The sequence below is a fragment of the Dendrobates tinctorius genome, unplaced genomic scaffold (assembly GCF_039654945.1).
Source record: "Dendrobates tinctorius isolate UK_male_01 unplaced genomic scaffold, ASM3965494v1 ptg000223l, whole genome shotgun sequence".
In the NCBI taxonomy this organism is placed as follows: Eukaryota; Metazoa; Chordata; class Amphibia; order Anura; family Dendrobatidae; genus Dendrobates; species Dendrobates tinctorius.
The window spans coordinates 3,127,423-3,331,142 of record NW_027361890.1 but is presented as its reverse complement, the minus strand read 5'-3'; the positions used below and the strand labels follow the sequence as shown (position 1 = coordinate 3,331,142).

At 44.3% G+C, this 203,720-nt stretch overlaps 1 protein-coding gene across 1 annotated transcript; it reads right to left on the bottom strand.

Moving 5' to 3' along the window:
• Positions 1-26,900: 26,900 nt before the first annotated feature.
• On the bottom strand, positions 26,901-153,928 carry CDK5RAP1 (CDK5RAP1 mitochondrial tRNA methylthiotransferase). Its single transcript, XM_073555256.1, has 14 exons — positions 153,734-153,928; positions 142,215-142,489; positions 141,835-141,938; positions 134,963-134,997; positions 132,951-133,051; positions 132,646-132,856; positions 120,035-120,155; positions 116,286-116,516; positions 106,708-106,805; positions 81,770-81,825; positions 36,738-36,868; positions 36,507-36,656; positions 34,658-34,798; positions 26,901-27,083 (listed from the first exon to the last, which is right to left on the bottom strand). The coding sequence occupies exons 2-14, from the start codon at positions 142,468-142,470 to the stop codon at positions 27,003-27,005; spliced, it is 1,716 nt and encodes a 571-aa protein (XP_073411357.1). The 5' UTR covers positions 142,471-142,489; positions 153,734-153,928; the 3' UTR covers positions 26,901-27,002.
• Positions 153,929-203,720: the final 49,792 nt, after the last annotated feature.

The window sequence follows — 203,720 nt, the reverse complement described above, 5'->3', positions numbered from 1 at the left end:
TTATTCAGCCCGTTTTGTAAGTTGGCGCATGCGCCGACGGAGCACAGCTCCTAAGAATGGCAGCATCCAGGCGCGGTCATGGTGGACCCGCCCAACCCTCCGCATCATATGACGCGGTCAGGACGTGTAGGAGCCAGCATGTGAGACCGCTGCCTGTATGTAACGGGCACGCACTAGTCTGCGCATGCGCACTAAAAGAAAACCGGGCTGACAGGAATTGAATAGGAATGCAAACTGAAGAAGACTAATGAATATGGCTGATGTTAAATATATACAATAACTGTATGTATTGCACCTAAAAATGCTAAAAATATGAGATGTGTTTTACTGAATATCTCATAGCAGAGAAAAAAGTTCACTGAGCATACTGTATATCAAAAATCAAAATTAAGAATAAAACTTAAACAAAAAATATATATGCAAAAAATTGCTTATACACCATATAAGATCATATCCAAATAGTTAATACAAGCATATAAAGTGCTATAAGTGCTTTAATCAAGTGAATGTGCCCTACATTATAAGAATATTTTTACTGTAAACCCCACAAGGAGACATAATTGCCTACCAATGGATATAACGTGCAAAATTTGTATAAAGTGCATACACATAAATCTGGACAACTAAACCACCCATATAATCCTATGAAAGACTGAAAATAATCTTTCCCAATGACTTAAATAAAACCTATTAATATTTATGCCCAGTGATATACCAGTCCTCAAATAAAATTTCTATGAATCTTACGGGTATTTCAAAATTTGGTTATCTGTTAAGATGACCCAAGAAACCTTCATAATCCAAAGAGATGTCATTTTTAACCACAAAATATAATAAGATCCATTGATCTCACAGCTTTAAGGTATATCAGTCCCAATTCATCAAAAATGATATATATAATACAATAAATATCTCAAATATTTTCTCTCATGATGACCAATAAAAAGAGAGGGACATAGTTCTATCACAGCTGGTATGATTCTTGTATCATCTCCCGGATTCTTCATGCAGATAGACCAACCCACAGATTCTTCTCCCATAGGATATATCTATCTGGAATAAACAGCTCCACACGACCCATATCAAAGGACATAAAAAATGAAAGAAAAAAAACATACAAATAAGATGAAGACATAAAACGAAAAAGAAAGAAAAATGAGATATAAAATATAGTGGAAACCCACCAACCTAAAATGGTCAAGGAAAATTGAATGTTAAAACACACAAAATATGATACTTAAAAATGAAATACCAAATGCACCTCCATACAAATATACATATTCTATAAGAAAGCTCCAAAGCCAGAATTCTCATTGAGACCCCGTGAGCTTGTGTTTACAAGGCAGTTTGCACTCTGAGGGAAGGCATTTAGTAATATACTTGTTGGATTTGTATGAGTACCAGGGCATTTACCATGCAGTAGTTTTTTAATTATTTGGTGGAGTCAATCTGTCATGTCTTTTGTTTCTGTACTCTGTATGTAATTATATTTCTACGTAGTTTTGTATTTATTGATCATGAATAAATTGAATTTTTTCAATATTCACTTGTTTATATGCTCATGTGATTTGGTACTTAAATGAAGTTACCAGATGGTGGAATTCTATTGTTAGTTCTTCAGCTAATTTTGTTTGAATTTGGCAATTGTGTGTTAAAAAATTGTTATTAAGTATTTTTTGTGATGTATCTCTCTGATTTAAGGGAATAAAAATTAAAATTTTGAAAATTGCAAAATTTTAAACATTTTCGCCATATTTCCTTTTTTTTTTATAAATAAACACAAGACATATTGAAGAAATGTTACCACTAACATGAAGTACAAAATGTCACGAAAAAACAATTTCAGAATCAGCGGGATTCGTTAAAGCGTTCCAGAGTTATTACCTCATAAAGTGACAGTGGCCAGAATTGTAAAAATTGTCCAGGTCAGTAAGTGCAAAATTGGCTCTGTCACTAAGGGGTTAAATCATACACTGCACATGATCTAACTTGTTTTAGTGCAGCAATGATAGTACTAATGCATTGCAATGCACCGGATAAATGTGATTCAAAATGTAAGGTAAAATGTTCCTAACAAATGCTTCAAATCAATCCACACAAAACAGCAAGCCCCACTCAGGTCCATAAACTGGAAATATAGAGGGCTTCAACGATACCGGTAATGCAAAGGCTCTAGAAAAGCAAAATGGCTCCTCGCCCCAATAAGGAAATCGAGCAAATTGTGTGCTCCCAAATCCAAATGCCCCTCTCCTTTCTGAGTCCCACAGTGTGGCTAAACCACATTTAGCATCCACATGTTTGGCATTTCTGTAGCGATGAGATCCTGTCTAATTTATGGGTGCATGTCTCCATGAGATTGTCACTACCACATTCTGGTCACTACAACCACGGAAGTTTGCAAATTTCACATGTAAATAATAAATTAGGCTGCTGCGCTAGTAACAAGATACAATAGGACTACTGTTTCCAAATACTTCAAAAACCAATTGAAATTGTTGTTGTCCAGATCTTCCATTTGTGCAACTGGATATGCAGTCTTTGGATGTAGTCCAAGAATAGGGAGCATCCTCCCATTCACTAAAAGTTCCCCCTTGCTCATTTTTGTGAGCTCCGGCGGTCAGCCTCAGCCAAAGGCGCCGCCGTGTAGTAACATGGCGAGGGGGCGTGATTAGCGGGTGGGGGCATGGTTGCTATGGTGATGATGATGTCATAATAGATTGCAATTTGGCGATGTCAGAATAGTTGCCATGGCGAAGATGTCATAATTAGTATATGACACACCACCACCTGCTCTGCTAATATATTAAGCCCCAGCTGGGACTTCAATTCCCTTTGTTCTGGTCTACTTCTGGCTCATCTCAGCTACTCCTCTTTTTACCTAAGTGAGGTTTGATAAAGACCTGTGTTCAAGTCGAAACGTTACCTTGTTACCTCATGCTTTTCTGTGGTGAATTTAATAAATGTTTTCACTCGCATTCAAGAAAATCCATTTGAGTGCGGCTGTTTTTCTTCTATAATTGGTTAAAACTAAAAGAGAAAGAGCGCAATAGGGTCTTACCCAGGTAAAAGAGATACAGTTCAAGCTATTATACTCACCAATAGCAGGAGAGTTAGAGGCATAAAGGAATAGAGGTCAAAGCTGCTGCACATCCAAATGGCCCCGCCGTGACCATAGATCATCAGATATCAAAGAAACAATTTTCGGATTTAAACGTGCGCTGCTAGACAAAACGACTCCTTTCCAGATTGTGTACTTGTATACTTTTATTTTCCCAACGCGTTTCGAAGTCTCAAACTTCTTCCTCAGGGGATGACATGTACAAACAGACAGAGTAGCTCCCAGTTTTATACATACAAATTTCAAATATTGGCGCCAAAGGTCACATGTTACAGGGAAAGAATGTCAAAGGTCATCAGTAACAAAAAAATGTACAAAAAATGTTTAAAACTGTATTGTTTCCACCTTAATAAATTCTCTTAAAATATTTATTTGCAGGTCATAAAAAGAAGAATGAAAAAATTTGAAATGAATATATAAAAGGATAGACCTGTGCTAGAACTATAAAAAAGGGGGGAAGGGAGCAGTAAATCACAGCTCAAACCATCATCCCAAATAGGCAGACGAAAGAGAAAAAGAAAAAGAAGAAAAGAAGAAAATAATGGATAATGAATTTACATATATATATATTAAAACGATTTTTATTCAATATAATAAAAATGTTTTATATAAAAATGTTGTCATAATAAAAATTATTCGAGATAAAAAAAATTTTTTTGAATAGAAAAAAGTGAAGGATTGATAAAAAACAGTGATATGAGGTGCAAGTAAAAGAAATAGGACATGTTTAAAAGTACTAGATGATAGGGATTTATAAAGAAAGATTTGCCAAGACATCTGTGAAAACTCAATGGCTCACAGAAAAAGAGGACAGTTCACGAGGGAGGGAAGCACCCAGAGAAGACGGATCGCACCCAGGAGGGGGAGAGACCGGAGGAAAACCTGTCCAGACCGCAAGACGGTATAAATTCATCAGAGAAGAAAAGTTTCTTTTAGAACAATAGGGCTGAAAAAAACATTCAAATTATAACCTTCAGCAGGAAATCACACTGACAAAAAGATAGATTAGTCAAATAACATCGGCAGAGGATCGCGCTGACAGAAATAAATCAGTCAGATGGAATTAACAGAAAGTCGCACTGACAAAAACGCAAGCATGATACAAAGTGAATAGAAACAGACATTAATAAAATGTGGATAAACCCCAAATAATCATTCAGAATAAAAAATAACAGTTTGAAAAGTCTTTACAGAAAAACCTCAGTTATTTCGTTTAACCCATTTGGTCTTAAAGTGTTCAGCCTATAGATCCAAAAAATCTCCTTTCTATTCAGTAATCCTATCCTGTCGGGCACATTGTCCGGGATATGTTCGATAGGGCTAATTTTTAGCACATTAGGATTTTTATTATGTACAATCGTACAATGTTTAGAAAGACCATGTTTTAGAAAACCCCTCTTAATATTATGTCTGTGAGAGTTTATTCTTAGATGTAATGGTTGGACTGTTCTACCCACATACTGCTTGCCGCACTCACATTCAATTAAATATATTACAAAATCAGTGGCGCAATTAAGGAAATCTTTGATAGGAAAAACCTCATTAGTGCTGGTAGATTTAAAACATTTATCTCTATGTGTAATACAAGAACAACACAGACAGTTTTTCTTGCCGCATTTATAAATGCCTTTGAAGGGAGATTTGGATATACAAAGAGGTCCATTATTAAAGATATTTTTAGAAACATTTTTTAACCGACTCGGGGCCACTATACTTTTAATAGTGGGTGCCCTTCTAAACGTGACACCAGGGTTATCTGGAAGAAATTTCTGCAAAATAGGGTCATTTAGTAAAATATGCCAGTTGCTCCTTAAAATCCTCCTAATTTCAATATGGTCAGAACAAAATTGAGTAATAAAATTAGTCATAAATTTATTGTTTTCAGGTTTAACTGTCTTGATTCCATTAATGAGGGTTTCTTGGGATAAATTAATACATTTATTAAAAGCATTTTTAAGTAAATTATCTGGATATTTTTTCTCAGAAAACCTACTATGTAATATTTCTGCTTGATCCTTGAATACTTTTATATCAGTACAATTTTTCCTTATTCTTCTGTATTGATTTTGGGGAATATTCCTTAACCAATTTTTAAAATGACCACTACTGAACGGGATGTAACTATTTGTATCAACATTTTTAAAAAAAGTTTTGGTTAAAATACTATTATTCTCAATATAAATACTTATGTCTAAAAAATTAATAGAGTTCTCATCATAGACAGTGGAAAAAGTGAGACCCCAAATATTGTTATTAATATCACAAATAAAATCACCAATGTTATTCTCAGTGTTATCCCATATAAAAAACAAATCGTCTATAAATCTCTTATATAAAATGCAATTATTATGCCATTTGGATTTAAAAATATAAAAGTCTTCAAACACCCCCATAAAAATATTAGCGTAAGTTGGTGCTACTTTTGAGCCCATTGCAGTCCCAAGGCACTGGTGGTACAGAATTCCATTAAAGGTGAAGTAATTATTATTTAATATAAAATCCATGCCTTTTAACAGAAACTTCTTTTGTTCCTTACTTAATCTATTGTCTTGCAGTAAAATCTTGTTAAAACAGGCCAGACCTAAATTGTGTGGGATATTTGAGTATAAAGCAGATACATCCATAGTTACAAATATATAGTGGGGTTTCCATTCAATTTGTTGTAGGTACTGGATTAATTGTGTGGAATCTTTAATAAAACTTTTTAATAAAGGGACATTTGAGACCATTATTCTGTCAATGAATATATAAATATTTTAAGAGAATTTATTAAGGTGGAAACAATACAGTTTTAAACATTTTTTGTACATTTTTTTGTTACTGATGACCTTTGACATTCTTTCCCTGTAACATGTGACCTTTGGCGCCAATATTTGAAATTTGTATGTATAAAACTGGGAGCTACTCTGTCTGTTTGTACATGTCATCCCCTGAGGAAGAAGTTTGAGACTTCGAAACGCGTTGGGAAAATAAAAGTATACAAGTACACAATCTGGAAAGGAGTCGTTTTGTCTAGCAGCGCACGTTTAAATCCGAAAATTGTTTCTTTGATATCTGACTTTCTTCTATAATTGGTATATGGGCATGGAACTATGGGATGGAAGATGTGTATATGGGCACGGGACTATGGGATGGAGGATATGTATGATGGGAAAATGGGTACGGGACTATGGGATGGAGGATATGTATGATGTGTATATGGGCACTGGACTATGGGATGGAGGATATGTATGATGGGTATATGGGCACTGGACTATGGGATGGAGGATAATCATTATAATTTGTTATAACTAACCACAGTTAGTTACTATGCCCGGGCAACACCGCGCTCTTCAGCTAGTATAAAATAATAATCAATTCTAAAACCCAGTGTTTTGTGGAAATATATTATTTAAATTATACTACTCCAATCAGATATATACTTTTGGTTTTTATTTAAATTTACCCTATTTTCCTCCCTATATTTACAAACACCTGCACTTTGATTGCAAATTAGAATTGATTAAAAATAAATGAGAAAATGATAAAAAAAAAACCCTTTTAAACTTACTTACAGGGCATAAAGTTCAATTTCATGGTTTAATCCCTTTGGGACCAAACTATCTAATGTGAAAATCCACCTAGATTCAACTTTTGACATATTTTTCAAAAAATCCCCTCCTCTTGGATTTTTCTGGACAGTTTGTATACCACAAAATGACGTTCCAACACATGACCGACCATGTTTATCCACATAATGGCGTGACAGGGGGTGTCCCTTAAATCCATTTGTAATATTGTCTAAGTGTTCCTTCACTCTGTCTCTAAGACATCTCTTAGTGCGACCAACATAAAGTTTATCGCAAGGGCACCTAACTGTATATATGACCCCTGTTGAATAGCAAGAGATGGTATCTCTAATGGTGATCGATTCTGTCCTATCTGTATTCCAAAATGTCGTTTGAATAGACTTCTTACATTTTGTACGTACACAGCATTGGCAGCTCCCACAAGAAGTGAAACCCCTATTCCCAAAAGATTGATTGATTGTTGGTTTTGGGTTAATATAGCTCATTCCTGTTTTAATAGTAGGGGCTATAATAATTCCAATATTTGTAACTTTTCTATAAACAAATCTCGGCTTACTGGGTTTAATTTCTCCTACAACTTTATCTTTCTTTAAAACTGGCCAGTATTTTTGAATTATATTAGTAAATCTTTTGCAGTTTACATGATACTGAGTAATGAAAGGTAATTTCCCATTTTCTTGTGCTATACTGGAAGGATCAGGGACTGATTTTATTCCATGAATCAAATTCCTTCTAGACAGAGCTTTTGCGTCCTGCCTTGCTTTTTCAAGAGAAGTCAATTGATACCCTCTTTCAAGAAACTGGTTCTTCAAATAGTCGGACTCCATATCTTAATCACTATCCTTGGTACAATTGCGTCTTAACTAGCTCTTTGGGATGTTCAAAAGCCACATGGGTAGATGGTAATTGTCTGTGTGGATGTAACTATTACAGTCCACCTCCTTGGGGTAGCACTTAGTGATTAGAGTGTTATTTTCCACATACATATTCACATCCAGAAAATTGACATTAGATGTACTCGTGGTGGGTGTAAATTCCAAACCATATGAATTGTCATTTAGTCAAACTAAAAAATCATTAAGGTCTGTCTGAGTCCCTTCCCATATAAAAAGCACATCGTCAATGAAACGGTGCCACATAATGCATTTACGTAATTGGCCATTGAGATAAATATGTGACTCCTCCCACATACAGATTCACATAGCTTGGGGCAAATTTCGTCCCCACAGCCATTCCCCACGTCTGTAAATAAAACTGTTTACAGTATATAAAATAATTGTGTTGAAGAACAAACGTAATACGCTCAACAATGTATGCAATTTGACTGGGATTGTAGATATATAGTTGACGTAGAAAGCATTCAACAGATTCACATAATTTCTCCTGGTTTATAACTGTGTACAAGGACTTAATGTCTAAAGTACCCAGTATATATTTGTTAGTCCAGGTTATAGTTTCTAAAACTCGAATTGTATCTCCTGTGTCTTTTAGTTAGGCCGGAAGTAATCTAACACACAAATGGGAGTATCAATGAGAACTTGCACAACAAATTTTTGGGTCCATTTTCTCCTGCTTTTCTCATGAAACTGAAAAAAATTTGAGCTAAAACATTTTTGGGATAATTTTTCTTTCCTTTCATTTCCACAGATCAATATAGTAAAATTCTATGAGGCACCTGTGGGTTTAAGGTGCTCATCAAAAATCTAGATCAATTTCTTGAGGGGTGTAGCAAAATGGGGTCACTTGTGGGGTTTTTACACTGTCTAGGCACATCAGGGCCTCTACAAACACAACATGACACCTGCAGACCATTCCATTCAAGTCTGAGTTCCAAAACGTCACTGCTTTTCTGAGGCCTATCATGGGCCCAAAGAGTAGCTTACCCCCACATATGGGGTCATCTGCATACTCAGGAGAAATTGCACAACAAATTTGGGGTTTCATTTTCTTTTGTTACTTTTGTGAAAAAAAAAAACTTGTGCTAACAGTTAATTTTTTTAATTTTCACAGCTCAATGTTATAAACTTGTGAGAAGCACCTGGAGGTTCAAGTTGCTTACCACATATCTAGATAAGTTCCCTGAGGGGTCAAGTTTCCTAAATTGTGTAACTTGTGAAGGGTTTCCACTGTTTAGGCTCTCTAAACACAACATAGGGCCTGCTAATTATTCCAGCAAAGTCCTTCCCTTCCGAGCCCTGTCATGCAAATAAAGAGTGATTTTCCCCATATTTGAGGTATAGGCAAGCTCAGGGGAAATTGCACAATGCATTTTGGGGTCATTTTTCCTGTTACCCTTGTGAAAATAAACACCGAGTCTAAAGTTAATTTTTTGTGAAAAAAGGTACCGTAAATGTTCAGTTTTTTTTTTCTTTCTACGTTCCAAAAATTCATGTGAAGCACATAAAGGGCTAGTAAATGTCTTGATTATGGTTTTGAGCACCTTGAGGGGTACAGTTTTTAGAATGATGTCAATTTGGGGTATTTTCTGTCTTATAGTCCCTCAAAGTAACTCCAAATGTGATGAGGTCCCTAAAAAAATGGTTTTGTAAATTTTGTTGAAAAAAATTAGAAATCGCTGGTCAACTTTTAACCATTATAACGTCCAAAAAAAAATATATTTCAAAAATTGTGCTGATGCTAAGTAGACATGTGGGAAATGTTATTTATTATTATTTGTTATTTATTATTATTTAGTACAATATGTCATGAAAAATACAGTCTCTGGACCAGTGGGATTTGTTGAAGCATTCCAGACTCATTACCACATAAAGTGAAGCTGGTCAAAATTGTAAAATTTGGCCTGGTCATGAAGGTGGAAGTAGGCTTGAGTGGTGAAGGGGTTAACGAGCCGTGCCATATGACATATGAGCCAAACTAAAATGTCAATTTGCAGACAGTGTTTTATATATTTAGTTATTTTAAGAACTCCCCTTTCTACCACTAACAGCTAAATCAAATTGTCATTACTCCAAGCTAATTCTCTTGGATCTCTCTGCAGCATTCAACACAGTGGATCATCAGCTCCTCCTCATTATGCTCCGTTCCATTGGCCTCAAGGACACCATTCTCTCCTGGTTCTCCTCCTCTCTCTCTGACCGCTCCTTTACTGTATCTTTTGCCGGTTCCTCCTCCTCTCACCTTCCCCTTACTGTTGGGGTTCCTCAAGGATCGGCTCTAGGCCCCTCCTTTTCTCCTTGTACACTGCCCCTATTGGTCAAGCAATCAGTAGATTTGGTTTCCAGTACCATCTCTATGCTGATGACACCCAATTATACGCTTCTTCTCCTGAAATCACGCCAGCCTTTCTAGAAAACACCGGCGATTGTCTAAACACTGTGTCTAACATCATGTCCTCACTATATCTGAAACTGAACCTGTCAAAGACTGAACTCCTTGTGTTTCCGCCCTATACTATTGTACCTATACCCGACATTGCCATTTCTGTGTGTGGTTCCACTATTACTCCCCAGCAACATGCCCGCTGTCTTGGGGTCATACTTGACTACGAGCTTTCCTTTGCCCCCACATTCGATCACTGGCTCGCTCTTGTCATTTGCACCTCAAAAACATTTCTAGAATTCGACCTTTTCTTACTTTTGACTCTGCAAAAACTCTTACTGTTTCTCTTATTCATTCTTGTCTCGACTATTGTAACTCTCTTCTAATCGGTCTCCCTCTTACCAAACTCTCCCCTCTCCAATCTGTCTTGAATGCTGCAGACAGGATCATATTCCTCACCAATCGTTACACCGATGCCTCTACCTTGTGCCAGTCATTAAACTGGCTACCCATCCACTCCAGAATCCAGTATAAACTTATTACCCTCACCCACAAAGCCCTCTGTTATGAATGAGTCACTGAGGAGGAAAAAACAAAAAGCAAGCTAAGCCCAGAAAACCGGAGAGGTTGGTAACTAGCGGATTGCAGACCCCTGATCCTATCCACAACAACTAGCAGTAGCCGTGGAGTGTGCCTACGGTGGTACAAGATGCCTCGTCACGGCCGGAGAACTAAACAAGCCTAAAGAAAGAAAGGGAAAATCTAAACTGCCCCAGTGCAGACCCCAAAGCAATAGACAGCCCCCAACATGTATTGACGGTGAAACAAGATGAAAACACAAACGCAGATAGAAAGATAGGCTGCGCAAACGATGGGGCCCTCATTAACTAGAAAGGACAGGAAAGAAAAGCTGCTGTCTGCAATCACGCAAAAAACCCTGCCGAAAAATGACCAACACGTCTGATAGAAAAAAGGCCCTAAAGTCGCTAGACTTCAAATCCCTATATCAGCACTCAGGTACATTCTGAAGACAGAGATCAACTGATCAGAGACAAAAATGGGAATTCAGCCCAGACCCAGCCAGAGCTGGCTGAACACAAAAACTAAGTAAACCAGACAAAAACTCATATGAACAATAGCAGAGAAAGCTTAGCTTTAGGAAGGCAGGAACCAAACTGGAAAACAGAAGCCACAGTCAGAAAAAATCACCAGCAAGAAACTAGGGAGTCGGCTGCCTTAAATCCAATCAGAAACTCGTGATGTCCAATCGCAGTCCTCTTCCTCAGGTGGCCGGTCTCTGCCATTTAGATCAGCTTCATTACCTCCCTTCACCAACAGAGGGAGTCCAGATAGAGAACTCACTACTCCTCTGTCAGCACAGCCAGCTCCATAACCCTCACCAGAAGCCAGAGGCAAACCCGAAAATGAGCTCACAACAGCCCTCCATGGCTCAGCACCACCCTACATCTCCCTTGTTTCAGTATACCACCCTACCCGCACTCTCCATTCTGCTGATGACCTGAGGTTAGCATCCTCAATAATCAGAACCTCCCACTCCCGTCTCCAAGACTTTACACGTGCTGCGCCAATTCTTTGGAATGCACTTTCCAGGTCAATACGATTAGTCCCCAATCTCCACAATTTTAAGCTTGCCCTGAAAACGCATTTATTCAGACTGGCCTATCGCCTCAACACATTAAACCTAATCCATCCCTGTGTGGCACAGCCAAAAGTTTTACCATAACCAGGTTCCCCGCATCATGTTCCCACATGCTTTATGCATCCATTAGCCCTCTGTGTCTGTACTGTTACACACTTAACATTATGGCTGGTACATACAATCAGGGCAACTGTTACCACCCACCTTTCGTGTCTACCTCTTTCCTCATAGACTGTAAGCTTGCGAGCAGGGCCCTCATTACTATTGGTATTTGTTATAATACATGTGATTATTGTTATGCTGTAATGTATATTGTCTGTACAAATCCCCTCTGAAATGTAAAGTGCTGCGGAATATGTTAGAAATAAAATTTATTATTATTTTTCCTTTAGCCTTCCCACCTCTTGTATAAGGAAATGAGATATAATGCACCCTTCTCCCTTCACTTATCTTGTTATAAAAGAAAATAGGTTGAAATATTGACCCTTCACATTATATTATTTGTCACTTTATTACACCTTTCACTTAATTTACCATTGAATAATCTTAGTTTTATCAATATTGAATTTGAAGATTTTATTGTCTGCTCTTAAAACCACATTTACCGAGCTTCTACTTAGAAGCATGGTCGTGATTGCATGGTCATTTTGATTACTACATCTCTCATCTATAGTGGTTCATTTAATTTTTTTAAGCACATAAATTACATAACATGATGTCATCTTAATTGAAATGGCATCCAGAAGTAAAGCAATGCCCTCCCTTCCCATATTCATTATAATTTATTAATCTAAATAACAATATTGGATTATAGTAATATAGTCCCCCATTGCATACACTCTCAGACAGAAGTTATGTCGCTTATCCATGTTATGGAATTAAAAGCTTATAACCTGATGTTAAATTCATCCATTGATTGTATAAATTATTCTTTTGAAAGCTGAAACCCTCCGAAATGTGGTTTAGTTTAAGAAAATAAATTGGCATCAATGCAGAAATATTGATCATTTAATGGACACAGAATGGTCAGATTTTGGCAACACAAAAGTTGTCGCCTGGTCATACAATGCACCCAATCCTAGTTTACTTCTTCACCTGTGCTCAGTAAATGATCGGTTAATTAGTAGGGAGTATAAAAAGAAACCCAGCACCCCAGACCTTCATTTGATCTGCAACTTGATCACTGACAAAAAGCCAAAAATCTACCCTGCGACCAAAGCCTGGATTACCAAGACGCTGAAGACCAGATCCACTACAGAGGTGGCTGGCACCTTTGATGTGTCTCAGCGTCAAGTTCAAAGAATTAAAAAAAGATTCGAAGAGACTGGAGATGTGTTTGACAAGACAGACCCTGCAAGACAACTGCTCAGGAAGAACGTTTGTTGGTTAGAAAACACAAAGCAAGCCCCTCTTCTTAAGTAGGGTTAGCTTAAGCTATGTATTCGTTAAATTTTATTTTCTGTTTTTTCAAAAATATTTTAATTGAAAAAAAGATAGTTAGGGACTCGCAAGACAATGAGAACCCTTGACATGGGTTGCGACAGTAAATTTGATTTTGGTAACTGACACACGGCCTCCTCAAATACCTCATTATAATGCTGAGTTTGTGTTTCTCCTAAACCAAACTTGGACTAAAGTATGTATTTGCTTTGGTCTTTATTGTGGTCCAAAAATAAAATTATAACCTGAGTCATTGTCTGTGGCATTGACGGAGATATAAACATCTGCCCTCAGCTGCCGGATTTTCCTCTGCTGGTTACGAAAATTGCATGGGGAACCCACACCATTTTTTCTCAAAAATTAGCATTAATTAAATGTACAGTATGCTGCACACATACTGTACTAACAGTATTTGTCACAGATATCAATGTATATACTGTATGTATTCTATGTGCACATATTTATTCTATTCTAACTTGTCAGTGTGATTACTTTATGCGGCACATGACTCGCAGGCTTTTCAAATGCGATTGATGTGTAAAAATGGGACAGCACTCACATGGTCCGAGTGCTGTGTGATTTTTTTATTGACTTCTATTGTTGGACGCAATCTGATTTCCAATTACAATCACAGCATGCTGCCACTTTTTTTCACTCCGATCATGATGCGATAGGAGCTGTAAAGAAACCCCAGATGAACACACAATCATAGAATAACATTGGTCAAAAGTCAATCCAAATTTTGATTGGATTGCATTCGCCAAATTTCATCGCAAGTGGGAATGACACCTAAGTAACACATTGACAAAGTGGAAACAAACTGTTGGTCCATAATGATAACTTAAAATAGATATTACACCGCGCTATACTGGGAAAGACAAGGGTTAACATTAGACAACTCACTTGATAATGTATAGAAAAAACAAGATGTCCTGGAGGCTGGTTGACTGGTCTTGGACATATGGATAGCTGGCACAAAAAGTGGGATGTATAAATGAATGAATAAATAAATAAAGCCTATTTGTTTTGTTTTAGAAAATAAGCTACTCACTTGTTAGTGTATAGAAAAAACGTAATGTCCTTAAAGCTGATCGCTTTGTCTTGAAAATGTAAGTAGCTGCCAAAAAAGTGAATGAATAGATAAACAAGTGGAGTCTGCTTATCTTACAAAAAGGGGGGCAAACCCCTTAAGGGTTAAAAGAGATTCTGCTAAACTTACTTATTAATGAGTCCGACCATAAGTGCATCCAACCTTGGAACTGTTACTGGGATATTGGCTGGCACATGCCCCTAATCCTGGTTTAAATATAATTACTAGAGTTGAGCAAAACGGGTCGAAAAAATTCAAAAGTCGCCGACTTTCGCCAAAGTCGGGTTTCATGAAACGAAACCCGACCCCAGCATGAGGTCGGCCACGAGGTCGGTGACTTTAGCTCCAAAGTCGGGTTTCACATGATGCTTGAGCGCCCTTTTTGCAGCCAATCAGGAAGAACGGACACTGTGGGCAACGTGATGACATAGGCAGCGGTCACCAACATCTTGGAGAAGGGCATGCAAGTGATTGGCTTGCTTTGTGGGGCGTCACAGGGGGTATAAAAGGGCGGGGACGCCGACCGCCATGTTACTCATGCTGATCTTAGAATAGGGAGAGCTGCTGCTGCTGCTGATTCTGTAGGGAGAGCGTTAGGCAGGGCAGAAGATACCAAAAACTGATTCTGCTGCTAGCGATTTTGCCTGTACAACACACCAGTCACTGTGCAGTGCAAAGGGAGGCTATATTTTGGTGCATCAGCTCTGTTGGTTATTAGGATGCCTTTTAAGGCTACCTGGTAGCTGCATTGCTGTGTGCACACTGCTGAGCAAACTGCTTTTTTCAAAGCAGTCCAGATTTTATTGTTTTGTCCTTGTGAGTTACTGAGCGTTCATTTTTCACACACTGTACAGCGGTGTACGCTCCTCACACAGTACCGTATAACGGCTGTTATCACGGCCAAATTAATCCTATATACGGGTGTGACTCTGTAAGGAAAAGCCGAGGAGTTTGTCCGTTCTTACAGACCTACACCTTATAGTTTTGTCCACTTTTCAAACAGTATAGTTGATTTGCTGTTTGATTACATTCAAAACTAGAGAGACAGCGTGCGTCAGTCCGTATTCAAAAACACGGAGCTTGACAATTTTACGTACACAGTACCGCGGTGTACGTGCACGCTCCTCTCTCAGTACCGTGTAATGGCTGTTATCACGGCCAAATTGAACCTATATACGGGTGTCACTCTGTAAGGAAAAGCCGAGGAATTTGTCCATTCTTACAGAACTACACCTTATAGTTTTGTCCAGTTTTCAAACAGTATAGTTGATTTGCTGTTTGATTACATTCAAAACTAGGGAGACAGCGTGCGTCAGTCCGTATCCAAAAACACGGAGCTTGACAATTTTACATACACCGTACCGCGGTGTACGTGCACCCTCCTCTCTAAGTACCGTGCAACGGCTGTTATCACGGCCAAATTGAACCTATATACGGGTGTCACTCTGTAAGGAAAAGCCGAGGAGTCTGTCCATTCTTACAGACCTACACTCTAGGGAGATTCCAATCCTGCCCTGTCCTATGTAACATTTTTCACACCAGCGAAATTCTGGCTGTGATACAGCAGTGTGATATACACTGGGCCTCACACAATACATCAGTGTCCAGAAGGGTGTAAGGACATTCCATTTCTTCCGTCCTATCTAACATTTGTCGCAACAGCAAAATTCAGGCTGTGATACAGCGGTGTGATATAGACTGGGCCTCACACAATACATCAGTGTCCAGAAGGGTGTAAGGACATTCCATTTCTTCCGTCCTATCTAACATTTGTCACAACAGAGAAATTCAGGCTGTGATACAGCGGTGTGATATAAACTGGGCCTCACACAATACATCAGTGTCCAGAAGTGGTAGGAGAATTAAATTCTACCCTGTCCTATATACACCTTGTACCTTGTTTTACAGTTCCATATCGTTGGTGGAATTGTGGGTACATTTGTAAAAAAAATGAGGAAGTGTGGTGTAAGAGGCCGTGTTAGTGGGCGGCGGTTGCCAGCTGGTAATGATGGTGTTGGCTCTGCTGGTAGTGGCAAAAGCCAAATAACACCTAATGCAGGAGGTGTTGAGCCTGCGTCATCGTCTGGCTCCACAAGGCCTCGAAGGCTCCCTTTTCTGGGAGTAGGTAAACCGCTTTTGAAGCCGGAGCTTCAGGAAAAAGATTTAGCCTACATTGCTGACTCGGCCTCCAGCTCTATAGCCTCCTCTTCTGAACTTTTAAAAAATACAAGCACTGAGTCGTCTTTGGAGGCTCATGGTCATGAACCACACCTTTGTGTCCTTCACCTCAACCCAAATTGAAGGATGCAGCAGGCCACACTACAGATTACTCCATGGAGCTGTTTTCACATACCATGCCTGGGTTATCAAGTGAAATGGTGAATTACCCAGGCCAAGATGAATCTGACATGGAGTGCACTGATGCACAGCCACTGATAGATGATTCTGCTGCTACATTCACTCAGAGCACGACATTGTCCTCCCAGTGTACTGAGCCAGATTCTGACCCTGATGAAACTCAGGTGCCCCTTCCCGCATACTATACCACCGTACACGGTGACACAGAGGAAGGTGCACATGACATTGAAGAGGAGGTGATGGATGACCCAGTTGTTGACCCAGATTGGCATCCATTGGGGGAAGAGGGTGCCGCTGCCAATAGCTCAGAAGAGGAGGAGCATCAGCAGCAGGCATCGACATCGCAACAGCAGTTATCTGGCAGGCACGGAGCAGTCCAAAACCGGGTTACAAAAAGACAAAAAGTTGCTGGACTGATTGGCCAGACGGTCAAAATAGCACAGCGTGCAAGGACGCCAAATGTCTTCCATAGTAGGAAGAGTGCAGTGTGGCACTTTTTTGAACAAAATCCTAATGATCAGGCCAAGGTTATCTGTAAGAAGTGCACAAAGACCTTTAGCCGAGGGAAAAATCTTAAAAATTTGAATACCAGTTGCATGCTTAGACATTTAACCACCATGCACTTGCACGCGTGGACGGAACACCAAACCTTGAGTACCACATGTGAAAATGCTCCCAAAGAAGGTAGTCAGCAACGCTACATTGTTTCCCCCACGGTAAGCCCACCGGTTAGCACAGCAGCAAATGTTGAGGTGTCGTTGCAAGGCCAAAGCTGTCAGGGAATCACAATGTTATATCAACGAAAGACTGAATCTAGGCCATCAGAAACAACACCAACTCCATCACCATCATCAACCCTCTCTCAGTCCGCCCTGTCCACCGCTAGTTCCACCATAGGCAGCTCTCAAGTCCAGCTCACGCTGCCAGAGACTATGAGTAGGACAAGAAATTACTCATCCTCTCATCCACGTACACTGGGTTTGACCGCCCACATAGCCAAACTAATCTCGTTAGAGATGATGCCCTATCGGTTGGTGGAAAGCGCAGCTTTCCGCGAACTCATGGCCTACGCAGTACCACGCTATGAACTACCCACTCGCCACTTATTTTCTCGCAAAGCCATCCCATCCCTCCACCTTCATGTGAAGGATCGCATTGTCCATGCACTCAAGCAATCAGTGAGTGGAAAGGTGCACCTCACAACTGATGCATGGTCCAGTAGGCATGGCCAGGGCCGTTACGTGTCCATCACTGCGCACTGGGTTAATGTGGTGGATGCAGGGTCCACAGGGGACAGCGGTGGTGGGACAGTGCTGCCTAGCCCACAGAATAGGAAACAGTTGGCTGTAGGCGTTCGACCCTCCTCCTCCCTCCAGAAGGGAAAGCTCGTCCACAGAGCGCAGTCGCAGCAGCACTCCATCCGCAGCTGCCAGTGTTGCACACGAGGTGTCCCCCTATCGATCAGCTAGAGGAAAGCGTCAGCAGGCTGTGTTGAAGATGATGTATTTGGGCGACCGACACACCACAGAGGTACTGGCCGACTACTTTCAGCAACAAACTGAGTCATGGCTGGGCAGTGTACATCTTGAGGCAGGCAAGGTAGTTAGTGATAACGGGTGTAATTTTGTGGCTGCCATAGCCCTTTCAAAACTCAGACACATACCTTGCTTGGCTCACACCGTGAACCTGGTGGTGCAGTGCTTCCTCAATAATTATCCAGAGTTAACAGGCCTGCTCCTGAAGGTTCGAAAACTGTGCTCGCACATCCGCCGCTCGCCCCTAAACTCCAGTCGTATGCAGAAGCTGCAGCGATTGCTACACCTTCCAAAGCACCGGCTAATTATCGACGTTACAACAAGGTGGAACTCCACCCTGCACATAGTTGAGCGGCTGTGCGAACAGAGGCAGGCTGTAATGCATTTGTGGGAGGATACCCGGACAGGCACTTTGAGGGCAGACCTGGAGTTTACCGGTGTGCAGTGGTCAAAGCTGAAAGACCTCTGTAAAGTCCTTCAGTGTTTTGAGGAATGCACACGGCTGGTAAGCACAGACGACGCCATTATAAGCATGAGCATCCCACTTATGCGTCTGCTCATGCAAACTTTGACGCACGTTAAGGAGCAGGCGTCTGCAGCCGAGGTTGACGAGGAGGGATTCCTTGCTGACAGTCAGCCATTGTCTGCTCCGGGAACTCTCCTGGATGAGGTGGAGGAAGAGGAAGAGGAGGAGGAGGGTGATGATGAGGATGATTATTTAGGAGAGGAGGATGCTTCTCGTGTGTCCAGAGAAAATGTTGGCGTGGCAAGGGCTGGTACAGGGTTTGTGCGTGACTGGAGGGATGTGGATTTGCCAGGAAGTGCTCCTCCACCCAGCAGTCGCACTGCATCATTGACACCGGGAACATTGGCCCACATGTCAGATTATGCCTTGCAGATCATAAAAAGGGACCCCCGCATTGCCAAAATGATGAACGATGATAACTACTGGTTGGCCAGCATCTTCGATCCACACTATAAAGGCAAATTCCAAAACATCATGCCACAGGAGAACCTTGACCTAATATTGGCTAACAAACAAGCAACTCTGGTAAACAGGTTGGTTGAGGCATTCCCAGCACACAGCAGCGGTGATGTTTGTCACACGAGCCGTAGGGGCCGGGGGCAGCTTGGAAGGTGTTCGTGGTGCACACATCAGAAGTGGCTTTGGTCGAAAGTGGTTTCATGACCATGTTGTGGAGTGATTTTTCAAGTCCCGCTCAAACGACTGGTAATACTGCATCGATGGAAAGTGAAAGGAGACAGCACTTGTCAACTATGGTTACAAACTACTTTTCCTCCCAGGTCGATGTTCTCCCTCACAGGTCATTCCCCTTTGACTATTGGGCCGCTAAACTGGACACCTGGCCTGAATTGGCACAATATGCGTTACAGGAGCTCGCTTGCCCAGCTGCAAGTGTGCTATCGGAAAGAGTCTTCAGTGCTGCTGGATCAATCCTGACAGAAAAAAGGACCCGTCTGTCGACCCAAAATGTGGATGATCTAACCTTCATTAAAATGAACCATGCATGGGTTTCCAAGGATTTTGTCCCACCTTCCCCTGATGACACATAGGTTGACAGAAAAATGGCTTGCTTTGGTCCTCCTCTTCCTGGGACTTGACCAATTTCGCCTTTTGCATCAGCTGCATGTCCAACATCAACATATGCCACTTTGTAAACCTCCCTAACTGGGCTGCCCCACCCCCCCATGGTCGGGTTCACCAGCTAGCGCACGCAACCGTGCGAGTGCCGTTGCCCTGGACAGGTGGGTAGGCCGACTCTTGGGCACGGGCACTGGCACAGGGTCCCTCATAGTGCAATCAAGTGTCTCTGACAGTGGTGGTGCACACCCACCGTCAGACACACCGCAGTACTATGAGGGGCCCAGTGCCAATACCGACGCCCACGAGTGGGCCACCCGTGCTTGGCCAGGGCCCCAGCATTTGCAATCTTTACCTCTCCCTGCTCCTCCGCTGTGTAGTCTGGGCTGTCAAATCCATACTGGGCCTGACACCGTCTGAGCCTGCCTCGTGATGTATAGACATATATTTTTAATGTGTAAACTATGCTATCCATACATGTTATCCGGTGATACGGTACCCTTTCTCACCTTTGTGCAATCACGTGTAATCCATACTGGGCCTGAGAACGGCTGGCGAGCTGTTATGCAAGCTACAGCACCTGTGGTTTGCACACATAAGTTTTTCCTTTTTTCAGGAATGACGGTTAGGCCTCATTCCGGAACAGCGGTTGACCTGCACTTACTGGGAAATCATCGTTCGCGGGTAATAATTGTAATCCCAGATCCCCATCACTAACGGTGTTCAGCGGGTTATCTGCACCTGTAAGCGACACATGCTGGCCCTTTCGGTGTAGCGCGCATGCAGCCACGGACATGTAAGGCCTTGACACCAGTTATTGGCCAATCTCGCGTGCCAGAGCCTCGCGTGTCCCTCTAGTAAGCTGGACGCGGACCGCGGGGGCAGGACGGAATCTCGTTCGTTAACAGAATTAAGCTTGCAATGTGTGCATCTTTTCGGTTGCTGGATGGTTGAGGTTGCCCGTGTTGAGTCCAATTACGCCGCAGGCTCCACTCCTGGTGGTGCCCTTCTGGACATTCCTTTAAGGTTCAGCTTTGCAACCATACTGCCCACGTCAGACAAAAATTTTGCCTTCATGGACACTGTTTGGAGGGTCGTGAGTCGTGGGAATAACGCCGCCCTATCAGTTAACCTGCTAGAGAGATGCTTCGTTGCTCCCAAGCATGGTATCACACTCCCTAGGAGGAAGGTAATGCCACTGTGGCGACCATACTCCTGGGGGCGCCACAAGTGCACTGATGCCCAGCCACTGCTCGATGATTCTGCTGGTACATTGACCCAGACCACTACATTCCCCTCGCACTCTACACAGCCTGAATCTGACCCTGATGAAACTCAGGTTACTCTTCCCATATAATGTTCCATCTTACACGGTGACAAAAGAGGAAACTGCAGATGAAAGTGCAGGTTCGGCCCACCTGCCGTCAGACACACCGCCGTACTATCAGGGGCCCTGTGCCAGTGCTGTCGCCAATGAGTGGGCCCCCCCTGCTTGCTCAGGATCACAGCACTTGCAAGGTTGAAATACTTCCCTCTCCCTGCTCCACCGCCATGACGTCTTCCGCGTTTCCTGACACTGATATTCTGATCAGAGAGCGCAATGACATCACGTCTGTACGCCTTCTGCCTAAACAGCCAAGTGCAGTGAGATGGAAGATGGGGACGACGAGGAGTCCTGACTAGTACAGGGATTCCATAGTGAGGAGACTGATTTCATTGTTTTCAATGTTGGGACAGCAATTTTTGGGGAGCACTATACTCTGGAGAATGATAGATATGGCCCACCATACACTGGAACATTCCAAAGGTGGACATCAGACACTGGAGCAGCATGTATAGGGCCCATTATACACTAGAGCATTTGAAATAGGGCCCATTATGTATGGAGCATTATTTGGGCCCATGACAGCGGAGCTTCATCCATGGGGACCAACATATACTGTTGCAGTATGTGAAGCTCATCATATACTGTTTCTAACATTATATGGGACCAATGATTCTGTAGGGAGAAATAGATGGGCCTCATTACTCTGTATAGCGCACTATGCGGTGGCCATAATACTGTATGGAGTAATATACTGTCCGTTTTTGGAGCTATTGGAGAATTTTAAATGGATATCAGTCATGAGATGTAAAAAGTGAAGTATTTTTCATTGTACTATACCACTATTTCTCTGCCGTATCAGAGCATCATGAGTTGTGGTATGTGTTAAAGAAGCGCTCTTTGGCCCAGGGCACATGAAAACCTGGAGCCAGCCCTACCCCCCTGCAACTTTAGCCAAATAACCCCCATTTTTCAATGCGTAACTTGTATTATGAAGTAAATAAAGGGTGACAAGCTTCAGGAATAAGAATTTATGGTTTTTGCATTCAAATGGGCACTGTAAGTGTGTTTCCTGTCCTCTTCTCACTCCCGACTTTTCTTCCCCATTGACTTACATTGGGTTTCGTGTTTCGGTCTGAACGAAACAAGACTTTTCCCCTTAGTCGGCCGAAACCCAACTCGACCCGAAAAAAGGCAAAGTCGCTCATCTCTAATCCTCACGTGTGAGGTATACAATTAAACACACTGGTGGTGTATAAGAACTATTAAATCCTCACTGTGAGATGAATATTGTGATTTGAAGACAACCTCCTCATGGCATATTAAATTCCATAGTTGTCACTGTAGGATACATATGGTATATTACAGAAATTGAACACACTGATGGTGTGTGAAAATTAATAATTCCTCACTGTGAGATTAATATTATAAATGAAAAACACCCTAATGGTGTATTGGAATTCAATAGTTCTCACCATGGGATAATGTGGAATAAGTTAGACACACTTTAGGTGTATTAGAGGGCTCTACAAGAGATCAGTGTATTGTCCACAAACCAAGGGTAACTTCCACTAATTGGATAATGTTAGTCACCACCACCAGGTAACCTATATATAGGTTAACATTAGTAACAGGGATTATAGTTGAAAATCCCTTGTCAGTGTACTAGATATTAGGTCTGCAGTATGGAATAAATTTCGATTATAGGTAGTTTGTACCAACCATTAAGAACTAACCGGCAGTGTAGTGTTAATATATAATATTAATAAAATATAATTCATATATATAATTTACCATAATATGATCAGCAGCTAAATAAGGTCAGATTCTGACAGCAGCGCCGATGGTCCCTGAATCTAATCACCGGGGATCATCGGCACTTGCGCTCCGCCGCTATATATTGTATGCGGTTTGGAGCAGGAGCGGCTAGGTAAGGTGGCACCTGCTGCTCAATTACACATATGGTTTGAGGGAGAGGCAGCGCACTGATCGATCAAGCACTGTCTCCCTTAGAGTCACAGCCTGCGCCTCAAAGTTAGAGACCATGCAGGGATCAGAGTTGGCTAGTGTGAGTAAATGGCAGAGTGCCAATGCTACTCTGAGATCATGTTCATGTTGGGACTACGTCTCTGACGTGAATTTTAGTACCCATTTATTCATCCTGTCGTGACTGGTAGGTCTATTGACCAATAGTGATACAGATCTCTTGCAAATTCATTCTCCAATTGTAGGGCAGATATGGAGTTATCAGGTTCATTAGATTCAATCTCACTGAACTTCAGTTTATTAATATTGAATCAAATTATACCATATTCTATTTTAATTGTCATTAGGAGACCAATTTTCACTAATTCTACAAAGGAGTAATTCATGCATATAAATTGTTTTATCTGAATTATGGATGCTATATTCATTTCTTTGCAAAAAAAAAAATTTTCATCAATTGTTCCCACTTCTGGGCTCTAATGAACATGCTAATAGGTATTGTCTGGACATACAGTTGTGGCCAAAAGTATTGACACCCCTGCAATTCTGTCAGATAATACTCAGTTTCTTCCTGAAAATGATTGCAAACACAAATTCTTTGGTATTATCTTCATTTAATTTGTCTTAAATGAAAAAACACAAAAGAGAATGAAGCAAAAAGCAAAACATTGATCATTTCACATAAAACTCCAAAAATGGGCCAGACAAAAGTATTAGCACCCTCAGCCTAATACTTGGTTGCACAACCTTTAGCCAAAATAACTGCGACCAACTACTTCCGGTAACCATCAATGAGTTTCTTACAATGCTCTGCTGGAATTTTAGACCATTCTTCTTTGGCAAACTGCTCCAGGTCCCTGATATTTGAAGGATGCCTTCTCCAAACTGCTATTTTTAGATCTCTCCACAGGTGTTCTATGGGATTCAGGTCTGGACTCATTGCTGGCCACCTTAGAAGTCTCCAGTGCTTTCTATCAAACCATTTTCTAGTGCTTTTTGAAGTGTGTTTTGGGTCATTGTCCTGCTGGAACACCCATGACCTCTGAGGGAGACCCAGCTTTCTCACACTGGGCTCTACATTATGCTGCAAAATTTGTTGGTAGTCTTCAGACTTCATAATGCCATGCACACGTCAAGCAGTCCAGTGCCAGAGGCAGCAAAGCAACCCCAAAACATCAGGGAACCTCCGCCATGTTTGACTGTAGGGACCGTGTTCTTTTCTTTGAATGCCTCTTTTTTTCTCCTGTAAACTCTATGTTGATGCCTTTGCCCAAAAAGCTCTACTTTTGTCTCATCTGACCAGAGAACATTCTTCCAAAACGTTTTAGGCTTTTTCAGGAAAGTTTTGGCAAATTCCAGCCTGGCTTTTTTATGTCTCGGGGTAAGAAGTGTGGTCTTCCTGGGTCTCCTACCATACAGTCACTTTTCATTCAGATGCCAACGGATAGTACGGGTTGACACTGTTGCACCCTCGGACTGCAGGGCAGCTTGAACTTGTTTGGATTTAAGTTGAGGTTCTTTCTCCAACATCCGCACAATCTTGCGTTGAAATCTCTTTTCAATTTTTCTTTTCCGTCCACATCTAGGGAGGTTAGCCACAGTGCCATGGGCTTAACTTCTTGATGACACTGCGCACGGTAGACACAGGAACATTCAGGTCTTTGGAGATGGACTTGTAGCCTTGAGATTGCTCATGCTTCCTCACAATTTGGTTTCTCAAGTCTTCAGACAGTTCTTTGGTCTTCTTTCTTTTCTCCATGCTCAATGTGGTACACTCAAGGACACAAGACAGAGGTTGAGTCAACTTTAATCCATGTCAACTGGCTGCAAGTGTGATTTAGTTATTGCCAACACCTGTTAGGTGCCACAGGTAAGTTACAGGTGCTGGTAATTACACAAATTAGAGAAGCATCACATGATTTTTCGAACAGTGCCAATACTTTTGTCCACCCTCTTTTTTATGTTTGGTGTGGAATTATATCCAATTTGGCTTTAGGACAATTCTTTTTGTGTTTTTTCATTTAAGACAAATTAAATGAAGATAATAATACCAAAGAATTTGTGTTTGCAATCATTTTCAGGAAGAAACTGAGTATTATCTGACAGAATTTCAGGGGTGTCAATACTTTTGGCCACAACTCTACCTGCCCCTATACTGTATATTTTGAGATTGGTTCCAAGAAGTTAAAATGACAAGCTATTTGTTATCCCCAAAGGGATCTGCCTAAATTACCCGCTATGATTAAATTATACATATACACCCAAAACATACCCAGGTAATCAGGGTTGTAATAATTTATTTTGGCTTACTGTATAAATTAACTGTAAACCCCTGTATAAATACTATTCACACATTTAGGTACATTTGTATCTACTGTTCAAGTTTGGGAAATAATAAATATCATGAGGGGCAAAGGAAAATAATCCCCTATAATGAGGAATCAGACAGAAGGGAGGGGATGGAAAAAAAAGAATTACAACAGAGCATTAAATGCACTTATAGACCAAAGTTAAAGTTCATCCTGAATATCCACTCAATCTCTTTCCTGAGGAGTGCCACATCCAAATCTCCACTCCTAATGTCCAGTTTTTGTTTGTAAATGGCCCATCCTTTAAGATCTTTCCAGCGCAATCCATTATGTTCGTAAAATATTTGGCAATTGGTGTAGGGACAAAGATTTGGTATGTTCATCTTTGTTAAAATTGATAATATTCCTAATTCCTGTATGTTTTTCCCACATATGTGAGACCACAGGTGCATTCCAATAAATATATTACACCAGTTGATGAACAGTTAAGGTGTTGGTGAAGATGAAAGATTTTCCCAAAGGCATCCACACAGGATTTTTGGGGACCAGAATTTAACAGGCCTTACACATTTTACAGGGAAAGAAGCCAGGATCTGTCGTCCTTGTCCTTTCTGTGCAATGGAAATGACTGGGAACCAGAGGGCTGGAGATGGACGTGGTTTTCCATGTGGCAAGTGATAGATGCTACTGCGCTTGCATGCCTCCATTTTGCTGGAGGAAAAAAAAAAAATCTGTCTGCCACAAAATGGTGCCGGCGCTTGCGCAGTAGCATCTATTGGTAAGAGACAGATTGCTACTGCGCAGGTGCCATTTTGCTGGAAACATTTTTTTTCTAAGCCTCACAACAATATTATAGGTATTATCAACAACCATAGCATGAACAATAATATCAACACTATTATATGCAGTATGTAAAATAGGGGGCAGGTCACTGAAGGATCAATGACCTGTCATAAGAATGAATATGTAAGCAAAGCTCCACACAAAGACCCCCCCCCCACAGGCTGTCACACAGCACAAGAATCTCATTAACTGAAAACTGCAGATACAGATTAAACAACCTAAGATGGATTTCTTCACACCAGGTATCAGTTTAATCAGTACAACAGCGCCAACCTGACGGTATCAGTAGTTAACTTAGAAAAATCCTGCAGACAAACTCACTTTAAGGCTTCCATTTGCAGGACAATATTGGTGTGCGCAGCTAACAGCCATACGTACATAGGAGCCTTCCCACTCTCTCCTGACAGATGTAGGGAGAGAAAGATATGGCATGCCCGATGTTTTTGTTCTTGGTGAGATAAGCCGCCACTAGATATGTCTGGCCCTGGTGCTCTTGCAGAGAACACAGAATCGCACAGCAGAATAAATGTTCCTGTGTATGGAGGAATCTGGGAAGATAGCTGTTGGCTGCAGAAGCTAACTATTGTGTATACAGAAGTCAGAAATCAGAGAAATTGTAGATCTACAGCAGAAAAAACTGATTTTTTATCAAAACTGCAGCAAGAAGCATAGTAAGTGACACATAGTTAGAATGAAAGTCTCTTGCTCCTTTATCATGCTGCTCTCAGATGGGATGGCCAAAACTTAGTAACAGATTACCTTTCAAGAAAGACTCTTAATCTTACATAGGATGTATAAGAATTTTAATATGTACTGGAAAGAATACTGTGGAAAATTTGAGTAAATGACAAACTGATGAACCTTTCTATGGAATAAGAACTTTTACAGTCAAGAATAGGCTGGCGATGACTGGAGATCAGCTAATCCAAGAAGTCTTCCCCTTAAGCTTTGTGAACTAGACGAAATGATCTGAAACATAAAAATGCAAGCGTTACATCTTCTAAAATGCAGAGAGTCAAGGTGGTCATTCTTCTCTTGAATACACAAGACTGTGTGCTCTGTATATTTTTCAGGACAGCCAGTAGGCAAACAGTGTCATTGTTTTATACCGTCATGACAACTAAGAGCAAAGACATGTAGCAGAGGGCAAAATATTAAGCTCAAAAATCTGCTTTAGAGTATGTGCACACGTTGCGAATTTTGATGCGGATCCGCAGCGGTTTTTGACGTGCGGATTTACATCAAATCCGCAGTGTAGTGCACAGGCAATATTAGTCTATGGTAAATTAAGAATTGCTGTGCACATGCTGCGGAAAAATCCGCACAGATTTGCAGTGGCTTTTTTTCTGCAACATGTCAATTCTTTTTGTGGATCCGCAGCAGCGCACAAAAATCTCTCTCGGCACAATGGAAAAAATTCACAGATCCAATACCACCTAACAAATCCGCACACCAAAACCACATTACAATCCGCATAAAATCAGCAAGCGTTTTCCCCTGTGTTTTCTGCAAAGAGATGCAAATTTTGTGCAGAAAATTCCGGACACTAATCTGCAACGTGAGTACATACCCTTAGGCTGGGTTCACATGTAGCGGAACTACATTCCGCGGGAAAATCGCATTTTAAATTCCCGCGATTTTCCCGCGGAAAAACTAGCATTTTGCAAGCGTAATTAGCTTGCAGAATTGCTAGCGTTTTCCAAGCGATCTGGAGCATCGCTTGGAGAACTGATTGACAGGTTTGTCACACTCGTCAAACATAGTGTTTGACGAGTGTGACCAACTTTTTACTATTGAGGCCGCCTATGCGGCCTCAATAGTAAAAGATAGAATGTAAAAAATAATAATAAAAAAAAAAATATTGTTATTCTCACCTTCCGACGTCCCGCGCAGCCTTCACGCCTCTCTTCACGCTCCCGGTCCCAGTAATCCTTTGCGACAATTACCGCGATGACGTCTGTTCTCGCGGGATCGCGACGTCTCGCGGTCATTCGCTATCACGTCGCGCGAATGACTGTGAGACTTCGCGATCCCGCGAGAACGGACGTCATCGCTCGCTAAGGCTTACTGGGACCGGGAGCGTGGAGAGAGGCGGGAAGGCTGCGCGGGACGTCGGAAGGTGAGAATAACAATATTTTTTATTTTAAATTCTATTTTTTACAGGGATATGGTACCCAATGCCCGGAGGACAGTCTCCTCTCCTCCGAACCGTGGGTACCATCCGCAAATGTTCTGCTTACTTTTCGCATGGTGTGCACAGCCACGTGCGGAAAGTAACGAAAGTAAGAACAATGCATTCCTATGGGTGCGGGATCGCCGTGATTCTGCAAAATTAATGTGCATGCTGCATTTTTTACCGCGAAGCGATTCCGCCGCGGTAAAAACAGGATTTTTAAGTTGCTTACCGTAAAATCTGTTTCTCGGAGCCTTCATTGGGGGACACAGAGACCATGGGGTGTATGGCTGCTGCCACTAGGAGGCTGACACTATGCACAAAAAAAGGTTAGCTCCTCCTCCGCAGTGTACACCCCACCGACCGGCAGGGAATTACTCAGTTAGTGAGAAATCAGTAGGAGAAGCAACAGAATAGAGTGAAAACAGAACAGACAACTCAACTGTAAATAACCAACCAACGTAAGGACAGGAGTTGTAGAACATGGGAGGGTGCTGTGTCCCCCAATGAAGGCTCCGAGAAACAGATTTTACGGTAAGCAACTTAAAAATCCTGTTTTCTCGTTCGCCTTATTGGGGGACACAGAGACCATGGGATGTCCCAAAGCAGTCCCTAGGGTGGGAAACAAACTTCCTTCAGGCCAGCGGACTCACCACCGCCGCCTGCAGAATCCTTCTACCTAGGCTGGCGTCCGCCGAAGCGTAGGTGTGGACTCTGTAGAATTTCACAAACGTGTGAACCGATGACCAGGTTGCAGCTTTGCAGAGCTCCAACGCAGAAGCCCTGTGACGAACTGCCCAGGAGGCACCCACCGCCCGAGTAGAGTGGGCCCTGATCCCCAGAGGGGCACCGCGCCGCTTAACTCGGTAGGCCTCCAAAATTGCCGATCTGATCCAGCGAGCAATAGTGGCCTTTGACGCCGGGAGACCTTTCCGCGCCCCGTCTGGAATAATGAAAAGCGACTCTGTCTTTCGGAAGGGAGACGTCCCAGACAGATAGACCCTTATTGCCCTAACCAGATCCAGCTTGTTTAAGGACCGCTCTCGGGGATGAGCGGGACTCTGACAGAAGGACGGCAGAACGATATCCTCATTGAGGTGAAACGAAGACACCACCTTCGGAAGGAAAGAAGGCGGAGGCCGGAGAACCACCATGTCCTGGTGAAGTACCAGGAAGGGAGAGCGGCAAGAAAGAGCTGCCATTTCCGACACGCGCCGGACGGAAGTGATGGCCACCAGAAAGGCTACCTTCCAAGAAAGGAGAGAAAGGGAAATATCTCTGATCGGTTCAAAGGGAGGACCTTGCAGAACCTCTAGAACCAGATTAAGGTCCCATGGATCGACGGGCGCCCGGTACGGCGGAACCATGTGAGCCACGCCCTGAAGAAAGGTCTTGACCTGGGGACGGGAAGCCAACGTCTTTTGAAACAAAATGGACAGTGCCGAAACCTGACCTTTCAAGGAACTGAGGGCAAGCCCCGCATCCAGTCCTGCCTGAAGAAACGCTAGGATTGAAGGGAGCGAAAAGGACATGGGCGCGAAGCCATTGGACTCACACCAAGTGAAATAGGCCTTCCAAGTACGGTAGTAGATCTTGGAAGAAGATGGCTTTCTGGCTCGGATCATGGTCTGAATTACTCTGTTGGAGAATCCTGCTCGTTTCAAAACCTCGGTCTCAACAGCCACGCCGTTAAATTGAGCGACCGAGAATTGGGGTGGCAAATCGGACCTTGCGACAGCAGATCTGTTCTGTCTGGAAGCTTCCAAGGGGCGTCCGCGAGAAGGTTGACAATGTCCGCGAACCAAGACCTTCTGGGCCAATTCGGGGCAATAAGAATGACTGGAATCCCTTCCGCCTTGATCTTCTTCAACAGCTTGGGCAGAAGAGGCAGGGGAGGGAACAGGTAGGGGAGTTCGAACTGCGACCAAGGAACGGCCAGAGCGTCGGCGCCCACTGCCAGAGGGTCTCGAGACCTGGAAACAAACTGTGGGACTTTCCTGTTGAGGCGAGACGCCATGAGGTCTACGTCCGGGGTGCCCCACCGACGGCAGAGCAGAAGAAACCCCTCCGGATGTAGGGACCACTCCCCCGCCACGAGACCCTCGTGGCTGAGAAAATCGGCGGCCCAGTTGTCTACGCCGGGAATGTGTACCGCGGAGATAGTCGGAACGGAGATCTCCGCCCAAAGAAGAATCTTGGACACCTCCGCCAGAGCTGAGACACTCCGTGTCCCCCCTTGGCGGTTGACATACGCCACCGCTGTGGCATTGTCTGTCTGAATCCGGACCGGCAGTCCCTTGAGGATTTTCTCCCAGTGAACGAGAGCCAGATGGATCGCTCGAGTCTCCAGGACGTTGATCGGCAGAGTCGATTCCCAATCCGCCCATCGGCCCTGAACGGTGTGGTTGCGGAACACTGCCCCCCAGCCAAGGAGACTGGCATCTGTTGTTACTATCTGCCAGTGAATGGGAAGAAAGGAACGACCCGATAGAATGAGAGGCGACCTCAACCACCAGTTGAGGGACCGCTTGATCCGGTACGAAAGATGAACTGGGCGATCCAGGGACAGAGCCGACCTGTTCCACCTCGACAGAATGGCCTGCTGGAGAGGTCTAGCATGAAATTGGGCAAAGGGAACTGCCTCTATTGCCACCACCATCTTTCCCAGGACCCTCATGGCTGTACGGAGGGACGGCAAACGTGAGATCTGCAGCGATCGTGCATCCCGCTGCAGGGAAAGAATCTTCTCTTGTGGAAGAAAGACTCTTGACCGACGAGTGTCGAACAGTAGGCCTAGAAAAACGAGACGTTGGGTAGGTGCTAAACAGGACTTTTTCCTGTTTACGATCCACCCGAAATTGGAAAGAGTATCGAGGACAATTGACAAACTTAGGCGAGCCTGTTGAAATGAGGGAGCCTTGATCAAAATATCGTCGAGGTACGGAAAAAGAACGATACCTCTGATTCTCAACAAGGCCATCAACGCAGCCATGATCTTCGTGAAGACTCTGGGAGTGGTGGTGAGGCCAAAGGGCAGAGCGACAAACTGGTAATGCTGCTGTCGAATCGCAAAACGCAGGAACTTCTGATGTCCGGAGAAAATGGGGACATGTAGATAGGCATCTTGGATGTCTATTGAGCACATAAATTCGTGCTCTTCCATGGACGCAATGACCGAGCGAAGCGACTCCATTCGAAAATGGCGAAGGCGGACTCTCTTGTTGAGCAGTTTGAGATCCAAGATGGGACGGACCGCGCCGTCTTTTTTCGGCACTACAAACAGGTTCGAATAGAACCCCGTGAAGCGCTCCGATTCGGGAACGGGCACAATCACCCGGAACTGAGGAGAGAGGCGACAGCCGTAGAGAACCCCAGAATCAGGGCTGGATCCCTTGGGGGCCGGGACTCGAAGAAACGATCCCGTGGAAGAGAGGCGAACTCCATCTTGTACCCCGACGATACGACTTCCCTGACCCAAGCGTCCTCCACGGAGGCCAGCCAGACGTCCTTGAAGAAAAGAAGTCTACCTCCTAATCGGAAGGGTTCCTTGGATGCCTGACGATAGTCATGCTGAAGTAGACCGTCCGGATCTAGATCCGGATGGTCTGCCCTGGGAAGTGTGGGATCGCCAGGAGGGAGTGGGTCTGAAAGACACTTTCTTTCTCTCTTGGCGTGCCTGCGGTCTTTGTTGGTTGGAGGGATTGTCCGCCGTATTGAAACGGCGGAAAGGCCGAAAGGGCCGAAACTGACGCCTCAGTGGAGGCCTGCGAGGCTTGGACTGAGGTAGGAGCGAACTCGTGCCCCCGGTGGCGTCTTTAATGATCTGATCCAATTGGGATCCAAAGAGACGCTGAAAAGGCAGATTAGTGAGAGACTTTTTAGAAGACAAGTCCGCTTGCCAGGCCTTTAGCCAAATTGTGCGTCGGATAGCTACTACGTTGCTTGACGCTTGAACTGCGCAGTATGCAGCATCCAAAGAAGCGGAAAGAAGATAATCCCCCGCATGAGAGATCTGATTGGCGAGATCGGCCAATCGCTCCGGTTGCGCCTTATCCAAGATGCCCTGACGTCTGCCCAAGTAGCTATGGCCTTCGCTGCCCAGGATGAAGCAAAGATTGGACATACCGCCGCTGAAGCCGCTTCGAAGGCAGACTTCGCCAGGGATTCTATAATCCTATCATTAGAATCCTTTAGGGACGCCACACCTGAGAGCGGGAGGACCGTGTTATCAGAAAGCCTGGACACGGGCGGATCCACCGAGGGAGAAGTAGACCAGTTGTTCGTGAGCTCCTTAGCAAACGGGTAGAGTACGCCGATACGCTTTCCTCTTTGAAAGCGTCTGGTCGGATCTTCCCTTTCCTTGGTAAAAATCTTTCCAAACTCGGAATGGAAGGGAAATACCCTGGATGGAGTTTCTGCCCGTCTGAACGAAACCTCCTGATCTGAGGATTTCGCAGGAGAGTCCGCAATCTCGAAGGTATGGTGGATCGCTGCAATGAGGTTCTGCACTGTGACCGTCATGTTCGCATCCTGGTCAGGATCCAGCTCTAAAGTCCCCTCAGGTGATCCATCCGAAAGCGCTTCACCCGACTCAGGGGAGGACACCCGAGAGGGGGGCTGCTGGGAACTATTTGGGCTCGGAGAGGATTCCGGCTGGGGATCTCGTCTGGGTCTTTTGCGACTAACGCTGGCTGACTCAGATGGAATCTCTTGGGGCCTGTTGGACCCTGCCGAGGCGTCCAGGGGCAACTTCTCCAGAATGGCTACAAGGGATTGAGACACCTTGGAGAGATTTGGTACCGATTGGGATAGAGAAGAAGCCCAGCCAGGCAAGGGGGGGTTCACCCTCACCTGGGGCCGTCGGTGGCTCCTGAGCGGCGTCAGGCTGAATTGGGTTGCTACACTCAAGGCAGAGGGGAGTGGACTGACCTGAGGGAAGTTTGCGATTGCAAGATGAACATGCAAAGAACTTGACGAGAGTGCAGGGAAGGGCCGTAGAGCGGGTACGCTCAGATTTAGAGTTAGACATAGTGAAACTGAGATCGTGCCGGAAGGTTGGGGGACGGGGAACGGAAGAGGGCCAGCCTGTAGTGCAGAGCTACTCACGGTCCGGTGTCCCCAGAAGCGATGCGGTTCCACCTGTCTGTAGCGCAGGAAGCAGCGAAAAACGGCTGGAAATGTAGAAATCCAGCGACGAGAGGTGTCCGGCTGACAGGCTGAGAAAATGGCGCCTGCCTGTGTGAGGAAATGAGGACGCGCGCTTCTAAGAGCAGAGGAAGGGCGGAGTTCACCGCAAGCTGCCCAAATCCCTGCCCTATGGCTAAAACGGGCCGAGCAGGGGGGAGGAGGGCGGAGGGAGGTCCAGGAACGAGCGGGAGAGAAGCCCGCTTAGAGGAAAGGGGCAGGGGGCGTGGCCGCGACGCTGCGGTAGGCCCCAAACGAAGCCGGGGCCTAAATTTAGAGCGGTGGCCGCCTGTCAGTAGGGGGTCGGCGCTGAGGCGCCGTCGGAAGCCGCTTCCCTATGAAGAAGGGAAGAAAGGGTCCTTTCCCTGCCCCCAGAAAGGGGGAAGAAGGGGGGGGGGGACATCTGCTGCGGAAGCTGCCTCCCCGAGTGTCGGAAGGACCGCAGCACAACCGATCTCCGTAGCAGGGTAGGCCCGTTGCCCATGCCCCCCTGGGAAGGAGCCCATACTCGCCTATCCCCGATCCGTTACCTGAATCTGGATGGGAGGTGTTCTTGTGTCTCGCCCGACCGACAGGCTCTGGTAGGCGAGTGGGTGGGAGACTGGCGACAGGGACCCCTGGAATCGTTGACACATCTGGTGTTGGTGTCCGTTAGGCTGCTGGTCCCGCCGCGGAGAACTGCCAGGATATGAGGTGGCAATACACCCCGTACTTGCAGACTCCAAGTGGGAGTACAGATGTGACTATTCACTATGTATCCCTCCGTACGAACCTGAAAAGGAACGACGCACGATGAGGTAGATATGGGTCTAATCAAAGACCCGTGTCCACCTCCTACTGACACTAAGCTAAACTGAGTAATTCCCTGCCGGTCGGTGGGGTGTACACTGCGGAGGAGGAGCTAACCTTTTTTTGTGCATAGTGTCAGCCTCCTAGTGGCAGCAGCATACACCCCATGGTCTCTGTGTCCCCCAATAAGGCGAACGAGAAAACCGCAGCATTAGCACAGCATTGCGGAATCCCATAGGAATGCATGGGATGCTTATTTTTCACGTTTTCGCGGCAAAAATCGCGCGGTTAAAACCGCCGCGGAAACGCGAAAAAAACGCCACGTGTGAACTCAGCCTTAGAGTCAAAGATGAAGACATATTTTCATCACCTCGAGTATGACGTACAAATAATTTACCTCTACTAACACATAGTCCCCTGGTCTGGCTCGGACATTGTTCTCTAGTAAAGAATTACTTGTAAGGGGAATATCAGGGAATACCACTTTAGTGTTTCCATCATTCCTGCCACACAACTCTGAGGACGAACGTTTACTATTCTGAAGAGACAAGTAAAAAGAAAATGGTAAATAATACTAACTTTTCTCTATTAGTGTACATGCACTTATTATGGTGCTGAATGTTTAGCTAGCAACTGAGAGGACTGGTTAATTCGCTTTGGGTCTTTAAAGTAAACCTGTCACCAGGTTTTCCCCCTATGAGAAATGACCATCAGTTTTCAGCGCTCATTTACAGCATACTAATATGCTGTGTATATATGTCCCCGATCTAGCTTGCAACAAAAGAAAAATAACTTTTATTATACTAACCTTGGGGGAGGTCGGATCAGCTGTTCCTGGCCCTGCACCCCCTTTCTTCTTTCGATGCCATTCTCCTTCTGTAGTTCATGTGGCTGACTAGTACTGTGTCTTCCACACAGGGTCCCTGGCATTGCGCTCCTGGGCAGGCGTACTTCTCTGCCCTAGTACTAAGTACTTCAAAGTACGTAAGTGTGCTGGTAAAGTTCAAAGGGCCCCTGCGCATGCGCTTTCCAGTACTTTACTTATCTCTAATCAGGGCAAAGAAGTATACCTGTGCAGGAGCGCGATGCTGGGGAACACTGTGTAGATGAAGTAGCACTCATCATCCACTGCAAGCCAGAAGGAGGAAGGCATCAAAAGAAGGAGGGAGGCATCGGACCAGAAACAGCGACGCCCCTCGGACCCAACCGCCCCCAAGGTGAGTATAATAAAAGGTCTTTTTCTTTTGTTGCAAGCCGGATCGGGGCATATACACAGCATATTAGTATGCTGTATATAAGGAATGAAAGGTGGTGGCCGTATCTCATATTGGGCAATGTAATAGCTCATAAAATTAATATACTACTACAAAAGACATTCCCTTTACTCTTCAAGCTAGCTACAAACAGTTATTTTATGGGCTCGAGGAGCTTAGACGGATTTTATCAAGTTTATATACATATGTATAAATTTATAACTTATTAATTACTGGGTTCTGACCACTGAGAACACAGCAATCCAGAGAATGATCTGAATGTACTGGAGATAGAGAACACACCACTTCCAATCTTTATTTAGTCATTACTAAAAGTCCATGAAACAATTGAGGCTATTAGGAATCATGTTTACGCGTTTTGACCGTATACCGGTCTTAATTGTAACATGTGATATGCAAAGAAACCCTCATTTAAAACCTATTTGTTTTTCTTTTTTTCGCTCATATTACCATCTAATCACATGAGCTAGCAATTTTGCTGATGAATTTCTATTCAATAAGCAAAGTAAAATCCAGTTATTCATTTGCATGCATTCGTAAGTTTTGTTTCTCCTTGAATTGCTTATGCACACCTCTGTTCCATATAATCTCTGGATCACTTCATCCTGCTAACTGCTATACTCTGCTATCACATGCCATCCCATAGACGATGAATTGAGGGGAGATGTGCATTCTCAACCTCCACTCCATTCAGACAGGTTTGTAGAGCCTCGTTCTCACAATCATCGGGCGTGCCAGTGGTTGGAGTCCAAGGTGTGATCAATAAGTTACCCTCTATCAAATTGATAGGGGCTATAAACCTGGTGCCAACACTTTAACGCCTATTGAAAAAAAAGGTTTTGGGGCCACTGATTTACATGGATATTGAACTTTATTTATGACTTACCAGCATGCACATATTTTACAATACTGGCTGCAATGATCAATTTTACCATTATTTATGTAATCCAAGGCAGCATGACAGATACTCACTCCTTCCACAAGGACTAGCTGGGTACTTCTCACAGATTTTTGATTTACTTTTTCTGCCCCTTCTCTGAAGACTGTTATTAGTTCCTCCAATCTCCTTCTCTTCACTTCAGGTGGGACATCATCGTTCAGACGATGAAATGCTCGCGTTTTCTGATCCAGAGGGAAGGGGGGTTAGGTTTTTCCATTGTTAAAAAATAAACACACAATGCTATAAAAAATGCACCAAGTCACCTTCCGCATGCTGTAGGCAAACAGAAAAGCTGTATTGTAGGATACTTCACGTAACAGCGACAACGTTTGGAGGTGGTCTTCCTCAGTTTCTTGACAAAACCCAGTAATAAAATCACTGCTCAGACTGACTCCTATAAATGGCAAAAGCTGCAATTATTATAATTATATTTGAACTATTAAAGGGATTATCTACTTTTCGATCTTCCTGGACCACACTGCTTCCCTGCCTCCCAGCTTACCGCTTGCTGGGGGTGGTGCACTCCTATGTTTGTACCTCTGGCCCAAACTTCGCGCACTCACCGATGCTGCAAGCACAAGTAATTTTTCCTCTGCAGCATTAGAGAAGCACATTGGCACTGAAGTTTGCTGTATCCTGTAATATGGCAGCTTTAAAGCTTATATGATGCTTTAAAAAAAAAAAAAAGCATGCATCGCACCTCCAAAAAAACACACATTGATCTAATGCCGCTAGGCGAAAATATACATTACTGAACATGAGGTTCTCAGTTTATCAGACTGTAATAAGCCCATTGCCACGTCATGGCGAACCTTTCAGTCGGTCCTAACTTTTACTGCCTAAAAGGAGCAGCATTGTGCATTTTATCACCGTTTGCAGTGACAATGCACCAGTAGGGTGGGCAGCCTGGTGCCTCACAGCGCCCATGCTGCAGGACTGAATCCCCATGAATCCAGATCGCACCGCCCTACAAGCACTATATCACAGCAACAATGGCTGCCACACAGCACCAACCCCAAGTGAAAGGAGCATTGAAACTCACCTTCCACAAGCTCTCATTTGAGAGTAGAAAGAGGCTGGACCCCTTTTGCAGTCTCCTGATAATTTAAAATCACTTGTGCCAAATGGGAGTGCTGGACCAAGAAAGAGGACAGAGCATGCATTACGCTAAAAGAGAGCATGGACTGTACCTCCAAAAAATCATACATTGATCTAATGCCGCCAGGCAAAAACATATATTATTGAACATGCGGGTCTTAGTTAATGAGCTTATATGAACTTGTAACTAGAACAAATGGGAACAATCAGCTCACCTGTCCGAACGATAACTGGCACTCACATCTTCATAAAAAATCCTTTATTGTGTTGAAGGTTAACAACAGCAGCAATGCTTCACAAAACAGCACTGAAAACTAAAGATCAGGAGAACACACATTGCATCTTCAGGCAACACATTTCTGACCTAGGTGGTCATTTGTTAAAGATGTTGCCTGAAGGCCCGATAGGTGTCCTTTAGTTTTTAGTGCTATTGTGTGAAGAATTGCTGCTGCGTATAACCTATCATTTGGACTGCAAGAGCTTGTAACCTCTGTGCTCCTTGCCTAAGAAACCAGTAACCAGAAAGACTACAGAGGTGGTCAGTAACCTAGGCAATGAACAGTACACCCTAAAATTGAAAGTCTGTTTTTGAGAACAGAGGATTTTTGATAAGAGGTAAATTGCAAGGCTGCTTGTTTTTACATGCACTTTGCAATTCTAACAATTTAAGAAAATGAAACAACCTCCTTAAATTTGAATAAAATGTATAGGATGGGGGAAATGGAAGTTCAGCTCACCTGTCTCAGCAGAAATCCAGAGCCTATCCACGCAAGGAGCCTCCCTGATTAGAGGCGGTTTCCAAGGCAAAAAGGTGAGAAAAAAAAAGCGTGAAAACGCCTTGAGATAAAATCACAATTTCATTTGCAAAATATTAACCCCTTAACGACCGCCAATACGACTTTTAACGGCGGTAGTTAAGGGTACTTAAACCACAGCTACGTTAATTAAAGGCGCTGTGGAAGAAGTAAATAGCTCCCCCCAGAGTCGGAATTTCTCCGGGATCTCGGCTGCCGAGACTCCAGAGAACACGGTATTTACAGAGAAGTGTGCCCGGATCCCCTGATCTGCCCCCCGTACCTCCCGGTGTCTCCCCCGTCCTCCCATGGCTCCCGGCATCTTCTTCCTGTAAAGAAAGTGGCGGGCGCATGTTATGTGCGCCAGCCGAGATCTGCCGGCCGGCACCCGGCAGATTTCATTCATTCCAGGTACATTTTGATCACTGTGATAAACCCTATCACAGTGATCAAATAAAAAAAGTAAATAAAACCCCCCTTTATCACCGCCTTAGTTAGGGAAAAATAATAAAATAAAAAATATATTTATTTCCATTTTTCCATAAGGGTTACAAGTGGGCTAAAGTTAGGGTTACAGTTGGGATTAGGGTTAGGATTAAGGTTGGGAGTAGGGTTAGGGTATGTTTCCACGTAGCGTATGTTGTAAGGATTTGCTGTGGATTGAATGCTGCGTATAGCCGCAGCATTCAATCCGCAGCGTCCAGATGTTACAGCATATTGGAGGGGATTTTATGAAATCCCGTCTCCACTATGCATGCACGGACGTGGGTGTGACACCCGAAATTATGGACATGCGGTGCGTCTTTCTAGACCGCATGTCTATCTTGCGGAGACACTCTGCCTCAAGATAAATAACCCAGTCTATGGATAGGATGCGGTGATTCCGCATGTGTACAATGAACACATCCGGAATCACCGCACGTACAAAAGCCAGAGGAGCTTTGGGTAGAGCTGGGGATCCACTGCGTCCAAAGCGCTGCCAGCACGCAGTGTGGAAACATACCCTTAGGGTTGGGATTAGGTTTAGGGTTGTGTTCGGGCTAGAGTTGTGACTAGGGTTGTGGTTAGGGATGTGTTGGGGTTAGAGGTGAGGTTAGAATTTAGAGGTTTCCATTGTTTAGGCACATCAGGGGGTCTCCAAACGCAACATGGCGCCACCATTGATTCCAGCCAATTTTGCATTCAAAAAGTCAAATGGTGCTCCCTCCCTTCTGATCTCTGCCGTGCGCCCAGTGGTTTCCCTCACATATGGGGCATCAGCGTACTCAAGGCAAATTGTAAAACAACTTTGGGGGTCTAATTTCTCCTGTTACACTTGGGAAAATAAAAAATTGGGGGCTAAAAAAATCATTTTTGTGGAAAAAAAAAGATTTATTTTCACAGCTCTAAGTTAAAAACTTTTGTGAAGCACTTGGGGGTTCAAAGTGCTCACCACACATCTAGATAAGCTGCTTGGTGGGTCTAGTTTCCAAAATGGGGTCACTTGTGGGGGGGTTTCTTCTGTTCAGGCACATCAGGGGCTCTCCAAATGCAACATGACGCCTGCAGACCATTCCATCAAAGTCTGCATTCCAAAAGTCACTACTTCCCTTTCAAGTCCCGACGTGTACCCAAACGGTGGTTCCCCCAACATATGTGATATCAGCTTACTCAGGACTAATTGGAAAACAATCTTGGGGTCTAATATCTCCTGTTACCCTTGTGAAAATAAAAAATTGTTTCTACTCTTTAGGCACATCAGGGGCTCTGCAAACCCAACATGACTCCCGCAGACCATTCCATCAAAGTCTGCGTTTTAAAACGGCGCTCCTTCCTTTCCGAGCCCTGCCATGCGCCCAAACAGTGGTTCCCCCCACATATGGGGTATCGGCATACTCAGGACAAATTGCACAACAACTTTTGTGTTCCAAATTCTCCTGTTACCCTTGTAAAAGTAAAAATTTGGGGGTGAAAACATTCTTTTGTGGAAAAAAAAATTATTTTTTATTTTTAGGGCTTTGCGTTAAAAACTTCTGTGTAGCACTTGGGAGTTCAAAGTGCTCACCACACATCTAGATAAGTTCCTTAAGGGGTCTAGTTTCCAAAATGGTGTCACTTGTGGGTTTTTCCACTGTTTAGGCACATCACAGGCTCTCCAAACGCAACATGGCGTCCGATCTCAATTCCAGACAATTTAGAATTGAAAAGTCAAACGGCAATCCTCTTCCGAGCTCTGCCATGCGCCAAACAGTGGTTTACCTGCATATATGGAGTATCAACATGCTCAGGACAAATTGTAAAACAAATTTTGGGGTCCAATTTCTCCTGTTACCCTTGGTAAAATAAAACAAATTGGATCTGAAGTAAATTTTTTGTGAAAAAAAGAAAAAATGTTCATTTTTTTTAAACATTCCAAAAAATTCCTGTGACACACCTGAAGGGTTAATAAACTTCTTGAATGTGGCTTTGAGCACTTTGAGAGGTGCAAAATGTTCATTTTTTTTAAACATTCCAAAAAATTCCTGTGACACACCTGAAGGGTTAATAAACTTCTTGAATGTGGCTTTGAGCACTTTGAGAGGTGCAGTTTTTTGAACGGTGTCACTTTTGGTTATTTTCTATTATGAAATACAAAAATAGAGGAAAAAAACGACCATAAGTCCACAAAAATTATTTTTATTGTAATCCAGGTAAGGAACAATGGAAAATTACAATGTGCAAAAAACAAAGATAAAAACCATAAAAAAAGAGACGCAGTCCCGGGAGACAATAGATACTAAAACTTTATTTGTACGATAAATTTATCAATGCTGCAAAACAAAAGTGATGATAATGTGTGCAAACTGTAAAGCACTGCGGAATATGTTAGCGCTATATAAAAATAAAGATTATTTATTATTAAAGTGACATGTGCAAGTGCAAAGGAACTGAAATAGTCAGTTCCACAAAATATCTGACCAATGTTGTTAATGATACCATATATTTACCAAAAATAAAAATAAAGTGACATGTGCAATTAAAGGTTTATTGCCCATGAAAAGGGGAAAGTATATGCACACAAATAGGGATCACCATAAAGATATGAAAAAAGTATCAATTTTATTAATGGACACAACAAACAGACACTTTGTGGTTAAAAACAATTAAAAAGTCTGAACAACCAGACATTAATAACAAAACAAAGACAATGGGTCATTTTGATAAATAGTTAAATGCTATGGGTCCCAAGACCAACCATACAGTATAATGCCAGGTATCTGCTAGTTACCATAACCTAGGGTCTATCAAATCAATTGTTATGACAATCATGACCTTAAATCAAAGAAATACCATATTATCAATAACTACTATGGTAACATAGAAATTCTACATATACCATGGACAGAAAATTGAATGCTTATCATGTTGCCAACACAAATAAACATACATTAATAAGTCCCTTTCCCTACCGTGATATCACCTGGTTTCTGAGGATGAACAAGCTACCGGGTAGGTTACATGGGACCCCCAAACCCACGCGTATCGACACAGTGATGTGTCTTTCTCAAGGTCAGTGTGATGTTCTGTTGAAGTCCTTTATATGCCTATCCAATTAGTAATCACTCTTACCAGCTGAGTTTCAGAGTGGGGGAGAAAGGTAGATCGGATCTGGGTTTAATGAAACAGCGTCCTGCTCCCATCAGTGTGCAGGAGCTTATATTAAGATCATATATCACATCAATACATTCAAGCACAAGCACCAAAACATAAGGTGACGCATAGTGTGAACACGGCCACAATTTGATGTGTCAAAAAACAATCTGGACACTGGCACAACATAACAGTAATAATAGACTTAATCTGTGCACTCAATATAATGCGCTAAAAGCGCTACCATAAGATGATGCATAGTGTGAATACAGCCACAATTTAATGTGTTAAAAAGTGGTCTAAATATTGGCACAGAATGACAGTAAAAATATATCTGTTCATGACACCCAAATTTAATAGCCCTTGCTAGCACCACGGCTTAATGCGCTAAAAGCGCTACCATAAGATGACGCATAGTGTGAATACAGCCACAATGTAATGTGTCAAAAAAGTGATCTTGACACTGACGCAGCATGACAGTAAAAATATATCCGTTCACTCAAAATAACGACCCCCAGATCTAACAGCCCTTGCTAGCACCACGGTTTAGTGTGCTAAAAATGCTACCATAAGATGACGCATAGTGTGAATACAGCCAGAGTGTAATGTGTCAAAGAATGGTCTAAACACTGACACAGCATGGCAGTAAAAATATATCTGTTCACTCAATATTACGACACCCAGATTTAATAGCACTTGCTAGCACCACGGCTTAATGCGCTAAAGGCGCTACCATAAGATGACGCATAGTGTGAATACAGCCGCAATATAATGTGTCAAGAAATGGTCTATACACTGACACAGCATGACAGTGAAAATATATCTGTTCACTCAATATAACGATATCCAGATTTAGTAACCCTTGCTAGCACCACGGCTTAAAGCGCAAAAAGCGCTACCATAAGATGACGCATAGTGTAAGTACAGCCACAATTTAATGTGTCAAAAAGTGGTCTTGACACCGGCACAGCATAACAGTAAAAATATATCTGTTCACTCATTATAATGACACCCAGATTTAATGGCCCTTGCTAGCACCACGGCTTAATGCGCTGAAAGCGCTACCATAAGATGACGCATAGTGTGAATACAACCACAATGTAATGTGTCAAAAAGTGGTCTAGATACTGGCACAACATGACAGTAAAAATATATCTGTTCACACAACATAACACCCAGACCCAGTAGCCCTTGCTAGAAGCTCCACGAAAATATAGGGAAAATCATATATAGTCACCAGGTTATTCAAATCAGATATAATTGTGAAGTCTACGTGTTTATATGTTCAGAATTTATCTTGATGAAATCAAGCACCCTCCTATATTTTAAGTCACTCAGAAACCAGGCTCTGATATCACCCCATATAGATATAGACTTAACAGGGTTACTTAGCTAATCCTGAAGAAGCTAACCATCTGCACGAAATTCTCCTGCAGATGTTGATGACCAACATATTAAGACACAGAGCATTTGAGTCAGACATGAACATGAGTTATTTTAGTATCAAAGGTACATCCATATGAAGTTCCAATATAATACAAGGACTAGACCACAACTTGTGTACCATCAATAAGAAACAATCATCACAAGATAATTAGTCTTAAATGTCCAAATATTATCCAAGATGTAACGAATTGGTGGTTGTTCTATCCCAATCAACTTCATCATCACGTATCTTTCAGAAGGTATTCTCCCAGATTTGGATCCCAGTCCTAGAGCCCTACGGACAAAACAAAAGAAAACGTCATGGGGCTGGGGGTTCACGGGAGGAATCAGTGTATCTAGACCAACTGTAAACTGGTCATCAAAGGAGATAAGAAGATAGTAAGTTAACTCTCTTTGTACAACCCTGTATACAGCAGCTCTTCATTTAAACCCCCTGGAGCCAAGCTTTTGCGTTCAAAGATCCATCTGGCTTCACGCCTCAATAGCTCATTTGTAATTTTACCTCCCCTGATGCTTGTCTGAACTCCTTCTAGCCCCATGACTCGAAGGGACTTTGGACTACCACCATGACATTCCAAAAAATGAGCTGCCACAGACATGATCTGTTTTTCTTTAGTTTTATCAACTCTAGCCGTGGCTATATTAGAGAGATGTTGTTGAACTCTCCTGCGCAACTCTTGTGTGGTTTGACCCACATACACCTTATTACAACCACAAACCAGTGCATAGACCAAATTGCGCGAACGACAATTGAAATATGCCCTAGACTGGACCTGTATAGGTAATACCTGGTATTGAAAGCCCCCTAGTCGCAATCATCAGTGGGCATACTGTACAATTACCACAAGGGAATGATCCCTTGTTGGAATTACCACATCTGATTTTAGTTTTGGAACGTCTGAAATGGCTATTCGTAAGGTAGTCCTTAAGGTTTGCTGCTCTCCTTGCTATCATCCTAGGCCTCTCAGAGATAAAATACTTTAGTTAATTCTCACTACAAAGAATATCCCAATTGTTGTTCAAAATTCTATAAATATCACCCCATTGATTATTAAATTTGGTTATTAAATTTATTGAGCTTGGATTAGTTCTCACCCTAGGTCTCAGGGTGTCTTCTCTCGTGCAGTTCCTTGAATATTGATACGCTCTAGACACCGTATTTCGTGGATAACCACGTTCCAGGAAACGCTCCGTTAGAGCACGAGATTCTTTTTGGAAATCCTCCAGCCGACTACAGTTCCTCCTTAATCGTAAGAACTGTCCCTTCGGGATCCCATTACGCAGGTGGGCTGGGTGAAAACTCTTGTAATGAAGAAAGTTATTCGTCGCTGTACTCTTCCGATGAAGTGTCGTGTTTATCTTATTATCTTGAATCATTACTTTCAAGTCAAGGAAATTCACCGAGCTGTTGGAAACACAGGAGGTTAAACGTATATTCCAGCTGTTGATATTAAGTTCCTCAACAAAAGAATCAAATTCTACCCTCGAGCCTGTCCATAGGATGAGGATATCGTCAATAAAGCGGTACCATCCATGCACATGGCACTGGAAGGCTGATTTTGTCCGCACTTGAATACTCAAGTGCGGACAAAATCAGCCTTCCAGTGCCATGTGCATGGATGGTACCGCTTTATTGACGATATCCTCATCCTATGGACAGGCTCGAGGGTAGAATTTGATTCTTTTGTTGAGGAACTTAATAACAACAGCTGGAATATACGTTTAACCTCCTGTGTTTCCAACAGCTCGGTGAATTTCCTTGACTTGAAAGTTATGATTCAAGATAATAAGATAAACACGACACTTCATCGGAAGAGTACAGCGACGAATAACTTTCTTCATTACAAGAGTTTTCACCCAGCCCACCTGCGTAATGGGATCCCGAAGGGACAGTTCTTACGATTAAGGAGGAACTGTAGTCGGCTGGAGGATTTCCAAAAAGAATCTCGTGCTCTAACGGAGCGTTTCCTGGAACGTGGTTATCCACGAAATACGGTGTCTAGAGCGTATCAATATTCAAGGAACTGCACGAGAGAAGACACCGAGACCTAGGGTGAGAACTAATCCAAGCTCAATAAATTTAATAACCAAATTTAATAATCAATGGGGTGATATTTATAGAATTTTGAACAACAATTGGGATATTCTTTGTAGTGAGAATAAACTAAAGAATTTTATCTCTGAGAGGCCTAGGATGATAGAATCATAGAATCGTAGAGTTGGAAGGGACCTCCTGGGCCATCTGGTCCAACCCCCTGCTCAAAGCAGGATTCGCTAAATCATCCCAGTCAGATGTCTATCCAGCCTCTGTTTGAAGACTTCCATTGAAGGAGAACTCACCACTTCTCGTGGCAGCCTGTTCCACTCATTGATCACTCTGTCAAAAAGTTTTTTCTAATATCTAATCTGTGTCTCCTCCCATTCAGTTTCATCCCATTGCTTCTAGTCTTTCCTTGTGCAAATGAGAATAAAGTTGATCCTTCTACAATGTGACAGCCCTTTAGATATTTGTAGACAGCTATTAAGTCTCCTCTCAGTCTTCTCTTTTGCAAACTAAACATTCCCAAATCCTGCAACCTTTCCTCATAAGACAGGGTTTGCAGACCGGTCACCATTCTGGTCGCTCTTTTCTGAACTTGCTCCAGTTTGTTGATGTCTTTTTTAAAATGTGGTGCCCAAAACTGGACACAATATTCCAGATGAGGTCTGACCAAAGAGGAGTAGAGGGAAATAATGACTTCACGTGATCTAGACTGTATGCTTCTGTTAATACATCCTAGAATTGCATTTGCCTTTTTTGCTGCTGCATCACACTGTTGACTCATATTCAGTCTGTGATCTATTAGTATACCCAAGTCTTTTTCACATGTGCTGTCACTTAGCCCTATTCCTCCCATTCTATATATGCTTTTTCCATTTTTATTGCCCAGATGTAGTACTTTGCATTTCTCCCTGTTAAAAACCATTCTGTTAGTTGCTGCCCACTTCTCCAGTTTATTTAAATCTTTTTGAATCCTCTCTCTCTCTTCTCTAGTATTAGCTATCCCTCCTAGCTTTGTGTAGCAAGGAGAGCAACAAACCTTAAGGACTACCTTACGAATAGCCATTTCAGACGTTCCAAAACTAAAATCAGATGTGGTAATTCCAACAAGGGATCATTCTCTTGTGGTAATTGTACAGTATTGCCCACTGATGATTGCGACTAGGGGGCTTTCAATACCAGGTATACCTATACAGGTCCAGTCTAGGGCATATTTCAATTGTCGTTCGCGCAATTTGGTCTATGCACTGGTTTGTGGTTGTAATAAGGTGTATGTGGGTCAAACCACACAAGAGTTGCGCAGGAGAGTTCAACATCTCTCTAATATAGCCACGGCTAGAGTTGATAAAACTAAAGAAAAACAGATCACGTCTGTGGCAGCTCATTTTTTGGAATGTCATGGTGGTAGTCCAAAGTCCCTTCGAGTCATGGGGCTGGAAGGAGTTCAGACAAGCATCAGGGGAGGTAAAATTACAAATGAGCTATTGAGGCGTGAAGCCAGATGGATCTTTGAACTCAAAAGCTTGGCTCCAGGGGGTTTAAATGAAGAGCTGCTGTATACAGGGTTGTACAAAGAGAGTTAACTTACTATCTTCTTATCTCCTTTGATGACCAGTTTACAGTTGGTCTAGATACACTGATCCCTCCCGTGAACCCCCAGCCCCATGACGTTTTCTTTTCTTTTGTTTTGTCCGCAGGGCTCTAGGACTGGGATCCAAATCTGGGAGAATACCTTCTGAAAGATACGTGATGATGAAGTTGATTGGGATAGAACAACCACCAATTCGTTACATCTTGGATAATATTTGGACATTTAAGACTAATTATCTTGTGATGATTATGTTTCTTATTGATGGTACACAAGTTGTGGTCTAGTCCTTGTACTATATTGGAACTTCATATGGATGTACCTTTGATACTAAAATAACTCATGTTCATGTCTGACTCAAATGCTCTGTGTCTTAATATGTTGGTCATCAACATCTGCAGGAGAATTTCGTGCAGATGGTTAGCTTCTTCAGGATTAGCTAAGTAACCCTGTTAAGTCTATATCTATATGGGGTGATATCAGAGCCTGGTTTCTGAGTGACTTAAAATATAGGAGGGTGCTTGATTTCATCAAGATAAATTCTGAACATATAAACACGTAGACTTCACAATTATATCTGATTTGAATAACCTGGTGACTATATATGATTTTCCCTATATTTTCGTGGAGCTTCTAGCAAGGGCTACTGGGTCTGGGTGTTATGTTGTGTGAACAGATATATTTTTACTGTCATGTTGTGCCAGTATCTAGACCACTTTTTGACACATTACATTGTGGTTGTATTCACACTATGCGTCATCTTATGGTAGCGCTTTCAGCGCATTAAGCCGTGGTGCTAGCAAGGGCCATTAAATCTGGGTGTCATTATAATGAGTGAACAGATATATTTTTACTGTTATGCTGTGCCGGTGTCAAGACCACTTTTTGACACATTAAATTGTGGCTGTACTTACACTATGCGTCATCTTATGGTAGCGCCTTTAGCGCATTAAGCCGTGGTGCTAGCAAGTGCTATTAAATCTGGGTGTCGTAATATTGAGTGAACAGATATATTTTTACTGCCATGCTGTGCCAGTGTTTAGACCATTCTTTGACACATTACACTCTGGCTGTATTCACACTATGCGTCATCTTATGGTAGCACTTTTAGCACACTAAACCGTGGTGCTAGCAAGGGCTGTTAGATCTGGGGGTCGTTATTTTGAGTGAACAGATATATTTTTACTGTCATGCTGCGTCAGTGTCAAGATCACTTTTTTGACACATTACATTGTGGCCGGATTCACACTATGCGTCATCTTATGGTAGCGCTTTTAGCGCCTTAAGCCGTGGTGTTAGCAAGGGTTATTAAATCTGGGTGTCGTTGTATTGAGTGAACAGATATATTTTGTGGCTGTATTCACACTATGCGTCATCTTATGGTAGCGCTTTTAGCGCATTAAGCCATGGTGCTAGCAAGGGCTATTAAATTTGGGTGTCATGAACAGATATATTTTTACTGTCATTCTGTGCCAATATTTAGACCACTTTTTAACACATTAAATTGTGGCTGTATTCACACTATGCATCATCTTATGGTAGCGCTTTTAGCGCATTATACTGAGTGCACAGATAAAGTTTATTATTACTGTTATGTTGTGCCAGTGTTCAGATTATTTTTTGACACATCAAATGGTGGCCTTATTCACACCATGCGTCATCTTATGGTAGCGCTTTTAGCGCATTATATTGAGTGCACAGATAAACTTTCAGATTATTTTTTGCATACTATGCGTCATCTTATGGTAGCGCTTTTAGCGCATTATATTGAGTGCACAGATTAAGTCTATTATTACTGTTATGTTGTGCCAGTGTCCAGATTGTTTTTTGACACATCAAATTGTGGCCGTGTTCACACTATGCGTCACCTTGTTTTGGTGCTTGTGCTTGAATGTATTGATGTGATATATGATCTTAATATAAGCTCCTGCACACTGATGGGAGCAGGACGCTGTTTCATTAAACCCAGATCCGATCTACCTTTCTCCCCCACTCTGAAACTCAGCTGGTAAGAGTGATTACTAATTGGATAGGCATATAAAGGACTTCAACAGAACATCACACTGACCTTGAGAAAGACACATCACTGTGTCGATACGCGTGGGTTTGGGGGTCCCATGTAACCTACCCGGTAGCTTGTTCATCCTCAGAAACCAGGTGATATCACGCTAGGGAAAGGGACTTATTAATGTATGTTTATTTGTGTTGGCAACATGATAAGCATTCAATTTTCTGTCCATGGTATATGTAGAATTTCTATGTAACCATAGTAGTTATTGATAATATGGTATTTCTTTGATTTAAGGTCATGATTGTCATAACAATTGATTTGATAGACCCTAGGTTATGGTAACTAGCAGATACCTGGCATTATACTGTATGGTTGGTCTTGGGACCCATAGCATTTAACTATTTATCAAAATGACCCATTGTCTTTGTTTTGTTATTAATGTCTGGTTGTTCAGACTTTTTAATTGTTTTTAACCACAAAGTGTCTGTTTGTTGTGTCCATTAATAAAATTGATACTTTTTTCATATCTTTGTGGTGATCCCTATTTGTGTGCATATACTTTCCCCTTTTCATGTGTTCTAATCCATTTATATGCACCAGGTGATCCCACCTAAATTGATATTGTGGTTGGTGCCCGTTTACTCTATATCTTGTCAGATAAAGGTTTATTGCCACTACAATTAGTATATCAGTGCCTAATATTGCTGAAGTGACATTTGCAAGTGGACAAAAGGCACTATAATGTGCAGAGCAAAGAAAATTGTTACACATGTGTAATTCAAAGATACTCAATACTCATATATGCAGCTTAAAAGATATAATAGAACACACTGTGCCATTATGTGCAACAGAGAACTCTTATAAGTAGGAAAAATATATGATCGATATGATAATCAACTCATGCGCGTTTCGGCCGTCAGTGAGAGGCTAAGCGCCATAAGCTATTAATATTTGCCCTCAGTCACTGGCTTTACACCTCTCTGGTGAAGAAAATCGCATCTTTTCAGATGCCTTTAGCCAGGGGGAGGGGGCAATAACCATGGTCCCTTTCTGGGCTATAAAGTTACTGGCTTTCCCACTCTGGCGCAGAAAATTGCACCATTATTTTTCCGTGAAAACACTCTTTTCTTAAATACATACAGGACCCAAATTTTACACACATACTACTAACAGTATTAGTCACTGACATATATAAATCTCTGTTCTGCATGGGTTTACTGTATGTAAACCATGTCTCCTATCCTGTCGGCTTCTGCAATGATTTTACAGAAGCCGACAAATGAATTAACAGCTATTCTACTATGTATCTCTCTATGAAATATAGAGACATATGTGTCACTGACATATATATATATACACATACATACATATACACACACACATACAGTATATATATTGTGGTGTAGTAACCACTGTGTCCTCTAGGGGGCGCTGTGTGGATGTCCCAGGAGAAAGGATGAATGGCAGAATACTGAATGGCCATTGTGTATCTCAAAGTTGGTGGCTATGAGATGGAGACTTATGTGTTGATCAGCAGTGATACTGCTGAGGTGCTGCTTTAATGTGAGAGGGAGAAGTCTCCAGGTAACTAAACTGTGTTCCAAATTATTATCCAAATAGAGTGTAGGAGTGATAAGGTTAGAATTTTTTGGTTTGTCATTTAAACTCATTGATGGTGATGTGTCAGGGCTCTTTATATCACTGAAAGCAATTGCAGATACCTGTGCAAATTAGTTCGGCAGGTGTGTCCAAATAAAGGCAAGACTACTTAAGAAGGCTGTTCCACATTATTAAAGGGGTTGTCCGGGCTTTTCACATAATCTCAGTACATATCTGGGCTGCAGAATTATGACAATAAGTAATTTACTTTCTGTCACTAGTTTGCACAGTTTTCTAGATATTCTGAACAGAACGTCCAAGGCGGGGTGTGTTAAGGCATTGAAATGAGAACTAGTCGTAACCTCCTACTCTACTCCAAACATGCCCTCTATAGCAACAACCCCACCCTCCATAGCTACAGGCCCTCCCCTTCCACATGAAGCCCTCATCACACAGTAACAAATCCTCCCCCTCTAGCAGCCTCACTGCAGAGAGCAGCTGCTCCTCCCCCAGACACAGGCTGAACAGTGATCTATGGAAAGTGAAACTAGTGAGGAGTGAAAATCGTCCTGTATTCTGGGCCACTCCATGATTACAATACATAACTCATTATCAGTAATTCCTTCCCTCACTGTCCCAGGCTGCTGGCAGCAGTGAGAACAGACCGTGTGATGGCCAGTGATGGAGGTCTGCAGCTTCTAATCTGCACAGGGGATGGCAGTCACTGATTTAATCTGTTGTGTGACAAAGCCTCTGCTGTGTGAATGAGACAGCTCGGTATCACTGATGTCTTCACACAGCAGCAGATTTGGTGCAGTGTATGTGTGAGCACTGTGTCTCTAATGACACAAATACTGATGGGAGCAGCCTGTCCCAGAATACAGGACGATTCTTCATGTTTACGGGGAGGGCCTGTAGCTATAGAGGGCATGTTTGGAGTAGAGTGGGAGGTTACGACTAGTTCTCATTTCAATGCCATAACACCCCCCCCCTTGGACGTTCTGTTCAGAATATCTAGAAAACCGTGCAAACTACTGACAGAAAGTAAATTACTTATTGTCATAATTCTGCAGCCCAGATATGTACTGAGATTATGTGAAAAGCCCAGACAACCCCTTTAAGCACCCTACATTTTTTGCCAAAATGGGAAAGAAAAAGGATGTGTCGGCTGCTGAGAAGCAACAAATTGAGGAGTATTTAGGTCAAGGCATGACTACAATCAACATTTCCAAGACACTTCATCGTGATCATTGCACAATCAAGAAGTATGTAGCTGATTCCCAGCACACACGTGTGCGTGCTGATAAGGAAAAATTGAGGACTCTTTCCAACAGGCAATTGCGTTAGGTTAAAAGAGCAGCTGCAAAAATGCCTTGTCATAGCAGCAGACAAGTTTTTGAAGCTGCTGGTGCCTCCAACGTCCCCCGAACAACAAGATGCAGGGTCTTTCAGAGGTTTGCAGCTGTGCATAAGCCATCCTGTCGACCACCTCTATCCACTGCACACAAGCAGAAATGGCTCCAGTGGGCCAAACGATACATGAAGACTGACTTCCAAACTGTTTTGTTCACCGATGAGTGCCGTGCAACGCTCGATGGTCCAGATGGATGGAGTGGAGGATGGCTGGTTGATGGACACCCTATGAAAACACGGCTAAGGCGCCAACAAGGAGGAGGTGGAGTAATGTTTTGGGCTGGAATCATGGGGAGAGAGATTGTTGGCCCCTTTAGGATCCCTGAAGGGGTAAAGATGAACTCCATAATCTATGTGGAGTTTCTAAAACAGCACTTCCTGCCATGGTTCAAGAGGAAGAACCGTGCTTTCCGCAGCAAGACCATTTTCATAATGCACCGTCTCATGCTGCAAATAACACATCTGCATCTCTGGCTGCTATGGGCATAAAAGAGGACAAACTTATGGCCACCATCTTCCCTTGACCTCAACCCCATTGAGAACCTCTGGAGCATCATCAAAAGGAGTGTCTATGATGGCGGGAGGCAGTTCACATCTAAGCAACAGCTCTGGGAGGGTATTCTGTCCACATGCAAAACAATTGAAGCACAAACCATCAAAAAACTGACAAATTCAATGGACGAGAGAGTTCAGAAGCTTCTTTCGAACAAGGGGTCCTATGTGCAAATGTAACATCACCTAGAATAAAGTTTTGACTTGAAAACTGTTTGATTTCATTTTGCAATAAGCTGATAATGCTTATAATTTCACAATTGACCATTTTTTTGTTCAAAATAAAAAGGTTGAAAACTCTGCTGTGCATAATAATTTGGAACATGCATTTTGAGTGTTTATTATTTTGAAAAATATACTTTTTTCATAGGCAGTTTGTTCAAAAACATTGCAATTATACTAGAATAGTAGATGACTGGAAAATAACAATGACTGCAATTCATATAGGTAATTTAGAGAAAATATGAGGAAATAATTTTTGCATAATAATTTGGAAGTGTAGGGAGATGGGCGGGCCAGTTACCTACAAACCCACCCAGGGGGTGTGTTTAAAGAACATTGTTGTAAAGAGTGTGTGTAAGTGCTTGAAGGACCTGTAATGAGGTCAGAGTCATGTGACCCAGTGGGCGTGGCTATGAACCATATAATGTGGCCAGGGTAGGTCACATGTGGTGAATGCTGGGACCTGGTTGGTCAAGTGTGGAAGGTCCCCTCTGAGTGAGATGGGGCTTCCTTCTGACAGCAAGTGAACGCTGTGTTAATGGCTGCACGTGCCAGGCAGTTCCCTGGAGGGAATGGACGTCTGCAGTATGCTAAAGAAACCATGAGTGACCCTGACGTGGGTGAGATATCTGAGGCTAGAAAGCCTGTGTATGTTTAACCTGTGTGACCACAGGGATTACAGAGCTGAACTGTCACGGACACTATGCTGGTATATGGAGTTTATGATGCTTCTGTGGGTTTATGCTGCTAAATAAACCGCATGGACTGTTATGATTTTATGGAAAACCTGTGCCGGATCCGATTTTGTGGCTGCTGAGCGAGTATCCCCTACTTAAATGACACAGCTACCTCAAAATATATATATATATATATATATATATATATATATATATATATATATACATACACACATCTATTCTATGTAATCCGACAGAACTCGCATGGTGCGTTTGCTATGCAATTTTTTCTCGCATCCATTGACTTGCATTGGCGAGTCTCGTCCGAGATATGCAGCAAATCGCAGATGAGATGTCACCCATTGAATAACATTGGTCCAAGTGCAATCCGATTTTTTATCGGATTGCAGTCATCCGTATTTCTCGCAAGTGACTATGAGCCCTAAAAATAATTTGATATTTTTTTTTGCTACTAATTTATTCTTGTTTTCCTAACAGGTTCTCTCATCAGCAAATTTACCACTAGTAGTACAACCCCTGGCAAAAATTATGGAATCACCGTCCTTGAGGATGTTCATTCAGTTGTTTAATTTTTGCAGAAAAAAAGCAGATCACAGACATGGCACAAAACTAAAGTCAATTCAAATGGCAACTTTATGGCTTTAAGAAACACTAAAAGAAATCAAGAACAAAAAATGTGGTAGTCAGTAATAGTTACTTTTTTAACCCCTTTACCCCCAAGGGTGGTTTGCACGTTCATGACCGGGCCAATTTTTACAATTCTGACCACTGTCCCTTTATGAGGTAATAACTCTGAAACGCTTCCATGGATCCCACTGATTCTGACATTGTTTTCTCGCGACATATTGTACTTCATGTTAGTGGTAAAATTTAATTCAAATAACTTGCGTATATTTGTGAAAAAAACCCGAAATTTGGCAAAAATTTCGCAATTTTCCACCTTTGAATTGTTATGCCCTTAAATCACAGAGATATGGCACACAAAAAAACTTAATAAGTAACATTTCACATGTTTACTTTACATCAGAACAATTTTGGAACCAAAATTTTTTTTGTTAGGAAGTTATAAGGGTTAAAAGTTGACCAGCGATTTCTCATTTTTGCAACACCATATTATTTTTACGGACCACATCAATAACAATAATAATAATAAATTTTATTTCTATAGCGCCGACATATTCCGCAGCACTTTACATTTCAGAGGGAACTTGTAAAGGCAATAGACATTACAGCATAACAATCATCACATAGATCATAACAGATACAAAGAGGAATGAGGGCCCTGCTCGCAAGCTTACAATCTATAAGGAAAAAAGGGAGACACGAAAGGTGGGTGGTAACAGTTGCCCTGATTGTATGGACCAGCCATAATGTTAAGTGTGTAACAGCACAGACGCAGAGGGCTAATGGATGCATAAAGCATGTGGGAACATGATGCGGGGAACCTGGTTATGGTAAAAACTTTTGGCTGTGCCACATAGGGATAGATTAGGTTAATGTGTTGAGGCGGTAGGCCAGTCTGAATAAATGCGTTTTCAGGGCACGATTAAAATTGTGGGGATTGGGGACAAATCGTATTGACCTGGGAAGTGCATTCCAAGGAATTGGCGCAGCACGTGTATAGTCTTGGAGACGGGAGTGGGAGGTTCTGATTATTGAGGATGCTAACCTCAGGTCATCAGCAGAACGGAGGACGCAGGTAGGATGGTATACTGAAACAAGGGAGGAGATGTAGGGTGGTGTTGAGCCATGAAGAGCTTTGAGGGTGAGGGTAATAAGTTTGTACTGGATTCTGGAGTGGATGGGTAGCCAGTGTAATGACTGGCACAAGGTAGAGGCATCGGTGTAACGATTGGCGAGGAATATGATCATGGCAGCAGCATTCGAGACAGATTGGAGGGGGGAGAGTTTTGTAAGAGGGAGACCGATTAGAAGAGAGTTACAATAGTCGAGACGAGAATGAATAAGAGAAACAGTAAGAGTTTTTGCGGAGTCAAAAGTAAGAAAAGGTCGAATTCTAGAAATGTTTTTGAGGTGCAGATAACAAAAGAGAGCCAGTGATCGTATGTGGGGGACAAAGGAAAGCTTGGAGTCAAGCATGACCCCAAGAGAGCGGGCATGTTTTTGGGGAGTAATAGTGGAACCACACACGGAAATGGCAATGTCGGGTATAGGTGCATTAGTAGCGGGAGGAAACACAAGGAGTTCAGTCTTTGACAGGCTCAGTTTCAGATATAGTGAGGACATGATGTTAGACACAGCGTTTAGACAATCGCTGGTGTTTTCTAGAAAGGCAGGCGTGATGTCAGGAGAAGAAGCATATAATTGGGTGTCATCAGCATAGAGATGGTACTGGAAACCAAATATACTGATTGTTTGACCAATAGGGGCAGTGTACAAAGAGGGGGCGTAGGACTGATCCTTGAGGAAACCCAATAGTAAGGGGAAGATGAGGAGGAGGAGGAGCCAGCAAAAGATACAGTAAAGGAGCGGTCAGAGAGATAGGAGGAGAACCAGGAGAGAACAGTGTCCTTGAGGCCAATGGAACGGAGCATAGTGAGGAGGAGCTGATGATCCACAGTGTCGAATGCTACAGAGAGATCCAAGAGAATTAGCAAGGAGTAATGACCATTTGATTTAGCTGTTAGATCATTAGAGACTTTAGTGAGGGCAGTTTCAGTAGAGTGTAAAGAACGGAAACCGGATTGGAGAGAGTCAAGAAGAGAGTTATCAAAGAGATAGCGGATGAGACGGGCGTGGACCAGGCGTTCCAGGAGTTTAGAGATGAAGGGAAGATTAGAGACAGGTCTATAGTTAGCGACACAGTTTTGGTCGAGGGATGGTTTTTTAAGTAGTGGATCTATGACGGCATGCTCAAATGAGGAGGGAAAGATACCAGAAGAGAGAGAGAGAGGTTAAATATTTTAGTTAGGTGAGGGGTGACAGAAGGGGAAAGGGGCTGGAGTAGATGTGACGGAAATGGGTCACTGGTGCAAGTGGTTGGGCGAGAAGATGCAAGGAGCCTGCTTACTTCTTCTGTGACTGGTTCAAAATCAGAGAGTGAGATAGATGCAGTGGGGGAGGGAGGACAGTGCATGGTATGAGGTGATTGGGAGATAATTTCCTGTCGGATCTGGTCAATTTTTTCTTTGATGTAATTGGCCAGATCGTCAGCTCCAAGCTCTGTGGTCGGGGCCTGTACTCTTGGGTTGAGTAGAGAATGAAAAGTGTCAAAGAGACGTTTAGGGTTATTGAACAGTGAGGTGATGAGGGTGTTGAAATAGGTTTGTTTTGAGAGGTGAAGGGCAGTGTTGTATGTTCGAAGCGTAAACTTATAATGGATGAAATCTTCGGGTAGGTTGGATTTTCTCCACAGACGTTCGGCGCACCTGGAGCACCTTGCAGGAAACGTGTTTGCAGGGTGTGCCAGGGTTGTTGCCGTCTGTGTTGTGGTGTTCTATGTATAGGAGGTGCAAATTCATCCAGGGCACATTTGAAGTCACTTTGAGGGGTCTATATGATAGAAAATACCCAAAAGTGACACCATTCTAAAAACTGCACCCCTCAAGGTGCTGAAAACCACATTCAAGAAGTTTACTAACCCTTCAGGTGTTTCACAGGAATTTTTTGAATATTTAAAAAACAAAAAAATTACTTCAGTTCCAATTTTTTTTTATTTTACCAAGGGTAACAGGAGAAATCGGACTGCAAAAGTTATTGTGCAATTTGTCCTGAGTACACCGATACCTGATATGTGGGGGGGAACCACTGTTTCGGGGCATGGCAGAGCTCAGAAGGGAAGGAGCGCCGTTTGACTTTTTCAATGCAAAATTGGCTGGAATTCAGATTGGACGCCATGTTGCATTTGGAGAGCCCCTGATGTGCCTAAACAGTGGAAATCCCCCACAAATGACCCCATTTTGGAAACTAGAACCCCCCCAAGGAACTTATCTAGATATGTGGTGATAACTTTGAACCCACAAGGGCTTCACAGAAGTTTATAACGTACAGCCGTACAATTAAAAAATCATTTTTTCCACAAAAATCATCTTTTGACCCCCAATTTTTATTTCCCCAGAAGAACAGGATCCCAAAAGTTATTGTGCAATTTGTCCTGAGTATGCCGATACCCCATATGTGGGGGTAAACCACTATTTGGATGCACGGCAGAGCTCGGAAGGGAAGCAGCACCATTTGACTTCTATGGGTGGAATTGAGATCGGACGCCATATCGCGTTTGGAAAGCCCCTGATGTGCCAAAACCCCCCACAAATGACACCAATTTGGAAACTAGACCCCCCCCAAGGAACTTATCTAGATGTGTGGTGAGAACTTTGAACCTCCCGGGGTTTCACAGAGGTTTATAACGTACAGCCGTACAATTAAAAAATCATTTTTTTCCACAAAAACTATCTTTTCACCTCCAATTTTTATTTTCCCAAGGGTAACAGGACCCTAAAAGTTATTGTGCAATTTGTCCTTAATACGCTGATACCCCACATGTCGGGGTAAACCACTATTTTGGCGCATGGCAGAGCTCAGAAGGGAAGCAGCGCCATTTGACTTTTTTGGCTGGAATTGGAAGCCATGCCGCATTTGGAAAGCCCCTGATGTGCCTAAACAGTGGAAACCCCCGACAAATGACACCATTTTGGAAACTAGACCACCCAAGGAACTTATCTAGATGTGTGGTGAGCACTTTGAACCCCTAAGGGCTTCACAGAAGTTTATAACGCCCGGGCGTGAAAATAAAAAAAATCATTTTTTCCACAAACATGATCTTTTAGTCCCCAATTTTTTTATTTTCCCAAGGGTAACAGGAGAAACTAGACCCCAAAAGTTGTTGTCCAATTTGTCCTGAGTACGATGACACCCCATATGTGGGAGAAAACTACTGTATGGGCACACGTCGGGGCTCGGAAGGGAAGTAGTGACGTTTTGGAATGGAGACTTTGATGGAATGGTCTGCGGGTGTCATGTTGCCTTTGGAGAGCCCCTGATGTATCTAAACAGTGGAAACCCCCCATAAGTCACCCCATTTTGGAAACTAGACCCCCTAAGGAACTTATCTAGATGTGTGGTGAGCACTTTGAACCCCCCAGTGCTCCACAGAAGTTTATAACGCCCGGGCGTGAAAATAAAAAAATGATATTTTTTCCACAAAAATGATATTTTTGCCCCCAATTTTTTATTTTACGAAGGGGACCAGGAGAAATTGGACCCAAAAATTGTTTTGCAATTTGTCCTGAGTAGGTTGATACCCCCATATGTGGGGGTAAAACACTGTTAGAGCGCATGGCAGAGCTTGGAAGGGAAGGAGCACCATTTGACTTTTTCAACGCAGAATTGGCTGGAATTGCGATCAGATGCCATGTTGCGTTTGGAGAGCACCTGATGTGCCCAAACAGTGGAAACCCCCCAATTCTAACTCCAACCCTAACCCCAACACACCCTTAACTCTAATCTCAGCGCCCTAACCCTATCCCTAATGGGAAAATGGAAATAAATACATTTTTTAAATGTTATTAATTTTCCCTAACTAAGGGGGTGATAAAGGGGGGTTTGATTTACTATTTATGGCGGTTTTTATATTTGGCAGCTGTCGCACACTAACAGACGCTATTTATTGTAAAAATAGTTTTTGCATCACCACATTTTGAGAGCTGTAATTTTTCCATATTTTGACCCACTGAGTCATGTGAGGTCTTATTTTTTGCGGGACGAGTTGATGTTTTTATTGGTACCATTTTCGGGCACGTGACATTTTTTGATCGCTTTTTATTCCGATTTTTGGGACGCAGAATGAACAAAAACCAGCATTTCAAGAATTTCTTTTGGTGGGTGCGTTTACACCGTTCCGCGTGCGGTAAAATTGATAAAGCAGTTTTATTCTTCGTGTCAGTATGATTACAGCGATACCTCATTTATGTCTTTTTTTGTGTTTTGGCGCTTTTATGCACTGAAAACAATTTTACATAAAAAATAATTATTTTTGCATCGCTTTATTCTGCGAGCTATAACTTTTTTATATTTTCGCTGATGTCGCTGTGTCATGGCTCATTTTTTGAGGGACAAGATGACGTTTTCAGCGGTACCATGGATATTTATATGTGTCTTTTTGATCGCGAGTTATTGCACTTTTTGTTTGGCAGTATGATAATAAAGCATTATTTTTTGCTTTGTTTTTTATTTTTATTTTTTAAGGGGTTCGCTAAAGGGGTTAACTAATGGAACAGTTTTATAGGGCGGGTCATTACGGATGCGGCGATACTAAATATGTGTAATTTTTTTTTTTATTTCCAAAAAATGAATTTATTAGGGAATTTTTTTTTTTAATTTATTTAGCGATATTTTATAAATTTTTACACTTTTTTTTTTTTAACTTTATTATACTGTCCCAGGGGGGACATCACTGTCATGTGACAGATCGCAGATCTGTCACATCACAGATCGCTATGACAGATCAGCGGTCTGACATAGGCACTTCTGGAGACTTCCTCATGCCGGCGCTTTGCAGGCCCCCGCTGCCATATTGGATCCGGGGACCTGCAGGGAAGGAGGCCCCCGCAGCAGCGCTGCACATCGCGCTGCTGTGGGGATCGCAGGGAAGCACGGAGGGAGTCCCGTCCCTGCCGATGCTTCCCAAACCCCCGGTACACTGCGATCGTGTTTGTTCGCAGTGTGCCAGGGGTTAACGTGTCAGGCGCCGTCCATGACCGCCCCTGACACATAGTGCCGGGTGTCAGTTGTGATAATCAGCTGACACCCGGCCGCGATCAGCGGCGCTCACCCTGTGAGCGCCGCTGATCGCGCTAGACGTACTATCCCGTCCATGGGCATAGGGGCCCGGGTCCCATGGACAGGATAGTACGTCTCATGTAAGAAAGGGGTTAAACCAAGCATAGGGAAAACATTATGGAATCACTCAATTCTGCGGAAAAAATTATGGAATCACCTTGTAAATTTTCATTCCCAAAACTAACACTTGCATCAAATTAGATCTGCTCGTTAGTCTGCATCTAAAAAAAAGCGATCACACCTTGGAGAGTTGTTGCACCAAGTGGACTGACATGAATCCTGGCTCCAATACGAGAGATGTCAATTGAAACAAAAGAGAGGATTATCAAACTCTTAAAAGAGGGTAAATCATCATGCAATGTTGCAAATGATGTTGGTTGTTCACAGTCAGCTGTGTCTAAAATCTAGACCAAATACAAACAACATGGGAAGATTGTTAAAGGCAAACATACTGGTAGACCAAGGAAGACAAAGCGTCAAGATCGGAAACTTAAAGCAATATATCTCCAAAACAGGAAATGCACAACAAAACAAATGAACGAATGGGAGGAAACTGGAGTCAATGTCTGTGACCAAACTGTAAGAAACCGCCTAAAGGAAATGGGATTTACATTCAGAAAAGCTAAACAAAAGCCATCATTAACATCTAAACAGAAAAAAACAAGGTTACAATGGGCTAAGGAAAAACAATCGTGGACTGTGGATGACTGGATGAAAGTCATTCAGCGATGAATGGGGAATCTGCATTGGGCAAGGTGATGATGCTGGAACTTTTGTTTGGTGCCGTTCCACTGAGATTTAGAAAGATGGCTGCCTGAAGGGCTGCATGTCAGGTAAAGGCACTGGGGAGATGGCTGTCATAACATCTTCAATAAATGCACAAGTTTATGTTGATATTTTGGACACTTTTCTTATCCCATGAATTGAAAGGATGTTTGGGGATGATGAAATCATTTTTCAAGATGATAATGCATCCTGCCATAGAGCAAAAACTGTGCAAACATTCCTTGAAAAAAAGACACATAAGGTCAATGTCATGGCCTGCAAATAGTCCGGATCTCAATCCAATTGAAAATCTATGGTTAAAGTTGAAGAAAATGGTCCATGACAAGGCTTCAACCTGCAAAACTGATCTGGCAACAGCAATCAGAGAAAGTTGGAGCCAGATTGATGAAGAGTACTGTTTGATACTCATTAAGTCCATGCCTCAGAGACTGCAAGCTGTTATAAAAGCCAGAGGTGGTGCAACAAAATACTAGTGATGTGTTGGAAGGTTTTTTGTTGGTTTGCTTTTCATGATTCCATAATTTTTCCCTCAGAATTGAGTGATTCCATAATTTTTTTCCCTATGCTTGGTTTAAAAAAGTAACCATTACTGACTACCACATTTTATCTGGATTTCTTTTAGTGTTTCTTAAAGCCAGAAAGTTGCCATTTGAATTGACTTTAGTTTTGTGCCATGTATGTGATCTGCTTTTTTTCTACAAAATTAAACAACTGAAAAAACATCCTCCAAGGCCGGTGATTACATAATTTTTTCCAGGGGTTGTATATTTTATGGTATTTTTTTTTGCGGTGCGTGATATACTTTTTGAACAAGTATAGAACATGTAACAAAAATAAGCAGAGTGAAAAGGTGTGAGAGAAAAAGGAAAGGAGAATAGTTGAGAGGAGGGAGAAAAAGAAAGGAAAATAATTTTTTTTTTGTATGTGTTTTTTTTTTTCTTTTTTTCCTCTCCTTCCTTTCTATGAATCTGCTTAATGGGTTAACTGCTCAGGGAGTTCCAATTTGCTCTTCCTATCTTTTTAATTAGTGCACCTGTTTTCTTGCATTTTGTGTTGTATTTAATTTCTGAGATGTAGGATTGCACTCATATCATAAAATCTGAATGGTCGAAATGCGTCGGTTGGACCACCAGGGACTCCATATCTACCACGTACGTAAAAAATTACAAGTTTTAATGTTTTCCAAATAAAATTGTGATTTTATCTCAAGAAATTTTCACTCTGGAGATCACTTTTTTTCTCACCTTTTTGCCTTAAATTAGAATACACTTATCCATTATTGCTCAGGTAACGTTGCATAACTAGCAAGGGCGTAACAATCGCGGCACGCAGGAGGCCAGCAGACACCAGCACAAACTTCAACTGGATGTGCTTCCTCGAACACATTTAGCTGAAGAGTAAAGTTGTGGCCAACAGTATTGACACCCCTGCAATTCTGTCAGATAATACTCAGTTTCTTCCTGAAAATGATTGCAAACACAAATTCTTTGGTATTATTATCATCATTTAATTTGTCTTAAATGAAAAAACACAAAAGAGAATGAAGCAAAAAGCAAAACATTGATCATTTCACAGAGAACTCCAAAAATGGGCAAGACAAAAGTATTGGCACCCTCAGCCTAATAATTGGTTGCACAACCTTTAGCCAAAATAACTGGGACCAACCGCTTCCGGTAACCATCAATGAGTTTCTTACAATGCTCTGCTGGAATTTTAGACCATTCTTCTTTGGCAAACTGCTCCAGGTCCCTGATATTAGAAGGATGCCTTCTCCAAACTGCCATTTTTAGATCTCTCCACAGGTGTTCTATGGGATTCAGGTCTGGACTGATTGCTGGCCACCTTAGAAGTCTCCAGTGCTTTCTCTCAAACCATTTTCTAGTGCTTTTTGAAGTGCTTTTTGGGTCATTGTCCTGCTGGAAGACCCATGACCTCTGAGGGAGACCCAGCCTTCTCACACTGGGCCCTACATTATGCTGCAAAATTTGTTGGTAGTCTTCAGACTTCATAATGCCATGCACACGGTCAAGCAGTCCAGTGCCAGAGGCAGCAAAGCAACCCCAAAACATCAGGGAACCTCTGCCATGTTTGACTGTAGGGACCGTGTTCTTTTCTTTGAATGCCTCTTTTTTTCTCCTGTAAATTCTATGTTGATGCCTTTGCCCAAAAACCTCTACTTTTGTCTCATCAGACCAGAGAACATTCTTCCAAAACGTTTTAGGCTTTTTCAGGTAAGTTTTGCAAACTCCAGCCTGGCTTTTTTATGTCTCGGGGTAAGAAGTGGGGTCTCCCTGAGTCTCCTACCATACAGTCCCTTTTCACTCAGACGCCGGCGGATAGTACGGGTTGACACTGTTGTACCCTCGGACTGCAGGGCAGCTTGAACTTGTTTGGATGTTAGTCGAGGATCTTTATCCAACATCCGCACAATCTTGCGTTGAAATCTCTTGTCAATTTTTCTTTTCCGTCCACATCTAGGGAGGTTAGCCACAGTGCCATGGGCTTTAAACTTCTTGATGACACTGCGCACGGTAGACACAGGAACATTCAGGTCTTTGGAGATGGACTTGTAGCCTTGAGATTGCTCATGCTTCCTCACAATTTGGTTTCTCAAGTCCTCAGACCGTTCTTTGGTCTTCTTTCTTTTCTCCATGCTCAATGTGGTACACACAAGGACACAGGACAGAGGTTGAGTCAACTTTAATCCATGTCAACTGGCTGCAAGTGTGATTTAGGTATTGCCAACACCTGTTAGGTGCCACAGGTAAGTTACAGGTGCTGTTAATTACACAAATTAGAGAAGCATCACATGATTTTTCGAACAGTGCCAATACTTTTGTCCACCCTCTTTTTTATGTTTGGTGTGGAATTATATCCAATTTGGCTTTAGGACAATTCTTTTCGTGTGTTTTCATTTAAAACAAATTAAATGAAGATAATAATAACAAAGAATTTGTGTTTGCAACCATTTTCAAGAAGAAACTGAGTATAATCTGACAGAATTGCAGGGGTGTCAATACTTTTGGCCACAACTGTATTGCAGTGGAGAGACCCTCCCAGTCTATGCGCTGCAATACGCGCTGCAATGCACGCTGCTGGCCAATCAGAGGCCAGCAGCTGACGTTGGTCTGCATGTGACATGCGCTCCAATTGCTTACACTCTGAAGTCAGCTGTTGGCTTCAGAAAAGGACACTGTGTGGCAGGGAAGTGGAGTGAAGAGGAGTAAAATAATTTATTTTTTTCTGTGCATTATAAAACAGCGGCAGAACGTGGGATATATACCAGGATGAGAGATATATATACTGCTCAAAAAATAAAGTGAACATATTACAGCCTGATCCAACTTTTAGTGTTCCCTTTATTTTTTGGAGCAGTATATACAGTAACAGAATTGGGAACATACATACCAGGATGGGTCAATAATGGGGATCATATATATAAGGATGCAGAATATATATACCAGGAAGGGGGCATAAATACCAGTATGTGCCCAAGATTGTGGATATAGATATATATATATACAGTGGGGCAAAAAAGTATTTAGTCAGTCAGCAATAGTGCAAGTTCCACCACTTAAAAAGATGAGAGGCGTCTGTAATTTACATCATAGGTAGACCTCAACTATGGGAGACAAACTGAGGAAAAAAAATCCAGAAAATCACATTGTCTGTTTTTTTTTTCATTTTATTTGCATATTATGGTGGAAAATAAGTATTTGGTCAGAAACAAAATTTCATCTCAATACTTTGTGATATATCCTTTGTTGGCAATAACAGAGGTCAAACGTTTTCTGTAAGTCTTCACAAGGTTGCCACACACTGTTGATGGTATGTTGGCCCATTCCTCCATGCAGATCTCCTCTAGAGCAGTGATGTTTTTGGCTTTTCGCTTGGCAACACGGACTTTCAACTCCCTCCAAAGGTTTTCTATAGGGTTGAGATCTGGAGACTGGCTAGGCCACTCCAGGACCTTGAAATGCTTCTTATGAAGCCACTCCTTCGTTGCCCTGGCGGTGTGCTTTGGATCATTGTCATGTTGAAAGACCCAGCCACGTTTCATCTTCAATGCCCTTGCTGATGGAAGGAGGTTTGCCCTCAAAATCTCACGATACATGGCCCCATTCATTCTTTCATGTACCCGGATCAGTCGTCCTGGCCCCTTTGCAGAGAAACAGCCCCAAAGCATGATGTTTCCACCACCATGCTTTACAGTAGGTATGGTGTTTGATGGATGCAACTCAGTATTCTTTTTCCTCCAAACACGACAAGTTGTGTTTCTACCAAACAGTTCCAGTTTGGTTTCATCAGACCATAGGACATTCTCCCAAAACTCCTCTGGATCATCCAAATGCTCTCTAGCAAACTTCAGACGGGCCCGGACATGTACAGGCTTAAGCAGTAGGACACGTCTGGCACTGCAGGATCTGAGTCCATGGTGGCGTAGTGTGTTACTTATGATAGGACTTGTTACATTGGTCCCAGCTCTCTGCAGTTCATTCACTAGGTCCCCCCGCGTGGTTCTGGGATTTTTGCTCACCGTTCTTGTGATCATTCTGACCCCACGGGGTGGGATTTTGCGTGGAGCACCAGATCGAGGGAGATTATCAGTGGTCTTGTATGTCTTCCATTTTCTAATTATTGCTCCCACAGTTGATTTCTTCACTCCAAGCTGGTTGGCTATTGCAGATTCTGTCTTCCCAGCCTGGTGCAGGGCTACAATTTTGTTTCTGGTGTCCTTTGACAGCTCTTTGGTCTTCACCATAGTGGAGTTTGGAGTCAGACTGTTTGAGGGTGTGCACAGGTGTCTTTTTATACTGATAACAAGTTTAAACAGGTGCCATTACTACAGGTAATGAGTGGAGGAAAGAGGAGACTCTTAAAGAAGAAGTTACAGGTCTGTGAGAGACAGAAATCTTGATTGCTTGTTTCTGACCAAATACTTATTTTCCACCATAATATGCAAATAAAATAAAAAAAAAGCAGACAATGTGATTTTCTGGATATTTTTTTCTCAGTTTGTCTCCCATAGTTGAGGTCTACCTATGATGTAAATTACAGACGCCTCTCATCTTTTTAAGTGGTGGAACTTGCACTATTGCTGACTGACTAAATACTTTTTTGCCCCACTGTATATATATATATATATACACACACACACACCAGGATGGGTCTGGGATGGGGAACATATGTATACCAGGATGGGACCAGGATGAAAAACATATATACCCGCATGGGCCCAGGTTGGGGATTTTATACGTATATCTGGAGGGGCAACAAATAAACCAGGAATGGAAACAGGATGGAGCACAGAAAGAAGAAGAAATACCAGGATGAAGGTCATATATACCAGAATGGGGAACAGACAGTGGGGAAAATAAGTATTTGATACACTGATAATTTTGCAAATTTTCCTACCTACAAAGAATGAAGAGATCTGTAATTTTTAATGTAAGTACACTTCAATTGTAAGAGACGGAATCGAAATTTAAAAACTAGGGATGAACGAATAGCTTCGGATATTTCCTTATTCGAATAGCTATAGCCTTTACCGAGTAGCTGCATCGGGAACCCGGATACCTGGAGCGCTCCCGATGATCAGCTGATCGGTGCTGCAGCTGCATGTGTCGCGGCTGTGTGACAGTCACAACACATGCATGGAGAGCCCAACACACAGGCTCTCCATGCATGTGTTGTGACTGTCACAACACCTCCTTCTCTCAGTAAGAGCATTGGTCATGGCAGGGTCTTCCAGCATGACAATGACCTGAAACAGACAGCCAAGGCAACTAAGGAGTGGCTCCGTAAGAAGCATTTAAAAGTGCTGGATTGGCCTAGCCAGACTCCACACCTGAACTGAACAGAAAATCTTTGGCGGGAGCTGAAACTCTATGTTGCTCAGCGACAGCCCTGAAACCTGAAAGATCTGGAGAAGATCTGCATGAAGGAGTGGGCCAAACACCCAACTGCAGTGTGTGCAAACTTGGTCAAGAACTACAGGAGACGACTGATTTAAGTAATTGCAAACAAAGGTTTCCGTACCAAATATTAAGTTCTGTTTCTCTATAGTATCCAGGGCTGTGGAGTCGGTAAGCCAAACCTGCGACTCCGACTCCCACATATATTGCTTATATTTAAGTGAAAAATTTATTGTAGTACAATGCGAACATCAGACATTGAATCATTTCTATGATCCTATGATCCAATAATCAAGATATTTAGATAGAACATAATATCTATTTATTGGAATACAACTTTAGAACACAAAAAACTGTAATAAATTGTAAATATGTAATACACTGTACAATATCGATTACATACATATATATATATAGATATATATATATACATACACACATATATATATACACGACTTCCTGACCACGGATGGGAACATCTACATATTTGGAGCAGAGAATGACGGCCAAGACTCAGTACTCACAGAGAGAAACAGCTATGACAGTACAGTCAACAAAAGTGGTAAAAAGCTCCTGAACATATGTAGAAGCTTAGGACTTCATATTCTTAACGGACGAACCAAAGGAGACTCCTTAGGGAGGTGCACACTAAACTCCCATGTAGGGAGGAGTGTAGTAGATTATGCCATTACAGATATGAACCTGGCAAACATCAGCGCCTTCATAGTCTCCCCACAAACGCACCTGTCAGACCACAGCCAACTTCTTCTGTACTTGAAATCTACAGAGAAACCATCCACTCAAAAGCCACAGCAGAGCGGCCTCTTCACCCACCCTCCATCCTATAAATGGCACAAAATGTTGGCATTAAAGTATAAAGAGGCTCCGAGCAGACCTGAAATACAGCGGATGCTCCACCACTTCTACAACTACGAATACCAGCCTAACCCAAAGGGAGTGAGTCAAGCTGCAAAAGACCTCAACAATATATTCTATGCAATGGCCAGACTGTTCGACCTTAAAAAAGTCAACTACAAGAGACCAAAAGAAAAACAGATCAACAGATGGTTTGACAGAGAATGTAAAGCCATACGGAAGACCCTGAGAACAGCCTCAAACAAGAAACACAGAGACCCCAACAACCCGGGTCTGAGGGAAGCCTATGACACCATACAAAGGCAGTACAAAACCATCCTCAGGAGGAAGAAGCAGAGTTACATCTGTACCAAGCTAAACCAACTCCAAGATGCCCTCCAAGACAACTCCTTCTGGGAACTATGGAACCACATGGGCACAAAAGACAAGAAAAACAACATCCATATCCAAAATGGCAACATCTGGCTCCAGTACTTCAGAGACCTCTATAAAGACTTTCCAAAGGAAGAACTAAGCCAAGAACAGGAAAGCATAATGGCAAAACTAAAAGCAATGGAGGAAAAAGTAAAAAATTTCCAAAACCCCGTGGATGCACCTATTACATTACTGGAAGTAGCAGAGAGAATCTCTTCCATAAGATGTAGAAAAGCCTGTGGCCTGGACGGAATCCTACCAGAAATACTGAAGTACAGCCCACCAGAAATACAGGCCGCAATGGTTAAACTCTTCAATATTGTGCTAAGTGCCGGCTACTTCCCTCGTACCTGGAATCAAGGCCTCATCACACCCATCCACAAGAATGGGGACAGGTATGACCCAGCCAACTACAGAGGCATATGTGTCAGCAGCAACCAGGGAAAACTGTTCAACAGCATCCTGAACAAGAGGATCCTCAGTTTCCTCACCGAGCACAACGTCCTCAGCAAGAGCCAAGCAGGGTTCATGCCAAACCACCGCACTACCGACCACATCTACACCCTGCACAGCCTCATTCAGAGCCACGTGCACAATACAAAGAATGGGAAGATATACGCCTGTTTCGTGGACTTTAAAAAGGCCTTTGATTCGGTGTGGCACCCAGGCTTATTCCTGAAACTGCTGGAGAGCGGAATAGGAGGAAAGACCTACGATGTTATCAAAAGCTCTTACACCGAGAACCTCTGCAGTGTGAGTGTGAACGCTAGAAGAACGGCCTATTTCCATCAGAGCCGGGGAGTCAGACAAGGCTGCAGCCTAAGCCCAACGCTCTTCAACATTTACATCAACGAGCTGGCCACCGCTCTGGAATCTTCCACAGCACCAGGTCTCACCCTCCACGACGCGCAGGTGAAATTCCTGCTGTACGCAGATGACCTGCTGCTTCTGTCACCAACCAAGAAAGGCCTCCAAGACAACCTGAAAATCTTAGAGAAATTCAGCTCCACCTGGGCTCTACCGGTCAACCTAAAGAAAACCAACATCATTGTGTTCCAGAAGAGAAAGAGAAAAATCAGACCAGCACCCTTCATTCGTCCTCAACAACTGCGCCCTTACAGGAACGGACAAAAATACCTACCTGGGCCTAGAGATTCACCGGACAGGGAGCTTCAAACAAGCCATACAGACCCTGAAAGACAAGGCCAGCAAAACCTTCTATGCCATCCGAAGGAAACTCTACCATCTGAAGCCACCAGTGAGGGTCTGGTTAAAAATCTTCGACTCTATCATCGCCCCAATCCTCCTGTATGGCAGCGAAGTCTGGGGCCCTCACACCTACCCAGACTGGTCAAGGTGGGATTCCAGCCCAACAGAAATATTCCACCTGGAATTCTGCAAGCACCTTCTCCAAATCCATCGGAGCACCTCCAACAGTGCTTGCCGGGCCGAGCTGGGCAGATTCCCTCTACACCTCTACACATTTGGAGAACAACAAATATATACCACATGCATTTGTGTAATTTATATCCTGGCCGCTGCATTCACACACATCCACCGCCCTGGCATTAACTCTCCACACTCCATCCATATTGGCCCCTCGCTTCTTTCCTCTCCTATGTATAGCACTCACGCTCTTTTCACATTGTTAAATTGCACAGATCCAGGCAGTCCCACAATTCAACACCAGAGACGCTCTCACAAATCACTTAACCATCTGCTCACTCTTTCTATCCTCCTTCTCCTAGTCGCAGGAGACATTGCTCCCAACCCTGGTCCCCCATGTTATAGAAAGTCAAACCCCCCCACTGCTACACTCAGAAACCCCTCTAATCTTATTAATATTCCCTGCATGCCATCTGTCTCTCTTAATTGTGCACTTTGGAATTCTCGCTCAGTGTGTAACAAACTCTCCTTCATTCATGACTTCTTCCTTTCTAATTCTCTTAACCTCCTGGCTCTTACTGAAACCTGGATCCAGCAGTCAGATACTACCGCTGCTGCTGCTCTTTCATACGGGGGGCTACACTTCTCTCATACCCCAAGATCAGACAATAGAGCTGGTGGAGGCGTTGGTCTGCTCCTATCACCAAAATGTACCTTTCAGGTTATCCCTCAAGTACCCTCACTTGTCTTCCCTTCTTTTGAGGTCCATGCCGTCAGACTCTACACCCCCTTCTCCATGCGAGTGGCGGTGGTGTATCGTCCTCCCGGCCCCTCCCATCAGTTCCTGGATCATTTTGCCACTTGGCTTCCACATTTTCTCTCCTGTGACATCCCTACCCTCATCATGGGAGATTTCAACATCCCCATTGCTCTTCCCCTCTCCCCATCTGCTACTCACCTTCTATCTCTAACCTCCTCATTTGGCCTTTCGCAGCTTACTAATTCTCCAACGCATGAAGACGGAAACTCCCTCGACTTGGTCTTCTCTCGGCTTTGTGCAGTGGATGATTTTGCAAACTCCCCTCTCCCGCTCTCTGACCACAATCTTCTTTCATTCTCTATAAAGAACTGCCAGGCTGCTCAGGTCACCCCCACTGTCCAGACTTATAGAAACATACAGGCCATTAACACCCAAAAACTTGTGAAGAACTTGCAGTCTTCATTGGCCCCTATCTCCTCCCTCTCATGTCCTGATTCTGCATTGAAGCATTACAATGAAACACTTCAAAGTGCCCTGGATGAATTTGCACCCCCTATAAATAGAACACCACAACACAGACGGCGACAACCCTGGCACACGGTGCAAACACGTTTTCTGCAGCGGTGCTCCAGGTGCGCCGAACGTCTGTGGAGAAAATCCAATCTACATGAAGATTTCATCCATTTTAAGTTTATGCTTAGAACATACAACACTGCCCTTCACCTCTCCAAACAAACCTATTTCAACACCCTCATCACCTCACTGTCCAATAACCCGAAACGTCTCTTTGACACTTTTCATTCTCTACTCAATCCAAGAGTACAGGCCCCAACCATGGAGCTCCGAGCTGACGATCTGGCCAATTACTTCAAAGAAAAAATTGACCAGATCCGACAGGAAATTATCTCCAAATCCCCTCATACCATGCACTGTCCTCCCTCCCCCACTGCATCTAACTCACTCTCTGATTTTGAACCAGTCACAGAAGAAGTAAGCAGGCTCCTTGCATCTTCTCGCCCAACTACTTGCACCAGTGACCCATTTCCGTCACATCTCCTCCAATCCCTTTCCCCTGCTGTCACCCCTCACCTAACTAAAATATTTAACCTCTCTCTCTCTTCTGGTATTTTTCCCTCCTCATTTAAGCATGCCATCATACATCCACTACTTAAAAAACCATCCCTCGACCAAAACTGTGCCGCTAACTATAGACCTGTCTCTAATCTTCCCTTCATCTCTAAACTCCTGGAACGCCTGGTCCACTCCCGTCTTATCCGCTATCTCTCAGAAAACTCTGTTCTCGACCCTCTCCAATCTGGTTTCCGCTCTTTACACTCCACTGAAACTGCCCTCACTAAAGTCTCTAATGATCTGCTAACAGCTGAATCAAATGGTCATTACTCCATGCTAATTCTCTTGGATCTCTCTGCAGCATTCGACACTGTGGATCATCAGCTCCTCCTCACTATGCTCCGTTCCATTGGCCTCAAGGACACCGTTCTCTCCTGGTTCTCCTCCTATCTCTCCGACCGCTCCTTTACTGTTTCTTTTGCCGGTTCCTCCTCCTCTCACCTTCCCCTTACTGTTGGGGTTCCTCAATGATCGGTTCTAGGCCCCCTCCTCTTCTCCTTGTACACTGCCCCTATTGGTCAAACAATCAGTAGATTTGGTTTCCAGTACCATCTCTATGCTGATGACACCCAATTATATGCTTCTTCTCCTGACATCACGCCAGCCTTTCTAGAAAACACTGGCAATTGTCTAAACGCGGTGTCTAATATCATGTCCTCACTATATCTGAAACGGAACCTGTCAAAGACTGAACTCCTGGTGTTTCCTCCCGCTACTAATGTACCTATACCCGACATTGCTATTTCTGTGTGTGGTTCCACTATTACTCCCCAGCAACATGCCCGCTGTCTTGGGGTCATACTTGATTCCGAGCTTTCCTTTGCCCCCCACATTCGATCACTGGCTCGCTCGTCATCTGCACCTCAAAAACATTTCTAGAATTCGACCTTTTCTTACTTTTGACTCTGCAAAAACTCTTACTGTTTCTCTTATTCATTCTCGTTTCGACTATTGTAACTCTCTTCTAATCGGTCTCCCTCTTACCAAACTCTCCCCTCTCCAATCTGTCTTGAATGCTGCAGCCAGGATCATATTCCTCACCAATCGTTACACCGATGCCTCTACCTTGTGCCAGTCATTACACTGGCTACCCATCCACTCCAGAATTCAGTATAAACTTATTACCCTCACCCACAAAGCCCTCCATGGCTCAGCACCACCATACATCTCCTCCCTTGTTTCAGTATACCATCCTACCCGCGCCCTCCGTTCTGCTGATGACCTGAGGTTAGTATCCTCAATAGTCAGAACCTCCCACTCCCGTCTCCAAGACTTTACACGTGCCGCGCCAATTCTTTGGAATGCACTTCCCAGGTCAATACGATTAGTCCCCAATCCCCACAATTTTAAGCGCGTCCTGAAAACGCATTTATTCAGACTGGCCTATCGCCTCAACACATTAACCTAACCTATCCCTGTGTGGTAGAGCCAAAAGTTTTACCATAACCAGGTTCCCAGCATCATGCTCCCACATGCTTTATGCATCCATTAGCCCTCTGTGTCTGTACTGTTACACACTTAACATTATGGCTCGTCCATACAATCAGAGCAACTGTTACCACCCACCTTTCGTGTCTACCTCTTTCCTCATAGACTGTAAGCTTGCGAGCAGGGCCCTCACTCCTCTTGTTATTTTGTTATAATCTACTGTATGTGATTATTGTTATGCTGTAATGTCTATTGTCTGTACAAATCCCCTCTGAAATGTAAAGTGCTGCGGAATATGTCGGCGCTATAAAAATAAAATTTATTATTATTATTATTATTATTATTATTATTACTACACCTAACGGTTCTAAAGAGGGCACTGTCATTCCGGGCTCACCTACAAAGGAGCAATCCAAGCTCCCGTCACCATAAAGCCCTGACACATGTAGGTGAAACAGAAAAACCAGGATCCTCGGAACAGCCCACCCAAACCCAACCTGACCAAAACACCAATCACAACAACCTGACAAAAGCTGGAAACAGGAAGATGGTAGACGAAGGCCAGGAGAGGTACATAAGTGACTGGAAGAATGACATCATCAGCTCACAGAAATTGACCATGTACCAGAGTCTACAGAGAGACTACAGACTGGCCCCATACCTGGAGAAACTCCCGGACCCCAGAGACCGCAAGATCCTGAGCCGGTATAGACTCAGTGCCCACAGTCTGGCCATCGAAGTCGGCCGACACAGGCAGAGCTACAAGTCCAGGGAGGAAAGACTGTGCCAACACTGTGACCAGGAGGCCCTGGAGGATGAGACCCACTTCCTGCTACACTGCTCCAAATACTCAGTAGTGAGGGACACTCACTTCAGGAGACTCACACCTCTTCCCGGATTTCATCACCATGAAGGAGGAAGAGAAAACATATATCCTGCTGGGGGAAGAAGAGAGGGCAGTGGAGATAGCAGCGCAATATGTGAGTGCATGCCATAGGCTGCGAGAAAGAGAACTATGATATGCCAAGGACTTCTATAGCCCCACCCTGGATCAGCCCCCATCCACCTTCCCTATGCCATGGACTTCTATAGCCCCACCCTGGATCAGCCCCCACCCACCTTTCCTACAACCCCTACCCAACATCCCTACAGTCCCTATCCCTATTCCCTTCTGTACACTTGCTTTGCAAAACTAATGTGTATTTAGTCCTGCCAATAAAGCTTCTTTGAATCTATATCTATATATATCTATATATATATATATATATATATATATATATATATATATATATATATATATATACACACACACACACACAAAAACACACACATATATACATACACACACACGTACACACAGTATATATATACACTGTATATATATATATATATATATATACACATACACACACTATGACTTGTCTCTGCTAAGATAAAGCCTAGATCCTCAGGCTACATTCACACCATGGGCGTAGCCAGGATCAAATCGGGGGGGGGGGGGGGGGGGCAGAACCTCATACTGTTCCGCAGAACCTCATACTGCAAACCTTTGCTGCTGCAGAACCTTTCAGGTGATGCGTTTTTTTAAAAAGCTAATTTGCTTTTGCAACTGAAAAACGTATCCTCAAAAAACGCAGGAAAAACGCTGTGTGTGAATGTAGCCTTAGATCAGGAATAGAACAGTCATTTATAGGACATTTCATAACTTTCCCAAATTCCTATGAAAAAATATTCAGCACATTCTGCATTGAACTACTGTACCCAATTTATTATATAGTTTAGGAGTCGGAGTCGGTCCATTTTATACCGACTCCAACTCCGACTCCACGAAAATGAGCACCGACTCCGACTCCACAACTCCGACTCCACAGCCCTGATAGTATCAAATACGTATTTCCTGCAATAAAATGCAAATTAATTATGTAAAAATAATACAATGTGATTGTCAGGATTTTATTTTAGATTCTGTCTCTCACAGTTGAAGTGTACTTTCATTAACAATTACAGAACTCTCCATTCTTTTAGGTGGGAGAACAAAACTTGTACATTCAGCAGTGTATCAAATACTTACCGTATTTTCCCCACTGTATATACCAGGATGGCAGTCATATATACCAGGATGGACCAGGACTTGTACGTCCTTATAGGATTGCAAAAGCTACAAGGGCCCATACATCTGACCAACATGTAGGGGCCCACTGGACTCTAGATAGGCCACTGTTACTAGCTATAGAGAGAGCAAGCAAAACATAACTGCAGCCATATCACTTCAGACATTGATCATATCTGCTACGCAGTTCATTTATTCAAGTGTGAGCACTGGCTAAAATAGCATGTTATACTTCTGCATAGCTAAAAACCTTCTGTCTTAAATTGGAAACTTCTGGGTTAAACCCTTAAAAAAAGGAGGAAGAGAGGGTATGGATAACAAAGCACCCATAGAGCTATAAATGTACACCACAATATTGTTTAAATCGGGTTATGCTAAATGCATCATTTTTAAAAAAATTCTGTGAAAATTAAAAACATAACAGAGCAAAAGTGTGAATCCCCCTTTTCCCCACTTGAAAATAAAGAATGAGAAAATACAAGCATATATAGCATTACTACATCTGTAAAGGATCAAAACTGCCATTTTTGGTCACTTCAACTTCCCCCAAAAATGCTATAAAATTTTTTTAACAAATAAAGTGTTGTATGTACCCTAAACTTCTACCCTGAAAAAGCATAGCATGCTGAAAACACGCTTGGTATTTCAGTAATTGTACTTAACTGAAGAATCATATTGTAAGGTCATGATAACAGTACAATCCATGAAACCAAAACAACAATTGCATTTTTTCACAATTCGACCTCACTTGAAATTTTTTCACACTTTTTAGTACATTATATGGTGAAATGAATTAAGTCATTCCTAACTACATAAATTCCAGGTGCGTAGACTCGAAGGAAAAATAAAGTTATGGCTCTTGGAAGAAGGGGAGAAAAAAAAATGAAAAAAGAAAATTTTGGGTACTCACTGTAATATCTCTTTCTCAGATCCTTCATTGGGGACACAGGTAACCATGGGTCTGTAATGCTACCATTAGGTGGCTGAGACTATGTAACAAAAAAAAAAAAAAAGATTGGCTCCTCTTCTGTATTGTACACCCACCAACTGGCACAAATCTAATCAGTCACTGAGAAAGCAGTAAGAGTAGGAGAAGCAACCTATAAGACATAAAAACGCTAGAGCACAAATATCCCCCAATGTAGGTTCCAAGAAAGATTTTACGGTGAGTACTCAGAATCCTCTTTACTCTGTCACTTCATTGGGGAACACAGGTAACCATGAGACGTCCAAAAGCAGTACTATGGCTGGGAAAGAGGGTAAAAAGACTGTTGAGGAAAAACAACTGAGCTTATTTCCTTCAGGTAGGAGGCCCAACAATTACCGCTTGCAAGATCCTCCTACCAAAAATAGCATCTGCTGAGGCATAGAAATGAAGTTTGCAAAACCTGGAGAAAGCGTATACTGAAGACCAGGTAGCCACCTCGCAGATCTGCAAAATGGAGGGTGACGAACGGCCCAGGAGGCTACCAATGTCAGGGTGGAGTGGGCCGTGTCCTGATTTTTGTTCGATATGCTTCCAGAATAGCGGACCGGATCCAACGAGCAATAGTAGCTCGGGGATGATGAAAAAAAAAATCAGCTCGCCGGAATGAGGCTGTCCTTGAGAGAGATGCAAATCGCTCTGATGAGGTACATTGTTCAGGGACTGTTCCAGAGGATGGGAGCATGCCGGACAGAAAGAGGGGAAGACAATCTCCTCATTTAGATGGAAGGATTTGACTATGAGTGTGTCCCAGGAAGATGAGAACATCGCAAGAGGTGCCCTGAATGTCCAATAAAAAAAGGAATTCCTGGGGTTCTATGGAGGATATTATTGAACGGGGGACTCCATTTGGAAGTGGCAAAGACTTGTTCACTAGAGTTTGAGGTCCAGGTTGGGTCGGACAGAGCCATCTTTCTTGAGAACTACGAAAAGATTTGAATAGAAACCCATGAACCGCTCTCCTGGAGGAGAAAGAATAAGGACATCCCTTTGAAGGAGAGACGAGATGACCATAAAAAACCTGGGACCGGGGAGGGGTCTATTGGGGGTGGGATTCTCTTGGGGCAGAGAAGAGAATTCTATTTTGTATCCGGAAGAGAGTACCTTTCACCCAGGAGTTGTCGAATGCAGAGAGCCATCTGTCTTGAAAGAAAAGACGTCCGCCCACCCTCAGAGGATTCTCAGGTGGGAATGACCCATCGTGAGGAGAAGAATCTGTTGGACCTGGCCCTGGAAGACCTGCTATGGGTAGTGCACGGTCTCTAGGAAGGACCTGGTTTGAAAGACTCACTTTCTTTCCTGTGATGCTTGTGAAGCCTTCCCTTGAGGAAAATTGGAGAAAAATTACTGTTCTTCGTCTGATAGGAGATAGTCTTGGCCTGGGTTGTGAGAGCAGCGAGCTCTTTCCCCCAGTGACCTCCATTATGATTTGATCCAATCTGGAACCAAACAAGCGGGAACATTGAAAGAGTAGATTGGTGAAGAACTTCTTGGACGCTAAATCTACATGCCAAGCCTTGAGCCAAATGACCCTACGAATGGCAACCAGGTTGCTGGAAGTCTGAGTGGAACAGGATACGGTGTCCAGGGATGCTGAAAGAAAGTATTTAACGGACCTGGGCGATTTGGTCAGCCAGATCGTTGGAAAGAACCCACGCAAGGATAAGGTGACGGAATTTTTTAGCCCAGGCCGACACACATTTTGACACCCATGTGGCGGCAAAGGAAGGGCACAAGGCTGAGCCTGCTGACTCAAAGGCTAACTTCACCAGGGATTCGATGTGTCTATCATTGGGTTCTTCGAAAGAAGCCCCATCTGACAGAGGGAGGACAGTTTTGGTGGATATTCTTGAGAGCGGTGGATCCACAGCTGGGGATTCTGTCCAACTTTTGACGAGAGTGGAGGGGAAGGGGTAAAGAACGTCTTGGCACTTTCTACTCTGGCACTGCTTGTCTGGATGTTTCCACTTCCTTGCTAGGACGCCCTCACATTTCTTATGGTTGGCAAGTACTCACTTAATCCGCTTAAAGGAGACTGACAGTTCCAATAGCGCAGAATCCATGACCTAGACATTCAGGGTTTGGTTGACAGCCAGGATCAGGCTGTCAACCATGTCTTTCAATTTAGATGCTTGGTCAGAATCTACGTCCGAATCAGACTCAGAGCCAGGATTTGCTTGTGGTTTCGGGTAGAGGGAGCGAGAAGTAGAGGCCAGCCTGGAAGGACATGGTGCAGAAAAGGATCTAGAGACGCTGGAACAAATCCCCTTCTGGGATATTTTGTGTGGTCTACTGACCCGGTGTGGAATGGGAGAAAGGTCCGAGTCCCCCTGGGGATCAACTGGAGTGGTCAACATGGAGGGGATAGATAGTAGAGATGGTTAGCACTCGACTAAATGATTTGAGTATACGGTGCTAGTGAGAAGGAACTAATGGTCCCATAAGTATAGATTTGATATAGAGTCACTGCACACGTTGATTTTGCTCAAAGTGAAATATTTTTATTTTTGACGGTGAGGAAGCGACAGCTGACGTTTCGGCCTGACAATGGCCTTTATCACATAGTCGCCCTTTCGAGAAGAGAGATTGTGGTCACCGGGTAAATAGTGTCACTTCTAGGCAATATCTCTAAAATTTGTAGATTATCCTCTGTGGCCAGTGGTCCTGGTCCCTGAGAAGCCAAAATTTGAGGAAGTGAGCCCGAGGATCATAGGTGGCGCAGTGGGGGATGCCTAGCAGTGACACTATTTACCCGGTGACCACAAACTCTCTTCTCGAAAGGGCGACTATGTGATAAAGGCCATTGTCAGGCCGAAACGTCAGCTGTCGCTTCCTCACCGTCAAATAAAAATATTTCACTTTGAGAAAATCAACGTGTGCCGTGACTCTATATCAAAGCTAACATGGAGGGGATGATTTGGTGTGGATCTAGGATGGAGGCCAGAGTCTGTGAGAACTTGGATAGGTCAGTGATGGACTGAGAAAGATATATGGCCCAAACTGGGGAAGAGGGCATGGTCTCCTCATGGGTGGTGGAAGGCTCCCGGGTGGTATGCATGGAGGGATGGCTGCATTCATGGCAGAGGGGAGTGGTTGACCAGAAGGAAATTTGCCCTTAAAGGAAGAGTGGGCAAAATGCAGGAGAAGGGGAGGCAGAGGCATAAAGATTAGAGCGCTCTCCTTTTGAGTTAGCCATGAGGACAGTGAGAAGCCAGGAGGTGATGCTGCTGAGGGGGAGAGCGCCACACCAGCTAAGACAGAGCTAACTCAGTCTAGAGGGTGAGGATTGTGGTCTGCTGGAGCCCAGCTGTGTGCACTGTAGGGTCCCTGTTTCCCAGAGGAATCTTGAGTGACGAGCTGCGGGTAGCCCTGCAGGAGAGAAACCTTACCGAGAGATCCGCAGAGATAAAATGGCGTCCGGAGGGGGAAAGCCATGAGTTTTCTCGTGTAAAGACGTTGGGTGGAGGGCAGAGAATGGGAGAAAAAGAAGGCGGAGCAGAGAAAGGCGCACAAAGAGAGACAGTGCGCTGCTGATTAGAGAAGGAAAAGGGGTGTAGCCGTCCAGAGCGACTAGGCCGGGACCTAAAGTAGAAAGGGAGTGGGAGAGGGTGGAAATTGGCGTGGAGTGGTGCGACTGTTGCCGGGGAGGTAAGAAGGAGCCCAGTGCTACCACTGCCCAGGGTACCTGTGATAGGAAGTGGGGTACCTCAACATCACTGAAGATGACTCTGGCTACTTGAGGATGAACAAGATTGCAGACGTCTGCCAAGAGCCTCCATTAGGGACTCCTGGGATAGTGGACAGTCTTCTACCCAGGCACTGTCTAGTTCTGAGATGTGAGCGTTCCGGGGAAGGGGGGGGGGGGGGGAGGGTAAGGACCACTGTCCTAGTCACCTGAACACTCATGTGTTAGGGGTTAATTTCCTGACAAATAGACTGGTGAGTATACAGCGTGACATAATTAATTCTGTGTTTGTTGTCTCTATGTGGGGTGACAGGGCGATATATTACAGTGCTGTGCAAATTAATTGGGACAAAGCATTTTATCGTAAGTTGGTTACCAGTCAGTGATTCAAACCAGTTTTAACTGCTTTGAACAGGCACTCACACCTGTTCAAAGCAGTTAAAACTGGTTTGAATCACAGACTGGTAACCAACTTACGATTTTACTTAAAAAAATTATTTGTCCTAATTAATTTGCACAGCACTGTACACTCTGTTTCCTTCCAGTAGAATCTGCAGGAAAAAGGGAACAACATTAAAAGAAAACAACAAAACCTAAAAAGATAGATATGGGTCTGGGGAAGACCCATGCCTGCCTCCTACTGACACTAAGCTAAAACTGATTAGCTTCGTGCCAGTTGATGGGTGTACACTGCTGAGGAGGAGCTAATCTTTTTTTTTTTGGCTGCGAGTGTTAGCTCCCTACTGGCAGCAGCACAAGCCTGTGTCCCCCAATGAAGCGATAGAGAAATGATAACTTCATTTAAGGAAATATCCACTTTCAGGAAAGTAGACCCCACACTACATAAAACACTTAAAATATCAAATTCAGTAGGTCCTCACCCATTCTGGGTCCAGCACCAATTCCGTGCCGCTGCTCCAGACCTGTGTGTTTTGGATGCAGTGGCGATGTCAAGTAAACAGCATACTTTATCATTCTTGCCAGTCACTGAGCTTAGCAGCTGCGTCAAAGTTGACAGCATGCTCAACGCCTGGCCTGAGTAGTGATACGCACGCTTGAAGTGAAGTCCTCACTGCATATAAAACACACAGAACCAGAGCAGTGATGGGGAGAAGATGCTGGTCCCAATTACGGTAAGGACCTGCTGAATTTGTTATTTTGGGAATTTTACACGGTTTCGGGCCCACTTTTCTGGAAGTGGATACCGCACTTTTGTTAATTATGTAATCATTTTTCTTCCCCTTCTTTAAAGCACCACAACTTTATTAAGTCACTGCTGTAGTGGTGGGAAGCCATCACTAGGCCTAGGTTGGGCGAGTACATGTCTCTAGAATCAGAGTCTTAAACTGCAAATTGACAATGTTTTTGACATGACAGGTTATCTTTAAAGCGGGCACTTGGAAAGTGTTCACATATGGAGGAACTTATAATATATATATATATATATATATACATATATAATAAATTTCATTTCTGTAGCGCCGACATGTTCCGCAGCACTTTACATTTCAGAGGGGATTTGTACAGACAATAGACATTACAGCATAACAATAATCACATAGATTATAACAAATACCAAGAGGAATGAGGGCCCTGCTCGCAAGCTTACAGTCTATGAAGAAAGAGGTAGACACGAAAGGTGGGTGGTAACAGTTGCCCTGATTGTTCGGACCAGCCATAATGTTAAGTGTGTAACAGTACAGACACAGAGGGTTAATGGATGCATAAAGCATGTGGGAACATGATGCGGGGAACCTGGTTATGGCAAAACTTTTGACTGTGCCTCACAGGGATAGATTAGGTTAATGTGTTGAGGCGGTAGGCCAGTCTGAATAAATGCTTCTGAACTTCTGAAATTCAGGCAACTATTCCAGTATAATATAATCTCTGAGGTTGGAGTAAATTGATTACAAGGAAGACTTGAAATAACAAGAAGAAATTATAACATACCTGGGATGTGCTCTCGAATATTTTGTACCAGATCTAGGTAAGCTTCTCTTGTGTACCTGTGAAACAAACCAGGAAAAAGAAGAATGATAATATTTTAATATGTTTTCATATCTCATCAAGAATTATGGTGATCAATGGGTGGTAAAAGTGACCAGGGAACATGAGTCTTAAGGTCAGAAATATACTTGCTGTTATAACTACTCAGCTCCTTACTTCCTGATAAAGTCCATTCAAAGCACAGTACAAAGATTTTCTGTTGTGTTTTAACCCCTTAGCGACAGAGCAAGTTTGCAGCTTAATGACCAGGACAATTTTTACAATTCTGACCACTGTCCCTTTATGAGGTTATAACTCTGGAACGCTTTAATGGATCCTGCTGATTCTGAGACTGTTTTTTCGTGACATATTGTACTTCATGTTAGTGGTAAAATTTCTTCGATAAGTCTTGTGTTTATTTATGAAAAAAACGTAAATATGGCGAAAATTTTTAAAATTTTGCAATTTTAAAACTTTAAATTTTTATGCCCTTAAATAAGAGAGATGTGTCACACAAATTTCTTAATAAATAACATTTTCCACATGTCTACTTTACATCAGCACAATTTTGGAAGCAAAATTTTTTTTTGTTAGGAAGTTATAAGGGTTAAAAGTTGACCAGCGATTTCTCATTTTTACAACAAAATTTACAAAGCCATTTCTTTTTAGGGACCACATCATATTTAAAGTCATTTTCAGGGGTGTACATGACAGAAAATACACAAAAGTGGCACCATTCTAAAAACTAGACCCCTCAAGGTGCTCAAAACCACATTCAAGAAGTTTATTAACCCTTTAAGTGCTTCACAGGAACTAAAGCAATGTGGAAGGAAAAAATTAACATTTTACTTTTTTTGCAAAAAATTTACTTCAGAACCAATTTTTTTTAATTTCACAAGTGTTAAAAGAGAAAATCAACCACAAAATTTGTTGTATAATTTCTACTGAGTACGCCGATACCCCATATGTGGGGGTAAACCACTTTTTCAGCACACGGCAGAGCTCGCAAGGGATGGAGAGCCGTTTGACTTTTTCAACGCAGAATTGGCTGGAATTGAGATCGGACGCCATGTTGCATTCGGAGAGCCCTTAATGTGACTAAACAGTGGAAAACTCCAACAAGTGACCACACTTTGGAAACTAGACCCATTAAGGCCTCTTTCACACATCAGGTTTTCGCCATCAGGCGCGATCCGGCGCTTTTGACAGAAACCGGATCCGGCGAAATGCAATGCCGGATCCGGTTTCCCCCCCATTGACTTGCATTTGCGCCGGATCGCGCCGGATGGCCATGCGTTTCATCCGGTTTTCGCCGGATCCGGCAATGTGTCGCAATGTGTCGCGATCCGGCGTCTGGAAAAAACGTCTACTGTAACGTTTTTTGTCTCCGGCGAAAAAGCCGGACACGCCGGATCCGGCGCGTCCGGCTTTTTCACACAATGAAAGCCTATGAGCGCCGCAATGCGCCGGATCCGGCGAAAGCATGATCCGGCGGCCGGATCCGGTTTTTAGGTCTGAGCATGCTCAGTAGCTCTGCCCACAAGACATATAAAAGCAAGACAGTGGGACCCACAGCCACACCAAACATGCCACCCAAGACAGCAACCAGGCGCAGGAGAAGGCAGGAGACATCTGCAGCAGCACCATCAGCACCACCCCAATTGGAGCAGCATGCTGAACAACGGGAGGGGAGTCCAGCAGCAGATGAGAGACGGTAATTATCAAATCACCCATTCCTCCAAACTAGGGCTATTGAATATCAAGATATTCATTGGCCCTTTGTTTCTCTTTATTCAACAGCCGCCCAATAGATGCAGCAGCAGCAGCAGCAGCAATGGCAGCAGCTGGAACACCACCCACAGGCATGGAGTGTGGCCACCAGGAAGACAGCACATCATCTTCTGGGAGCCCTCCCTCGCATCGTCAGCGTTTGACGGTAAGTTTTTATTTCCAAAATCCATCTTCTCTGTAATATATGTCTATTCATGGCCTTTTATTTCAAAACAGGAATCACAAGATGAAGAGGAGCTCCCAGAAGAAGAAGGAAGGGGTGGACAGACACCTGGAGTGGGCTCACAATTGGTAAGTTTTTTGCATCAAACGCAGAAACACAACATCACACTACACACAACACATAGAAAACAATGTTCTGCAGACCACACACAGCAAACAAATGCCTACATCCAAAGACATAACTTTTTTTGTTTTCTTCTCTAGTCTTCCCAATCTGGTGCTTGGCCAAGAGGTGCTCGCAGTGCCTCCCAGGGTCGTCGGCGACAGCAACGCGGCGGTCACCAGCGTGTAAGTATAAATATTTTTGCTTTGTTTTTTTGCACTTTTTATTTCATTTCTTTTGTGGAGGCTAATTATGTTATTTTTGTCTTTTTCTTTAACAGCCTTCACAGCGTGCTCCCGACTCTGACGTTGAGGATGGAGGGATTGATGTGGACCGCCTCATCGATCTCGTCAGAGAAAGGGAGCCACTCTGGAATATGGCTGACCGCCGCCACGCTGACCTGATCGTTACCCGACGACTCTGGGAGGAAATCTGTTCGCTCCTTGTGGGCCGCTGGGAGGACCTCGATGTTCGGGCCCAGATTACAGAGCGTAAGTATATACAGTACCGGTTGCTTGATTTAAACCAGTGTTTCCCGAACTCCAGTCCTCGTGGTCCCCACGGATCATGTGTTCAGGATTTCTATTTACTATGGAAATCCTGAAAACATGACCCCTGGGGACCATGAGGACTGGAGTTTGGGAAACACTGATGTTGTATACTAACCACTCCTTTCTCGTTTCAGGGAAGAGAATTGTGAATCGGTGGCGGTCTGTGAGAGATCGTTTCAAGAAGGAGTTCAATAAAGAGATGCGGGCCCCGAGTGGATCTGGAGGACGCAGGAGCAAGTACAAGTACGCAGAAGCCCTGTCGTTCCTCCGGGAAACAATGGTCACCAGAAGGTAAATATTACACACCACATGTGAAAAAAAATGTTAGATGTAAATTTTTTTTCAGCCAGGGCCATACCATGTCAGTATTTTAATTGTTTTTTTTTCCTCTTTATTCCACAGCACGGTGAGCAGCACTCGGGAGCCGGCACGATTGGACCCTTCTGAGGCGATCCCTGAGGAGACCGGCACCGAGGGACACTTCGACCGCCCCGGTACATCTGCACCTTCCCAGCCTTCCAACACATTCGACCCATCTGTCCCATCCACCAGCACAGGAGCATCGTGGCCGCCTACATTACATGAAGCTGCTGGTGAGGAGATCGCTTTCCCTTTACCCCACCCTTCTGCCCCTGCCACCTCTAGTACACCTGCGGGTACTGGGCGGCAGCGGCAGAGGGGTCAGGAAAAGACTTATGCGCCAGAGTTCTTGCATCTGAATGCATCTTTCCAGAACTGTCTAAAAGTCTTGTCAGAGCAAATCTCCGCAGGCTATCAGCAGATCAACTCCAGCATTCTGGAGGTGAAGACACTTCTGCAAACCATGCATTCAGAAGCTAGATCTTCGCCAAACCACACCTTTTTCAGGTCTGTTGTGGAGCGCATGGAAACGCTCTCTCCTGCCCAGCAGATGCATGTAATGCATTCATGCCACGCTGCTCTCCAGCAAGTTACCTCCCAACCTCCTCCTCCTCCCACCACAGTAGTTCCTCCACCTGCACCCCCTCCAGCCACTTTCCATCCTCCCCCTCCTATTACATCTACACCCCCTCCAGCCACTTTCCATCCTCCCCCTCCTATTACATACCATCCACCTCCAGCCACTTTCCATCCTCCCCCTCCTATTACATACCATCCACCTCCCCAGCACCAGCCACCTCCCCAGCACCAGCCACCTCCCCAGCACCAGCCACCTCCCCAGCACCAGCCACCTCCCCAGTACCAGCAACCTCCACAGTACCTGCAAACTCCCCAGTACCAGCAACCTCCCCAGTACCAGACATCTCCCCACTTCCAGCAACCTGCCCCGTACCAGACATCTCCCCACTTCCAGCAACCTGCCCCGTACCAGACATCTCCCCACTTCCAGCAACCTGCCCCGTACCAGACATCTCCCCACTTCCAGCAACCTGCCCCGTACCAAACTCCTTCCCCATACAACTTGCCATCAACATCATCTGCTCCTACAGTCCCTGCCCAACCCTCCACTCCACCACCCACCACCTCTTCTGCTTCCCACATGTCCACCCATTCTGTAGTTTTTTCCACACCTTCACCTCTAACTGTTCCTTCCCCACCACGATCCCAGTCCTCTCTCCACACTCCCAGTGTCGAAGTGTCCCGCAGCCCCTACAGCAGTATTTCCACCACACACTACACAGAATTATAATGTGTGTATTTAAATAAAAATGACCAGTTTTATGGTTTCAGTTTTATAGTTTCAAATTTTTCACAGAATCACAGAATCACAGAATCATAGAGTTGGAAGGGACCTCCTGGGCCATCTGGTCCAACCCCCTGCTCAAAGCAGGATTCGCTAAATCATCCCAGTCATATGTCTGTCCAGCCTCTGTTTGAAGACTTCCATTGAAGGAGAACTCACCACTTCTCGTGGCAGCCTGTTCCACTCATTGATCACTCTAACTGTCAAAAAGTTTTTTCTAATATCTAATCTGTGTCTCCTCCCATTCAGTTTCATCCCATTGCTTCTAGTCTTTCCTTGTGCAAATGAGAATAAAGTTGATCCTTCTACAATGTGACAGCCCTTTAGATATTTGTAGACAGCTATTAAGTCTCCTCTCAGTCTTCTCTTTTGCAAACTAAACATTCCCAAATCCTGCAACCTTTCCTCATAAGACAGGGTTTGCAGACCGGTCACCATTCTGGTCGCTCTTTTCTGAACTTGCTCCAGTTTGTTGATGTCTTTTTTAAAATGTGGTGCCCAAAACTGGACACAATATTCCAGATGAGGTCTGACCAAAGAGGAGTAGAGGGAAATAATGACTTCACGTGATCTAGACTGTATGCTTCTGTTAATACATCCTAGAATTGCATTTGCCTTTTTTGCTGCTGCATCACACTGTTGACTCATATTCAGTCTGTGATCTATTAGTATACCCAAGTCTTTTTCACATGTGCTGTCACTTAGCCCTATTCCTCCCATTCTATATATGCTTTTTCCATTTTTATTGCCCAGATGTAGTACTTTGCATTTCTCCCTGTTAAAAACCATTCTGTTAGTTGCTGCCCACTTCTCCAGTTTATTTAAATCTTTTTGAATCCTCTCTCTCTCTTTTCTAGTATTAGCTATCCCTCCTAGCTTTGTGTCATCAGCAAATTTAATCAGTTTACCCTCAATTCCTTCATCTAAATCGTTGATAAAGATGTTGAACAATACAGGGCCCAGGACAGAGCCCTGTGGTACCCCACTTGAGACATTCTTCCAACTGGATGTGCAGCCATTTACGACCACTCTTTGGGTCCGATCACTAAGCCAGTTATGAATCCACCTAACAGTTGCCTTGTCCATTCCATACTTAATCATTTTTTCAATAAGGATTGTATGAGAGACTTTGTCAAATGCTTTGCTGAAGTCAAGATATACTATATCTACAGCATTTCCTTGATCCACCCAATCAGTGATACCGTCATAGAAGGAAATTAAGTTAGTCTGACATGACTTATTAGTTACAAACCCATGCTGACTCTGTTTAATCACTTCATTCTTATCCAGGTATTGACATACATGTTGTTTAATAATTTGTTCAAAGATCTTTCCTGGTATAGAAGTCAGACTCACCGGCCTATAGTTACCTGGGTCCACCTTCTTCCCCTTTTTGAAGATAGGAACAACATTTGCTCTTCTCCAGTCTTCTGGCACTTCTCCTGTTCTCCAAGAATTTTCAAAGATTATAGAGAGGGGTTCAAAAATTTCTTCTGCTATCTCCTTCAGTACTCTGGGGTGTAATTCATCTGGACCTGGAGACTTGAATTCATTTAGGCTAGCTAAGTGTTTCCTCACTATCTTTCTGTTTATAGATATCCTGGATTCTTCTATTCCCTTAATAGGACAGTGAATAACAGTTGATGTTACATTTCCTTTCTGAGAGAAAACAGATGCAAAATAGGAATTTAAAAGTTCAGCCTTCTCAACATCCTGTCTTACCATTTCATCATTTTCATCCTGTAAAAATCCTATAGCATCTTTGACTTTTCTTTTACTTTTGACATATCCCCAAAATCCTTTATTATTGCTTTTGACATCTCTTGCAAGCCTCAATTCATTTTCAGCTTTAGCTAATCTGATTTGTGCCCTGCAGGTTCTGCAGACAGCATTATATTCTTCTTTAGATATGCCTCCCTCTTTCCATTTTATAAACATTTTTTTCTTCCTTTTTAGCATGTGCTTAAGTTCTGTGTTCATCCATCCTGGTTTCCTTAACTGCTTCCTATTCTTCCCTCTTTTCGGAATTGTTAACAACTGTGCTTTGAGAATTTCATTTTTCAAGATTTCCCATCCTTCCTGGACATTTTTGTCTTTAAGGATATCCAGCCATTGGATCCCTCCAATTCTCTTTCTGAATCCCTTAAAATCTGCCTTTCTGAAATCTAACCTTGACGTCTGAGTCTTCACAGGTCTTCCGCCTCTAGTTATCCAAAATTCTAAAATAGCATGGTCGCTACCTCCTAGGGTCCCAGCCACTTTTACCTCCTCAACCATTTCCTCCCTGTTTATAAGGATTAGATCCAAGGTAGCAGTTCCCCTTGTTTTCTCCCTTACCTTTTGGAAGATAAAGTTGTCAGCAAGAGAGGATAAGAATTTCCTTGACCTGTTAGTTTTGCCTGAGAGAGATTCCCAACAAATGTCTGGATAGTTGAAATCTCCCATGACAACTATGTCATATTTTTTGGAGAACTTGGCCATTTGATGCATAAAGAGTTCATCCATAGCTTCAGCTTGCACAGGCGGCCTGTAGTAAATGCCTACAATGGTGTCCTTTCCATTGTTCTGTCCTTGTATTCTTACCCAAACAGTTTCCACAGAACTCCCAGTCTCTGAAGCTTCAATCTCTGTGCAGATATACGCGTTTCTAACATACAATGCGACACCCCCTCCTCGTTTATCAAGTCTGTTTCTTGCAAATAAGTTGTATCCTTCTAGTTTTGTATTCCAATCATGTGTATTGTCCCACCAAGTTTCAGTGATTCCAATGACATCATATTTCTTTTCCTGTGTTAGTAGTTCCAATTCTCCTTGTTTGTTGCCCATGCTTTGTGCATTAGTATAGAAACATTTTAGTTTGTGATTGGTTTCTCTTTCTCCAATATTTTTATTAATTGGATTCTTTCGTCTTTGTTCTTCCTTTCCACTTCTAATAGCAGAGTTCTCAATAGCATTTGTCAGGTGTATGGCTTTTTCTGGTCTTTTGCTTCCCTTCCCATGTTGTTCTAGTTTAAAGCTCTCCTTACAAGTGTAGCAAGGCGACTTCCAAATACATGCTTACCAGTCTTCGTAAGGTGCACCCCATCTCTAGCAAGTAGTCCATCGTATAAGTAGTTCACTCCGTGATCCAGAAATCCAAATCGTTGCTGACGGCACCATCGACGTAGCCAGTTGTTCACCTGCAGAATCTTATTCCACCTCCTTGTTCCATGGCCATCCACTGGGAGGATGGAAGAGAAGACCACCTGCGCTCCCAGTTCTTTCACTTTCTTGCCTAAGTCTTCAAAGTCTCTGCAGATGGTTTCCAGGTCGTTTCTTGCAGTGTCATTTGTCCCCACATGTAGTAGCAGGAATGGGTAGTCATCTGTAGGTCTGAAGAGTCCTGATATCCTGTCAGACACATCTTTAATTTTTGCACCTGGAAGACAACACATTTCTCTTGAAGTTATATCCGGTCTGCAGATAGCGGCCTCAGTTCCTCTCAACAGGGAATCCCCCATGACCACCACTCTCCGTTTCTTCTTCACAACATTTTTCTTTCTCCATCCAGGAGGACTCTGAAGGCGTACAAGGTTGCTGCTTGTTGGCAAAGTCTTATCCTGATGTATTTCTTCATTGTTTTCCTGCGTGAGAGCCTGGTACTGGTTTCTGAGCAGTATGGGTGCTGACTGCCTCCTGATCCTCCTGCTTCTCTGGGTCACATGTCTCCATTCCTCTGTTTCTTCAGGTGCACTTCGAATTTCTTCTCTTTCTGTAACATGAAGAGATAATTCTGCTCTGTCCAAGAACTCTTCACCTTCCTTAATGATCTTCAACGTAGCTAACCTCTCTTCGAGATTTTGCAACTTTTCCTCCAACAGGGACACAAGCTTGCATTTGTGGCATGTGAAGTTTGGCTTTTCCACTGGTAAGTCTGTGAACATGTAGCAAGAAATGCAGCTCACCAAATGGCTCCTGGCCTCTTCCATCTTGAGATTTCTTAAAAACGATGAAAGATGAGCCCAAATTCCGATTTCCTCTTTTCAGCTGCAACGGCCAAAACCCAGTGATCGTTGAGCTCGCGGAGACTCTTCACTTATCCCAGAAGGCACTGGGAATATGCAAATGATCTCCTCAAGACTCTTCCCCTGGTTTTCCGATTTCCTCTTTTCAGCTGCAACGGCCAAAACCCAGTGATCGTTGAGCTCGCGGAGACTCTTCACTTATCCCAGAAGGCACTGGGAATATGCAAATGATCTCCTCAAGACTCTTCCCCTGGTTTTCCGATTTCCTCTTTTCAGCTGCAACGGCCAAAACCCAGTGATCGTTGAGCTCGCAAACATGTTTATTAAAATTTTAAAAAAGTTTACGAAAAAAAACATTTTTCAATAAAAGTTAAATTATTTTACACTGGTTGTCTGTCATTTCTTTCTGCGGCGAAAAAGGTAAATACAGGGTATTTAAAAGGTGAAATGGTATTCAAAACTAGGTATATAACTGTGGGTAAATTTTAGCTTTTTGCCACAGTTGTGTTCCTGGTTGTGTTTGAAGCAAAGTATTTCACCTAAAAAGTTGTGTTTATTGTTGGTGATTTCCTAACAATGTACACAACTTTTGTTAAAAGGTGAAATACTTTGCATAAAACACAACCAGGTACACACCTGTGGCCTAAAGCTAAAAATAGAGACCATGACAAGATAGCCAACTTTGGTTGGCAAAGGTATATACTGTTGGTACAGAAGGTACACAAGTTTGGTTAGGGCACAAATCTTTCACACTCTGTCATCCTGCCAGTGTACTCTGCCTTGAGGTGACAAAGTATAGTGCAAAATTGTCCCTCATTACTGAAACCGTCACAGAACTTCTAGTAATGTCATGGTAATCTTGCAAGGTGGTTTCTTCAGGTGTCCTCAATGGAAATGGGTTCCTTGCATATAACAAAATTGTGGAGTACCACGCACGCTTTGATCACCTCGTCCACAGTTTCTGTCTTGAGGTTGATCGCAGTCAATAGGACCCGCCATTTGGCTGTCAGAATACCAAAGGTACATTCAACCATTCTTCTTGCTCTTGTGAGGCGGTAATTAAAAATGCGTTTTGGTCTTGTCAATCCTCTGCTAGAGTACGGTTTCAAAAGGTGTTCTGACAGCTGGAAGGCTTCATCCCCTACACAGACAAATGGCATAGGTGGACCAGATGTTTGCGGCAGCGGTCTAGGTGGTGGGAACTGGAAGGTGTTTCCATACAGTTTACGCCCCATGGCAGACAGTTTGAAAACTTGAGAGTCATTGGAGCGGCCATAGGCCCCAATATCAACCGCAATAAATTTGTATTCCGCGTCAGCGATGGCCATGAGGACAATTGAAAAATATTTCTTGTAATTGAAATATTCCGATCCAGATCCAGCTGGCTTGACAATGCGGATATGTTTCCCGTCCACAGCGCCCAAGCAGTTTGGAAACTGACATATCTGTTGAAACTTGTCAGCAATTTCAATCCACCTCTCTGTTGTGGGCTCTGGTAAAAACTCTTCAGCTAAGGAGTCCCACAGTGCACGGCATGTGTACTTCACAATTCCAGATATGGTGGAAATCCCGAGTCTGTACTGGAAATGCAGTGACGCAAGGGATTCTCCAGTTGCAAGAAATCTGTGGGGAATTAACAAACAATAAATTAGTTTTAAATCACAGCATTACATACCAAAACTGACCTAACACTTGGAGATACAAATTACCACCAACAAGATTGCAGTGAAAGTGTGCTCTGATGCGATCATATCCAATAAATGTGGCTTACCTTAAAGTCACCATCAGACGCTCTGCGGGTGAAACGGAGAAGCGGCAATAGGTGTCCGCTTTTCTTATGAGGTGTGCAATGCGCTCCACCAAGTAATCAAAATTCTCCATTTTCATCCTAACATATCCAAAAAATTTATCCGGGTTTCGTCGAAGGTCCATGCATAGTGTAGAATAGACCCCACGCGTCATTCTCTTGGCTGTGATGGGGTGGATCCAAAAACGTCGTCTACGATGCCTGATGCGCTGCTGTCTCGCTCTCTCCTTCTCCAGAACAATCACCCTCAAACGATTCGCCTCCGCTGTAAAATCCGCCAAATTCTTCAAAATATTTCCAATGACAACATCCATCTTCGCCAGTAACTTGCTCTTCTCTCCAACCTGCACTTTCTCCTCTACAACCTGTCAAAGAAGGGCTGTAGGAACATGCTATATATAGTTTTCCAGTAGCCAATCCCGTTCGGAAGGCCACAAGGGTCAATTTTAAAAACCGGATCCGGCGTAATCCGTCGAAAAACGGATAGAAAAACGGATGAACCGGATGAGACGGATCCGGTTTTGTCTGTCAAGAAAAAGACGGATCCGGCAGAAAACCGGATCCGTCACATCCGGTTTTACTAAACATTTGCCGGATCCGGCGTTCCGGCACGACGCCGGATCGCGCCTGACGCCGAAAACCTGATGTGTGAAAGTAACTTATCTAGATGTGTGGTGAGCACTTTGAACCTCCAAGTGCTTCACAGAAGATTTTAACGTAGAGCCATGAAAATAAGAAATCCATTTTTTTCCACAAAAATGATCTTTTCGCCCCCAAATTTTTTATTTTTACAAGGGTAACAGGATAAATCATACCCCCACAGTTACTGTGTGATTTGTCCTGAGTACGCTGATACCCCATATGTGGGGGGGAAACACTGTTTGGGCGCATGGGAAAGCTTGGAAGGGAAGGAGTGCCATTTTGGAATGCAGACTTTGATGGAATGGTCTGCGGGCATCATGTTGCGTTTGCAGAGTCCCTGATGGGCCTAAACAGTAGAAACCCCCAACAAGTGACCCCATTTTGGAAACTAGACCCATTAAGGAACTTATCTAGATGTGTGGTGAGCACTTTGAACCCCGAAGCGCTTCACAGAAGTTTATAAACGCAGAGCCGTGAAAATAAAAAGTCTTTATTTCCACAAAAGTGATTTTTTAGACCCCAATTTTTAGACCCCAAAGCTGGTAAATAGTGGAAACCCCTCAATTCTTGCTCCAACCCTAACCCCAACACACCCCTAACCCTAATCCTAACCCTAATCCTAGTTTGCCCTAACCCTAATTCTAACCCTAGCCCTAACTCTAGCCCAACCCTAACCCTAGCCCAACCCTAACCCTAGCCCAACCCTAACCCTAGCCCTAACGGGAACATGGATTTTTGTGAGTACTCACCGTAAAATCCTTTTCTCCGAGACGCTCATTGGTGGACACAGAGACTGTGGGTATATGCTACTGCCGTCTGGAGGCTGACACTAGGTATACAAAAAACAAGTTAGCTCCTCCTCCGCATACACCCTCGCCCCGATAGCGGGCGGAAACCAGTTTAGTGCAAAAGCAGTAGGAGAACATAACAATAAATTAGCCTTAATGCAGAAAATGATATGTCTGAAAAAGGACTACCCTACCTTAAACAAGGAATTATACTAATCAAATAAACAAGAGCCAACTGACTATCAGGGTGGGTGCTGTGTCCCCAATGAGCGTCTCGGAGAAAAGGATTTTACGGTGAGTACTCACAAAAATCCATGTTTCTCCTTCGTCTCATGGGGGACACAGAGACTGTGGGACGTCCTAAAGCAGTCCCTGGGTGGGATGACAACTCACCGATCCAAGCCGCATGCCCTCCTGTCTAAAGGTGTGCCACTGCTGCTTGGAGAACTTTTCTACCCAGGCTCACATCCGACGAGGCCCGAGTATGCACATTGTAATGCTTACAAAAAGTGTGCAGGCTGGACCAGGTTGCTGCTTTGCATACCTGCTCTGCCGAAGCCTGGTGCTGAAGCGCCCAAGAGGCGCCCACTGCCCGAGTAGAGTGCGCCCCTATCCCTGTTGGAATCGTTGTGCCTCTAATACGGTAAACCTCCTGAATAGTTAGGCGAATCCATTTGGCTATGGTCGACCGTGAGGCTGCGAGCCCCTTCCTGCGCCCTTCGGGAATTACAAACAACGAGTCCGTCTGGCAAAAAGGTGCTGTCTTTGCCACGTACCTCCTGAGAGCTCTTACCAGGTCCAACGTGTGGAGCGCCCTTTCTACCCTGTGTATTGGCGCTGGACAAAACGAAGGCAGGACAATGTCCTCATTAATATGGAAAGAGGACACGACCTTCGGCAAAAAAGGCGGCGGTGGTCTAAGGACTACCTTATCCTTGAAAAAAAGTCAGAAATGGAGCTCTACAAGATAATGCTCCCAACTCCGAGACCCGCCTAATGGAAGTTATGGCTACTAAGAATACAACCTTCCTGGAGAGATATGACAATGAAATTTCCTGTAATGGTTCAAACGGGGCTTCCTGCAGGACACTCAGGACCAGGTTAAGGTCCCCGGCGTCTATGGGTGCTCTAAAGGGGAGTACCAAATGAGAAACCCCTTGAATGAACGTCCTGACCTGCATATTGGTAGCGATCTTTCTCTGAAAAAGGACCGACAAGGCCGGTATCTGCCTCCTAAGGGAACTCGGAGCCAATCCTGCGTCTACGCCTGACTGGAGAAACGCCAGGATGTTGGGAACCGAGAAGGATAATGGCGCAACCCCGTGTTCTCGACACCAATGAAAGAAAACCTTCCAAGTGTTATGATAGATTCTCGCCGAGGCCGGCTTCCGGGCGCTAACCATTGTAGCAACCACTTCACGCCCAAACCCCGCCTGGGTCAGAATCCAAGATTCAACGGCCATGCCGTCAAACCCAGGGCCCCTAAGTTCGGGTGGCAGATCGGCCCCTGAGACAGTAAGTCTGGTCGTTCCGGTAGACGCCAAGGCACGTCTGCGAGGAGATGCTCTAGATCCGCGTAACATGCCCGGCGGGGCCAGTCTGGGGCCAGCAGAATCGCCGGCACCCCCTCTGTCTTGATCTTTCTGATGACCCTCGGGAGAAGTGGCAGCGGGGGAAACAGGTATGGGAGCCGAAACTGATTCCATGGTAGGACCAGCGCATCCACTGCGATCGCTCGCGGGTCCCGAGACCAGGCGACAAACACGCCTACTTTGGCGTTTTCCCTGGAGACCATCAGGTCCACGTCCGGAGTCCCCCACCGCTGGCAAATTTGCTGAAAGACCTCGGGATGCAGGGACCATTCCCCGGTCGCAACCCCCTGCCGGCTTAGGAAATCTGCTGCCCAATTCTCCACGCCTGATATGTGAACTGCTGAGATTATCGAGTGGTTACTCTCGGCCCAGCGGAGTACATGCTCTATCTCGCGCATCGTTGCCCTGCTACGCGTGCCTCCCTGGTGATTCACATACACCACCGCCGTGGAATTGTCTGATTGAATCCGGACCGGGCGTCCTGCTAGCAAGTGCTGAAACTGCTGTAGTGCCAACCACACCGCCCGAATCTCCAACAAGTTGATAGGGAGATGAGCCTCCTGAGGCGACCATTTTCCTTGGGCCGTGTGATGGCGGAAGACTGCCCCCCAACCGAAAAGACTTGCATCGATTGTGATCACCAACCATTGATCTGGGGGAAAGGGCTTCCCCTGACGAAGAGAGGAGTCGCGCGTCCACCATTGATGTGCCCGTCGGACTTGAGAGGACAACCTGCACTGATGATCGAGGGAGAACGGACTTCTGTCCCAAGATGCCAAGAGAGCGTGCTGCAGGGGACGAAGATGGAATTGAGCAAACAGAATTGCTTCCATCGCCGCCACCATCCTTCCTAGAACCCTCATCCCGAACCAGATAGTGTGAGGGCCTGGTTGTTGAAGACTTCGAACTCCCTGCCGGAGCACCCGAGCCTTGTCCTGAGGGAGAATTACCAACCCTCTGGAGGTGTCAAAAATCATCCCTAGGAACAGAATCCTCTGCGTTGGGGTAAGGGATGACTTTTTCCCGTTGACCAACCATCCTAGGCGAGATAGGGTATCCAGTGTGATGCTGACATTCTCCTCGCATGCCCGAAAAGACGGACGCTTTACCAAGAGGTCGTCTAAGTACGGCAGAACCACTATGCCCTGAGAATGAAGAATGGCCATGACGACAGCCATCACTTTCGTGAATATCCTGGGGGTCGTGGCCAACCCGAAAGGTAGGGCCACAAATTGGAAATGCCACCCATTGATTGCAAACCGTAGGAACCTTTGATGCGGGGGAAAAATAGGGATGTGCAGGTAGGCATCCTGGACATCATTCGAGGCCAAATATTCTCCCTGCTCCATGGACGATATGACCGACCGCAGAGATTCCATGTGAAAATGCCTGATCCTGATGAACCTGTTCAGGAGCTTTAGGTCCAGAACCGGCCTTACTGATCCGTCCTTCTTGGGAACCGCGAACAGGTTGGAATAAAATCCTTGGGTTCTTTCGCACTCTGGTACAGGGACAATGACCCCGTTGCGCTGCAGCACCTCGATGGCCCCTAGCAATGCCTCCATCCGGGATTCCGTTTTGGGAAGCCGGGAAAGAAAAAATCGTTTTGACGGATCCTTGACAAATTCTATTTTGTACCCGGACGACACTAATTCTGCCACCCATGCGTCGCGCGCCACTGCGACCCAGATGCGGCAGAACCTGAGCAGACGTCCGCCTACTCTGCTGTCCTCGGGTACCGGATGCCTCGAGTCATTTTGTTGAGGGCCTCTGGGACCTGGCCCCTCTTGACCTGGGCGGGCGGCCCTGCATCCTACCCAGCGGGTTGGCTTTATACGTGACCTGACGCTCTTTGTCTTGGCTATAGCGAGCTGAGGCGGAGGTACTGGCTGCTGCCATCCACCCGGGAGTGCGAAATGCTCGAAAGCGCGCCTGAGGTTGACAAAATGGGAGCTTAATCTTCTGTTGTGGAAGAAAGCTGCTTTTTCCCCCTGTAGCGTCTGAAATGAGTTTGTCCAATTTCTCCCCAAATAGCCGGTTCCCCTGAAAAGGCAGAGAAGTCAAAGACTTCTTAGAAATCGAGTCAGCCCGCCATAGCCTTAACCACAAGGCTCTCCTAATGGCGATAGCATTTGCCGCCGCTAGTGCCGCGCAATTAGCCGAATCCAAAGATGCATTAATCAAATAGTCACCCGCCATCGCGATCTGACTTGCTATCTCAGCCACTTCCGTTGGCAATTCTCTATCCTGTAGGACCTTATTCAAAGAATCTGCCCACGACATCATGGCTTTGGCTACCCATGTTGCCGCAAAAGGAAAGAGCGCTGATCCCAATGCTTCATACACCGAGCGAGCTAAACCTTCTATGAGTCGATCCGTGGGGTCCTTAATAGAAGAACCACTAGGTACTGACAACAAGGATCTTGAGGCCAGGCGTGACACTGGGGGATCCACCACCTGAGATTCCGCCCACTTCTTACAGAGCTCTGATGCAAACGGATATCTCGTTTCTAACGTTTTTTGTCCTGAAAAAAGTTTGTCTGGACGCTCTCTGTGCCGCTGCACTATGTCCTCGAACTCAGGGTGAGAGCTAAACACTCTATGTGGTCTCCTGGCCTTCTTAAAGGATACCTTATGACCTGCGGTTAGGGAGACATCATCCTCAATACCCAGAGTCTGATTGACAGCTTCAATAAGACTGTCTACCGTCTCCCGATAGCCCAGGGTATCCAGGTCCAAGGATTCCTCCACGTCATCACCTGAACTCTGCTCGCTCCCAGAAAATGGTGACGGTGAGCGAGACGCCGCACTCGCGGATGCCGAAGCACCGGAGGGGGTCTGGAGACGCAGTATGGGTTCTTTTCCTGTGCGTCTGCCTAGAGAGAGTGCGGCCCCTGCAGGCCGGAGGCTCTTGTGAGGTGGATGAACCCTCCCAACCAGGCGAGCCGTCGTCTCTACCCCTATCCGGGGCCTGAAGGGTCTCAATCGCCTTCGTGAGCGAAACCATGGACCGAGAGAGTGATAACGCCCATTCCGGGGGATCCAGACCCCTGGGCTCTGTTGCAGGGGAGGGCTCCTGGGCGTGTTCAGAGTCACAGGCTTCACATAACTTAACAGTCTGCGCTCGTGGGAACATAACCCCACAGGAAACGCATGCGGCATAAAGGAACGTGTGCGTTTTTCCTTTTCCAGACATACTGCTGGAGTAGGCAAAAAAAAAAAAAAAAATCCCCTTTTAAGGTTCGAGGGGGGGGGAGGAGGAGGGTAACTCTGCCTTAGTGTGGCTCCGGGACGGGGGTCGCACTTACCCGCTCCTGCGTGTCTCTCCCCGAGCTTCTGCAGTCTGGCTGCTGCTTCACTCCTGGGTAAGCTGCAAGTCGCTCCTGATCGCGGCCTACCCCGCTTTGCAGCCGGGCCTCAATTTTATCCGGCGCCCGCCCTGGCCATGGGGGGCGGCGCCGAATATGACGTCGCGCCAAGGGCGCAACATCCGCCCGCGGCCCAGGCCGAAGCCGCGGGCTAAATTAGAGCATCCGTGGTGCTGGCGGACCGCTACCCCGGCGACCTGGTTCCAACACCGTTTTGTCCGCTGGGGCTCCCCCACTCGCGGATGCTGAAGCCCCAGCGAGGCCACTGAGACTCCCGGACCCACCGGTACTAGGAGGGAGGAGGGGAATTGAAGGAGGGAGGAGGGAATTGAAAGGGGGGGTGAGTAATGCGACCTAAGGTTACCCGGGCCTTAGCCATCCTGACAACTGTCTCCCCCCAGCCGAATGGCCGCCTCCTGCAGCGGCCCCAGCCGAGGCTGCCACTATCCCTGGCTCCAAAAGACACTGATAGCCAGCACCTGAGGTATTTCCGATTAGGACGGTGCAGGCACCCTAGCTCCGTTCGCCTTGTAGGGGCGAGGAGAGGGACCGTCCGCCGCCATGCAGCACCGCCGTCGTGCGTTGGTGGAGCAGTGGGGGCCGCACAGACTAGTCTTGTGCCTCTGTGCAAGCCCGTGGTTTCAATACCAAGGGGTGGACAGGGCTAAGTCTGGCATAATGTCCCACGTCACGGGAAAGGAACCGTGGAGGGACACTCGCACGTGGTTGCCAGTTGCTAGTTTGGGGAAATCGGATCCTTTCAATGGGATGCGTTGCCCCTGTCTTATCTTCATAAAATAAAAAATAAAGAAAAAAATAGATGTCTGGGGAAAAGTCCCAGAGATGTCCCTCGGTGCGGGAAAGGATACGCGGAGGCGATACTCAACGCGTGCTCGCCCGTTGCTGGTTTGGGGAGATCGGACCCTTTCAATAGGATCTGTCGCCCCGTCTCCTCTTCATAGCAAGAGAAAAGAAAAAATAGTCTGGAGAGATCCAGAATGTGTGTGCCTCCATAAGACACTAAGCAAAAAACTGGTCTCCACCCGCTATCGGGGCGAGGGTGTATGCGGCGGAGGAGGAGCTAACTTGTTTTTTGTATACCTATTGTCAGTCTCCAGACGGCAGTAGCATACACCCACAGTCTCTGTGTCCCCCAATGAGACGAAGAAGAAAACTGAAAAAAATATATATTTTCTTTATTTCATTACATTTGCCTATATAAGGGGGTGATAAACAGGGGGGGTTATGTACTATTTTTATTATTTTAATCACAATGATCGTTTATCATAGTGATCAAAATAATGAATGGAATCTGCCAGCCGGAGCCAGCAGATTCCCGGCGGGCGCACTACGCATGCGCCCGCCATTTTCAGGATGGCGGCGCCCATCGGAGGACGCTGGCGGGATGCTGGACCACTGGGAGGGGATGGAGGACAACGGAGAGGTACCGGGGGGGGGGGGGGGATCGGGGACCCTATTTCTCTCTCCTCTGATGTGCGATCATATCAGAGGAAAGAGAAATTAAATGTAAAATCGCGGCTTTTTTTTTTGCGGTCGCCGTTATAGTGTTAATAATGGCGATCGCAAAAGCGGGGTCGGCAAAAAACGACCCGATTCATGTTCTCTGGGGTCTCGGCTACCCCCGGCAGCAGAGACCCCAGAGAAAATCCGACACTGGGGGGTGCTATTCACATTCTCCACAGCGCCGTGAATTAACGGCGCTGTGGTTAAGTACCCTTAATTACCGCCATTAAAAGGCATATCGGCGGTCGTTAAGGGGTTAAACAGAACACAGCTCATCAGGCCAGCACAGCCCTAAATACAGGCTGCAGCCTGCAGCTCTTAGAACAGTGTGCTCTAAATGGTGATATTATGGGGACATGGTCAGTGATCCTCTGCAAGTTGTGAGTGTGTACAGGCAAGGAGTGTGAGCTGAAGCAGCAGAATCAGGGCATAGCGCCACAGAGTAATCAAGTATATATCTCATTGTTCCCCAACAGCCAGTGTGGTGCAAATATCAGCACAAGAAGGGTCTCCTCTCCAATCCACTGAAGTAGTTTACTATGGGCTATCACAGATCTTGTGCTTGAAAAATTTTTTCTTGACGTAGGGATACCAGCTGTACATGATAGCGGACACCCTGCAGTATCAGACCCGGCCAGTTTTGCAATGGGGTCTAACACTTAAAATACTGTTGTCAATCATGACAGCAGTATTTAAGATATTGCAAGAGGGTCACAAGACGCCCTTAGTAACCACTGGACAACCGTGATGAGAATCGCTGGTCCCGAGGGTTACCATGGTACACTGAGGTCATGTGATAACCCTAGGGTACGGTGGCCTGTGAAATACAGCTATAAGCTGGGTCTCACAGGCTGGGTCAGTGACTCACTGACTATTCTTATGCACTGCTGTACACGTGTACTGCAATATATGAGACCAGTGATAAAAGTAGAAATTTTACATGGCCCATAATGAAAAAGTGTAAAAAAAGTGAAAAAAGTAAAATAAAATAAAACATGAATAAATGCGCAAAAATCACGAAAAGCCACCAATCAAAACGCAGCGCTTGTGATATAACAAAAGTAAACAAAAAAACATGTGCATAATTGGTATCTCCACCTCCGGAATGATCCGCTCTATAAAACTGGCATGTTACTTATTCCGTTTGGTGAACGCCGTAAAAAAAGAATAAGTAAAAAACGTCAAAAAATCATATTGACTTGCAGAAAAGTCAGTAAAAAGCAATCAACAAGTCACATGTAAAAAAAAAAAAAAAAAAAAAAAAAAGGAATAAGCCAAATCGTCCATCATTCGGCAAAAAAATAAAAAAACAGCTCGCAGAATATGGCGATGGAAAAACAAATTAATTTTTGCAAACTATTGTTTTTAGTGTGTAAAAGTAACGAAGCATAAAAATCTAGTATTGCTGTAATCACACCGACCCAAAGAATAATTCAGTCTTATCACTTATACTACAAAGTTAATCATGCAAAAATAAAGATCCATTTCTTGCAGTGCTGTTTATTTGTTCATTCTACCTCCCACAAATCGTAATAAGGCTCGGCTCACATCCTGCACTCTCCGCTAAGCTCTTAAATCGTGATTTCTGTGTAAAGTCCCAAAAAAACGCAATTCAGACAAAATCCCGGACGGAACCACACGCTTATGAGGCAGATGCAGCCACTTTGGAATGGTCTGTGTTCCGGTGGTGTCCCATAATCTTAGACATCTTTTTAGCACACAAGTGTGGACAACCCAATTCTGCGAGCACTCAAAAAGTTGGATACCACCAGATCAGATATCAAACGGAGTACGAAGCGTTTCCATCTGCCTCATTTTGGTGGGTGGTTCCATAGGGTGTTTCGACTAAACCTAATTTTTTTGGGATTTACATATTTCCATATTCTGGAAGCAAACAAATATATTATGTACCTCAAGATGAACCAATAAAAACCCTAATTTATCCCGCACAAAACCAGCCCCCCCACTCAGATCAGTCATCTGTCACTGGAAATAGGGTTCCCACGTTACTGGTAGAACATAGACTCTGGAAAAGCAACATGCCTCCTCTGCCCCCTCAAATAAAATCCAGTGAATTCTGAGTTCCCAAATCCAAATGCCCCCCTCCATCTGAGCTTAACAGTTGTTTCTGACAACATATGGGGCAGCACTGCATTCGCGAGAAATTGTGCAGTAAATTATGAGGTTCAGTTTCACCTATTAATCTGTGTACCTGAAAAATTTGCAGCAAATACAATAATTACATTTTAACCACTAAAATGTCATATTTTCAAGTCTCAATGTTATAAAATTCTGTGAGTCGCCAATTTGTTCAAAATACTACAATTCTAGCTTAATTCCTTATTCAGTGAAGTTTCCTTTTCAAATAATTTTATTAAAGTTTAACAATTTAAAAGGGAAGGAAGGGAAGGGGAACGGGAAAGGAATAAAAATAGAGATCTCCATTTTACAAATAGTAAAATCATACAATTACGAACAAGCATATACCAAACTTCAAACACAAAATGGAAGATATACTTCAAAATAGGACACAAAAATTCATCCATGACATCAAGAAATGAGATAACAATTCCTTTGTGACTCCAAAAAAATAACATAACAAATCATTTATATTTGGTATTCCACACCTCCCACTTCAAATGATAGTGATTCAATGAACCTGCGTTGATAGCTATTTTTTCCTCCATTATACCATGGGTGCGTAGTGTGTTAACTACAGTCATGGCCAAAAGTTTTGAGAATGACACCAAAATTAAATTTTCACATGATCTGTTGCCCTCTGGTTTTTATTTGTTTTTGTCTGATGTTTACATCACATACAGAAATATAATTGCAATCATGAGTACCAAAAGGTTATATTGACAGTTAGAATGAGTTAATGCAGCAAGTCAATATTTGCAGTGTTGACCCTTCTTCTTCAGGACCTCTGCAATTCTCCCTGGCATGCTCTCAACCAACTTCTGGACCAAATCCTGACTGATAACTGTCCATTCTTGCATAAGCAATGCTTGCATTTTGCCAGAATTTGTTGGTTTTTGTTTGTCCACCCGTCTCTTGATGATTGCCCACAAGTTCTCAATGGGATTAAGATCTGGGGAGTTTCCAGGCCATGGACCCAAAATCTCTATGTTGTGTTCCATGAGCCATTTCGTGATCACCTTTGCTTTATGGCAAGGTGCTCCATCATGCTGGAAATGGCATTGTTGGGCGCCAAACTGCTCTTGGACAGTTGGGAGAAGTTGCTCTTGGAGGACATTCTGGTACCATTCTTTATTCATGGCTGTGTTTTTAGGCAAGACTGTGAGTGAGCCGATTCCCTTGGCTGAGAGAAGCAACCCCACACATGAATCATTTCAGGATGCTTAACAGTTGACATGAGACAAGACTGGTGGTAGCGCTCACCTCTTCTTCTCCTAATAAGCTGTTTTCCAGATGTCCCAAACAATCGAAAAGGGGATTCATCTGAGAAAATGACTTTACCCCAGTCCTCAGCAGTCCACTCCCTGTACCTTTTGCAGAATATCAGTCGGTCCCTGATGTTTTTTCTGGAGAGAAGTGGCTTCTTTGCTGCCCTCCTTGAAACCAGGCCATGCTCAAAGAGTCTCCGCCTCACAGTGCGTGCAGAAGCACTCACACCAACCTGCTGCCATTGCTGAGCTAGCTCGGCACTGCTGGTAGTCCGATCCCGCAGCTGAAACAGTTTTAAGATACGGTCCTGGCGTTTGCTGGTCCTTCTTGGGCGCCCAGGAGCCTTTAAGGCAACAATGGAAGCTCTCTCCTTGAAGTTCTTGATGATGCGATAGATTGTTGACTGAGGTTCAATCTTTGTAGCTGCGATACTCTTCCCTGTTAGGCCATTTTTGTGCAGAGCAATGATGGCTGCACGTGTTTCTTTAGAGATAACCATGGTTAACTGAAGAGAAACAATGATACCAAGCACCAGCCTCCTTTTAAAGTGTCCAGTGGTGTCATTCTTACTTAATCATGACAGATTGATCTCCAGCCCTGTCCTCATCAACACCCACACCTGTGTTAATGGAACAATCACTAAAACAATGTTAGCTGCTCCTTTTAAGGCAGGAATGCAATGATGTTGAAATGTGTTTTGGGGGTTAAAGTTCATTTTCTTAGCCATTATTGACTTTGCAAGTAATTGCTGTAAAGCTGATCACTCTTTATGACATTCTGGAGTATATGCAAATTGCCATTAGAAAAACTGAAGCAGTAGACTTTGTAAAAATTAATATTTGTAGCATTCTCAAATCTTTTGGACATGACTGTATATCCAAGAAAATAGGAGCATCCGGCTTCTTCCACCACTGAGCAATAAAATTCTTTACCGTAAGGAATATGTGCGTCATCACGAATTTGATTGTCGGGCTAATATCCTCAAGGTCTAAGGATAAGAGCGCCATACGGGGAGTGACATCGATATAGGTTTTGGACAGTGAGTTGACATGCATCTTTACTTGTAACCAGAGTGTATGTAACTTGGGGCAGCTCCAATAAATATTAAATAAATTTCCATTGCAATGGTACCCTCTCCAACACAATGGAGATGCATCCACACTTATACGAGATAGTCTCGAGGGTGTGTAATACCACCGGAGCGCTACTTTCTTATGAGTCTCGTGTAGTCCCATAGAAATTGTATACCTATTGGAAATCCTATAAGGCATATTTTCACTGTTCCTCAGTAATGGGTGATCTAAGATCAATCTCCCATTTCTTCATATAACTGGTCATTGAAAACACCGTATCTATTGAAACAATGATAAATATGCCTAAGAGTCCATCTACTTTCAAGAGCAGGGTTGCCCACCAATGAGAGTATCATATTCAAATTTAACCTTCTACTGCTTATTAACTTTTGAAGGTTATCTCTTATCAACAAATAAGACATGAATTCTCCCAAGGGCAGATGAAAGCTGTCCTTAAGAGAAGAAAAGGACCTGATACAGAAGCCATCATAGAGATCTCAAATTTTCTTTATATTATGGTCGAGCCAGGCATTTGGTATTGGGAAATCATATATGACTGATCATTTTGAGAGGCAGGTCTTTAAGAATAGAAAGTCTATTATCATTTTTCTTAAGTTTGGCAAACTTTCTCCATGCTTCAAAAATAACATCATAAATAGGATGTCTATGCTTTTTCAGAGAAGAAACAAGAATATATTTGAAAAAAATATCTTGTGATGAACTATAGTTAATTTGCGCCAATTCCAGATCCATCCATGCTGGATGATCCTTTTGAGTAAACCATTGGTGACTATTGTTTAACTAAATATGCTTGTTGATATACCCAAATGTTTGGGACAACCAAGCCCCCATTGGATTTTTTGACGAAAAAGAGTGTTCCTGGCTATTCGTGGTCTCTTGTTTTCTCAAACGAATAGGTTAATCAGATTTGTATCTTATCTATCAGCTTTAAAGGGAATTTTAACGGAATGGCACGGAAAATATACAATATTTTTGGCAAAATAATAGATTTAACTGTCAATATCCTGCCTAGAAGTGTAAGCTCCAATGAGTTAAAACGTGAGAAATCTTTGGAAATATTAGCCTCGAGAGTTTTAATATTTACTGGCACTATAGAGCGTAAGCTGGAAGTAATGGAAATTCCTAAATAAGGTAAACTTTTTTTTTTCATTTAAAATTGGTTCTTTGCATTCTACATCCTCCCGGGCCATGTTAAACGGCATAATTTTGGATTTGAGAGAATTAATCTTAAAGAAAGACATTTTATTAAACTTGTCTAGAAGTGATAATAATACATTAGTAGATTCAACTGGGTTTGTGACCGATATGAAAAGGTCATCTGCAAATAGACTAATCTTATGGGAGGACCTTCTAGTATCAATTCCTGACATCAACGGGGATGATCTAATAGCTTCCGCGAGAGGCTCGACTGCTAATGCAAACAGTAGAGGAGACAAGGGACACCCCTGCCTAGTTCCATTACTGATAATAAAAGGCTTGGATAGATGGTTATTGACATAAACTCTGGCTCTGGGTTCATGATAAAGGGAAAAAATAATACTAATACATTTATTATCATAGCCAAAACAAGAGAGGGTATTTTTAAGATATAGCCAATTTAGTCTATCGAAAGCCTTTTCGGCATCAAGAGATTTGAGCATAGAAGGAGTATTTGAGGAATTGTTTCAAAATGTAGATGTAAAGTAGGCATGAGGTAAATGTTATTTATTAACTATTTTTTGTGACATAACTCTCTAATTTAAAGGCATAAGAATTAAAAGTTTGAAAATTGAGAAATTTTCAAAATTATCTCACAATTTCTGATATTTTCACAAATAAACGCAAGTTGTAGCAAACAAATTTTACTACGATCATGAAGCACAATATGTCACAAAAAAAAATCTCAGAATCCCTGGGATCCGTTGAAGGGTTGCAGAGTTATCACATAAAGATACAATGGTCAGAATAAAAAAAAATTGGCCTGGTTAAAAAGGTCAAAATTGGCTCCGTCACTTTTTTTTTTATGTCCCTCTAGGTGACTTGAAATGACTGTTTGATTGCTTGCACTATTGTACTGCAATACTTTGGTAATGAAAACCTTTTTAACTCATACTGTTCAACCACTTGGCAACTACCTATAGATAGCTAGATAGACAGATAATCTCAAAGAGATTAAACAGTATAAGTGGCAAAATATTTAGTGTGGCATTGAAAACAAGACCATACAAAGAAAAGTCCATGGACATTCTTGTAAAAATGGCTTATCTGATATGATTTATTAATGGAAAACAAAGGATAATACTTACCCACGTCGCATGGCTTCTAGAACTCGATTACTTCCACTCTGAGCTGGTATGTGAATTTGTTTGCAGATGTTATGCCGCTCTCGTATTAAATACAAAACCTTAAAAGGGCAAAAACAAAAATATCATACTAATGCAATATATCCTACAGTATGCTTCCTTTTTCTGTTGGACTCTTGGGGAGTAAAAAGCAATGGCTGCACCCTCTGCGCACTTTGTGTTGGAGCTTACAAATGATGAGGTGGGGTATGTGGGTCATGAAAGTTAAGTCAAACTTCTGGAAGTCTGCTCACATAAACCTACTTCAAGAGTCTCTCCCTGAACAGAAAGGTTACTAAATGAGGAACTCCATCTTCAACTAATTCCCACCGCAGCTATTTTTCATCTTAATGCTTTTGTTTTTCTTCTCCCCTTCTTCCAGGGGCCATAACTTTTTTATTTTTCTGTTTATATAAGTGTATATTTTGCAGGACGAGTTGAAGTTTTCAATGACACCATTCATTTTACCATAAAGGGTACTGAAAAATCGTGAAAAGAAAATCCAAGTAGGATAAAATGGTGACAAACATGCAATTTAGCCATTGTTGTTTTCCGTTTTCATTGTATAGAAAACATGATCTGGTATTAAGTTGGATTGTCCAGTTCAGTATGATTACAGCAATGGAATAAAATAATTCAGCGGAAATAAAAAAGGTTTGGTTACTTCGCTATTTTCAAGACGCATACCATTTTTACGTCAATGGAGCTGTATGAAGTTTTTTGACTTTTCATTGATAGCATTTATAGGTATGTACGACTTTTTGATAGTTTTTCACATAGAGAGGGGTTACTGAAAAATGATATTTGATTTTTTGTCTTTTTACAGCATTTACTATACAGATCAATTTTATATTTTGACAAACCAGATTTTTACAGACATACCGATACCAGATATGTTTATTTTTTCTCTCTTTAATTTTAATGGGGTGAGTAAAAGGTTATTTGAACCTTCCTATTTTAAAAAAAACTATTTATTTTATACTTTATTTTTTAGTCCCCTAAGGGGACCTTAACTGCGATGATCAGATTGCTTATCCTATATACTACAATACCATAGAAGAGCATTCGTAGCGTAAATAATGATCTCCTATGAATCTAAGCCTGTGGATGAACTTCAAAATAAGTACCAAGATGACAGCCACAGGGGGAAAAAAGAAGTCCTTGGCTATTATGGTAGCTCATGGGTAGCCAGTAATTGCATTACGCGGGTGGATGGGACAAGCAAGCCATTTAAATGTCGTTTTCAGAAATTGACAGAAGCATCTAAATGGTTAATACCAGCAACTGTTGTTCAACTCCAACCACTGTTGTTAGAGACAGATGTCAACTTTGCAAAACAACTGGCATCTACCACGTTTGAAGAAAGCTCAGGCTTTAAGCCCCTTCTACTGTTCGGAACATCATGATGGAAGCACCAGTAAGTCCATATGTACTAAGGAGTTAAAGAGTTTTTCCCAATAAATCAAGCTATCTACAGCATAGGGAAAACATTTCTAATTGTTGAGGTATGAACTGCTGGGAACCCCACCACCCCAAGAGATCCTGAGATTGGAGCTCTGCGGCCACCTCCTGCACAGAGCAGAGAACAGCATGCTTGACCTCTACCTCGGCTCCATTTACTGTCTAAGGGTGTGTTGGAGAAAGTAGAGTACTGTACTTGGCTTTTTCTGGCATCCCTAATAGAAATGAATAGAGAGAAGATGCCAGCGCTCTCAGGGTTCTGGAGCCCCAATTTCTATATTGCCTGATTTTTATTTATTTTATTTATTAGGCATGGTCATTAATGGGTTACCAAAATTTGTATTCCTTTTTACTTATACAGGTCATTGTACAAAAAAATAGAATTATGGAATCATGAAAAGCAAAAAAAACACTCCGACACATCACTAGTATTTTGTTGCACCACATCTGGCTTTTATAACAGCTTGCAGTCTCTCAGGCATGGACTTAATGAGTATCAAACAGCACTCTTCATCAATCTGGCTCCAACTTTCTCTGATTTTCCTCAACTTCCACCAAAGATTTTCAATTGGATTGAGATCCGTACTATTTGCAGGCCGTGACATTGACCTTATGTGTCTTTTTTCAAGAAATGTTTTGATAATATTTGTAATGCGGGCTTTCGTTTAGCTTTTCTGTATGTAAATCCCATTTCTTATAGGCGGTTTCTTACAGTTTGGTCACAGACGTTGACTCCAGTTTCCTCCCATTCGTTCCTGATTTGTTTTGTTGTGCATTTCCTGTTTTGGAGACATATTGCTTTAAGTTTTGATGCTTTGATGTCTTCCTTGGTCTACCAGTATGTTTGCCTTTAACAATCTTCCCATGTTGTTTGTATTTGGTTTAGATTTTAGACACAGCTGACTGAACAACCAACATCATTTGCAACATTGCATGATGATTTACCCTCTTTTAAGAGTTTGATAATCCTCTTGTTTCAATTGACATCTCTCGTATTGGAGCCAGGATTCATGTCAGTCCACTTGGTGCAACAGCTCTCCAAGGTGTGATCACTCCTTTTTAGATGCAGACTAACGAGCAGCTCTAATTTGATGCAGGTGTTAGTTTTGGGAATGAAAATTTACAGGGTGATTCCATAAATTTTCCTCAGAATTGAGTGATTCCTTAATTTTTCCCCTATGCTTGGTTTAAAAAAAGTAACCATTACTGACTACCACATTTTTTGTTCTTGATTTCTTTTAGTGTTTCTTAAAGCCATAAAGCTGCCATTTGAAACAGGGATTTTTGTGATAACTCACCGTAAAATCCTTTTCTCCGAGACGCTCATTGGGGGTACACAGCACCCACCCTATTAGCCAAGTTGGCTTCTATTTTGTTTAGTTATATATGTGCCTCTAATGCGGTAGGACTCCTGAATAGTCAAACGAATCCATCTGGCTATGGTCGATTTCGAGGCAGCGAGTCCCTTCCTGCGCCCTTCAGGGAGCACAAACAGCGTGTCTGTCTGACGAAAGGGTGCCGTCCTTGACACATACTTCCGGAGGGCTCTTACCAGGTCTAACGTGTGAAGAGCCTTTTCCACACGGTGTACCGGTGCTGGACAAAATGAAGGCAAGACAACATCCTCATTAATGTGGAATGAGGACACAACTTTCGGCAGAAAAGGAGGGGCTGGTCTGTGCACCACCTTATCCTTATGGAAAGCGAGGAACGGAGCCCAGCAGGACAGGGCTGCCAGCTCTGAAACCTGCCTGATAGAAGTGATGGCCTCTAGTAACACCACTTTCCAGGAAAGGTACCTCAAAGAGACATCCTGAAGCGGTTCAAATGGAGCTTCCTGCAGAACACTTAGGACCAGGTTAAGGTTTCAGGCGTCCATAGGCACCTTATAGGGAGGTACCAAGTGGGAGACTCCCTGGATGAAAGTCTTAACCTGCAAATTGGTAGCAATTCTGCGCTGGAACAGGACAGATAAGGCCGATATTTGTCTTCTGAGGGAACTTGGGGCCAAGCCCGAATCTAGGCCCGACTGGAGAAAGGCCAAGATGTTGGGAATCGAGAATCTCAGTGGAGAAACACTCCGGCCTCGACACCAAGCAAAGAACACCTTCCAGGTGTGGTGGTAAATTCGTGCTGAAGCAGGCTTCCGGGCACTAACCATTGTAGCGACCACCTTGCACCCAAACCCTGCCTGGGTTAGAATTCAAGATTCAATGGCCATGCCGTCAAACACAGGGCCCCTGAGTTTGGGTGGCAAATCGGCCCTTGAGAAAGTAGATCTGGGCGCTCTGGCAGTCGCCAAGGAACGTCGGCGAGCAGCTGCATTAGATCTGCGTACCACACTCAACGGGGCCAGTCCGGGGCCAGCAGAATCGCCGGAACTCCTTCCGTCTTGATGTTTTTGATGACCCTCGGGAGTCGTGGCAGTGGGGGAAATAGATATGGGAGGCGGAACTGGTTCCATGGCAGAACCAACGCATCCACAGCGATTGCTTGCGGGTCCCTGGCCCAAGCGACATATGTGGGCACTTTGGCGTTCACTCTGGACGCCATCAGGTCCAAATCCGGAGCTCCCCATAGTTGACAAAACTGCTGGAAGACCTCGGGATGTAGTGACCATTCTACGGACGCAAGACCCTGCCAGCTGAGAAAGTCTGCCGCCCAATTTTCCACGCCCGGGATGTGGACTGCCGAAATCACCGAGTGGTTTGCTTCGGCCCACTGAAGAACGTGCCCTACTTCACGCATGGTTGCTCTGCTGCGGGTGCCCCCTTGGTGATTTATGTAAGACACCGCCGTGGCATTGTCCGATTGGATCCGGACGGGGAGGCCTGCTAAGTGATGAAACTGCCGAATAGCTCGTAACTCCAATAAGTTGATCGGGAGGCGTGCCTCCTGTGGCGACCACCGTCCCTGGGTCGTGTGGCGGCGAAACACTGCTCCCCAGCCTAGGAGACTGGCGTCGGTTGTTATCACCAACCAATGGTCTGGGGGGGGGGGGGAGGGTTTCCCCTGGGTCAGAGAGGAACTGGTTATCCACCATCCGAGTGACTGCCTGACTTGAGAGGACAGTCGGCACCGCCGACCAAGCGTGAAAGGATTCTTGTCCCAGGTTGACAAGAGAGCGTGCTGCAGGGGGCGAAAATGAAACTGGGCGAATGGTATTGCTTCTATTCCTGCCACCATTCTTCCTAGAATCCTCATCCCAAAACGAATGGTATGAGGGACTGGTTGGAGAAGAGTCCAAACTCCCTGCCGGAGAACTAGGGCTTTTTCCTGAGGGAGAATTACCAACCCTCGGCAAGTGTCGAAGACCATTCCTAAGAAGGAAATCCTCTCAGCTGGCACAAGGGATGACTTCTTCGCATTGACCAACCACCCTAAGCGGGCAAGAGTATCTAGTGTAATGTTGACATTTTCCTCGCATGCCCGTCGTGAAGGGCCCTTGACCATTAGGTCGTCCAGGTAAGGCAAGACGACTATGCCTCGAGAATGCAATATGGCCATGACAATTGCCATAACCTTTGTGAAAACTCTGGGAGCCGTGGCTAACCCGAAAGGTAGCGCCATGAACTGAAAATGACGACCATTGATGGCGAAACGCAGGAACCTTTGATGAGGAGGAAAGATGAGAATATGCAGATATGCGTCCTGGATGTCGACCGAGGCCAAGTATTCTCCGTGCTCCATGGCCGATATGACTGAACGGAGAGACTCCATCCGGAAATGTCTGATCCTGATGAATTTGTTCAGAAGTTTGAGGTCCAAAACAGGCCTGACAGAACTGTCCTTTTTGGGAACCGCAAACAGGTTGGAATAGAAGCCCTGAGCCTTTTCGTGCTCTGGCACGGGAACAATGAACTGTTGCACTGGAGCGATTCGATGGCTCCCAACAGAGCTCTTGCCTGGGTATCCACCCTGGGAAGACGAGAAAGAAAAAAACATTTCGGAGGGTTTCTGACAAACTCTAGTTTGTAACCTGAGGCCACCAACTCCTTTACCCATGAGTAGTCGGCCGCCCACCTTGCTGGTGTCGTCTGGTAAACGCCTCGAGTCATTTGGCTGACGATCTTTGGGATCTGGATTCCCTCGATCTAGGCTGTTGAGTACGCATTTTCCCCAATGGGTTGGTTCTATATGAACCCTGCTGCACCCTATCCTAGTTGGGGCAGCCTGAAGTGGTGGACTTGGCCGCTGTGGTCCACCCGGGGTTGCGAAATGCCCGAAAACGTGCCTGAAAAGGGTGGCGAAAAGGTGATTTGACCTTTTGTTGAGGGAGAAAAACGCTCTTTCCTCCTGTGGAGTCAGAGATAAGTTGATCTAACTTCTCCCCAAATAGACGGCCGCACTGATAGGGTAAGGAAGTCAAGGACTTCTTGGAAGTAGAATCGGCCCGCCATGTCCTTAACCATAGAGCTCTTCTGACAGAAATTGCGTTAGCGGCAGCGAGTGCCGAGCAATTGGCCGCATCCAAAGATGCATTGATTACGTAGTCTCCGGCCATTACGGTCTGACTCGCGATCTCCGATATCTCTGCAGGTAGCTCTTGCTCCTGCGCGACCTTGTTTAATGATTCTGACCATGAGATCATGGCCTTGGCTACCCAAGTTGCTGCAAAAGAGGGAGAGAGCGCTGATCCTGACGCCTCATAAACTGAGAGAGCTAAGCTCTCTATGAGGCGATCCATGGGATCCTTAATAGAGGAACCACTAGGTATGGATAACAGAATTTTAGTGGCTAGGCGTGACACCGGTGGATCCACCATCGGAGATTCCGTCCATCTTTTACGGAGGTCCGGGGCAAATAGATACCTTGCTTCAAGTGCCTTTTGACCCGAGAAACGCCTGTCTGGTCGTTCCCTGTGTCACTGCACTATGTCCTCAAACTCAGGGTGAGAGGAAAAAATTCTGCACGGCCGCTTCACTCGCTTAAACGCCACCTTATGCCCTGTAACCGCTGCGGGATCATCCTCAATCCCCAAGGTCTGATTGACGGCTTCTATGATGCTGTCCACTGACTCACGTGACCCTGGAGCATCCAGGTCAAGGGGCTCGGAGTCGAAATCTGAGAAGCAGAACTTACGGATGCCAAAGCACCGGATGGACTGGGCGAGACCGCGTGGATTCTCTTCCCCCGGGTCTGCCTGGAATGAGAGCGGCCCCTGCAGGCCGAAGACTCTAGTGAGGTGGAGGTTCCCCTCTACGGCCGGCGAGCCACTGTCCCTGCCCCTATCTGGGGCCTGAAGGGACTCGATTGCCCTCGTAAGCGACGCCATGGACTGTGACAGTGATTGGGCCCACTCCGGGGGGGGGGGGGGTTCGGGACCTCGGTCGCAGTCGCAGGGGAGGGCTCCTGGGTACGTTTGGACTCGCAGGCTTCACATAATCGCTTGCTCTGTGCCCGCAGAGACGCAGCCCAACAAGAGATGCATGCAGCGTAAAAAAAGTGTGCGTCTTTGCTCTTTAGGACATGCTGTATCTGTCCGCTGCTGAGGATGGGGGGAGGAGGTAGCACCTCGTTTTCCCTGTAGCGTGGCCTCTCGGGCAGCACCTACCCCAGTCCTGTGCCCCCACATTCCTGGACGCCTCCACACCAAAATCACGCGCCACCAGCTGTGGGGCGGGCCGCCAGCATATAAACCGCTCCAGGGGCGGTACTTCCAGCTCTGCGGCCTAGCCGCGCTCCAAAGCCGGGGACTAAATTTATCCATCGCCGCCCAGGCCTGGGGGGTGGGCTGCCGAAATTGATGCGCGGCCCGGAGGCGGAACTTTCGACCGTGGCCTAGCTCCGGCTAAAGCCGCGGCCTCAATTAATCCCCTGCCCGCGACGGGGGGAACGGGGAGAGGGGGCGCGGAACTTCTATGGCGCCACAAAAACTTGCGCTACTTACTGGTGCGGGCCTCTCCATCTGCAGCCACGCTCAGCCAAGAATTGCCGGTGGCATCCGCCGGCTAAGGGCTCCAGCCCCAGATCTTTGCCGCAGGAGCCCTCCCAGGCCCTCTCCTCACTGACGATCCTCTTTGGCTTCCCAGCACAGGTATGTGAGGGGGCCTTGAAAAATAGGACGGTGCAGGTACCCTAGCTCCGTCTAACCCCTTCAGGGGGTGAGGAGAGGGACCGTCCGCCGCCTTGCAGCACTGCAGTCTAAGCATTGGTGGAGAAGTGGGGGCCGCACGGACTAGTCTTGTGCTTCTGTACAGCCCATGGTTTCAATACCTAGGGGTGGTCAGGGCTAAGTCCGGCATCGTGTCCCACGTCGCGGGAGAGGATACGTGGAGGGACACCGTTGTTGGTTTGTGAAAATCGGACCCTTTCAATAGGATCCGTTGCCCCTGTCTAATCTTCATGGAAAAAAGTCTGGAGCAAAAAAACAGACGTGTGCCTCCATGGACACTAAGAAAAAAACTGATTTCCGCCCGCAATAGGGGCGAGGGTGTATACGGCGGAGGAGGAGCTAACCTCTTTTTTTCACTTAGTGTCAGCCTCCAAGAGGCAGAAGCATACACCCACAGTATCTGTGTCCCCCAATGAGGAGAAGGAGAAATGACTTTAGTTTTGTGCCATGTCTGTGATCTGCTTTTTTTTTTCTACAAAATTAAACAACTAAATGAACATCCTCCAAGGCCGGCGATTCCATAATTTTTTGCCAGGGTTTTATGTATGTATGTATGTGTATATATCTATCTTTACATTTACAGAGATAGATAGCAGAATAGCCGATAATTCATTTGTCGGCTTTTGCAAAATCATTGCAGAAGCAGACAGTATAGGAGACATGGTTTACATACAGTAAATCCATGCAGAACAGTTACATTTATAAATGTCAGTGACTAATACTGTTAGTAGTATGTGTGTGTAAAATTTGGAACCTGTAAGTATTTAATATTAATGTATTCACAGAAAAAAATGGTGTGGGGTCCCGCGCAATTTTCTGTGCCAGAGAGGGAAAGCCAGTGACTGAGGGCAGATATTAATAGCCTAGAAAGGGACCATGGTTATTGCCGCCCCCCTGGCTAAAAACATCTGCCCCCAGCCACCCCAGAAAAAGCGCATCTCTGAGATGCGCCGATTCCAGCACTTATCCTCTCTTTTTCCACTGCCCTGTAGTGGGTGGCATATGGGTTAGGGGGTTAATGTCACCTTTGTGTTGTAAGGTGACATTAAGCCTGGCTTAGTAATGGAGATGTGTCAATAAGACACTTATCCATTACTCATCCCAAGCCATTTTTTTCCGTGAAAGCATTTTATTAAATAGATACAGGACCCAAATTTTACACACACTTACTACTAACAGTATTAGTCACGGACATCAATAAATCTAACTGTTCTGCATGGGTTTACTGTACGTAAACCATGTCTCCTATCCCGACGGCTTCTGTAATGATTTTACAGAAGCCGACAAATGAATTATCGGCTAATCTATCTCTCTATGAAATATAAAGATATGTGTGTGTGTGTGCGTGTCAATGACATATGTACAGCTCTGGCAAAAATTAAGAGACCACTGCACAGTTTTATAAAAATCAGCTTCTCTAGATGTCTGATAGTCACTCCATTCCGGTGTCAGTTGAATTCCAACCAGAGTACACCTCTGTAGCGTTTTTTGCTCTACGGATCCGCAGCAGTTCCGCAGACAGTGTACAGGACAATGTTAGCCAATGGGTTTTCAAATCCGCAGTGCACATGCTGCGGATTTTTCCGCGTGGATTTGCTGCAGTTTCAAATCTGCAGCATGTCACTTCTTTGGGAGGAATCCGCAGCAGTTTTACACCTGCTCCAATGTCCAGGTGTCAAACCGCAGGTCTTTTGACGCGCAGAAAAATCCGCAGCCCAATCCGCGTGTGCACATGGCCTTAGGGCGTGGAGACAACCTCCTATGCCGTCGTGGAAGGTGACTAGGGAAAAATCTACCTGGAAACTGTCAACATGCTGTGGTTAACTGACCATTTTATTATTTAGCTGCATTTAGTACAAGTAAAGATTGGTTGTAAAGCTGCAGAAATCTCATAATTCACATTTCCTAAGGGCTCTAAAGTGGATAAATTTATTTTAAATAATATCCTTGCTCACCAATAACCAACCTCATCAGGAAAATCCTTAGGATGTGGGGAGGTAAAGCGTATTCTCATTTCTGGGTCAATTCTGGAAACCTGATCCAGAAGGTCCACAAATCGGAGTCCCCCTTGCTTAGGTTTGTAGACTGTACTGAAGCTGCGACTCAGGTTAGAGGTACCAGAAGTAGGAAACTGAGCTGAAGAAGTGTCACAATAACTATTGACATTCTGACCAAGTAAAGTCACTTCCTTAACGCCCTACGAAAAATCAGAACAGGGATTAAAAGCACAGCTTAGAAATTATGCTTTTAAGATACAGACATTCAGCAATACAAATGTGTTCTATTAGAAATTAAACCTAAATGAAACTAAGACTTGCTTTCATATAGAAGCTTAATGACAGGTTTGACCCTTAAAGGGATTGTTTGGGATTTTCAAGAATTAGCCTGATAACAAAAAATAAAAAGAACAGGATAAAATAACCATTTGTCACCTGTTAAATTGCCTGAAACTTAAGAGCTTCTCCAGTGGATCATTCCTGTCTGTGTTGCAGTGATGTGGCAACATAAACGCATGTCACCTATTCATTCAACAAGCAGCCATACAAATTGGGTAATGTAGTCAAGTGCACGGAACACAGTGGTATTCACCATCGTTAACATCCAATGAAAGACCATTTTGTTTTGGAATTTTTATGTCTTAACCACTTCCAGCCATGGCAATTTTCATTTTTTTTTTGGACTTTGATTTTTTTCCTCCCCTTGTTCCAAGAGCCATTAATTTTTTATTTTTCTGTCAATATTGTTAAACGAGAGTTTGTTTTTTGTGGGCTGAGATGTTGTTTTTGAATGAGACCATTAAATCAGGTAAAATACTAAAAAAACTTCCGAGCGTGACAAAATTGCAAACAGTTTTTTGGGCTATGTATTCACAGGGTTCATTACATTTGGCAGTATGATTCTCCAGGTCAGTACAATTACAGTGATTCCAAACATTTTTTTAAGTAGTAAAATAAGCTTGGAAATTTGTAAAAAAAAAATAAATAAATAATAATAATTTGGTTATATCGACATTTTCTGAGACTTGTAAAATTTTTATATCGATCCGGTTGTGTGAGAAAATGCCTTTTGCGCCCTGAGCTGACATTTTTATTTATAGCATTCTCGAGTAGATACAATATTTTGACAGCTTCTCATTGCATTTTTTTTTCGGAGTTTTGATTTTTTTTTCTCATTCCGGTGTTTACCAATTGGGTTCATTAATTTCACATATTGACAGATTTTACTTTTACGAACATGGAGATAGCACTTGTTTATTGCTTTATTTCTTTACTTTTAATGGGGGAAAGAGGGGCGGCTCAACTTTTTATATATTTTTTTTTTTTAAAAACAATTTATTGCTGTGTATATAAAAAAAATCATGGTCTATGCACACCATCCACAGGATGATTTTCACAGGAGTTCTGTCATGACAGGCATGGGGGTCTTCAGCAGACTCTTGGCCATCATGGCAACCATCAGCACGCTGCAGTCCCTATGGCAGCGCGCTGCAAATGTCTCTATCACATTTTTATGTTGGCATTTAAGAGGTTAGCCTGTGGGCAGAGCTCAGCTACACCCATGACTGTAAGACTACATTCACACAGCTTTGTGACGTTATTGTGTTGTTGTCCGTTTGTTTACCGGACAGCATACGGACCCATACGGTTTTATTGAGATATACCCAGATCAATTTTAAAAACGGGTCCAGGTTTCTGGACCGTGAGACTCAAGAGTCCTAATCTCACCACTTTTGCGGATCAGTATCAACTATTAAAGTCTATGGGGATCTGTGAGAGATGGATGAATCTAGGAAGGCAGACTTTGTAATTCAGAGTTTCATACGATTTTAACTGATCTTTTGTTAGGAGTCAATGGATAAAAAAAAGTTTAGACAGTCTACCTGCTTCACTGTAAAAAAAAAAAAAAGGTTGAGAAAAAAAAATGCAACTACGATGACAACTAAAAAAAAAATAGTTACATTTCTTTCAGATAGTAACACTCAGATGATGTATACATCAAGCCTGAGAGGCAGGTGATAACTCAACAACACATCCATCATCTGCTGGGAAAGATGTGCGAACGGGACCTGACATAAGACATTATCGCACATCATCTATCAGGAAGGGGCTAAACTTGGTATTATTTTCTAAAGCACTTTATTACCGTTGTGGAGCAATGACCGCTGTGACAGCTAGGGGGCACTGTGTGGGCGTCCCAGGACATGCATACAGGCATGTCCATTATTGCAATGGAGAAAGGATGAACGGCAGGATGGTAAATGACCGATATGTATCCCAGGGTGGGCGGCCCTGGGATGGAAGCTGGAACAGATATTCTGCTGATAGTTTCTGTTACTGTGTATCAGGGAAAGCTTCCAGGTGGCTTGGTGAGATGGGTGGGACCAGTCACCTACAAACCCACCCAGGGGCGTGTCTGAACGCCCACAGTAAAACCTGCATACGTGTGTGTGACAGGGCAATCAAGAACACAATTGTTCTGTCTCTATAAGATATTAAGTAGTGATGAGCGAGTATAGTCATTGTTCGGGTGTCCTCCGAGTATTTTGGTGTGCTCGAAGATTTAGTTTTCATCGTCTCAGCTGCATGATTTGCGACTGCTAGACAGCTTGAATACATGTGTGGAAAGCCTGTTTGTTAGGGAATTCCCACATGTATTCAGCCTGTCTACAAGTCGCAAATCAGGCAGCTGAGACGACAAAAATTAAATCTCCAAGCACGCCAAAATACTCAGATCACCCGAACATGCTCAGAGAGACCCGAGCAACTTTGCAACTTGCCCATCACTACTAGTAAGCTATTGGCAGCAGCTATATACATCAGGTGATCTGGAGTGATTTCCGGTCTGCTTTTATGGTCTAATAGTTGGGAATTAAAGTTCCTAGAAAAACGCTCCACAATTATTGACTCGCATAAAAGGGTCATTACAACTATATTTACAACTTCTAGTGGCAATCCAAAGTATCAGCCATTATACAAGGAAAGTCCATATACTAAGGAGATGATGGCTGTTTATTGTTAGTTATGGTTTATTTTTATGATCATGGCTTTTTGTAAGATATGAGGTTTGGGGGTATATTGCAAGGCTCGTTAAAGAGTCGATATTGACTTATTGGATTGCTACTTCCAATAGCTGGCACTAGAGTTCAAGTCCTCTTCCTCTCTGAAGAGACAATTTGCCTATTTAATTTCCAAGAGGAGCAAGCAAGGCTTTTAAGTCTCATACCGCCACACCTGGCATGTTAAGGGCTTGTCACACTAAGCGATATCGCTAGCAATATCGCTATAACTTGTGACGTTATAGCGATATTGCTAGCGATATCGCTGTGTCTGATACTTACCTACGACCCGCTCCCCCGCTGGTTATCGCTGATCGCGCGAGAACGTCCATGACTGTTTCTCATCGTCAGCTTCCTGCGGTGCTTCCTGTGGAGAGACGAGCGACGAGCCGGGCGGGAGGACGTCAGGATCGCCTAGTGTGACAGGTAAGTAGCGACCCCCGACCGCTGCGATGTCGCTGGTGAGATCTGCCTGTGTGGAAGCTCACTAGCGACCACTTAGCGATGCACCAGCGATCCTGACTGCGTCATATCGCTGGTGCATTGCTAAGTGTGACAGTACCCTTACTCTCTAAAATGAGAAACTTCATCAGTTAGATAAGGATATTAGGAAGAAACATATCCTGGCTGATAGCTTGATCTTACTGAACTGTTCATACCTGGCTGGAGAGCATGCGAACTTCCTCTAAAATCGAGTGGACTGGACGACTCCTCTCTCTCCCACGTGTAAAGGGAACGATACAGTAGGTGCACATATTATTACAACCACGCATGATGGAGCTAGGAAAAGAAACACACTAAACAATAGTGACTAGTTCAAAAGTGATTTCACCTACGTCATTAGTTCAATGCTAGGAAAAAGGTTAAAAATAACTTGCTTAACCCCTTTAGCAGCCAACAAATTTTGCCAACTTTTTTAGGAACATAAATTAGCATTTAATTTGATTTTTTATTTTACATAGACTTAAAGACAATCCTAAACAATGTAACACATTTGATTTGTAGAGGTCAGATGCCTTCTTACACATTTATAACAAAGCTGCACTATATGACACAAATGAGTAATAGGTAGGCCCTTTATGTAGAATCATAGAATTGTAGAGTTGGAAGGGACCTCCTGGGCCATCTGGTCCAACCCCCTGCTCAAAGCAGGATTCGCTAAATCACCCCAGACAGATGTCTGTCCAGCCTCTGTTTGAAGACTTCTATTGAAGGAGAACTCACCACCTTCCGTGGCAGCTTGTTCCACTCATTGATCACTGTCAAAAAGTTTTTTCTTATATCTAATCTGTGTCTCCTCCCATTCAGTTTCATCCCATTGCTTCTAGTCTTTCCTTGTGCAAATGAGAATAAAGATGATCCTTCTACAATGTGACAGCCCTTCAGATATTTGTAGACAGCTATTAAGTCTCCTCTCAGTCTTCTCTTCTACAAGCTAAACATTCCCAAATCCTGCAACATTTCATCATAAGACAGTTTGCAGACAGGTCACCATTCTGGTCGCTCTTTTCTGAACTTGCTCCAGTTTGTTGATGTCTTTTTTAAAATGTGGCGCTCAAAACTGGACACAATATTCCAGATGAGGTCTGACCAAAGAGTAGAGGGCAATAATGACTTCACGTGATCTAGACTGTATGCTTCTGTTAATACATCCTAGAATTGCATTTGCCTTTTTTGCTGCTACATCACACTGTTGACTCATATTCAGTCTGTGATCTATTAGTATACCCAAGTCTTTTTCACATGTGCTGTTGCTTAGCCCTATTCCTCCCATTCTGTATATGCTTTTTTCATTTTTATTGCCCAGATGTAGTACTTTGAATTTTTCCCTGTTAAAAACCATTCTGTTAGTTGCTGCCCACTGCTCCAGTTTATTACTGGGAGAATAAAGATGCTGAAACCCCTGTTAAACTCTGTGAGGCAGCTTTCTACCTTGTAAGCTATGGCAAGGTGGCCCTCTACATTTAGGTCTACGGGATTCACAGAAACACCTGAGTGATGCTTGTATGTAGTCACCTCTTCACTGAAGGAAATGGGGCGAGTCGCTCCACAGAATTGCCAAATCGAAACCATTATTCTTCAGAAAGGTGATGGTACCTGAGGTGGGTCCCATACCCATTGTGCTTTTCTGGCATATTGTGGATATGAGATAAACGTGTAAGATGGGAATAGCCATTTGTATATGGAATGGGCACTTTAAAGAAATCAATGAATATGGATCCTCTTGGTTTCTCTGTATGGAGTATACAATCAATGTTGATAACAGTGTACACAAGATCAGTGTCAGAAACCAATGGTGCGCTGCCTAATCCATGCATATGGACACAGCAGTAGCTGAGATTCAAAGCCCCTAAACATAGCTCTGCGTAGTAGTTGCATATCTCATGAAGCCGAGTATACTACTTTATGAAACGGCTTATGTCTGGACAACTAGTTTCTGCACTGTACAGTGCCCTGTGTTTTTTCCTCTTCTTCTCTAGATACTGTTCTTAAACTGGAGTAGCATGTTGCCAGACTTGTCCATCACCCTCATCTAAATAAATAACAGCTTTTCCATACACAGGGTTCTTCAATTGGAAGCGGCTGACTCGCAGGTCTGGTTACTTTCTGAGAACAGTAAAGCTGTGCAGTCTGAGGAAAACACCAAGGTTACTTACTGGTAGCCGGTTTTTCCGGAGCCCATGACGGCACACGAGAGAGGGGATCCGCCCAGCCAGGACAGGAACCCTACTGAAGATAAAAAGGGGCAGTACCTCTCCCTCGCTTCAGTTGGTTTACAGAGCATGAGAGGCCCCCCGGGTTAGTACACAAGGTAAAACTATCACCACATTATATCTTACTAAAAAATGCACCCAAACTATAGTGCACACCAAAGGAGTGATAAGGGGGGGAATATACAGGTGCCGTCATGGGCTCCGGAAAAACCGGCTACCAGTAAGTAACCTTGGTGTTTTCCCGTCTCCCATGACGGCACACATGAGAGACTTTTGTAGAATAAGACACCTTGGGAAGGACAACCGCTTGCAGCACCCTTCTACCAAAGGTTAGGTCAGTAGAGGAAGATAGATCAAGTCGGTAGTGCTTAAAAAAGGTCGAAGGTGAGGACCAAGTAGCGGCTTTACAAACAGGGCTGTGGAGTCGGTAAGCCAAACCTGCGACTCCGACTCCTCAATTTCCCTTACACCGACTCCGACTCCGACTCCACGACTCCGACTCCCACACATATTGCTTATATTTAAGTGAAAAATTTATTGTAGTACAATGTGAACCTCAGACATTTAATCATTTTTATGATCCAATAATCAAGATATTTAGATAGAACAGAATATATATTGGTGTACTACCCGGTTTTCATTCTTTTTGGTACAGATACGATATGGATAGACAGATATGGATAAATGGATATATAGATAGAGCAGATTTCTAATCTGCTTTTGCTATTGAAAACATTATCTATGAGCTCAAAAACCTTTCAGGTGATGCAGTTTTTTAAAAAGATGATCAGCTTTTGCAGCTGAAAAACGTATCCTCAAAAAACACTGGAAAAACGCTGTGTATGAATGTAGCCTTAGATCATGAATAGAACAGTCATTTATAGGACATTTCATAACTTTCCCAAACTCCTATAAAAAAATATTCAGCACATCCTGCATTGAATTACTGTACCCAATTTATTATATATTTTAGGAGTCGGAGTCGGTCCATTTTATACCGACTCCGACTCCACCAAAATGAGCACCGACTCCGACTCCACGACTCCGACTCCACAGCCCTGTTTACAAATCTGCTCAATCGATACCTCAGCCTTCTCTGCCCAGGAGGCAGCCACGGCTCTGGTGGAGTGAGCCTTGATGCCTTCTGGAACCGGAGCGCCACTTGCAGAGTAGGATAACATAATGGCCTCCCTGATCCATCTGGCAATGTTACTCTTAGCTACCCCGTACGCTTTTCTACTACCCTGAAAAGCTACAAACAGGGACTGATCTTTCCTCCACTGACTAGTTATTGACATATATTGTAATATGGCTCTCTTTACGTCCAATGTATGGAACTTTTGCTCCCCAGGGTTTTTAGGATTATTACAGAAAGATGGCAAGGAGATCTCTTGAGTCCTATGAAAGTTTTGGACCACCTTGGAGAGATAGGCCGAGTCTGGTCTTAGAACAACTCTGTCATCCAAGATCTGCGTATATGGAGGGCATATAGATAGAGCTTGTAGGTCACTCACTCTACGGGCCAATGTTAAGGCTACCAATAATACAGTTTTAAATGTGAGTAGTTTTGGTGGCAGTTCATGTAATGGTTCAAAGGGATCATTGGTTAAAGCCTCTAAGACTAGATTCAGGTCCCAGCAGGGCTGTGGAGTCGGAGCTCATTTTGGTGGTCGGAGTTGGAGTCGGTATAAAATGGACCGACTCAGACTCCTAAAATATATAATAAATTGGGTACAGTAATTCAATGCAGGATGTGCTGAATATTTTTTCATAGGAATTTGGGAAAGTTATGAAATGTCCTATAAATAGCTGTTATATTCCTGATCTAAGGCTACATTCACACACAGCGTTTTTCCTGCGTTTTTTGAGGATACATTTTTCAGCTGCAAAAGCCGATCAGCTTTTTAAAAAACTGCATCACCTGAAAGGTTTTTGAGCTCATAGATAATGTTTTCAATAGCAAAAGCAGATTAGAAATCTGCTCTATCCATCAATTTATCCATATCTGTCTATCCATATCATAACTGTACCAAAAAGAATGAAAACCGGGTAGTACACAGACTAACACTCCTTTTTTTTTAGCACCAGTCAGGTACACCTCATAGCTGCCCAAAAGGACGCCCAGGACAGGCATTGCTCGTCTTCAGTAACACATCAACATCAATTGATAGTTGGAATAAATAGACTGCATTCATCACAACATCTTCTTAAGGTGCAGGCTTTATTTTCAAGTGTAGGGGTCTGCAGTATGAGGTTCTGCAGCAGCTGAGGTGTGCAGTATGAGGTTCTACGGAACAGTATGAGGTTCTGCCCCCCTCCCAGGTTTGATCCCGGCTACGCCCATGGTGTGAATGTAGCCTGAGGATCTAGGCTTTGTCTTAGCTGAGATAAGTCATAGTGTTATATTTTATATATATATATATATATATATATATATATATATATATATATATATATATATATATAGATAGATAGATAGATAGATAGATAGTACAGACCAAAAGTTTGGACACACCTCATTCAAAGAGTTTTTTTTATTTTCATTACTATGAAAATTGTAGATTCACTCTGAAGTCATCAAAACTATGAATTAACACATGTGGAATTATATAATTAACAAAAAAAGTGTGAAACAACTAAAAATACTGTATGTCTTATATTCTAGGTTCTTCAAAGTAGCCACCTTTTGCTTTGATTTCTGCTTTGCACACTCTTGGCATTCTCTTGATGAGCTTCAAGAGGTAGTCACCGGAAATGATTTTCACTTCACAGGTGTGCCCTGTCAGGTTTAATAAGTGGGATTTCTTGCCTTATAAATGGGGTTGGGACCATCAGTTGTGTTGTGCAGAAGTCTGGTGGATACACAGCTGATCGTTCTACTGAATGGACTGTTAGAATTTGTATTATGGCAAGAAAAAAGCAGCTAAGTAAAGAAAAACGAGTGGCCATCATTACTTTAAGAAATTAAGGTCAGTCAGTCCGAAAAATTGGGAAAACTTTGAAAGTGTCCCGAAGTGCAGTGGCAAAAACCATCAAGCGCTACAAAGAAACTGGCTCACATGAGCCCCAGGAAAGGAAGACCAAGAGTCACCTCTGCTGCGGAGGATAAGTGCATCCGAGTCACAAGCCTTAGAAATCACAGGTTAACAGCAGCTCAGATTAGAGACCAGGTCAATGCACAGAGTTCTAGCAGCAGACACATCTCTACAACAACTGTTAAGAGGAGACTTTGTGCAGCAGGCCTTCATGGTATAATAGCTGCTAGGAAACCACTGCTAAGGACAGGCAACAAGCAGAAGAGACTTGTTTGGGCTAAAGAACACAAGGAATGGACATTAGACCAGTGGAAATCTGTGCTTTGGTCTGATGAGTCAAAATTTGAGATCTTTGGGTCCAACCACCGTGTCTTTGTGCGACACAGAAAAGATGAATGGATGGACTCTACATGCCTGGTTCCCACCGTGAAGCATGGAGGAGGAGGTGTGATGGTGTGGGGGTGCTTTGCTGGTGACACTGTTGGGGATTTATTCAAAATTGAAGGCATACTGAACCAGCATGGCTACCACAGCATCTTGCAGCGGCATGCTATTCCATCCGGTTTGTGTTTAGTTGGACCATCATTTATTTTTCAACAGGACAATGACCCCAAACACACCTCCAGGCTGTGTAAGGGCTATTTGAACAAGAAGGAGAGTGATGGGGTGCTACGCCAGATGACCTGGCCTCCACAGACACCAGACCTGAACCCTATGGAGATGGTTTGGGGTGAGCTGGACAACAGAGTGAAGGCAAAAGGGCCAACAAGTGTTAAGCATCTCTGGGAACTCCTTCAAGACTGTTGGAAGACCATTTCCGGTGATTACCTCTTGAAGCTCATCAAGAGAATGCCAAGAGTGTGCAAAGCAGTAAGCAAAGCAAAAGGTGGCTTCTTTGAAGAACCTAGAATATAAGACATATTTTCAGTTGTTTCACACTTTTTTGTTAATTATATAATTCCACATGTGTTAATTCATAGTTTTGATGCTTTCAGAGTGAATCTACAATTTTCAAAGTCATAAAATAAAAGAAAACTCTTTGAATCAGAAGGTGTGTCCAAACTTTTGGTCTGTACTGTATATATTACATAGTGTATTACATATTTACAATTTATTACAGTTTTTTGTGTTCTAAAGTTGTACTCCAATAAATATATATTTTGTTCTATCTAAATATCTTGATTATTGGATCATAAAAATGATTAAATGTCTGATGTTCACATTGTACTACAATACATTTTTCACTTAAATATAAGCAATATGTGTGGAAGTCGGAGTCGTGGAAGTCGGAGTCGTGGAGTCGGAGTCAGTGTAAGGGAAATTGAGGAGTCGGAGTCGCACGTTTGGCTTACAGACTCCACAGCCCTGGGTCCCAGGGTGTTATCTTTGGGATAATGACCGGCCTCGATCTGCCACAGGACTTTATGAACCGGGACACCCACCTATTGGCCGCTAGGCCGCAGCCATACAGGGCCCCCAGAGCTGAGACCTGGACCCCGAGGGTGCCAGTGGCCAACCCGAGTTGCAGCCCTGACTGAAGGAACTCTAGGATAGGTCCCACTGGAGCTACATCCCCCAAAGGCTCCCCCAGGAAGCCTAGGAACTTTTTCCACGCTCTACCATAGATTAGGGATGTTATAGGTTTCCTACTTTTCAACAGGGTGGAGACTAACCCTGGTGAGAATCCCTGGCGACTCAGTAGTGCCCTCTCAAAATCCAGGCTGCCAGATGGAAGCCCTCCACCTGAGAGTGGACCACTGATCCCTGGGAGAGTAGGTCTGGAACATCTGGTAATATCCATGGATCTGTCACTGACATGAGTCCCAGAAGGAAGAACTAAGGTCTCCTCGGCCAAAACGGAGCTATAAGAATTATTCTTGCTCGATCCTCCCTGATTTTCCGGACTACTACGGGGATCTTTGTTATCAGGGGCGAACGTATAGGCCAGGGAGAACTTCCAGGGTATTTGTGGGGATTTTCTTTTGAATTCAGTGAGCAAAACTTCCTGACCCCTAGGTTACGTGAGGTGGCGAACATGTCTATTTCCAGTTTGCCCCAAGCCTGAACTATTTGTTGGAAAATTTGGGGGTTTAGGGACCATTCCCCCTGTCTTAGGTGCCTGCGACTCAGGAAGTCTGCTTGTGTATTTTCGACACCCCTTATATGCAGTGCCGTGATGGACAACAGATGTTGTCCAGCTAACTGGAAAAGTAGATTTGATATTTCCATGAGGCCTCGAGATCTCTTTCCCCCCCGGTGGTTGATGTAAGCTACCACTGCACTATTGCCCGTCATGACTCGGGTGTGGCGGCCCCGAAGCAAGGAGAGAAAAATTTCACGGCTTTCTCTACTGCCCATAGTCCTTTTACATTTGAACCGTGATCCTTTTCTAGCGAGGACAAGGTTCCCTGTATCGAGTGGGATCTCAGGTGTGCTCCCCACCCTGTGGCACTTGCGTCGGTTGTAATGGGGTCCTTGACTGGTTTCTGCCACGGGACACCGGCTGTTAGATGCTCTTTTACAGTCCACCAGAGTAGGGAGTTTCTTACCTCCAGGGAGGGACATAGTTCGCCCTCTAAACGCCTTTCAATTGTTTCTGCGCTGACAGAACTTCCCACTGCAGTTGTCTTAAGTGGTACTGTGCCCACGCTACCATGGGTATGCATGATGTCAACGAGCCTAAAAGGGACATTGCGTTCCTCAGTGTCATAGCTGGCCTTTGTATTGCTGTGCGAGCTAGGCCCCTTATTTTGGTCACATTGTTTTCTGGTAGGAGGCAGCGCTGTCGCTTGGAATCCAGTATTAGCCCTAGGAAGGATTGCACCTTTACTGGTGTTAGTCTCGACTTGGGGATGTTTACTATCCATCCTAGCCTTAGTAACGTTAATATCACTTCCTTCACTTGGTGTGTGCAATGGGTCTCCGACCTCTCTATGACAAGAAAGTCGTCCAGGTATGGGACGATCACTATGTCCCGGGAACGAAGAAATGACATTTCCTCAGCCATCACCTTAGTGAAGACTCTGGGGGCTGTAGACAGGCCGAATGGAAGAGCTGCGTATTGGTAGTGTTTGACCTGACCTTGGACATAGACCACTACTCTCAAGTACTTTTGATACTCCCGATGGATGGGGAAATGATAGTAGGCATCTTTTAAGTCTATCACTGCCATGAGGCAGTGCTGGAACAGGATTTTTGTGGCCGTGTTGATTGACTCCATTTTGAAGGAGCAATTGTCTACCCACTAATTGAGCCTCCTCAGATTAATTATGGTCCTCCAAGAGCCGTCTGGTTTTTGTATTAAAAAGAGGGGGGAGTAGAACCCCTTTCCTTCTTCTTGAACTGGGACCTCCTGTAGGACTCGTTTTTGCACTAGTCCCAAGACTTCCGTCTCCAGGACCAGTTGTTGCTCTTGGGCTTTCCTTTGGGGTGTCATTATAAAGGTTCGCCTGGGCGGACGGGTGAATTTTATTTTTAAACCATCCTTGATTATGCTCAGGACCCATATACTGGGGGAGATATTTTGCCCAGGCAGAAAGGAAGAGAAAAAGTCCTCCCCCCTACCTCCGACCTGATGTCATTGGGGAGATTTTTGGAGGAAGTAGAGGGCCCTTTAAACATATAGCCCGATCCTCTCCTTCTTTTAAAGTCCTAATTTTTCCTATTTCCCATGGGATGACCCCTGCCACGTGCTCCAAAATTTCCTCTAGTTTTTTCCCGAAGAGGAACTGGCCGTCACATGGAATGGAACACAGTCTATGTTTTGATGGCAAATTCCCCAGACACCCTTTAAGCCACAGGGCTCGCCTTGTCGCATTTGATAAGCTTGCCGCTCTAGCTGTTAACCTCGCGGCATCTGCTGAGGTATCTGCTAGGAAAGCCACTGCTCCGTGTACCAGTGTCAGATTAGACAGTATTTCGTCCATAGGAATTTTAACCCTGATCTGGTCCTCTATTTGTTGTAGCCAGACCATGAGGGCATGAGCGGTACAAGTACCAGCTATTGCTGGTTTGTATCCACCTGCCGATGCTTCCCGGATATGCTTCAGGAAACCATCTGCTTTTTTATCAAGTGGGTCTTTCAGCACGCCGGAGTCCTCTAATGGTAGAAATACCTTTTTTGAGGATTTAGCTACGGCACAATCAATCATTGGGATTTTTTCCCAGGTTTCTGAGTCTTTTTAAATGGGTACCACCTTTTTGATGTAGAAGGTAAGGCACTCGACCTCTCAGGATTTTTCCCATTTCCTGTCAATTAAGGCCTTTATCTTATCATTAACAGGGAAGGTGCGTTTTTTTTTTCCCTTTCCTCCAGTCCTCCAAACATCACCTCCTCCAATGATTTAGGAGTCTTTTCCTCCTTAAGGCCCATTGTAGACCTGACAGTTTTGACCAGCTTTTCCACGTCCTCTGTTTGGGAAACACGGACGACCCCCTATATCGCTGTCTGAGGAGGCTTCTGAGGACTGAGTAGAGGAAGAGGAGGTGGAGGGGGACAGGGATTTTTCACAACCTTTTTGCACTAGCGAGGCCTCTGAATCCCTTTTTATGGCTTCTTTTATTCCTCCTTTAGGGAGCCTTTCACCTCTTCTTGTATTATAGCCCTAAGGCTAGTCACCAAATCAGGGATTTCATACAGTATGGCTTTGTTTATACAGTCAAAGCAGAGATCTTTCTGCCATTGATTTGCTAGCGGGTGTCTGCATAGGGAGCATGCTCTATTTTTGCCCCTAGCAACCCCTAGTGATCAAACAGAAAAAATGGAACCCTGTTACCATAAGGGTGAGATTCACGTAGATCACTCACCACCGCTGTCAATCAAGGGTACCGATCTCGGAGGCTCCTCAGATGCACTCGTGACGTTTTTTCTGGATGTCTCAGAGTCATGCCGGTCGTGTTTACAACTGCCGCTCCCACCACATGAGCGGCTACTTCTGGTATGCTGGCGGCTCGGCACTGCATCTGGCAAGAGCTCTTGCTGCTGCTGCCGCTGCTCTCTTGCCCCACTTCCCTTGTGAAGTTTTTTGGGCATGAGTGCGTCTTCTGTGGTCATCCCTCTATCCGAGAGGGATCCACTGCACTCTCAAGCCTCCTCCTGTGCCCATTCACAGCCCCTCACCCCTCCTGCCACGCCGCTGGGATGATCTTTTGCTGGCCAGCGTTTTTCCCATGGGCGCCGCCATCTTGGAATCCGGCGCCGCCCCCTACGTCAGACGGGCACGCCCATTCCCAGCGTGCCTTGCGCATGATGTCAGAGGGGCGCGACCCGGGAGCGGCCGCCCCTCCTGGAGCTCCTGGACATCGGCAGAGGGGGGAGGGCGGCGCGGCAGCCACGGAAGAGCCCCTGGACCCCTGACCGTGCTGCCCTGACGCCCGCTCGGACGCTGACCCGCGGACGGCGCTTCCACCCCCGACGCCCAGCGCACAGGCTCTGCCTGATCTTCCATGCTGGCATGGGGGTGGGCAGGTACAGACATCTTGACACGCCGTCTTCAGCACACGGGTCCCTGTCAGGACAGGAAACCCAACTGAAGCGAGGGAGAGGAACCGCCCCTTTTTATCTTCAGTTGGGTTCCTATCCTGGCTGGGCGGATCCCCACTCTCGTGTGCCGTCATGGGAGACGGGAAAAGCTCCAATAACAAGCAAGTGACGCTTCACAATGAAGAAGTTGGGTGCTGAACTTGTACGACTTAGGCCTCTTTCACACTTCAGTTATTTGCATCAGTTCAAATCCGCCAAAAAGGCAGACTAGCGGATCCGTTTTGAACGGATGTCACAGGATCCGTTTTTATACAGATCCTGAAAATGAGGAAATTTAAAGGAAACGCTGGCCGGGAAGGAGAGAAAGAGAGAGAGAGAAAGAGAGAGAGAAAGAGAGAGAGAAAGAGAGAGAGAAAGAGAGAGAGAAAGAGAGAGAGAAAGAGAGAGAGAAAGAGAGAGAGAAAGAGAGAGAGAAAGAGAGAGAGAAAGAGAGAGAGAAAGAGAGAGAGAAAGAGAAGAGAGAGAGAAAGAGAGAGAGAAAGAGAGAGAGAGAGAGAAAGAGAGAAAGAGAGAGAGAAAGAGAGAGAGAAAGAGAGAGAGAAAGAGAGAGAGAAAGAGAGAGAGAAGAGAGAGAGGAGAAGAGAGAGAGAGAAAGAGAGAGAGGAAAGAGAGAGGAAAGAGAGAGAGAAAGAGAGAGAGAAAAGAGAGAGGAGAGAAAGAGAGAGAGAGAGAGAGAGAGAGAGAGAGAGAGGAGAGAGAGGAAAGAGAGAGAGAAAGAGAGGAGAGAAAGAGAGAGAGAGAGAGAGAGGAGAGAGAAGAGAGAGAGAAAGAGAGAGAGAGAAAGAGGAGAGAGAGAGAAAGAGAGAGAGAGAAAGAGAGAGAGAGAAAGAGAAGAGAGAGGAAAGAGAGAGAGAGAAAGAGAGAGAGAGAAAGAGGAGAGAGAGAAAGAGAGAGAGAGAAAGAGAGAGAGAAAGAGAGAGAGAGAAAGAGAGAGAGAAAGAGAGAGAGAGAGAAAGAGAGAGAAAGAGAGAGAAAGAGAGAGAAAGAGAGAGAAAGAGAGAGAAAGAGAGAGAAAGAGAGAGAAAGAGAGAGAAAGAGAGAGAAAGAGAGAGAAAGAGAGAGAAAGAGGAGAGAAAGAGAGAGAAAGAGAGTGAAAGAGAGTGAAAGAGAGTGAAAGAGAGAGAAAGAGAGAGAAAGAGAGAGAAAGAGAGAGAAAGAGAGAGAAAGAGAGAAAGAGAGAGAGAAAGAGAGAGAGAAAGAGAGAGAGAAAGAGAGAGAGAAAGAGAGAGAGAAAGAGAGAGAGAAAGAGAGAGAAAGAGAAAAAGAGAGAGAGAGAAAAAGAGAGAGAAAGAGAGAGAGAAAGAGAAAGAAAGAAAGAGAAAGAGAAAAAGAGAAAAAGAGAGAAAAAGAGAGAAAGAGAGAAAGAGAGAAAGAGAGAGATAGAGAGATAGAGAGATAGAGAGATAGAGAGATAGAGAGATAGAGAGAGAAAGAGATAGAGAGAGAAAGAGAGAAAAAGAGAAAAAGAGAAAAAGAGAAAGAAAGAGAAAGAAAGAGAAAGAAAGAGAAAGAGAGAGAAAGAGAGAGAAAGAGAGAGAAAGAGAGAGAAAGAGAGAAATTTTTTTTTTTGTCCGGCACCCAGACAGGATTTGGGGTTAATTCAGTGTCTGGAGGATCCGCCGGCCAAAAAAAACGTTGCAAGCTCCGTTTGGAAATCTTTGAGGATGGTGACGGAGAATAACATTGTGGCGGATCCTCAAAAAAACGGATGCAACGGAGGGCAATCAGGCAGGATCCGCCAATAATGAAAGTCAATGGGGAAAAAAACGGATCCGCAAAGAAAAATGGCGGATCCGTTTTTTTTTTTTTTAAAATTGGCGGATCTTGACTGATTGTCAAAAACGGAAGTGTGAAAGAGGCCTTACACATTAATAAGTGCCACAAACTCTTGTCCCCAACACAACTGTTAACATAAGTGTAGCTGACTCCTGCATATTTCATATTATTCCTGAAATTCAACTCCCCAAATATAAACTTACACAAAGGATGAAACATTGTTGGAGGATGTCTGAACAGGAAAGACATCAGCGTAAGTCTCGTCTAGGGAAAGAAGTACGTTAGCAGCTTGTTGACCAGTCTCTGCTATAGAAAGAAGTCTTGGTAGATCTCGATATGCATCAGGTCCGGCCAATACATCCACCAGCGTCTCCCTCTGTAGGATCTCCTCTTTCAATCTCTCTGCCATACAACCTTTGCAAAGCCAAAGTATTGAAAATGACTTAACATTCTTATTATAAATTATTTTCTTGTAATATCTATTAAGCAATGGTACTTTGTGACCTACCCAATAGACCAATCCTCAAGGGACCTTGGGATTTGCACCGCTTCCGCTTCACGAACCCAAGTTGTTTTAGTCTGTTCCAAATAGTCTGTTCTGCCTTCTCTCTGCAAATGAATATTAATTCACTCATTTATTTCAGTATTAGAGTTGGTGAAAATAAATTGGCAGGACAGTCCAGTAGTCTGTGACTCCTGGATAAGAGCCACCTCCCACTCTACAGCATCTGCGGTTCTTTTAATTTGTTGGTTTGGCGCATTATCACATACGTGTCTAATAGCAAAAATGACACTGCTCCAGGTTGGCAATTCAAAAGAAGAGTCGCGTATGCTGGGAGGGAGGAAGTCCTCAACGCTCCTGTCCAATGACCACTAACTACTGACATGCCCGATGGCCGGGTCCTGCGAATCGATTAATATCAACTCTATTCAGTATTACCCCCCCAATATCGTAAATATAATTTTCCGTTGAAAGCAGATTTGTCACCAGATTTCACATACAAAAAGTATATAAGTATACATTAATAAATGGGTCTCAAACCTGATGAGCCTGATATAATTACACTGAAAATCCATGTTGGAGCAGCTGTGTAATCCTACATTTAAATGAGCATTTTATAACGCAAGCTGTGGCTGGACTGATATAAAAACCAACAATGTAACAAGAAGCAAAAACTTTAAAAAAAAATTATACAGACATTATCATAGAATCTTAAAATGGTAGCATTGGAAGGGACCTCCAGGGTCATCGTGTCCAACCTCCTGCTCAATGCAGGATTGTGTAAACCATCCCAGACAAATGTCTGTCCAGCCTCTGAAGACTTCCATTGAAGGAAAACTTGCCACCTCTCATGGCAGCCTGTTCCAGTCATTGACCACCCTCACTGTCAAAGTTCTTTCTAATCTGTATCTTCTCCCTTTCAGTTTCATTCCATTGCTTCTTGTGTTTCCATGTGCAAATGAGAATAAATGAGAATAAAGATGATCCTTCTACAATGTGACAGCTCAGATATTTGTAGACAGCTAATAAGTCTCCTCTTAGCCTTCTTTTTTGCAAGCTAAACATTCCCATATCCTTTAACCGTTTCTCATAGGACATACTTTGCAGTCTGATTGTCATCCTGGTAGCTCTTCTCTGAATTTGCTCCAGTTTTTCAATGTTTTTTTTTTTTTTTTTTAAATGTGGTGCCCAGAACCGGACACAGTATTCCAGATGAGGCCTGACCAAGGAGAAGAGGATGATAATTACTGCACGTGATCTAGACTCAATCAATAGATGCAATTTAAATTCAGTTCCCTCCTCTAGATCATTTATAAAAATGTTGAACACCACTGTGGACAGGAATTTTCACAGAATACACCAGCCTGATCAGTTCTAAGACATCTACTCAATAATGCATGCATGTTGAAGCCTGGTGACAGTTAAACTTTAACTTGGACAAAAATAATTACACAATACATTACTATTCCATAACTAAATCCGGGAATGTTCCTTTAATTTAGAATCAGATATTCAAGAAAGTCTCATAATCAGGTACTTTTTTCTATTGTAAAACTGCAGTATAAAATGTAATCTTATCAGCTCGAAATCAGAGGCTACATTATAATTGAAAATATGATAATATAGCATCTGTCCACTGATGTCCGATTAAAAGAACTGGACTGTAAAGTATATAAAAATACGGATGATACAGCCACCAATTGCTGTATTAACAATTAATAGACTCATATTCTATAGCAAAATCATAGCCTAAATGCCAGACATAATAATCAACAATTTACAGTTCTATATGACCCCTCTATATAACTCTCCACAATGAAATTTTGCTAATTTCTAATAACCAAATTCTGTATTGGAGAGAAAAATCACGCCATGGTGCTCAAGAGGGCCAGCAGTAGAAATGTATTACCCTTCCTCATGTTGTCAGCCCCCCATCTCAACTAAACCACTGCCTGGTAAGGGTAATGCCAACTAATCTGGTAGGTCAGTGTACAGAGGCACATAGGTATTAAAATTACCTGATCGAGCACGTGACCAGAAGTATGACATCTGCCTAAAAGAAAGAAAAATGTAATTAACACATAAAACTGACTAAAGAAAACAGACGCGTCAACTGTGCTATGCATGTTAAAGGGAACCTGTTAGCAAGATGCTGACCTAAGTTGCCAACAGAATCACATCATGACAGGTTCCACAATCCTAACAGACTATGTTTTAGTCCAAAGCGCTGATGCATTTCAGAAACAGAAGTTTCAAAGTGGTTATCCAGATTTCTAAAATGAATATCAATATCAGGTTTGTGGGAGACCAACTCCTAGCACCACCAGTTAATCAGCTGTTTGAAGGCATTGCAGAGCTCCTGCGAGTGCTGTGCACCCTTCATTGCTACACTGTATTGTGTACCACATACTATTAGCAGTGGCTGTGCTAGAGTGGGACAAAACTGCAATACATAGCACTGCCAATAAAGAAGGTATGGCGCTGTAGAGCATGGAGGAATGCAAACAATGATGAGGAAGCAGTGCCCACCAAGTACCATTGCTCCTTTAACCCCTTCACGACCTTTGACGCCACGTAGGCGTCATGAAAAGTCGTGCCAGAACGACCCATGACGCCTATGTGGCGTCACGACTTTAAAGCCCCCCCTGCGGGTCGGGTGACCTAGGTCACTGAAAGGTCACCCGACCCGCAGATACAGGGGGCTTTGTTCTTCACCACAGGGGGCGTGGCTTCGCCCCCACGTGGCTACGATCGCTCTGATTGGCTGTTTCACTTTTAACAGCCAATCAGAGCGATAGTAATATTTCATCAATGAAAATTGATGAAATATTACAATCCAGCCATGGCCGATGCTGCTGTAGCATCGGACATGGCTGGAGACACCGATTCCACCCCCCCACCTGCGATCGCCCCCCCCGCAACTGAATGACAGCGGCGATCTGCCGCCGCTGTCATGACCTGCCCCCCTCCCATTCCTTCTGCTCCCCACCAGCTTCCGATAACCCCCTCACCCCATCTCACCTCCCCCGGCACCTTCTAAGTCCCAGTGTCGCTCCCGGTGTCCGGCGGGTCCGGTTCATGGGCACCGCCATCTTAGAAAATGGCGGGCGCATGCGCAGTGCGCCCGCCCGAATCTGCCGGCTGCAGATTCAATTCTTTCATTTTGATCACTCTCACAGTGATCAAAATGAAAGAAAAAGTAAATAAACCACCCGATTATCACCCCCATAGGTAGGCACAACTAATAAAATAAAGAAAATATTTTTATTTTTCCATTAGGGTTAGGGTTAGGGTTGAAAAGAGGGTTAGGGTTAGGGTTGAAAAGAGGGTTAGGGTTAGGGTTGAAAAGAGGGTTAGGGTTAGGGTTGAAAAGAGGGTTAGGGTTGAAAAGAGGGTTAGGGTTGAAAAGAGGGTTAGGGTTGAAAAGAGGGTTAGGGTTGAAAAGAGGGTTAGGGTTGAAAAGAGGGTTAGGGTTGAAAAGAGGGTTAGGGTTGGAAAGAGGGTTAGGGTTGGAAAGAGGGTTAGGGTTGGAAAGAGGGTTAGGGTTGGAAAGAGGGTTAGGGTTGGAAAGAGGGTTAGGGTTGGAAAGAGGGTTAGGGTTGGAAAGAGGGTTAGGGTTGGAAAGAGGGTTAGGGTTGGAAAGAGGGTTAGGGTTGGAAAGAGGGTTAGGGTTAGGATTGGAAAGAGGGTTAGGGTTGGAATTAGGGTTAGCGTTGGAATTAGGGTTAGCGTTGGAATTAGGGTTAGGCTTGTGGTTAGGGATGTGTTAGTGTTAGGGCTGTGGTTAGGGGTGTGTTGGGGTTAGGGTTGGAGTTAGAATTGAGGGGTTTCCACTGTTTAGGCACATCAGGGGGTCGCCAAACGCGACATGGTGCAACCATTGATTCCAGCCAATTTTGCGTTCAAAAAGTCAAACGGTGCTCCCTCCCTTCCAAGCCCTGACGTGTGCCCAAACAGTGGTTTACCCCAACATATGAGGTATCAGCGTACTCAGGAAAAATTGCACAACAACTTTTGGGGACTAATTTCTCGTGTTACCCTTGGGAAAATAAAAAATTGGGGGCTAAAAAATTATTTTTGTGGAAAAAAATGATTTTTTCATTTTCACGTCTGTGCATTATAAACTTCTGTGAAGCACTTGGGGGTTCAAAGTGCTCACAACACATCTTACATACGTTCCTTGGAAGGTCTAGTTTCCAAAATGGGGTCACTTGTGGGGGGTTTCCACTGTTTAGGCACATCAGGGGCTCTGCAAACATAATGACGACCGCAGACTATTCCATCAAAGTCTGCATTTCAAAACGTCACTACTTCCATTCCGAGCCTTGACGTGTGCCCAAACAATGGTTCCCCCCCACATATGGGGTACCAGCGTACTCAGGACAAACTGGACAACAACTTTTGGGGTCCAATTTCTCCTGTTACCCTTGTGAAAATAAAAAATTGCGGGCTAAAAAATCATTTTTTGAGTAAAAAAAAGATTTTTTATTTTCACGGTTCTGCATTATAAACTTCTGTGAAGCACTTGGGGGTTCAAAGTGCTGCTCACCACACATCTAGATAAGTTCCTTGGTGGTCTAGTTTCCAAAATGGGGTCACTTGTGGGGGGTTTCCACTGTTTAGGCACATCAGAGGCTCTGCAAACGTAACATGATGCCCGCAGACCATTCGATCAAGTCGGTATTTCAAAACGTCACTACTTCCCTTCCGAGCCCCGACATGTGCCCAAACAATGGTCCCTCCCCACATATGGGGTATCAGCATACTCAGGGCAAACTGGACAACAACTTTTGGGGTCCAATTTCTCCTGTTAGGCCGGTTTCACATTAGCGCTTTTTAAGCGCACGGCCGGGGGTAGCTCCGCCCCCGAGCCGGCTCTCTGCCCGGCGTGCCCGCCCCTTGCTTGTAGCGCCGCCTACTAGCGGACAGCGGCGCCTGCGATCGGCGCACCCTATCTTTAGCATAGGGTGCGCAGATCGTGCGCAGGCCGTGCGCTAGTTGCGCTTTGACCTGCGCTGCGCACTTTTGACGGTGCGCCGTGCGCGCCAAAATCCGAAAAGTTTGATTTTGGCGCGCACGGCACACCGTCAAAAGTGCGCAGCGCAGGTCAAAGCGCAACTAGCGCACGGCCTGCGCACGATCTGCGCACCCTATGCTAAAGATAGGGTGCGCCGATCGCAGGCGCCGCTGTCCGCTAGTAGGCAGCGCTACAAGCAAGGGGCGGGCACGCCGGGCAGAGAGCCGGCTCGGGGGCGGAGCTACCCCCGGCCGTGCGTGCGCTTAAAAAGCGCTAATGTGAAACCGGCCTTACCCTTGTGAAAATAAAAAATTGCGAGCTAAAAATTCATTTTTTGAGGAAAAAAAAAGATTTTTTATTTTCATGGCTCTGCGTTACAATCTTCCGTGAAGCTCTTCGGGGTTCAAGGTGCTCACCACACATCTAGATAAGTTCCTTGGGGGGTCTAGTTTCCAAAATGGGGTAACTTGTGGGGGGTTTCCACAGTTTAGGTACATCAAGGGCTCTGCAAATGTAACATGATGCCCGCAGACCATTCCATCAAAGTCTGCATACCAAAACGTCACTACTTCCCTTCCGAGCCCTGACGTGTGCCCATACAGTGGTCATCCCCCACATATGGGGTATCAGCGTACTCAGGACAAACTGGACAACAACTTTTGGGGTCCAATTTCTCCTGTTACCCTTGTGAAAAAAAAATTGCGTGCTAAAATTCATTTTTTTTGAGGGAAAAAAAATGATTTTTTATTTTCACGGCTCTGCATTATAAACTTCTGTGAAGCACTTGGGGGTTCAAGGTGCTCACCACACATCTAGATAAGTTCCTTGGGGGGTCTAGTTTCCAAAATGGGGTCACTTGTGGGGGGTTTCTACTGTTTAGGCACACAGGGGCTCAGCAAATGTAACATGACGCCCGCAGACCATTCCATCAAAGTCAGCATTTCAAAATGTCACTACTTCCCTGCTGAGCCCCAACGTGTGCCCAAACAGTGGTTCCCCTCCACATATGGGGTACCAGCGTACTCAGGACAAACTGGACAACAACTTTTGGGGTCCAATTTATCCTAGTACCCTTGTGAAAATAAAAAATTGGCAACTAAAAAAAATTTTTTTAGGAAAAAAAAAGATTTTTTATTTTCACTGCTCTGCATTATAAACTTCTGTGAATCACCTGGGGGTTCAAAGTGCTCACTATGCATCTAGATAAGTTCCTTAGGGGGTCTAGTTTCCAAAATGGGGTCATTTGTGGGGGAGCTCCAAAGTTTAGGCACACAGGGGCTCTCCAAACACGACATGGTGTCCGCTAACGATTGGAGCTAATTTTCATTTCAAAAAGTCAAATGGCGCTCATTCCCTTCTGCGCCCTGCCGTGCACCCAAACAGTGGCCCCCCCCCCACATATGGGGTACCAGCGTACTCAGGACAATCTGGACAACAACTTTTTTGGTTCAATTTCTCCTGTTACCCTTGTGAAAATTAAAAAATAGCGTGCTAAAAAATCATTTTTGAGGAAAAAAAATGATTTTTTATTTTCACTGCTCTATGTTATAAACTTTTGTGAAGCACTTGGGGGTTCAAAATGCTCACTACACATCTAGATAAGTTCCTTAAGGGGTCTAGGTTCCAAAATTGTGTCACTTGTGGGGGAGCTCCAATGTTTAGGTACACAGGGGCTCTCCAAACGCGACATGGTGTCCGATAACGATTGGAGCTAATTTTCCATTCAAAAAGTCAAATGGCGCTCCTTCCCTTCCGGGCCCTGCCGTGCACCCAAACAGTGGTTTATGACCACATATGAGGTATCGGTGTACTCAGGAGAAATTGCCCAACAAATTTTAGGATCCATTTTATCCTGTTGCTCATGTGAAAATGAAAAAACTGAGGCTAAAAGATAATTTTTGTGAAAAAAAGTACTTTTTTCTTTTTTACGGATCAATTTGAGAAGCACCTGGGGGTTCAAAGTGATCACTATGCATCTAGATAAGTTCCTTGGGGGGTCTAGTTTCCAAAATGGGGTCACTTGTGGGGGAGCTCCAGTGTTTAGGCACACAGCGACTCTCCAAACGCGACATGGCAAGCTCTAAATATTCCAGCATATTTTCCATTCAAAAAGTCAAATGGCGCTCCTTCCCTTCTGAGCCCTGCCGTGCGCCCAAACAGTGGTTTTTGACCACATATGAGGTATCGGTGTACTCAGGGGAAATTGCCCAACAAATTTTAGGATCCATCTTATCCTGTTGCCCATGTGAAAAATGAAAAAATTGATGCTGAAAGAAAATTTTTGTTGGAAAAATTAAAATGTCCTTTTTTTCCTTCCATGTTGCTTTAGTTCCTGTGAAACACCTAAAGGGTTAATAATCTTCTTGAATGTAGTTTTGAGTAGCTTGAGGGGTGCAGTTTTTAGAATGGTGTCACTTTTGGGTATTTTCTACCATATAGACCCCTCAAAGTAACTTCAAATGTGAGGTGGTCCCTAAAAAAAATGGTTTTGTAAATTTTGTTGTAAAAATGAGAAATCGCTGGTCAACTTTTAACCCTTATAACTTCCTAACAAAAAAATATTTTGCTTCCAAAATTGTGCTGATGTAAAGTAGACATGTGGGAAATGTTATTTAGTAACTATTTTGTGTCACATAACTCTCTAGTTTAACAGAATAAAAATTCAAAATTTGAAAATTGCGAAATTTTCACAATTTTCGCCAAATTTCTGATTTTTTCACAAATAAACGCAAAAATTATCGATCTAAATTTACCACTAACACGAAGCCCAATATGTCACGAAAAAACAATCTCAGAATCGCTAGGATGCGTTGAAGCGTTCCAGAGTTATTACCTCATAAAGGGACACTGGTCAGAATTGCAAAAAATGGCCAGGTCATTAAGGTCAAAATAGGCTGGGTCATGAAGGGGTTAACCAGCTGAACTATGGGGAGCTGTGAGTCGAACCACAACGATATAATATTTATGCCTTGGTATAAGAATAGTCAGGGAATTTAGCATGCACTCTGTCATATGGTTTGATGTGCTGGTATAACGGACCAAAAGATCTGTTCTAAGAATAGGCCATCAATTGTAAAAACTTGGATAGCCACTTTAACATTGTGTTCTGTGCAGAGCCCGTGTTCCTTGAAGTCTGAGTTCACCAAGTGACAGGCCCCGAGGAATATCTGGCCCTATACACATATGAGGAGAGACCTGTCAATCATAGCCCAGTGGAGGGAAGCTGAAATGGAGCGGTCTAGGTAATCTGATGAGCACACAAGTGAGCAGCTTATATGAGCTGCGCCTTGTATGGACAAATAAGCCAAACATCAAATCAGCTAACAAGTGTTAAATTCTCAAACTATAAAGTAAATCAGTTTCAAGCAAATATATCAACTTGATAAATGCCAATTTCTTCCAGGGAGCCAGTCATGAGGGCATGCACAGAGCGGCTCCACTCACCATTCACAGTGAGCGATGGCTGTAAGTACGCCCTGGCACTTTGATTGACAGCCGGCTCTGCGGCGCATCTGTGCACAGCGAGCTGTCAAAGCGCCAGGGCTGAGAGTATAGTGAGCGGTGACCGTATCCACTCTGTGCACATCCCCATGACTGAAAGCTGGTGGCTCCTGCGAGAAATAAATTCATTTTCTCCCAGTAGTCTTACTTTTAGTAAGGTGGACAGGCAACATTGTAACTCTGTATAACTGCAAACTAAGAGCATTTTCTGAGGCCACAGGTTTCCTTTAAGGATGTGATTACATGTTGTGTTTTTATTTCAAGCTTTTCACTCTGATTTTCAAAAATCACAGCAAAATACTGACCCATGAGCTGAACATGTGAATGCAGCAAAAAAAAAAAAAAAAAAGACAAATTTCATGGTTGCGTTACCTCTGTAGCTGAGTTCATTCGGACATATCCATTCTTCTGCAATATAGACCAGGCAATTTCTGTGTCATTTACATTCATCTGACATCCATAGGTCTCAAAGTAAACTACAAAGCAAAAAGAAGGTTTGAAGGGAATTACTCATACTACGTATATATTACACTAATCAGGATCGGAAATGTTTTAGGTGACAAGAAATTAGTGCCAATGTGAACTGCTGAAGACATTTATAGTGTAGAGGATATTCCACACAAGACTAGGGACACGGTGACTTTGTGCGACATATCAGGAACGTCGTGCAATTTACCCCAGATTTGCTACCTCATGATTACAACGCTGAATGTGGAAACAGAGGTAAAGATGAGTGAAATCACAATCCAAACCTTTATTATATGTCGGTGAGGGGCTCTCTGTGATATAATGAGGATTATCATCATCATCTTCTATAGATGAAGGAACAGAACTTGCTGGGTTGGGGTTAACAAAGTCTTTGAGCTGCGGCCCTGCAGCCATCCTGGATCTAAACTCGTCCTTCCTCACTGTGGCTCGCTGAACGCGTGAGGTGCTGGAACTAAAACTGCGACAGCGAAACCAAACGTTAACCCGATACAAGAGGCGAGATAACTTTACAGGCTCCATGGAGAGTGAAGAACTGATCCTTTAATAGAAAAAAAAAATATTTAAAAAAAAAATACAACTACTGTATGGCAAAAACTCACATTATTCAAATGAGGTAAGAGACATTCACAGTGCAGCAGATCACAACCATTAGAAGAATGAGTCATCATGCTAAAAATCAGAGACCACAATGTCTCTGCATTATCTGGGGTCCAAAAAGTCTGACCCCCATTGATCAGACATCTGTAACACGTCGTCTCAATCTATTATTTCAAAACACTGTTTTTCGGTGATTAGTTTGTATCCCCGTTCATACTGCACCCACACACACAAATGATACACCATTTGAAAGGTAAACTTGCCCCCTTGAGCAAGAAAATAGCCAAACAAATCACACATCCACGATTTGATCACAAAATACAGTTTACATTCATTTTCATGAATCTGCATTAAGGAAAAATTACCTGCAGGTGGTACCACAGTACCCCAAAGCACACTACCACAAAGCTGCTTACAGGCCTCACAAACAAATCCAAACATTTGCCTTGGGGGCTTTCCAGCTTGCCCAGCCTATTTTAGCCAAATTGGAGGATTGCACACTTCGCTGCAGGTGAGTCACATATTATTTATTTATATAGCACCATTAATTCCATGATGCTGTACATGAGAAGCGGTTACATATGCAAACACATTTGTAAACATGCACTGCCTATTGAATTGCACACTTGCTCCATGCATACTCCACTCACACAAACAGATGATACACCATTTGAAAGGTCAAATTACCTGCAGGTGGCAGCATACTACCACAAAGCTGCTTACAGACATCACAAACAAATTCAAACATTTGCCTTGGAGTCTTTCCAGCTTGCCCAAGTGCTTGTCCAGCCTATTTCAGGCACATTGGAGGATTGCACACTTCACTGCAGGTGAGTCACATATGCAAACATATTTGTAAACATGCACTGCTTTTTCGCTGATTACTTCACCCCACACACACACAAATGATACACCATTTGAAAGGTAAACTTGCCCCCTTCAGGCAGAAAAGAGCCAAACGAACCACACATTCACGATTTTATCACTAAATATAGTTTAAATATTCATTTTCATAAACCTGCAGAAAGACACAATGATCTGCAGGTGGCACCTCAGCCGGAAGACATTTTTTGGTCTCTACTTAACAAACCAATTTATTGTATTACCAATCTACATATATAAATACCTGTCTGTGTTCATCAGCTCATGAAATACATTTACATTTGACCAGCTTGCTTTTTCTGAAATTGCCTGCGCCCCCCATGACCAATGTGCGAAAATTTTGCACGGGCCAAGCTAGTAGGCTATAATTATAATAATCTGCTGTCACTTACAGGAATACAAAGATCAATGAATGGAGAGGCTTGTAGCTTCTTCCAGATTCAGAGAAATACTGTGAAGATCCCCTACGGATCAGTGGGGTTCTTGGTGGTGTAACCTTCTTAGATAAGGAAATTTCTTATCCAAGCATTATATCATTAATTTATATATTAGAAAACAAAGTTGGGTAAAAAGATTCTCAAGACTCTGGTCAAGTAGCCTGGTCATTCATCAGAGTCCTGTAAACCCGCTCCTGCATCTCCAATGCCTCTTCTGATTAGTAAGCCTGGCAAAATGTCATCACGGTTGCATGACAGATGGATGAAGCGCAGGGCCGACTAATCATAAGAGGCACTGAAGATGCCAACAGGGGATTCGTAAGGTGCTGCTATACTACTGATGTGGCCGCTAGATCTGGGTCCTGAGAATATTTTCGCTCAACTCTACAAGAAACTCCTCTTTCTCAATATTACAAATTTCTCATCTCAGCAGCTGGAATTGGGTTATTTTATTATTTTTCATTAAATCTACTAGTATGTGTTTCTGTGAAAAGAAAAATAAACCGCTGTTTATCACTAGAAACAGACTGCAAATCATATCCACTGTCCTGTCAGACATCTTACCAATGCAGTCACGTGACAACACTATGTATGACGTATTTATGAAGCTTTCCAATTTTACGCCTCGACGACATGTAGTTTAAGAGAATTCCTATATGAGGAAAATGGAAGTGGCCTAACACCCTTTCTGCAAGTTCAATCAGTCAATGGCAGCCCCTTAAGTGGAACTGGAAAGGTGACAACGAGGAGTCCAGCATCTGCTGGAGCCATTTCTAGCAGTCGCTGAATTGTACACTCTTCAACATTGAAATTATCCAAGAAGGAAAAGTGGTGGAATTGTGGAAATCACAGGATTGCTAGAAATGGAAACAAAAGTGTAAAAGCATCTTGATTATTTCAGTGTCGCATATGGGTGCCATAAGCAGAAATACACCGGGCAGTAGGACTGGTGAGATATTCCTTTAGAAAGGCCTCTTCATTGATCACATACCACTGCTCTAAAAGGACAGCATGGAAGCTTAAAAGGGAATCTGTCACCCCATTTTCAGCTTATAAGATCGCGGCCACAGATATCAGGGGCTTATCTACAGCATTCTGTAATGCTGTAGATAAGCCCCCTATGTGACCTGAAAGATAAGAAAAACACATTGGATTATACTCACTGGGGGGCGGGGGCAGGTGCCGCGAACCAGTCCGGGTCCTCCCATCTTCATGCGATGAAGTCCCCCTCCTCAGGCTAGTTTCACATTAGCGTTTTTTTGCGCAGCGCATAGTGCGCATAAAAAACGCAATGAAAAAAGCATGCATACGCAAAACAAACGCGCGTTTATTTTGCATCAAGCGTTCGCTGATGCGCCAAAAGAACGCAGCGTTCCTTGCGTTTTACATGCGTTTTTGCATGCGTTAGCGTTTTTGATGCGCATGCGTTTCCAGGTGTGACATTTCACATTCCTTGAAAAACAATAGAAACAGAGTACACCAATGGGACACCAGTGGGAGTGTGATTGGAATGTTATATAGACCCTGTTATATCAATTGTACTCAGATTTTGCTGCTGTTTCCGGTGTCAACATGGACCTGCGTCTGGATAATTTCCAATTCAAGTTGGATCTTGACATTGCGCTGTCTCAGGCGTATGCCTTTTCTTGCCAGCAACAAATGGAGAGGGAGAGACAGCAGAGACGGCAGCGGCGTCGGTTTTGGAGGCATCCAATAATCGAACTCCGGGAATGCCGTGGAGCGTATCACACGCTGTACAGCGAGCTCCAGGAAAACCCGGAGAAATTTGCAGACTATACCCGGATGTCCCAGCAAAGCTTCCTGGACTTGCTGGGTATGGTTGAAGGAATCATCCGGAGACGGGACACTCAGCTCCGGCGTGCCATTCCTCCGGAAGAAAGGCTCCTCGTCACCTTACGGTATGTAATGTTTTTATTTTTGCATAATATTTTTTTTTAAATTTTTGTTTTTTTTTTGGTTGGCTACAAAATTCTGTTTTTTGTTAATGAATTTTAACATTATTTTTGGGAAATTGCTTTTTCGCATAATGGTTTTTGTTCTGTCATGTACTAATCAAAGCCTTTATTTTTTTTTTCTGCTATGTTGTATTAAAAAAACATGCAAAATAGTTATGCCATATACTTTTTATTTTCAGTGTTTTTATTAATACCCTAGACAGAAATATAAATTGTTTTACTTTTTATGTTTTGCAGGTTCCTGGCAACTGGAGAGAGTCTTTCATCACTGCATTTCCAGTACCGGCTGGGAATCTCCACTTTATCTGGGATTGTTGCCGACACCTGCAGGGCTCTGTGGGATGTTCTGTGTCCGGAGTTTCTGCCCTTGCCCACCGCCGAAAAGTGGCTTCAAATATCGGACAAATTCTGGGCAGTCTGCAATTTCCCGAACTGCCTAGGAGTGGTGGACGGGAAGCACATCCGCATCACAAAACCCGCAAGAAGTGGCTCTGAGTACTACAACTACAAGAAGTACTTTTCTACAGTACTCATGGCCATTGCGGATGCAGACTGCCGGTTTGTGGCGGTGGACATAGGGGCATTCGGACGGGACAACAATTCCCAGACTTTTAAAAACTCTGATATGGGACGGAGGTTGTACGGCAACCAGTTCAATTTTCCACTGGCACGGCCTCTTCCCCAAACCCAAGCTCCACCACTGCCATTTGTAGTGGTTGGGGGATGAGGCATTTCAGATGTGCCAAAACCTGCTCAAGCCGTACTCCAGCCGTGACTTGGACCACTCCAAGAAAGTATTCAACTACAGGATTACGAGGGCACGCAGGACTGTAGAGTGCTCCTTTGGCATTCTAGTGTCCAGATGGCGATTTCTCAGCACCGCCATCAATCTCAAACTGGAAACAGTGGATGAGGTCGTGAAGGCGTGCGTGGTTCTGCACAATTTTGTAATGGCAAAGGAGCGGCCGAACTTTGACATGGATGAACCTGCTGCCAACCCTTTGCCAGATTTTACTCAGCACCCTCTTCGGTCATCAGGCGAAGTTGCCCAAATGAGGGACAAATTTGCGGACTTCTTATCCGATGTGTGTCGTGTAGCATGGCAGGATCAAATGGTGTAATAGCTTTGTTGTTTGTTAATAATAAAATACCGTTGTTTTTATACCTGTACCCAGTGTAATGTGTCTTAATACACTCCACTACTCGCCTGCCCAGGTGTCCAGTGAAATCAGGATGCTGTGCTTCCTGACTTTACTAGGACTCCTGACCAGGTGACCCTACATATAAAAGTTGTATGACCTTCCTCATTTCTCCAGTCCGTGTTCATAAGGCATATTGCAGAGAAGGTGTAGATAATACAACTAATATTTATATCACCTGGCCAAAGTATTTTGATTTTGGGATGCAGTAGCATCCTTCACTCTGTCTGATAACTGACCATGTGATTAAAATTATTAGTTATAGTATCTCCACTGTCGCACACAGACTGGAGACATGATAAAGGTTTATACAACTTTTACAATCCCCTGGTCTGGAGTCATGATGAATTGATGACCCCAAAAAACGCATCCTGACTTCAGAAATTTAGGACACCTGGCCAGGTGAATACACAAAGGAGTTAACCTCCAGCATCTCTCCAGTCTGTGTGCAATAGATAATGAAGACTGAAGCGACGCTGAAGATTACAACTCATAGGTATACTCACCTGGCCAGGTGTGCTAAATAGTTATGACACCAGGCCAGGGTATTTGTAGATATGGCCTGTAATTTCTCCATCATCTATTCAGTCTATTTGCCACAGACTGTATAGATGATGTGGTTCATTACAAGGTATCTAGAATCCCCTGGCCTTGTGTCACAAAGAGTGAAATGAGGATGGGCAAAACACACCATCCTCAATTCACTCTTTATGACACCTGGCAAGGTGAGACTAGATATGCCTTGCACCCTCCACCATCAGTCTGACCAATATTAGCAGACTGAAGAGCCTGGTGGATGAAAATACAAGTCATATATTTTTTTTTTTGACATCACATAGCTCCAGGACTGACACAAGAAACATGTGTCAGTACTGGAGCTATGAGGTGTCAAAAACACAAAGCGTACGGCGCAGTGTGTGCAGGCGGCGAAAGACACAATAACCAAAATTGTTTTGATCAAATTTTAAAATTTATTTTAAAAAATGATTTTAAGATTAAAAAAAAAAAAAAAAAAATTATTTGGGGTCAGTTGGTGGAAACTGGGGGGTGTGGAGGGATGAGGAACGGCTTAGGGTGGAGGAAGGGGTTCTAGGGGAAGAAGGAACCAAAGAGGTGGGGGAAGGCAGCGGAGGCAAGGAAACTTGGGAAGTGGGAGGTGAGGGAGACGGGAGGGTTGGAGTCCTCTTTTTTTTTTTTTTTAAGGTGGTGGCCCGTCGGCATGCTGCTGTCCTGCCTGGAGCGCCGGGAGCCTGAGGACTGGCTCGACCCCGGGGACCGCCTTGATCCTGTGGACCGCCTGGAGGCCGGGGACCGCCTGGAGCTGGGGGACCGCCTGGAGCTGGGGGACCGCCTGGAGCTGGGGGACCGCCTAGAGCTTGTGGACCGCCTGCCAGGATCATCTAGCTGCTGTGGCATGCTGGTGGTGGTGGATGTCCTAGCAGGGGCCGTAAATATTGAATGCGGGTCCCCCAGCTGATGCTGCTCCGAGGTGGTGGTGCTGGTGGGTCCATACCGGGGTGGTCCTCCCGGTGGTGGGGATGGTGGTGGCGGCGGTGTTGCCCCAGTCAGGGGTGGTGCTCCCGGTGGTGGTCCTGGTGGCGCTCCAGGCAGGGGTGGTGACGACGGGCCATCCAGTGGTGGTGGTGGCGGCGGCAGCAGTGGTGGGCCAGGCAGGAGCAGCGCTTGGCATGGTGTTGGCGGGGAAGTGTCCAGCTGCACTCGGACTTGGGGCGGTATATTGGTGTCCGGCGTGGCCGTGCAGTGATATGCAGAAGTAGGTAATGCTGTGAATCGAGTCAGCGGTGGCACCGGTGGAAATGCCACCGCTGACTGCTGCATATACCTACTCTGCTGCATAGCCTGCATAAAAGCATTGTTGCAGGCCTGCATGACAGTCAACTGGAGTTCAGGGGTAAGGTGTTCTGCCGTGTATCGAGCCATTTGTGTATAGAATTGATGCGCTGGTGTGGCGCGGTCGACTTCCAGGCGCTCAAGGCGACCCTCGATAGACTTGTAGCGTTGGTCCAAAAGGAGGAAACCGCTCTCAAGTCTATCGGAGAGTGCCTTGAGGCTACTCTGAAAGACCAAGCTCAATTCAACGAACTCGGGCATGACAGGCCTGTCCAAGGTCCTCTGCCGCTGCTGGCGGGAAGTGCCCTCAAAACCAGTGGCAGAGACCTGGGACAGGGGAACACCTGAGCGACCAGCTTCCTGGTCTCCAGATGACTGTGTTGCAGACCTGCAAGGTGCTTCCTCGCTGATGGATGGCTGGGACGGGTCCGGGGCAGCTTGAAGGACCGCTTCGGGCACAGGTTGCAGGGTGCTGCTCCAGGTGCTGTGAAAGGAAAAGAAAGAAAATACTACCATAAATTAACAATCGCCAACTCCTGTGGAATAGAAAAGCACAGAATAAAACACAATACAACTAGAAAATACTTACGTTCGGGAGGCAAGGACCGGTCTTAAAAATGCCAAGGCACGATGGTATCTGTATTTCGTGCCGGTCCTTGCCGCAGCACCATTGCGAACCTGCTTCTCCTGATGGATATCCCTGTTGAAGCGGTCCTTCATCGAGCGCCAACGGGTTCTGACTTTGTTCACTGTGGGTTACAAAAAAAAAAAAAAAAAAAAAAAAAAGACTATGCACTGTAGGCCATGATCACCCAACTGTGTGTGATGCTAGAAACTCCATGGAGTTACTAGCATCACACACAGTTGGGTGATCCCGGCCAAGATCACTGCTGCATTACACTGCATTTATATACTTACGAAAATCCTTGCGGACCCGGGGAGAGGCGTTGTCCCAGCCATCCATCAGCGATTCGGACACCTCGTTCCAGAGCCGCCGGATCACCACGTTGTCCGAGTGCAGTTGGTGACGGGTGTCCCACAGCGGAACTCGCTCCTGGACTAGACGGATGAGCTCATCATTGTCCAGGGCGAGGTCCTCCTCCCGTTGTGGAGCCTGGAAAAGAAAGACAAACATTAATGAAATATTTGAAAATGAAAAATATAGAAAATTAAACCAGCCATGAAGTAAAAAATTTTTGAAATGAAAATAAAAGCCAAAAAAGCATGAATAAAAACACAGAAAAAAAGCAGCATGAAAATTTAAAAAAAATACATTAAAAAATTATTACCGAAAAACATAGAAAATAAACCAGTATAAAAATTTAAAAAAATAAAAAAAACCGTACCGAAAAAAGAACCCAAAAATAACAGCAGAAAAATTAACAAAAAATAGTAATAAAAAATTAACAAAAAAAAAAATTGATTATTTCAATACAGTTTCCAAAACAAAAAAAACAAAAAACCATAGAAATCAATTTAAAAAAAAAAGAAAAAATTTGAACAAAATACAGCACAAAATGAAACTAATGAAGATAAAAAAAAAGGCATAACAAACTAATGACAAAAATAATAAAATCAGACCGTCTGTACTTACATTCCGTCTTCCCGAGCGCACTGGCCCTTGCTGCTCCTGCCGTTCCTCCGGTGGTGGTGGTGTGGTGGAGGATGAGGTCTGAAAATTAAACAAAAAAAATTAGACACATGTGTATATTTTTACCAATCCATAGGGAAGCATGGTACTCACTTCTTGTGCCTCTTGCCCTGTCCCGGGGACATATTCGTCACCAGATGAAGAAGACATGCTGCAATAAAAAAAGAGACATAAGTACATGGAAATGTATTCAAAATTCAGCCAGACATTAGGTTTTATACTTACATTGTTGTACAGCTTGTGGTTTTCGCTGTTTTCAGTCTTGCTGCAGTCTGTAGAGTGTGATTTCCAGTGCCCACACAATCTTTTATCACCTTGGTTTTTGGGAGTGGTTTTTAATTGTCTAGACCACATTCCAGACTTGTTCACTTAAAAATCGCATGCGCGCAAAAGCGCAAGCGTGCGCAAGACCATGCGCACGCCTGCATTACCATTGACTGCAATGTGTATTTTTGGAGCATTCCGTGCGCATGCGTTGTTTTGACGAGACAGGGCGGTCCAAAAAATGCAACATGTTGCGTCTGGCGCGCCTGGCGCGAAAGACAAAAAAGCGCATGCGCACGAATACGCAAACGTGCGCAAAACCATGCGCCCGCCATGTTAAACATTGGTGCGCCGTGCGCATGTGCAAGGCTGCGCTAAATGCGCACAAAAGCGCTAATGTGAAACCAGCCTCACTTCTGAGAGGTCTCCTCACTTGCTTTCCATTGAGCAGATCTGGATTGTTGGTCAGCAATTGCAATGGGTGCCACAAGCAGCAGATCTTGTTAATTTGCCCAAGCGCTTTCAGCATTGCAGAACATTCATTGACAGCAGCCAAGGTGTGTAAGTGCGGGTATTTCTGTGCATGGCGATCATACTCGACATTGAATAAGTCAATGTTTTGAACATTTTTGTTTCCATTTTTCATGATTTGCAAATCATTAACATGTCTATGGATCTTGGGATTTCTATTTTAAATTAAATAGGGTATTGCCAGTGTGAGATACAGTATATAGATCATGGATAGCAGACTGTCAGTTATTACATGTCTCACACTGGTAACTCCCCTTTTATTTACAATACTGTCAGAGGCAGACCCTCATACAGATCATTATTATTATAGATCAGTGTCCGGCCCATAGCCCTGAACACATCATTTACATATAAGAACAATGTAGACTTCTCTGGAAAAAGACATCAGATCACAGATATTAAGATATCATTATATTCAGCTTCCTATGACTTACAAGTCCATATAGACGGCTTAGGAGGGTTCATCCTACTAACAGATTCCCTTTAAGACTCAGGTGATTCCGCAATTCACAAAACTACAATGGCAAGAGTTGTACTTGCTTTAATATGAATATAAATGGGGGAGAAGGGGCCTCCAAATGTCATAAATGTCTCAAATGAGAATACTCCAATATTAGGGTATGTGCATGTTAAAGGGAACCTGTCAGCAGGATTGTGCTCAGTAAACTGCAGACTCTGTCAGGTCGGCACCCTTATACTGAGTACAGTGATACCTTGGGTGATGAAATCCGTCTTGTGGTTGTTGTTTAGTCTTTATTTTCAGTTTTGAGTTAATGATATGCTTGTGCTCCGGGGCGGCCTGTGGGGGAAGGCTTTATGTTGTGCTCCGATTACATATGCATCCTTAGGCTATGTGCACACACTGCAGATTCACCTGCGGGTTTTTTCCCGCAGAACCGCAGGTAAAGTGACCTGCGGTTTTGCTGCGGTTTGGCCTGCGGTTTCACACCTCTACTATGTTAAAGGTGTGAAACCGCAGCAGAATCCGCAGAAATAATTGACATGCTGCGGAAAAAAACCCGCAGCAAAACCGCGCGGAAAAAACCGCAGCGTGAGCACTGCGGTTTTGAAAACCCATAGGCTAACATGGTAAAGTACCATGTCTGCGGAACTGCTGCGGTTCCGCAGGGCCAAAACCGCAGCAGAACCGCAGCGTGTGCACATAGCCTTATGACCGGTCACTGATCCTTAAGTGACCTGACCCATATTTTACAAAATGTATATAATAATATTGGCTCTGAAAAAATAAAAAAATGTAACATCAGCAAAATGGGCGCCTGTGCAATAGAATCTATCGCTTGACAATAGATGCTAGTGTCACTGTCATTTTGCTGCATCCAAATTTTTTTTTCCCTCTAACAAAATGGCGCAAGCGCAGTAGCATCTATCGCTTGATGATAGATACTAGAGAGCATGAATGTGACATTTTGCTGAAGGAAAAAAATTTTGGCTGAAACAAAATGACACCGGTGGCGCACGTGCAGTATAACTTATCGCTTGCTGGTGTATGTTACTGCACAATTTTGCTGCAGCCACTTTTATTTTTTCAAAATGGTGCTGGCGCATGCGCAGAAGTATCTATCGCGCTGCTGGATTTATTTTGCTAAAGGTAATTGACAGTGACCTGTCAAAAGCCATCAGTATGAATACCTAAGCAGAGAGCCACATGAAGACCCCCACGGGCCGCCCCAGAGCATCGGCATATCAATAACACAAACTGAAAATAAAGATTAAACAACCTCAAGACAAATTTCATCAATCAAGATATTGAATTAATCAGTATAACGGCCCCAACCTGACACTGTCTGTAGGACACTGAGCACAATCCTGCTGACAGGTTCCCTTTAAGAATTTGGTGGAGTCATTTCTCAATTTCTGTTAAATAGGTGCGCTTTGATGCTTTTTCTTTTACATGTGGGTTTGGTGCAGATTTTTCCCAACTCATCAGAATGAGAGAAATTTGCAAGAAAACCACTGAAAGAATTGACATGCTGCAGATATAAGTGCAAGTAACAAAATAAGCAGCAGTCATCAGGAAACCTTTTAGGTTTGGGGATCATTTTGCAATGTGTGCACAGGCCCTTGTATTTCAACCGATTTAATCTGACTTAATGCTACCCTCACACCAAGAAGTTTGTACACCCCCATGTCTATTGGAATATGTCAGAGGAGACCATTCACAGAATACAGGCTGCTGCACACAATGCAGCACAGTCACAGAAACTACAAGGACACCAGAGCAGCTGGAAGCTCAACCTCCTGATAAAGTGGCTCCAAATGAAAACCCCCTTTAAGCCCTGAGTTACAGGCAGCAGCCTTTATTCCGGCACACCACAGCTGTGGCGGTGACAGCCAGGAACACAACCCGGGAGCGCTGCCTCCATTGCACTGTACCTTGCAGGGCGACGACAACTAAAGTCAATGACAAACTCCCGCACTGACAGAGGACACGGTGCTACTGCTGAACAGAACGTGCAGCGGAAGCATGACGTGAGTCACATGACCGTAGGCCGACAGAAGGGGAGGAGCTAGAGAGCAGAGCACATGCGGTGTGTAAGTCCTCCGGCCACGCGATGGCAGTGTGAGCTAGCAGTGCCTAGCAATTACTCGTAGAATCCCGTAGCGAGGCGGAATATAATGCTCTACAATGATTTATCATCACCCGCTGCTCTGCGGGAACAGAAGGAGTAACATAAAGCAGGCCAGCTCGGTGTATTTATCCGTAGCTAGAGCTGTGCGTACACGAGTCTTTGGTGACATTACTATGGATTGTAGCAGTTTTACAATGCGGTTTTTTCTTGCGTGATTTTTACAGGTGAGGTGAAATGTGAATTTTTCATCTTTTTTTAACAGCATGGAGTAAAAAAGATGAAAAATAAAACACAGTCACACACTAATGCAATCATACAGTCATACACTCACACTCTTACACACTCTCACCCATTCACACAGTCACATTCACACACACTCACGCAGCCTCTTGCGCCCGTTGCACTGCTCCTGCGTGAATTCCGCACAGGCGCAGTGAATCATTCGGCTGATCCCGGCAGCAGATGCGCGACGTGTCTCCAGGCAGAGGAAGCCGGTCACATTGAGGCTGTGTGCCCGCGCTGCGATTTTTAAGCGTTTTTGCCGCGATTTTAACCAAAACGTTTAAAAATCGTGTACAGAACGCCCCCCATGCATTCTTATGGCATTCCGCACATGCTGTGCTAATGCTGCGCTTTTTTCCGTGGCGGAATCGCATTGCGGAAAAAATCGCAGCATGCTCATTCTTTTGTGCGGAATCGCAAAGAATTGCCGCGATTCCGCACCCATAGGAATGCATGAGAACCGCTTACTTCCCGCATGTGGCTATGCCCACCATGCGGAAAGTTAAGCGTCTCATGTGCGGTTGGTACCCACGGTGTGGAGGAGAGGAGACTGTCCTCCAGGCCCTGGGTACCATACCCCTGTAAAAAAAAGAATAAAAAAATCGGGGTATATTTACCTTCCGACGTCCCGCGCTGCATTCCCGGCCTAAGCATTCACAGTAATGCCTTGCGGGAAGGTCCTGTGATGACGTAGTCTCGCGAGATCGCAATAGTAACGCGAGACCAACGTCATCACAGGACTCGCAAGGCATCGCTGGGAACGCTGAGGCCCGGGAATGCAGTGCGGGACGTCGGAAGGTAAATATACCCCGATTTTTTACCATTTTTAACATTTTATCTTTTACTATTGATGCCGCATAGGCAGCCTCAATAGTAAAAAGCTGGTCACACTTGTCAAACACTATGTTTGACGAGTGTGACCAACCTGTCAATCACTTTCCAAGCGATGCTTCAAATCGCTTGGAAAGTGCTTGACTATCGCACGCGAAAATCGCGAACATAATCGCGGTGAAATCACGCAGAAAAAAATGCGCAATTTCTGGGAAGGAGTCCAGTTTTCAGTGTGCGTTTTAAAACGCTACGTGGGCACATAGCCTAAAGGGGTTTTCTCACAAACGAAAGTTCATTTTAAAAATTGTCTGTGTCTGACCACGTACCGAGCATACCACATCTCCTGAGCAGGGGAGGAAGCAAAAGACAATACTGACATTACAGCAGGGGATCACAGAGGATTCATTTTCTGAGGTAAAATATTTCACTGACTGTTTTTAAACAATATTTTACCTCACAAAATGTATCCTCTGCGATCTCCTGCTGTAATGTCAGTATTGTTTTTTGTTTCCTCCCCTGCCCAGGAGCTGTGGTATATTCTGTACACGGTCAGACACAGGGGTGAGAGTGACAGAGCACAGGGGGGAGACAGCTCAAATGGGACAGCACATGAGGGGAGAACACACCACAGGAAGGAGAGAGACAGCAGACAAGGGGAATAGCACATGGGGTAGACAGGTCAAAGAAGAGAGCACAGATGTGAGAAGTCAGCACATGGGGAAAGAGAAAGTGAATAGGTGGGTGAACACATGGGGGGGGATTCTCAACGCTGCAAAGCCTGCCCCCATCGTGACATTACCGCCCTCCATCTTGGCCTCCATCTAGTATAATATAATATCTATCTGAGGTTTTTACATACTGTACCTATGTGGTTTAGGTTCTTACGTGCATCTGTTTTTTTGTGCTGATACAAGCGCTGCTATACTCCTATCTCCATCTTTTTTGATCTATCTAACCATTCAATAGCTGGCAGCTGTATATTCACGAAATTAATGCTTTTTAACCATGGACAATCTATGGATAAATAGAAAAGATTGCTTACACAATATTCAAACTTTTTTTAATTTGGCCCATCAACAAGAACCCTCAGACACCAGTAAATTACTTTGCATGCTATTAAGGAATCACTGAAATTATTAGAACAACTGGGACTTAATGCCCATGGATGGGATAGTACGTCATAGCGATCAGCGGCGCTCATGAGGGAAGCGTCGCTGATCGCGGCCGGGTGTCTGCTGATTATCACAGTCATGGACCGCCCCTGGCACACTGCGATCAAACACGATCGCAGTGTACCGGGGGTTTAGAGAAGCATCGACAGGGAGGGGGCTCCCTCCATGCTTCCCTGCGACCCCCAGTGCAGCGTGATGTCCTGCGCTGCTCTGAAGGCCTCCTTCCCTGCAGGTCCCCGAATCCAATATGGCCACGGGGGTGTGCAGGGAGGCGGTTTTCCCAGTGCCTGCAGAACACAGGCACGAGGAAGCCTTGTACAGCGCCTGTCAGATCGCTGATCTGACACAGCGCTGTGTGACGTGTCAGATCAGCGATCTGACACATGACAGTGATGTCCCCCCCTGGGACAATGTAATAAAGTGAAAAAAAAAGTGTAAAAATAATTTATAAAAAAATCGCTAAATTAAAAAAAAAAAAAATATTCCCTAATAAATTAATTTTTTGAAAAAAAAAATATTCCCTAATGAATTCATTTTTTGGAAATAAAAAAAAAAACAGTAAAAGTACACATATTTAGTATTGCCGCATCTGTAACAACCCGCCCTATAAAACTGTCCCATTAGTTAACCCCTTTAGCGAACCCCATAAAAAATAAAAATAAAAAAGCAAAAAACAATGCTTTATTATCATACCGCTGAACAAAAAGTGTAATAACGCGCGATCAAAAAGACTGCTATAAATAGCCATGGAACCGCTGAAAACGTCATCTTGTCCCGCAAAAAACGAGCCGCCACACAGCATCATCAGTGAAAAAATAAAAAAGTTATAGCTCGCAGAATAAATCGATGCAAAAATAATTATTTTTTATATAAAATTGTTTTCATTGCATAAAAGTGCAAAAACATAAAAAAACAACATAAATGAGGTATCGCTGTAATCGTACTAACCCGAAGAATAAAGCCGCTTTATCAATTTTACCACACACGGAACGGTGTAAACACACCCCCCAAAAGAAATTCATGAAATGCTGGTTTTTGTTCATTCTGTGTCCCAAAAATCGGAATAAAAAGGGATCAAAAAATGTCACGTGCCCGAAAATGGTATCAATAAAAACGTCAACTCGTCCCACAAAAAATAAGACCTCACATGACTCGGTGGGTCAAAATATGGAAAAATTATAGCTCTCAAAATGTGGTGATACAAAAAGTATTTTTACAATAAAAAGCGTCTTTTAGTGTGTGACAGCTGCCAAACATAAAAACCGCAATAAATAGTAAATCAAACCCCCCCGTTATCACCCCCTTAGTTAGGGAAAAATAATAAAATAAAAAAATGTATTTATTTCAATTTTCCCATTAGGGTTAGGGCTAAGGTTAGGGCAAGGGTTAGGGTTGAGATTAGGGTTAGGGGTGTGTTGGGGTTAGGGTTGGAGTTATAATTGGGGGGTTTCCACTGTTTCGGCACATCAGGTGCTCCAAACGCAACATGGCATCTGATCGCAATTCCAGCCAATTCTGCGTTGAAAAAATCAAACGGTGCTCCTTCCCTTCCAAGCTCTGCCATGCGCCCAAACAGTGGTTTACCTCCACATATGGGGTATCAGCCTACTCAGGACAAATTGCAAAACAACTTTTGGGGTCCAATTTCTCCTGTTACCCTTGGCAAAATAAAAAAATGGGGACTAAAAGATCATGTTTGGGGAAAAATATGATTTTTTTTATTTTCACACCCGGGCGTTATAAACTTCTGTGAAGCACTGGGGGGTTTAAAGTACTCACCACACATCTAGATAAGTTGCTTGGAGGGTCTAGTGTCCAGAATGGGGTCACTTGTGGGGGGTTTCAAAAGTTTAGGCACATCAGAGGCTCTCCAAGCGCGACATGACACCCGCAGACCATTCCATCAAAATCTGCATTCCAAAACATCACTACTTCCCTTCCATGCCCCGACGTGTTCCCATACAGTAGTTTTCTCCCACATATGGGGTATCAGTGTACTCAGGACAAATCAGACAACAACTTTTGAGGTCCAATTTCTCCTGTTACCCTTGGGAAAAAAAAAATTGGGGACTTAAAGATCATGTTTGTGGAAAAAATATGATTTTGATCTTTTTTCGCCTGGGCATTATAAACTTCTGTGAAGCACTGGGGGGTTCAAAGTGCTCACCTCACATCTAGATAAGTTCCTTGGGGGGTCTAGTTTCCAGAATGGGGTCACTTGTGGGGGGTTTCCACAGTTTAGGTACATCAAGGGCTCTTTAAAATGGTGTCATTTGTGGGGGGTTTCCACTGTTTAGGCATATCAAGGGCTTTCCAAATGCAGCATGGCGTCCGATCCCAATTCCAGCCAAAAAAGTAAAATGGTGCTGCTTCCCTTCCGAGCTCTGCCATGCGCCAAATAGTGGTTTACCCCCATATGTGGGTTCTCAGCGTACTCAGGACAAATTGCACAATAACCTTTGGGGTCCTGTTACCCTTGGGAAAATAAAAATTGGGGGTGAAAAGATAATTTTTGTGGAAAAAATATGATTTTTTAATTTTACGGCTGTACGTTATAAACTTCTGTGAAGCTCTGGGAGGTTCAAAGTTCTCACCACACATCTAGATAAGTTACTTGGGGGTCTAATTTCCAAAATGGAATCATTTGTGGGGGGTTTCCACTGTTTTGGCACATCAGGGGCTTTCCAAATGTGACATGGCATCCGATCTCAATTCCAGCCATAAAAGTCAAATGGCGCACCTTCCCTTCTGAGCTCTGCTATGCACCCAAATAGTGGTTTACCCCCACATATGGGGTATCAGTGTACTCAGGACAAATGGCACAATAACTTTTGGGGTCATGTTACCATTGGAAAAATAAAAATTGAGGGTGAAAAGATCATTTTTATGGAAAAAATATGATTTTTTAATTGTACGGCTGTACTTTATAAACTTCTGTGAAGCCCATGTGGGTTCAAAATTCTCACGACATATCTAGATAAGTTCCTTGGGGGGTCTAGTTTCCAAAATGGGGTCACTTGTGGGGGGTTTCCACTGTTTCGGCACATCAGGGGCTCTCCAAACGTGACATGGCGTCCAATCTCAATTCCAGCCAATTTTGCATTGAAAAAGTCAAACGGTGCTCCTTCCCTTCTGAGCTCTGCCATGCGCCGAAGCAGTGGTTCCCCCCCACATATCAGGTATCAGCATACTCAGGACAAATTGAACAATAATTTTTGCAGTCCAATTTCTCCTGTTACCCTTGGTAAAATAAAAAAAAATTGGACCTGAAGTAATTTTTTTGTGAAAAAAAGTTAAATGTTCATTTTTTTTTTAAACATTCAAATAATTCCTGTGAAGCACCTGAAGGGTTAATAAACTTCTTGAGTGTGGTTTTGAGCACCTTGAGGGGTGCAGTTTTTAGAATGGTATCACTTTTGGGTATTTTCTATCATATAGACCCCTCAAAGTGACTTCAAATGTGATGTGGTCCGTAAAAATAAAATAGTGTTGCAAAAATGAGAAATCACTGGTCAACTTTTAACCTTTATACCTTCCTAACCAAAAGAAATATTGGTTACAAAATTCTGCTGATGTAAAGTAAACATATGGGAAATGTTATTTATTAATTTTTTTGTGTGCCATATCTCTGTGATTTAAGAGCATAAAAATTCAAATTTGGAAAATTGCAAAATTTTCAAAATTTTCACCAAATTTCCATTATTTTCACAAATAAACCCAAGTTATATGAATGAAATTTTACCACTAACATGAAGTACAATATGTCACGAGAAAACAATGTCAGAATCACCGGGATCCATGGAAGTGTTCCAGAGTTATTATTACCTCATAAAGGGACAGTGTTCAGAATTGTAAAAATTGGCCCGGTCATGAACGTGCAAACCCCCCTTGGGGGTAAAGGGGTTAAAGAAAACACGGTACTTGTGGGAAGTCGCTACACTAGAATGGTATTTAACCTATGGCTGTATCCCTAATCATTTATCTGTATATACTGTAAATCCTTATCATGTTATATAGGATACCAAACTACTTTGGCAGAATGAAACTTTCTATTTAAATTCTTCTCCAAACAAGCAGTATCCTTTATCATTAATAAAAGGAAAAATCAAATTATGGATAGTAAGAACCAAATCTCCAAATTGTTCAAGGAGATTAATAGTGATGAGCGAACGTGCTCGCCACTACTCGTTACTCGCCCAAGTATCACGGTACTCGGTTTACTCGGCTAGCACCGAGCATTTCTGGGATTACTCGGCGGGAACTCAGGTCTCCACCCAGCAATTTTGGCGGACTTTAGAGACTCAGGCTGTGTGCCCACGTTGCGTTTTTTAAGCGTTTCCGCAGCGTTTTTAGACAAGCGTTTCTGCCGCGGAAACGCTTAAGAAAAGCATCTAATGTAATAGAATGGAAAACGCACATGTTGTGCTAATGGTGCGTTTTTTTCTGCTGCGGAAACGCTTTGCGGAAAAAAACGCAGCATGTTCATTAATTGTGCGGAATCGCATGCGATTCCGCATACATACACTGTAATTGCAAAAACGCATAGGAAAACGCATGTCAAAACGCTTGACAATCGCGTCAAAAACGCGTGTCAAAAAGCGCATGCGTTTTCCCTGGCAAGGGCATGCGTTTCTGCTCAGGAAAAAAACGCTTGAAAAACGCTACGTGGGCACATAGCCTAAATCACGCTGCAGGGATTGTCTGCCAGGCAATGAAATGCCGCAGCCATCTTTGTTGTGGTCGTGCAGTGATTGGATGGCCGCACAGCATCATCAGGGGTATAAGAGACCAGATGCCGCCCTGCTCGGTGCATTCATCCCTGGATTGAGATATTGTAGGGAGAGCGGCTGCCTTGATAGGGTCAGAATTGGGGATTTATTAGTGAGTGTGGGGTGTACCATCCTAAACAACTCAAATCCAGTTAAAGCAACAGTCCTTCTAAGGTCTAATTCCGGAGTATATAGGTTCCAGTGTTAGGTAGGCAGGGTAGTGTACGTCGCTCTATGCACATCAGTGCAAGCCCTGCAGGCACTGTATGTGTGTATATAGATCATTGCATACAGTGGGGAAAAAAAGTATTTAGTCAGTCAGCAATAGTGCAAGTTCCACCACTTAAAAAGATGAGAGGCGTCTGTAATTTACATCATAGGTAGACCTCAACTATAGGAGACAAACTGAGAAAAAAAAATCCAGAAAATCACATTGTCTGTTTTTTTTTCATTTTATTTGCATATTATGGTGGAAAATAAGTATTTGGTCAGAAACAAGCAATCAAGATTTCTGGCTCTCACAGACCTGTAACTTCTTCTTTTAGAGTCTCCTCTTTCCTCCACTCATTACCTGTAGTAATGGCACCTGTTTAAACTTGTTATCAGTATAAAAAGACACCTGTGCACACCCTCAAACAGTCTGACTCCAAACTCCACTATGGTGAAGACCAAAGAGCTGTCAAAGGACACCAGAAACAAAATTGTAGCCCTGCACCAGGCTGGGAAGACTGAATCTGCAATAGCCAACCAGCTTGGAGTGAAGAAATCAACTGTGGGAGCAATAATTAGAAAATGGAAGACATACAAGACCACTGATAACCTCCCTCGATCTGGTGCTCCACGCAAAATCCCACCCCGTGGGGTCAGAATGATCACAAGAACGGTGAGCAAAAATCCCAGAACCACGCGGGGGGACCTAGTGAATGAACTGCAGAGAGCTGGGACCAATGTAACAAGGCCTACCATAAGTAACACACTACGCCACCATGGACTCAGATCCTGCAGTGCCAGACGTGTCCCACTGCTTAAGCCTGTACATGTCCGTGCCCGTCTGAAGTTTGCTAGAGAGCATTTGGATGATCCAGAGGAGTTTTGGGAGAATGTCCTATGGTCTGATGAAACCAAACTGGAACTGTTTGGTAGAAACACAACTTGTCGTGTTTGGAGGAAAAAGAATACTGAGTTGCATCCATCAAACACCATACCTACTGTAAAGCATGGTGGTGGAAACATCATGCTTTGGGGCTGTTTCTCTGCAAAGGGGCCAGGACGACTGATCCGGGTACATGAAAGAATGAATGGGGCCATGTATCGTGAGATTTTGAGTGCAAACCTCCTTCCATCAGCAAGGGCATTGAAGATGAAACGTGGCTGGGTCTTTCAACATGACAATGATCCAAAGCACATTGCCAGGGCAACGAAGGAGTGGCTTCGTAAGAAGCATTTCAAGGTCCTGGAGTGGCCTAGCCAGTCTCCAGATCTCAACCCTATAGAAAACCTTTGGAGGGAGTTGAAAGTCCGTGTTGCCAAGCGAAAAGCCAAAAACATCACTGCTCTAGAGGAGATCTGCATGGAGGAATGGGCCAACATACCAACAACAGTGTGTGGCAACCTTGTGAAGACTTACAGAAAACGTTTGACCTCTGTCATTGCCAACAAAGGATATATCACAAAGTATTGAGATGAAATTTTGTTTCTGACCAAATACTTATTTTCCACCATAATATGCAAATAAAATGAAAAAAAAAACAGACAATGTGATTTTCTGGATTTTTTTTTCTCAGTTTGTCTCCCATAGTTGAGGTCTACCTATGATGTAAATTACAGACGCCTCTCATCTTTTTAAGTGGTGGAACTTGCACTATTGCTGACTGACTAAATACTTTTTTCCCCACTGTATATCAAGAGGGTCCATTCCCTTCCTGTGTTCTGGTGCTGCTGCTGCTGCTGTTACCTGAAGGATATATTAGCCATATATAGCTAGCCCCAGGTGTAATTGGAATACAGGCCACACATTTTTTGGTGTGGTATCTCCGTGACAGCTCATATCTGTGCGTGTTCTAAGTTATGGCCAGTTTACGGCGGTTTTCTTTTTTTGGCCTGGGTGAAACTGTACTTATATACAGCACTAGTTAGCCCAAAAATAAAAAAAAAGGGCACACAAATTATACAGTCTGTTATCTCAGGCAGAGGCCCATTGTATCTGTGGTGTAAAAAGCTTCGCTTTACAGAAATACTGATCACATATAGTTTTTCTCCAAATAAATCAATTTGTATTGAGTTTTTCAAATATTTCAGTAGTCCATTTAAAATGGGCAAGGGACAAGGGATGGGGAAATGGATGTGATGCTGATGATACATGCAGAGTTTGAGGCTGTGGCCAAGCTGAAAGTGGGCCACAGCAAAGACCCACATCTTCGCGCTTGACCTTCCTGTCCCAGTTTCTAGGGGACCGCACCACACCACTATTGAAGCCAGAGCAGTGTGAAACGGTTGTTGGTTGGATAGCGGATAATGCTTCCAGTCACTTAGCCACCACTACCACCACTATGTTTTCCACACGGTCAAGTCTGAGTAGCCGTGATTGTGGACCGGATATTATTCAACCTTCTTCCTCTCACCATGCCAAGTGCCCTGAGACAACTGATCCCACACTCGGACACTCTGAAGAGCTGTTCAGTTCTCCATTTGGAGATTCGTGCCTCTCGCCCGGTCCACTTGAAGCAGGGCAAGATGATATTTCATGTTGCGATGCACAAATCTTTGAGCAGCCATGGTCACAAGAGGTGGATGATGATGAGACGCAATTGCTGGAAAGTCAGGAGGAGGAGCAGTGTGCGGATATGGAAGATGAGGTGGTGGATGACATAGTGACTGACCCAACCTGGCAGGAGGACATGCAGAGCGAGACCAGCAGCACACATGGGGAAGGAGGCATATCACCCAAACAGGCAGGAAGAAGCAGTGTGGTGGCCGCAGACAGAAGCCGTGCATCCGTTGCCCGTAACACCAACAGGACGGAAGTTGCCATTCCAACTGTTAGATCTTCCCGAGTCTGATTATTTTTTAAAGACTCTGCCGATAACCCCAAACAGGCCATTTGCAGCACTTGTCATGCCCGCATCAGCAAGGGTAGCAAAACTACCAGCCTGACCACCACCAGCATGATTAGGCACATGGCAGCAAAGCACCCGACTTCGTGGGCCGAACCCCAGGCTCCAGGAACACTGCTGGTGACAACACTGCTTCTTCCACTGTTTGGCGTACAAGCCAATCCCCAGTTCACCGTGCCTGTGAAGATGCCTCAGGCCCTGCACCTGTTGGCCAAAGTCAACCACTACCATCATCAAACCCGTCCACGTCCTTGTCCCAGCCCAGCGTTCAGTTGTCAATACCACACTCATTGGAACGCAAGTGGAAATAGCCAGCCAATGCTCCACAGGCTACAGGACTTAATTCGCACATTTCTCGTCTGCTTGCGCTCGCAATGTTGCCTTTTAGGCTCGTTCAGATGGAAGTTTTCCACAAACTGATGGCGGAGGCCGTCCCAAGGTACTCGGTCCCCAGTTGCCACTATTTCTCCCATTGTGCCGAACCGGCATTACACCAGCATGTGTCCCACAAAATTACCTGTGCCCTCAACAATGCTGATACTGGGAAAGTCCACCTAACCATGGCCATGTAGACACATGCCTGTGGGCAGGGACAGTACATCTCACTGATGGCACACTGGGTTAACGTATTCTTGGGATGGAACACATCCTCCCCACGCCAAGGATTGCGGGCCCTATGTCAATCAGGGTTGCCCCCACAGTCTACAGCTCCTGCACCTCCTCCTCCTCTTCAGCCTCCATCTCTGAAATCACATCAGTCAGAAGCTGGAAGCACTGCAGCACTGCCTCAGCCAAGCGGCAACAGGCTGTGCTGAAGCTAATCTGCATAGGTGACAAACAATGCAGAAGAGTTGTGGACAGCACTGAAAGATCAGTCAGCTATTTGGATGACACCGCTGAACCTACAGCCAGGCATGGTCGTGTGTGACAATGCCCAGAACCTGGTGGCAGCTCTGAGGCAAGGTGAGCTCACACGTACCTTGCCTGGCCCATGTGCTTAACCTCGTGGTTCAACGTTTTTTCAAAAGCTACCCAGAGCTGCCGAATCTGCTAGTGGAAGTACGCCATCTGTCTGCCCATTTTAGATAGTCAGCTACAGCTTCAGCCGCCCTTGCCGTGCTTCAGCAGCATTTGCAACTTCCTTCTCACCGACTGGTGTGTGATGTCCCCACGTTGGAACTCTACACTGCATATGTTGGAAAGGATTTGTGAGCCGAAGAGGGCAGTTGTTGACTACCAGCATCAACAAGACCATCTCCTCATTCTCCACCACTAGATCACCAGGGTGAACGTATTCCGTGATGCAAAAGTCACTCAATTTTTGTTCAAGGGTGTTTTTATGATGCCTGTTACTAATTTGAAACCAAAACAAATGTTTCTCCCCCAGGGGGAACTGTCATAATATTGAGATATACGTATATATTCAAATTAATAATACTGACCTACAAGGCCATCTATAACCTGTCTCCCCCATATGTCTCTGTTCTAATCTCCCAATACCTTCCCTCACGTAATCTCCGGTCCTCCCAAGACCTCCTTCTCTCCTCCACACTTAGTCGCTCCTCACCCAACCGCCTCCAAGACTTCTCCCGAATAGCCCCTATTCTCTGGAATTCTTTGCCCAACAAGTCCGACTATCAACCACATTTGGATCCTTCAGACGGAACCTGAAAACCCACCTCTTCAAGAAAGCCTACAGCCTGCAATGACCCCGCTACCTCCTTCTCTCACCACTACCAGTGATATCACCTCAACCAACACCGGAACTGCTGCAACCCACCAACCTACTGTCTCCTTCCCCACCATCCTGTAGCATGTAAGCCCGAAAGGGCAGGGTCCTCTCTCCCCTCTGTATCAGTCTGTCATTGTTAGTTTGTTTACTGTAAGTGATATCTGTAATTTGTATGTAACCCCTTCTCATGTACAGCACCATGGAATCAATGGTGCTATATAAATAATAATAATAATAATATTCTTCCCATTTATTCTTATATTTACCATTTTTCCTATCTGTGGAACATCCTTTTATGACCTAGTGTGTACCTCTCCAATATAAAAATAGTGAAATCCTATTATATTTTATTTTTATTTATATCCCTGTCTCTGAGCTGTTGCTAGGGACAAACATATCTCGTTGAACACATTCTGGCTTCATATCTATGAACCTGTGTTCGCCCCTCCCTTTTGTTTTCTTTCATAGGTGGATTCACATTTTTTATTTCTTTGATTTCAGTATGATTTATCATTATGTCTTCTCATTCTCCACCACTAGATCACAAGGGTTAACGGGTTCTCTGCTGCTACAGCCAGTCCAATTTTTGGCAAGGGTGTCTGATGCCCATAAAATATTTTTAATAATTTTGCTCCCCCAGGGGGAAATGTTTGTCAGCCCATGCACTGCGTGTATAGGCATTATGAGTCTAGGAGACCCGCTCCTTTAAACTGGGCCTAGATTTTAATAAGGCCTTCCTCCAAGTCTCATCATCTGCCGTCACTAGATCACCATCGTTAACTTGTTCTGTGCTACTACAGCCAGTGTCGAATTCTGAACAAGGGTGGGTGGTTTTTCTAGGCGTTAAATACTTGTTATGGAAAATGTTGAGTGAGGTGTACCTCACAGGGAAAATGTTTGACAGCCAACATACTTAGTGTATGGGCATTCCAAGTCTAGGAGACCCGCTCCTTTAAATTGGGCACAGTTTTTAAACAGGCCTTCCTCCATGTCTCATCTTCCGCCGCCACTAGATCACCAGCGTTAACGTTTTCCGTGCTGCTACAGCCATTGTCAAAATCCTAACAAGGGTGAGTATTTTTGCTGGGCATTTGATATTTGTTATAGAAAAGGTTGAGGTGTACCCCACAGGGGAAAATGTTTGCCAGCCAACACTCTTAGTGTATGGGCATTACAAGTCTAGGAGACACGCTCCTTTTTAATGGGACATTTTTTGTTAAGAGGCCCTCCTCCATGTTTCTTTCAAGGGGAGATTGGGGGTTATTGGGATGCATTTGACTTGGTAGCAGGGCAGGCCTTGCATTCAATGCATAAGAAAAGAGAATGGGAGTACAAAATGAATAATATGAAGTGGATTTTCCTGTGCCCATCCAGTACCTGCGTTCAAAGGCTTATTGGGGTGCATATGACTTGGTAGCAGGGCAGGCCTTGCATTCAATGCAACATTTTTTAGGGAAGCCCTCCTGGACATCTCGTGAAAGGGGTATTGGGGTGCGTCGTAATTCTTGGCAGCCCATCCACACTTTGCATTGGCTATAGCAGTTTAGGAGACCCACTGTTTAATAATGGCCCTTTAAGCAGATTAATGCTGCCTGATGCCCCTGTTAAAATAGGCTCTGTGTCTTTAAGAGTCCCTCCTTCATAAATGAAACAAGATATGTCTGCTTATGTGTCACACACCACATGGCCAGCTAGGGTTGGTAAATGTTACAATGACATTTCCCAGTGAATGCATTTGTTTTGGTTGAAAGCAATGTTAAAGTTGAAAAACGTTTCAAAAACGCTGTGTCTGAACATAGTCCAAGTGGTGGAGGAACATTTTTGTCTGGGGTTAATTATTTTGCCTTATATACAAGTCATTAACCTGGAAAGGATGTAACTTAACATATTTCCCAGCAAAATCTGTTTTGGTTTCGTTTTGGTATGTTTTTTGGTGCACCGGTAAAAGTGGCATGAAACTCTGACAACATTGTTTAAAGCTGTGAACTAGGAGTAAAGGCCCCGTCTCACATAGCGAGATCGTTAGCAAGATTTCTGAAACGTCGTCGATTTTGTGACGCAACAGCGACCTCGCCTGCCATCTCACTATGTGTGACACATAGCGGCGACCGGCCCCCCCGCTGGATATTGCTGATCGTACTCGAATGTCCCAGGCCATTTTTTGATCATTGGCGACCCGCTGGCCAGCATGCATCGCTTTGTTTGACTCCGACGAGCAACCTCGTTGGCGGCGCAGAACTCATGGACGCAGGCGTGAGTCATCAGAATAGCTGCTGTGTGACAAGGTACCAATGACCGCCGAGGTCGTTATACAGATCGCTGCATCGTTGAATAGATCTGCCTGTTTGACGGCTTACTAGCGACCATGTAGCGACGCACCAGCGATCCTTACCAGGTCGTATCGTTGTCGGGATCGCTGGAGCATCGCTAAGTGTAACGGTACCCTAAGAAATTCTTCCAGGGGCGATCCCCATGATGTTCCCGTGTCATTTGAGCTGTGTTTCCATCATTTTCTGACGTTTTTAGACCTTAAAAGGACCCCGGGGGGGATCGTGGTGAAAATGCTCGGGTCTCCCATAGACTTACATTGGGCTTGTTCTGTCCGAGAATCGGAGTATTCCAATTTGCTCGACCAGAGCAACAAGCACCCGAGCATTTTAGTGCCCGCTCATCTCTAGAGATTAACCCTTACAAAAACTATCCCGAGATTAGACATCTTTCTATTAGTATACGGAATCGTATACATAGCAAAGAAAGAGATATTACTTTAGAAACTACAGAAATTTGGTAGGGACGCCATTCCTGAATGCGGGTTTTACAACCAACATAGAGAAGAATCAGCTTTTGAAGTACTAGATGAAATAGAAGTAAGCCACACATCTGTTGATATATGAAGGAACAGATTTTCCCACATCAGACAATGAAGATGCCCCTTCACAACCTGGTAGAACTAGAGAACTCATACAAGCCTCAGTTAACAACTCCTGCCATTCTAACTACCTCCATTTTAACTACGTCCACTACTGTAATTCACTCAACAACTAATAACGCTACTCCTACCTTTACCCAAAACAGATTTGTAATATTAGAAATGATGGAAGATTCCCCAGCCACTAATCATGATACACCTGAAGCCCACGCTATCCAAACAATGAATGCAATAATATAAAAAAAAAAAAACTTCCACTAATCATCCTTCTACCTGCAGAAAGACCATTAATCCTTTATTTTTTCAGGTGAGGCCCAGATGAAACGCCATAGGGGCTGTGGGGGGGGATTCACCCCAAAAGGAAAAGAAATCTCAGGAAATAAAGAGAACCAAACAATTTTTTATTTGAGTAAACATTCACTAAAAGAGAACGAACTAGCATTCCTTAGTAAAGGTTTAAAATATGCTCCTGCTGCAAAATTCAAAAATTTTAAGCCTTTATTGGCATAAAACAATTTATGAGGAAAGTTGTAATTAAAAAACACTTCCTTAAAAAAGTAATATTGAGGATAGGCAAGAACTTAAACAAATTCACGAGCAGATAAATAAATACATCAACTTATGCAACAAATCCAATTTTCATCCATTAAATGAATATTCCGAAGCTTTTGACTCCTTCCAAAATAATGTTACTAATGATTTTAAAAAGTCAGTGAAAAAAGTGCTCTATTATTAGATACAACCTTTCTAATATGGAAAGAAAGGCTATACAAGATTTGCAGGATAACGATGACATTATAATTCTGCCTGCTGATAAAGGTGGGGGTATTTTGGTAATGGATTTCGCCCAGTATGACAAGGAATTTTTGCATCTACTAAATGACACCAAAACGTATAAAAAACTGGACGATGACCCCCTCAATGGCCTCTATAGATGAGCTGAAGGATCTAATGACAAAGGGTCTTAAAGAAGGTCTACTAAGTAAACATACCTTTGAATATATTAATACCCCAAAACAGCAATCATTTACCATCTACCAAAAATTCACAAAGATCTTACGAACCCATCAGGCCGTCCAATTATTTCTGGTATTAATGGCCCACCTCAAACCTGTCCCGTTATGTAGATTGCTACTTACTAAAATTAGTACCTAATCTCCCTGCCTACCTCAAAGACAGCCAGCATGTATAACAATTATTGAGTAATGTATATTGGCAGGACCATTACATTTTAAGAACATTAGATATTAAATTACCATATACAGTAATACAACATGAGAAAGGATGTGACGTAGAGAGCTTCTTTGAATGAATCACACCAGTTTTCCACCAAACAAGTGCATTTTATTAAAGGTTGTATACTTTTTATTTAAGACACAATTCCTTTAAATATAAAATGAACCACTACATCCATCAGTGGGAGACAGCTATGGGGACCAGATTCGAGCCCAGTTATGCCAACCTTTATGTGGGTGGTATGCTGCATGCAAATCTGGTCCTTTGGAAATGTTTTATCGACGATATTGTTTTTATATAGGCAGGAGGTCAGGAATCACTGTCCGAATTTTTATTGGAAATTATGAATTTTACTTGCACTTCACTGCTACTTTTAGCTTTGAACATATACACTTCCTGGACCTTAATATATATATATATATATATATATATATATATATATTTTGAAGGGACCCAAATGGCTGATCAACGTCCCCTATAGCCAATATATGAAAGTACACAGAAACTGCTCTAGTTCCACAAGATTTGAGAAAAAAGCTAACACAGTGACAAACAAATTCCTAAATAAAGGCTAGAACCATGAATTCCTCTTAGAAGCAAGAAGCAATGTAAGGCAGATCCCTAGATCTGAAATTCTCTAACAGATGAATGAAATAACTAAAGCGGATACGGTAGTTGTCCCCATTATCACCCAGTTCAATTTAAATATTCATATTCTAAAATAAAATTAAACACTGGGACATCCTAAAATACGATCATTGGTGATAAACTACCCAATCATCCTAGAGTTATCTTTAAAAAAGCTAGGAATTTGGGCAATATTATTGCTCTGACAGTGTGACACCCCTGTACACATAGAAGCCAAGCAAGTTATTTTAAACAAGATCTAAAAAGCTTCTTCCCATGTAAAAATGCAAGATGTGTAAAACATTGAGAGTAACTAAAAATCTGCGATTTTCAAGGACAATACAGAGTTCCAGATTACAGACTTCATCACTTGCACATCGCAAGTGGTGATTTATGTTATAAAATGCCCATGTAACAAACTATATGTGGGATGCACTAAACAAACCAATGAACAAAAGAATAAATGAGCATCTCTGGAATATAAGGAAAAAATCTGATAGCCATCCTCTGTCAAAACATTTTGCGGAAGCGAATGGAGGATCCCTTCAGGGGGTTGGTGATGTAACAGCATCCAAATAATCCAAAAACTGGCGCAAACAGATGTCAAGAACAGAAAGCCAGTGGATTTTCCAGCTGGACACTTTGAAACCCAAAGGGTTAAACAACGAGATTGAGCTGTTCGCCTTTGAGTGATTTGCATAAAACCAACCCACATTGGGTATTTAAACTTATACAGACACTTTGTGAACCATCCCTGATGAAGGAATCCATAGGAATTCCGAAACGCGTTGGATTCGTGGTCGTCTTCTCACACCATTCTTGATTGTATCCATACCTCGTGACTGCGGGAGTCACATGACCGAAAACATCATCCAGGTCCTGGAAGTAACTCAGCATGCTCACAGGTACCGCCATATCTTATCTACTAAGCGTTTGCCACCAGCAGGGGCAGCGCTTCAACATTCAATGCCCCTTTTCTCATCTACTTACCAAGACTCTTACTTCTGCAATCAACTATTATTGAGACACCAAGGGAATCTCCTGCAAGCACGGGTCTTTTCATACCACCACTGGTAAAATACTACTCTGTCTTTAACACTATGGATCGGAAGTGCTTACATTTCTGTGCTTAACACCAACTTAAACAATTATTGACTAATTTATTTCCCTCTATTATTTACCACATAGTTGTATGGTAATATCCTATTCTGCACATTAACCACAGCGTGAGTAAAATATAATATCTATATGAGGTTTTTACATACCTATGTGGCTTGGGTTCTTACGTGCAGCTGTTTTTTTTTGTGCTGATAGGAGCGCCGCTATACTCCTATCTCCATCTCTTTTGAGAATCAGTATCAGATTCCCGTTCGACATCTCCAGAATTTGGTGAGGGTGTTATCTGGTGAAGAAAAGTTGTATCTGAAAATAGGATATTTCTGAGCAAATTTAGCTTAAGATAGGAGCATTGCATATGGAGAAGATTGCCTTCCTTGGGCTGTTTAGTTTATTTCATCCACTTTTCTTAGGTCTCAGTGGCTGAGAACTCAAGTGCCCGTTCTAGTCAGTAGGTCTGGTGAAGTGCTCTGTTGGGGATAGTCATATCACAAGAGGTGCCTAATCCCTGTACATCCTGATTTTGCTCCTATATGCCTGTATAGTGTGAACTTTTCACTGAAGCTGTTTCGGCAGTACCTGAACCCTGAAGCCACTCCAGCGGTACCTGAACTCTGTAGTCGAACCGGCAGATACTGATCTTGAAGAAACTCCGGCAGGATCTGAACCCTAAAGCAAGCCGCATCTGTCTGAAGAGGTTCCGAATTTAGTCTTGTCTTTGACCTCGAGTCCAGCATGTGTCAGCAAACCCGACCCTTGGGATCGCCAGCTGCTGTATGCCTAGGAGTGATACCTGGTGGCTACGTGCAGTTAAAGCCTGACTCCATCATCAGAAGCTCCAATGAAAATCAGGCAGCCACTTAACTATGCCGCTTGTAGGCAAGCCCGGCCCTGTGGAATAATGGGTTCACAATCCACGTGTACCACCCACATTTGTGACACCTACATTCAGAACTTTCAAGTGGAACATGAAAACCCATCTCTTCAGAACAGCTTACAGCCTGCAGTGACCCTGCTGCCACCTCCTGTGGTACCTATAGTATGTGTCTGTCACTATTATCTTGTTCATTGTAATTTATATTTGTGTTTTGTACATAACCCCTTCTCATGTATAGCACAATGGAATCAATGGTGCATTAAAAATAAATAATAATAATAATAAAGATAATAATAATAGGTGTCAATACAATGTTCCCCTTTTGTTACAGGCCCTAGCGGGGGTCTTCGGTTCTTCCTGCTAGGCCGCAAGTCCTTCTGACAAAATCAAGCAATGTTTTCTCACACTGCCCGATCCCCATTCTGTCTGCTGCACCAATCCAGACTGAACTCTGTACCGTTTGTCAGTCCTGGAATTAACAGCCTGGCTCACTCGCGCCTATGGTTCACCCCTGTGGAAACCTACTTCTGAATTCTGGTCCTCACAGGGTCTTTGGTACATGACTTGTGATGGTTGTCTGTTTTGAACTCCCTTGCTCGGATTTCTGAGCTGAAGCTCCCTCTGCTCCCTCTGGTGGTTACTGAGAGTAGTGGAGCTGGCCAGGCGGATGGAGGTTCTCCACCTGACGATGATAATTGGGAATCTGGGATTGCTGGCTGGGAGCATATAGTGGAGCTGGCTGCTCTTGAAGGTTGCTGGTGATTTTTTCCTCTGTGTGCATTTGGAGCTCTTTTGTCCCCTGCCTAGTCTGCATGTTCAGCTAAATGATTCTTTTGCTAATCCTTTGCATCTAATCTGATTGTGTCTTTTTTTTGCTTTCTGTTTTGCTGTTAGGTTTCAGCGTGATCCCTGCTGGGGGCAGCGGTGGGCCCTGCTTCATATGTTGCAGCTTGTTCAGTCCCCTGTTATGTTAGTATCTTTTTGCTTGCTGCCAGTTTATACCAGAGTGCTGATCTAGCGGGGGTGAGATCGTGTGATCTCAGGTTTTTTTGTATATCAGAAGTGTTGGACTTTTTCAGGGTTTTGTGCGTGATTGCAGACAGTATCTTTTTCTGTCCTGTCCTGTCTAGACAGCTTGGGCTCTCGTTTGCTCAGTCTGTTCTCTGCCTGTGCTTGTGTCTCATCTTGTCTCACCGACAATATATGTTTGGGGCTGTCTATTCCTTTGGGGATCTGCTCTGGGGCAGTTTAGATTTCATCTTTCTGTCTTTAGGCTTAATTAGTCCTCCGGCTGTGACGAAGTGTCTAGGGCAGCGTAGGAACGCTCCACGGCTACTGTTAGTTGTGCGGATAGCATCAGGGGTCTGCAATCCGCTTAGTTACCAAACTCTCTGGTCTTCTGGTGGCTTAGCCTGTTCCTGCCATCTTCCTCGGTGACCCATTCATAACAGAATCACCAGCCTAACTGCAGACTCTAGGCTACTGAAAAGAAGGAAAGAATTGTTAAAAAAATAAAGTGTCAATTTTTTTATATATATATTTTTTCCTCTTTTTCTCTGGGGCCGTAGGAGGATTTTTTTTTTCTTTAATGGAGACTAAGCAATTATCCGATCGTGTTGAGCAGCTCGCTGCTGAAGTGCGGGGAATTTCTGCTTATCTTGCTCATTCATCTGCTGTAGAACCAAAGATCCCTACTCCTGATGTGTTTTCTGGGGATCGGTCTAAATTTTTGAATTTCAAGAATAACTAAACTCTTTCTTGCCTTGAAGCAGGTTAAAATTGTCATCTCACTGCTGCGCGGTGATCCCCAGGATTGGGCTTTTTCTCTGACACCTGGAGATCCTATTCTGGCTAATGTGGATGCGTTTTTTCAGGCCCTGGGGTTGTTGTATGATGAACCTAATACTATTGATCAAGCTGAGAAGACCTTATTGGCATTGAACCAGGGTCAGGATGCTGCGGAGTTATACTGCCAGAAGTTACGAAAGTGGGCTGTCCTTACTAAATGGAATGATGATGCCCTATCAGCTCTCTTTCGGAAAGGTCTGGCAGAAACCGTAAAAGATGTTATGTTGGGATGACCTGTCCCCTCTGGTCTTAACGACTCCAAGTCATTAGCCATTCAAATTGATCGACATTTACGTGAATGTAAAATGTTGTGAGTTCATTCTCTGGTCCACCAGTGGTGAGTTCGCCTTCCAGACTCCCTCTGGTGGTGACAGTAGGTGGTGATGCTGATTTGGTCAGTGGAGATCTACCACCTGATGGTGATGATGACGATTGGACCTCAGGAATCTTAGATTGGATTTAAGACTGCCGACGCCCTCGGTCAGTCAGTGCTGGTGACTGCTTCAGGCTGCTCAGGTCTTGGTTTTCAGCTCTGTTCCAGCCTTCTCAAAGCTAAGTGTTTTTGCTAATGTTCACACTTGATTTTGTTGGTCTATTCAGTTTTTTGTGTGTTCAGCCAGCCCTGGCTGGGCTGTGCTGAATTTCCACTCTTATTTATCTGTATTTGCCAATTTGCCTTTTTGTCCTTTATTTGATTGGCCTCTTTTTTGCTCTGTCTTAGAATATTTCAGAGTGCTGATATAGTGGGAGAAGTCTAGTGACTTCAGGGTTAATTTTGTTATCAGAAGTGTTGGACAATATTTTTGTAGGTTTTTTTTGGCAGATTGCAGACAGTGTCTTTCCTTTTCTGTCCTTTTTAGTTAGCCGGGCCCCATTGTTTGCTCAGCCTATTTTCCTGCCTGTGTTTGTGTTTTCATCTTGCTTCACCGTCAATACATGTGTGGGGTCTGTCTATTCCTTTGGGGTCTGCTCTGGGGCAGTTAGTTTTCCCTTTTCTTGCTTTAGGTTTATGTAGTCCTCTGGCGGTGACGAGGCGTCTAGGAACATCGTAAGAACGCTCCACTGCTACTGTTAGTTGTGTGGTTAAGATCAGGGATCTGCAATCTGCATAGTTACCAACCTCTCTGGTTTTCTGGGACTTAGCTTTTTGTTGTTCCTCCTCGGTGACCCATTCATAACAGAATCACCAGCCATACCGCAGATTCTAGGGTACTCAAAAGCAGGGAAAAATTGTTTAAAAGAAAAAAAAAAGTGTCAGATTTTTTTTTTTTAATATATATTTTTTCCTCTTTTTTTTCTGGGGCCGTAGGAGGATTTTTTTTTTTTTTTCCTAATGGAGATTGAGCAATTGTCTGATCGTGTGGAGCAACTTGCTGCTGAAGTGCAGGGAATTTCCACCTACCTCATTCAGTCACATGCTGCTGAACCTAAAATTCCTACTCCTGATGTGTTTTCTGGGGATCGGTCTAAATTTCTGAATTTTAAGAATAATTGTATATTATTTCTTGCCTTGAAGCCTAATTCATCGGGGAGCTCTGTGCAGCAGGTTAAAATTGTCATCTCCTTGCTGCGTGGCGATCCCCAGGATTGGGCTTTTTCTCTGACACCTGAAAATCCTATTTTGACTAGAGATGAGCGACTTTTTTGGGTCGAGTCGGGTTTCGCGAAACCCGACTTTCTCAAAAGTCGGGTCGAGCGAAATCGGCCGACTAAAGGAAAAAGTTGGGGGTCGTTCCGACCGAAACACGAAACCCAATGTAAGTCAATGGGGAAGAAAAGTCGGGATTGAGAAGAGGACAGGAAACACACATACAGTGCCCATTTGAATGCCAAAATCATAAATTCTTATTCCTGAAGCTTGTCACCCTTTATTTACTTCATAATACAAGTTACGCATTGAAAAATGGGGGTTATTTAGCTAAAGTTGCGGGGGGGTAGGGCTGGCTCCAGGTTTTCATGTGCCCTGGGCCAAAGAGCGCCCCTTTAACACATAACACAACTCATGATGCTCTGATACGGCAGAGAAATAGTGGTATAGTACAATGAAAAATACTTCACTTTTTACATCTCATGACTGATATCCATTTAAAAATCTCCAATAGCTCCAAAAACGGACAGTATATTACTCCATACAGTATTATGGCCACCGCATAGTGCGCTATACAGAGTAATGAGGCCTATCTATTTCTCCCTACAGAATCATTGGTCCCATATAATGTTTGAAACAGTATATGATGAGCTCCACATAATGCAACAGTATATGTTGGTCCCCATGGATGAAGCTCCACTGTCTTATGGGCCCAAATAATGCTCCATACATAATGGGCCCTATTTCTAATGCTCTAGTGTATAATGGGCCCTGTACATGCTGCTCCAGTGTCTGATGTCCACCTTTGGAATGTTCCAGTGTATGGTGGGCCCCATCTATCATTCTCCAGAGTATAGTGCTCCCCAAAAATTGCTGTCCCAACAATGAAATAAGTCTCCTCGCTATGGAATCCCTGTACTAGTCAGGATTCCTCGTTGTCCCCATCTTCCATCTCACTGCACTTGGCTGTTTAGGCAGAGGGCGTACAGACGTGATGTCATTGCGTTCTCTGATCAGAATATCAGTGTCAGGAAACGCGGAAGACCTTTAAACCTTGCAAGTGCTGTGATCCTGAGCAAGCAGGGGGGGCCCACTCGTTGGCGACGGCACTGGCACAGGGCCCCTGATAGTACGGCGGTGTGTCTGACGGCAGGTGGGCCGAACCTGCACTTTCATCTGCAGCGTTCTCTTTGTCACCGTGTGTGACGGACTCAGCTCCTGCTGAGCCCATTTTTTGAGTGGACCCTCTGGGTCGTAGCACCCACCCACCGAGGGCGAGCTGACCTTGTGAGAATCCACCCCCTATACAGGGAGTGTCAGGGGCAAGACCAAGGGGGTGAGCCACCACGACTGCTGGGACCAGACGGCCGGCTCAGGGGACACTAGACGAGTGTCTGACGACAAGGACGAGCAGGAAGCAAGACGAGACTAGACGTAGGTGCAAGGTATCTTCATTAGATTAACACAAGATCACATACAGAGAAAACAAGCAAAACGTGCAAGGTGCGCGCGTGGGCACGCCAAGGTCCATAACATGGTACGTGCCAGATGGCACGCCTAGGCACAGGTAATGGCATAATGGCATCGGACTCCGGACTGCTGGCAAACCGACAGGGTCCAGGGATCAGGCTGCGGACGTCAGCTCCGGACATCAGGCCGTAGTCATCTGGTTCCGGACCTCTGGCAACGGTCGGCAGGTTCCGGGCATCCGGCAGGCAAACCAGGGTTCAGGCAAGGAGGCACGACAGATATCCAAGCAGGGTGCGTGTTTAGGGAACACGCCAAGGTCCAAGGCTAGGTGCGTGTGTAGGGGACACGCCAGGGTCCAAGGCTAGGTGCGTGTGTAGGGGACACGCCAGGGTCCAAGACTAGGTGCGTGTGTAGGGGACACGCCAGGGTTCAAAGCGAGGTGCGTGTGTAGGGGACACGCCAAGGTTCACAAACGAGACAGGGTGCGTGTGTAGCCACGCCAAAGCATAGAATTAGACAGTGCGTGTAGAGACACGCCAAGGTACAAGGTATAAGACAGAGTGCGTGTAGAGACACGCCAAGGTTCAAGACAGAGTGCGTGTAGAGACACGCCAAGGTACAAGACAGAGTGCGTGTAGAGACACGCCAAGGTACAAGACAGAGTGCGTGTAGAGACACGCCAAGGCACAAGACAGAGTGCGTGTAGAGACACGCCAAGGCACAAGACAGAGTGCGTGTAGAGACACGCCAAGGCACAAGACAGAGTGCGTGTAGAGACACGCCAAGGCACAAGACAGAGTGCGTGTAGAGACACGCCAGGGTTCAGAGCAGGGCTGCGTGCTAGGAGCTACGCAGGGACGCACACCTCACTGGCCAATGCACACGGCTGTAACGCCAGCACGAGGCACGACTAAGGCACAGGAGGGGGCAAAGGAACCTTCGTGCTAGGAGCCACGCCAGGTTCAGGGCAGGGTGCGTGCTAGGAGCCACGCCAGGGTTCAAGGCAGGGTGCGTGCTAGGAGCCACGCCAGGGTTCAAGGCAGGGTGCGTGCTAGGAGCCACGCCAGGGTTCAAGGCAGGGTGCGTGCTAGGAGCCACGCCAGGGCACAAGGAAGGGCTGCGTGCTAGGAGCCACGCAGGGGGCACGCCACACTGGCCAGTACACACGGCTGTACACAAACACGTGGCACTTACCACGGCACAGGAGACGGCCAAGGGGAACCCACGCCGGGGTTCAATGAAAGGACAAGGCAGGGAACAAGGCAAGGAATACAGGCAGAAACAGAGCCAGGTCAGAGAGAGGACAGAGTCTAGCAGCGGAGCGTAGGCAGAAGCCCAGAGCCGGGCCAAGGGAAGACCTTGGGACTAGACAAAGAAACGAGCACTAAGGAGAGGAGAAATGGTGCGTGTGCCAGGGAGCACTACAGAGCACCATAGGAGAGAGCGAGGCAGAGCAAGCAAAGACTGAGACCATAGGGAGGAACACAAAGCAAGGAATAGCAAGGCAGAGAACACAGGGAGGACTACAAGTCAAAGCATAGCAAAAGCAAGACATGGCAAAACAGGCGAGGCAGAGAACAAAGGAAGGACTACAAGTCAAAGCATAGCTAAGGCGAGACATAGCAAAACAGACTAAGACAAAGAACAGCAGAAGGACTACAAGGCAAAGACAAACATGGCACGAGAGACAACACAAGACATGGCACAAGACAAGAGGCGGAATACGAGCACGGAGCGTGTGCAGAGACGCACTACAGAGCAAAGTGCAAGGGCACAAAATAGAGGGAGCAACCCCACAGACCCAGAGCCTTGCAGGGAAGCAACACAATAATCAGGCCCTGAGCATAGGAAGAGGCGGCCTGATATAGGGCATAGCACCTCCTCCTCCAGGTCAGGACCAGGGGAGCACTTCCGGGATTCTAGACATGACGAGATGATAGCAGAACCAGACAGTGCAGGATCTTAGGAAACGTCACATGATCAGGGTTTCAGACATGACGAGATGATCACCGAACCAACCAGTGCAGGATCCTAGGAAGAACACATGATCCGGGATTCTAGACATGACGAGATGATTGCAGAACCAGACAGTGCAGGATCTTAAGAAACATCACATGATCAAGGACTCCAGACATGACGAGAAGATCACAGAAGGCAGAGCAGAAACGCAGGGATCCTGCAGCTCAGACATGAGGTGAGTCTGCACACAGCTCTAGCGAACATGCAGGACAGCAGACAAAACATGCGCATGCACATCGCTCCAGGAGTTCTTGAGACAAACAGACATGGTGGACGTGACACCGTGTAAGGTGGAACATTATATGGGAAGGGTAACCTGAGTTTCATCAGGGTCAGATTCAGGCTGTGTAGAGTGCGAGGGGAATGTAGTGGTCTGGGTCAATGTACCAGCAGAATCATCGAGCAGTGGCTGGGCATCAGTGCACTTGTGGCGCCCCCAGGAGTATGGTCGTCACAGTGGCATTACCTTCCTCCTAGGGAGTGTGATGTCATGCTTGGGAGCAACGAAGGATCTCTCTAGCAGGTTAACTGATTGGGCGGCGTTATTCCCCCGACTCACGACCCTCCAAACAGCGTCCATGAAGACAAAATTTTTGTTTGACGTGGGCAGTATGGTTGCAAAGCTGAACCTTAAAGGAATGTCCAGAAGGGCACCACCAGGAGTGGAGCCTGAGGCGCAATTGGACTCAACACAGGCAACCTCAACCATCCAGCAACCGAAAAGATGCACACATTGCAAGCTTAATTCCATTAATGAACGAGACTCCGTCCTGCCCCCGCGGTCCGCGTCCAGCTTACTAGAGAGACACGCGAGGCTCAGGCACGCGAGATTGGCCAATAACTGGTGTGTCAAGGCCTTACATGTCCGTGGCTGCATGCGCGCTACACCGAAAGGACCAGCATGTGTCGCTTACAGGTGCAGATAACCTGCTGAACACCGTTAGTGATGGGGATCTGGGATTACAATTATTACCCGCAAACGATGATTTCCCAGTAAGTGCAGGTCAACCGCAGTTCCGGAATTAGGCCTAACCGTCATTCCTGAAAAATGAAAAACTTATGTGTGCAAACCACAGGTGCTGTTACTTGCTTAACAGCTCGCCAGCCGTTCTCAGGCCCAGTATGTATTACACGTGATTGCACAAAGGTATGAAAGGGTACCGTATCACCGGATAACATGTATGGATAGCATAGTTTACACATTAAAAATATATGTCTATAAATCAGGAGGCAGGCTCAGACGGTGTCAGGTCCAGTATGGATTTGACAGCCCAGACTACACAGCGGAGGAGCAGGGAGAGGTAAAGATTGCAAATGCTGGGGCCCTGGCCAAGCAAGGGTGGCTCACTCGTGGGCGTCAGTACTGGCACTGGGCCCCTCATAGTACGGCGGTGTGTCTGACGGTGGGTCTGCACCACCACCGTCAGAGACACTTGATTGCACTATGAGGGACCCTGTGCCAGTGCCCGCGCCCAAGAGTTGGCCTACCCACCTGTCCAGGGCAACGGCACTCGCACGGTTGCGTGCGCTAGGTGGTGATCCCGACCATGGGGGGGGAGGCAGCCCAGTTAGGGAGGTTTACAAAGTGGCATATGTTGATGTGGGACATTCAGCTGATGCAAACGGCGAAATTGGTCAAGTCCCAGGAAGAGGAGGACCAAACCAAGCCATTTTTCTGTCAACCTATGTGTCATCAGGGGAAGGTGGGACAAAATCCTTGGAAACCCATGCATGGTTCATTTTAATGAAGGTTAGATCATCCACAATTTGGGTCGACAGACGGGTCCTTTTTTCTGTCAGGATTGATCCAGCAGCACTGAAGACTCTTTCCGATAGCACACTTGCAGCTGGGCAAGCGAGCTCCTGTAACGCATATTGTGCCAATTCAGGCCAGGTGTCCAGTTTAGTGGCCCAATAGTCAAAGGGGAATGACCTGTGAGGGAGAACATCGACCTGGGAGGAAAAGTAGTTTGTAACCATAGTTGACAAGTGCTGTCTCCTGTCACTTTCCATCGATGCAGTATTACCAGTCGTTTGAGCGTGACTTGAAAAATCACTCCACAACATGGTCATGAAAACCCTTTCTCCAATGCCACTTCTGATGTGTGCACCACGAACACCTCTTCCAAGCTGCCCCCGGCCCCTACGGCTCGTGTGACAACCATCACCCCTGCTGTGCACTGGGAATGCCTCAACCAACCTGTTTACCAGAGTTGCTTGTTTGTTAGCCAATATTAGGTCAAGGTTCTCCTGTGGCATGATGTTTTGGAATTTGCCTTTATAGCGTGGATCCAGGATACTGGCCAACAAGTAGTCATCATCGTTCATCATTTTGGCAATGCGGGGGTCCCTTTTTAGGATCTGCAAGGCATAATCTGACATGTGGGCCAATGTTCCCGGTGTCAATGATGCAGTGCGAGTGCTGGTTGGAGGAGCACTTTCTGGCAAATCCACATCCCTCCAGTCACGCACAAACCCTGTACCAGACCTTGCCACGCCAACATTTTCTCTGGACACACGTGAAGCATCCTCCTCCCCTAAATAATCATCCCCATCATCACCCTCCTCCTCCTCTTCCTCTTCTTCCTCCACCTCATCCAGGAGAGGTCCCGGAGCAGACAATGGCTGACTGTCAGCAAGGATTCCCTCCTCCTCTTCCTCCTCGTCAACCTCGGCTGCAGACGCCTGCTCCTTAATGTGCGTCAAAGTTTGCATGAGCAGATGCATAAGTGGGATGCTCATGCTTATGATGGCATCGTCTGTGCTTACCAGCCGTGAGCATTCCTCAAAACAATGAAGGACTTTACAGAGGTCTTTCAGCTTTGACCACTGCACACCGGTCAACTCCATGTCTGCCCTCAAAGTGCCTGTCCGGGTATCCTCCCACAAATGCATTACAGCCTGCCTCTGTTCGCACAGCCGCTCAACCATGTGCAGGGTGGAGTTCCACCTTGTTGTAACGTCGATAATTAGCTGGTGCTTTGGAAGATGTAGCAATCGCTGCAGCTTCTGCATACGACTGGAGTGTACGGGCGAACGGCGGATGTGCAAGCACAGTTTTCGAACCTTCTGGAGCAGGCCTGTTAACTCTGGATAATTATTGAGGAAGCACTGCACCACCAGGTTCAAGGTGTGAGCCAAGCAAGGTATGTGTCTGAGTTTTGAAAGGGCTATGGCAGCCACAAAATTACACCCGTTATCACTAACTACCTTGCCTGCCTCAAGATGTACACTGCCCAGCCATGACTCAGTTTGTTGCTGAAAGTAGTCGGCCAGTACCTCCGCGGTGTGTCTGTCGCCCAAACACATCATCTTCAACACAGCCTGCTGACGCTTTCCACTAGCTGATCGATAGGGGGACACCTCGTGTGCAACACTGGCAGCTGCGGATGGAGTGCTGCTGCGACTGCGCTCTGGGGACGAGCTTTCGCTTCTGGAGGAGTAGGAGGAGGAGGGTCGAACGCCTACAGCCAACTGTTTCCTATTCCGTGGACTAGGCAGCACTGTCCCACCACCGCTGTCCCCTGTGGACCCTGCATCCACCACATTAACCCAGTGCGCAGTGATGGACACGTAACGGCCCTGGCCATGCCTACTGGACCATGCATCAGTTGTGAGGTGCACCTTTCCACTCACTGATTGCTTGAGTGCATGGACAATGCGGTCCTTCACATGAAGGTGGAGGGCTGGGATGGCTTTGCGAGAAAAGAAGTGGCGACTGGGTAGTTCATAGCGTGGTACTGCGTAGGCCATGAGTTCGCAGAAAGCTGCGCTTTCCACCAACCGATAGGGCATCATCTCTAACAAGATTAGTTTGGCTATGTGGGCGTTCAAACCCAGTGTACGCGGATGAGAGGATGAGTACTTTCTTGTCCTACTCATAGTGTCTGGCAGGGTGAGCTGGACTTGAGAGCTGCCTATGGTGGAACTAGCGGTGGACAGGGCGGACTGAGAGAGGGTTGATGATGGTGATGGAGTTGGTGTTCTTTCTGATGGCCTAGATTCAGTCTTTCGTTGATATAACATTGTGATTCCCTGACAGCTTTGGCCTTGCAACGACACCTCAACATTTGCTGCTGTGCTAACCGGTGGGCTTACAGTGGGGGAAACAATGGAGCGTTGCTGACTACCTTCTTTGGGAGCATTTGCACATGTGGTACTCGAGGTTTGGTGTTCCGTCCACTCGTGCATGTGCATGGTGGTTAAATGTCTAAGCATGCAACTGGTATTCAAATTTTTCAGATTTTTCCCTCGGCTAAAGGTCTTTGCGCACTTCTTACAGATAACCTTGGCCTGATCATTAGGATTTTGTTCAAAAAAGTGCCACACTGCACTCTTCCTACTATGGAAGACATTTGGCGTCCTTGCACGCTGTGCTATTTTGACCGTCTGGCCAATCAGTCCAGCAACTTTTCGGCTTTTTGTAACCCGGTTTTGGACTGCTCCGTGCCTGCCAGATAACAGCTGTTGCGATGTCGATGCCTGCTGCGGCTGCTCCTCCTCCTCTTCTGAGATATTGGCAGCGGCACCCTCTTCCCCCAATGGATGCCAATCTGGGTCAACAACTGGGTCATCCATCACCTCCTCTTCAATGTCATGTGCACCTTCCTCTGTGTCACTGTGTACAGTGGTATAGTATGCGGGAAGGGGCACCTGAATTTCATCAGGGTCAGAATCTGGCTCACTACACTGCGAGGACAATGTCATGCTCTGAGTGAATGTACCAGCAGAATCATCTATCAGTGGCTGTGCATCAATGCACTCCATGTCAGATTCATCTTGGCCTGGGTAATTCACCATTTCACTTGATAACCCAGGCATGGTATGTGAAAACAGCTCCATGGAGTAATCTGTAGTGTGGCCTGCCGCATCCTTCAATTTGGGTTGGGGTGAAGGACACAAAGAAAGGTGTGGTTCATGACCATGAGCCTCCAAAGACGACTCAGTGCTTTTATTTGTTAAAAGTTCAGAAGAGGAGGCGATAGAGCTGGAGGCTGAGTCAGCAATGTAGGCCAAAACTTTTTCCTGAAGGTCCGGCTTTAAAAGCGGTTTACCTACTCCCAGAAAAGGGAGCCTTCGAGGCCTTGTGGAGCCAGACGATGACGCAGGCTCAACACCTCCTGCATTAGGTGTTATTTGGCTTTTGCCACTACCAGCAGATCCAACACCAACACCATCATTACCAGCTGGCAACCGCCGCCCACTAACATGGCCTCTTACACCACATTTCCTCATTTTTTTGAAAATTCCACCAACGATATGGAACTGTAAAACAAGGTACAAGGTGTATATAGGACAGGGTAGAATTTCTCCTACCACTTCTGGACACTGATGTATTGTGTCATGCCCAGTGTATATCACATTGCTGTATCACAGGCTCAATTTGGCTGTTGTGAAAAATGTTATATAGGACCGAAGAAATGGAATGTCCTTACACCCTTCTGGACACTGATGTATTGTGTCAGGCCCAGTGTACATCTCACCGCTGTATCACAGGCTCAATTTGGCTGTTGTGAAAAATGTTATATAGGATGGAAGAAATGGAATGTCCTTACACCCTTCTGGACACTGATGTATTGTGTCAGGCCCAGTGTATATCACACCGCTGTATCACAGGCTCAATTTGGCTGTTGTGAAAAATGTTATATAGGACGGAAGAAATGGAATGTCCTTACACCCTTCTGGACACTGATGTATTGTGTCATGCCCAGTGTATATCACACCGCTGTATCACAGGCTCAATTTGGCTGTTGTGAAAAATGTTATATAGGACGGAAGAAATGGAATGTCCTTACACCCTTCTGGACACTGATGTATTGTGTCAAGCCCAGTGTATATCACATCGCTGTATCACAGGCTCAATTTGGCTGTTGTGAAAAATGTTATATAGGACGGAAGAAATGGAATGTCCTTACACCCTTCTGGACACTGATGTATTGTGTCAGGCCCAGTGTATATCACGCTGCTGTATCACAGGCTCAATTTGGCTGTTGTGAAAAATGTTATATAGGATGGAAGAAATGGAATGTCCTTACACCCTTCTGGACACTGATGTATTGTGTCAGGCCCAGTGTATATCACACCGCTGTATCACAAGCTCAATTTGGCTGTTGTGAAAAATGTTATATAGGACGGAAGAAATGGAATGTCCTTACACCCTTCTGGACACTGATGTATTGTGTCAGGCCCAGTGTATATCACACCGCTGTATCACAGGCTCAATTTGGCTGTTGTGAAAAATGTTATATAGGACGGAAGAAATGGAATGTCCTTACACCCTTCTGGACACTGATGTATTATGTCAGGCCCAGTGTATATCACACCGCTGTATCACAGGCTCAATTTGGCTGTTGTGAAAAATGTTATATAGGAGGGAAGAAATGGAATGTCCTTACACCCTTCTGGACACTGATGTATTGTGTCAGGCCCAGTGTATATCACACCGCTGTATCACAGGCTCAATTTGGCTGTTGTGAAAAATGTTATATAGGACGGAAGAAATGGAATGTCCTTACACCCTTCTGGACACTGATGTATTGTGTCAGGCCCAGTGTATATCACACCGCTGTATCACAGGCCCAATTTGGCTGTTGTGAAAAATGTTATATAGGACGGAAGAAATGGAATGTCCTTACACCCTTCTGGACACTGATGTATTGTGTCAGGCCCAGTGTATATCACACGGCTGTATCACAGGCTCTATTTGGCTGTTGTGAAAAATGTTATATAGGACAGGGCAGGATTGGAATCTCCCTAGAGTGTAGGTCTGTAAGAATGGAACAACTCCTCAACTTATCCTTACAGAGTCACACACTTAGCTTCAATTTGGCCGTGATAACAGCCGTTACACGGTACTGAGAGAGGAGCGTACACGTACACCGCGGTGCGGTGTATGTAAAATTGTCAAGCTCCATGTTTTTGTATACGGACTGACGCACGCTGTCTCTCTCTAGTTTTGAATGTAAACAAACAGCAAATATACTATACTGTTTGAAAAACGGACAAAACTATAAGGTGTAGGTCTGTAAGAACGGACAAACTCCTCGGCTTTTCCTTACAGAGTCACACACGTATCTAGCTTCAATGTTGGCCGTGATAACAGCCGTTACACGGTACTGTGTGAGGAGCGTACACCGCTGTACAGTGTGTGAAAAATGAACGCTCAGTAACTCACAAGGACAAAACAATAAAATCTGGATTGCTTTGAAAAAGCAGTTTGCTCAGCAGTGTGCACACAGCAATGCAGCTACCAGGTAGCCTTAAAAGACAGCCTAATAACCAACAGAGCTGATGCACCAAAATATAGCCTCCCCTTGCACTGCACAGTGACTGGTGTGTTGTACAGGCAAAATCGCTAGCAGCAGAATCAGTTTTTGGTATCTTCTTCCCTGCCTAACGCTCTCCCTAGAGAATCAGCAGCAGCAGCAGCTCTCCCTATTCTGAGATCAGCATGAGTAACATGGCGGTTGGTGTCCCCGCCCTTTTATACCCCCTGTGACGCCCCACAAAGCAAGCCAATCACTTGCATGCCCTTCTCCAATATGGTGGTGACCGCTGCCTATGTCATCACGTTGCCCACAGTGTCCGTTCTTCCTGATTGGCTGCAAAAAGGGCGCTCAATCATCTTTTGAAACGCGACTTTGGCGCTAAAGTTGCCGACCTCGTGGCCTACCTCACGCTTAGGTCGGGTTTCATTTTATGAAACCCGACTTTGACGAAAGTCGGCGACTTTTGAATTTTTTCGACCCGTTTCGCTCAACTCTAATTTTGACTATTGTGGATGCATTTTTTCAAGCCTTGGGGTTGTTGTATGATGAACCTAATGCTGTTGATCAAGCTGAAAGAACCCTGTTGGCATTTTTGCCAGGGTCAGAATTCTGCAGAGTTATACTGTCAAAAATTCTGAAAGTGGGCGGTCCTTACTACATGGAATGATAGTGCATTGGCAGCTCTCTTTCGGAAGGGTTTGTCAGAGACCGTAAAAGATGTTATGGTGGGATTTCCTGTTCCCTCTGGTCTGGATAATTCTATGTCATTAGCCATTCAAGTTGATCGGCGTATACGTGAACGTAAAACTATACAGGAGGCGCTGCCACCTTTTGAACAAATGTCTGAACCTATGCAATGTGATGGGGTTTTGTCTAGGGTGCAACATAATGAGTTTAGAAGGCGTAATAAGCTGTGTTTTTTCTGTGGAGACGCCTCTCATACTATTTCTGTCTGCCCTAAACGAGAGAAACGTTTTGCACACACATTTGCTGTAGGTGGTGTACAATCTGAGTTTCTTTTGGCAATTACTCTGATCTGCTCCTTATCCACGTTTTCCACTAAAGCTTTTGTGGATTCTGGAGCAGCGTTGAATCTGATGGATTTGGACTTTGCTAAACATTGTGGTTTGTCCATGACGCCTCTGCGGACGCCTATTCCTTTGAGGGGTATTGATGCTACTCCTTTGGCGGAGAATAAACCTCAGTTTTTGACCCAGGTGATAATGCGAGTTGCCCCAGACCACCAAGAAAATTGTAAATTTCTGGTGCTGCATAATTTGCATGATACTATTGTTCTGGGTTTTCCCTGGTTGCAGGCTAATCCAGTTTTTGATTGGAAATCTGGGTCTGTGGTGTGTTGGGGCTGTCAGTGTGTTCTTAGAGACGCTCCTGTTTTCTCCACCTCTCCCCAGTCTCATGATATTCCTGATTATCTGGCCGATTTTTCTGATGTATTTAGTAAGAGTAAGTCTGCATCTTTGCCCCCTCATAGGAGTTATGACTGTGCAATTGAGTTGATGCCTGGGTGTAAATTTCCCAAGGGTCGGCTTTTCAACTTATCAGTACCCGAACATGATGCTATGCAATCCTATATTAAGGAGTCGTTGGAGAAGGGTCATATTAGACCATCCTCGTCACCTTTAGGTGCTGGGTTTTTTTTTGTGGCCAAGAAAGATGGTTCATTAAGACCGTGTATTGATTATCGTTCCCTTAACAAGATGACGGTTGAATATCAGTACCCGTTACCTCTGATGTCTGATTTATTCTCCAGAGTTAAGAGTGCCTGCTGGTTTACTAAGCTTGACCTCAGGGGGGCGTATAATATTATTCGCATCAAGCACGGGGATGAATGGAAGATGGCGTTTAATACTCCGGAGGGACATTTTGAGTACCTGGTGATGCCTTTTGGGCTCACTAATGCCCCTTCTGTCTTCCAATCTTTCATGAATGATATTTTCCGGGACTTTGTGGATAAGTTTTTGATCATCTATTTGGATGATATTCTGATCTTTTCCAGTGATTGGGATTCTCATGTGGAACATGTTCGGACTGTGTTCCGGATTTTGAGGGAGAATTCCCTGTTTGTTAAGGGATCGAAATGCCTCTTTGGTGTACAGAGAATTTCATTTTTGGGATTTATCTTGTCTCCGTCGACTATTGAAATGGACCCGGCCAAGGTACAGGCCATTTATGATTGGGTTCAGCCTACTTCTTTGAAGGCTCTCCAGAAGTTTTTGGGTTTTGCTAATTTCTATCGTAAATTTATAGGTAATTTTTCTGGTATTGTCAAACCACTGACTGATCTGACCAAGAAGGGTGCCGATGTGCTGAATTGGTTTCCTGAGGCTGTCTCAGCATTTCAGGAGCTTAAGCGGAGATTTACTTCAGCTCCAGTTTTACGGCAACCTGTTGTCTCACTTCCATTTCAGGTGGAGGTAGATGCTTCTGAGATTGGTGCAGGAGCTGTTTTGTCCCAAAAAGGCCCTGTGACTTCTAAGATGAATCCTTGTGCCTTCTTTTCTCGTAAGTTCTCCCCATCTGAACGCAATTATGACGTGGGGAATCGGGAATTGTTGGCCATGAAGTGGGCATTTGAGGAGTGGAGACATTGGTTGGAGGGAGCTAGACATCAAGTTGTGGTCCTCACCGATCACAAGAATTTGATTTATCTGGAGTCGGCCAAACGTTTGAATCCTAGACAGGCTAGATGGGCCTTGTTTTTCACACGTTTTAATTTTGTGGTCTCTTTTCTTCCGGGCACTAAGAATGTTAAGGCAGACACCCTTTCTAGGAGTTTCTTTGCTGATTCTCTTAATGTGACCGAGCCTACTACCATCCTAGGTGAGGGGGTAGTTCTTTCTGCCATTTCGCCCGATTTGAGATGCACCCTGGAGGAATTTCAGGAGGATAAACCTGAGCGTTGTCCTATGGGAAAATTGTATGTTCCTGACCAGTGGAGGAAGAGAGTGATGTCTGAAGTTCATTGCTCCGTATTGGCTGGTCATCCAGGTATTTTTGGTACCAGAAATTTGGTGAGTCGGTCTTTTTGGTGGCCCGCCTTATCTCGTGATGTCAGGAATTTTGTGCAGTCCTGTGGGACTTGTTCTCGGTCTAAATCCTGTTCTCGTTCTAGTGGGTTGCTGATGCCTCTGCCGTTGCCCAATGGACCATGGACCCATATCTCAATGGATTTTATTTCTGATCTTCCTGTCTCTCAGAGAATGACTGTGATCTGGGTGATTTGTGATAGATTTTCGAAGATGGTCCATCTTGTACAACTCCCAAAGTTGCCTTCTTCCGTTGAGTTGGTGCCCTTGTTTTTACAACAGGTGGTTCGGTTGCATGGGATTCCTGAGAACATTGTGTCGGATAGAGGAGTCCAGTTTGTTTCCAGATTTTGGAAAGCCTTTTGTTCCAATCTGGGAATTCAGTTATCCTTCTCCTCCGCGTTTCATCCACAGACTAATGGGCACACTGAGAGAACGAATCAGACCTTGGAGTCTTATTTAAGATGTTTTATATCTGCTGATCGGGATGATTGGGTTTCATTTTTGCCCTTGGCCGAATTTGCGCTGAACAATAGAGCTAGTTCTGTCACTTTGATGTCACCCTTTTTCTGTAACTTTGGGTTTCATCCTCGATTCTCTTCAGGGCAAGTGGAATCTTTGTCCTGCCCAGGTGTGGATACTGTGGTTGAGAGAATGCAGCAGATATGGGACCAATTAGTGGATAAGTTGACACTCTCTCAGGAAAAGGCCCAGCAATTTTCCAACCGACGTAGGACCATTGGTCCCCGGTTTAATGTGGGTGACATGGTCTGGTTGTCATCTAAGAATATTCCTATGAAGGTTGCATCTCCAAAATTTAAGCCAAGATTTATTGGACCTTATAAAATTTTGGAGATTCTTAATCCTGTTTCTTTTCAATTGGCTCTTCCAGTTACGTTCAAGATTCATAACGTATTTCATAAATCACTGTTGAAGAGGGCGGCACGGTGGCTCAGTGGTTACCAAGGACAACATCTGCAAGGAGTTTGTATGTTCTCCCCGTGTTTGCGTGGGTTTCCTCTGGGTACTCCGGTTTCCTCCCACACTCTAAAGACATACTAATAGGGAATTTAGATTGTGAGCCCCATCGGGGACAGTGATGATAATGTGTGTGCAAACTGTAAAAGCGCTGCGGAATATGTTAGCGCTAAATAAAGATTATTATTATTATTATTATTATTATTATGTTTGTTGAGCCAGTGGTTCCTATGGCAGCACCTCCTGACCCATTATTAGTTAAAGGCAATATGGAATATGAGGTAGAGAAAATATTGGATTCTCGTTTGGTTAGACGGAGACTCCAGTATTTGGTCAAATGGAAGGGTTATGGCCAGGAGAATAATTCTTGGGTCTCTGCTTCTGATATTCATGCCAATAGATTGGTTCGTGCTTTTCACCGGGCCCATCCTGATCGGCCTGGTGGCGTGGTTGAGGGATCGGTGACCCCTCCTCAAGGGGGGGTACTGTTGTGAGTTCATTCTCTGGTCCACCAGTGGTGAGTTTGCCTTCCAGACTCCCTCTGGTGGTGACAAGAGGTGGTGAGGCTGATTTGGTCAGTGGAAATCTACCACCTGATGGTGATGATGACGTTTGGACCTCAGGAATCTTAGATTGGATTTAAGACTGCCGACGCCCTAAGTCAGTGCTGGTGATTGCTTCAGGCTGCTCAGGTCTTGGTTTTCAGCTCTGTTCCAGCCTTCTCAAAGCTAAGTATTTTTGCTAATGTTCACACTTGATTTTGTTGGTCTATTCAGTTTTTTGTGTGTTCAGCCAGCCCCGGCTGGGCTGTGCTGAATTTCCACTCTTATTTATCTGTATTTGCCAATTTGCTTTTTAGTCATTATAAGATTGGCCTCTTTTTCCTCTGTCTCAGAATATTTCAGAGTGCTGATATAGTGGGAGAAGTCTAGTGACTTCAGGGTTAATTTTGTTATCAGAATTGTTGGACATTATTTTGTAGGGTTTTTTGGCAGATTGCAGAGTGTCTTTCCTTTCCTGTTCTTTATAGTTAGTTGGGCCCCATCGTTTGCTCAGCCTATTTTCCTGCCTGTGTTTGTGTTTTCATCTTCCTTCACCGTCAATACATGTGTGGGTGCTGTCTATTTCTTTGGGGTCTGCTCTGGGGCAGTTAGTTTTCCCTTTTCTTGCTTTAGGTTTATGTAGTCCTCTGGCAGTGACGAGGCCTCTAGGAACATCGTAGGAACGCTCCACTGCTACTGTTAGTTGTGTGGTTAAGATCAGGGATCTGCAATCTGCATAGTTACCAACCTCTCTGGTTTTCTGGGACTTAGCTTTTTGTTGTTCCTCCTCGGTGACCCATTCATATCAGTAAAAAAATGCGAGAGGCGGTGCTGCCTTTTGAACAAACTTCTGAACCCAAGCAATGTGATAGGGTTCTGTCTAGGATGCAACGTCAAGAGTTTAGAAGGCGTAATAAGTTATGCTTCTTTTGTGGGGACGCCTCTCATGTTATTTCTGTCTGCCCTAAACGAGAAAAATGTTTTGCCTACGCATTTGTGGTGGGCAGTGTACAGCCTAACTTCCTTTTGGTGGTTACCTTGATCTGCTCCTTGTCTACTTTTTCTGCTAAGGCCTTTGTGGATTCAGGAGCAGCTTTGAATCTGATAGATTTTGACGTTGCCAAGCGTTGTGGTTTCCCCATGGTGCCCCTGAGAACCCCTACTCCCTTGAGGGGGATTGATGCTACCCCTTTGGTGTAGAATAAACCCCAGTTTTGGACCCAGGTGGTAATGCGGGTCGCCCCGGACCATCAAGAGAATTGTAAATTTTTGGTGTTGCACAATTTACATGATACTATTGTACTGGGTTTTCCTTGGTTGCAAACCCATAATCCTGTTTTAGATTGGAAATCTCTGTCTGTGGTGAGTTGGAGTTGTCAATGTGTTCTTAGTGACACTCTTGTTTTCTCAACTTCTCCCCAGTCTCAAGACGTTCCTGACTATTTGGCTGATTTTTCTGATGTATTTAGTGAGAGTAAGTCCGCGTCTTTGCCTCATAGGAGTTATGACTCCGCAATTGCGTTAATGCCCGGTTGTAAATTTCCCAAGGGTCGGCTTTTCAACTTATCTGTACCTGAACATGATGCTATGCGATCTTATATCAAGGAATCATTGGTGAAGGGTTATATTAGACCATCCTGTTCACCTTTGGGTGCTGTTTTTTTCTTTGTGGCCAAAAAAGATGGCTCATTAAGGCCATGTAATCACTATCGTTCCCTTAACAAGATCACTGTTAAATACCAGTACCCGTTACCCCTGATTTCTGATTTATTTTTCAGAGTTAAAAGTGCTTGTTGGTTTACCAAACTTGACCTCAGGGGGCATATAATCTTATTCGCATCAAGCACGGGGATGAATGGAAGACGGCGTTTAATACTCCCGAGGGACATTTTGAGTACCTGGTGATGCCTTTTGGGCTCACTAATGCCCCTTCCATCTTCTAATCTTTTATGAACGATATTTTCCGGGGCCTTGTGGATAAGTTTTTGATCTTTTATCTGGATGATGTTTTGATTTTTTCCAGTGATTGGGATTCTCATGTGGAACATGTCCGGACTGTGTTCTGGATTTTGAGGGAAAATGCTCTGTATGTTAAGGGATCAAAATGTCTTTGTGGTGTACAGAGGATTTCATTTTTTGGATTCATTTTGTCCCCGTCTGCTATTGAAATGGACCCGGCCAAGGTACAGGCCATTTATGATTGGGTTCAGCCCACTTCTTTGAAGGCTCTTCAGAAGTTTTTGGGTTTTGCTAATTTCTACCATAAATTTATAAGTAATTTTTCTGGTATTGTTAAACCTCTGACGGATTTGACCAAAAAGGGCGCTGATGTGGTAAATTGGTCTCCAGAGGCAGTCTCGGCATTTCAGGAGCTTAAGCAGAGATTCCCTTCTGCTCCGGTTCTACGGCAACCTGATGTTTCACTCCCTTTTCAGGTGGAGATAGATGCTTCTGAGATTGGTGCAGGAGCCGTTTTGTCTCAAAGAGATCCGGTAACCTCTAAGATGAATCCCTGTGCCTTCTTTTCTCGAAAATTTTCTCCATCTGAACAGAACTATGACGTGGGGAATCGGGAATTATTGGCCATGAAGTGGGCATTTGAAGAGTGGAGACATTGGTTGGAGGGAGCCAGACATCAAGTTGTGGTCCTCACCGATCACAAGAATTTGATTTATCTTGAATTAGCCAAGCGCTTGAATCCTAGACAGGCTAAGTGGGCCTTGTTTTTCACGGGTTTTAATTTTGTGGTCTCCTTTCTTCCGGGCACTAAGAATGTTAAGGCGGATGCCCTTTCTAGGAGTTTCTTTGCGGATTCTCTTGACGTGACAAAGCCTACAACCATTCTAAATGAGGGTGTAGTTCTTTTCGCCATCTCTCCCGATTTGAGACGTGCCCTGGAGACATTTCACGAGGATAAACCTGAATGATGCCCTATGGGAAAATTGTATGTCCCTGACCAGTGGAGGAAAAGAGTAATGTCTGAAATTCATTGCTCTGTGTTGGCTGGTCATCCAGGTATCTTTGATACCAGAGATTTGGTGAGTCGGCCTTTTTGGTGGCCTTCCTTATTGGACCTTATAAGATTTTGTAAATCCTTAACCCCGTTTCTTTTTATTTGGCTCTTCCAGTTACGTTTAAGATTCATAATGTCTTACATAAATCTTTGTGGAAAAGGTTTGTAGAGCCAGTCGTTCCCCCTAACCCTGTACTGGTTAAGGGTAATTTGGAGTATGAGGTAGAGAAGATATTGGATTCTCATCTGGCTAGACGGAGGCTTCAGTACTTGGGCAAGTGGAGAGGTTATGGCCAGGAGGATAATTCTTGGGTCCCTGCTTCTGACATCCATGCCAAGAGATTGATTCGTTCCTTTCACCAGGCCCATCCTGATCGGCCTGGAGGCGTGGATGAGGGTTCGGTGACCCCTCCTCAAGGGGGGTACTGTTGTGAACTCCCTTGCTCGGATTTCTGAGCCGAAGCTTCCTCTGCTCCCTCTGGTGGTTACTGAGAGTAGTAGAGCTGGCCAGGTGGATGGAGGTTCTCCACCTGTTGACGATAATTGGGAATCTGGGATTGCTGGCTGGGAGCATATAATGGAGCTGGCTGCTCTTGAAGGTTGCTGGTGATTTTTTTCCTCTGTGTGCATTTGGAGCTCTTTTATCCCCTGGCTGATCTGCATGTTCAGCTAAGTGATTCTTTTGCTAATCCTTTGCATCTAATCTGGTTGTGTCTTTTTTTTGCTTTCTGTTTTGCTATTAAGGTCCAGCATGCTCCCTGCTGGGGGCAGCACTGGGCCATGCTTCATATGTTGCAGCTTGTTCAGTCCCGTGTTATGTTAGTATCTTTTTGCTTGCTGCCAGTTTATACCAGAGTGCTGATCTAGCGGGGGTGAGATCGTGTGATCTCAGGTTTTTTTGTATATCAGAAGTGTTGGACTTTTTCAGGGTTTTGTTAGTGATTGCAGAGAATATCTTTTTCTGTCCTGTCCTGTCCTGTGTAGACAGCTTGGGCCCCACCATTTTCTCAGTCTGTTCTCTACCTGTGTTTGTGTCTCATCTTGTCTCACCGACTATATATGTTTGGGGCTGTCTATTCCTTTGGGGATCTGCTCCAGGGCAGTTTAGATTTCATCTTTCTGTCTTTAGGTTTAGTTAGTCCTCCGGCTGTGACGAAGCGTCTAGGGCATCGTAGGAACACTCCACGGCTACTGTTAGTTGTGCGGATAGGATCAGGGGTCTGCAATCCGCTTAGTTACCAACCTCTCTGGTCTTCTGGTGGCTTACCCTGTTACTGCCATCCTCCTTGGTGACCCATTCATAACAGTTGTCTATCGTGCCTGAACTAACGAGGGCTGGTCCCAAGTCCTGACTGGCGCGGTCTGGTTCGCGGACCATGACTGGCGCGGGTCGGAGCCTCAAGTTTTTACCCACACGGTCTGATCCACAGTTCTTGATTGGCATGGTATGGACCCTGCTCACGGGCACACAACAAAGTGCTGGTTCAGACATCCTGACACGTTCCAGTGTCTCAGCCTCAGTGTCCCCCTTAGCGCTCATCCTGCTTGTCTCCCTGGTTTACAGCAAATCCTTTCCCGCCATGCTACTCTGGCCTCTTATATCAGGGAACTGCATCATCCAGGTCACCTGACTCGGTGCTCCGTCTAGACCTGTCCTTCTCAAAATTCTTCCCCTTCCTGTTTATTTCACAGAATTCTTCTTGGGCAGTGGGTGGCAGTCTCCAGATGCAAATGCCACACAGTGCTGGGGAATCTCATCATCTATGGCAAACCCTCTTACACAGTAATGAGCTTTTGGTGAGTTTTTGATGCTTCGTATTTTTACTGTGTCAAAAACACAGCGTATTACAGTTCCAACAGATTGGATGGGAGTTATAGCAATCTCATATCTACTGTGCATCTTTACAGTACAGCGTATATTCACCTGTGTTGCATGTTTAAAATCCGCAACATGTCAATTTCTCTTGAGGGTACACTGAGTTTTCTGTGTGAAATTTAGCCTTAGGCCGGGATCACACACAGCGAGATACGGCCGAGTCTCGCAGGTTAAAACCAAGCTCTGATGCCGGCACTCCAGAGCGGAGCGTGCAGCCGCACAGCAATACATGGAGCTGCACGCTCCGCTCCAGAGTGCCGGCGCCAGAGCTTGGTTTTAACCTGCGAGACTCGGCCGTATCTCGCTGTGTGTGATCCCGGCCTTAGACTTGCAATAGGTTGCGAAACTCTGAAAAATGCATCAAAAACACATATTGAATCATAGAATCATAGAATGTTAGAGATGGAAGGGTTCCTCCAGGGTCATAGTTTCCAACCCCCTGCTCAATGCAGGATTCACTAAACCATCTCAGGCAGATGTCTGTCCAGTCTCTGAAGACTTCCACTGAAGGAGAACTCACAACCTCTCATGGCAGCCTGTTCCACGCATTGATCACACTCACTGTTAAAAAGTTTTTTTTCTAATATCTAATCTGTATCTTCTCTGTTTTAGTTTCATTCCATTGCTTCTCGTGTTTACATGTGCAAATGATAATAAGGATGCTCCCTCCACACTGTGACATCCCTTCAGATATTAGTAGACAACTATTAAGTCTCCTCCTTGCCTTCTTTTTTGTAAGCTGAACATTCCCAGATGCGTTAACTGTTCCTCGTAGGACATACTTTACAGTCCACTCTGGTAGCTCTTCTATGAACTTGCTCCAGTTTTTTTATGTCTTTTTTTAAAAAGTGGTACCCAGAACTGGACACAGTACTCCACATGAGGCTTGACCTAGGAGGAATAGCGGGGGATAATTACTTTACGTGATCTAGACTCTATGCTTCTCTTAATACATTCCAGAACCGTGTTTGCCTTTTTTGCTGCATCACACTGTTGACTCCTGTACAGTCTGTAATCTATCAGTATGTATACCCAAGTCTTTTTCACAGATGCTGTTGATTAGTTTTATTACTCCCATTCTGTAGATGTAATTTTCATTTTTCTTGCCCAGATGTAGAATCTTGCATTTCTCACTGTTAAATACCATTATATTAGTCGCTGTCGATTGTTCAAGCTTATCTAGATACTTCTAAATCCTTTCTCTGTCTTTTCTAGTGTTAGGTATCCCTCCTAGCTTTGCATCGTCTGCAAATTTGATTTCTTTATATATTCGTGTATAAGCCGACCCGCTTATAAGCCGACCCCCTAATTTTGCCACAAAAAACTGGGAAAACTTATTGACTCATGTATAAGCCGAGGGTGGTGCTGCACAAGGGTTAATGGTGGTCCAAAAAGATGCTCCATAGATAAATATCCCCATAAAATGCTGCAAAAGGGTTAATGGTTGCCCAACAAGATGCTCCAAGGATAAATACCCCCATATATTGCTGCACAAGGGTTAATGGTGTCCCAAGTAGAAGCTCCATACATAAATACCCCCATATGCTGCACAAAGGCTAATGGTGGCCCAAGTAGATGCTCCATACATAAATACCCCCCATATGCTGCACAAGGGTTAATGGTGGCCCAAGAAGAAGCTCCATACATCAATACCCCCATATGCTGCACAGTGGTTAATGGTGGCCCAAGTTGAAGCTCCATACATAAATACCCCCCATATGATGCACAGGGGTTAATGGTGGCCCAAGTAGATGCTCCATACATAAATACCCCCCATATGCTGCACAAGGGTTAATGGTGGCCCAAGTAGAAGATCCATACATCAATACCCCCATATGCTGCACAGGGGTTAATGGTGGCCCAAGTTGAAGCTCCATACATAAATACCCCCATATGATGCACAGGGGTTAATGGTGGCCCAAGTAGATGCTCCATACATAAATACCCCCATATGCTGCACAAGGGTTAATGGTGGCCCAAGTAGATGCTCCATACAACAATACCCCCATATGCTGCACAGGGGTTAATGGTGCCCCAAGTAGAAGCTCCATACATAAAATACCCCCCATATGCTGCACAAGGGTTAATGGTGGCCTAAGTAGAAGCTCCATACATAAATACCCCCCATATGCTGCACAAGGGTTAATGGTGGCCCAAGAAGAAGCTCCATACATCAATACCCCCATATGCTGCACAGTGGTTAATGGTGGCCCAAGTTGAAGCTCCATACATAAATACCCCCATATGATGCACAGGGGTTAATGGTGGCCCAAGTAGATGCTCCATACATAAATACCCCCATATGCTGCACAAGGGTTAATGGTGGCCCAAGTAGATGCTCCATACAACAATACCCCCATATGCTGCACAGGGGTTAATGGTGCCCCAAGTAGAAGCTCCATACATAAAATACCCCCCATATGCTGCACAAGGGTTAATGGTGGCCTAAGTAGAAGCTCCATACATAAAATACCCCCATATGCTGCATAAGGGTTAATGGTGGCCCAAGTAGATGCTCCATACATCAATACCCCCCATATGCTGCACAGGGGTTAATGGTGCCCCAAGTAGAAGCTCCATACATCAATACCTCCATATGCTGCACAGGGGTTGATGGTGCCCCAAGTAGAAGCTCCATGCAAAAAATACCCCCATATGCTGCACAAGGGTTAATGGTGGCCCAAGTAGATGCTCCATACATCAATACCCCATATGCTGCACAGGGGTTAATGGTGCCCCAAGTAGAAGCTCCATACATCAATACCCCCATGTGCTGCACAGGGGTTAATGGTTCCCCAAGTAGAAGCTCCATACAAAAAATACCCCCCCATATGCTGCTGCCCCTGCTGCTATAAAAAAAAGACATACTCACCTCTCCGTCGCAGGGGGCCAGGTGCTGGTGTAGCCGCTGGCTCAGGCCCCCAGCACTAGCTATATTTACTGTTCCCGGTTCCATCGCTGTTTCCCGGGTCCTGTGCAGTGACGTTAGCAGAGGGCGCGCACTGACTACGTCATCGTGCCCTCCGCTAAGTCACAGCCAGAGGACCCGGAGACAGTGATGGAACGGGGAGCGGTAAGTATTGCTCTGCACCCCCGTCATACTCACCAGCCCCCTCCTGGTGCCTGGTCTCTTCAGCCCAGAGCCCCTGCTTCCAGCATGATGTCGGCGTCCCAGGCTATTCCTGCATTCAGCGGTCACGTGGTACCGCTCATTAAATATGCGCATATTCATTAGTTTAATGAGTGGTACCACGTGACCGCTGAATGCAGGAACAGCTGGGACACTGAGATCATGGCGGAAGCAGAGGGTGTTATGATTGAGTCACTGGAGGAGGAAAAAACAAAGGCTAAGACCAGAAAACCAGAGAGGTTGGTAACTAGCGGATTGCAGACCCCTAATCCTGTACACCACAACTAACAGTAGCCGTGGGGGGCTCCTACGATGCCCTAGGCCCCTCGTCACAGCCAGAGGACTACATAAGCCTAAAGAAAGAAAGGGGAAATCTAAACTGCCCCAGAGCAGACCCCAAAGCAATAGACAGCCCCCAACATGTATTCTCGGTGAAAAACAGATGAAAACACAAACACAGACAGAAAGACAGGCTGAGCAAACGATGGGGCCCAACTAACTAGATAGGACAGGACAGAAAAGATGCTGGCTGCGATCCGCAAAAACCCCTATCAAAATCATGTCCAACACGTCTGATAGAAAAGAGCCCTGAAGTCACTAGACTTCAAAATCACTATATCAGCACTCAGGTATATTCTGAAAACAGAGCAAAAAGATCTACTGATCAGTGACAAAAATGAGTTCAGCCCGTCCAAACCAGGGCAGGCTGAAAACAAACAATAAGTAGACAATATCTCAAGGAAAAATAACAGAGCAACACTTAGCTTTTAGCAGACAGAAACTTGAACTGGATACAAGAGCTCAGAGCTGAAAGGATCACCAGCAACCCTGCAGGGCGTCGGCTGACTTATATCCACTCAGTAATTCCGGATGTCCAATCATCTATCTGATCAGATGATAGGTTCCTCCCATCCAGATCACCCTCACCACCTCCTTTCACCAGCCGAGGAAGTTCCTCAGACATCAGAGGTGCAGGAGAAAATGAACTCATAACAGGAGGGGCTGCAGAGACCATGCCAGGAGGGGGGAGTATGGTCTCTGACACCCCCCACTCCCCCTCCCTCGCCGACCCCCGTATATGACTCGTGTATAACCCGAGAGGGGGACTTTCAGCCCCAAAAAATGGGCTGAAAATCTCAGCTTATACACGGTAGTTTACTTTCAGTTCTTTTATCTAGATCATTTATAAATATGTTGAACAACACTGGGGCCAGGACAAAGCCTTGTGGTACTCCACTTGAAACACTCTTCCAGTTGGATATGCAACCATTTATTACCACTTTTTAAATATGATCACTGATACAGTTAAGAATCCCCCTATCCGAAGCCTTGTCAATCCCATATTTTTTCAATAAGGATAGTATGAGATACTTTATCAAATGTTTTGCAGTAATCCACGTCTATCTAAGTATGTCAAAAAAGTTTTGTCAAAGCCAATTACCAATAAGTATAAAAAACAAAGCAGCTTTACATAAAGCCTGACATACTGACTAGAAACAAAAACCACAATAAAAACGCATGTATACACCGCACTCAAAAACGCTATAAAAAACTGCACATAATCTAATTTAAATAAAAGGTGCATAAATTCTGCAGCATCAAAAACTCACCGTGGGAATGTTGCCTAAGTGCTCTTACGCAATTGCCCACTGCCTGAACAATAATGTTCAATTCATTCTTTTACTGTGCAAATGTTTATTTTTGTTTTCTTTGGCTTTGACCTAACTTGTTTCCTGACCACATTTTCCAATCTGCTGAGAGGCCTGATGTTCTGTTGGTCTACCATTTAAAGAATTCTGCCTGTTCTGACCTCACCCTGTCTGTCTGTGTATTCTGTCTTCTGATTTGGGACTGTGCATTGGAGACTTCTAAATAAGACTTATGAGGAGGTAGCAACTTGGGGAATCCCTGCAGTGAAGTCCTGATCTATCTATGGAGGTTAAGGCCACGTGAACACGTTCAGTATTTGGTCAGTATTTTACCTCAGTATGTGTAAGCCAAAACCAGGAGTTGAACAATCAGAGGAAAAGTATAATAGAAACACGTCACCTCTTCTGTTTTTTTTACCCACTCCTGGTTTTGGCGAAAGTAAAAACTCACCAAAGCCAGTGAGGTCATATCAGTTTAGTTAGACCTCATTAAATCATCACACATGTTAAACATTTATTTCTGTGCAAATATATACTGTCATGGTTGTGGACAGGGTTCCTTCCCTGTCCTCTCAGGGTTAATTTTGTATTGCCTCCTTTTGGTTTGGGGAGGGCTATATTAACCCGCCTTCACCTGGGGATCCTTGTCAGTGATACATCTGTCTTGGTTGTGTCTCTGACCCCCTAATGTGCTTGCATACTGTTTAGTCTGATTGCTTTCTCGTGTATGACCCAGTCTGTTTTCTCATTCTGTGTATTGCCTTGTGACTCTGTGCTTGTTGTCCATTTCTGGCTCTGACCTTCGGCTTGGTATTCTAACTTCCCACCTGTCTGCCCCGTTTGTACTGCAACACTATCTCCGGCTTCCAGACCTTTTTGCTACGTCCTGACCACTCTTAGCGTCTCACCCTTTGGACCTTATCGACCTCCTGGCTTGATTTCGGCACGTTCAGACTACTCTCTGGCTTCGCCGATCACCGCCGCTACTCGACGTCTGGCTCCGCCTCCGGGCACTCTTTCATCTTATGGGTCCTATCGCATTTTCATAATCCGGTAAGCAAGCTTTTCCATTTGAAGTCTTTTATGGCGGATTTTGAGGTTAGCGATTTCTTTATATCACTTTGATAATATTCAGAGTATCTCTATGACCTATTCTATTTGATTCCTCAAGTTTGTGTAAGATTTCTGTTTAGGTAATGATGTTGTGCACTTAACATACTAGAGATGTGAAACAAGAGAGTTTCCTTCTTATATGTCTCATGACATTGGTAATAATGATTTTTGTATTCATGTATGAATTAATTCAGGCTAATCTGTGTATATACATTTTTGTAGATATTTTTTGATCATTATTGTCTGTCTAAAACTTCACCTGTGACATAGACTGATTTTGTTTTCTTTGTCTCTTTGCTTGTCTGTTTATCCTAGTCTGATGAATGTCAAAGAAAAGACTGAAACGTTATGTATTTTGGATTATGTTTTCTAAAATAAAAATTTATGATCAGCATTGACTTTTTGAGTGCTGGATATTTTTGCAGGTGGTTAAGCCCCTGACTGATCTCACACTCAAGGGGGCTGATGTGAAGAATTGGTCGATTTCTGCGAAAAAATTATTTTCTGTCCTTAAAAAAGTGTTTTATTTCCGCCCCAGTGTTGGTCCAGCCAGACCCATCTAGACCTTTTATCGTGGAGGTCGACGCTTCTGAGGTGGGAGTGGGGGCAGTGTTGATTCAGGGTCCCGCTATTCTGACCAACCTCAAACCTTGTGCCTTCTTTTCCAGAAAGTTCTCTTCCGCCGAAAGAAATTACGATGTGGGTAATAGAGAGCTTCTTGCAGTCAAGCTGGCCTTTGAAGAATGGAGGCATTTTTTGGAGGGGGCTGTTCATCCGGTCACCGTGATCACTGATCACAAAAACTTAGCTTATATTGAGTCTGCCAAAAGATTGACCCCCAGGCAGGCCCGGTGGTTGCTTTTTTTCCTGATTTCAATTTTCCATCACCTTCCATCCAGGGTCTAAGAATGTTAAGGCAGATGCATTGTGCCGAAGCTGTGATCCAGTGTCTCCTCCTGAACCCCCATCCTCCATTCTTCAGCCTGGAGTAGTGGTGGCCGAAACCTCGTCTCAATTGAAGAGAGAAATTTTTGAGGCCCAGGCTCTGGCTCTATAATTAACCGGTGGGTAAATTGTTTGTACTGGAACAATTCCATCTTAGACTCCTGCGAGAGTTTCATGAGTCAGTATTGAGTGCTCATCCTGGGATTTCGGCCACCAGGGAGGCAGTTGCTAGGGTTGTCTGGTGGACCTCTTTGATTGCGGATGTTAAAAGGGTTGTGTCTGCATGTGGGGTTTGTGCCCATTCTAAAAATTCTCATTGCCGGCCAGGGAATTGGTGCCTTTACCAATTCCGGATAGACCATGGACACATTTGTGTCTAATCTCCCTCCTTCCATGGGTAACTCCGTTGTGTGGGTGGTGGTGGATAGATTTTTCAAACAGGCTCATTTTGTACCTCTGCCCTCTTTACCATCTGCTGAAACCCTGGCCAGGTTGTTTGTGCAGCATGTGGTCTGTCTGCATGGTGTGCCTATGAATGTGGTGTCTGACAGAGGTGTGCAGTTTGTGGCCAAGTTTTGGAGGGCTTTTTGTAAGAAGTTGGGAATCACTCTGTCTTTTTC

Bases quoted from the DNA above. Each gene is read 5' to 3' on its own strand.
- CDK5RAP1 (XM_073555256.1), bottom strand. From the start codon at position 142,470: ATGGAGCCTGTAAAGTTATCTCGCCTCTTGTATCGGGTTAACGTTTGG. The intron at 141,939-142,214 runs GTTTGGATTGTG...TTTGCTTTGTAG, and splicing joins CTCACCGACATATAATAAAG to TTTACTTTGAGACCTATGGA. The intron at 134,998-141,834 runs GTAACGCAACCA...TCTTTCTTTTAG, and splicing joins GAATGAACTCAGCTACAGAG to GCAGATGTCATACTTCTGGT.